We start from the raw sequence: 288358 nt of genomic DNA, 5'->3' as shown, positions 1-288358 counted from the left end.
GAGTGAACTCTGCCATTCTGATAGCGAAAGTCCCGCCAACATCCTGGGGTTCATTTACGATGAAGAGACGAAGAGGAGAATGAGGAAAGAAGATGAGGAGGAGGATTATTTGGATGACAGTAAGTCCAGGGAAGGGTTGTATGAACTTAAAAAATATAGAGATTTTTTAGATTGTTCTTAGATTCTGATGTAAAATAAAAAAATAAAAAAAAACTCCATGACCAAGTGAAGTCAAGTTTCAAAGTTCAATAAAATTCACTTTATTAAAAATGTCTAGTTTTCTGTGAGCATCCATTTACAAAAGCAAAATTTTAAAAAAGTAGTACGACATCATTATTCATTTATAACTTAGTAATTATCACTAATTAGTTTACTTTTAGGATGCCATGGACGGACCGACTTTAAAAGACAAACTCGCAGAAATGGGAAAAAGTTAAATGACTGTAACTTATGTTAATTATTATTTTAAAATAAATCAAATGTTTTATATTTGCACTCCGCTTCTTCCAGAATCCAGAATGAACCACTCTTGCTATAAATTACGAGAACACACAGCTGTAGAAAGCCTTATCATCCTGTATTCATAGAGTTCTGACTTCTGAGTTCTGACAGAAACATGTCAAACTGATTATACCTTCATAGACTTAGTTATTATCTGTCTTCATACAGAAACTAAGGGAGGAGTTTCCGTGCGGCTGTTTTGAACTTGCTCAGTAATTTAGGAGAGATCTGAAGCACTGATGCAACATCTGTTGAAGTGGCGATAACCTGATTAAATATTCCACTTTGGCTTTCAAAAAATTGGGTATTATTTATAGTGATTATGGTTAAAGAATGGGAAAATTAGGTTGTCAACTTGAGTTTAAAGTTTATGGAATAAAGTTAATGATGTTCTAACCACATGGTTCTGCTTTTTTTTTAAAAAAAAAAAAAACAAAAACTCTTTTCTGACTTTGAAGACACGGTCAATCCGACTAAATGCGGCTGCCCCTTTGCTCTGAAAATGGCTGCCTGCCAGCTGCTGTTGGAAATCACGACCTTCCTTCGAGAGACCTTCCCCTGCTTACCTCGACCTCGCACTGAGCCGCTGGTGGTTAGTTGTAAAATCCATTCGAGCCATATGAAATTTAATAATCAACTGTAATTTAAATGAACGAATGAATGACAGAATGCATGTCATTATGCAGGACCTGGACAGCTGCCGTCTGCGTCTGGACCCGGAGCTGGGCCGCCATCGCTATGAGAGGAAGATCAGCTTTGCAGGCATCCTCGATGACGAAGACGGCCATGACTCGCTCAACAGCAGCAGTCACACTCTCAAGTCTGACACCACCTGCGATGATAAGAAGACCCAGGAAGCGCAGGGTGAGACCTGCTCTCATGCTGTCTGGCCTGCTGAGTATGCCTAGACTCACTCAGAGTTAATTATAAATAACCTCTTGCCCTCCCACACTTCCCTGTTCTCCAGCACCGGTGAGGAAAATCCGTATAGGAGGTTCCCGACTGCTTCAGATCAAAGGAGCTCGCAGCTTCCGAGTGAAGAAGGGTGGCTCCCTGTCCTCAATCCGCAGGGCGGGGAGCCTGAAGAGCACCAAGTTGTCCCGTCAGGACTCTGAGTCTGAGAATGAAGAAGGGCTGCTGTCACAAACACAGAGCAGGGACACTGTCACAGACATTGGTAAGACGTGGTTGGAACATCTTTACAGTAATAAAAATATTTAATTAAAAAAAGGCCTTTTTGGTTCTGTATGTGTGCATTTTGACTTACCAAATATTAAATTCGTCCCATGTTTAACAATGCAGGTAGTCCCTTCAGTACCAGCGAACCAAGCATTGAACCGGAGGGTCAGAGCACAGGAGGAGCTGAGGATAACTACCACCGCAACATGTCCTGGCTGCATGTGCGTCTATCAGTGAGTGCTGATCCGAAGTCCACGCTTCTTCCTGCAAACTGACTTCCTTTCCTCTCTCTCTTTTAACACAGATCATGATCCTGCTGTGCAACCAGCAGAGTTTCATCTGTACCCATATCGACTTCTGCCACCCACGCTGCTACCAGCATCACAGCCGCTCCTGCGTCCGGCTGGTCCGTGCTGTCAAGCTCGTCTACGGTGAGACAGTGGACAGCCTGAGAGAGGACAGCGCTGCTGGTAACATTGGTGCACGTGCAAAGAAAAACAAAGAGGTACTTTTGGAATATAATTGGCCCAGCTTTAGAATATGAAAGGTGTGTAATTTCGTCTACTAAAAAGTCTTTTTGCCCTCAGTGTTCAGACAAGTCCTGCCTGAGGACTCCGTCCATGAAGAGAAGACCCACTGACTCCAACATGGAAGGGAAGAAGGACACAGGCATGCTCAAGTATATCCGCAACCAGGTGCTTAGGTTTTTAGTGGTCAGAGCACAGAATGTATATAAAAGATGGACAGAGTCTCCATGACGTCACCCATAGGTTTAGAGTTGAACCGAAGCTCATTGGGCAGTTCCCATCATCGCCATCCTGGCAGTGTCACACGTTCCTTCTCTCCAAAAAAATATAAAAAACTTCAAAGAAGTAGACCTGAAAGGGGGAAGGGGAATAATGAGCATGGGGATAGATGATTGACGTCCATCAAACTCTGATGTGGATGTATTTAAGGACTAACCTGGGGCTAACCGGTGCGAACCAGCTAACTGATGTAGGCAGGCTAAAGCTTAAAAATGGTGTTAACTGGTTTAAAAAAAAAAAACAGTTGTTCTACATTCTGCATTCTTGCAGCTAGATATTGGGTACCTGTCAATCAGAAGACACACTCCTAATTTTAAGATACAATTACTTCTAAACAGATGAGCTATTAAAAAAATCACTTCCCCCACAGTTGTCATGAAGGTAAACCAGACATATTAAACCTAAAATGTTGTTTTGAACCAAGCTGTAAACATGTCTATTTCTGCTGTCAAGTTGGCCGTTTTTGTTTTTTTTTTGTTTGTTTGTTTGTTTTTTTAACATGGGACTCTATGGGAGTTTGCTCTACAAAGCCCCTAGTGGATGAGTCGGGAACTGCAATTTTTGGCACTTATGCATAGGCTTCACTGTTAATGATCAGAGGTTGCTGCTTGGGTCAGAATAATCCTAAATATGACAAATCCTGTTTCCTCTGTGTTCAATCAACATTAAATTTCTAAGTGTAGGTACATTGTGGTTGTGACAGTGCCTTTCATTTTTATTCAAGAAGTATCAAGTGACTTCAGCTTAAGATTAAATGTCTTCCTAAATTGAAATAAAAATACAATTTTTATATTAACAAAGCAAACAAAAATAAAAAAAAGAGCAGAAGAGCACTGAAGAATGCAAAAATTATGTAAGAATTATGCTCAAAAAGAAACTTCCTCATGAGTTTCACAGTTGCATGCCTGGCGTTTTGGTATCTGAGTAGGAAAAGGTGTTTTGAACCATGTTTATGAAGCAAGTTTAATAGTTTAACAAGGTATGTTGTGCATTGAGTTAGCTTTCAGTCATTCTCTTTTAATCTGTTAAATCTCCATGCTTACTTGTACCAGATAAATGTTCAGTGCTTAGATTATGACTTCGGGACTGGATTGTCTCTAAGAAGTGTTACTCCTTCACTGATAAATTTCTCGATGATATACTGATCTTTAAAGATATAAAAAGTCTTCACCAACAGAGCCTGTTGATGTGAAATAAAAGTTGAATCATGAAATAACTTGATTATAAAAGGGACAATTTTAAAGCTAAAGGGTAAATTCACAAAGCCAAGGGAATATGCTGCAGCTGTTTGTAGTTACAGCGGACTACGTGCCAAGTTACCATGGTAACCTTCTATAAAATTAATCAATCAGAATAAATAATGTGAATTACCAATCAAATTTAAATATTGTCCTTTGCTTTTCACTGTGTCACATCGGTGTGACAGTGTCAGGAATGAAGCCAAGGTCTCTTTCTTTAGTTTTCTTTCCTTTTTGGTCTCTTTTAGGTGATGAGTTTGTCCCCAGCTCCTCTTTCTCTGCTGATCAAGGCTGCTCCCATCCTCACTGATGACATGTACGGAGACATCCAACCTGCAGCCTGGGAACTCCTGCTCAGCGTGGACGAACATATGGCAGCTGCAGCTGGTGAGTGGGCCGTGAAGTGGCACATCAGTGATCTGTGTCTCGTCTTTTTATTTTTTTTTTCCTCCTTTCAAAACTGCCCTTTCTTTTTCCCTTTTTCTTTCTCTGATTCACTCTTCTGCCCTCAACCATGTTTCACCTCTCCCTCTGCCTTTACATGTTTTCATCTCAGCTTCTTTTCTTTTGTGCCCTTTCTTTTTTTTTCTTTTCGCTTTTAATTAATGCTCTCCTCCACCGTGACTTCTCTGAACCCGTCCAGCTGCCATGTTCCTTCTCTGTGCGGTAAAAGTCCCCGACGCGGTGACCGAGATGATGATGGCAGAGTTCCAGCACCAGGAAGCCTGCCAGCGCATCAACTCCATCCTGAAGTTTTACACCCTGTGGCGTTTCCGCTACCAGGTGTGGCCTCGCATGGAGGAAGGAGCCCAGCAGATCTTTAAGGTACAGAAATGTGGCAAATTTAGTCGTCCTAAGAGGATTTTTTTTCTATATTTCCTCGTCGTTGGCCTTGGTATTTAATACAGAACATATTTTTAACCGCATGATTCAAGCTGTTGGAACTTTTTTCCCTCAGATCCCTCCACCCAGCATCAACTTCACTCTGCCATCTCCAATACTGGGCATGCCTTGTGTCCCCATATTTGACCCACCCTGGGTCCCCCAGAATACAGGCAGCGTTCAGGATCCAATCAATGAAGATCAGTCTGTAAGTCTGAGCTTCTGCTCAAACAGGTTGCTTCACATGAATATTGTAAAATTACAAGTGATTTATGATGGAAACTTCCCAAAACAACATTTTTTAAAGATTTTTTAGAATATATTTTAAATCCCTGGAATTTACAAACACAACTGAGCAGATTTCTTTAAAAAAAAAAAAAAATCCCTTTTTTTTTTTTTTTTTTTAAAGGTTTGGTCATTAAAAGTTTCAAAACAAATTTCTTCTTTTTTTTTCATTTTTTGCTTTTTTCCTCCTTTTTTTTTTTCAAAGAATACCTATTAAGCGATGTTTCTCTAGCTTCTGATGACAACCTGCGCGCACATTGTTCTATAATTTATCTATCAACTGTCTTTGTTTTTAGTACCCCACATTAATTCAGTCAGTCCATGCCATAGTAAGTTGGTATTTCCCACCACATTTTAAAGTCTTTCAGCACTTGCTTTGGTTGCAAGCAGATAAATAACAGCATGCATCGGACATACTGAGCTGTTGTGTGTTGTGCTGTTGATGCATGGTCATTAGATGAGAATGACTTTGCTGTGAATGTTTTCCATATCATGGAGTCGAGCCTAATTCGATATGTATGGGCATTGTGTGAATGCTGTGAGGCATTTACTGTACACAAGATACAGTAAATTCTCCAAATTCCAGTCTGAGTATATGAATACATGTACATGTGTCACAATTTGTCATGATTGATCCTATTCAACACTTGAACAGTGTTTCTTCATGCTGCTCAGGGTGGTTTTGAAAGCATGAGACCAAAGCGCTGGAGGAGACTTACTGTATTAATGTGTTGTCCAGTCATTTTGCATTTCAAAATGCTCCTCAGAAGTAGCCTAGAATAGTTCCTCACACACATCCCTGTGGGACTGAAACTCATACTGAATCCTCTCCATGTCTACACCTGCTGTTCTTCCTCTGTGCTCTTTAATCCGAACCCACCTCCCCAACAACGCACGCTCCTGCCCCTGCTTTCAGAAATCGTTCTCTGCTCGGGCGGTGTCGCGTTCCCACCAGCGAGCCGAGCACATCTTGAAGAACCTGCAGCAGGAGGAGGAGAAGCGGCGCCTGGGCCGCGAGGCCAGCATCATCACGGCCATCCCAGTAGCCCAGGAGGCCTGCTATGAGCCCACATGCAGCCCACCGCCTGAGCAGGAGGAAGAAGGTGGCGCTACCAAGCACAAAAATGCAGAGTAAACGATCGGCTGATGGGTCAGTACCCTGATGGCATGTTATTTGTGACATTAATCTCACCAGCAGAAGAAGTGGTGAACCTGGCGTCACGCCGTCTGTCCGTCAGCCCATCCTGCGCCTCCAGTAACTCCCACCGGAACTACTCTTTCCGCCGTGGCTCTGTGTGGTCTGTTCGCTCACTGGCCAGTGCAGAGGGTACGACAACTCTACAGTGTTTACACGGTTTTTACTTTTTCCTCACAGTACAATTAATATGTTATTTAAATTACTTTAAAATGATTTAAAGTTGTGATAGAACGAGGACAAATACATTTTTAAAATGGCTAAATCTGCATTTTTGAAATCTATACGTTCTACCAGAAAATAATTACTCATAGTCAGGATGACCGGTGTGTGATTGGTCATACAAGACATACATGGTGCTAATGGATGGATTGTAGGGAGAGACTTCCAGTCCTCTGTAGTACTTTGACAGCAGACAGTACAAGCTTCCTTGAACTTATTTCTTTCTTTCTTCTTTCTTTAAAGATGACGAGAACACCACAGAACACACTCCTACTCACCACATGCTCCAGCCACCTCAAGCAGTCTTCCCAGCATGCATCTGCGCTGCTGTCCTACCTATAGTGCACCTCATGGAAGATGGGGAGGTTCGAGACGATGGCGTAGCTGGTAAGATCTGTTAAGTTTCAACATTTAATTGATTCAATACTGTTCTACAATCAACAAAAAACATAAACATTTAATAATATATCATTATTAGAGATGTCCAATATTATCTGCATCCTGATATTATCAGCTGATATCGACATTAAAATGCAATATCAGAAGTTATCGGTGCAAGACGTTTGGGATATCGGTTGATATCGTATCGGAAAGTAAGAGTTGGGCAAAATCTATATATCAGATATCAGTTTTAAAAAAAGCAGATATCGAACATCTCTATGCATTATTATAGAAAATGGAATCCGCTATATTATTTTGTGAGTATGTGTTTGTGTGTATGAGGAAAATATTTTCTCCACTGTTTTTGCAGTAAGCGCTGTCGCCCAGCAAATCCTCTGGAACTGCCTGATTGAAGATCCAGCTCTTGTTCTGCGCCATTTCCTGGAAAAACTGACCGTGAGCAACAGACAGGTGTGTAAATATCAAATGAGCACACACATTTCTTCAAATGAATCCCCTTTATAAATGAAAGTTTGAATATGTGCGGAAAAAACTAATGAGATGACTTGTTTCCCCAGGATGAGCTGATCTACATGCTGAGGAAGCTGCTGCTTAATATCGGAGATCTGCCAGCCCAGACGTCCCACATCCTCTTCAACTACCTGGTGAGACGACAGATAAATCTCATTACCTTTATCCGAATTTTTAATCATACCCGAGTACTTTCACTAAAGCACGAGTTTTCTCCACTATTTTATCTCTTCTAGGTGGGACTGATCATGTACTTTGTGCGCACTCCGTGTGAGTGGGGTATGGACGCCATCTCAGCTACGCTGACCTTCCTGTGGGAGGTGGTCGGCTATGTGGAGGGACTCTTCTTCAAGGACTTGAAGCAGACCATGAAGAAGGAGCAGTGTGAGGTGAAACTGCTGGTCACTGCTTCCATGCCAGGTAAAACCTGATGATTCTCATACGAGACAGTCATGAAGCCCATCTCCACTTAAATCCATTGGAACTATCTTCAAACATTTCTTTGTGGTGTTGATGCAGGAACCAAAACGCTGGTGGTACATGGTCAGAACGAATGTGACATCCCCACACAGCTACCAGTTCATGAAGACACTCAGTTTGAAGCTCTGCTGAAGGTAAAAGCCTCATTTTTACCAAACATTTCACATAGTTCTGTGAAAGGTATCAGGACTAGTGATGTCCTTAAAGGAGCATTTAGGGTTTTTTCTCTGTTTCCGTTCACACCACAGATGAAAATATTACAGATGGATTCCCCGTTTTTTGTATTTATTTTTTTGCAAACATAGAGGGGAGTCTACTTCCGATAATGAAAAGAATTCAGAAAATATTCTGGCTGCATAAAAGAACTTAATGACACCATAGAGAACTAGAACATCATATTTAGTGGGGGTGTGATGATGTGCTTTTGTCCCGATTCAATTCCGATTTTTTTGATGCCGATTTGATTTAAATTGCGATTCTCACAATTCTTTGATATTGGTGATTTTTATAGATTTGAAACAAAAGAAATTATTAAACTTCTTTTAGCTCGTCATTTTTCTTGGTTTAATTAGGAAAAAAACAACAGTAGCCAGACCATCATTCTGCTGTTATAATGTCCCAGAAGACAACTTAAAAGATCAACAAAAATAATAAAAAAGACAAAAAATTTATGATGAATTCTTTTTAGTTATTTAAAACAGAAGACTTTTTTTTCTTTAAACAAAAGTATCTATTTTAAAATTGTGAAGCTAAAAAATCTTGATTTTCTCACCCCTAATATTTAGCTTCAGTGTCGTTCAGGCAGTCAAGAATCCAGGCAAACCAACAAACTTTTAAAATGTTTCTAAACAATATTCATGCATCAAGTGTGTTTGTGTGTATTTTTTCCAGTTTGGAGCCAATAAACCACATTGCATACATGCTAAAAAAAAAAAAGCATGAGTGGGGAAAAATAATACTTGCTACCTGAAATATTGCAGAAATAAGCCACCTATATGGCAAAAGACACAACAGGTTTCTAGTTTTCAGGGTTATTTAACCATATAAAAGGACTTGGAATGAATGCCTCACTACTTGTTCCAAGATATTTTTGCTTGTCTGAAGACTAAAAATTGTTTTTTACGTCAAGAAATATTGGGTGAAATAATCCTACTGCAGTAGCTAATTAATTTACGTGATTACAGTCTGAATCTAATGTGTGTGTGTTTTTTTTTTTCCCTTTCTTATGTTAACATGACTCTGTTATGCAGTGTGTGTGCGTGTGTGCGTGCGCATTGGTGTCTCAGTGATATGATTTAACGTCATATGCATGTAAAACAACCAGTGTTAGGATTGAAGTGAGAATAAAAAGGCATGATTAATAATCTTACAAAATCTGCTCTAGTCGAGTTCATCACTCTGAAATATGATGAAAAAGACTTTTTGGCTGGATATAAGATTGCTAAACTTGGTTAGACAGCCTAATGTTGCAGTAAAACAAAGCCCTGACATGTCAGTGAAAGCCTAATGATGTCTCCATGAGATCAGTCATGTGAATAATATTTGTGTCAAAGTGTTTTCCACATCTTCCACATCTCATCTATCAGTGTTTCTATAAAAAAAACAATTTAGGTGACCACAAAAATGTAGTTTTTCTGACACTGCTTCCACCTTGATATTGTAATGTATACCTTTTTCAAAAATATACAAACATAAATATGAAAAAACAAACTAATTCAGGTGTTTTCTGTGTTGCACATCAACATTTCTCTTCCAGTTTTCACCTGTGAAGGGTTAATGTAAAGCAATGCTAACTTTAAATGCTAAATGTTTCATATCCTTGCTCAGAGCGATGTAGAATTGGAAGTGTGATAAGATCCTTGCCTTCAATGAGGATGGGTGCTCATATTTGCTGCTGATTTTTTTTATTTCTTTATATATTTGGTACACTGATTCTAAGTGATGAGCTGTGAATCACAGGTTGTAGATTTGACAGTTTCAACACATTTTCTAGTGCAGAAGCCTGGTGAGGTGTGCATTGATGCAGCTTTGCCAAAATGGTACAAACTCATTTTTTCTTACCCAATTAACTAAGAATATAAATTTTTAATTGATAGCCCTACCAGGTTACAACTCTTAATTTGCATTTGTGATGAAGTGTAAAGCTGTTCTGCAATCTCCGGTTTTCAACACAGAGATTACAGTATGTTCTGGTCCTACGCTGTGAGCTCTGAAATAAATAAAAGTTCATTCCTGAAGAATAGGTGTCAAAGTCGGGTAGCAACATTTTTGATGAAAAGTTGTTTTGTTTCTTTTTAAAGCAAGAGGCTAATGCAGTGAGTAAACTTGAATAAAGCAACAAAAGACATTCATGTATCCTTTTTCTCCAACCAGGAATGTCTTGAGTTCTTCAACATTCCTGAGGCCAGGTCGGCACATTTCTTCCTAATGGACAAAAGATGGAATCTCATCCACTATTCTAAGGTAGAGCTGGTGCTTTCAATGATTTTATTTTCATGTTGTTATCCAATATTACATCCATTGAAGCTGGGGCAGGTAATGTTGGGGAGCTAGCAAGATTTGAAAGTGACAAACTGTCTTGGCTCCGCCCCCTCTGGTTTTCTTCAAACTCCATTTCGGTCCAAATGCTTGGATTGGTCAAAGTTTTAACAGAGTTACACGAATTAATTATATTTCTTATTGTTCATGATTGCAAAATGTATAGACTACTATCAGAACAAGAAACCACTTGACTTGAGTAAAAAAAAAAAAAAAAAAAAAAGCCTCTAAGCAAGATTACCTACCACAGCTTTAAAGCCAAATAAAACTAAATTTCTCATGGGTTTAGCAATAGACAGACATCTGAATCATGATTCATGATAAAAACTAAAGCAGGGAAGATACTGGACTTTTTTACATATTTCAAATGCACTCTTCCTTCAGACTTACGTGAGGGATATCTACCCCTTCAGGAGGTCAGTCTCCCCCCAGCTCAATCTGGTCCACATGCTACCTGAGAAAGGACAGGAGCTCATCCAGAAACAGGTGAAGCTTAAGAAATGGCAGCAAATTAACCCCCCCCTTTTAATCAAAGAGAAGCAATACCGGATCCTAAAGTGCTTCCCTACTTTGCTTCCTAAGGTGTTCTCCCGCAAACTAGAGGAGGTTGGTCGGGTCCTCTTCCTCATCTCCCTCACGCAACACATGCCAGCTGTGCACAAGCAGTCCCACGTCTCCCTGCTGCAGGAAGACCTGCTCCGTCTGCCCTCCTTCCCACGAACCGCCATTGACGCAGAGTTCTCGCTGTTCAACGAGCCGCAAGGTAAATGTCACCAGACAGTTATGTAAACATCTTTACAGTTCAGTTGTCTTGCCTTGACACCAGCGTGTATCCCCCCCTCGTCCTTGCAGGTAAGGAGCTATTCGGTTTGGATACCCTCCACAAGGTGCTGTGGATCAAGCTGCTGGAGGAAATGTTTCTGGGCACGCCCAGTGAGTACCCATGGGGTGACGAGATGATGCTGTTCCTCAATGTCTTTAATGGAGCGCTGCTGCTTCATCCGGAGGACAGCGCCCTCCTCAGGCAGTACACTGCCACTGCCATCAACACCGCTGTTCACTTCAACCACCTTTTCTCCCTGAGTGGCTACCAGTGGATCCTGCCCACTATGCTCCAGGTACATATACTGTGTCGACTCTACAAGCTAAACCCTCTCAGACAAGCTTTCTTTTCATTTCTGTAAGTAGTCTTCAGGGAAAGTTCTGTTAGCCATCAACTTCACCCTCTCTGTGACAGGTCTACGCTGACTATGAGAGCAACCCTTTACTGAGACAGGGCATCGAGTTCTGCTGCCGGCAGTTCTACATCCTCCACCGAAAACCCTTCATCCTGCAGCTCTTTGCCAGCGTGGCTCCACTGCTTGAGTTCACTGTAAGATTTTCTGTCCAAACAAGTGTTTCAACAAATCTCCCATCGAAAAAACATTAACTGGATTTCTCCGTGTCCACTGCCAAACCTAGACCAGTACCAGCACTGGTCTATCTAAAGGAGTGTCAGCTCAGTGTCTTTTTGACCTGCTGGTCTCTCTGGAGGGCGAAACGCAGGATGCTCTGGATGCTCTGGAGCTGGTCAAGGCTGAGAAACCTCTTCGCTCTCTTGGTAAACACTTATTGATTGCTGTCAAAGCGGCTGTCGGAAAGGTCAAATCAGAACATACTGAGGCACCAAGTTGTCGTGACATTCGCTTAAGATGCCCAGAAACTCGAACTGTTGCCAGATTTAATCAGTGTGAACAGCGGTCTGCTGTCAGCTTATGTTTAGTCAAATATACCCTTAAATCATACCTTCAGTAACAGAAGTTTTTATCTTTCTTGGAATGTGCTGCAGCAGATTGTATGCACTTAAACAAAACCAAACTGACAGCCCTCACTTTTCTCTCAACAGATTTTTGTTATGGCAATGAAGACTTGGCCTTTTCCATCAGTGAAGCCATAAAGTTGTGTGTCACTGTGGTTGCGTATGCGCCTGAATCCTTTCGAAGGTAACAAAGAAAACATCAAGTAATCTTACCCTCATCTTCTCTAATAAACTTGTTTTATAGCCAAAGTTGACTTTCCAACTTCTCTGCATGTGTCACTTTAGTCTCCAGATGCTGATGGTGTTGGAAGCCTTGGTTCCCTGCCACCTTCAGAAGCTGAAAAGCAACACCGTAACTATGGAGTCTGCCTCGGCTGCCAGAGATGAGATCGCCGCCATTGCTGCCCTTGCCACATCTTTGCAGGCTCTCCTCTACAGCTCTGAGACCCTCACAAGGTTTCTCTCATACTACTTCAAAATAAATTATTTTTAAAAAATGGTTTTAGGTAATATTATTTTATCCAAACCTGCTTGACAGGCCTATGACAGCCCCCCAGATGTCCCGCTGTGATCAAGGCCACAAGGGTGGCACGACAGCCAATCATGCCATGTCAGGGGGCGTCAACACCAGGTCAGAGATTATTTAGATCACTTTGTTTCTGTTCTTTTAGTCTGAAAAACCAAACTAAAGAGATTTTTGTGTACGCAGAGACAACCTCCACCTGCTGGAGGAGGGCCAAGGCATGCCGAGGGAGGAGCTGGACGAACGCATTGCCAGGGAAGAATTTCGCCGGCCACGGGAATCCCTGTTAAACATCTGCACAGAATTTTACAAACACTGCGGTCCAAGACTGAAAATCCTGCAAAATGTAGCTGGCGAGCCGCGGGTCATAGCTCTGGAGTTGCTGGATGTTAAATCTCACATGAGGTGATGAGGTTTTGTAAGACATACTGAGAATTTGCTGGAAGAAAGCAGTCTTCTAATTGTAACTCCCCGATCTTCTCACTCATGTAAAAATGGGTTTTGAATACAATCCTGAAGTCGTTGCCCTGAACTTGTCTGTCTCTCTCCAGGCTGGCGGAAATAGCTCACGCCCTGCTCAAGTTGGCACCCTACGACACCCTGACCATGGAGAGCCGAGGCTTGCGGCGCTACATCATGGAGATGCTGCCAATCACGGACTGGTCTTCCGAGGCGGTCCGGCCTGCCCTCATCCTCATCCTCAAGAGGCTAGACCGCATGTTCAACAAGATCCACAAGATGCCTACGCTCAGGTGCGCTCGCCCACAGGCACTATGCGCCAGGTCTGTTGAATACAATCTTTTTATCCTCCGTCTCCCTGTGATGGTGTCGTGCCGTGCCAGTGCCGTGGTGTGTACAGTAGATAGACGGCTTCTTGGCACTGTCGCACTGCCTTGGTGGGTGCTGTACCATAAGTGCTGCTTCAGTGTGTGTTTCTGTGCGGCGTGTGTGGTGGTGTGTTTACTAACAGCGGATCACTGGCAGTGTTCTCTCTAAGCTTCGAATGTCCAGTTTCGTGCAATAGAACATAATTGCTTATGACTTTTGCAGACTGTGTCCTAGCAAACAAAGTGGTGGTCAGCTAAATCAAGATAACTAGATAGATGTGAGATGTCCTCTGAGTATTTAGATGCAAGTTCACGTGTTGTAGCCACATAAATCATCCAAAAGCAATGTCAGCTTTATATTGGAGAAACAAAGGTCATTTCAGTTTTTGAACTCTCAATCTGTGTCTGATTCAGATGAGCTTCTGAATGGCAAAAGACGATGAAATCATGGAAGAGATTGGAAACCTATAGCTTCTTGTTTGGATGAATGAGAGCAGTTGTGATTGAGACCCTCTATGACAAATCCTCAATTGTTTCTTCTTGTCTAATAATGATTTTATAGCATCATTACATGATGCTTTAAATGTAAACAAACCATATCTGCCTTAATTCCTTGAAGAACTCAACTCTTCGATAATTTCACTAAAACATTAGCTAAGGTTACAATGAGCTCAGCTCATGTGTCTTTTTCAATTTGGCAATCTTGGCAGGTAAAACAAGAAAGCAGTTATTGCTTTCATTGCCGTATAGGTTTTTAAATTTACCAACAAAATAGCACCAGCTAACAGAAAAGGACCCTAACCAACTAACTTACAAACCTTTAACCAGGTTATAACTTAAAACTCTGGCATCCTTTGACTCCTTTTGAACACAATGTAAGATTAGAAAGTCATTTTTTAAAAAATAAAACCATATACTGATGTGTAAAAATGTTGAAGTTTTAAAAGGGCTAAAGGCTGTATAGCAGGCATTTTTTTAGTGTCTTGTTCCACAGCTGTGATGTCTGGTTGATTCTTTTCATGTTTTATGAAGAATAAAATCATGGTGTTAGATTTCTTGAAAAGACACAATAAAAAAAAAAAAAAAACTTCTGTTACAGAAGTAAGGACACAGATTGCTCAGAGGGAACACCAGTCTCAGGTGTGTGTTTACACCAGGATCTGTTGCTGGCTATTTGTGAGCTTTGCAATTGTTGGTGTAACTGTGTTTTGATACTAAAAACCAGAAAGATGATGACTGTGTGTAGGGAGTTCCTCGTTCAGTGGTAAGTCAGCATATTGATTCTCTATTTGAATACATTAAGTTTTGTAAAGAATGTAGACTGGTGGGTTCACGTGGTTATTCTTATCTCATGTAATGCTAATGTGGCATTTTAGTTTAGGTTTTTTCTTTTTAGACTTGTTTTTTCCTACCTCATGGGGTGATGTTGGTTGTGCGTTCTCCAGGAGACAGGTAGAGTGGGAGGCAGCCAGCAATCTGATCGAGGGAATCTGCTTGACCCTCCAGCGTCAGCCGATCATCTCATTTCTCCCGCATCTTCGATCGCTAATCAACGTTTGCGTCAACCTGGTATGCAAGCGCGTGCATGAGGTTGCAAAACACCAACATGATTCATTCTTGAGCAAATTTTTGCATTTTTTTTTCTTGTCAGGTGATGGGTGTGGTCGGTCCCTCCAGTGTGGCAGATGGGTTGCCTCTTCTCCACCTCAGCCCCTACCTCTCTCCTCCGCTTCCATTCAGCACAGCGGTGGTCCGACTGGTGGCCCTGCAGATCCAGGTGCAGCATGTTTCTGATGAACCTAAAATAGACATCCTAAAAAAGACATACTAAAAGTCTTTCTTCCCTTTCTCAGGCCTTGAAGGAGGATTTTCCTCTCAGCCATGTGATCTCCCCCTTCACCAACCAGGAAAGGCGGGAGGGGATGTTGCTCAACCTCCTCATTCCCTTTGTTCTGACTGTGGGTTCTGGAAGTAAAGGTAAGTGTCATCGAAGGTCAACCTTTTTCTGACATCATGCCTCTTGTGTTTGAACACGCATGCTTTCCTCTTGCAGACAGTCCCCATCTCGAGCAGCCGGAAATCTTCCTCCTCCTGCAGACCGTCATTAATATCCTGCTGCCTCCTCGGATCATCTCCACCTCCCGCACCAAGAACTTCATGCTGGACGCTTCTCCGGCTCACTGCTCCACGCCCGGTGATGCAGGGAAGGATATACGAAGAGAGGGATTAGCAGAGTCCACCAGCCAGGCGGCTTATTTGGGTTCGACTGAGATTTGGCACAGTTTTTATGATTTTTCTGCTTTCTTGCAGTTTGGCTTCTTATCCTTTTCCCTCTGCAGCTCTGAAGGTGGTGTTGGTTTGCTTCGAGCGCTCTCTGGGAAACCAGTGGTACCGGCTGAGCCTGCAGGTGAAGGAGATGGCTCTGAGGAAAGTTGGTGGCTTGGCCTTCTGGGATTTCATCGACTTCATTGTCCGAACTCGTATTCCTATTTTTGTCCTGCTGAGACCCTTCATACAGTGCAAGGTAAAGAGTCAGTGCTGTTGTTTTAACTTGTTCATGTATCTTTTTGTTTATATTTCTAACGTGATTTTATTGTTTTCTAGCTGCTGACCCAGCCGGCCGACTCCCAGGAGGAAATTACCGCACGCCACCACATCGCCGACCAGCTGGAGCGACGATTCATCCCAAGACCGCTTTGCAAGAGCTCCCTGTTCGCAGAGTTCAACAATGAACTCAAGATCCTGAAAGAGGCTGTGCACAGCGGCTCCGGTCAGACACTTAGATCTGGTTTTATCTACTGATGCAAAACTCTGAATGAAATGTTCTTATATTTTCCTAGTCTAATCTGGCAGGAATGTAAAAATAAAACAAAAAGGTTAGGCACAAACAAAAGAAATTGGATTAACAAGTAAAAAATGTGTTAAGGTAAATGGGAAGACTGGTTGGAGAGGATAGAACGACATCAGCAATAGGTTACACAACATTTTCCACCTTGAAGCTTATGGGTACAGCAGCAGAAGACCAGACTAGTAGCCACTCCTGTCAGTTAAGAAAAAGTAACCCAGGTGATTTATCATGTCAACATGGACCAAAATCCCAGAGGAATGTTTCCAATTATGGTTAAATATATGAAAATTTACAGCACTTTAAGGGCACATTCACATCAGCCTTTTTGATTCAAATCCTAGCGCGTTGGCTCAGAAAGTCTATTTTGTTTGGGAAAATGTGAATGCATCAAAGAAATTCTGATTCAAACCAAAGAAGCGGACAACAAACACAGTTCTTGGTCTTTTTCTAGCAGAGCAAATGCACAAAGCATACTACAACCATTGCATTTTGGATAAATACATAGCGGTCCTCTTCTGCCTCATCTGTTGTTCATACTGCGTACGTTTTGCTATGTATTTCTGCAGTATACTTGCATGCGACCAAAAAAAAATAGCCATAGTTTTGTCTCCATGTTTAACTTGCGATGCAGTTTTCTTCTTCATGCGGGTCTTGTCCACTTGTCCTTTTGCTAAATACTAGTGCAGCACCACCCTTGGTGGGAATGGAAATATATTGTAATGGCTTGACTCATTTGATCAAATTGTGGTGAAGGTGATCTTGGTTCGCATGGATACACCCCCCTAGAACTGAGTTGAGTCCCCAATTGAACGGAGTCTAGCGGACTATCCTGATGTGAATGCACCCTAAAAGACAAAAGGTGGTCCAACTCTGTGTTAGGAAAGTGTACTTAATGAAGTGTTCCATGAGGCTAGTTTGTAAAGTCAAATGCAAATTTCATGGCACATCTAAAAAGTAGGCAAGAGTAGGCTGGAAATGTAAAATGCCTTTTAAGATGTTATTCTGATCAGCTTCAGTGAGAGAAAAGAAATTCTTCCTTTATCTGTTATTTCTTTGTACCACCCCCCACCCCCCTGACTCCATCCCTTCCAACAGCATACCAGGGGAAGACATCTATCAGCACAGTGGGCACCTCTACATCAGCCTATCGCCTCAGTTTGGCCACAATGTCACGCTCCAACACGGGCACCGGCACAGTTTGGGAGCAGGACAGCCAACCATCTCGGCAGCCCTCGCAGGACACACTCAGCCGCACTGATGAGGATGATGAAGAGAGTCAGAACTGCTTCTCTTTCCTCCTATGTCACTTCAGATGCCTGACTTAAACACAAAATAAAATGTTCTCAACTTTTCTCATCCTAGACGACTCCATGAGCATTCCCAGCGTTGTGAGCGAGCATGAGGCCTTCCTCCCCAGAGTGATGTCACAACGACGTTTTTCCAGCCACGCCACCGGCTCGGCCGCCTCCCAACCCGAGGCCCCCCGCACCACCATGCTGCCCAGCCAGAGGTAACACCCCAGCAAACAAACACACGCTGTAAACAAACAACTTGAGTATATGTATAGGTGAAATCTGGCACTTTGTGTTTCCAGGGTTGACCTTTGCAAAGCATCTTCATCTCTAATAGCATCAACTGACCTAACATAGTTGGAATAAAACCTTTATGGTGGCACGGTTTCAGTCCTTTTCATGAACAAGAAGTACTTGTAAGGGTTGATAATTGTTGTCTGAAAGCGCTGAAATTTCCTCAAGTGACTGTAAATGTGCAAGAGACAGCTTTACATGCCTGTTTCCTTACTATGCTTTCATATAACGGAACATTTTTTTCAGGTTTAATTGAGTTACTAGTGAAATTATTTCTATTTCTATGGCAGTGCTTCTTTAAAAAGACCATGTCGATTTTTCATTAAGATCAGAACTGTTTTTATGTAGCATGCCGACCTGATATTTTCCAAAAGATCAACCAGTCATATCCCACAATCACAGTCATCTTTTTGTGTATATCTCTGTTGATTTATAAAGCTCTAATTTCAGCGTTGTGAGGTAGCCAACTCGGTTTCTTGGTAAGAACACGAGAAACTCTGCTCCAGCTTTGGTTACGTGTGGTAAACACAAACACCTCCGCTTTCCACCTGAATAAGCACGGGGCTCAGCATGGTGATGGAATTAAACTCCCATTCTCCCCCTTCCCTTCGCCCCCCCTTTTTACAGTGAACCCAATGTGCTAGATGAGTCCCAGGGCCTTCTGCAGGAGGGTAACCTCTCTAGGTACAGTGGCCCTCTATGTGTGTGTGTCCCGTTGGTGCATTCTTGCATCTGTCCGCCACTGGGAGGGGCATCGCTTCCGGACGGCCTCCTCTATTGGCCGTCAATCACTCATCCACATCCAGTCAAATCGTCTCGGCCCTGTCACACCTCTGTCCCCCACCCCTACTCTCCTGTCTCTTATCTCTTTCTGTGTGGGTCCAACGTGGCTTGTCTCTGTCCCCCTAACCCCACTCTCCCTTCTTTATGAGCTCCACACTGACTCATCTTCTCAGCTCATCTGCTGTGCTATCCTAACCAGGCCCCTCTTCCCTTTAAAAGAAAAGACTAAAGGGCCCCACCAGCCCCAGGGGCTAGCTCTGCCTCTGTTTCTTTTATTAGCTGGGGGTCTTTCTAGTTGATGTGCCATCACCAAAGTCAGCCTCTCTCCCATTGGTGCCGTGGTGTCTCATACTGTTTGTGTCTATCAGGCTTCAAGCTAATCAAATTGGGCGTCCTTTCATGGATACCAATCTGTTGGGGCAAGGGGGTATTGGGGTGGCAACCATGAATCAATTTATCTTTTTCTTTGCATATTAAATCAGATTTAGCTTATTTTCTTGGTCGGATGACAAAATATTTCAATGTAAATGAACGGCAGGCGTAAAAAAAAAAGTTATCAGCGTTGCTGCTCCAGCCCTACTGTCTCCTGTTGTGTTTTGACTGTTTAAATCATGGCAGCCCTATTACCTGCAATGTGGCTGGGTGTCTTGTAGCATTTAGTGTGAGTTGTGTAGTGACTTAGTAGTGTAGAAGTGACATTTTGTTGTGATCCAAGTTGGGTTGAATAGTGACAGATATAGGAATGCAATGTCCTTGAAGTGCCTTCATGTTGATATATTTATGTATGCGTGTGTGTGTGTGAATGCAAATGTATGTGTGCATCTATCTAAAAATCAGGGTTGCCAGCGTCCAGAGTGAACCGGGCCAGCAGAACCTCCTGATCCAGCCTCCTTTGGGAAGAAAGCGAGGACTCAGACAGGTGTGGTCGACTCTGTTTTTCATGCCTCTTTTTTAATACATCTGCACTCAAAATGTTCTGCTGCTTTGGTGTCAGGCATCTGGGGTTAACTGTGCATGGCATACAGCTAGGGACGTTTAATATTGGCTTTTTTACCGATATCCAATGTACCAATTTTGTCCACCTCTTAATTTTCCATACCAATATCAACCGATGCCCAGTGGTGTAGTCCAGGGTATACACAAGTATACGGAGTATACCCAAGGCTGGATTATCCGATGGGCATTATGGGCACAGGCTCAGGGGCCCACACCCATTGAGGCACATGTGGGGTCCACGTAGGACATACATCAGCAGTTTGGACATGAAACAAGATAAACATAAAAGCCAGATAGTTACGCCACCATGTCTGGAGTACTGCTATTGGTACCACTGACTGAGAGATGTTAGAAAAGTCATTTCAGAGTGTATCATTCAAAATTTATACAATGTTATGGTGTGGAACGGGGCCCCTGGAACACTCTGGGCCCAGGGACCAGTGCGCTTTTAATCCGGCCCTGAGTATACCCACTTTTTTTTCCGTCAGCATTGAGTATACCCACTTCTAAACTCCCTGTGATTCTGATTTTAAAATTAAAAACGTCCCTACACATGTACCTACGTCACCCAGCAGTTCAGCTAAGGTTACCTATGCTACACCAGTGTAGTTAGCCATCAGTTGTGTTAACTTTAGCCTGAACATAGACAAAATAAAGATATATGTGTATATGTCTACGAGCCTGTCTCTCATCAGTCTGTGTTCCAGTACTGGTTTAGTCGTTTCATAACTCTTCCTCCCTGAAACCGAAGAGCAAAAATTATGTGAGAAAGAACAAATTTACTGATCGATTTTTGGGGTAAACTAAATAGAGTACTTTTACATGTCACTTCTTCTGAAACAGTGTTCTTCTTGAGGGTCCACTACACCACTGCCAATGCCGATATTTTGGAACCAGTTGTGCCAAACAAACAAAAATATCTGGAAAGCTATATATGACATCTCTTAAATTTTGTCATTTTGAGTTAAAGGAGACTTAGCTGAAGAGTTTGATATATCTTTTTGTGTAAACATTGTCATTAAAAGATAAAAACCAATCATTTCCAACAGCAACTGATAACAGTATACCGACAATATCAGATATCTCCACTTACAACCTTTTCTTCTTTTTTGGGAAGACTTTTTTGTCTAAGAGAATTAACAAATTTTGGTGTCAGCTTGGCAGCGTGTGATTGGTACATAGGTGATATTTAGAAGTAATCAAATTTGGGTTCAGTAGTGACAGATGTGGAGATGCAGAATTGCATTTCTCTTCTCTCAGTTCAAATGATTCTGTGGAGATGTACAGTTTTAGACAGGCTGCTTCAAAACATATCAGTGGATGTCAACTTAAAACTTTGGAAAAACACAAGGGCCCTCCTCATACAACAAACTTTGCAGAGTGAGGTTACATCCAGTCTCTCACCTCTTAGCTGCAGAAAACCTTATCTAGATAAAGAGACCATTAAAACGTCATATCTCCAATTAGTCTTTATTTTTTTATCTGTGCTTAGACGATGCTGCATTTGCTGTTGCTCAGAAATAGGAACACTTTTCACTGTTGGCTTTTGCTTAGTTGTCAACATTAAATCATATTCAAGCTTATATTCTACCAGTGCTGTATTTGTTTTATTTCCCAACAAAAAAAGGCCTGAATTTTAATGTTTTCTTATTTCTTCTAACCTCCTTCTGTTCCTCACCAGTAGTTCATACATGGAAAACAGGGATGACTCAACTCCATGTTAGTGTGGACTTAAAAACAACTTAAGGCGCACATACTCAGCATTCAGAACCAGCTTTTGTCCAAACCAGCTGAGATTTAATTACATAGAACCAAAATTGTATGAATAAAATGCTACAAATGTGTAATTTTAACCAGACTTTGCTTTGGTTGCAGAGCAGCAATGTCTGCCCTACACAATGAAATCTGTCATCAAGTCCTAATGCATTAATAATATATCATTTATAGCTAAGCCTTGTCATTAAATTTGTTTAAATGACTTCAATAGGAAACTGTAGGAAAATGTGGCAGAGTGCTTTCAAAGTTGTGGCTCTGTAACTTATTTAATAAAACTTAAATCATATAAAGCCATTTGAAACATAATATATGTAATACAAGCTAAAATAATGTATTTTTTTAAATTAGAATGTAAAAATGCTGTTTAATGTAAATCTTGTGGTTTCTTATGGGTTTATGGGTAATCTTACTGGCTTAGATCTGTCACAGTTTCCGTCTTTTTTTAAACCACAAAAGTCTTAAGTGGGAAAAAAAAAAGCTTTTAGTAATGCATGCTTTAAATATTTAGACAAAAACACATATGATAAATATCCACCTGATGCGATTTAATCGTGGCTTTCCTGCAGTTGCGTCGCCCCCTCCTCTCCATTCCGAAGAATGAACCACGTGGCCGTTCTGGAGCGAGACTCTCAACAACACGCAGGAGCATCCAACCCAAGAACAAACCACTGGGTAACTGCTCAAAAAGCGCTCATTAGTGTGTGTGCGTTGTTGTTATTGTGAGTCTCTGTTTGTAATCCATGACGTTGACTTGACAGCACATGACACAGACAGGACATATTGGTCTGAGTGGATCACTGAAACATGAATGGCCAAGCTCATCCTGCTCACAGCAAGCCAGATTCATTATAAACACACCTTCCATTAAAATGCTATACTTTCCTGTCTGTGTGCTGACTGAAGCCGATCCATCCTCCCCATCCACAACATCTGCCTTTTTTTTCCTAAACTGTTTGTTGTACCACTTGTCACCAGACTGACTCTTGTCACTCTGTTCTGTCTCATGCCTTATGTTTCGAAATAAAGAAACTTTATTGGACTGTGAAGGTGAGACACATCCGTTAACCCTTCCTCTCCACCCTGCAATGGCCCTCCCCCCTTCTATCTGCAACCTCACCCGTTAGGGCGCTCTGCATGTCTGTCTTGCTTTCCCTCCCCAGCCCCCCTTGCCTCCTCCCTCCTTTTCCCAGCCCCCCTGCCTCCACGCTCTTTGCTGGTGCTGATGCGTGTTAGCAAGTCACTAGCTGGCGCTGTCGTCTCCATTTTGACCATGTGTGCGTGCATGTGTGCCCACAGTGCATGGAGACCAAAAGAGGTCAGTCACCTTTACAGAAAATCAAGACCAGCAGGCGCCGGCGGGGGCCAGCATACCTCCCACTCCCAGTGCCATTGATCCTCCAACTGAGAGCAGGAGGACTAGTCCTGCTTCTTCTAAATCCCCGACACTGGAAGTGCCCCCCGTCACCTCGGCAAGAGTCACCGCTGACCTGCACGGGCCTGCAAATGTACAGGTAAGACCAAGCGGCTTGGTCTTAAGCGGTGGTTAAAAGTGAAGCCTATGTGGAAGTGCATAAAACTGCAGTTCCCCCTTCATCCACTAGGGGCTGGCTCCAAAACAGAGCGAATCCCCATAGACTCCCATGTTAAAAAGGCCAACTTCACAGCAGAAATAAACATGTTTACAGCATGGTTCAAAAATCCATTTTTGTTTAATTGGTCAGGTTTACCTTCATAACAACTGTGGGGGGGAGTGAATTTTTTTCTAACTTGCCTGTTTAAAAATAATTCAATCTCGAAGTTCGCCATATTTAGGAGTGTGTCCTTTTGATTGACAGGTACCAATCTCTGGCTTCAAGTCAGAAGAACGTAGAACAACCACGGTTTTCAGCTGGTTAAAAGCGTGACTTAGCTTTAGCCCGCTTACCTCCGTTAGCTGGTTAGCTCCTGTTATCTCGGGGTTAGCTCTTAGCTACAGAAGCTCGGAGTTCGCTCGATGTCAATTATCCACCATTACGCTCACAGCCCCCCTCTCAGCTCCACCTCTTTGCCCATATTTGTATTTTCCGGGCGAGACGACGCGCATGACGCTGCCAACATGGCGACGGTAGGACCCGTCCACCGAGCTTCAATTCAGCTCTTCAGAAACCCACGAGTGACGTCACAGAGGCTCCGTCCATCTCTTTATATACAGTCTATGGGTCAGACCCGCAGAGGTGTTGCTCTGCTGAAGGGGTCTACAGCTTTAAAAAGCTGCTTGATCGTTAAAGTACTACAAAAATTAACCATTTATAACAAATCCAAACACCTCCACACTTCTATTAAAGCTACAGTTGTGCTCATATATATTCATCCCTTTTCATTAAAGAAAAGGCTGAATTTACAACAGTCACTCAGATAACTGGAGACTTAAAGGAACAATAACTATAAATTTGCAAAATTATAATTTAGTTATATAAAACGCTGTTTTTTTCATTTAGTTGAGTTGAAGAAAGGAAAAAAACAAACAAATTGGTCCTGGACCAATTAGAGACTTTTCTGTTGAACAGTGGGACAAAATACCTGTCAACAGGTGCAGAAGTCTGACTGAGAGGAACAGAAAATACCTGACTGGAGCAGAAACATTAAAGGATTGTTCAACAAAATATTAGTTTATGAGTGATGTAATATGTAAAAAATTATCTTATTTGTTTGCTTTTTTTAAAAAAAAAAAAATTCTATTGAACCAGAATTAAAAAAGAATGTAATGATTTTCATAACATTTTTATTTATTATTACTTTAGTCAATTTCAGCTTATTTTACAGGCAGCTGTTTTTTTCCTTCTTTAATGAAAGGGTATGAATAAATATGAGCACAACTGTATTAGATATTTAACCAAACCATTACACAATCAGATGTATTTAGAATTCTTATCTTCTCAAATACTGAGTTTTTACTTGTCTTGTATCCTAAATGAGGATATGCCTTCTTTCAGCTCATTGGTACTGGGTCATGTTTTTTTTACAGTAAAATTACATCATGGATCAAAATGATGAAGCGCTTAAATTGGTGGCAAATTGGTACAATGTCAAGAAGGTTTATGCAGTTTTATGTAGGTCATATTTGCAGAATTCTGCTTATTTTTTGACAAATGAGATGCAAGTTGTCCCATAAGGTCAGCTTTTTTCTCTCTACTTGCTGCAGTTTGTTCTTTTATTTGCCTCAAGGGATTTAAAATATATCTTTAGTTTTTTTTTTTTTTTTTTTACCTTTTTTTTATACAGTACAACTTTATTTATAAGGCACTTTAAAAACAACAATGTTGACCAAAGTGCCACATTGTGGGGGGTTAAAAAACAGAATAAATAACATTAGGACAACTTAAAAAAAAATAATAATTCAGACATTTTTTTTTCTTTTTGTCACATCTGGGCATAAAATTTTGGCTGGAAACTGTGGAACATTCCCAGTGTGACTTTCAATATCAAAATATGGCCTTACTTTTAAATTCCAAGCTGATTCTGTTGTTTGTCTTGGTTTACGTACTTTTCATAGAATTTGACCTTCAAATAAAAAAATAAATTAAAAAAAAATAAATAAATCCAAGAAAGATTTCTATTATTTTTGTATTTATTTTTTTTTTTTTTATCATAGCCTACCTTAAATATTTTTATTGCACTGCATCAACCTGTTGTCTGAAAATTGACTTTAAAAAAAAAAAAAAGAAAAAAAAAGTTAAGTTTCAAGAACTACAATCAAAACTGTTAAAAATGGTGAAATGATTTTTTTTTTTTTTTTTTTTTTAATTGTTTTATTTACCCCACATTGTAAAAGCATTGGTATAAGGGGAAAAAGGTGCGTCATCATCTGATATTAAATGATGACGTCATGTGTGTGAACTGCTCCGTTTCATCGCCTCCCAAGCAGGACGTTGAGGAACGAAGTGTGTTTTCTCTTCAGGTCGCTCCAGTCATCAGCAGCAAGGAGAAAAGAGAGCAGTGGGGGCTCCGGAGCAGCCTCTCCCCTCCTCCTTCCATCTCCCGCCCCTCCACTCCTACACCTCCATCTCGAACCTGCTCCCCGCTGCCCCTCTCCCGAACCTGCTCCCCTCTCCCTCTATCCCGCACCTCCTCGCCCCTCCCTCCTCCTCTCCCGGTCCTGAGCACCACTCCCACCCCAGGTCCGCCACCTCCGCCACCGCTGCCACCTGCTCCGTTTCTGCCCCCGCCTCCATCAGCGCCTCCCTTAATCAGAGAGAGCCCCGGGGACGAGGACACGGCAGCGTTGCTGCCACGCAGCGACACCCTGCTGCAGCTCAGCGAGGACAACGGCATGGAGAACCCCCTCCTCACCCCGCTGCTGTCCCAGCCATCCCCCCGCCGATCACCACGGCGGTCGCCACGGCGATCCCCTCTCCCTCTTTCCCCTGTAGACCTGGACCTGGATGAGTCGCATGTGTGAGGAGGGGGAGGTTATGACGGCGTGTACTGTTCACTCTACGGCTAAATGCAGCTGCACCTAAAAAGCAGAATTCAGATTTCATCCATCTTAAGAGTTTAAACAAACTGGAATTTAAAAATAACTAGTTCACCTCAACTTCACCCCGACATAAACCTGTTTTCCCCTCATTCCAGCTGTCCTTTCACTCCTTAAAGGTAGAGTATGTAAGATTTTGAATGTTTTCAAAATAAATTAACTAAAAAAATAACTACAATCATAATTAGTTTTTTCAACATGTAGGTTCCAGTCAGTCCATATTTGATGCGTCATTAAATTACAAGTTTAATTAATGACAAAGACCCTTCTTGAATGTTTTCTGACCAGTAAAAAAAAAAAAAAGTACTTTTTTTCCACCAGTAGGGGGAGTATAAGTCCATTTATTGCAGAGCGGCTCTGAGCTACAGCTCACAAGCGATTCCTGCCCTCTTTGGAGTTGGCAAGGAACAGGTTCGAGTTTTGATCATTACTGCCAACCTGTGGTCGTTTGTGGAGGGAGCAGTTTTGTGGTTTTGCTCACGACCTGGTGTTTGCCACCCGGTGGTGGAAAGAATCGCCTTGAAATCTTACATACTCTGCCTTTAAGGGACAAACCCCCTCCTTCTCTGACTCCCTCTTCTTGTATGTCTTTCCATATTATCTGTCCAGTAACTGGAGCTGAATGTATATCTCATCAGCAATCTACCTTATTCCCCATCTAAGAATAATATTAATGTTTTAAACCTTAAAACTGTGTCAACGTAAGGTCAGATTTATTTATTTTTCACTCTATTTTCAGCCATGCATATTATTAGTAGAGAGCAACTATTAAAGAACAGACATTATTTAACTATAAATGCTTCTTATTTAAAAAATAAAAGTTATTTATATCGAGAGATGAGATGATATAGCTTGTTCAGTCATGTTGAGCCATTTTAAGGCTGAAATATGACAATTTAATGACTTTATCAAGAGAATATACCTGAATAAATGTATTTTACACATTATTTATGGTCACGTAGAGTAGAAAAAGACATTTTTGTGTCTATTCAGCAGATCTACAAAATGAGTCATGTAAATTTGTGGATGTGCATTTCAAAACTTCATGTGGATAATGGGAAATGCCGTGCAGCTAAAGCTTTTTGTATCTGGCCCACATTGATGGAAGAGCAATATAAAATCATCCAACATAATACAAATGTGGACGGAGACTGTAAAAGATTGTTTGTTCTTCTTTCAGCTGTTGTGCTGCTGTCATGTCCGGTTCTAGTGTTTCTCACGCTGCCACAGTCATGAAAAAGGGAAGTAATTTTTCTTTCAATTTTAAAATATTAGCGAATCTGCGTGTAGTCGTAAGTCGTCGGCTCTTTTCTAAGTTTCCAATGAGGCATATACAACCTCGAGAAAACGTGATGGGTTCCTGATATTTTTCTGAACAAAAATGCAGAAGCAGTGTGCAGAACACCTTGGCAGAATCACCTGCAGGAGCAATGAGTTTCTTTTCATTACCGGTTTCTCCTATTGTTGTGTAGGACGTTTAATCCGTCCTGATTTACAGCGTTGCCTCCAAGCGGCAACCTCCAGCGGTTAAAAGTGAAGCCTTTGCGGAAGTGCATAAAACTGCAGTTCCCCCTTCATCCACTAGGGGCTGGCTCCAAAACAGAGCAAATCTCCATAGACTCCCATGTTAAAAAGGCCAACTTCATAGCAGAAATAAACATGTGTACAGCATGGTTCAAAAATCCATTTTTGTTTAATTGGTCAGGTTTACCTTCTTGACAACTGAGGGGGGAGTGAATTTTTTTCTAACTCGCCCGTTTAAAAGTAATTTAATCTCAAAGTTCGGCATATTTAGGGGTGTGTCCTTTTGATTGACAGGTACCAATCTCCGGCTTCAAGTAAGAAGAACGTAGAACAAACGCGGTTTTTAGCCGGTTAACAACGTGACTTAGCTTTAGCCCGCTTACCTCCGTTAGCTGGTTAGCTCCCGTTATCTCGGGGTTAGCTCTTAGCTACAGAAGCTCGGAGTTCGCTCGATGTCTCCACCTCTTTGCCCATATTTGTATTTTCCGGGCGAGATGACGCGCATGACGCTACCAAGAACCGCCCACCGAGCTTCAATTCAGCTCTTCAGAAACCCACGGGTGACGTCACGGAGACTCCGTCCATCTCTTTATACAGTCTATGGTTGCCTCACTTCATTGTGGTTTGCAGCATCCAGCAACAACAAGTGTATATTTAGTTTTCTTCCAACACTCTGTTGTGCTTCATGACTAAGCATTTCCGCTTTGATGTAACCTGTACAAAGCATATTATGCTGCCATAAATGGCTTTCTCCTTTTCTTCACCCCCCCCCCCCCCCCCCCCCACACACACACTCCAAACAAGCCATGCCATTTTTGATATGCTACTTAAGGCCTGTAGAGTCTGAGATGTCCACTATATAAACGGAAGGCCACAACATTTTGGCTGAGATTTTGTTCAGTAAACTCAACTAATGTCGTGTTGTTTGTTCAGAGTTTTCTAAACCCGATTTTTGTCATGTAACTGTGTTTCAGCAAGTTTTATCTGTAACCAAAGACTGTGTCTCGATCTGTCTTGTTTCAGTAGCTTCTGTGTTCTTTTCATCCAAAAAAAAAGAAGAAAATTGTACATTTCTGATTGTTGCATCGCCACTCATGCTCTTCTGTTCGTGTCTGCGATGTGGTCTTACACTCTGATCAGTGTGGCGGGAAGAGTCTTTGTAATGCAACTGTGATGAAGCGATGCAGTACATAGCCGTTACCTCAGCGGTCATTCCATGCCTTAACAGAGAAACATGTCTGTCGACATATCAGATCAATCACTCCAGTGAAAACCTCAGAGCTCCAGTAACGAAAGCTGTTCCACATGTCTGTCAGTCTGTCCACAACTCATTTGAGGACTTCTCAGTGTTGAAGTTGCACGATAACTTGTGGGAACTGGTACTTCGCCGCTCACTTGCCTCACATTTAAACTTCAGCCGTCAACATACATTTACGAACTTGGTAGAGATATGTGCCATGATTCACACCAATGCACTGTGAGTGTTTTTGTCTTAAGCTGCTGTATCCAGTTTTTTTTTTCTATAATATCAATGTAACTGTGGAAAAAACCGTAACCATATATGTGTACATGACTATTAACACATGCAGTGAGAATTACAAGGAAATGATGCAGTTTATGTTGAGTTGTTATGCATTTAAGAAACAACACAGCTAAATATATATTAGAACTGTATTTTTAATTAATAAAGAATTAGTTTTGTTTCTTTTCTGGCTCATTTTAAAACCTAAAATGTCAGAAGTAGATTGTTATTCTTACTTATATGAGGCACTTTATGTGCACAAGTTGCTGTTCCAAATGCATAATTGGACTCTTGTATCCCTTTAAATGTGTCCAGTTGTGTCTTCTTTGTGCAACCATGGAATAAATCTACAGTATATCAGAATATTTCTGGAATATCTAAATAAATGGAGGTTGTTTACAATGTTTTCCAGCTTTTTTTGGTCATTTTTAGCTACTGATGAGTTGCAGGAAAATCTGTCACATAGGATGAGGTTGTGATGACAACATGAGCATCTCGGGGAAAGATGTGGAGCCAGCTTCCGATCTGAGGTATTTCTCTTTTAACTGGTAAAACTGTTATTTTAAGGTCTGAAACCTCATCGGATCAAATCAACAAATGAGCAGAAATTAGGTCATCCTATATAACAAGTGATTATCAGCATGTTTCTTTCATGATTTTATTCTTACGATATTATTCTTGGGCATAATGTTAAACTACATTGGTTCGTTTACACACAAATTGTTCTACAACCCTGATTTTTTTTTAAAGTGCAAAAGAACAAAGATTAAAACGTGACTAAACAGAAAAAAAAATACATAGAATTTGTGCGTTTAAGGGGTAAACCATAAGGCTAATCTGTGTTGCCTCTTCTGAGGTTTCCAACATGCACCTGTTAGATGTCCTCAGCACAGATTAGCTGTTAAGTCTCTCTGGGATGTTGTGTTGGTTGCACTTTAAAGGGTTTTACATTATGCATTTCTCTCTTAAAACCCACTGCAAGCTGGCTACTCTGGTTTCAACAGGTTGATCCGTCCTGGGAGGCGCTCAATGTGACAGACAGATGGTGCTGGAGATGGTCATTTTGGTTGCTATGGGTTTTTCTTTGACACTTTTCATTTAAATATATACTATTTTAATCAAGCAAACTTGAACGTGAGTCAGAATTTGGTATAAATGACAAAGTATGGATTCATCCTGCTTTGTTCAGACATGTCATCTGGCTTCAAAATGCATCATGTAACTCATTAAAGGTACATGAACTACACAAAAAAAAAAATAAATAAATAAATAAAAATAGATGAGATATTGTATAAAGGTACTAATTTTGCTTACTTGAGGACATTGGTAACTCCTCTGTTGCAGCAGTGTAGATAATTGTCCCATACAGACATGTGAATTCCATGCACAGTTCAGGCAGAAATTGCATGTGGCAGAACTGCAAATAACCTTTTTTTTTTTTTTTTTTTTTTTTTTAAATAAAATGAATCGGTAAAACGACTTAAGGATTATTTGCCATCTAAAAAGTTTCACTGTAAAGAAAGTCTGAGACAAAACACATTTTTTTAAAAGTAAAATTATTCTGTCCTAAAGATGTATTAAAAATATTAACAGGTTTGCAGATTAATACTTGCATTAAATGGGTTTAATGCACGGCATGGTGTCCGGAACACCACATCCTGCAGTGGAGTGCGTTAAAACCGTGTCCCAGTTGTTTCAGCCACTTATACCAAGATCCCACACTGTCAACATTTTATAAAAATTGTTTAATTCTTTTTTTTTTTTTACTTAGCTAAATATGCTAAAACGTAGGAACTATTTCATGTTGAACTGATCTGAAGCAGTTAATTAATGCGTTGCTATGGTGACACCCCTAATGGAGTGATTATACAGTGAACAAAAAATGAAAAATTAGCAGAATAAAATGCATCTGTAACCAAATACCTGTTTTTTTTCACTTGGCTTATTTTTTTGTGTGTAATTTCTATTCATTAGATGCAATGAAATGTTTAAATATGACGTGTCAAGTCTACTCAGTCAAGTATATGCTAATTACACTATGGTCGTTGAGAATTCTGTTTTGCATTATTTACATATACATGCAAACCATTAGAATTCTCACTGAACATGGTGTAATTAGCAAATACTTGACTAAGTAGACTTGACATGTCATATTTAAACATTTCATTGCATCTAATGAATAGATATCACCAAAAAAAAATTAAAAAAATACGCCAAGTGCATCAAAATAGTTCTCTGTACATTGCATGCTTCATCATTAATAATCATACACATGGAAGCAGAAATTATATGTTCAAAAGCTTTAAACTGTAAAGTTATTTAGTATTTTGTGTCCAACTGTGATTTAAAAGAAAGTTTGTTTTGCATCTTCATCTCTGGTGACATCTGCTAGTGATGAAGCTTCCTGCTCTTTCACTAGCTACAAATGCAACTGCATGACCAGCTGTCACGCCATAGCGGTTTGAACCCCTGGAGAAGAGGATGCAAATTAGCTGGGAGAACATTGTGGTGTAGGTCAGATCTGAGCTCAGGATCTAGAAAACCGTAACTCTGCTGTCTGAATAAGTTACAACACCACCTGAAGCCACTATGGAGATGAGAGCATCAAGCAGTGATGCTCTCTTTTGGAGTGGTATTTGTCTTTTTAAAAGGATGCTGAGCAACACCATGGCTGCCTCCCCTCGCTCTCTAATAATGCCACATTCTAATTTGAGACAAAAATTCATTTAAAAAAAAGCTTTTGTTTAAAAAAAAAAACAACAAAAAAAAAAAAAAGAAATGGGGGGGGAGAATAAATGTCTTATCATTCATTTGTGTAAAATCTCTCTGCTTTGCAAGTCAGGTGGAATTTCAGGAGTGATGATGACCCCCTCTGCTATGAAACACATCATCCTGGCCATGAACGTTGAGATGGAAACAAGGGTCCTTGCAGGTAAATCCTGAAACCTGTGTAGATTATCACCACTGCAGCTGACATCCAGATGCAAAGACTTAATGACAGATCAGAAAAGAAACAGCAACTCCCTGATGGACACAACATTATTAACAAACATACCTTTAAACTTGGCACAAAAAGTTTGTTTTTTTTATTGTTTATCCTCTTCTATAATAATGAAGCCTGATTAGTCACCTTTAAAAACCAGATTTATCTATGAATAATTGATTTGTGGAAAAGGCAACACGGCTAAACATGTGACGAGAAAAACATAAATCCAAACAGGAGAATGTTTCACGGAATAACAGGGGCACTACTCATACAGTTAGCTGCATTGCTTACTCTACAAATGCATGACTCTTTCACGTTATGTCTCATTGTAAAGATGAGTAATAAGGCTTTTTTGTTTGTTTTAATGACCTTGGTCCTAAAAGCTCAGGTTGGGTCAGCAAACTTTATGTAGGTTGTAGTGGAATCAAAGCCAGCTTCACACGTTCAGTGATGCAAATGCGCAGAGAAACAGTTAACCTTTATATTATGTTAATACAACGGAGTTTTTGGGCAACAATGAGAAATAAAAATAGTCGAATTATTATTTTTTCCTCTGCTTTCCTAGAGAATAAAGTCGAAATGACTAGAACAAATTCGAAATGACAAGAATAAAGTAGAAATACAATTTTGAGATTAAGTAAAAATGTCAAGAATAATGTTGAAATGAGAATAAAGTAAAAAAATAAATAAATAAATAAAAAAAGAGACAGAGTGACCGCATGCCATGTAGACTACAACATGTGTGCATGCAACTTCTTGATGTAAAAGTGACTAAGTTACACACAAGGTGTTGTGTTTTAAAGCTCTTCAAATTCATATTGAAAACTCGACTTTAATATTAGTATTTCGGCTTTGTTCTCGTCATTTCGACTTTATTCTTGTCATTTTGACTTCATTCTCATAATTTCGACTTTATTCTTGAAAGTATGTTTCACCTTTATTCTGGTCATTTCGACTTTATTCTCTAGTGAAGCAGAGGAAAAAATGATAATCCCACACTTTTTTTTCTCATTGTGGCCCCAATACTCCGTCGTATGTTAAGGGTCAATTTGACCCATTTCAGTTTTTTGTGATGAACAAACTGCTGGTTAACCTTTTTTTTTCTTCGTGAACATTTGTGACTTTTCCTCATGAATTTTTGAGAGAAATTTGGTAGTTTTGATGTGTAGTCGAACATCTGTGCAGTGTTTATATACAAAGATGATGTTATGGGTCATTTTGACTTTAGTGTGGGTAAGTCGCTACTTAGAAGAAAGAATAAAAAAGTCTCTTTTATGTACTTAAATTTGATTGCTTATTTATGTTTTTATTGCTTTAGAATCGACAGTCATACACCGACACTCAGGTGTGTCTTGGGGATAAACTTTCTCACCCCTGTACTGTCAGTCTGTGGAATGAAGATCTTTCCAGCAACAATGTCTCTGGAGACATTTGACATAAAATCTCGAGTCATCTTTTTTGACAACTGCAACACCAGAGTGAATTGACATAAGAGACAAGCTAGCTACGATCAGATGTATGGGATAAATGCATCGAAATTCTACCTTTGTTGTACAATCTTGGTTTGCATGTTCCTGTCGATGAGGTCCTTATTTCATTCAAGTGGTGCTGTTGTTTCCGACAGTACATGCCCAACAATCCTGCCAAGTTTGGCTTAAAAATATGGATAGCCTGTGATTCAAAATCTAGCTATGCATAAAATATGTAAGTTTATACTGGAAAGCCACCTGGAGGTGCATAACATCACATGTGGGAACTTCTTTACTAGAGCTGTGACGATATGCTTTTGTCCCGATTTGATTCCGATATATTGGGTGCCGATTCGATTTAAATTGCGATTCTCACAATTCTTCGATATTGCTAATTTTTGTAGATGAAAAGCAAAAACAAATGTATAAAAAACAAATGTATAAAACTTTTTTTTTTCTCATCATTTTTATTAATTTCAATTAGGAAAAACAACACACACCATCATTTTGCTGCTACAAAACCCAAGATGACAAGTTAAAATCAATATCAAAGTTAAAATAAATCAATAAACTAAAAATTACAAAAAAAAATCTTAAAAATTTATATATATTTATTTGGAAAAGAAATAGATTTTTCTTTTAAGAAAAAACTGATTTTAAAATTGTGAAGAAAAAAAAAAATCCAGATTTTTGATTTTTCAATTTGATTTTCCCACCCCTATCCTTTACATCCTACTGCCTTGGAGATGAAGTTCTAAAGAGAAAGCTTTATGTTTGTAACAGTCAGAAAAAATAAGCCAAAACTTGCAAGAATTACATCTGCAGAAAACAGTTACTATCTGTCCATCATCTGGAGGACATTGAAAATGTTCAAACTGAGAAAATCAGAGAAAATGGGGCAAGTTAAAAGTGTTTGTGAAGAAGGGAAAAACAAAAATACTTCCTAAATATGATGTTGTAGTTAAAAGATTGTGTTGAATGTCTCTTTCCTAAACATTTACATAATCTGAAAAAAGTTGTCATTGGTTGAACTAGATTGTTTTAATGTTGTGAGTGGATTAACAGTGTGGGTCAAAACGACAGCAACATAATCGATGTGATTTTTTTTTTTTTTTTCCCAACGTCATACAAGGGTTAAGAGAACAAAACCAACACATCTTACAACTGATATGCAATTTTATTTGGTTATTGTCACACATCCATTATTTTTTACACGATCAGGTCTCCTTCAATGTCAGTGCATTTCATAGGTTAGCAAGACAACCATTAGATTCACAAACCAGGAGAATGTAAAACCTACAGTAACGGTGCTTGGTCGACTTCTCTCAACATAAAGCACAGGTTCTTCAAAAAAAAAGAAAAGAAAAAAAGACAGAAATCAAACACACCAAAACAATAGATACAACATTGCATCAGTAAGGAAATAACTGATTAAAATGTCATGCTCCCTCATGGGAAGACACGCACAGAAAGAGCTGCATAAGGCACCAAGACTGGGAGGGTGTAGCTTATCGATGGCAGGGTGGAATGAACCGTTGCTGACGTGACGATGGGGCGTGTTGAAAACATGAGGCTAAAAATTCTCTCTCAAGATGATTAAAAACCAAAAAACATCACAGTATGACAGCTGACTTTCAGAGAAACACTAAAGCAACGAGAAAGTCTGTATAAAAAAAAAAAGCCGCTCTAAAATAAGAGCAATTGAAGCGCAGGAGATAAACAGGCATTTCGAGAAAATATTTATTTGCATTACACACACACACACAAAAAAGAAAATTTGGTTAAAAGCTTTAACAGCAGACATTTAGAAACATCAGTAAAGCAGACAGATTTCTACAAGGTGCCATCAATGAAAATGCAAGTTGCTTTTCATGCACGAAGATCAAAACGCAACGCAATCACTTGCTTTCATTTATTAAAGTTTGTTTTTATTAGCGAGTCTTGATGTCTAGAAGTTTGATATGATCAATTATATCATTAACAGCAATTTAGAACTGAATTACTTATCGAAAACGCATTATTTCATAATCAGATGACAAATACGGCCTGGTTGAGCTAAAATAATTTTTTTTTTTTTTTTTTTTTTAAGAAACTGATCATTTAAAGGCAGAACACAAACTTAATGATGATTTATAGACGAACATGGACATGAATCAGTTTTAAGTGGGTTTTAGTAATGAATTACGCTATTAGTGAGAAATCTTGCTGACAGCTGCATGTGTTTTATAAACAGTCCAAGTTTTTTGAGCTGCTATATAAATGTCTAAGCGTTTTGTGGCTCATTTTAGACCGCAATATATGGAAAAATGAGCTATTTCTGACATATGGCAGCAAATTAAGGTCACTGGAGAGAAAAAAAAACAAATTGTACATTAGGGGGTGGGTTTGCATTCTTTTTTAATTTAAAAAAAAAAAAAGAAAAAAAGACCATGTACAGTAACAAGTATTAAAAAAAAAAGTGAAAAATATTACAATGGTTTGATAAAGCAGTGCTGTATATTTGAGAGATAAAAGCTCTAAAAAGGGAAAAATAAAAATTGGAATCGAAAAGACGAATCACAAAGATTTACAAAAATTATTTGAATTGCAAAAATTCCCTTATGAGTTTGAAATGATTTATTCCTCATGAGTTGGTAAACGACCATTTATTTGGTTTCAGGGCAAATTTTTTCAAAAAGGTTTTTAAATAATTTTTTTTTTTGTTTTTTTTTTTTTTTAAAACATCCACCTTAATATGCTGCCATACTTGCAGGAATCCGAAGCTCCAGTGTTTTTGTATCAATCTTTAAACCACACTCTCCACTCCTGTCAAAAATTAAAAAAAATCACTGAAGCACCTCCGCTCAAAAAAATTAGCTCAACATTTCCTTCACGTCATTTCCAGAATTCAGCCACAAAAAGCGTCGAAATGTTCCGACGTATTACCCAGATCAAATTACGGTGAAATATGTGTTTTCAACTGTGTGAAATTGTGTGGAAAACGCATCTTAAAACAGCCTCACAGCATGAACTTTTCCAGGCAGCACTGCAGTGATTTGGGGTTTAGGAAGTCACATCGTCTTCCTGTAAGACCACAGCTTAAAAAAAACAAAAGAGAAAGAAAAAAATATCTTTACCCAGGTTGATCAGCAAAGCCAGAACTCAAATTATCATTCATCAGACTTTCTTAAGGCTGCGAGTACCATTACCTGTACAACAATGTGTTCACTGACATTGGATTATAGATATATAGATATATATGTGTGTACAAAAAAGAAAAAAAACTAATCAGCAGTTCAAAAACTTGGAGGCTTTGTGAGCATCATGAGTGAGACCGCCTTCAGACACGCCGTCACTCTGTCCCTCTCCCCGTGTTGCATTCAGTGCAGGCCATGCTTTCATATCTCTGTCAACTGCATGCGTTCGTGTGTGTCCAGACACACACTCGCGCACGCACCCTTTCCTGAATCTACAACATCCAAAATAAGACTGAAGAAACTAGGATTTGAAAGCAGAGTTTTTCCAAAGTGGCTTGTGATAAACCCAACCTTCACCCTGCAGGGAAAGAACATACTTTTCTTATTTGGGTAAAAGAAAAAAGAAAAATCTTAGCGTTGCTGCGTCAACAATTAAGATAAAAACAAAAAAATAGTAGATTGGAAAAAAAGCTCTTTTTTTTTTTGTCTTTTTTACCTCTCTGTCAAAATATCTGGTCCTCCATGGTGTTTCTGTCTCGGCACGGTGCCTCTCCTCGGTTCGCTGCCTCTCCTCGAGGATCCTCTTGTGCTCTGTGGCTTTTTCGATATCTTTCTGCCGTAGCGCTTCAGTCACATGCTGCCACAGGCGCCTAAATAAAACCGTATAAATAACCAGACATAAATATAAGCAAGTAAGGATGCATTCACGTCAGGATAGTCCGCTAGACCTGATCTGATTGGGAACTTGGCTCAGTTGGAGGGAGATGTGTCCATAAAGACTGAGATGGTGTTCATGTTGCACTTTGGTGAAACGCGCCAAACCTTAACAATAATATATCCCCATTCCGACCAGAGGTGGCGCTGCACTAGTATTTAGCAAATGAGAGAACAAGACCCGCATGAAGAAGAAAACTCTGTTACGAGTTAAACATGGCGCAAGAAACTATTGCTGTTTTGGGTTTTTATTTTGTCTTATGCAAGTATACTGCAGAAATACACTGCAACGATGTACGCAGTATGAACAACAAACGAGGCAGAGGACTCTTAACGCCATTGGTATGTATTTACTAGTGCTGTGGGACGATATGCATTTGCCCCGATTCGATTCCGATTTTTTGGGAGCCGATTCAATTTCAATTGTGATTCTCACAATTCTTCTATATTGTTGATTTTTAGATAAAAAATAAAAATGTACAAAACTTCTTTTTGCTCATTTTTCTTGATTTCAATGGGGAAAAATCAACACAGTAGCAAGATCATCATTCCGCTGCTATAAGACAAGTAAAAAGATCAACAAAAACAATAAAAATGACCAAAAAAAAATTTAATTTTTTCTTTAATTTAACCCCCCCCCCCCCCCCCCACCTTTTTTTTTTTTTTTTTTTTTAAATTGTGAAGCAAAAAATCCCAATATTCGATTTTTTGATTTGATTTTCCCACCCCTAGTTTTACCAACAATGCAATGCTACGTCAAATGCAAAAAGTGACTTTTTTTTTTTTTCTTTTTGTCGTCCACTTCCTGTATTTGGTCCGCTTGAAACAGACTGCGACCTGTGTTTGTAGGCGGACCGAGTCCGCTTCTTTGGTCCAAATCAGAATTCGTTTGGCGCATTCACATTTCCCCAAACGAAGCGGACTTTTCGAGCAAACGGACTCGGATTAGAATAAAGAAGGCTGACGTGAATGTGTCCTTAATTTCAGTAATGAGGTTGTGTCCTTTCCGTCCACTTCCTCTCACCTGGATTCAGTCGGTCCCTGCTTCTCAATGGGCCTAACAAGCTTCCTCGTAACAGGCAGCTTGGTGACGTCGACCACCCTCGTCTCTCCGCTGGTGTAGCTGAACTCCAACGCGCCGTTCCACTCGCCTTGCACACGGCACACAACAGCGTTGGTGTTGTTGTGCTTCACCTCTGCCGTCACTCTAAACAGGTCAAAGACAAAGGAGAGTCTCGTTTATCGTGTGATGAATGTTTTTGCTTTTGAACCAGCGTAAAAATCTGAACCACGGGAGACCCTACTTGTGTAATTTGCCGCCGTAAAATGGTTTGGTCTGGAAAGTGATGACTGCCGAGTAGCCGGATTTGGCGCAGTTGATGTTGACTTTGCCGCCCAGTTCAACCCAGGGAACCGTGAGGATGGAGCGTGCGTAGGCACAGGGCAGTGTGAAGGTGTACTCTTCGTCATGCTCTAGCAAATGTAGGCAACCTGGGGAGGAAAAAAAAACAAAAAAACCAGGAAAACATCCATAATCTGTTGACACTGTTTGCGATACATCTTGCAGTCTTTACTGCCTCACCTTCTCCAATCATGGAAACTCCAATAGACATTCCCATAAACTTGCTCTTGGTCCACACATGTGTGTTCACACACATCCTCCTCTCCTGGCACTCAGCGTAGAAGCCCGACACAGGGGGATGATGAGACACCTGCTCTGCCACAAACCGCACTTGGTAGGGTTCCTGGGCCGCTGTGGGAGGCTCTGGGCTTCCCTGTGAAGGCTCTGTGGAGGCGTCCGGTCTCCTGGGTACCCTCCAGGAGCAGTGGAAGGTCTCACCGATGATGGGGTTGTAGGGCTTCTTGGCAATGGCTCCCTTGCGGCCCTCGTGGAAGGAAGTGAGGTAGTACTCAACGAACCGGACCATGCGGTCCTCCGGGCTGATGCCGTCTGTGATGGTGACAAAGAGGTCCGGATGGGACATGAAGTCGGCGTACATCTCCAGCAGAGAGCGCTTTTCTAGGATGAAAGTTGGAAGGACAACCTGGAAGGATCGGAGCGGACAAAAAGTAAAGGTCAAAGACTAAGAGATGGCTCTGATTGTGAGCACTTCTCATGTTCTGCAACCTTCTTATGGATTACAATCAGCACAACCAATGAGACAGAGGGGTAGTGGACATGACCCTGCGGTCACAGTGTCCACTAGATATCCATCTGAGGTAAGCATACTGGATCCACCAGTGTGATAAAACAGAAACCCAAGAGGAGGATAGTGTGTCTCTCTTCAACTGGGTGTCCTGGACCAGTGATTGCAAAGCAACAAGACCTTACTTCAGTCACATGAAAATTCCCCTGTTGGAAAGCCAACCAAGCTAAATCTCTAAATAACACATTTATATATCTTTAAAGTTTCCTCAAATGGTATCTTATATCAACAGTAGGAGGAAAGTCAAGTCCAAAATGTTCATTTAGGAGTTTATTTCAGTAGAAATCAGTGCAAATCATTTCTTTAATCTGCAACTTTCGGAAGCTATAGTAGTTCAACAGGAAAATAGAAAAGAGGTATTGGATGTTGTAACATCTCTGAATATGGTGCATGTGTGTTTTAAAGGAAGTCAATGTGATTTGTCTGTCTCTTCGGATGCATGTGGAACTCGACCTACCCGTGTGAGGTCCATGCCCAGCTTCAGCTGCGACAGCAGGTGTAGGATGACGCTGCGCTCCTCCTCCACTGCACCCAGGTCCTCCTCCTTGTCCGTAAAGGAGTCCTCCTCCTCATCGTCTGCACTTATGTCCTCCTGTTCCTGACAAAATGAGGACAGGTTTTGAAAGATCAGACTGGAGATACCGAAAGTAAATGCTAGAAAGTGAAATGCGCAAGAGTTGCTTGAGTTCCCTGATGCGCTACATGTTTATATCAGCTGTTTCCAGGGGGTGGGGGGTTTTTTCTTACCCCAGAGAAGCTGCAGGACTCAGGGGTGCTGAGCTCCAGGCGGCTCCCCTCCAGCGGGCCCTCTCCTGTCGTGAAGCTGCCCAGAGAGCTGCTGCCGTTCTTCAGGAGGTCGGGGAGTTTGGGCTCCAACCACTCGATTGTGGGTCCTGCTGTGGACGCCGGGGAGTGAACAGCAGCAGGTTCAGAGGTACTCATGGTACTACCCCCCCCTCCCTCCAAGAGACCCCCTGACACTCACAGCTGCACTCACACGTAGCTCTACACTCTACCCACCATTCGCCACACGACGGCTGACCGGACAGACGGCAAATCCCTAGACAGCTGCTCTCGATCAAAAGAGTGTAACCCAACTCTTGTTGACGAGCAGGTATCAGAATACTCTGGCCCCGCCCACAGGAAACATCCCCAACCTCTGATTGGCTGAGCCCTCTCAGAGTGGCACTATGGTGTTATGTACATTTTGAGGCGGGTAGAGCTCGTTCATATTCAACTCTTGCGTCGTAGGACGACCTAATCTGATTGGCTGCTGCCTTGAGGTCTGCCCTGATAAAATATACATCGAGTAACGAGAGCTGCTGTGAAAAAGTGGGGCACTTTTTCCCCCCGTTTCAAATCACCCAGAACAGAAAGATATCTGTGAATCCTCAACGTCAACTTGGAATAACTTTTGTTTCGTGCGCGTTTGTTAATGCGAAGCTAAATTGGAACAGCACCCTGCCCTCAAAGCGTTGCAGGTGGACATAAAAGTATCTGAGATCTAATTACCTTCGAGACAGGTGGTAAGAACAGGCACAGTTCTCTATCAATAATGCAAAATAATTCCACTGTCCAGCCATTGCAAGCTGTTTGTCAGGATTAGGGAGAAACCAGCATGTGCAGGACTACCATTTGATTTCTAGAACAAAAAAGTATTTACACAAGAGTGAAATTTAGAAGTAAAAAATGAAAAACCAAACGGACCTCCCAGGGAGCTCCTGTGTCTGGCAACTTGCTGCAGGTGCAAAATGTGCAGGCACTCGTTGAGGCAGTTCATGGTGGCCATGGAGGTGGCCTTGAGCATCAGAAGATCCTGGTCTAGAGGTGAGAGGCCAGGGGCGGCTGGCAGGCCTTCAATGCTCTGGATCAGGTCTCTGTGCTGGCCCTGGGCCTGGCTCATCATCTGGAGAGAAACCAAAAGCAGGTTAGGGTTTTGTTTTGGTTTTTTGTTTGTTTAAAAAAAAATATATATAATCATGATCATAATCATCAATGTACAATATGTGAAATGATTAATTTTGCTGGTGAAACACTTTAAAAGACACTTCTGCTTTTCATCCTATAACTTCATACATCTATTAAAAAAACAATCTAAACAACAATTGTTTTATTAGACACTTTAAAAATAGAAAAAAAAAAAGCAAAAACAGCCTTTTGATAACAAAATGATCTGATCTCATGAAACTGCTCTAAAACTACTTTTATTCACTGTTCATCTTAAAAATGATAAATCAATCCTTTTAACCAACTTCTAATACTTTGATTTCTACATTTGCCACCTTTGCAATGTGCTTTTATGGCTGCTTGGAAATAATGAAAACATACCACAGCGCACCCTGGTGGACACTTTGTAGCACTAACACGCATCCATGACTGAACAAAGTAAAAAAATAATCCAACAAAACCTCACAATGAATTTCGCATTTCCCTCTTCATGCCTTTTTGGATCCTTGATCTGCATACGCTCTGTGGAAGCAGCTGCAACCATCAACGTTTCATTGTTGTATGATCACTGCTTTTCTTTTTAAACATTAATGTTTTAAGTCAAGTGCCTGCCTCAGTGTGTCTGCTCCATGGACCAACAAAACACAGTAACTTAGTGCAAAATTCATGACGCCTTGTATCATTACAAGAACTGGCTCAAAACAACAAATGGGATGTTGTTTGATCTGATTCCAGTTGAAGAAAATGTTTCCAGTTATTCTTTATCATCCTCCAGTTTCCATCGGCTCAGCAGTAAATCAGCCTCATATCAGTTTGTCTTTGGTAAAACAGCTGAGCAGACTGAAACTATAATAAAAAAGAGCTCTTCTGTTGTTTGAAAATTCTCCCATCCAACTTACAAGATGTTAAAAAGTTATAAGTAATGCATCTATTATAGCTGATTTATCTTTTTTTTTTATCTACAAATTAGGGCTGTGACAATATGCTTTCACCTGATTTGATTTGATTCCGATTTTTGTGTGCCGATTTGATTTAAATTGTGATTCTCACAATTCTTCAGTGTTGCTCATTTTTGTAGACTAAAAACAAAAACAAAAAAAATGTGCAAAACTTCTTTTGCTCGTCATTTTTCTTGATTTCAATCAAGAAAAAAAACAACACAGTAGCCAGACCATCATTCTGCTGCTATAATGCCCAAGAAAAATAAAAAAAAAAAATCAATAAAAACAATTTAAAAAAATGACAAAAATTTCTATAATGAATTACTTTTATTTGTTTGAAAAACAAATTAACATAGAAACAGATTTTAAATTTGTGAAGCAAAGATTCCATATATTCGATTTTTCCTAATTGATTTACAAACCCTGAAAATATTTGTAACAAGAGTTACAGTAAAGACACCGAGCCTTCAAAATTAAGATCATCGCTGTCTACTGTCTACTTACAGACTTCGCTTCTATAATCAGACCTGTGTAGCTTGGAGCGGTGACATAAGAATGGAAATGTTAAAAGCACGGGTTGATGTACCTCTCTGGCATCCATCAGGTGGTCTGGCAGCAGCGACCGCTTGCTGGAGTAGAGTGACGAGCCCTTGTGGCCCTGCTGCCAGCCGAACAAGGAGGGCGGGTTTTGGCTCGGTCGGCGGAGCGACATTGGTGAGCTGCCGCTGCCTTGAGACGCCATAGAGTAGCTGCGGGATTTGGGAGGCGGATTACTCTGTAAAACACAGAAAAGCAAAGTTTAAGCTCAGTCTGGTTAGGGGAGGACTTCTTTATATATGGGAACTTAAGTTTTTAAACAAATGCTACATTAGCACATCAGATGGTGTGTTTCATATCAAACAAAAAGGCAACTAAGGAACAACTCACATTTCTATTATAGCCCAGAGAGAAAGGACTTTTATTGTTTAGTTCTCATGTCTCTCCAGAGGATTCAAGCAGGTTTCTTTTACACTGCAGTAGTCCACAGATCAATACTAAAGATTACTGCATCTACAAACAGGGTAAAACCTAATATATTTTTACATGAACATTAATATTTCAGTTTTACAAATATATTTTTTTCTCGCCGTATATTGCTTAACATTTCCTTTGGTGTGCTAAGAAGGGAAACAAGACACCAAACTGTCCAGCTCACATCCTCTAGCATGACTCGTGATCTTGTTGAAGGATAAAGCAGAAATAAAAAGCATGGGGGGGGGGGGGGGGGGGGGGGGGGGGGGGGGTGTCTTACCTTCCCCATGGCCTCTGTGTGGTGTTGTGTGCAGATTTGCAGTCTGCTGACCCAGTGCTGCCTCTCTTTGGCATCAGTGGCTGCACAGACAAACAACGGGGAGCATAAACAAACAAACTTTAAAAAAAAAAAAAAAGAAGCTTGAACTTATGACAGTAACTGGGAGGATGAGCTTATTCAGCATCGATCCCTGCGTGCTCCTGCATCACGGCGGCAGATAATGGAAAACATCCAGATCAATATTGCAAGTACAAGATGGATGATGATGACAGAAGGCGTGGAGTTATAAATAAATAACCAAGAGGCATCAATAAGCTGCAGCTTACTAATATGATGCACTTTTAGACTCTGAGGGACGGACCAGACGGCTCTAAATCCACTTACAGTAGCCTGATAAATGAGTAGTCAGAGTGGCTCACCCCTGAGCTTGTACTGCTCCCCGCTGATGGCGTTTACCGTGAAGGTATGCGAGTCTTCATCGCTGGGAGAGATCACGGCACCAGCCAGAGGGAGCATACCACGGGGCTTCTGTGGACGTGACTGCTCGTTGACAAAATACTCTAGCAAGCCAGCCTCATTGTTTAAGACGAAGAACCTGGAAAACAGAAGGGCATCATTTCAAAACTTGTCAAAAACTTCATCTGTTCCAAATGTGCATGTAATTTAACATCTTGTGTTAAGCCTCACCTGTACTGCCACCCTGTCACTAGGTTGGTGTATTTCATCAAGTAGCCATCAATATTCTCCATGTGATCACTTGGGAAGGATATTATGAGAAGAGGAAAAATACTGAGTGAGCTCACAATACTAAGAGTGGTAAACAAATCAATCATGAAGAGTTGTTCAAAGGGCAATGTGAGTAATCTACTATCATGTGATTTAAAAAAAAAAAAAAAAAACACAACAAGAAAAAAAGAAAGAAACTCAGTAACGTGAGTGATTTTCATTCTGTTGATGCTGATTAAGTTGCCAGATCAGCCAAATCCGACTAGCAGCAGTAAATTAGCCGCCGTGCACTGCCACCCACCTGTACTGCCAACTTTTAGCGCTTGCTCTTCCCGAGCTCGGGGTCCTGTTTTGAGGAAATACATCCAGCTTGCCCTCATTTTCCGCGATTCGTATCGCCGCAGTTTCCCCTTGCATAGTCAGCAGCAACGAAGCCCTCTCTTGACGTTAGCTCAGCCTGCTAGCTTTGGGCTAACCCGTCAGGCTAGCTGAGATTTGATGAAGTAGGGGAAGCCTGTTTTACAATGATGGCCAGGGCTGTCGGTTCATCCCGAAACAAAGCACGTAACACCACCAGACTGCCGAAGAAGTAGGACTGGTAACTGGCTAGTGATAATAAAACATTTTCTTATCAGCTGGATAACCTGGGTCTGCTAGCTCACCTGATATTTACTGCTTCGGCAGGATAGCTATCACGTGACTGATTACGACAGAGAGTTTCCGGCTTAGATTAAATAAATAAAACAAAAAATGTTAGCATTATAGGTTAATTAAGATATATTACTGTTACAAACGTTAAGGAAAGCAAAAAAAATATTTATATATAAAAAGAAACAAATATTTTACATTTCTTGAATTTCCCCTCGGGGATAAATAAAGTATCTTTAATTTGATTAAAATATCTTAACTAAGTAAAAACGAAGCTAAATGCAACCGGATTTCTAATTCGTTTAATTCTTTATTTGGATTATTTATTTGTGTTTTATACACAGACATTAATGTCTGGTTTTTTATACAGTTGTGCTCATATTTATTCATACCCTTTCATTAAAGAAGGAAAAAAAAAACAGCTGCCTGTAAAATAAGCTGAAATTGACTAAAGTAATAATAAGTAAAAATGTTATGAAAATCATTACATTATTTTCTTATTCTGGTTCAATAGAATTTTTTTTTTTTTTTAAAGCAAACAAATAAGATAATTTATGGTATATTATATCACTATAAACTAATATTTTGTTGAACAATTATTTAATGTTTCCGCAACAGTCAGGTATTTTCTGTTCCTCTCAGTCAGACTTCTGCACCTGGTGACAGGTATTTTGTCCCACTGTTCAACAGAAACGTGCTCTAATTTGTCCAGGACCAATTTGTTTTTTGTTTTTTATTTTCTTTCTTCAACTCAATCAAATGAAAAAGCAGTGTCTTATATTACAAAATTATATTTTTACGAATTTTTAGTTATTGTTCCTTTTTTAAGTCTCCAGTTATTTGAGTGACTGTTGTAAATTCAGCCTTTTCTTTCACGAAAGGGTATGAATACATATGAGCACAACTGTAGGTATTAAAAGCTACTGTTTTAACAAGATTTTCTTGAGTGATGTAATTTTTTTTTTCTTGAAAATCTAACTAAAAACATTTTCAACGTTACTGAATATTATATTATATTATATTATCATTATGTATGTTGTTTCTTGTGTTTTTTTTTTAATTGCCTTCTTCATACTTAATGCTATATTGACTTAATATCTATCTAACACAATTGGGTAAACTGTCTTAACATCAATACTAGTTTTCAGTCCTTACAGCTTGAGCTGCAGTGATATTTCAGTCCACATTCAAGTAAGATGTATAATGTATTTCTTTTTTTTTTTTTTTTGTCGATGCTGGAATATTAAGTATTCAGTTTTGCTATTACTTTAGTTTTTTTGTTTACAAAACCGCTTTAAAATATGCTTTATTTATTTTTCGATTAAAAAAAATAAATTGTGGCAATTTGAATGAAACTCGACTTGACCGGAAGTGCCCTTTCCCACTCTGTCCGGCTTGATGTCGGTCGGTAGGAACTAAATAACATGATTGGAAGGGTCCCATGTTTCTAGCCAATATTTAGCAATGAACCATCTTTAAAACATCGTTGCACTTTTACGTGTGGTATTTCCTCCTCTTTGTATTCTTACTGCGCTTCCGTCATTAAGTCGGCTTCATAAATACACCTCGGCTGACGAGTATAAACCTGCAAACGGGACCGAACATGTTGAAGTATTAGGGATGTGTTGAGTTTATGCTTGTTTGTTGCTACGCAGAACAACCGGACATCTGTATTCTTTTCACTCCATAGAAACCAAGAGGTGTAGCCGTGGCGGTCAAAGGGCGGAGTAATTCGGTTATAGCATTTTTTAGGGCGTATAGGGAAGTTATAATACACGGCGAGCAGAGAACAAGCTGTTCGGGAACACATAAAGGATTTGTCACTTGCAACATGCCAGGGAAGAAAGTCTGCATCGTTGGATCTGGAAACTGGTAACACATCTGTGGTTTTGGTGCATATTTCAACAACAGTAGCCTTCTTAGTTTGTCGCGGTATGAATATGTGCTGTCTGCGTTTAACTGAACGTGGATTAAGCTATGTAAACCCATTGTAGTAATAATCTGATAGGCCTGTCTTTACCTGTATCATACCAGAGAGCGGAGGGAGCTTAAATGAGCTGCTACTTTTCATTCAGTCCATTTTCTTCCTCCATATTAGTTTTTAAATCAGCTTAAAAGATCTGTGCTGCAAGAACATAAACACACCTTCATTAATGCTCAGATAAAATGCTAAACATGCCATCATGATTGTGTTTAGCCTTTTAATTACACTTACAGAGTACCTATGCAATGCTGGAGAGTTACTTTTAAAGCTTTTTTTTTTTTTTTTTTTTTGTGTGCAAATTTCTGCAAATGCAATGCTTTATCTCAGGTTTACTCTATGGATATCAATGCTTGGTTTTAAACGTTTGCACAAATGCCCAGTTTAGTTTGAATGTACCTGATTCAATGGCTTACATGTGTAAAATGTGTGTTTTTCTTTTTTCAAATTTCTCTTCCAGGGGTTCTTCCATCGCCAAAATAATCGGGCACAATGTCAAAGCCTCCAACCGCTTTGACCCAATAGTGAACATGTGGGTTTATGAGGAAATGATCAATGGGAAGAAGCTCACAGAAATTATCAACGCAGAACATGAAAATGTCAAATACCTGCCTGGCCACAAGCTGCCCAAAAATGTGGTAAGTTTCAGGATTAGCGGCATTATCTCTCTATTACACCAGTGTGCAGAGGTTATGCAATTCACCTCTGCAATCTTTAAACAAAGTGTATTACACTGATAAGATAACTTGGATAACTTTGACACACATATGTGTGTTTATATCCCTTTTCTGTGTGATTGGAAACCCCTTGCACTCATGAAACCAATCCAATCTCCTTAACTTGTACTATCTCATGGAGGAAAATATTTGTTTAATTTCAAATGTGACTTTGATTGTCCTACAAACCATCAAATTAAACAATATATGTCATCTTAGATAAGCATAAATCCATTCTAGAGTAATACAATTGCCCTTTTTTATGGCTTTATTTCAGTTTTATTACCTGTTACTGCTGTAAATTGAGCAAGTAATTATAACCTTTGTTATTATGAAAGGGCATGTGGTCATCTCTGAGCTTCTTCAAGCTCCAATCATTAACAGCAGATAGCATTGTTATCGTACTTACTTGGTTGCGTAATCGTCTTCATTTACCTGTCCTAAACAGCCAACAAATGCTCCACATTGCTTTTCATGTGCAGGCAAAAGGAAATGTTAGGTGTAAAAATGGAAAAAACTGTGATAGCAATACATTTCTGTCAAGACATTTATAGCACGCAAAGTCACAAATTATATAAAGGTTTTGTTGTAACTAAGGTTTCTCAAGTTCTTGCGAGATTTTTCTTTAATTTTTTTTATGCAAAACTTCTCAAGGTCTTTGAGATTCATGGGTTATCTCACACCCACAGTAACTTGTGGCCTGTTCAGCATATTAAATTAAGAGAAATTGTGTATCTTCAGGTGCATTTTGGATCACTACCAGGTCCATTTTTGTATACTGTATCTGTAATTCCTTCTACTTATTCACTATCCTGCTGACTGACACAAGCCCTGCATCGAAGACACAGAGATCTTTTCATTTCATGAAATTCTGCTCCCAGTTAGCTCCAAACAACCTCTAAGAATTCCACAAAAATCCATTACATTTTGAGTTAAACCAGTACACAAAAGCATCAAGCTTTTTTCTGCTGCTAAGTTCTTCACCTGAACTTTGTTGTTCAGATGCAAAATTTTCCTCTCAACCCAGAACACTACAGCTGAACTCATAACCAGTCCCTTCCCAGCAATGCTTAGCACAGTTCGCCGAGTTCTCCTGCTCTTCTTTTTAACTGCATTATTTAATTAAAACATCCTCTATGAAAACACTTTATCTCCGTCTAACCTTGTGGATATCATCCGTCATACTTTTCATCGTTTTTGGCATCTTGTTTGACAAGTTGCTAGTGTGTGAAATTTCCATCACATGATATTGCTGAACTAAAAGAAGCCCTAACAAGCTTAAAGAAAAGGGTTAGAGTCTTTGATTAAAGTTGAGAAATTTCACATTTTGGTGTCTTAATAGTTGGTTCTAGCACTGACTGTGTTGATGCTCCTATCAGGTCGCTGTTCCCGACATCACAGAAGCCGTGAAGGGAGCCAAAATCCTTGTCTTTGTGATCCCGCACCAGTTCATAACCAGGCTGTGTGACCAGATGAAACCTCATGTGGCCGAGGGAACCATCGGGATATCTCTGATCAAAGTAAGGTTTTTTTCTTGTCTGCTTTTTCTTAGAGCACAAATGGGGAAAGTTCAACTTTTCAATTCAACTTTATTTGTATAGCGCCACTTCACAACAATGTTGTCACAGGGCACTTTACATACACGAATCAACATACACATCAAGCCAATTCATACATATCCTATAATAGAAACCAACTGATTGCATCAATTCATGACTTCCATCCAATCCCCCATCCTGAGCATCAATTCATGACTTCCATCTAATCCCCCATCCTGAGCATCAATTCATGACTTCCATCCAATCCCCCATCCTGAGCACGTATGCGGCGACAGTGGGAAGGAAAAAACTCCCCTTTAACGGGAAGAAAACCTCCAGCAGAACCCGGCTCAGGGAGGGCAGCCATCTGCCTCGACTGGTTCGGGTGGAGACGACAGGAAAGACAGATCAACATGTACAGCTGCACTTATTCAGGAAGACCTGTTGTCTCCTCACTTTGGATCATGTTTTTTGCAAGCAGCATCACAAGATAGGACATAAACCTTTTGAGCTGTTACTGTCTGGCAAACGCTACGGGACACTAAAACCAAAAACGAACTGACTCAGAAACAGTCTTTATGCTCATGCCATCAAGGCACTAAACACTGCACGAGTGTCCATAAACCAGAACTCATTACAGTGCTTTTCCATTATGTGCTAAATATGTGTGGTTGATAGATGTAATGTCTCGTGTGTTCTTTTACTTTTGCATTATTATTACTACTTTTTATATTTTTATATGTTTATATTTTTGTACATTTACATTCATTTACCTCTGTACTTCATAACTTTATACTTTTTATATTTTATATAATATTCCTTTAAATAAAAAGCAGCCTCTTTGGGACGTTCCACACATTTCAATTTCGTTGTGGTCGTGCAATGACAATAAAGACATTCAATTCCGTTCAATTCAATTCAATTCAATTCAATTCCATTCCATTCCATTCATCCTTTGCTGAGCATTTGAAAAGTCCTTTGCCATGTGTTTCCATCCAACCTAGAGGTTCTCTTACTGTGTATTTTGTTGTCTTCCAGGGCATTGATGAGGGACCAGACGGACTAAAACTCATCTCAGACATCATTCGAGAGAAACTGGAGATTGAGGTCAGCGTCCTGATGGGAGCCAACATTGCCAACGAGGTGGCCGACGAGAAGTTTTGTGAAACCACCATCGGTTAGATGCTGTATTTTGTAGCAGTCTGATGCATGTGAACCGTTGTATTGTGTTAGTCATCACAGTGTCACTTCCTGTATTTAGAAGACTGAGTCATGCTCTGTTTCTTTCTGTTTCTGTATTTCAACCAGGGGCTAAAAATGAAGCAAATGGCCTCATATTCAAAGAGCTGATGCAGACTCCAAACTTTCGAATCACAGTTGTGAACGAATGCGATACAGTGGAGCTGTGTGGGGCCTTAAAGGTAGGCCCTCGCGGGTAAATTTCAACCTGTTATGTCGCAGAAATGTCCTCCCTAATGTCAAATCTTGCCTCGAATTTACAGAATATTGTCGCAGTCGGTGCTGGATTCTGCGACGGCCTCGGTTACGGAGACAACACTAAAGCAGCCGTGATCAGGCTGGGTCTGATGGAGATGGTCTCCTTTGCTAAGCTGTTCTGCAAGGGCAAGGTGAGCTCCCCCACCTTCCTGGAAAGCTGCGGCGTCGCTGACCTCATCACCACCTGCTACGGCGGACGAAACCGCAAAGTCGCAGAGGCCTTCGTCAAAACATCCAAAGTGAGTTGGCAAAGAAAAGATGGCGTCAGATGTAGCCACTTCACTTGATGAGTCATTTTTATGCTTGGGAAAGGGACAGACAAACCAGCGCAGGATTTCACCTTTTTAATAAACACCAGATTTCTCATCGGACACAAGTGAAGATCAGTGGCAGTGATTGGGTAGTTTCTCTACGATGATGCAATACTATTGGTGTCTGATTGCAGAAGAGGAAATTAAATGATGAATTATAAAACATGTGTGTATAAGATCATGCTTCTTTGTCTTTTTCTGCAGTCAATCACAGAGCTGGAGGCAGAGCTGCTCAATGGCCAGAAGCTACAGGGCCCCATGACCTCAGCTGAGGTCTACAGGATTCTGCAAAAGAGGGACATGGTCAACAAGTCAGTTCACTCCTACTTGCATTAGTTCCTCCTTAGCCTGAATGACTTAGTGTAATATGATGCAGACTATTAAATGTGATTATTTTCAGTAAATAATAAAGAAAAAACTAAGAAGAATAACAGGGTTTTTATGCAGATGTGAAAACTTTTGCAGTTATTTTTTCAAATTATTTCCCAGTTTATTGTTGTTGTTTTTTTTTTCCTCTCAAGTATAAAAAAAGAAATTGAGGTACACTAGTGTTTCTAGGCTATTCTCCTTTTCATCTTATCTAATGTAATTTAGTAATGAAAATAAAGAAGAATCAACTGATAGCATGTGCAGTGCTCGTCACAGAGACTTCATTACAACGAGGAAAACTTTGATCTGTCTTACCGTTTCACATTTTAATCGTTGCCGTCTCTATTTCTTTTGTTTTATGTCATTTACAGTCATTATGCACAGTTAGACGTTTTCATGACTGATTATAGGTTTGTGGCTCAGTTAATAGCCTTAGCCACTGAGCACTTAGCAGAGCGTTTATCGTACTGTAGCAACTTGTCAGCTTCAAGTTGCCGCAGCCTTAAAGCATGCTTCTTTGTCATTGTTTTATTTAAATTGGGCCTTACAGAAGTTTTGCTAACTTTCTCCACCTCACTATATCATCTGCATCCTCTTCTCTTAAACCTCTTTCACTACGTCCATAAATCTTCTCTTTGGTCTACTTATAGGCATCCTTCCCGGATAGCTCCAATCTTATCATTCATCTGCTGATGTTGTCACCTTCTTTCCTCTGTACATGCCAAAACCATCTTACTCTGGCCTCTCTGACCTTGTCTTCAGAACATTTAACACGTATTGTCGATCCTTTCCATCCTTTTTACTCTCAAAGAAAGTCACGCTTTAATCTTTGCTACCTCCAGTTTTACATCCTTTCTTCCTCGCCATATCCAAATCATACTGGTCTCACCACCATCTTGTAAATCTTTGTAGCCATTCTTGATGATAAATCGGGTAATTTAAGATTTGAAAAGTGTGGATTTTACAGATTAAAAAATGCACTGTAGAAAAGAAAATGCATGGCAACCCTGTATTTAGATATTTATTTTTACATGTTGAAGATGCTGAGCTGTTTTTCTTCATCCTGCTCCCAAGTAGACATTTATTGCTCCAACAAGCAATTCCAAAAGTTTAGGCAATAAATCACATTAAAATAATAGTATATTAGATCACAACAACTTGGAGCACAACAACATGTAATTCATAGCAACATAAAGTCTAATTAACCAAAAATAGAAAAGACAACAGGAGCTCTGTGAATTTGCTTTTAATCAAACTTAATTTTTCTCCTCCATCAGGTTTCCTTTGTTCACAGCGGTCTACCAGATCTGCTTCGAAGGCAAGGCGGTGAAGGAGTTCATCACTTGTCTGCAGAACCACCCGGAGCACATGTGACGTGATCAGTCTGTGGCTGCTCCTTTAATTGCTACAAACTACCACTAGAGGGTGAAAGAGATTCATCAGAGAAAGCAACAACACAAGAAATATTAACCGCAGCACTGAAAGGTCATTTTTATTGGTGGCATTTCATAATATCCTGCAGTATATTTTTATTTTTTTAATAATATTTTTTTTGTGAAATGCTCCATTATAATGAAAGTGTTTGATAAATTTAGAGATAGAATTTAATACTTACCAATCTTTTTGACCAGTGGCAGGGATTAAATCAGCATCTAAGTTCAACCACTAAACTTTAAATATTGCCAAAAGTGTCCTAATTTTTGTTCACTTTTATATCACTACATAAGTGTGTTTGTGATCTGATAATTTCAACTTGTGATATTTTTAAAAAAAAAAAAACAATCTTTGTGTGGAGTTGTCTTTGTCAATAAAACTAATACAGAATAAACTGAAAATGATGTTTTCATTGCTTCAAAAACAAATCTGTCCACAAAGTTTCAATGCATGTAAGCTTCAGTTGTTAGAAAGAAGCGCATCAGATTTCCCAACTGATTACACAGTCAAGACTTTAAACCCAATTTTCTCATCTTCTTTAAATAAAAGCTTATTATAGAGGTAAATTCATTTTACAAAGTTGCTTGTTAGATTCTACTGGAAATCTAACAGACTGAAACTGATGCCTTAGATAGCCAGAGTAGCTATGAAAAAGCGGATTATAGAACAATTGCCACTCTTGTTCCTCCATTTTAGCTAAATGATCTCCTCTCCCTGAGCCGTCACCTTATCGTGGTGGAGGGGTTTGTGCGTCCCGAAGATCCTAGCAGCTATGTTGTCGGGGGCTTTATGCCCCTGGTAGGGTCACCCATGGCAAACAGGTGTCTAGGGGAGGGACCAGACCAAGCACGGCTCATAGACCCCTATGACGATGACAAACCTGAGCATAAATGTTCCCTTGCCCGGACACGGGTTACCGGGACCCCCCTCTGGAGCCAGGCCTGGAGGCGGGGTACGAGAGCGAGCGTCTGGTGGCCGGGCCTTCGCCCATGGGGCCCGGTCGGGCTCAGCCCGAAAGGGTTACATGGGCCCCACCTCCCGTGGGCTCACCATCTGCGGGAGGAGCCGTAGGGGTCGGGTGCAATGTGAGCTGGGCGGCAGCAAGGGGCGGGGACCCTGGCGGTCCGATCCCCGGCTGCAGAAGCTGGCTCTAGGGACGTGGAACGTCACCTCTCTGGTGGGGAAGGAGCCTGAGCTTGTGCGCGAGGTTGAGTGGTTCCGACTAGATATAGTTGGACTCACCTCGACGCATGGCTTGGGCTCTGGAACCAGTACCCTCGAGAGGGGCTGGACCTTCTTCCACTCTGGAGTTGCTCATGGTGAGAGGCGCCGAGCAGGTGTGGGCATTCTCATCAGCCCCCAGCTTGGTGCCTGCACGTTGGGGTTTACCCCGGTGGATGAAAGGGTACTTTCCCTCCGCCTCCGGGTGGGGGGACGGGTCCTGACTGTTGTCTGTGCTTATGCGCCGAACAGCAGTTCAGAGTACCCACCCTTTCTGGGGTCCTTGGAGGGAGTGCTGGAGGGTGCTCCTTCTGGGGACTCCATTGTTCTGCTGGGGGACTTCAATGCTCACGTGGGCAATGACAGTGAGACCTGGAGGGGAGTGATTGGGAGGCATGGTCCCCCCCCTCTGAACCCAAATGGTGTTTTGTTATTGGACTTCTGTGCTCGTCATGGATTGTCTATAACGAACACCATGTTCCAGCATAAGAGTGTCCATATGTACACCTGGCATCAGGATTCCCTGGGCCGCAGTTCAATGATCGACTTTGTAGTCGTATCGTCGGACCTGCGGCCACATGCCTTGGACACTCGGGTGAAGAGGGGGGCGGAGCTGTCAACTGATCACCACCTGGTGGTGAGTTGGCTCAGATGGTGGGGGAGGAAGCCGGTCAGAGCTGGCAGGCCCAAACGTGTTGTGAGGGTCTGCTGGGAACGTCTGGCTGAGTCCCCTGTCAGAGCGAGCTTCAACTCCCACCTTCAGCAGAGCTTCGAACATGTCCCGGGTGAGGCGGGGGACATTGAGTCCGAATGGGCTGTGTTCCGTGCCTCTATTGCTGAGGCGGCCAGCCGGAGCTGTGGCTGCAAGGTCGTTGGTGCCTGTCGTGGCGGTAATCCCAGGACTCGTTGGTGGACACCAGCAGTGAGGGATGCTGTCAAGCTGAAGAAGGAGTCCTATCGGGCCTTCTTGGCCTGTGGGACTCTGGAGGCAGCTGATGGGTACCGACGGGCTAAGCGGCATGTGGCTTCGGCCGTTGCCGAGGCAAAAACTCGGGCATGGGAGGAGTTCGGCGAGGCCATGGAGAAAGACTTCCGGACGGCTTCGAGGAGATTCTGGTCCACCATCCGGCGGCTCAGGGGGGGGAAGCAGTGCTCCATCAATACTGTGTACAGTGGAGATGGGGAGCTGCTGACCTCAACTCGGGACGTTGTGGGTCGGTGGAGGGAATACTTCGAAGACCTCCTCAATCCTACCAACACGGCTTCCCATGAGGGAGCAGAGCTGGTGGACTCAGGGGTGGACTCTCCTATCTCTGGGGCTGAAGTCGCTGAGGTGGTCAAAAAGCTCCTTGGCGGCAAGGCCCCGGGGGTGGATGAGATCCGCCCGGAGTTCCTTAAGGCTCTGGATGCTGTGGGGCTGTCCTGGCTGACACGCCTCTGCAGCATCGCGTGGACATCGGGGGCAGTACCGCTGGATTGGCAGACTGGGGTAGTGGTCCCCCTTTTTAAGAAGGGGGACCGGAGGGTGTGTTCCAATTACAGGGGAATCACACTCCTCAGCCTCCCTGGTAAGGTCTATTCAGGGGTCCTGGAGAGGAGGGTCCGCCGGATAGTCGAATCCCGGATTGAGGAGGAGCAGTGTGGTTTTCGTCCTGGTCGCGGAACAGTGGACCAGCTCTATACCCTCTCTGGGGTCCTGGAGGGGGCATGGGAGTTTGCCCAACCAGTCTACATGTGCTTTGTGGACCTGGAGAAGGCATTCGACCGTGTCCCCCGGGGGCTCCTGTGGGGGGTACTCCGGGAGTATGGGGTACCGGACCCCCTTGTACGAGCTGTCCGGTCCCTGTACGACAGGTGTCAGAGCTTGGTCCGCATTGCCGGTAGTAAGTCGGATTCGTTTCCGGTGAGGGTTGGACTCCGCCAAGGCTGCCCTTTATCACCGATTCTGTTCATAACTTATATGGACAGAATTTCTAGGCGCAGCCGAGGGGTTGAGGGGATCCGACTTGGTGGCCTCAGGATTGGGTCCCTGCTTTTTGCGGATGACGTGGTCCTGTTGGCTTCGTCTGGTCGTGATCTCCAGCTCTCGCTTGAGCGATTCGCGGCCGAGTGTGAAGTGGCTGGGATGAGAATCAGCACCTCAAAATCTGAGACCATGGTCCTCAGCCGGAATAGGGTGGATTGCCCTCTCCGGGTCGGGAGTCAGGTCCTGCCTCAAGTGGAGGAGTTTAAATATCTCGGGGTCTTGTTCACGAGTGAGGGAAGGATGGAGCGTGAGATCGACAGACGGATCGGTGCGGCGTCTGCAGTAATGCGGGCTCTGCGCCGGTCTGTCGTGGTGAAGAAGGAGCTGAGCCAGAAGGCGAAGCTCTAGATTTATCAGTCGATCTACGTTCCTACCCTCACCTATGGTCATGAGCTGTGGGTCGTGACCGAAAGAACGAGATCTCGTATACAGGCGGCTGAAATGAGTTTCCTCCGCAGGGTGGCCGGGCTCTCCCTTAGAGATAGGGTGAGGAGCTCAGTCATCCGGGAGGGGCTCAGAGTAGAGCCGCTGCTCCTTCGCATCGAGAGGAACCAGTTGAGGTGGCTCGGGCATCTGGTCAGGATGCCTCCTGGACGCCTCCCTGGTGAGGTGTTCCAGGCACGTCCCTCGGGGAGGAGACCCCGGGGAAGACCCAGGACACGCTGGAGGGATTACATCTCTCGGCTGGCCTGGGAACGCCTCGGGATCCCCCCTGCAGAGTTGGCAAATGTGGCTGGGGAGAGGGAAGTCTGGGCTTCCCTGCTTAGGCTGCTGCCCCCGCGACCCGACCCCGGATAAGCGGCAGAAGATGGATGGATGGATGGATGGATGGATCACAGGTCTGACTGGTGAAACCTTTGATATTCTTACAGCTGTCTGTCTCCCATTACTGTTTCAATGTAGTTAGTCTGCATGTCTGAGTTACCTTATAATCAACCTGTCTTCAAATAGACTCATGAAAAGTATGTTTTATATAAATGGAAAAGCAGAAAACTGATGACATTTGGTTGCACTTATGCTAATGTACAATGTATACCTTCTAATGTTGCTAAAAGCAAAGCAAGTAAGTTAAATTTAGAAGTTAAAACTAAAAAAGATGAATATAAGCTTTATTACAGTTATGAAACTACATTACTTTCAACTAATTGCTAGCAGCCTACAGAGTGTTAAACAGGCTCATGGCAAGACTAGCATGCTAATGTTTCGTGTTTTAATTTAGTATGTTAGCATTCCTCAAAAAAGAATGAAACAAAAAATAAAATGGCTAGAGTTTCCACATGGATATGTGTGTTTCTATGCTTCACAACTGACAGAACACATATTGATTTGGTTCTTTGACTGCCTCAGCTGCCATAGATGCAGATTCAGTCCCAACTGCTTCCATAAATTACAAACAGGATACACAACAAATTGGCATCCATCCCTTTTTACTGGGAGGGTGAAAAGGGCTGTAGAGCAAATTTCTGATCCTCTCTTTTGTCAGACAGTCTCAAAATTTATTAATTACCTGTTTTTCACAAACAATACTTCTTTTGTACATTTGATTGTGCAATATCTTTTAGTATGAAGTTCACTGTATAATGTTATGTCAGCAACTAAATGTTTTAGCAGTAAAAAAATGTCAATATAAGATGTAAGAATAATTTTCTTTTATAAAAATTTTTGATATTTAGCAATTTCCCCATTCGTTGTACTGATTTGAAGACAATGCAATCAGAATGTACCTATCACTTTTTTTTTTTAGTTTTTTATTTTTTTAGTTTTTATTGCATTATCTTGCTAGAGTTGAAGACCTTTCTTTTTTTTCGGATACCTCAGCCTGGAGTAACAATGCTTATTTTTTTGGTTACACTGAACAACTCTTGCATGCAAATAACCTTATCTCCTTCTACATCCCATATTGGCTAATTTTCAAGGCTATCTCCCCCTGCAGGCTAACAGGTCTCTAAGTTCGTTACCGTCCAGAGACATCAAAGGGTTGAGTGGAAAGCTCGAGCAGGGTGAGATGGAGGGATGCACAATGGTTCAGGAAGAGTCTGCACAGGTTCCCATGGGAGAGTTATGTCTCACAGGTCGATGTCCTATGCAGCGAGATGGCTCCTCTCCTCTCCGAACAGCAACTGTCATCGGTTGGGTTTTCATGCAGACCTGAGACCCTTGTCATGGTTTGACACAAGCCTAGATCTTCTGTTTCAAAGAGAGGGCCCACCTTTAGATGAGACACAAGCTTGAAAGAGGGAACTTAATCACCACAGTAACGTTGTCTGTTGCAGACCCATTTGCACTGTCCTAAAATAAAAGGTACTTTGACTGCAAAGAATGGCAGAATAACATCATGGAGTGAGATTGGTGCTGTTTACGATTTCAATATACAGTAGTTACCTGTGTTTTTGACATTTTGATAGCAAAAACTTATGAGTTTTCTTTTAAGCTGCCCTCAGGGAAGGTCTTAAATTAAACCACAGCAGAAACAGCATCTAATCCTCATCGTATTATTCAGCGTCTGTTATGATCGTAGTCCAAAAACAATAAATTCCTCAACAAGTTAAAGTAAGTTCTAAATTGAAAGTAATGAAATACAGCTTTTAACACTACTGAAGCTGGTTGATAAATAGGAATTTGTGTTTTGAACAGGAGTTACAATGTGTCCACTTGCTATAGGAGAATTAGTTTGCATAAAAACAGTTAAAGGTCAAGTCAGTGAATATTTCCCAGGTGACAGGGATGCTGTATTTCTGATGAGATGTGAAGGTGGAGGCAGCAACATGTTCAAGAAATTCTTCTGGAAAAAAAATGACAAATGTTTCAACTAAATGTTAAACATTTTGAAGGGTTTTACTGCATATTTGAGGTTAAGACCAGAACTAGCAAAAAGAATCAAAGTCTTACATCTTCCAAGAAGATCCTTCCCATACGTGAGCGGGAAATAGTCAAATTTCTGGATTGCAATCAAAACTTAAACTTATCAGTGTATTCACTAACCAATGTGTATGCATAGTTATTTAGTGTTGCATCAGTTTCCCTTTAATGACACTTTTTAATGTTTTGGGAACTGAGGATTCTTACAGTTACAGCTCAGAGTACCTGTGTTCATTTCTGTTCAGTACAGTATTTCACATACTCAACAGTGTTGTTGTTTGACTCTTCTTCATGATGCGCCATCATTTTTTAATATGAGATCGATCTGGCCGTCATGTAGGTCAGTTAAGCACATGTAAAATAAAAGATGTCACTTCCAGTATTCTAATATACCTCCTAATAAGCTGAAACTTCTTCACACTCCCTAAATTTTTCATCTTACAGATGTTGAAAGACCAAAGTTCTTCACGATATTCATTCATTCATTCATTTTCCAAACCGCTTAATCCAATGAAGGGTCACGGGGAAGCTGGAGCCTATCCAAGCTGTCTATTGGGCGAAGGCAGGGTACACCCTGGACAGCTCGCCAGTCCATCGCAGTCGTCATAATATTGCATAGACAAATAATGTCATGGAACTTATCAATGATTATTAATGAATTTCTGCCAAAAAATATGCGCAAAGTGCTGGACTGTGACTCCTCCTTGCCTAAAAATACTATTTTTGGTGGATACTCCTTTTATACCCAATCTTGGCACTCTGATACACTGCAATCAATAACAGTGCATTAAATATTTCAAAACGATATTTGATCATTGGCCCGACTGCTAAAAAGATGGCTTAACAGTGCCAACACTGATTAAATCTTCATTTCATTCACTGAAAAACAAATGTCAACACATTTCATCAGGTAATCCAGATGTGATTTATGAGCTGTAATGGGACTGGGCTGTTATTCACAGTTGGCTTATCACACCTGTGTCTCCCATGGATGAATGTCTCAATTGTAGATCAAAACTTTTCCCCTGAGCACTAAAAGGTTTTATTATTTAAATATCTAGGCCACCCCAGGCCAGAATGCATGGTTCACACCGATAGATTTATAGCACCCTGAGACGTTTTATGACAGTGTGAAACCTCACACGTAGACTAATAGATAAGTCATCATTTTTTTTACCTACGGGCAAACAAGCCTCTGCGTATTTTTGTTTTGTTAAAACTATATGTCTGTTATCTGTTTTCTATATCTTCACATGTGGATTGGCTACTCCATTTGTGTGTGTGCTTTTGACACTTATGGGTGAGAGTCTATCCTACATCCTCAGCTAATTACAGGCCACTGATCTCGTCAGCTGTCACTGCCACACTCTTTTTACATGTCAATGACAGCCAAATGGGACCTCATATCCTTCCTCTAGCTCATACAATGCTCCCATTGAAGGCATAAGAGGCAGAGAGACAACCGAAAGAGTAAAAGCGGAGGTGGGGGGTGATGCTACTTCTCATCCCAGCTGGTGTTGGTGCAGTGGTGAAGGGCACTGAGTCTTGTTCATGAAATAAGGACCACTCCCTCTCTCCTCTTCTTTTCCTTCAGCTTCGCTCGGTCTTCAAGCTTTGTCTTCGTTGTCCTTGCTTCAGCTTAATGCTATGCACACATGCCTCCTTTTGTGTTGGCCTCGTGGTTAGGTGAAAAAGAGGAGTGGGAGGCCGTGAGGAGGAGAGGGGGAACAGGGATGGAGGAGAGGGCAGTGGTGCTTTTGCAGTCTGAGGGGAACAGGAGAAGTTGGCAGGTAGCCTGGTTGTGGCATTGCATACAAACACTGGGTGAAAACACAAGGTCTGTTTGTGTATGTTTGTTAGATTGTCCCATCTTATTACCTCAAGAGTAGTGGAAAAAAATGGCATGAGACAGCCATAAGATATGTTTCTCCACTCACTCCCTCCTAACAGCCATTGATTCTTCGAAATAGCCAGGGGATGGAGAGATAAATGGAAAGCTTTCCACCATGGGAAATTATGGACCATAAGTCAAGGAAATTACTTCAGATTTCAGAGTTAAAACTTGGCAGTACACTCAGCTTTGTTTGATGCTTTGAAAATTGTGAACTCGCCATTTGAATAAATGTTGCAGAAATCTACGAAGCTGCATCAGGAGACTAGCCATAATATATCACAACAGAATAGCGTTCGTCTGACTAGACAAAGAGCTGACACAGTCCTAGCGGGATAAAGTCTTTTCTGTTTTTTCTGTTATGCATCTGTTCATCTAAATCTCCTTAGATTGACCTCAGAGTAGCTTACCTCAGTGCAAACGCCACAATTCTCTCTGATTTGTGGAGGTTGATATCTTTACCGTATGTACCCTGCGTGCTTCCCCTGGGGTCTATGCTTATATGTACATAAAGATGCCTCTCAGGTCCGCTGATGTAAAACGGGGACATTACTGGGATCCCTGCGCAGCTGCAAATAACATTGATTGTGGCGTTCCAACATGTGCATGTAACGTGGACCATGAACAAAGTCACTTCCTGTTCCTCAGAGCAACTCTCCTCAAGGGGAAACTCAAACCAGTTGTTTCTTCAGCAGGACCAGGCAATGGGATCAGATCCAATATGTTCTCAAGTGTTATATATAAATTAGCTCTGGGCCTCTTAGCCATCAGATCATGCATGAGTTTACATCAGCACATTTTACATTGAATATCATACTTCTTTTTCATAAATTTATAACAATGTTCGTCCTTGACAGCCTAGCAGAACATCTGGACCTCTGGGACCCTCTGGTGTTTCCATTAGAAAAGTTTGCAGTAGTTTCACATTTAAAATTTCCCATTAAAGTGGGACTGAGGAGGCAGGTGCAGTGAAGGAGATTGAAGTACGGCAACATGCTGCTGACTTGACCGCTTTATGGTCTTGCTGGTCTCAACCGTAGCTGCAACTGAAGTGATCCAAAGGGAAACATTGTGGTTGAATAAGAAAGCAGCCAAATATGTCTGGAGGAACACAAGAAAACACTGAAATCAGGTGTTTTTTTTCATCTGTAAAACTTTAATCTATGTCTGCCTTCAAGGCAATCATAGTAATTCCTTGACCTCCCAAGAAAAGCAACTGTACCAATTGATTGTTTTAGTGACTTATATCATTATTCAGTCATAGATTGTGGGAAAATATTCTCACAAGCCAGATGTGCAGACATGAGGTTTTTCTATCTACTATTGCCAGTGCTATCTAGTCAGGCACACCATATTTTAGTTTTAACACACTGTCTATACCGTCAAATAATGCGGCTCTGTAAAATTGAAAGAATGATTTTAATAATTGTTGTTGTTATTATGGGCTTGTTAATCTATAATAGACTGTACATCTTGTAGGGTAAACATGATTTATACATCAACAGAAACTGCAATACATGGAGCTTATTGGTAGTGCACATGTATAGGGCACCCCTTCAAAGTATAGCGATTTCCATGGCATATATGGAGCCTGGCTGGACATGTAGACTTGAAGTGGGCGTTATAATAAGAATACTTTCTTAGATGTGCCTGCAGTTTTACTGTATGACTGAGTACAATAGGGCCCCTTAAAATAAAATATATCCCCTTTTTTTCTTTTTAAATCCATTCACATTGTGAACGGCCACTTCCAGACTGCAGAAAGTTTATCGTTCCTGCTGTGGAACTGAGGATCATGTTTATTTTCTCCAAATTTAGCCTTGTAGACAGCAGCATGAACCAAAACAGATGTCATGATTCATTTCTGATGAAATTAAACCCCTGATGTTTGCAACCTGACATGGGCTGTGGATGGAAGAGCTGCAAGAAAGAGTAGCAGGACCATCTTTACATATCTTTACGACCCATCAGGACACTACAAAGGTACAGCTGTTGAAGAACAGCTTAAAAGTAAAACTGCAAAGTTGAAACTGCAGTTATGTTTCGGTGTACGTAATGAACTTCCTATATGACTCCTCTAGTGCTGTTTCTGTGGTTTCATTTAAAAAGTAACAGAGTTTAGGGTGGATTAAATTGCAAAGATTTGACAAAGTGAAATTTTCTTACATTCACATAGCCAGTGTAAACTGGAATCAGAATGTTTGAGTAATGGTAACGTATTTCACGCCATCTTGCACTTACCAATCTTAACTCAGACCCAGCTTAACCGTCTTCACTCACAAAAAGCACAGCAATAGCAGACCTCCATGTTATGTTTGTGCTGCTTTATCTTTTCATTTTTTTGTTCTGTTGGAGCAAAACCTGTTTTCGTTGGAACAGAAAACGAGCGGTTAGCGCGCAACAGTTCTGCTGTTGTGTTGTGTTGTGTTTCCGTTACAAAGTTTCACTGCCCACTAGAGGCATGGCATGTTTCTGGTCCTATTAGCGTCCTACCCGGCACTGATATAGTTTCATTCCGCTGTTGTATAGTTGTTGTTTTTTTCAAATACACAAAGTGAAAAAAGTTTAGCGTTTTGTGTGAAAACAGGGTGTAAAAAGAGGCTTAAGCTTGAACTGATCACTGTGTCAGAGAGCCCCTTTGCATAGATCCTTTTCCATGCAATGGATTAAAATGGAACACAACTGATATACCAACAAGTGATCTTATAAAGTTAGCAATAGCAAATAAGTAGGTATTGAAGGGATATAGTTCTCAGCAGATCCCCTCCCTCCCCAGTTTCCATGTACCCTCACGGACAACCCAGAAATGTTTAATTCGAAAGGTCCTAGTGTGTTAAACTCAAAGGCAAGTAGAGTTAAAGGCTGTCTACATCAAAACATTTCAGTCAGTCATTTTCTGTCATTTTCCTTCTGTTGTCCAATTAAGGGTCATGGGGAGGCTGGAGTATATCTCAGGAATCATTGGGCCAGAGGCGGGGTACACCCCAAACAGGTCTCCAGTCCATTGCAGGGCCAACACAGAAAGACAAACAACCATTCATGCTCACATTCATTACTAGGGACAATTTAGAGTAACCAGTAAACCTAACATGCATGCCTTTGGACAGTTGGAGGAAGCTGGAGTACCAGGAGAGAACCCATGCATACATGGGGAGAATATGCAAACTCAGCCCAGAAAGGCTATTGCTTTAACCTCCCCCCAGCCAAGGCTCGAACCAGCGACCTTGCTGTGAGGCCACAGTGCTAACCCCTACGCTACCATGGTGCCCTCAAGTGTTTTATATGCTCATTTCATCAATGTACAGTTAAAGACCGTCTACCTCAAAGCATCTCAAGACATAATAATCATCCGGATAGCTATAAGTTTACACACCCCTGGTAAAAATATGCTATCATACATTGTGCATAATAAATCAAAATAAGCCTCAGTGTTTTACAAACTGTTGGCCATGTTTAGACCCTAATGGGGAAAAATACTCTACAGAAACAGCTTCGTCCCACAAGTGAAAGCATGGTTGCAAAGCAAAGTCCAACACTTCCTTAAGTCACTGCATGCATGCTAAAAGCTCTGACCCATTTCCTTTCACCCCTTAAATGTATATATGACTTTGTACTTCTCCACACCAATCGTTTCCTCAGTGCTCCAGCGGGGCTCTGACCTCTGACATGAAAGACTTGGTGCCTCTTGTCTCAAATGGATCCGGATGTGCCCCAGGTCAAGATCCATGTTGGAAACTCATCAGCCATTACCTTCCTGCTGCATTATCAGGATAAAAACACATGTTCATCAATGTACATGCTAAGGTGAATGGAGTTTTCTGCTCTTCTAAAGCAAACGGTAGTGAATGAAGTAGGAAAATAATGCAACAGCACATGATTTAAGCCATGTTCTTCAAAGAAAAGTGCACAGATGGTCATTCTCATCATGTTAAACATAACAAACTGCATGAGGCAGTCAGATTTCATTAGAAACCTGTAAAAATTCAAAGAAAAGCAAAGACATTTACAGTAAATAACTGTCTTATGGTTTATTTTTTTCCTTTAATAAATGACAAATCTACCTTATTAGTTGTCAAAATGAAAGGTCAGGTATTCTTTGATTCAAAGCATGTCCTTTTTACTATTAGATTAAAAGAATAAATCACAAGCCCCCAATTACACAATCAAAGATTTCCATTAAGAAACGCTGGTCAGTCCCATTATTACTTTTCTTCATAACATTTGATTGCAATCAGTCTAATACAATGCTGCTTTCTATCCAATTAGAACCTGACATTTATGTTTAATCTAATGTTCATAATGAAAATAAGACCCATGTTCATATTCTCCGCTCAAGATGGTTGATGTCTTCAAAGGTTTATTTTTCTCTTTTTTGTTTGTAAGATTCATCCATCATTTATCTTTCAGCTCGCCTCTGCCCAGCATCTTGCAGGCCTAATTCAGTCTCTGTGGGTGAACAATGTTTCAGTGCTGTGAGCTTATAGGAGAAGAATGCAACAACTGAATGGAATTACGAGAGAAATGACTGCATTAGCAAACCCAGGAATGCAGCCATGGGCTGATGCGAACCATTTGTTCATGGTGGTTGTGGATGACAAAACAGTGGGCGCTTGATGTTCAAGCTGAAGGACTTTTCACCCAAGCGGCAGGCTTTAATCTAACGCATTCTGCAAAAATCAAACACAAACATGACAAATTAACTAAACAATACATGAGTAATAAGGTTGATTTGACTGATTAAGTTGGTCCTTAGGTCTTGGATGGGTGGTGGCAAGGAATGCAGTTAAAAGAGAGCCCTGCAGAGAGGCCAATGAAAAGCAGAGTGCTGGTGGCTCCTGGTCGGCATAAAGAAGTCTTCTTGGCAGTAAAGCTGAGAGTCATGTGCCTCCATTTAAATGAGAAGGCAAGAAAGGAAAGAGAGGCAGAGAAAGAAATGCAGGCTGAGCTAAGAGGCTGGGGACTCAGCCAAGCCAAGACACTTGAGGAATGCAGCAGCAGCTCTCTCTTCGCAGTAATACCATTACAGTCACTGCTATCTGAGTCAGGAAAACAGCTCTGTGTAGTCAGCACGTCTCACAGTCAGTGTAAACAGATGACAGGTAAGTCAGAAATAATAAGGGGGAAACAGTAAAAGAAAAAAAAAAGAGACTCCTAGCAAAGTATAGCAGTATTTTGTTTGTTTCCCAGAAGATGCATCACATGTCTGCAAGTTGTTTGTGCATGTCAGCTTGGTGTTTTTGCACAAGTGAGCATTGTCTTTGTTTGTCAGTGTTTTTAAAGCTGTGCAAGTGCAAACCATGTGCTTTGCCTCCTCTGGCCCCGGCAGATAGTTCATAAACACAGGCCTGTCAGCAGCTGCTGGTGATGTAATGTGGAACTTCTCCTCACTCTCCTTATCCTCCCGCCCCACCACGCCTCCGTAGCTCCCTCCTGTACACTGCTACCACCTCTCTCCCTCCTTTTTGCAAGTTGTACTTGGTGTTGCTGCAGACTTCCAACAGTGGCAGCATAGATAGTGGCTATAAGTGTGTGTGTTTGTGTGTGGTTTCATTCCCCTCTGCAGCATTTGCAGAGAAATTCACAACAGCATGTTTTCATCTGCCATCAAAGAAGAGTCCACATCATCACTTTGTCTTCCTAACCAAAATACCAATGACTGTCTGGGAGCTGCAAACCTGTTTAGTGGAGAGGATCCGGCCAGTGCTGAGTAAGTTTGGATTCCTGCTTGTCTGTCATCTGATATTAAAAGAAGTTAAAATATCTTGTCATAGGCTGGGAGGAGTGAGCAAAGCCAAGGCACAACATGATGACACAGTGTATGCCAATACAAATTTGACCTACAACATTCTATGCGAAGCAAAAATTTGAAATGCAATTCAGTATTATGGCCCTTTTCTGACCAGTTTATTTGTTTAGATTAAAACAACATTATGATAGTTTGTATACTTTTAAACCCTAACTTTAGATTTTTGGAGCGTTTCAACAAGGCATTTAAGGCCTTAGGGATCTATTTGAGCTGAGTGACTGTGATGTAGCACACATCACTTTTGGGTTTGCTTAAGTTTAGTAAATCCAAAACCTCTGATTGTTTTAAATTTTCGAGAAAAACACATTTGCAGGATAAAATACAATAAACAGCCAAAACCCAGACACAGAACATAACTATGACAATGTGTTGTGCTAGTGGCAACAAATGCTGCATGCTTTGCATACATTTACTCTTCTTATGAGTAAAAGATGAATGCAATCATATCATTATCATTAAATAAGAGACCCTCTGAAATATTTGAGTTATATCTGTTATTTAAGGCATTGTACTAACTTCCTCTTTTACAAGTTTGAGACAGGATGTCAAGATACCTAGTCATGTGATCATTCTCACAAGTTACACGAAACTGAAAACATTTACAGGAGACAACCTATTTTATTTTAAAACTTGAATTAGCTGCTTACAGCCAAAACCAACATTTTTAAAGCTCACAAATGTTAAAGAAAATAACTGACAACAATTGTTGTTGTCAGTAGAATTAAATGTCTTAAGGCACAGAAAAAGAAGTAAATCAAAGTCATATTGCATATTACATGTTTAATATGTGGTCTCTCATTGAATTAACTAGGTAGATACAGTCAACAAAACTGAGCAGATTTATTGTCACATCACTGTTGAATGTGGCCACTTTTAGCTATTTAGCTAATGACAGTCACTCAATAACAAGTAAAAATGTTCATTTAATAGTATTCTTTTACAAAAATCATTTTGCCTTGTGACAGCATGATAATCACAAGAGTAATGAATAATATTTTTTATGATTAAGTTCATTTTAGCTAACATTAACAATAGCATGCACAGTAGAAAAACATTCCTATAGGTGGGATTAAAACCAATAATTGATTCACCCCTTACATTTACAGTCAAGGAATATCAAGATGTCCATATGAAAAGGTTTAAGTATAGAGTTTTTGTGCCAAACTCCTGTTTTCACAAATCAAAACAGTATTATTGCAGCGCTAACTAGCTGGCATCACTTAGTTATATAGATATATATGTGTAAAAGTAAAATTGAAAAAATAAAAGTAAAAAAAAAAAAGAAATAAATGCTTTGCCCCATTTGTTATAATCATCCCTTGAACAAGTCACATTACTGATTAGCTATTTCAATTCCCTTCGAAATTAATTAAAAAAAAAAAAGGTATGAGCCTATAAACAGGTGAGTTAGCTAGTTATGCTAGCTAATTCTACACAATGGATGGACCATACAGTTTGCTTAAAGTCATAAATTACTATTGAAACCACAAATAAATTTGTTACCTTACTGACTTTGGCCGTTAATAAGATAATTAGCTAAATAACATCATTATTTTAAATTTTATTAAAAGAAAATAAAGTTTTAACAGAAAATAAGACCATCCAAGTTTATTTTACTTATCCAATAATTAAAAAAACCCTTCTGTGACTTATAAAAAACATCCTTAATTTGCTTTTAATCATTTGGAAAAGCTACATGTTTTGCTCGTGCCATTAGAGATTAATTTTGTCTGCAGTACTTTTCTTGGAGAAAACACAATGGAGAACATTCACATGCACAAACACGCTGTTGTTTCTCAAGCTGTCAGTAGCCTGCTGATGAAATGCATGTGTTCTGTTGTCTGGTGAGCTGCCCATCGCATGATGCTCACATACCAAACTGAGAAGTGGTGCAGTTGTGTATTTTGATCATGGTTGGAAAATTCCTCTGCCCTCTCTTTGCTTGCAGCATCACCCTTGGGTCTTCTCAATATATTTTTTTTTATTTTGCTTTCTTTTATTTTTCCAAGTTCAGAAAAGAGTCATGATGCCAGCTGAGGCATACTGGGTTACAGTTGCCGGTCCCAAAACAGGAAGCTCAGTTCATTCTTTTCCAGGATGTATATTAAAGCATCCCACACATCTGGTAGGATAAGCACAGGGAATTGCAGGGACTCCCCTTATGAACAGGATGACGACATTGTAGTCATTGTTTTTCTTTTCTTTTTTTTCCCACCAGACCTCCAACCTATCCCTCCTCTTTCAACTTGCATTAAATTCCCTACAAAACCCTGCTGACTAAACAAAATTTAAAGTGGCTGAGACAAGTTGAAGCAGAATCTTTATCACTGAAAGTGTCAGAGAAAGGCTTTTTCATGTTAGCAGTTTGTTTCTCTTCATCTTGTTTGACACGGTTTTGATTGAAAAGTAACTGAGGTGTTTACTTTGTAAAACCTCAGAAAGAAAGTTTTTTTTTTTTTCTCATCTTTTCACCTGCACTGAATGAAGAATCAGTCATATTTGACTTGGCTGTTTCTGAACAAGCCAGCCAAGTCATATGTTGATAACACACCCTTAAAGTGGCAGCTCAGTTGAAGCTCGTTCATGCAAATCCTGTAAAATTTATCACAAGATGAATAAATAAAATCACAACTTGGAGGACATGCTTGAGAGAATAGAGCTGAAGCATTTGATAAGTGAGATGAGAATATTACATAAGTGGTTAAAAATGCAGAACAGGGTGTCAAATGTCTTTCTCGTTATTACAAACCAGCGTGAAGTCCAAAGATTTACAAACCTCTCACAGACCTCTAGCATGTCTCACAGATTTGAGACTGTAAAACCAATAAGCAGCTCAATTTGTTCCAAACTAATTTAATAAGCTTTACTGTTGCCTAAACTGAGAACTTTGGGACTTTACAGAAATATGGAGCAGTTTTCCAGCATTAATGTGGGTGTTTGACAATTGTGATTTGCCTCATAGAAACCAGTGTTGGTGAATAATCAGTTTAAACAATCTCTTCTGATTTATTCTGAAATAATAACAGCACTATTTTTCTGATGGTGTTCAAAGGATATTTAGCAAAGAATGAGCTGTCCTCTTCCTCATGATCATAAAGACTTTGTAAACACATAAACAAATAGTCATGTATTCTGCCCCACAGTTAGTCAGAAGAAGCTTCTTTTGGCCATTTGGTCAACATTATAAACCCAGTAGATATGAGAAGTCTCTTCAAACCCGTTCTCATTCCCACTGTGACAGATTTGGCAGTTTTGTTGGTGTTTGATGCCAATAACAGATCACTTGCTTGTGGACTTGCAAGCACACAGCTGCAAGCTCAATGGAAACAAAGTTGTTCATGTTTTTGCAACTTCTTGACTCATAGTTTTCCTCTGTTCGATTTCAGTAGTATCCAGATTACCTAAATCATTGCATATTATCTGAATGTTACCTATTTATATTTCATGGATTGCATGTTTCTGTACATCATTGCAGTTACTGTAGTTAAAATAACCATGCCTCAATGACACCTATAACTATGTCTTGGGCTTTGCGACAGAGCAATGCCAAGTGACCATGTATGTTCAGTTTCCTTAGTGTTACGTCTTCCTTTGCAGTGTGCAGCGTGAACACAATCTCGGTCCGCATGGATACATCCCCCTACAACTGAGCCGAGTCCCCAATCGGACCGGGTCTGGGAGACTATCCGTGAATACATCATGATATTTATTTGAACAACTTCACCAATTAAACTTGACAGTGTTTCCATGACTACATGTGTTGAGTTGCTGCCATATGATTGGCTGATTACCTGTTTGTGTTACAAGCATTTGAAGTGGACCAAATGAAGAGGCCAGCAAGTGCACATTCAGGCCTCTGCATCTTGCGCTGTGTCTTCCAAGCATGGCAATTGGGAGATTTATTTCTACAACAAACTAACTACAACAAACTGTTGGGTATGCAGACATGCTCAACCCCTGAACACAGCATGTATATCATCACCACTGGCTTCTTTGTTGTGTTTGCTTGGATCTTTGTCTTTTAACTTTTGGATTGCTATGCTTTATTAACTTCACCCTGATTTTTGAAATGGTTTCCTTTGTTGAATCCAGTTCAGCTTATTGTCTGTCTTGTTTCTGGTTTTATTTAGTTTATTGCTGTCATCTGTTGTTTATCATAAGCTTGTCGTACTGCTGGATTTTATTTGTCCTGCCGTGTTTTGTTTGTAAGTGTTCCTCTGCATGTGTTAATGCCACTTGGTTATGTTTTTGGTGGATATCTTGTTGGCTAATGTAACTTCATGTTTTGTAGCTGATTTGTGTTTGTTTTTTTGTTTTGTTCTTACTGACAGCGCGGTTGGGTGGTGGTTGGTTACCATTTTGGGAAATGCTTGTGGATTTGCATAAGACACATTAACCCTACATGTTGAAAAATAACTGTGAAATATACCTTGCCTATTGTAATTTCATGCCAAAGGAACCTGATAAATCATTTGTATATGGCATGGGTGTGAGATCAAGCTTGACTAAACCTGTTTCCTGAACCAAAACCACAAGTTCATACTTCTCTTATTAGCTTTAAATGGTTGCACATGACACACAAGCTCTAGTAGTATGATCTCCATGCATGCTGTTGCTTTCTGTGAATGTTACATAATTTAAGTCAGAAAAAAGCACTTTGTGCCTTTCTGGTGGTGTTAAATTTACCAGGTAGCCTTGGCAACAAATGACACATTTTCAGACCTGTGTGATAACTAGTAATAGCTTCTAACAGTTGGTTGGTAATGATTACCAAGATGGTATAAACACCAACACACTGTGGTGGCTACTTTACATTCTATTTAATGAATGGTTTACTTACAATATAACAGGTCAGTGTAAAATATGGTTCATTGTTTGAGGCTCTCAGATGTTGTAATTCCATGGTAGGCTCTGCCAGGCTGCAAGTGGTGGTGACAACTGTACCGTAACACATGCTGAAGCAGGATCAGACAAGCTGGCCAGCAGAGGGACTCAAAACATCCGATCAGCGTAGACCATCTGTGCTGCTTGAATACAGATGGACCTCTCTGTCCACACATTAAATCCCCACATCAGACACTTGCATGCTTCAATTTTCTCCTCAATGAATGGAAAGTAATAGCAGGCCCCCCACGCTTCAGTGTCCCCTCCCACTTCCCTCCAAGCTGCAGATGAATTAAAAGCGAGACACAAACCTATAATCTGCCCAGTCATTCATTCTTCTCCCAGGACATGGCAACATGGATGAATCATTCAGCAGAGAAATAAAGAAAGAACTCGGTCCTGTACTGGGGTGTGTGTTAGTGTGTGTGTGTGTGTGTGTGTGTGTGGGGGGGTACTCCACTGCACTGACCTCGTTTCTGCCTCCCTCCCATTCAAACCAGGCACAGGGCATGGTAACTAAATGAATTGGTTCCTGGGGCTAAGGGGGAGCACCAATCAATGTTCAATCTCCCCTGCCATTCATTTTTCAGGACCTGGCACTTCCTGGCATGCTCGGTTTTTTTTTTCTAGGGGGTATTGATCATTGAAACTCTATTTGGCTAAGAGGCTTTTGTTTCTCAGAGCTCTGTTTTAAAAAAAAATTAGGACTGAAAATGAGCAGTAATTTATAACTCTGGCAAAACACACATACTGTTCATCATTCCTTGGCTCGCCAACCTGGAATCTTTTTCTGGTCTTTTAAATATTTGCTTAAATGTATTTGCTGCACTCCTTCTAATACAATTTAATGTATGACTCACGACTTTACAATGGTTATTCAAAGGTGCTGCTCAGAAGAAGTTCTTTCATTCCTACTTCCACTGCGTCCAATTAAATCTGAGAAGGGCCAAAGTTCAAGGCACCCCTTGCATATCTAAGGAAACCATGATAAGAATTTCTTACTTGTGCCGACTTGTATGCATATGAGGAAAACTGACTATACCCTTACTAAGGACATTATTGTCATTTGTGACAGAACTTAAAAGCCATAGGGTGGAGCAACAGTGTCTTCAGAAGACCGTTACTGTAGGATCTTTTGGTCTATGGCTCAATGTTAAAGGTGCCAATAAATGGCTAGTGATTGTGAATAAAGCCCAGCTGCTTAGATCATCCCACCTTACAAATGAACAGTAGCAAATCTGAGCCATGACGATCCATATTCATGGACAATCTGGGCTTATTATCACCGTTTATCCATGAGGCTCACAGTCTGTTTTCAGAACAGTGATCTCTCAATGGCTTTAAGTGTTATCATTAAGCTGTTATCCCCCTCGCATTATCCCTGTTATAGTTTGGAGCTGTCTGGGGCTGTGTGACCTCAGCTGGGTCCTCCCTTGTTTCTGGAGCAGATGTTAAAAAAGAGACCCCCCCCAACACCCCTTTTCCCACCTCAAACTACCCCCCCACCCACCATTCCACAGACACACACATCATCCTGCCTTGCCTCCTCCCTACACCCTGGCATCTAATTAGGCCTACAACACAAAGACTCCCAGATGTCAGCGTCCTCCTGGCCTCCTTTGATTATATCCTTTCCACCCTGCTGGCTGGCTCGATGACTGGCTGGATGGCCGGCTGGGGGCCGTGCAGCCTATAGGCACCGACGCGTGTCACTTTGGCGAACACTAGACTGGTTTAACATATCAGTAATTGCTTTTGGTGTAAATCACAGGGAATCAGGAGGGAGGGAGGACAGTCATGAATAGGTCTCAGTTGCAGGAACAACTCCTGGATTATCATTTCAACTCAAAAGGTAGCTTTTATGTATTTTTTGCTATTCTATGTAACCTAAAGTAAATGCAAAACAGGCACATAATTAGATGGCTTTATTTTTATTTTATATCACTAACTGCGTATTTTGTCAATAGAGATTGTCATTGCATGTTAAACACACCTTTGACCATCATCCCCAGCCTCTAAGTGTTTCATTTCCTTTACAACTAAGCAACCAAGAACCATGAATGGCCTGTGAATAGTCAACAAGTTTGCCATCTGAGGAAAATTGGCTGTGGTGCAACTTTTTACACACAGTTATAACTTTCAGCAGCCAGTCATAGTTCTGCTCAGTGAATGCTTAAACAATGAGATACTGTAAAACATATTGCACCATTGAGGAATAGTGTGTACAATCAATGCTTAAAGAGAAGTATTACAGTTTCTCATAAACATGTTCCAGAATAGCAGTGCTGGGTCAGTGTCGTAGCATGACAGCTAATTCAGAAACCACAAGCCACAGTGGTAAACTATTATGTTCTGTCAGAATATAAGAGCATTATTAAAGTCAGTCTTGGTAATATTCAAGTTTTTAATCTTGTTAATATGTCCATAACAGTTTTGTTATGTGTGTGAAAATATATTATGACTAAAATTAGCCATCAGTGCTATGGCTAGGAATTTCTGTTATGAATCTAGCACCATCCACAGTCTCAGAAAGAAGTGCTTACACAGTTCATAAAGTTATATTTTTGACCAATTCTAACTACTTGTGGTGTAGGTCTGCAAGCATACAGGAGAAACTTTATAAAGAGTTGTTGAAATAAAAAGCTAGAAAAAGCTGCTATAGCTGCTAGCACCAACATCTGCATCATTAACTGACAACAACATAACATAAACATACTTAACAAAGGTGGAAAATGTAAATATCTAAATGTTTATCTATTTAATGCCAAGAATATTACAAATTCACTTTGTGGCCAAGCTATCGTTGCTAACCACATTGGGTGAACCTAGCTTTGGATGCTAGCGATAGCCTATCAATGATGGTTAGTAGCGACTTACATTTAATAAGCAGGCTGATGAGAGGTTCATTTGTAATATTATTAAAAAACACCAAAAGTACACATGCATTGGGACACTTCCACTTGGATAACATAGCTTAGGGACATAATAGATTTCTTTGTTTCTTTTTCTGTGTCAAAAACCTAAAAAATGAACAGACTTTGGAAGGTTAGTAGCTTTTGGAGTGTGACATTAAGGCCTTGTCCCACATACGGTTGGGATACTATGTAGTCTGAATACTTGGGAGTTAAATGTCCAATTTCTGGTGTGACCTTTAAGCATGTCTTAAGCTACACTGTAGATATAAAGAGCACACACAGTTAAAGCTTCAGTCATGACAGCATTCCTTTTACCGTATATTTTCTTGTCTTTATGAACTTTTTTCTGGGTGTGAGTGAGAATTTTTAGTCTGACAGGTTAAAAAAAAAAGTTTCAACGACTTAGGTTTCTTGTAATTACTTTTAGTCATAATGTTCTAATGTCTGAGTGGCATTCACTGATGCTTTTCTTTAGGTCTTACTAGCCTGAGGACATATTGTAATTTCCTGTATTTTTCTTTTGGAAACAAATGTCATTGTTACATCATCAAGAAAAGAAAAAATATGAACTTTTCTAACAGCTTTGACATTTTCATTACTGTAATGGTCTGACATGTAAACTTGCTACTGACAGCAAAAAAGACAAATCAATTGGTTTATTGAAATGTAAAAGGTGGGAGTGCCTTTTATCCGAATGCCCCTGACTTCTGGCCTTTGGGGTGTTTGCCTAGTCTTTATCACTTCCGACTGATCCACTACTTCATGCACTGTACATAGCCTGAAGGAGAATGATGTCAAAGTTTCTCTATGCTAGGTTTGTGCAATCAGGACCAATGCTATAATCCATTTTAATCATTTACTCTCAATTTCCTATACAGCCCCCACCCCATCTTTGAATCCAAGAGGATCTGAGGGTTCAACTTCCTCTCCTAAAATCTATCATAAAGGGACCACACTGAAATCCACCCCTAACATAGACCAGCATTTCATCAGTTGCAGCACACTTACTTAATTGGTCATTTCAAAATCAGAGTGAGACAGGCATGAGTCCGATATTCCTGTCTCATTAAAAGCACTCCCTCCCACATCCTGTTCACTGATTAGGCAACTTCCTTCTATGGGTTGCCCCAAGCTACTCAGAAATGGGCCAGAGAGAGGTTGTGTCATGTTAAGTAGAATGTCAGATGTGGATGAAAACTCAGCGGCTAAACCTGCTTTCTGCTTTGTGTCGATGAGTTTGGACCTACCAGATTGGCAGAGGATTGAACACGACATGTTGACATGTGGGCATGTTTGACATGTGCAGTCATGCTGATGAACCCTCAGACGGGGTGTAATGGATACAGCCTACAGCAAAGCAAAGGGGGCTGTTTGGAAGTGTGGTTGCATAAGTGGGTTTGTGAGAGAAATGACTGACCTGAACAATAAAGCAGATATAATTTCAGCTTATTTTTACAATAGTAACACAAGGGAGCTTTACTATTAAGCACATTTTGTGTTAAAAAAAAAAATTAAATGACAAATTTTAACTTGCTACTTTCAGGATTTTCCCCTAACATGTGGAAATAGAGGTTGAACTCCAGCTTGTGGGTCTCTAACCCTGAGGCGTCCAACACCTGACCCCTGACCACATCTCACCCATGAGGAAGTGTCATGCTTACTCTGAGTCTAAAAGCTCTGGCTTCTTTGTAAAGGAGTAGTATGCGTGAAGTGAAGTGTTTATCTTCTGCTGCGGTCTCACTCAGGCCAGGTCGGACTGATTCCCAGCTCTGTTTGCAGAGGACTAGAAAAACAAAGGGCTGAAGCTCAGAGTTAAGGGTTGGGTTAGAGGGCGGGATGTCCGGGTGACACTGAGAGAGCAGCGAGAGTCCGGTCAGGCCTGAGGACAGGTCTGCTGCCTTACTTGTGCTTTAGGAGAGTCTATCTCTGTTCATAAGTTTTGGGACAGTTTCCAATTATTTCCAATGGGAAAGTGTTTCCGAACTTATGATAACTAGCGTACATGCAGCACCGGAAGTCTCAGATGAAGGAAGTGGAAGGGATAGTTGTGAAACTGTCGCTGTGGCTACCATCTGCTAAGTTGGACTCTGATCTCATGCAAACAGGTGAAAGCCCTGCTAACAGTGGAAATGTGACCTGCGGGACGTGATGTGTTCCTTGTTGACTTTCTCCACTCCTCCCCTTCTTCCCTCCCTCCAGGGCTTCTCAGGTGTGTGTATCACTGCAGGGCAGACGAACCATGAACAGACACCTGGAGAGGAGAGAACAACTAAAAAGGTTGTCTCTTGAAAGCTGCCTTCCGGTAAGTCAACTCTCAAGTCTTTGGGTTTGACTTTTGAGTTACACAGTTAGATCAAACATTTTTTTTTTTTGTCTCTACATTTTAGCATTTAAATCAGCTTTTGTTTTGTTGTGCTTTGGGACCAAGCTGTCTCAGCTTAGACATACCCACTTTGTTTTTTGTTTCCTTTACCTGCTGAGAATGAAAAATGTGACATTTCCTAAGTTCAAACATATCTTTACCAGGAAAGGACTGCTTATATGAAGTGTTTAGGTGGGGGGCAGCGTGGGAAAATGTCACAGATACCACGAGATTGAAAGACTAGGGCTCTAAAGTGAAATTGCACACATAAACAGACTCACGTGTGAATCAGTGGCGAAGAAGGACAGCCTCCCATGCCGGCCTTGCTGGTGCTTTGGCCGCCTGTGATTGGCAGCCTTATCTGGACGCCAGGCTCCTCTTGCGAATCACAGGAGTGGAAACTTGTTTTGGCTCAGGGTTAACTGAAGGTGAATCTGCTCGTGAGTGCCTCTTTGGAATGTCAAGTGCAGCTCTTTTACTGACGGCTGTGTTGTGTCTGTATGGGAGTTTAGGAGAGAGAAAAAAAAACCCCGAAAAGACAGCTTAGACCCCCCCCTTGTTTGGTTCATACAGTATGGTCACTGCACAGGAAACAATAAATCAAGAACCTTAAAATAGCACCATGATGATGTGGCTGAGGATTCACATGAACATTTCAATGGTAAATGTTCAAATAGATTAAAAAATACTTTAAAAAATGCCTGTAAAAAATATATTAACTAATAGATCCCAATTAGGTCCCATCTTTTTTTTTGTTTACAGTGTGCTTTTTTGCGCATGTTGCTCACTATCAGGTTTTAATGGAGCCAACACGGGTCAGCTAACTTTATTGACTTGACCTGACTGTATGTTGACCTACTGTTGACATGCAACAATATTTTTTTATTTTTTTCTGTTAAAGGGAAACCCCTTGCCAACCAGACGTAAGCTTTTTCTGCTCCTGTAGATCAGCAGCTGTTTAATAACTACATTCTCCAATCTGAAAGGTCAAACCCATTGAGGCCTGTTTTTGAGAGGTTGTTTGTGTGTATTTTCCATTTAAATGCAGGGTTTTATTCACAAATTACTGCATTCTGGGTTTTTTTTTTCCAACTGGATTTCATGGCTGCATGGAAAATATCTGCAGTTTATGTACAGTTATTGTAATTTCCTTTCTCTGTTGCCTGAACAGATTCAACATGTCGATACCCTACATCTTCATTCATATTCAAACTAGACAATGCCCACTTTCCATGTTTCTACTTGGTCTGTCTGCTTCTATTGGCTTAATAATGTAACATGTAACACTGAAACTCTACATTCCTTCTTCAGTCTCATTAGGTTGACTAAATGTACCAAATGTTCTGATGTATCCCAATTCCCATCATTTCACATCAGTACGCGTTCCATAAACTAGCCTTAGGACATGTTAGGATCTCGCACTTCATGGGTTGTGAACTTTTTTCTGGGCTGGTTTGTAATTCATACTTTACAAATTGTCTCTTTTTATACTCCAAACTAAGCTAAGATATAAACACAAAACAGCATCTCAAACGTTCAATTCATCAAGTATTCATTAAACAGTTTTAAAATCATTTTATCTTGAGTCGGGACATAAAACCGATGAATCTGTCAGTCATCTTCTTCCTAAACCGAGACATGAGAGTGAATTTGGAAGGCGCTCTAGTTTGTGAAACGAGGCACGTCCTGATTTATAATTCATTCACTGCAGCGGTTCGGCTTTGTGAATGTGTAATTTCCTTTAACACATTGGATGACGGCTTGATGATGTGGTTTGCAGAAAGGCTTTCTCGGTATCACCACTTAGCAGCGGTTATTGGTCGGTGCTGTAGCTTTAATTGCTTTAATTGAAGACACAGCGACCTGATTTACTGTGAGACTGAAACTGGGTCATGTTTGTGATATGGTTTTATGATTCAGCACACTCACGTTTGCCCATTCAACTATCCATGTAAGCATTTTTTCCCCTTTTCATCTCATGCAATGCCTCCTTCTCTATTACTTCTTCTTGTTTGCTTTAATCTGTGTCTTTGCCATTTCTATGCCCATTATTTTTCCATTTACCCTCACTTGGAGCAGCAGGAGCATGGGGGTGCTGGCTTGTTTTAATAGTGGGACACGGAGGAGCCTGGAGCTCTTTGGGAAAGGTCCAGCTTGGATCTGGTGGCACTGTGCAGATGGGTAAACACGGAAAGTGAAAGCTGCTTCAGTTGGTGCTGCAAGTCTAAAATTGAAGATGAATAAACTCCTTCTTATATGCAAACTTGAATTTACAGAGCGTGCACGTATTGTTTTCATATTATTTGTGATGCTTCTGTGCTATAATTTCCACTGTCGGCTGAACTTTTGTTCAACTGGAAGTTGCTCAGTTTGAGGCCACTGGATTTAATCTGGTGTGTTAACTGAAGCGTCAGCCATTATTCTTCCACCGCTGATGGAGGAGGACTTGATGTTTCTGGTCCTGGCACAGATCAACCCTGTAAACAGTCCTTTTCCTGAGAGGATATGAGCCTCCGTAACGTTTATTTTTTCAGGCATCTGAGAAAACACAAGAGGCGCTTTCTGTGAAATTCCAAAAGGCGACAGGCATGAGCTTTCGTGTTCTGGTTTTCCTTCAGTGTCACCTGCAAACTGGTTCAGTTCCGGATGAATCTACCCTGAACAGATGACCCAGAGTGATGCATTGTTGCTCGCTCAGTTTTGTCACAAGGTTGTCACTCCTTTCATGGATGATCATGCTCATGCTCCATCTGGAAGAACAGTTTTGTTTCTTTCACACTCTTGAGGTGTTCCACGTGTTTCACGGCCTGTTAAGATGAGAGATTTTTCCCCCCTGATAGATTTTCAGCTCAAACCAGTGCACAAAGCTTAAGACAAAATACCATTTGTCAGCTGTGGAATAGGTAAAATATTTATATCTGCTCCTCCCTGGATGACTTGCAGCTTTACACCAAGCAATCAATCATCTATGGGTAATTTGGAGAATTTGATTTGGACTTGCACCTGACATGTTTATGAGACACTGAAGCGACATATGCTTCCACAGCACATTCAGGTTGGGTTGAAAATATGGTTTAAAAGTGTCCTCCTTTCAAAAATGAATCAACTTTAAGTCTTTATGTCCATGTATTTGATGCATTTTGTGTGTAAAGGAAATGGACACTTGGCATCATCAGCATTATGATGTTGTGTATCATTATAGATCAGCCCTTTAAAGGGAAACTGGACCATCTAATCTGGATCATGCTATGTATCTTAGAGCAGCAGCAGATACGGCGCCGCTCCCGAGTAACTAGGGCACCGCTTCTATTACATAACCGCCGTGTTGCTGGGTTGATTCTATGCCTCTATTTATTTTTATCGTTTGATGCCCGCCTGCAGATGAGACTCTCTTCGTCATGCTGCGACGTGCACGGCGAGCCCAACAGCCGTGGACGGTCTGTGAGCGGATGCTATATGCTGCCAACCAGCTCTAAGTAGGTCACGTCAGTAGCTCTGTTAGGGGTCTCTACTGCACAGAATAAGCTGTTGCAGGAGTATACTTCACTCTTAAATCTAAGGCGATAGAATTGCAGATAAAAATGGCTAAATTTAGGCTAAAAAAAATAACATGATGATGGAAAATAAGCTTTTTTATTTAGGACAAAGTTTCAGTTCCAGATGTTTGAACAACATTGCCTTGTGGTAATGTTTTTTGGTCATGAACGTGGAAAATCCTCAAGATAAAGGCTTGCTGCTGTCTTGAAGAAGAGATTTAATGAACACAAGTAAGCTGGAGAAGACAATAATCCAGAAAACTTGTTTTTTTTTGTTTTTTTTATTGTGGCATAACTTTTTAGGACCTTTAATGCCCAAATTTAGAGTTTCATTTAAAATATTTCAGCTCATGTATGACTTAAAAACTCCCAACAGGCCTGGGTGCTGATATTACATCTGTATCTTGAGGGAGGAAAAAAAAAATCAGGTCACTACACATGATCAACAGTCAGACTTAATTCTACTAACTACAACAACTGTCAACCTGAATCCACACCTGAAAGCTTCCAACCACCATTTGAGGTTAACTTTAGACTAACTGTGAAACGACAGACACTAGCTGGAGCATCTTTCATTCATTTTCATTCACTCTTTACAAAGTTGATTACAATATGATTAAGCAAGTGGGAATTGTGTTGGGAGATTCAGTCAAAACTGCATTATTTATACTCGGGAGCAGCTGTGAGCGCTGTGTCACACCAACGTAGAATGTGGAGATCCCAGAGGGATGAAACAGAGAGGAGGGCATGCAAAGATAAAACATTGTAAAAGGAATATACAGTAAAGACCAGAGACTTTATAATATTTCTGTATTGAAACATGTAAAAAAAAAAAAGTATTAATGTACCATAATTCCTCACATTTGAAGACTTTCTAGACATGCTTTCTCCTTGTTTCTTTAACCCTCAAAACTCTAAGCTGTTCTGTTGTGTTCATGTATTTATTTTAATGTAAAACTGCATGTGGAAGCTGTTGCTGTATAATCCCAGTCGGCACGCAGACATGATATTTTCAGCCTCAGATGTCAGATTATCAGGCTCAACTTGTGTAAAATTATTGTATCAATAGATATGGCAGTATAAAGATCAACCAGAAGAAGAAACCAGAGTTTATAACAATCAGTAAGTTAGAAACAACACACAGAAGACCAAGCCTTTTTCTCGTTTGGAGGCCCTTCAAGTCTTGGCTTTGAAGAGAAAAAATATTGGCACTGAAACAAACACATCATTTACACTGATTTATGCTACTATTTACCTACTATCCCTACAAAACCCAACTCCAGTTGGGCTGATTTTTGGCACCACTCTGCATCTTGCCTGCAAAACTTCAGTAGATCTCCTAAAGGGTGAGCTATGCATCACAACTTACCACACAAAGTTACACACTATCATTCCAGAGCAACTGATGACGATATAGCAAATAGCACTTTGGGATCTAGCAGTGTTTCCTTCGATGGATGTTGACTGCTTAATGCTTTTGTCCTCTGAGATAATCCCACACTGCTTCAGGAATGTTGAGATATGGACTCTGGGGAGGATTCATCACTCTATCAGACCTGTTGCCACTGACTTTTCAGTCCAGTTCTTGTGTCATGTAGCATACTGAATATCAGCATTTTCTCCTTGTTGCCTTCATTAAGAATGACCTCTTGACAACCACCCTTCCATGGCGACCATTTCTGATGAGGCTCCAGTAAACAGTGAATGGATCAATTGAAGGTCCAGATGCATCTCTCAGATTTTATATCTGTCTTGGATTTTTTCTGTTGTTTTTTTGCACAGTTTCCTACAATTACCACTTTCAGATCCTGTTCAACGGCTGTAAATAGTTTTGTTCAGGTCTGACACTTCTCCTTTTATCCTCCAGCCATCAAGCTTTCTCAAATGGCTGAGACATGCAAAGCATTTTGAGATTTTACGTGTTGCTTCTAAGATAATATTTCATATCTTTGGTATTTGTAATAAATAATGCTGAAGAAATTCAAACAAATGTCTCACAGGCATCTTGTCAATGCCTCAAAGTACAATTCTGTTGTACATGTACACACAAAACTGGTTCAGTCCCTTCATATAGATGCTCCATTTTCTGTTTGAATGATTCATAGGTCAGCGTTATGGAGCTTAAAACAACATATAGCCAAAGGCCAAAAGAAAACTTTAAATGACCCTCAGAAAGCCTGGAGAACTGGTGCATCAGATAATCTCGAGATTAAATGAGTGAATCTGATCATCCAGACGTCTTGTATTCATAAGAGAGTCCCATCCTCTATGTGCTCTTTGCATCAGCACTGTGCACAAGCTACATTAGAGGAACTAGCATGGATGTTTTTTTTTGGAGATTTTCCTTAGGTTTTTACATGTTTTTGCATTCAACCCAAATGTTAGTTTGTATTTTTTGGAAAGTTTCACACAACACAAATCATGGATGTCCAATCTGACATCAGCAGTTTCAAACTTGATAACAAAGTACTCGTGAAAAACCCTGTATTAAAGTTACTATAAACTCTGTGACAGAAATGCTCATATTCCAGACCATTTTAAAGTACTCTTTACTGCCATATATTCTCTTTACCTTCAGTCTTCAATTTGTGCCTTCATCAAATGCTAAGAGCTCCTATTTCATGTCTATCAAACAAAAAGACCTAAATACCTTGGTCTAAAGCTGTGGTGTCTAATGCATTTCCTCAAACCATGCATACTCATCAACCAAAGGCAGTCTAAATTGGCAAGAGCATGTCCCCGTTTACTCTTCCACACCCTTTCTCTTGCCAGCATTTATTATATGTGCAGCAGTGCAATCACGCTCAGAGATAATTGATAACAAAAGGCCAAATTGCAAACACTGCAGGGGAGAGTTAATAATCAAGTGCTCGGCATTACTGATTAAACGCTTGCTGCTTAGTTGTGAGTTCTATTGAATGAACAGCATGTGGTAGTGTTTTCCTGTTTATCTCAGAAGTATTTAGGTCCAGCTAAATCCCCCTGGTTTTTGTCAAGCTGCCTCCTTGTATAAAGTTTTTTACGTGCTGATCTGCAGCCATGCTCTTGTGTCGAGCATGTTTTTCATTGGCTCGTTGACCAGTGGCAAGCAGGAGGCAATAAAAATGGCCTCAAAACAGACAAATTAGTTTGCTTTATGCTAAATTTGAGTGCAAATGAATGGGATTGTATTCCAGCATGAAGTTTGTTTGGCAAGATGTAATTTCCTCCTCCTCCTCCTCCTCCTCTCCCCCCACATCTCATTACAGCTTCATGTTACGATGCAGAATGGAGATATAAAACTAAGCAGGGGAGCAAGCCTTGTAGCATGGATGGGAAGAAAGTTTCAGTCTAATCTCATTGGCTCCTAAATCGTCAGGAAGACAAATGGCGAAGTTTGATATTATTACTAAGCTTCTCAAACTAATTGAGTGTAATTATACAGTTGAAATCTAGCAACAATGCCTCCCCCAACATGGGCCTCTTTCTCACGCCATTAGAGGATGCCAAGCTCAGGGGACGAATGCTCCCTCATTTCTCACTAAGCATGTCAGTGGGATTCTTGAGTAAATGCTGTAAAGTGTGGTACCGCGACTGCCGCCGATTGGACGATTTGGGTGGCAGCCAGTTACATAAAGAGATTTAAACTCCTCTTGGAGCGAGCAGCTCCTTTCTCAGAGCGCTCAGTCTCTCACACTTTATCTTGACTGTTTAAATGAAGTTTCTCAGCAGCGTACCAGCCCCCGGCCGGGCCTCTGACAACTCCCTCAGTGTGCAGGTGACATACCACACATGCCTGGACCCACTGTGCGGGTAGCCACGGGGCCGCAAGGTGTGGGAACCCAACAAACTCGGAAGCGCTTGCTGACTTTGAGAAGCAGAAAAAGTGACGTTTTCCTTCTGTTGTCTCATGGGAACATCTCATCTCTCAAGAGCCTCAATGTGAGCAATTACAACCTTGTTTTTTTCCCCGCTAGACACCAGCCTGAAACCCTACGGCTTCCACCACGTTCAGCCTCGCTCTGTGGGACTAAACTGCCACCCGTGGGCTTGTAAAATGATTTAATAATCATTTAGGCTGTTGTGAAATGAGCCACTAGCTTGTTTTTCCAACCTCCAAGTAGCAAAGCTGTTACTGTAAATGCTTAGCTTGGTTTTATTTGAGCGATCGAACAATATTTAATGGATCTGCTTTGTGAGTTTTAATGTTAAATGCCAGCGGAAAGGATGTTAAATCATTTCTGCATGCAGTTAAAGTTTATGAAACCAGTTGGCATTAAAAGGGATTGGCATGGTGAAGAGGCAAGTGTATATTTAAAACACTAAAAAGTTAAAGAAAACATAACAAAGATACATTTTTTTTATAATGTTTTTGTGTTTGTTAGAATTTAGCATCTTTTTTTTTTTTTTTTAATTCCTCCCTAAGAACCAGTTTCGGTTTGGAGATCATTCAGAAATTCATATCAAGGGATCAAAGTATAAGATTGTCAGATTCTGAAAACAAGCCAAACCATTTAACTGAACTTGTCATGTGAAACATCTCCTCTGCACGCCAATGACAGTATTGTGCACCAGTGTGTAGAAACCTCTGAACTGTTGTACAAGTTGCTTTTCTTTTTTGCCTGCTTATCACAGGCTGAGGTTATACACACACTTATCCTGAGTGACTAAAGGTTTATCTATCGATCAAAATCACTTTAAGAATCAGAGGGAACAAGAAAAAAGAGGCTTTTGGGTTTGTTCCAAACTGGCCAAAAGGCTTTTCACTGTGTTGTGAGTTTTCTTCTCTGTGTGTGTCCACTCTTGCTGAGGGCTTTCTGCCAGCTTTTGTAATTGGATGTCCATTTTCCCTCGTCCAATGAGGCCATCCTTTGTGTCCTTTTGAGTTGAGGGGCCAATTATGGACTCTGTTATTCCAATCACGATAGACATCAAAGTTGATACTGGGCTGCGTGCGGTCGGAGTCACATGCGCTGTTCCTCAAACATTAGCGCTTTGCACCAAACTATTCACCCTGTGGTTTCCCCTCAAAGTACTCCTGCCAGGAACACAGAGGCCCTTTAAGAGGCCCAAAGTCTACATGGACAAGGACACAACAAGCCTCTTTTCTATAGTGAGTGTTATCTCCCCACAGGATCAAAGAGTATTTCATTGTGTCTTTATACCCACTCGAGGCTCAAGTGGAGGTTTATCAAGAAAGAGAGTCCCACAGCTGAGGAAGAAGTCTGGTATTTTTCTATTGAAGGAAAACCAATACAAGAAAAAGGCTTTGATTATTCTATTTCTGTGCTCCACACCACAGTCAAAAGTGTGATCAGATCATATGTTCAGTTATCCAAAAGATGCGAAGTATTTTCTTCTCTTGTGACTCCACTTTATATCTTTATCCACATTCCTCCCTCAGACTAATATCCCTTAAGGTAGCAAATATATTCATGTGTTCAAGCCATAATTGAGATAATTCTCAATGAGAGTTTAATGTTTTTTTATAGTTTGAAATGTCAATGGAGCAATGAAATGTAAAAGGTTATCCTGGGATCCAGATGTGGGCGTATCGGCAGCCACTCGGTCTAAAAGACCATTTCTAGTCTACACTAAATAGCATGAGCGTATGAAGCATTTTCATCTGCAGCCTTTATGCCGATATTTTGGCCCATTTTCAGAGAGTTTGCATATATATGCCCTGATATAATAATAAATAGAAGTAGTACCACTGGAAACCGTGGGGGCAGTGTTGCACAGTATAGCTGACATGTTACCAGTTAATAGAAACAAGAAGAAGCCTAAATGTATCTAATGGCCGCACAACTTCCATATAGTGTGTAACCTATTTGTGAGAATTTTGCCACCTTGCCATGCTTGTTAATGTCTAAACATCATAGAAAAAGTCTGCACTATCATCTAGTGGATGGATTTCATCACAGCCATCCTGATGTCAAGGATGTATGTGAGTAGTTGAGCACTGATGTTTGACCATGCTGAAACTGATTTACTGATTATTGTTTGAAAAAGGAGCATAAATCAGTCTGATAATCTCTCGGTAAAAGAAGCTAATGTTCCTAATTTTTTAACTATGTATGGAATTATAGGTGATTCATAAATTTCTAAATAACACGACAGATTTGTTTTAAGAAATATTTCAATAGTTTGGTTTGTAAATGACAAAGTAGTGAATATAGATGGCTGCTTGCTTTTGATGAAGCAGCTTTGTTAGAGTTGGATATATCTCTGTATAATGCTTCTCAACATGCTATTCAACTAGCTGTTTTAGCTTTCTACTGCTACATGAAGGCAAAACATATGGATCAGCTGCACCAAAGGCGCTGCTCATTCAGTTCATTTGGTTTAATGTAAAAATACACATTTTAAAATAAAATACTTACAAGTATTGGTTGGCGATTTAAAAAACATTTTTAAAAAAAAAAGCAAAAAAAAAAAGCGATGTGTTTATGCTCATGAGGACACCACTTCTGAAGCTTTCTGTTGTTTGTCATAAAATCAATTGTTGGCCAAATAAGCCTTCCCAGCTCCAGTTAACTTCCATTCCATAAACATTTCAGTAAGTGCAAAGCACAATGTTAGCTTTTTGTAAGAACTGCACATCTGTCTGTGTACATTTTGGAATTTCCCAGAATCCTTCAGTCTGCAGGTGCTAAGAAATACAAACAGATATGAACATGGGTGTAAAATCAGCTCTACAACGCTAGTTGTTTTACCAACCACCGAGGTAGCTGGGATTCATAAAAGTAGTAGCAATGACAAGAGAGCAATATCTATTTGCGAAGGCACAAGGGGTTATATGAAAACTAGATGGAACTGGAGACTAGACCAATTTCATTTTGTGGACTAAGAAGCTAAAGCCACACATAGTTGTTCGTGTTGCACTTGTTTCCTTGAAGAAATATTACAGAATGTCTAAAAAGACATTAAGTATAGCAACTATGCATGTACTTAACCTTTAGTGGGAACGGAGATGAGATTGGCAAGCCAAGAAAAAAACCTCTTTTCAGTTTACTGTGTTGAAATAAAGACTTGTCTCAGCAAGAAACTTGAAACATGATCCAGACGAGCTGTAGTTGGGCTTATTGCAGGGTGTTAACCCCATCCACCTGGCATCAAAGCTCCATCTCCAGGGATGTTTGTTTTTGGGCATGCAGATGGGATGCCATCTTTGTTTCCAATACTGGCACAGCAGGTTGAAGTTTGAACAAGGCGAAACTGTCGGAGGAAAGCTTACTGGAATGGCTGTGCAGATTAACACCCTGAGGCTGAGGAGGGGCTGCATCTGTCAGCAAGAGGAAGCCCACCTCCTCACGTTTTAACTGGAGTGGGACAGGCACCCACTATGGCCCCTTGGCAGACTGGGTGTGGGTGTGAGAGGCAGAAGGTGGTGCAGGAGTGTGGGGCAGTAAGCATGTCCTGCCTATTCTGCACAGAGGTTGCCCTGTGATCACATCCTCCTCATCAGGCACAGAGCCAAACCCTCTGCTGGGATTTGAAAAAAGCTCTTTTATGCTCTTTTTCTGAGACCAGAGCTACAAATGTGGGGTTTATTGACAAGGATGCTGTTTAAAAAAAAATAAGAAAAAGACACATTTTACTTTTTTTGTTGGGTTCAGTAATTTGAGAAAGTATAACATCATTTGTCCATATGTGGGTTTTTCAAACCAAGTTTCAGGCTATGGTGACTATAAAATAACACAACGACACACCTAAAATACAACACAAAAAATAAAAGTTATCAATAAAAACAAGTGAATAAAGTACTAAAAATCGTCTTTTTCCCTCCATTGCAGACAAGAAAACCTGGAAATGTCTGTTTCAGCTCTAGTTTCTGTGTAGCTCTCTGTGCATGGGACCACTTCCCATGTAGTCCACAGAAATATTTACATTTCCAAATCAACCCCAAGCACTAAGTAAATACATGCAGAAACCACTTTAAATCCTGATGTACGACCCATGTAAGAGTTCAAAGCAGTGTTTGTTTGCTTTGTCATGTTTGATGTTAGCACTGCTTGAAAATACATGTGCATACATGTGTCCATGCAAATGAGCATGATTTTGCATGCGAGTTTTAAAAACAAGGTCATTTTGCTAGTATTTAACGGCGAGGACATGTTGAGGCACATTACTGCCTTCCAAGGTAACTGACTGCCTTTCATGAGCAGAGAGTGTACGGGTTGAGCCTGTCGGGCAAGTTCCTAACAGGTGTTGGAAGGAATGGAGCGTCCTGGCACCTGGAGATGTTTTTGTTTTAAATGATTTGTAGTTTTAAACTAAAAAAGGTTTTTTTTTCTTTAGTCTTTTTATGTGACACCAGTCCCTTGGCATTTTAAAGCCTTTCAATTTTAGAATAGTTTTTTGACTAAATGAGTGATGTCAGTGATTTAGTAATTCCTACCTCTCGGCCATAACAAACCCCAATAATTGCCTTTAATTCATAATATTAGATTTGTTATTTTTCCATTAATCTCGATGAAGCTTTGACAAATGGGCAGTCTCATTTGCAAAAGATAAATGACCTAAACAGTCAGTCATTCCTGACCAAATTCAATTTTCTGGCCACTCTGGTTCGAAATCATTATATGGGCATTAGCGTTGTGATCCCTCTACACTGACAAATGAAGTATCCTTTAATTTCTAGAAGATGCATTTTTAAAATCCGTCATTATCATTTAAATTTGGTTTCTCATTTCAGTGAGTGCTGTGGTTTCAATGCTGTTTTGGGTTTCCACTAACCTGCTACACCCAAGTCTGGTGGCATCAATCCAACAGCAAGAAAATTTGACTGTACTTAGACTTCAGAGTTATTTTCCGTTTAGCAAAAGTGTCACGATGAAAGCTTTGATGATAAACATTTAGTCACCAACAGGAATGTGTTTGGGAAGGGCAAAGATTTGACACTTGCATCACCTCATCTTTCTTCACACAGCTCAGCTGTTGTGAAGCTGTGGGTTGATCTCATAAATTCCTCACCGAGGGCTTGGCCAGGCGCTCGCTGAATGACGAGTTTGTAATCTCCGTTTGAACAGGAGCAACACCTGCCACTCAGCTCCCATCAATCACCCCAATAGCTGCATATCATCAGTTGAATTCTCTCTTGGAATGATAAATGAGGTGTTGTGTCAAATGTAGACCAGTGTGTAGATGGTAATTCACACTGGTCTCCAGGTTTTGATGACGGTTCATCAAAACCTGGAACCGTCATTTAAATTATGGCTGTCAAAATAGCAGTATTTAATTAAAACCAATGACGGCATAGTAACCAGAACAGCTTTGTTCTGGCTAACCCAGTTACAATATTCCTACTGCTGATTTATATCATGAAGCTGATCTGATCTTGCAGGCTCTATTATTGGTTATTATCATCCATTACACGTCCAAGTCTGGAAATCGTTCACTTATGAGTCATTTCTGCCTGGTTACATTTCAACAAGACCAATCAAGTAACATTTAGATGAGGATACCAGTTACTGTAAGGACATTTGCCATTACAGTTTTAAAGAAAGGGATCAGGATTCATGTTGAATTTCATCCACCTCTCCGCCGAATGTCAGGAAATTTGGCTCGTCAGGTATTTTTGTGGTTTTGATAGTATGCTGTGCCTCCACCTTGGATGTCTTGGATGTCTGCTTCTTCCAGCCTCAAAGAACCTTTTTTTTTTAACAATACTGGTAAGGTAATGGAGGTTAATGGTAAACTCTTAACAAGTTTCCACTTCAGTCCATTCCCAGATGGGAATGTTGGGCCAATGTTGGCTACATGCTGTGTTCTGGTCGACTCTTCCCCAGTAATAGTAGTGCATAATGGTAAAGATTTGGATGTACAGATTTGTCTTTCTGCCATGACTCACATTTTCCTAAAATGGGACGAGTTTTTTCTACTTGCTTTTACAGAGCATAATTCAGTCTTAGAGTCTTAGTTGTTACAAGTGACCCTGAATGTGATAGCTTTCAGTCCATGATAGGAGTTTGGGAAGCCTCCACTGACTAATCATTCCGACCCCGCCACAGAGGAACTACACCAATCAAGCAGATGAAAATAAACCTTGATTGGTGGATTGTTTAGGGAGAAACATGGTGAAGTTTCCTAAACAGCTTCCACATTTCCCATTCCAAATGAGAAAAACTGTCATAATCTATTGTGTAGCCTTGACCAGACCACTGTGAGACAAACAAAACCTGTAATCTGAGATTCAAAGTTTATTCTTTGGTGTCAGTCAGGAGAGTGCAGCAGAGGTCGTTGGCATGGTTTCATCTTGGAACCAGTAGTCATGAAACCAGTCAATGTCTGATTTAGGAATTGTTGTGGATTTTTTTTTTTCATCACATGGCAAGATCCTCTTAATGAATGGAGCTTTCTACTGCCATATTTCTGCCCCTTTTTTTTTATTTTTGTTTTTTAGTGATTGTAAGGATTTCTGGGTAAAGTAAATGTTGAAACCTCAGAGAGAGGATTTCAGTACAATCCTAATAAAAAAAATAATTTGGACATTTTGTGATAATCAATTAAACAATAATTCAGTAATTTGCTTATCTTTGCTAATCTTACAAACAAACAGACAAAAAAACCTTTTTATTCCCAGTGGAACATAAACAGTATATCAGCTATTGAAACAGACATTTTTGCTATTTCATGGAGAGTATCTTATTTTGAATTTGATGGCTGCAACACATCTGTAAAAAAATTAAAAACATTGATGTTAACCATCTTCTTTTAACAACTGCCTATAAGCGTTCAGGAAGCGAAATCAGTTGCTGAAGTTTTAGGAAAGGGGATGTTGCCCATTCTGGTCTGATGCAAGGTTCTTGCGGTTCAACAGTCCTGGACCTTCATTGCTAGATTTTTCATTTCATAATCCTCTCAGTGTTTTGTCTTGGTGACAGGTCTGGACTGCAAATCCAGTTCAGCAGTTGGATTCATCTCCTGTGAAGCTTTGCTGTTACGATGGATGCAGTATGTAGTTCAGTATTGTCATGCTGAAACCTACAACATCTTCCCTATTAGAAATATTTGGGTGGGAGCAGGTGTTGCTTTAAAACCTCTGCACTTTTCAGCATTAATGGAGCATTCCATGGTGTGTGAACAGCCCATGCTATAGGCTGCAATGCAACCCCATACCATAAGGGATGCAGGCTTTTGAACTGTCCACTGATAACAAGCTGGGTGCTCGCTCTCTTCTTCAGTTTGTAGGCCACAGTGTCCATGGTTTCAAGAAAGAATTCCACATTTTGATTTATCTAACCACAGAATAGTTTTACACGTTGCCTCAGACCATTTAAAATGAACTTTGTTCCAGAGAAGAAAGTTTCTGGATTGTGTTCATATTTGGCTTCCTCTTTGCATGATGATGCTTTAACAGTGGTTACTGGAAGTGTTTCTGAGTCCAGTTTTCCAGTTGAGAAACGTATCGGCTTTAAAGCAGTGCTACCTGAAGGGCAGACCACAAGCATCCAGTATTGACCTTCGACCTTCCCTTTCTGCACACAGACTCCTCCTGATTGTCTGAATTTTTTTTATATTGCACACCGTAGACGGTGGATTTGAAGATTTTGTCATTTTATGTTGAGCATTTTTCTGAAATTCTTCAACTTTATCTGAAATTAGTATCTGCACATCAGAGGGGCTCTGCCTCTCTGAAATGCTCCTTTTATCTCCTGTCATGTGACTGACCTGCTGCCATATAACTCAACCAGTTGCTCGTCTGGTTGTTTTTTTTATTTGCGTTAGTTACTTTTCCATACTTTTATTTCCCATTTCAACATTTCAGATGTGTTGCTGCCTTTAACTTCAGAATAAGCTCATATTTTCAAAGAAAAGGTAAAGTTGCCAACATCTGATATGTTATGCTATAGTGAGAGGAAAACTTGAGTTTATTAGATTTGTAAATCATTACATGTTGCTTTCTTTTATATTTTGAACAGCACAGAACTACATTTTAGAAGCTGGTGTGAAGTTTTTCAACATCATCCTTGCATTTTTAAAGTCAAAGAAAAAGTGTTTTAGGTCTGAATTCCCAATATATCATATACGACTCAGAAAATCATCATTTCTTCTTAAAGTTTCTGTCTTTCGTTAGCTATCGTGACCACAAAATCTAAGTTAAGACTAGTTGGTGTCCTATATCACATCTATGTTGTCAAATATGTACAGATTCTGATGTAACATCAGTCAATAATGGCGTACTCTGAAAAGATAAGCTGATTTTAGTGTTTTTCTTCATTGAGACAAGCACAAAAAAGGACATTACTGTATTTCCTTGGTATAAATGACGTTTTCCTCTTCTTCCAAGTGGCTTCAGTAAGTGTTCAATCTTTAGGCTGGCTCTACTGGTTCATTAGTCTGATTATTTGAAGTTTGCTTGTATTCAGTAATCGGTAAAAGTACTTTTGCTTTTTAAGGCCCCTTTTCAATCATGTTGTATAACAAACCAATTGGCAGAGAGCTTACAGTTTTATCAAGTTAGACAGATTGTCAATACTTGTTCATGTAAGTCACAGCAGACTGAAGCAAATCTGTTTTACTAATATAAGAGCTGCAAACTGGCCTGACCCCATCTGTCTTTAGTGAAAACGGCACAGACAAGTCGAAGATAGTTGGGTCGAGATCCTGCTTTTACTGCCAGAGCTCCTTTTTTTCCATCAAACTGAGGTGCTATTTGCACAAAAAGACTAGAAAAACATGTTTTTTCTTGCATCTCTGCAACAACAGCAGCAGTTCTAGTAAAGCAGCCAGTGTTCAGAAGCTTCCTTATGATTGATTTTGGACTAAAGGGTAAGTAACACAGAAAAAGGAAAAATAAGAATAAATCCACCAACCCTGAGACTTAATCAGACTCTCCTGCAGATATAAGTTAATATTTTATGCCTTAACATGCATGCACAACAACCTGCCTTTCTCAGCTTTGCTGCAAGCATGTAAACACACACACACACACACACACATCCTCACACACATTCTCCTGGGTAGCAAACCACTGTTTGTCTCACCCAGGTGATTTAATCCAACTTGACTTGGTGGTTAAATATTGACAAGAGCTGATGTGGCCTCACTGAGTAGAGACGAGAATTCAGACGAGCCACTTTGCTGCCAAGGCTGCACCACTGTCTGCTGCATCATCGTTCCAACACACACACACACACACACTCGCACACACTGCTGAATGCAAACGCACACATATGCACAGTGCCAGGCAGCAGCTGAGACTCGGCGAGGCAGCTGGGGCAGAAGTGGGGAACGAAGCGGAAGAAGAGCAGGAAGGCGAGGAAAGGGGGGGAATCGCGGATGCAGGATGAGCCAGTTTGTGGACCACGGCGCTGTGTCCGTCAGCAGGAGGATTCAGAACGTCCCGCTGCTTGAGCTGCTAGCGGTGAGTGTTTCACCATACATGTTTACCCTCCTTCATCGAGCCATCCTTCCATCCATCCCTCCCAGCATTTTGTCAGCCATGGAGGTATCTGGGGCAGGAGGCAGGCTGTCTGGATCTGGAAGTAGGTCTGAGAGGGTAATAATTAGGCTATCCCTCCAGTGAGTCCAAATTCACAACCCAACTATGTTGCTCCTGGCCCAGACAGGAGGCAGGAATGGCTCTGGGGTTGGTGAGGGGAAAGTTGGAATCCAAAGGAGAGCAAGTCATATTTTCATGCATGAGAATGCGTGTGATGATTTGGCATGTTGACATATCTTGCGCTGGAATGAAACGACTGAAGGTTTAATTTTGCATCTATTTTGTTTTTTGACCCTTACCATGTTCCATATGTAGGTCACTTACAGACAAGTGGTGACTGCCGCTAATTAGATGCAAGGATTGAGCTTGTTTCATGTTTCCGATACATCTCCAGAAGGTCTGAATCAGGGGACCAGCCTGCCATCTGTACATATTTACCCCATGTGGTGATTATGGATCTTGACATATGACAGTTTATTAGTCGGCTCCCATGCTGTGTGTATCCTGCATGCGCATTGGGAAGACGAACGGGTGTAACGAAGTGTTGCAACAGCCAGAGCTATAAATAAAACACCTATGTCTGACAGGAAAGGGGTCGTCAGTGGAACAATTCTGTTTTTGTTTTGCTTTTTGTGGCAGAATGCGCAAAGTATTTTTTATTTTTTTTATTTTTAAGTGCTCTGACTTCTGGATAAGTAAGAATCCAAAGCATTACTTCAGAAAGGAGTTATTTGTTTTAGTTTTAAATCCTTAAAACGCTCTTATTGTCCATCTTTCTTCCTTCCTCATACTTTCTCTGAGTAAGCAAGCCAGAGGTGTTTTGTGGATATCCAGAGGATCTTAGCCGCTGCCCCTGCATGGATGCAGTTATGCAGACAAATGTCTCCGCTGAGCTCCAAGACTCCATATATCCTTTATCTAATTACATTAACAGGAGTTGGATAGGGACTAATAGCTCATGGAGGAGAAGGAGGGGCGTAAAACACACGACGAGGAGTTGGGAGAGGGCCGGGATGCATGATTGCATTTTTCCATTCTGTTTCACCCTCTCAGTCATCGTCATGCCCAGATTTCTCCCTGTGCTTCATTTAGAAATCCCCCTCCAGCAACCCCAAACCTCCTCACACTCAAATATACTGTTTCCCCCCCAAAAATTGAAAGACTTTGTGTCTTTCTTTTCAGCTGTAATGCAATGTGGCAGGAACGTTTGCATTGTTGCAGGTCTGTACTGAAACTTCCCTCAAAGCTTTGATTAAGACACAAAAGACTCTTTCCTTTTTAAAACTACTTCTGCAACCAAATGAATGAAAGCAGTACATGCCCTAATGCAGTACAGAAGCTAATGCTGTTTGTGTTTTGTTTGGAGTACAAACCACATCAAAGCTCAAAGAGTGCTCTATCTTTATCATCCTCTGTTGCTGCTGGAGCCTTTGCTGCAAAACTAAAAGCTTTTCTTCAATAGCCGATGGGAATCATTAGATGTGTTTTTTTTTTTTTTTTTTATATTAAGGATGATTAAAACACAGTCTTGTCATGTTGTAGTCTTTTTGCATAGTTTTACCCATTAGCATTAAATCATAACCAATTCATAATCTGTATACAGTGTAGTAGTTCAGTTACTGGTTTTCCTTTTAGTCTGTGAATCCCAGGATATGCTTTGATCTCTCAAGCAATAACGCACCATAGTTTGATGCATTTATTGAACACAGAGTGAAGTTAAGTGAATCTCAGGAATCTTGGTTTTAAAGGCCCCTAAAAGCATTACTTTGATCATGTAAAAGTTACTGAATGCATAATGAAAAGGTGGACAGTTTCAGTAAAGTTTTCTCCAATATAAATGTATTTTTTTAGTAAGCAAACAACGAAGAGCCGTACATTAGATGGTTATAATGCAGTCTAGAACACTATGACGTGAAGTGCATTATAATAGTCTAATGCACATATCCGAGCTGTTTAATCTGCTTCTACCATGGTCCCACACGGTAAACATTTTTATAATAACTGTTTATTTCTGTTTTACAAAACTTGCTAAAGATACTAAAGTATAAAGTATCAATGTAGAGTTTATGCTAAACAACGCCTGTTAATCTACAGGGCGTTTCTCTTATTCAGCTGTCAAAAGCCAAGTGAACTGAATCAGGTGATTAAACGCGTTGCTATGGTGACACCCAGCAATATTACAGTGGTTTAACTCGCTGAACTACGTGCGCATATTTATGAAAATGATGCAAGCCCGTTGTTATTAGAATTCTCACTGACCATTGGATAATTTCACGTAACATTCAACCATGAATACTTCCTTAGCTAAGAAATTTTAATCGGAGACAAAATAAACAACTGGATTAGGTTTATTTATTTATTTTTTAAATATGTTTTGCTCCTATCCAGTTGTAGAGCTTCTTCAGTTCTGATGAAGAATGTGGAAGAATTTACTTGAAAAAAATCTTGCGCCTTGCTTTGGTTTGCTTTGCTACCAAACCGCACTTAACTCAAGCAGACCAAACCATCTGGATAACATCGTGCCGTTGCAACAACTTTTCAACTGGTGTGATCGTCCCGTAAAGGACCACTGACCAAGAGGAAGAAAAAGAAAATTCGGTCAGGACCAAAAGCAGTTTGAACACAGCCAGTAAAGATTTGGGCCACAATAAATACATGCAGCTTTAGTGCTTCAATTTTTGCTTTTGGTGTTTATACTTAAAATGGTTTTTGAAACAGTCTGTCCAGTGTGAGCTGGAAGAGAGGTGGTGATCTATCCAGCATGGTTCTCTATGACACATTCTACATAACTTCTTCTCTTTCATTCACTGGGCAGTCCGTTGGCTTTGCCACTATAGGTGTGCATTGGAACTTGATGTGTTGTTACACATGCAATGGGCTCTTGATCAACTTTTGGTACGTTGTGTATTTAAATGGACAGAATGTTGAATCCCTTCTTGACTGACTGACTTTTGACTGACAAAAAATCTCCTTGGATTCTGATGTTTTACGAAAAATATAAAGGCTGGACTTATGGATGTGAAGAAGCGGCATGCACCTCAGGTGTGATGCATAATCTTAAAAGAAAAAAAAACCCCAACACTTTCAGAACCTTAGATTAAAAAATAAAGGTAACTGTTAGAAAAAAAAAAAAAAAAAAAGCTGCGAATGCATTTCTAAAAACCTATATGGTTATCACATTGTTGTCCAGGGTATAAGAAACTCAGGGCTCGTGCTCATTTTTGCAGCAGAAGGCAAAAACCCAAAACAAGTTAAAAAAAAAAAAAAAAAAAAAAAGTAGAACACCTGCAAAAATCTCCACATCCATGTAGACATGGAATTGTGTGACAAAATGGAGTGACCATTGTGGTTCAGGGCATTATTGTTAAACTCCAACAGTCTTGCTGGGAAGAGAGTTCCAATATATTAGGTCTCCTTGGACAAGACGTAGCACCCAATTGTTGGGTCCGCCCATTCATCCACACGAAACCGGACTAGCCTCCATGAAACTGATCATGTCTACAATCAGGTGCCACAGTAGATTGGTTTGAATTGGTTTTAATGTGACGAAATCGTGCCAAACACAACAAACATAATGGCCAACTGTGCTGCCGTGTGGCTCCACACAATCCTGGCTTGTTTCCAGCTTTTGCACCAAACTGCACTGCTTTCACAACAGTGTTGCGCTACTGTACCATCATCAGCCAGAGCAAGCAGCTACTGAGAACAGCAAACGTCAGATGCTCCATGAAAGTTATAGAAAATTCCTGAGACAGCCAATATACATCTGGTTCCAGTTTCGGAAGGTTACTCTTTAATCAACATAGCGCCCCCTACAGCCTTGTAGTGTGTAGTGTGTCGAGCCTTTCTCCTAGTTTTCGCCACCATTTTTACACCTGAACCGGCTTCAGAGCTGTCTGGACATAAGCTTAGATGTCATAATTGTGACTTTGATCAAAATCAAGCGAAATTTCATGTGTAACTTCCATATATGAGTGTGAAAGACAAAATCAAAGGTGCATTCGAAGCAAACAGCATATAGCTGGGAGGAACAGAACAGCTGGTCTTATATATGAGTAACTCTTTTAGTATTAATAGTGTGAATAAATTCTGGGCAAGTTTTGCATGTCCAAATGTGAGATAGTTTGTATACAACAATGCAATGAAAAGAACCGTCTTCATGTTGTCAATGTCTACTAGCAAGAAAATGGGAGCCATCTCAGAAGGACTTATGTGACGGTACACCTGTGTCTAATTACTGCTCACAATAGACCAACAGTCTGGGTGGATGAGTGAAAGAGGCTGAGTTTTGTGCTTTGCACGTGCTCTGGTGCCACATCGCATCGCTTAGAAAGAAAGAGATGAGCAGCTCACAGCTGCTGAGCATCAAGTCATTTTGGATGCTGGTGAGAGAGTTTGTGGAAGCTTTTAAAGCAAAGTATGAAAGTTTGGGAAAAATATTTGGCTTTTTCTCTGCAAGGTTCGACGGCAGTGGCATCCAGAGTCACATTTTGATTTGATTGATTGCAGCATTTTTGCTTAATAACAGAAACAGGTGCATTAAATTCTTGCATATTTACTATAAAAGTGCTGTGCTGTGCCAGTTAAACTTAGCTGTAGTGTTTCAGCTATGCACTGCAGCTAGATTAGTGTTCTGGTTGAAGATAAAATCATATGATGGGAATTTTCCAAATGTTAGTTGTTTGGTTGTTTTAGGAAATAATTTGTAAAAGTCACAGCCACTTTATGGATGTAGGTGTGTGTGTGTGTCCATTGTGAGGACAGGAACCTCCGGAGGCTACAAACTGTGGTTAGTTTGATTTGTCTTATTTGGAAATATGTCAAATACAGGCACCAAAAACTAAAAAGAAAACCCCTGTTGTACACAATATATTGCAGTCTATGCATAACTAAGCATATTAAATTAACTGATGCAAGATTTTGCATTATTAAAAACAATTTTGGAATATTTATGACCCAAAAAAAACCACACACAAGAAACAAACAAAATGTTTTTCTGCTGCTCATCAGCTGAGTGAGAATTTAGAATAATTTTAATTGAGCTTATTTCAGTAAAACTTTGTTTATCCTAAAAGGGACATTATATTGTTGCAGGATAAATAATTAAAAACAGATTTTCGGGATGTTTTTTGTGGCTAAACAGCAATGGAGTCTGACATGAAATGCACCATTGGCCATTTGAAAAGTTGAATGTAAACTTGAGTTTAATCTGAATTAAGTAAGTGTTTTGGGATATCATTTATTTAAAAAAAAAAGAAAGCCAGTGCTATCACTGCTATTATTTTTTTCAAAAAAGCATATGTGCTCAATCCCACTTTGAATAAAGTTTTATAAAAATTATTAATCTTTTATGTACTTTATCACATGGCAATTTACTGGTAATCATAATGGTTTATTTCTGATTATAAATTTTATATATATATATATATATATATATATATATATATATATATATATTTAAATATTCATACACCCATTTTTTTTTTATCATGGTGTGTTTTTCAATAATTTGAATTATTTATTTGCAAAGATTCCAATTATTTTAAATTCATTCTTTTAAATAATTTATTCACAGTTTATCTGTTTATTCTCCCTCATTTTCTTCAGTTTTAAAGAAAACATTTGGTGTTCTGTGTTTTGACCCACTTTTAAATGTCTGTGGAAAAAAAGCACGAATTAAACAATCTGCACCAAGATCTAATGTCTCCTATTTAGCCAAAGCTCCAAAACTCTCCAAAACAAAGCTTTAACCTAACTAGTTTTGCTGAAAACAGTTAAACAGACAAAGCAACCGAGGTTAAACCGATATAACTGGGAAAATTAAATTAAGCTAATTTAGCATCTACTGTCTTTTAATTGTCTCCTTTAATTACTGTCTGGTCAGTGAATAAAGCAGGTGTCGGTAGTTTCCTGTTTGTTCCTTGGAGGTTAGCAGCGAACTTACAGGAGCTCAGCAGTCTATTGGCTCACATTACAATATGCTAATACACCCCCCCCCCCCCCCCACCCGTCCCCGTCCCCCCAGCTGCAACCTGCACCACCCTCCTGCTCCATTCTATTGCTTTCTCCGTCTCTCACACACATGCACTCAGATGCAAAGCAACACGCTCCCACAAGCCCCAGGGAGAGTCATGGGAGGGCCGTGAAAAGGAAGCTGAGATGATTAATTAACTCTGCCCTCATTTTGAAACGGCCTTATTGGCTTTCAACACCCAAAATTCAGCTTCAGAGCTTTGCATAGATTATCCTCCCACCTCCACAACAGCAAGCCTCCCAAAACAGACACAGTGCAAACATGCTTTTGCAAAAAAATATTGAGGTCATCCTATTACTCATGGCGCGGCGAATGTGCAGCGTTGGGTTCTGGGCCAAATATGTTGCTCAGCAAAGAACGAGGTGTTGCTGCTTTTTAAAGAATATTCGGTGAAGACCTTCTTTTTTTTTTTTTTTTTTTTAAATGCAGGAACCTTAAGGAGCTCCATCCTTTCTGAAGAGAGTCCACACGCTTGCCTGTGTGTTGCACATGTGCACTCATGTGTACTTGAATAACGTTGCTTGCTCATGTGTAAGCAAATATGTGCTTCCATGTAGTCATCGAACACACTTGAGTTCAGTGCGTCATCGTTTGTGTATGGACTCTAGGTGGTCCGATCTGCAGTGGCCCGGGTCTGACCGACTCTCCTCTGCTCCCTGGTGCTTCTGGCAGCTTTTGAGAGCAGCTTTGCAGCATTAAAGTGCTTGTCAACCCTCAGAAGCACATCTAGACAATACATCAGGCAGCAATCCTGCATTCTGCCTTTTTTTTATTTTTTTATTTTAAACCTCATTCATCTCTTCCTTTCTGCATTGAATGTCTTTGCTTCTTTGGGAGTCCTCGTGTGCGTGTGTGTGCTTATGTTTCATCATCCTCTTCCTCCCAAACAAAAGATCACCTGCCTGGCTGTGTGATGTGTCACATGGTGGGAGCCCTGAGGGGGAAAGCCTGCGGCCTCATGTGGAAGGCTATAACCTCTGTGTCATTATGGGCTGCCATTATCTCGCAGAATGAGCTCATGTTTGGCTTCGCTTCTGGTTCGTGTTGCTCGTCATGAGAAATTGGTTTGAATTCAGTGCGACATATTTTACAGGAAAATGGCCAGTGGTTGTTTTTCGAACATAAGCCGCTCCCTGCAGTGTTTCTACCGCAATATGCAAACAAGGCGTTGGGGCGGATTCAACAAAAGCGGATTGGTCTGTCCTGTTTCTAACTGCTTCCTTACAATCAGGTGTTGTTTGCAGGGAATGTGTTCTGTCAGAAGTGGTTGTGGTTGATGTTTGCCTTGTTTCTGAGAGCAACTAGGGAGTGGGGGAATGTTTAGCTTCCCACATTTGCCTGCTAACAACACTTACACCGTAAACTCACAGGCAGAAAGCAATGACCTTCATGCGAGTGAATTTAGGTGCTCTTATGGAAGATAGTTATCAGTCATTCCCCTGTGCTTGCTAATCTACACTCTCTAAAGTTCTCTAATCACGCTTTCAATGCAATCTTTATTTCCACGCTGTGCTCGATTTGTGTTTTCTCAGCCCTCATTGGCAAAATTTCAGGCATCAATACTAGGTGCAAGGTAGGGTTTTTGCTTTAATTAGAAGGAGATTTATATTAGAGGAGGCTCCCTGTTGGTGCTCCATTAGAAAGAGTTGGGCGATAGGAGACTGGATATATCCACCCATTTATTTATACACTGTAAAAAGTCTTGATGCTTACGGCAATCATTTTATTACTTCCAAAAGACTATAATTATATCTTCATACACAGAAAATGTATTTTATTGCCATACAGAAATGCTTATTTATAGTCCTACTATATTAGGATAGGTTAGGTGATGTAACCCCTGTGTAATGCTTGGAAGTCTGCTTCCACATGACATAACAGCAACTCAACTGTCTTCCCAGCTAGGGCAGAGAGAGGCTTTCCGATTCAGTGGTTTTATTTCACACTGTAAATAGGCTGCAATAGTGTGCATCTCTTATAAATGTATAAATGTAAAAGCTTCCTGGATAGCCTTCATTTCTGTAGTGACAGGGAGTACAATAGCTGAGAGTGGCGTACCAAACCTTTGGGTTTGTCCTGCAGGTTTTAGGTGCAACCTTTTACTCTATTTCCCAACACTTTTAAAGCTCTCATTGTCTCCTTTTGGTTATGTTCTCTTTTTTTCTTTTTTTCTTTTGGTTTTGGGCTCCAAAGAAAACTGCAGAGTTTTAATGCCGAAGGACTTGAGACAAAGCTGTCTATGCATGATCAGAAAACCTGCTGATTTTGCAATGGGACATAATAAGCAGTTTGCAGTGTTTATTTAAACAAAAAAGTCAAAAAAACAAAACAAAACATATATTGTTCACATGTTTTTCTGACTTAGTTCAATATGTTTTCTATTAACATGTGAAAAGAGACATAAAAACAAACCCAAAACATGAAAACTGTGTTGTAGTCTAACAGAACTAAAGGAAAATTTGGGATTTGAGGGTGTAAATGTGGTAAAAATGAAAGAAAACATAGTTGTGTCCATTGCCTATGTCTTTAATTACGTTAAATCTGCTGTTAAGTGAGTGTGTGTTTGTGTTCTTTAAGCTTTGCAGCCAGTTTCACTGCCTGAACATGAACCAATTTATTGGCACGTCTATCTTTATGAGCGTCTCAAGCTGCTGTCCCAGCACCACCCCGACACCCACACCGTTCTGTGTCAAACTACAAAATGTTTTGTGGAAACGTGTCTTTTTTTCACTATTTACTTAAGACACAATGCACAATTCATGCATTGTACAATTGCAGCAATAAGCCTTTGAATCCTCTGTAGTGTTTGAGGAGAGGTCAGGTAAAGTTAGCAATCCAATGTTTTAACACCTGCACAATGTTATTTCAAAGCATTGAAGTCTTCTTTATTTCCTCACAGCTGCAAATTGGGGGTGGAGTAAAAAGCTCAGCTCCCAGGCATAGTCAATACATATGGTACTGTGCAAAAATCTTCAGTAATTTCTATACTTTGCTTCCGAGGAACCAGAGCAGCAACCTGTATGGCTTTCAGAATGTCTTTCAAAGTCATTTTCTATGGCCATCTTCAGTCCAGTTGTTCTACTTGGACCATTTTATTTTTGAAGCCACTTAATTCTGAGCTGTAAATCATTCAAACATGTAAAAGGTTTTGAGCTAAAATCATGAATTAGTGTTGTGTTGACTCATCATCTATTTTAAATCGGATCTTTTAGGCACTTTGTCACTAGCAGCCTGTTGCTAAGATACACAATTTGTTCCCACTTCATAAGATGCAGATAACACTATATGGCAGGCATGAAATCGTATTTCTCCACTAACAAGTTGATTTCCAAAGAGCTGTAGGCTAAAAACTTGGCATATCATAGCACAACGTGATGTCTGTCACTGAAACATCTGAGGAAACTGTATACAGGGAGGACAAAAGAAATAAAAACAAATAAACCATTTACAGCAGATGAATAGGATCTAAAAGTGATGTCCTTCACAAAAGGAACAAATGCAGCAAAAACCTAAAAGATACATCTGGACCTTCGCTTGATCCAGTTACTGTTGGCCAAAGCCTCATCAGTAATGGTTTCTATGGAAGGATGGCTGTCAAAAAGTCATTCAAAAGGAAAATAGATGGAGAGAAAGGGTGGAGATTTACCAAATAGCACAAGAACTGGACTGAAAATCAATGAAGCATGGATATGAACATTGCTGAAGCAATGGTCCTCTTGAGAGGGAAGACAACGTCCAAAGAAGAGCTTAAGAAAGTCATTCAAGAAGAATAGAGAACTACTCCTGAAAAAATCGACAAGAAAACGTACCTACGATGATTCATGCTGAAAAAGAACAAAGATGTTCATTCCAGATTTGCACTTTCTAAGCTTGTTAGAAACTCTATTTTTGCCTTGTATACCCTCAGAAAATCAACACAATGCTGCATGATGACAAAGAACCTGCTTAGAAAGGATTTTTGAATAAAGAGAAACTTTGGTTTGCCAAACATTTGAGCTGTTAGTAACTCATAATACAAACACGGCACATGCTATTGTCATTTTTTGCAGTGTTCCGTTGGTATCGGCCATTGATCCTTGAGATGGGGTCATTTGCATTCGTTTGTCGTTAAAAGACAAGCTGTTCATCGAGGAGATCAATAGGATCTGCATGTAGTAACAACTGCCTGCATGGAGCCATTCACATTATTGAGTTTCAGTTGCTTTCTAAAGACGTCATATAATCTTCTAACCTTTCATGAGTCTATAACTCAACTTTATGGGAGTGTGATTGTGGCTCTCAGTGATTTTCAGGGATCCTCTTACTGTGGCCAGGCATCAGATCAGTGATTGAGGTTTTATGAGGCGGACAGAGCCTCAGGTGAACTGGATTGAATGAGGGATGGTCCTCAGGGCTGACTGTCTGTTGTGTCAATGGTCAACGATTCCTTTTGTGTGTGGTCACTGAGGAGCTATTGTGGGAGGCTGCGCCAGCCAGAGGACTATCGAGCTACAACCCAGCATCCATCTGGCATTACAGCTGGAGGAGCCAATGGATCCCATTCAGGAAATTATGCAGTCCAAACAAGACTCCCATAATTATTCCATTACCTTCATTTCTTTTGGATTATCACCAGTTTGGAGGAAATGGCTCAGATGTGATAACAGCCCAACAAAACAGACTGTATTTACAATTTGTTTAATAATGCAAATAGGTTATATTTTGGAGGAATTTCCTGATTGGATTTTCTGTCTCCATCTCATCTTGTCTGTCATCTTCCTGGCTGAGAAAAGGGCTAAGAGACTCCAGCTAAACCCTCTGAATTAGTGCATGATTAAGCTTTTCTCTCCCTGACCTACTCCCCCCCGCCCAATGCAGGTCTGTGTACACAGGGAACGTGGAAAGGACATGAACGCTTCAGGATATGTTTCACTGTGAAACGGGCCTCTTATGTGCAGAAATGAGGCGATGCTGAAAGCTTTCAGAAAGACGCTTTCAGGCCTCAATGCACACACAGTGGGATCTGTCTTCATCTTCTGACTTGCAACACAGCGATTCAGAAAGTGACAATTTCCTCCTCATTAACTGTGGTGAAAGATCAGCGATCACAGAATCATCTCTCAGCACAGCTATTTCTCACTTTATTCGTGAAAAAGGACTCAGCACTCAGACTTTGAACTTCTGCTCTTTATAATACATAAATATTCTGTCCTTGTACTTCTACAAACCAGTTTCTAAACCAATAGGAGTATTATGTTGATGTAAATATGACTCCAAACTGACGTTTCCTGTGGTCTGGCGTTTCTGTATCTATCACACCTTCTAAATATTGTGTCTGCTGCTTCTTCTCAAGCCAAGGCAGACTGCTTGTTGATCAGAACTTGGGGTGAAGTCAGCATCAATGTTCAAGATAGCTTGTTTGCACATAGTATGTGTAACTTTGATGTCTGTAAAGGCTGCAATTGCGTGGAAAAATACAGCTTCTGAAGCAACATATGCTGGCATCCAGAGAACATCTATGTTTGTGGAAAGGTCTTGCTTATTTCAGCAAGACAAACCTCATTCTGCATGATTGATAGTGACATGTAGCTCCCTTGAACACATCCTAGCTGTTGCTGCAGCTCAGGAGGAAGAGCAGTTGTCTTTAACTCGAAAGTTGGGGGATAAATTCCAGGTTTCCCCTGATTGTGTGCCAAAGTGTCCTTGGGTAAGACACTGAACCCCATCTTGGTATATGTGTACATTGCTTTGGATGAAAGCTAAATGACTATAGAATAGAATAGAATAGAATAGAATAGAATAGAATAGAATAGAATAGAATAGAATAGCTCCAAATACAAAGTCTTCAAACTCTTTTTGAGATCATTTGTCTTTTATACACCAAGCAACAACTGGTTTCTGTGCAACTTCCAACTCTCTTGTACTTTCTATGTCTGTGTCTTTTTTAGACTGAGCCAAAATGAAAGTTGGAATTAACATAAATCTGCAGCCTATAAGTTAAAATTTTGGTAGATAGAAGAAAATTTGAGTTTCATATTGGTTCAATCCCACTGGAGATTGGGAATATATATATATATATATATATATATATATATATATATATATATATATATATATATATATATATATATATATATATATATATATATATATATATATATATTACACATTAAACTTATAAACACTTAAACATTGGAATTTGTCTTCACAGATTTATAAAGTAACATTCAATTTAACTGAATTTAATTTCAATCTTCTTGTCTTGCTGCTCATTGGAGCATCCAGTGGGACCAATATGACTTCTGACCTACAAGGGGAACAAAGGAGAAAGCTCCAACATGTTCTGTATGGCACTGTGGTAAACAGTTCATGCTGAAGGTAATGCTTTCAGGGTTAGGGGGCATCAGATGGGTGGGTTATTGTAACCAGTCAGAGTGAAGCAGCTACCTCATTTCAGTCCAAAGGAGGGATCTGATTGAGAAATGGCTTCCAGAGGGTTCAGAGAATGTAGGAGCATCGGCTAAAAGGGGGGGGGGGGCTGCCCCAGATAAAGAGGGTTAGCTGAGTAAACAAATAATAATGATAGAACAGTGTTGTTATTGTAAGAGCAAATAGCTGGCCTTAGCAAAGGAAATTCAGGCCTGATTTTCCCACAGTGGCGGAACAATCACATTCTGACTTGAAGCGCTGAACACATCTCAGGATATGAAATCCAGAAAGTGACAATAAAAGACAAGCAAATAAGGATCCAGTTCAGGTTACTGTTTGGAAAGCTACTTCTGGTTGCAGCAGGAGTTTATTATATTTATCAGATAGACCTTTGACACATATTTGACAAGTTCGGAGCGTTTCCATCTCACTACCGGCGAGCATTTAAGCCCGTTGATGTCACCTCGTCTGGGAGCCTTAATAAGAAACAGCACTGATGTCAGATTCTTCTTCAGCTCCCATCTGGATGAAATAAAACAAGTATGGCTGCTAAAAATAAGACTCCGCTTGAGATGATAACAAGGATTTAGTGCCATTTACTGTGTAAATATAGTGAGTGGTTGGCCTCAAATTCATATAGAAATTCCTTCCAACCTGGATGAGCTCCGACTTGTCCAAAAAAAAAAAAAAAAAAGGCTGTGATATTTTAAATGAAATATTTTATGTTTCTGAGTTATTGGAGTCTGCACCATATTTCAGACTACTTGACAAAGTGTGGTGAAGAGCTGCATTTAGAGGTCTCTGCTCACATTAATCCACAGAATAGATGCATTGGTGCGTGGAGGATCGTTTCAAGCAAAATCAATGCCATGACATGGAAACTGAAACGGAAAAAAAGGATAACTTTTTGTTAGCATCATGGACCATTTGCTATATCACGTTCTGTTTTGCTAAAACAGGTGACCAAATCACTAAATGTTATTCACTTATCAAATGCATTTATGTGGGAACTGTTCCGATTTATGGCCTTTAACCATTTAATACACCTGAAGCATTTGAGTCTCCTATTGTGTCCACAAGATGCAAGTATCATCTTTACAGAGACTACAGGAGGTTTTGTAAATCTGCCTTCAACAATCTGTTTTGGTTTATGCACTTTACACTGATCTTTTGCTTATATTTGGATCACGCTCTCCAAGTCATCCATATATGCATCCAAAACCCTACTTAGAAAAATATTTTAAGAACACATTCATTCATTTTCTTAGCCGCTTGTTCTAATTAAGGGTCGTGGGAAGCTGGAGCCTATCCCAGTTATGGGGTGAGAGGCAGGGTACACCCTGAATAGGTTCATTGCAGAATTGTAGGGACTGATGTTGAATAAAAACACAGTTATAAATACACTTTTTAGGCTTTTGGAGTGTTTTTCTGTGAGAATTTTATAACTGCATTTGAAACCGAAAGACAGGAAGTGACTTGGCAAAAGGGAGATGTTGTGCCCAAATAAAAGCACCCCTGTTGAGAAAAACGCCCATTTGCTTAGGAGCGCGGTAACAGCATTTCACCTGTAGATGGTGTGTTTCTGTTATTACCATAGACTGTATATAAAGGGATGGACAGAGTCTCTGTGACCTCACCCATAGGTCTCTGAAGAGCTGAATTGAAGCTCGGTGGGCATCTCCTACCGTCGCCATCTCGGCAGCGTCATGCACGTTGTCTCGCCCACGAAATACAAATATGGGCAAAGAGGTGGAGCTGAGAGGGGAGCCGTGAGCGTCATGGCGGATGATTGACATTGAGCGAACTCCGAGCTTTCTGTAGCTAAGAGCTAACCGAGCTAACCCCGAGATAATAGGAGCTAACCAGCTAACAGAGGTAAGCGGGCTAAAGCTAAGTCACTTTGTTAACTGGCTAAAAACCGCGGTTGTTCTACGTTCTTCTTACTTGAAGCGGGAGATTGGTACCTGTCAATCAAAAGTACACACCGCTAAATATGCCGAACTTCGAGATGAAATTACTTTTAAATGGGCGAGTTATAAAAAAAAAATCACTCCCCCCACAGTTGTCATGAAGGTAAACCTGACCTATAAACCGAAAATAGATTTTTGAACCAGGCTGTAAACATGTTTATTTCAGCCATGAAGTTGGCCTTTTTAACATGGGAGTCTATGGGGATTTGCTCTGTTTTGCAGCCAGTCCCTAGTGGATGAAGGGGGAACTGCAGTTTTATACGCTTTCGCATAGGCTTCACTTTTAACCGCCGGAGATTTCCGCTTGGTTATTACCCTAAAGGGATTTTAAAAAGTATTTTAAGCAAAAAATGTTAGAAAAAAAAAAAACAAATGACAAGTTAATGATGCTTACGGAGCAACTGCCACCTAAATATTAAATGCATTTGTATGCAACTGCAAGGGTTGAAATATTAGAATCCCTGTGTATACATTTCTATTAAAAGCCCTGCAGTTTCAGATTCATTGGCGAACATACATTATTAACAACCCAAGCTCACTGAGGACAGTTTTTGTTACAGAAATTCCTGGAGGCTGGGGTTTTCATAGGTGTACACCACCCAAGCCAGATCTGGTAAAGCCTTTCTGGCTGCTGGTTTCCCCCCCATCAGGTCACTGTTTTGGGGGAAAATATGCGCATTTTGCTTTCTGGTTTAGCTTTCACATTCCAGTAGGCCTCCGGATGGCCGTGAGTCTTTTTCACAAACCGAGAGATTGCCGCTACCCCCACAACCCATCTGGAAAGATGCACCCAGGCAAAACAAGGTAATCACATCCAAGAAATAATTCATGACCACACGCATATTCACTGCAAAGGGTCCTGCGGTAGAGGTCAGAAGTCACCACAACCCATCTCTTTCCATATTTTGTATTTTTCATCAAACAGGTATATCACCCCTCCCCCATGTAGAAAAAAAAGAAAAGAAACTACCACACTGTATTTTCACGCTGTCTCTGTCAGGATAGATTGGATATTTCGGATCCGATAAGCACGAATGGCACAGGTGGACTTGTGGATGACAGGATCAGCAAACAAACAGCCTGCTCTTGTCACATTACTATTTCACCAGTTATGGTTTCTCGCATGCCTCCGGGGCAATCTCAGTTCCCCGTCCCAAGGCGGGGAGAGAAAATCACAAGCTTGACATTACTCCTTTCTCAAGCAAAAATGCAACTCAACGCTTGCCTCGACATCTGCCTGGCACCTGGGTTGGCCAAGTCTGAGCAAAGACAGGGCCCTGTCAATAAATCAGCTTCTGGATTAAACAGAGGAGAAGCCGCTATAAAGCCAAGACCCGAAGCTAATGCACATGAACTGTCAGGGAATCTGACAGTGTCCCAGGCAAGAAATATCTCAACAAAAACACCCTTTGGAAGATACTTTAAGGTGTTTTTTTTTTTTTTTTTGCGGCTTGATTTGTTACCTGAGATGTTATTTTCTGTTGCCAGTTGAACTTTTGTAGACTAGGTAATGTTTTCTAGGTCATAAAGCAAAGCAAACACTGGCCAACGTGATGACAAAAGGAAAACTGTGAAGAGAAGAGACGAGCTGTTAAGTGGAGATAATGCTGAATGGATCCTCACAAGGACTTCTGCTCGGCCTCTAATGTGCCCAATTTCCCATGAAGGGGCAATCATTGCTCCTTTTCCAACCGTCTGTGCTCCTGTAAATGCTTGCGCTGCAGTGTTGCTTGGTTAGGTGTGGTGCCTGTCTGTTAAAACCTGCATTAACAGAAGCCTTAGCTTTGTGACCAACATCTGTTTAAAATCAGCCTTCTGCTTCGATCCCTACCTACTCCTGTCACCTTCCAAAAGACTTCTGTTTGCTTTTTTCACTTTCCTTTCACCTCAAACCGAGTAATACTTGCTGTAAATCAATTTTTTTATACACATTATTTACAGAAATAGGTAGCTGATTAAAGTCAAGTGATAACAGATTTAGCTTTCGGTGCGGCTTTCTTGGTTCTACGTTGAACAAAATCCACCTGAATGCCCCAACGGTACTTTTGCGTTAAGCACAAGATGGGGAAAAAGTCAATATATAGTTCGAGTCCTCATAGAAAATGACTTTAAAGTCCACCTTAAAATTCTGATTACTACATAAAAATGGATACCATGATTAGAGAAAGTAAATTCAAAGTCTTGGGGCTGTTTTTACTAATTTCAACCAACCAATTCTGGATTTTACCTTATGTATATATATAACCAAAAATACTGCACATATAATGTTGACGGTGGGAGACCAGATTTATTTATTTACATGCTCATGTTGAAAAATTCTCTCTGCAGCTTTTTGTTATTGCTGAATGTATAAAATGTATTTATGTACATTTATCACCTAACAATGATGTTTAGCCTAAACCAGGTCTCCCAAAGTCCAGGCTGCTACAAAGTGATGCTTTTTAAAGCTAAAAACACAGTGAGCAGATCTCAGATCTAGCAAGACAGAGTCCCAAAGTCTATGGGCAACAACCTCCTTTACTAATGTGGAAAAGAGTCATTTTGTTTAGTACTCGAATAAAAGCCCTTTAGTTTTTCAAGCTGAGGATTGATATTCATAAATGAACTATTTACTCAAATTCTTTTGTCGCCTGCTGAGCTTTTTCCCCTCATCCTTCTGAAATACAGAGTCTATATGTGATGCTCTTTTTGTACTAAAACATAAAGACTTTTGATTCCACTTTTTTGTTTAATAAGAACATTTTTTTACGTGAAAGTGGTCAGAGAGAGAGAGAGAGTAGGGGGAGTAACATGCTGCAAAGGGGCTCAGTCCTGAGCTGCTTACATTGAGGAACTTCATTATTTGAACATGAGGAACCTTTTTGTGCTTCTGAGCTATCTGGCATCCCTCTCAGCTGTTTTGAAAGTTCTTGCAGGTATCTAATTAATCATTTTCACTAAAGAAATTTTCATAATTTGTTACTTTGTGCTATTTTTAATCAAAGTTGGGGTTTAAAACAATCCAGTTTCTTCCTGTAAAAAACAAACAAAAAAAACCACAAATCAAAACTGTATTTCTTTGTTGTTTTTGTCTCACTGATCCTCTCCGACTCTCACTGGCTTTCTTTCTCCGACGGCACCCTCCCTTATTTTCCCTGTGCGCCTGTGGAGCTGTCAGTTCCAGGTTTCCCTTTTCATTTCTGTCATCGCCACTCTCCCTCCTGCTCCAACTACACCTGGCTGAATATTGGCCTCTGGATGATAATAAAACCCAGCAACCCCCAGGCTTGTAAAAAATTTGGGCACTGTCGCACAACAGATCTCCACCCTCCCCTACGCCGATTCCCATTTCCTAGATTCCCATCCTGTCTGGAACCAACATGGACACATGTGTATTTGTTTTTATATCCAAAGGCAACATTCCTCAACAGCTCCTCCCTTTTGGGTGTTTTTGCTCCCTTGAAACACAGACTGAATATTAAAGAAAATGGACTGAAAAACCACAGTTTTTTAAAAAAAAAAATTTATTTGTCCATACCAACGCATTTAATGTAACTAAATTTTTTATTCAGAATATTATGTGTTATATTTTTTTCCTCTGTGTCTGATTGGTTAAAATCAAACCAGCCTCAACTAATAGTTTCCAATTCACAACTCCAGTGACATTCTTGCCGCTTTCCTGTTCAGTGTGTAATTTTGAGAGCTCTCATTTCAAGAAATAAGCCACTGTCACTCAAGTTTTTCTGCTTAGGATGATAAGGAACATGACTTCCCCTGTTTTAAAGAAATTCAGTGAAAACATACAAATTCTCAAAGTGCACACACAGGCACTTCCATGTGATGCCTTAACCTGCTCTTTCACACTGGTAGCTCTGTGGAAATGGTCAAATAGCAATGTCAGATCTGATGTATTTCATTCCTCGGCTACTTTTTCAACTCTTCCCCCCTGTGAGATTTGACTCGTGAACAGCTTTGCTACTGTTCCCAACAGGGATGAATGGCCCGCTCTGTCAAACCCAAAGAGCAGAGGAGGAGCTGCAACGAACTGGGAGGGCTGTTAGAGTGTCGAACCTATCTTGATGTTTGGAAAGATAATCCGCGGGGATTTGGATTCCTCACGGTGGCAAGGTGTTGATGTTTGGGCTGGACTAGCCCGTAGGTGCTGCTGGAGGAGGAACATCAGATAAACCAAACTGTTGAAAGTCACCCTAACTGATGAACAGGCTTTTTGTATCTCAAGTAATCCATAGTCTCGGACACTCCTCCATTAGGGCCAGGTAGGGCAGATGAAGAATATCCTGCTCACTGGAGGCATTTGTTACACGAATGTTCTCAACTCAATGAGGCTACTGTATAAGCTTCCACTGCTTAACAGACTTTGAGGGTTTCAGTACAATCAGGCAGTGTAGTGCTCAGCTCCCATTCATTAGTGGTACAGTTTTATCCTATTTCCAGTTTGACAATAACACATTTTCTCTGTGTAGTATAGTTTAGGGGTTTCTTTTACTTAAGAAGCAAAACAATGACATATAGAGACCTGAGCTACAATATATAAGTGTTTTAATGTGTAATCCATTCTGACTCCTGACGTTCTGTATGCTACCAAATGTGACACTTTTAAACATGCCTAGGTTTCCAAGCTGGCAATGTAAAAATTACAAAACATATTACAGGGAAAGTGCTGGAAATATGAATGTTTTAACACCCTATTTTTACTGCTTAAATTACTTGTAAAGTCAAGGATGTCAACATAAAGACTAAAAGTCAAAGCAGAGACAAAAATAAGAGATAAATCCCCCTAAACTTCCTTACCGATCCTTGTTACTTGTTCATAAGGCAGCATGGTTGATGTGTTGGGGCGTGGATGAGAAGCGATGAGGAGGAAGTACAATAGGCAGGCAGATGTTAGGACAAGGACTGAACTATCAAAATGAACATCAACAAAAGTTGCAAAGGCAGGATGTTCTGTAAAATAAACTAAAAAATCTTAGCTTAGAACACATGGCATGACAGGCAGACTGAAGAACGAACCACAAAAAGAAGGACAGGAATCCGACCAGAAGTAAAGTAAAACTCAAGGAGTATTCCTTGCAAAGAAGGAGCGGTGAACTGACTGGATACACAACGTCATCCTTCATTGTAATAATTAAGACTGGTACAATGAAGTGGACTCAACTTGAATAAACTGGCCCTTGAAACCCAAAACCTACGAGAACTAAACCAAAACCAAACCATAGACAGTAGAATGTTTTCTTGAATGAAAACTGCAAATATGCAGCTGTAGAGCGCAACAAAGCAGCAAAATGCAACAGTGGAAGCAGCAGCTGTTGTCTACAGATTTTAAAGAAAAGCGTCTCAAAGGAATTTCAATCATGATGGGGGGGGGCGAGTTGTGATTGATTCCATCCATCACCCCCTTCTAGACAGCATTGGACAGCTTGAGAAATATAGAATGTTCCCCCAGGTCCAATTCTAGATGCTGTTATCTAATTTTACCTTCCTTAACAACAATGAATGATATCTGGGTTTAGCATCAACATGACTTCGAATGAAAGTTTTAACCATTTGTTTTAGAGGCTGTTGGTCAGTTGCTATACTTGCTTCATCTATGGAAGATCGGCATTTTATAACACTGGCATAACAGCACTCTGCTGGATCAGGTTTAAAAGGAGTTATTCAAAGAATCACAAAGCGCCCGCCTTTACTTCAAGTGCCAGTTTACCAAGGCTAAATCACTCATGACGAAAACTCCTGCCTGATATAATAGTTAGTGTATAGTTGGGGATTAGGCCATTAAGACACCCTTCCATTACACAATGCAACCCAACAATGAAGCGTGTTGTCTAATGAGGATGTCCTCTAAGTCCCATGGATTTCAAGCTTAGACAACAATTCAACAGTAAGCAAAAACGAGAGAAGGCATAAAGATTCAAGTTCTACTTTAAAATCTTTATTCTAATTAATGCTGAATTGACAGTTTTCGACCAAAACAAGCTTTTCTTTACAATGCAGCAACTGTTTGTTGTATAACAACTGAAGTTGATGAAGATGTCATGTGCGTCACTGACACCAAATCCTCTTGTAGATCAAGCTGACAGGACGCAGATCTCGGTATCTTTTCCCCAACATGAAAAATAAGATGCATTAACCCGAGCGGCTGCCCCTTGCACAGATAAACACAGTGGCTATCTGTGGAGTTATCAGGGTCTGAGGATATGAGAGCCTGATGGCTTTGTTGATATTATGAGACCAGGTCATTTGGGGTGTGAGTAAAGACCTGTGAGTGAAGGATCACCAGCTTAGAGCCGTAGAACATGCAGATAAGACTAATGAATTTAACCAAGGCTTAAAGATATGTGTGGACCTGATATGAGCAGAGGCAGGTTTCTAGACCTCTGCACACAAAGACAATTAGTCACACAGATAAGTTCATGGCTTTCTTTCAATAAGATCACAGTCATGAATTATACTGGCACATGTGTTTTCGCTGATGCTGATTAAATTTGCAGTGTTTTCATCTTTGCCGATATTGTCAGCATAAACTTGAGAGTATCGAATGGCAGCAGCTGTATCCTTGGCAGGAAACCAAGACTAACACTCATATCAGATGCGGCGGATCTGCCACACACACCTTGAGAAGTCACTGTCCTAATTTATTCTCAAGTGGACTATAAAAATACACTCAGAAAGAAGGCTTTGAGGTCTTTTGGCATAACCTTTGACTTACAGAAGTCCATATGCGAGCTTTGCTTTCCATCAAATCTGCAGCTTGGGGTTTTCGGTTACAGTCCCAGAGTCCTCACTGGCATGTCATCACCATGCGAAAAAACTCAAGGGAAGAAGAGAGAGGATAGTGAGGCAGGTCGGGTGCAGGGTTAGGGAGGATCAAGGTCCTGACCTTGTCTTTGGCAGGGTCTAATTCCCAGGGGCTGCAGACCGCTACAAGGTGTCTTATCAGTAACGGCAGACTGAGCTTCTGATCTGCAGCCACATCAAGGTGGTGGGACTTCAAGAAATGCATCCTGACCTCTGCAGCAGCTAGGTCAGAGTTTTATCGAGCTAAAAGTTTCTTCTTTTTTTTTTTTTTTCCATTCAACCCCAAAGCCGCTTATATCTGAACCTTGTAATGGATGTGATTTCACCTTTAATCTTCAAAAAAAAAATGTGAAAGAGAGTGAAGCATCGAGGAATTGCATGGGTGAATAATACATCTGATGTCTTATGGGTCTCCTTGCATGTTTGTTTAGCTTTCCCATAAATCTGTGGTTAGATTAAAACTACCGCTCTGCTCTTTGCTTCAACAAAATAGGGGGGATGGTGGTTTTTTAAATTTCATAAACCTGCAGAATCAGTTGGGAGAGGGCTCCATGTGGGACTTGAACCATAACACAAGGCAGAGAGGATCGCCACTCAGATCGCATCCTTCAAACACACACATGTGAGTAAACATGACCGGATAAACATTACTGAGAAGCTGCGGTCATGGAGAAGGAACATCAGCAAACATATTACCTGTCAGGTTAACGCGAGCTTAGCCGCCGCTCTCATCACAGCAGCAAACGTCTAAACTGTGGAGCTGGATTTCATCAAACGCTAAAAGAAATTTGAATTTAACATGTAGTGGTTTCAGAACAGAAAGCAATTCAGAAAATGGAACAGTTAAAAAAAATGGAGGAAAAAAAATCAGCATTAAGCATTTAAGAAAACACAAGAAAACCAGTTTTTGGAGGAAAATGAAAAAGGGAGCGCCAACAGCAAAAGCAGAACAGCTCAGCAAGAGGATAAGCAACGTCACAAACAGTCAGCTCAGAAAACAGTAGAAGGCAAAACGACTTCAGAAGCACAAGGAAGTAGAACCCACAAAAATGGTAGAAACAAAATGCATTTAAAAACATTTTTCCTTAATATTGCAATTGCATTTTTTTCAAATTATTTGGATTGTTATTGTGTTTTCTGAAACGGACTAATTCAGTTTTGGGTTTTATTCATTTTTGTTTTGTTTTATTTGCAAATGTGTTTTTTGCACTTCTGACCCACTTTCGACTTGTCTTCCAAAATTCTCTCCAAACTGATATTTTCATTCTCATGTGACTAAAAAACTGTTTTATTTTTATTTTATTTTTTAATTTTGGACCGTTAGTGCCTTCTAAATAAAATTAAGATGACACAAAATTTGGGGAATTTGTCTCATCATATTTAAGATCACATAGAGCAGCCAATCAAATTTAGCCCTGCTCCGATAGCGCCATGAATGTCAGATCTGCACACATCTTCTAGCTGTAGTAAAGTTCATTCTAATTTTTCTAAAAGCCTTTTTATAATTTAGTATCGGATGTTATTACATCCTCATTTCATAGCTCTTAGCGCAACTGTAAAGAATCATTGGACTGCACTTGGGTCGTAAGACCACCGGTCCACAGAAATACGCTGTAGATAAAGTCTCAGGTCACTGAATTCAGTTCTTTTTAGTCTACACGTGAGTACCTGGTCCTCATGGGAACGGTGCAGCTTTCACTCATGCCGTAAAACCGTCAGAAATAATGCCCAGCTCAAGATGTAACACGCAGCATTACATACATGAGTCATGCCTTAAATCTTTTCTAAATGGCTTCCCATTTCACATGACAACAAGCATTCCTTGCATTTTTTTTCACGTGTGCGGAGGATTATTTCAGTGCCCTATCATTAGGAGAGGTCTACGTGATGACAATATAGACTCAGACAGCTTTTCTTCACTTTGATTGCGGTCTGTAAATATTTCCCCTGGCGCTAAGCTTTCACGATGAAGGCTGACTTTTGCTAAGCAGCCCAAGTCGGCATGGGATCGTGCTGCTAGTGGTGTTTCAGAGTTCCCAGCTTCTTGATTAAAACATCACGTTTTAGGTGATAGACTGGCACATAGGTGTTGGTACCCCAGATGTTTGTGCTTTTTAATTTTTAAGAGACTTTCCAGTTTCTTCAGAACATGCATTATATTTTACTGCTTTACTTCTAGCTTCTTTCCTTCAACTCACCCCTCAAAGGACCAATTATAAGAGAACCACGGTTGCAACCATTTGGCTTTGGCTATTGATGTTAGAGCCAGGAGTGACTACTTTCCTTCAGTTCAACCTCAGAGGACGAATTATGAGATCGCCATGGTTTCAACCATTTGGCTTCGGCTTTACACGTGGAAGCCAGAAGTGACTATAACTTCGGAAACTTTGCTAATGGCCCTCCAGCTTTCATCCGATTGGCATTTTGGCACTCCAAGCAAAACAGATGGGTTTGGGGCATCATTGTTGACTCCTAACATGGAGGATTTGTCATGCCGAGTTAGTTTAAATTAATCAAATTAGCGATAAGAAATGATGGGCAGAATATTAGTTAATGTTATTTTCTGGTCATTTTTTAAAATCTATGGACAGAAATTTAAGAAAAATCCACACCATACTGTGCTGGGAAACCTCTGTAACAGCCTAATTCACCTAATGGTCACTAAAAGTGTGCTTGACTCCGTGGGAAGCCTGGGCCTTTGCCTTGTTCTCTTGGCATCGGCTCGAACTGCTGGTGATAACTGCAGTTTGAGCGGCAGTCTCAGATGTGCTGTAAGTGCTTCAAGAGCAGCAGTGGGAAAACGGCACAACAGGAGGAGACAAAACAACTGCACTTACTGTATTTAGAGCAGCAGCTTGTGTGCCTGTACATCTGGCCTGTTGAGACTTTGCTGTCAAGGCCACAGGTTAAAAAAAGCCCATGCAGCGATGACAGACGTACTTTTAGTCTAGTCAGGCCTCAGAGGCAGTTCATAGAGAGGTCAGGATTAGTCCAAATATTGCTCCAGGCAAATTAAGTGAGTCATGGCAAGTATTTAAAAAAAAAAAAAGAAAAAAAAAAAGGAATCTTGCAAAGTCCTCAAGCTCCTAACCCTGCTATTTTTGTTTTTATTATGATGAGATAATGGTTTGAAATATGTTCCATCATCAAAAACCAGGAGGTTAATGTAAATATAATTCATGCAAATAATAAAATTAGAAAAAAAACTGAAAGCTGAAACTTCACCTAAAAGGAAGATTTGTACAGCAAAAGCAGAATAATAGAACAACTGAATTGACTTTCAGGGTTTGGTTTGATTTGGGGAAGATTTTACAGATTTTGTTTATTCATAATCGATACAAAAAAGGAAATATTGGTACACAAGAATAAAAAAAACTCACCTTGATCATCTGATGAGTTTGGGAAAACAGGTCTAACTAAATTAGACTTCTTGAGATGCTGAGGAAAAAAATAATCAAACAATTTGGTAATCTCCAAACAGCATCATTAAAATGATTTTTTTTAAATGGTTAGTCAGAAATTTCATAACTCCATCTATCCATCCATCCATCCATCCATTATTCTTCCGCCTCTTTAAGGTTGTGTCACACTGGCAACAGGTTCAAGTAGTGGTCCCAGACACCCATCTCTCCAGTTCCTCCTGGAGGATCCTAAGACATTCTAAGTCTTGAAGGGGTATACATCCTCCCTTCACTGGGTCTTCTATCTGCACCATGGTCTCCAGACAGTGGGATGTACCCAGAAAACCTCCAAAGGCACCAGGAGGCACCTTAACCGGATGCCTGATCCACCTCAGCTAACTTCTTTGATACAGATATGTAGAAACTGATTGTTCAGGCTGAGCCTGACCACCTTGATGAAGCTCTTTTCACCAGCTTGTAACTGCAATATCAATCTTTCCTTTGTTATCCGCATCTCAGGACCATATGGGGAGGGTTGGAACGTAGGTAGACCGAAGGCTTCGTCTTTCAGCTTCTCTCTTCACTACAAGCGACTGTTGCAGCAGCATCATTGCTTCTGGTGAAACTGTAATCCTTTTGTCAATCTTTTGTGATTAAGATCCCAGGACACTTAAACTCTTCCACTTAAGGCTATGATTCTCTCCAGACCCAGAGGGAGCACGCCACCCTTTTCCGGTTGAGAATCATGGTTTTGTGTAATTCTGCAAACAACCACGTCAACAAGACATACTCTTGTGCTATAGTTGATTACATCGGTGTTAGCTTTTTATGCAGGAGCAAATAAGGTTTATATTAGACAGTCAGGTGCTTAGAGTTCAAAGCATATTTGGCTTGCTGTAAATTTCAAACCAGTTCAGGTAAAAATTGATAGGAGAGGGTGCGTAGAAAGAAACAAAACTGGACAAATGTGGTAAAGACGGCTAAAGAGAAAATAAAGTATGTATCTTAAAAAGGTATTTGGAGCAAACCTGGAGAATTTTCCACAGTTAAATAAACCCAATGGACTTTTTCATGCGCGTCTTTTAAGAAAAATCCATGATGTGAACTGGGAGGATTGGCTCCATTTTTCAAGTCGGTGTACTCAGTGTGGGGTTGTAAATCGATTGGAGAGCGAGACCATTACAGAGGCTGCTGTTTTCAGCTACATTACACAGTGTAAGATAAGGTTTCAGAAAGTTGTTCTTCAGAAATGTGTGTTATGATATAGTGTGTCACCACAATCATTCCATTTCCACAAGGACTAAAACTTATTTACTACACTGTACCTCAACGGGACTTAAAATCTACAGCTACAGTGTTTGTTTTCCCTCTTCCTGTTGATTCCTTTGGAAAGGAATGAAACAGACTGAGGTTTTCTCAGAGGGGGTTTATTTTTTGACTAATTAGAGAGCTGACAAGAAAAGTAGAGCAGGCGAGGGAGCTTCAGTCGCAGTAAATGTAAAATGAATGTGTACTTTATGACACAGAAGTGAATGGGCCACAGTCACTGCTATTTTTCATTCTCCTAGACTGACAGTCCTGGCTGAAGGGAATCCCCATTATTCAATCTTGCTTCATAAGCACATGACCGGAAATCAATGGCGAGCATCTGTCCCTCTGAGATAACCATTTACCCAGGAGATCTGTCATGAGCTGTCAAGCAAACATCTAATTAATTAGTCTTAAACCTGCACCGCACTGATCTGACAGCATCAAGTCACAACTGGCCCGGTGTGAGAAAACGCAGATGTTTGAAGTACATTGGCCTATTTCTTACATTAACAACCCCCCTGTCTGCTATATGTAGTCAGACCACGATGAGGCAAATCATTAGAGCAAAGCCAAGAAATCCTAACATCTGTTCTGTCCATTGTACTCTAAGCTTTAGCTCATTTCTGTAACTCAGTAGCACACTTTTAGTGAGTGTGGGCTATTCCCAGCTGACATTACACAGCTGGGCTCGCTTTGGGGCCAGCCGTTAGAAGTTACCCAGAGGTGCTTCTGGAGTTACACACACAGAGAATGAGACCAAACTGATCAATCTCACCTTTTAAAAAGTATTTGACAGCAAATTGTGAATGCATAGTCTGATATTTTGCAGCATCTTCTGCACATATTTGGTACTGACTATCATTTGGCTGATTTAGGTCTAAGTAAACCTTTTCTGCCCTTCTTGCAGGAGTACATGGATGCCAACAAATGTATCAACGAGCTTCTCAAGCAGCTCGAGGAGGAGCGGCAAAATGTCAGAAGGTAAGGGGTTTCACAAGATTTCTGGACAGATGTTTTATTGCCTGAGGATATCAGCAGCTGCCTGTAATCCATTCCCAGGCAAAGGCAGCACAACAATGTTATTTGGCTCTGAGAAAGAGACAAGCTTTGTACACTGTTCCTGAATAATGCTTTTTGTGTTGGAAACACACTGAAAGTGGCAGACAAAAGAGAGACTCTGCGCCCAGTGTGGGGTTGACTGGGGACATTCCTCATGGAGGTCCTTTAGAGCAGATTTGTCCAGACAATGGGAGTGAAGAGCTTATGGAGATGCCAATCTAATGACCTTGTCCCCTCCATGCTCCTATCATCCTAAGCTTTCTTATGACGCACTGCTCCAATAGAAGAAAAAGACAATTTTTTAAACTTCAACCTCTTTTGTACAAACCTCTCTCCATCTCAATGGAGCTGTATTCCCCCAGCTCAAAGTAATTTTCCCCCTGAGTAAGCAGAGAGGGTTTGGGGGTTGGACAGAGGGGGATAGAGGTCTCCGAGTGGGTGGCAGGGGTGAATGAATGACCACTGACCATCCTTTTTACTAGCCCAGAGCAGCCCCTTAATAAGGGAAGTGATGTGTAAAGGAATGACCCTTAAGTCATCCCCACCCCTCTTTATAAGACACCTTCTGTGACAGCCATAGTGACCTAATAGCCACTTAGAGTGACCAGAATGTCTCAGTATGAACTGACCTGTGGTTGCACCACAGGGCCAAATGCTTTGAGCCATGAACTTGTACCAATTCCAAGTGATAAGGGTGGTTGTTTAACCCACAGCTACACATTATGTGTCTGGTAAATAGATGATCTAAGATATCACCAGCAATTTCTACTCACAAACATGATGTTTTTTGTGTTTGATTTATATGTGAAGTAAGCTGTAAGATGGTGCACGTACAAGGTAATGTTTTGGCGGTATTTGCTGTTCCTGCTGGTATCGGTTCTCTTCTATAAGGTAATGTAGCAGAACTTGGGTTTTTGTACTCTCCTGATTTGTGGTTGCTACCTGGTTATTTGGCTATACTATGGTTTTGTGTTATTGCCTGTAGAGTTATAAAATAAATGGTTATTCAACCATAAAACATAAGTCTTTTCCTATCGAAGTTGGCTACTTTTCTCATCTGCTTAAGGCAAAACTGTCATACTCACAAAGGACAACTGTAGAAAGAAGAAAACATCTTAAAAACTTAGCCTACCTGGTGAATGCTAGATTTGTGAATACAAAGTCTGTCAGTAAAAGTACTGGTTGGTAATTGGTCTATCTAAAATGCTTTCGATCTCTATTTTTTTGGAATCTTTCACATTGCAGTTTTGTTAACAAGATGCAAACAATATTTAAAATTTGGAACAAACCCTGGTTTTTGGGCAAGTATGTAAAGCTCTCATTAGGAGGTAAGAGGGCCGGTGGTGGAATAAGTCAACAACGCACTGGTATGTGATGCACTGGAAGTGAGACTGAGCTGGTTTGTCTGAAAGGAAGTGCCATTTACAAAGATCCTTTTGTTTAGCGCAAGGCAGTGACAGATACCCCTGCAAGGAGGTTTGCACATCTGAGATGTAATCATCTGATTGTTTAAACAAACCAATTCATATGGCTCTGAACATTTCATGTCTTTGATGTAGAGTTAGGATGAAAAAAAAAGGAAAAAAAAACACCACCAAGCAGGATTTGTTTCCATTTCATCTCTGCCGTTGTTTGATTCACAGTGGCGACAAGGATGATTGACTTCACAAAGGCTTTTGTTCAGCTAAAACACAGACCTCGAGTTATAAAAAGAACGCCTCCTTCCCCTTATTAGGCAGCATCTCACGACTCTGTAGATGTCTCCCTCCACCCCTAAGAATACGAGGCCCATCAATCCATCAAGAACTGAAAGGGAAGCCCTTACATTCCTCTAGTTCCCTGCATCCTTTCTTCACGACCCACTGACCTACTGCATTCATGTCTCTCATTGTGCCATATTATTGAGCAGTTTCACACTGGTGCAGAACACATATTGGACAATTATGGCTTGTTGTAGTTGCAGAAAATAAGATGTTCCAATACATTGTTAAGTAGGCTACTTTCAGAGCCAACTTTCGAGTCTACAGGTGGTCGGTGCCTACAAATGAAAATTCATCGTTTGATTATATGAATCAAATCAAAGACAGTTCCAAGCTTGTTTTTTGATGCATCAAAAACATCTGCTGCAGGCTCACCCCCACACGTATACCGTCTCTATAACTCGGTCGTGGCGTCATTGCTCGATGAAGCACAAAACCCCAGTGGGACGCTGGCCGGGCTTTCCTGCTTGCTCTATTCAATGTGACCACGTCCTTGACAGACGGAAACAAAAGCTCCACAGCACAGTGTCAACATCATATGGAGCAAATCCAAATTTGGCCGCACCAGATGCAACGTACAGTCGGACGCTGACCCACAGTTTCCAGTTATTCATCATTTGTTTGTAGTGCGGTCTCATTAAATATGATTAAATGTCTTTTCAGTGGATCTCATTGGCCTTGAAATGTTGCTGACGTGCAGTCGTGTTGAGTATATTAGATGTGTTCAGGAAAATAAAGTTTATGAGTGACTTGTGCTGAGTGACAGATATGCGTGGGAGGAACATATGGATGCTCCGTAGCGCTAAAAGGCATGACGGGCGGGGATGAGCTAGCATGACCTCTTTCTGGCAAGCTGCTGCGTCAAGGCACCGTGACCACGTAATCTTCCCAGTGGATTAAAACAATGCAGATTAGATATTTTCTCTCTATCTCTTCTTTCCTGCTTTTGATGCCCCACTGTGCTGAGCTGGTCTTTGTTGGTTCTGTTTTCTTTTTTCCATAGATCTTTGTTTGACCTTGTTTTTTTTTTTTCTCATACACCATAGCTGGCCGCTATTTGGTCACACAACCCAAAGCAGGCTTCACCTTCCATATTCTCCTTGCTGCTGCAGATGGTGCTCATCTGTGACCCTTTCCACACCTTTGAGGACAGGGAGGGGCAAAAGAGTGGAAGGCAGAGGGTGTAAGGGGTGGACTCAGCTGGAGGTGCACAGGGCTTAGGACAGGTTGTGTAAAAGCAGGAGACTGCAGCTGCAGCTCAAGCAGAGGAGACATAAGTGATGACATCTGCTGATCAATAATTTGGCATGTTCGTGGTGGCTTCAAAGACAGCAGAGATAGAAAGAGGAGGTCAGATCAGCTGCGGGATTAGACGTAACAGGACTGGCTTTGAGTAAGTGAATTTGCCTGTGGGTAGAATTGAGAAATGGACACGTCTTGCCGTTTAACGGCTCAACATTGTGGCCCGTTTGTTTTCCACATCTGATCAAGGATGGAGATTGCCATTTTAAAAGCCACAATTGCAAGACGGGATGTGTTGGACTTTGAAATGGTGGCTTCATTTTTTTTTTTTGTTTTTTGGCCATTCTCATTACTTGCGTAGCATTGGGCTCCAACTCTTTAAAAATGTTTTCAGATGTTCAGACTTTTTCGAACCCCCTCATCATTTTAATCAACAAAAACAGCAGCAGTTAAAAAGTTAAAAATGAATGAGTTAGTGTATGCCCACAAGAGAATAAAAGACCACAGGAGTGCAAAGCTGGGAAACAGCTTTACCAATCTGGACCTTGCTGATGTTACTACAAGGCATATCTAGCCTCAAAGACGCCTGTGTGCTGCCGGCGGTCTGAGCCAGATGAAAGACTGTAATCCTCAGCTGAAGTATGCAGCCAAGCCTGTTCCGTCGATGAAGAGGTGGATAGGGTTCAACCTCCCGCAAACCCTTAAACGCCCATGAGGATCTGCCGTCTCGCTTGGGCAAGAGCCATGCATTTTACAACTTTAATTGGATAAGTTGACCAGTCTAATGCAATAATTTGATCACGCTAAGCCCAAAAGAGATCTAATACACTCTTAAAGTGTATTTGTGCGCCCTCTGAAGTGAATGACTGAGTCTAATCCATCTATTAGAGGTCACTTTACGGACCCAGAGTCCAGACTCCAAAATATCTTAAAGGAGCAGTTAGTGGGTAAATAAAGACATTGGAACCTTGAAACACTGCTGGAATTTCTTTTCCCCAACCTTTAGTTCTTTTTCCCAAATAAAAAGCTTGATTAAAGCTTGTGGATACAAACTATGAGGCTAAAACATGAGGTAATCATCTCCGAAATGCTCCTCTCTCATTGCTGCTACCTCTAATTCCCAACATCTGTGTGTTGGAATGTTTGCAGGACTTGACATGGCGGTGCATCTTGTTGATCTTTACCACACTTGACAGTGAGGAGTTTAGTGCAAAGCTGGCAATGAACTCCCTGAAGCAATTAGTGAAGGAGGTGACAATGTGGGTGCCCTGTGACACTACAGTAAGCACTCTCTGGTTGATAGAAGCGAGGATATACAAACTATCTCTCGTTCCTCAAGCCCCCCCGCAGCCTTGTAAATGCCAAACGCTGCAGCTCTGATTCATGTGCAGATTCAGGGTGCGGTGGAAGTGCATGCGTCGGTTTTATGGAGCTTATGAGAGGAAGAGGTTAATCGAATGGTTTAATGAAGCCTTTTACTGATGCTCCCTCAAGGTCATTTTCATAGCTAAAGCAGACTGCTCCCTCCCCCTACACACATCATTCACTAAAAACCCTGATGTTTCTATTTCTTTAGTTAGTGTAGATAAAGTTGTACTTACCTTTTAGTAATATATGAAATATGCCCTTCCCACATGACCATAAAAAGGGCCCACAACCTTCACTTTAAAGCAAACAAACTCAGTCTGTCGAAAAATCAGTAATAATGCTTATCATACAATAGTTCTCTAAGTATCTCCATCCCCCTTCTTTTTGCAACTTTGACTGCAATGCATTCACCATCCTTTTTATTACGTACGCTTTGCTATTATTCTATTCTATTCTATTCTACAGTCATTTAGCGGACGCTTTTATCCAAAGCGACTTACATACACGCTAATACCACGATAGGCACATCAGGGGCAACTTAGGGTTCAAGACACTTCAGCACATAGTCAGGGGAAGCCTGGAATCGAACTCCCAACTCCTCAGCTACATGCCGACCGCTCTTCCTCCTGAGCTACTGCTGCCCTATTACCAGTTTGGATCCCCGTTTGCCTTCAAAACTGCCTTAATTCTTGGTGTCAGAGTCAACATGCTGTTGGGGTCACCCCTTCAAGATTTTGCACCATATTGACATGATAGCATCACATAGTTGCTGCAGATTTGTCAGCTTCACAGCCACGATGAGAATCTCCTTTTCCAACACATCCTAAATGTGCTGCGATCTGGTGACTGTGGAGCACAGTGAACTCATCTTCACGTTCAAATAAACCAGTTGGCGATGGTTTTTAGTTTTGTGACAAAGTGGCTGTAGCCATCAGAAGATGGTATGCTGAGGTCGTAAAGGGATGGACATAGTCACTAGCAATACTCAGAGGTTGTGTTTAAACCACCCGCTGCTGGTACTAAGAGGCTCAATTTATGCCAAGAATATATCCATTACGCCACCAACAACCTGAACTTTTAAAACAAGGGACAATGTTGTTTCCACTAAATTTTGACCCTAGTTAACTGCATGTGGCAGCTGCATAGAGACTCATCAGACTAGACAACGTTTTTCCATCTTCCTTTGTCCAGGTTTGGTGAGTCTGTGTGAATTGTAGCCTCGGTTTTCTGTACTTAGCTGACACAAGTGGCACTCGGTGTGGTCTGCTGCTGTTGAAGCCAATTTTCTCTCAAGGTTGTGTGGTTGAATACCTTGATTGTAAATGGCGATTATTTTCTCTCATCTCCTACCAGCCTGCCCATTCTCCTCTCAGTTCTGACATCAACAAGGCATTTTGGTCCAGACAGAAGCTGCTCACTGGATATTTTCTCTTTTTCAGGCCATTCTTTGTCAACCCTAGAGATTGTGTGGTTGTAGTTTTGTGTGAAAATCCAAATACATCTTAAACACTGATAGCAGCTCGTCTGGTACCAAAACACCATGTTGTGTTCAAAGTCTCTTAAATCCCATTTCTTCCTGATTATGATGCTCTGTTTGTTCTTCAGGAAGTTGACCTGGCCATGTCTAACATGTTCAAATGCAATGAGGTACTGCCATGTGATTGGCTGATTAGATATTTGTGTTATCCTGTAATTGAACAGATGGACCTTCTGTTAAGTCCTTCTGTTGCAACTTGGTGCCCAAGAGAGTCACAAACATGTTGTAGAAACTTCAGCAGCTTTGTTTAGTTCATTTTGGGGGGAAAAAAAAGAAAAATGCCTTGTATGGGCTTTTGTAGTAAACATTTTGGGGGATGTGGTGGTTTCACAACATGCATATGCTTTGTTTTACATGACTTGTGACACATATTACTGGTTTAGGGACGGAACAGGGTATTGTCTGCATTCCTGGAGGCAATTAGCTGTGTTTAAGAGTTGTTTCTTTTTCAGCGGGGTCTTACTTAATGCCTCATTACAGCTGTTGCTTTTCTCAGAGTGACTTCTCATTTGAACTTGTAGCATAGGGCCAAAAATCACTTTAATCATGGATTGGTTTAGAAAATGAAACCCTTTTTTTTAACCTTCTGATTTCAGACAGTCTGCTTTTCTCTGTGAAAGTAGATTTTATAATCAAGGTCAGTTTTGGAAGGAGTGGGGGTGTTATAAGTCCTTCTGTCCTCAGCAGCACATGCAGTTGTTTTGACTAATGGCTTGGTGGTAAAAGAGAACTCAGTCTGAGATTAAATAGAGCGACCCAGACTGTGTGGTTTTACTGTTGATAGACGCTGTGTGGTTATTGCTGGTGGATGTCACAGTGGTTGCATCCACGCTATTCGCCCCCCCACTCAGCTAAGGGCTCATCGGAAAACATCCCCTTAGCTCTTTAAGGAAACAGGAAGGGGTGATAATGTGTGAAAGAAATAACACGGTTGTCATACATGTGAGCGTCATGTGAGGCTGTCAAAATATGGTGGCCCTGAGGGTGGTTCTTGACCTGATTTTAATTTTTTCTTTTTTTAAGAGAAAAGCCTTTTTTTTTTCTTTTTTTTTTTTTAAATTTTTTACTGTTACTTCATATTTGCTTAAGTTTAGTCTGTTTCATTGTACTTTCTGATTTTAAAAAAAAATATTTTTTTCTGTTTTGTTGTTTTGGTCAACACTTTAACTTTCACACTAATGAAAAGACCAGAGAAAAATTTTTGCATATTTTTCTGTTTGTTTTGGACAAGAATAAACAGAATACATGTTTTTTTTTTTTTTTTTTTTTCGTAAATGGTTGACATATTAAAAAGAAGTTAATAATAATGCAACAACAGTGAACTTGTTGAAATTTGAAGCAGTAGTGTTACAACCAACACTTTAGGTTTTATGTGCCCAAACCAGTTAGTAGAGATACTCGGTCAGGTTGATTTCCACAATCTTTCAAAGAAATTCATCAAAGTCAATGAAAATTTACCTCTACCAAATGGTAGACCTGGACCTTAAAGGGTTAATGTTGTTATGCTTCTGAAATGTTTTTCTGTTTTACAAATTTTCATCTTCTTGGTTTCTTTTTTTCTAAAACCTTGCACACTCCGTTGTATTTCTGTGTTGCTTGCAAAGTGTTGTTTTTCCTGTTTTTCATTACTTGTTTTGTTGCTGCATCTTGTTAAAGATGTTTATGCTCTATTCAGTTGTTTGTTTGTTTTCTTTTTTTAAAGGTTGCGATTTTTATGGTAATTTTTTTTTTTAGTTTTCTGAAATTCTTTGTGTTTAGCTTGAATTCATGGAACTTTTTTTGCATTTTCTTATTGTTTTTCCCTTCCGGCTCTCGATAGTAATGTACAAACCACTGCATTTAGTGTTTCTTTACATAAATAATTAAAAAAACACTACTGGAAGATTTTTTTTTTTTCTTTTCTACTGTGCACCAGCTTTATATTATGATGAAGGATTCGGATAAACCACTACCATTCCTCCTCAGTCACCTCGTTTTGTTAACTGTAATCACTCCAGGAATTAAATTTAGCAGATTTGTGTCAGTTTAATTAAGGATTAACTCTATCAGTTCTTAATCCTGCTCGTTCCAGCCTTGATGACTTGAAGCATTTCCGGAGATCCATGCCGGGAAAGAAAAAGTCTCACTGGACCACCACCATCCTGTGCATCGTTCCACCCCCATCACCCTGCTTAATGAAACATGACCAAAGTGCATTATCGTTTTCATTGTACTACACACTTCATCTTGCCACAAAAGAAGTTAAATGACACACACTAGCACACATTCTCATGGTCTCTGGAGGGGCTCTTCCAGCCATCATGTGATCTGCATCAGTCTGGATGTTTTTTAGGCAGACTTGTGTTGGGTAAACAAAGAATTTGGCATTTCCTTTACATGTTTTGATGCAGGACCCCACCCCTCCTTTCCCTACAAGAGAACAGCCTTGTTGACAGTTAAATATCTCTTGGATGGATGGAAACCACCATGTCTAAGCTAAGTCATCTTTAGGGTGCTGGGAAAAGGCAGCCCCCCCCCCTACCGTCCCTCTCTCCTGTGTGGTTGATGTCTGACTCAGAACACACACCTTGACAGAGAAATCGACTGGTGCGATAATGAGCTCAAGTGACACGAGCTGGTTTCCCTCAGCCGCCTCTGGTCACTCATCTGTAATCAAGCTGCAGGAGATTAATGTCACGGAAGGAAAGTATGGCTAACGGCTGGAGCTCAGCACTCCTAGGACGTTTATACATTTATACAAATTTGTGAGATCTTCAGGCCGCTGTTGAAGATTTTACATGCAGGCAGCTTATTATATATGACAAATTGCAAAATATTAAACAGCTCAGCTGCATAAAGCGGTTCAATTTAGCTTCGTCTGGACCAACTAGGACATGCTGACATTGAATATGACACCAAGGAAGGAGCCAGATTTCTTTCAGGGTTGAAGATATCACTGTGATAAAATGTAAACAGAGCAAGTTTCACATTCATTTTAAAGTATTTAACACGTATGCTTGCCTGCATTTGACTGAACAATATGAGCACTTGTGGATGGAAATGTTGCTGCAGAAGTGAGAAAATCTATGTTGCTCAGTTTCTTTTTTTTTCTTTTTTTTTTTATAAATTAAAAAAAAAGGAAAAAAAAAATTCAAAAAGCAAAATTTTCGTAGAATATAACTAAGTTGGATTAATCTGAATGCAGTAAAATAATGATCCAGTTTGTTCCAGCTGTGAAACATCAGTGTAGCCCATTTGTAAAAAGCTGTCTGGCTAAAGAAATAGTGTTTACCTTTATCTGCAAGGAGAGTTTTTAAACCTGATGTTTTAAGGAAGCGAGGTAGAGAGCCTGATAACTGAAGACTTTGCTTTCTATTCTACTTTTAAAAACTCTTTGAACCACAAAAAAAAAAAAAAAAGTTCATTCCGAGTTGAATAGGAAGTACAGCCTTTTACTAGATGAGCCTCCATTGTGACCTTCAATTACACCAAAGCAGCTTCTTCACTTCATTTAAATGAGTAAAAATGATCTTTCTTCACCACCTGTGTTGTTATGTTGCCTGGTTATGTCAGTGGCAACATATCTCAACTGCAGGCCAGTTAGTAATACTTCTGCATCTGCAATGAAAACGGTTTTAAAGTTTCACAACTTTTATCTCAAGCTGTGCACTTCTTTAAAGACGTGGCTAGATTACTAATTAATAAAAAGCACATTTCTCTAAAAAGCTAACACTTTTTTGCAGCCAACAGTTTTGTAGATTTACATTTTATTGTCTGCTTTATTCAGGTCTTCCTCAATAAGTGCAGTTGTACATGTTGATCTGTCTTTCCTGTCCTCTCCACCCCAACCAGTCGAGAAAGATGGCTGCCCTCCCCGAGCCGGGTTCTGCTGGAGGTTTTCTTCCTGTTAAAGGGGAGTTTTTTCCTTCCCACTGTCGCTGTGTGCATGCTCAGGATGGGGGATTGGATCAAAGTTATGACTCGATGCAATCAGTTGGTTTCTATTATAGGATATGTATGAATTGGATTGTAATTATGTGTATGTTGATTCGTGTACAACATTGCTGTGAAGTGGCGATATACAAATAAAGTTTAATTGAATTCAATATGTTTTCTGGTAAAAGTTTACATTGACATGGTTTGTTCTCCGAATCTAAGAATTCTACATTGTTGTTCTCTATTTTTTACTTCAGTGTAGTATTTAAATGTTTCCTCTACCACTGAACACATTCAGCCACAACCACTAGCATCTTCGTAACCCAGGTTGGTCTCCACTGTGGTTCAAAGGTGCTGACACTCACACGTTTCTTTCTGTGCGTGCACGAACATGCACTCCACACAGCCACAACCGACATCCCTTTACCTCGGACCACCCTGCACCCCATTACAAATCCATATCGACCCGCTGGCCCTCCAGCCGCTGTCCCAGCACCATCCTGTCTCCTTCCCTGCAGCCCCCCTACCTCCTCTCTGTGGAATGCTAGCATATGTGTGTGTGTGACAGTGGTGGAGCCAGGCTGGCTGTGTGGGCGGCTGTGTGTTTCCAAACAGTGGAATCTGTCACTGACACCCCTGGCAGAGCAATAAGCAGCGCCTTAATGAGCTCAGCAGATCACTCGGCACACACGATGACATACACACACACACACACACACACACACACACACACACACACACACACACACACACACTTTCATGTGCACACAGCCATGTATTTTACAAATACGGAAACACGCATAATAGATGCTGGAGAACACACATGGATAATCACGTGTGCACATTGTCTGAGCACCCGAATGTTGGCTAAACATACCCAAAACCTGCGTGTCGATGCTAATACAGCTAATGCGCTAACTTTTTAGCATCACATGCGTCCACAAACCCATTCATTACATACACAATTACAGTTGTAAACCCGTCCTCATGCTACTAAAGACACTTGTTATGGATTTAAATTAGCAGAAAATGTAGCTAAACAAACATTTTGTTTCTTTAATGCTAGCTAGTGCTGCTAAATTTGGCTCCAGTTGCAGGTAAGACCCATCACTCAGCAAAACACCACTTGATCAAATTAGAATGAAGCACTGGTTTCAATATTTCTTGATTACGATGCATTTGTATGTGTTAGTGTTGACTCAGTCCTCCATTTGTCTCTCTTACCCAAGCAGGACAATGGTGTCTAATTGGCGGCCACCTGCTCTTAAAATTAAATCACGTGCGTCCCATATTCAGATTTTCGCGACCAAACAGCTGTGCTTATGAGAAATGCGATTACCCTTCTGCATGACAGTGTGCTTATATTTGCAATAATCAGGCATCATAAATCTTCCTGAGTTAAATGATGACAAATGGGAATGTGGCTGCCGGCTTTTGAAAGACATGTGATAACAGGAAGTGAAAGGATGTGCCCGTTTTTCTTGACAGGGGAAGATATAATCTCGGCTCATCCCTGCGAGTTTACTTCTACCCTCTACCGCTTCATCCCCCCTCTACCCCTTCTGTGCTCTCCCAGTGTCCCCACGCAAACTAGTTTTCTCACATGGTTGGTGTCATTATTCATTTAGGACATCAGTGTCGGTGAATGTGGGGCGAAGTGGCAGCGATGGCCCCAGCTCTAAGTCAGTCCCGTCCTTTCTTTACCCTCTTTAGCCAAGCGCTCCTGTCACTGAGACCCTTTTAATTCCCCCTTTCACCCGTCCGGTGCCCGCCCCCTCTCTCTCTGGTCCTATTGGGGAGCAAACAATAGAGGATGCCCCCCACCCCCACTTTATTCCCTTCCTTCTCTGCCTCCCCCCCTACCTCTCCACATCCTTTGGCCCTTGTACGCGTCCTGCCTGGTTGAGGCTGCAGGCTCATGGCTGCAGTTTGTCACAGCCATTCAGCTGAGACTGATTGTGATTGTGGCAGATGGGCTGGAGCTACTCAGCCCAGGCAGACCCCAACACTTCTTTTTCTTTTCCATTCTGGTTTTCTTCTCTGGACTTCACTCTCTTGCTCTCAATCTCTTCCTCGGTTGTCCTTATCTGTTCCTTGTCAGTGCCTCCTGTTTGGGTTGTGTTGTTTCGGTATGCTTAGAACGAGATACATGTCAGTTCATTTAACACCCTCGACCCCAAACTTGTCTGACGTATGAGTCAGAAAAACCACATGTGACAAGGCTTACAATGTTCAGGAATATAAACCAACTAACATCTTGTCTAAAATTCTCTTTTATTCTCTTATATACTCCTTATATACTTTTTAAGTGACATAGCTCCATGTCTGGTTTCAGAATTAGTTTGAAATTGGTTCTTTTTCTTGTAATAAGAGATCACACCTAGTTTCAGATTGGTACATGCCCTCTTTGCATATTTATCAAACAAGGCACACATTTTAAAGTACTCATCTCATTATGCAGCCACTATATTTGTCAGGTTTAAAGAAAATCTAAACCATCAGTCAAAAACACTATCCGTGTGTTTACATGTGAGTTTTAATTCCTGTTTAATTCCGAATAAAAGTTAATTCTGCTTTAAACTGATGAAAAACGACCATGTAAACACTTAAGTCCTAATTCTAATTTCTGATCCGAATTAAATTTAATTCCGATGTAAGTGGCTAGTTTATTTGCATGTTAATTCCGAACTATTTAATTCCTCTGTCATGTAAACTTTAATTCCGCGCTAAGGTAATGCCAGTCATTCTGCGCATGTTGGTTACCTTGTCCTGTCCCAATGACGCGCGTTATTTTGCCTCCCGTGTTCGGTGGTTTATCTTTCTTCTTCTTCTCAGTTGCTGAAAAAGTGACATAGTATGCTCATGTTGAGATGGTACTTCAAATTTATAATAAAAATAGCAGCGAAACTGGTACTTATTATGTAGTTTTTACAAGTTACGACTGAAAAGACGAGAAGCAGGGAGCCAACTTTGTTTATTTCTGGTATATGTTATGTGTCACGTGCACCCTCTGTCCAATCAGAACCCTTCCTAACCCACCGCTCTAAAGAGGAATTAAGTAAGGATGTGTTTCATGTAAACATTCAAACGGAAATATTATTTTCATGTCTCGTAGGAGAATACTTAATTCAGAATTATTGATTCCGAATTACAAAACATCATGTGACCGTAGCCAATGGGAAAGCAAAGAAGCTTTGTAGAAATAGGTTAGTGGGGCTTTTTCATTGACGCAGACTCATTGTTTTTAACAGTGTTTACTTATATATTTTAAAAATCAAATGCAAAACCCACAAATTCCTAAACTTGACCAATTTTTTTTTCAAACCAGAGGGGAGTTATGTATCTTCAAGTTGACTGATATACCAACCATAGACATTAAGTGGCAGCAAACTGCTTAATTTCCAATGACGAATTGTTAGCTTAATGTAGTTTCGAAAGTTTGGCAAAAAAATTTAAGCAGTCCCTGAAAATCTAAATGCTTAATTTAACAGCCATTTAACTGGCAAAAATATGGTCTAATCTAAAAGTAACCACTAGGGGTAGTGTAGGGACCAATTTTACCAGATGTAACGTCTGATGGTCAAGAGCGGTGAAAATGACAAAAGGGGCATTACATCTACAATACTGTCACTGTTTGTTTTTTTTTTTGTTTCTTTTTTCCACTGTAACCGCAAACAAATCACATGCAAACCTTCTCTTTCGTCACCATGTTTATCATTTTGTTAATTTCTTTCAAATGTGGCAAGTCTTTCGCGTCTAAGATCTCTAATACACCTACTGGAATCCTCCTGTGACAAAAATAGTACATAAGCATTATTCTGTCAATGGTGCCGTTAAATGCAAAATTAAAGTACTTTCAATGTCAGCCTTTGAGATTTTTTTTACTGACAGTGTTTAAACAGAAGTTTACACAAGTAGCATGAATCTGCTTACCCCTTAACATCCTTCAGTTTTTACCTAAATGGGTTCATTTGGACTGTTCTTTGTCTACTGAATCAATTGTTATGTTTGTAGACTGTAATGACATTGCTACACCATTCAAATGTCAAGAATGTTGCCTTTCCAGTGGTGTCTGTAGCTACTTGGGAGACAGACTGAGTCAAATACGCATTTCTTTTTCACGTCCGAGGTAAGTAGGTGATCAGAATTCTTGACAAACAGCTGTTTGTGTTAGTCGAGTTCAAATTCTTCCATTTGCATTTGTTTGATTTCAGGGAGAGCTACTTTTAGTACTTTGTGTAGCCATGGTTTTTAAATGAGCCAAAGTTGAGCCATTTGTTTTTACCATGGTCCTTGATGTAAAATGAAATTTGAATTAAAACTAAACTGGTGTTCGATAGAAAGTATACAAGCCCCTCCCAATGCCCCCCAAAAAGAGAAAAAAGTTCCATTAAGCATATTGTTTCTGTTAATTAGGAAATTTCTATCAAATATGATCATTTTTTGTGTGTAAAGCTGAATGATTAAGCTCAAGCAACTTTTAAAAATTGTCTCTATCTTGTTCTTCTCATCTCTTCAAATGTCCCCATTTTCTTTTTTCCTCTTTATTTTATTGTGATCTTTTTTGTTTTTCCTTCTTTTCTGAAAAAGCCCATTTAGTGGAACATCACAAACCTTCTGCTTCTTGCATCCTCACGTCCCCTCGTTGGAGTGAACCCCCTCTCCCCCCCTTTAACATTGCTGTCACTCCCCCCTTACACAAAAATAAAAACTCCACCTTCTCTGTGAAAACCCCCACCCCAACCTATCTTCTCCTCCCCTGAGGAAAAAGCCACCTTCAGAGGAGCAGCAGCCGTCTCCCAGAGCACATGTTAAACGTCCTGTAAGCCCTGGGAGGGAGGGACGCAGTCAGGGACGCTCAGAGGCAGGCGGAACGAGATAGAAACTGAGGCAGACTGAGGAGAGAGAGAAATCAGAGGAAAGATAAAGCTGGGAGGCTGGATGGGCGGGTGGTGGTGGTGGTGGGGGGGGGACGGCACACAAACACTGCAAAGAGAAGCCTCAGAGCGTGTGTGTTAGTGAGAGAGAGCAGAGGCAGTGCGTTTGCAGCTCGAGTGGAGAGGAAAGCAGAGTCTATGTATGTTGCCAGATCGAGAGAGACAGTCAGGGCAGAGGACAGAAGCAACGTTTGAGAGGAGAGGGAAGGAGAGGAGAGGCAGCGTAGAGGCTGGCAGCGGTGCTGCATTGTGGATGTAAAGTTTATCATCTGCGGGATCGTGGGGTAGCAGCTGCAGAGCAGGAGGAAAGCGTGCTGGTGGATTACCATGCATGTCCTCTGAATGCACCAGGATGCTGCATCTCCATCAGGGTAAGAAGCTGATTGTCATCACTCTACACACTTTTATTGCTGTTGTTGTTGCTGTGCATGTTTAATATTTTCATTCTGCAGGAAAGGGAAATGTTTCTCAAAGCTGCGTTTTGCACACGTGCAGAGCATGATGTCGATTAGCCATTTAAAAAGGGGGAATCGCGTTGTCCTGTTGCTAGTGGCAACAGCTTGTGACTGGGCAAAACTACTGTTGTTTCTGGTTAATAACAGAAGGAAATAAATGTTTTAAGCAAACCAAGTAATCACTGTAGATGATTTTTATCTGTAAGAATGCATATTTCTCTTCCATCTGCTCCTATTCTTTGTCGTTCCCTCTCTCTCCAAGGCAGATTAAGATTTCCAATCCATCCCACTAATCCCAAACTGAAATGACTGGTGTTGGACTGGGTGCGGATACTGTTAAATGGTGAGGAATATGGATTACTGGGATGTGGCCTCTCTGTTGCGGTTCAGCTTCTTATTAATGTGTGGTGAAGGGCTTCAGTGTTGCTGTCCATATGTCAATGTCACCAAGTTCAGAGGTCTCCCCTCATAGTCAGCTGTATTTACCCTGGACTGACAGTAGATGGGGGGCATACAACTAGCTCAGCATATGATGCCAAGTATAAGATTCAGGACACTGGCTTGATATTTTTGGCTGGATTTGTTATCTCTAAAAACAGAACTGCAAGGGAGTTTTTAGAAATGAGGGCATGGGAGAGTATGGGAGGTATCATGGGTGGTGTTGTCAACACACCAGAGAAAAATCCCATTCTGTCTTTTTGTTTTTAACCATATTTGAAGTTTTTTTTTTAACCCTGGGAACTGGTGCTTCCCATCATGAGAGCAAAATATAGTAACTGCCATGTAGTGGATGCTTTATAACTAAAAACGCCAAGCAAACCCTGTGAAGTACAACAAATCTGGTTACTGGGGTTCTGGTTTTTACATCTTGTGATATGTAAAAACCAGGGTGATATGTCACCTCAACATTTCTCAATCATAGGTATGTATAATATTGGATATATTGTTACACAAAAAACTCACTTTTGAAGTCGTACGTTAACTTAAACTGTCGCCATGTTCACCACATCTACACAGAAAAACTTCCTTCCGTCCACCCCTTCCGTTTTATATCTTCAGAATAAAATAACAGGACCCCTTTCACAATAATACATATATAACAATGAAACATGTACCAACCGAAACACATTTACTGTATTTTAAACTTAACAAACTCACCGTCTGTCAAAGAACAAAACACTTATCTTTAAGAATGAGTTTTTAACACAATTGGTGGATTTCAAACTTAACAATATCCTCCCCAACAATGGAATTTTAGGTTATATTTAACATCAAGGGTCTCCAGCTCTGGTCTGCGTGAGCTACCATACTGCAGGTTTTAGTGTTTCCCTGGTACAACCCTTTTGATTCAAATTAAAAGTTTCTCCAGCAACTTGTTGTCGTATTCTCCACATGCCCGTTAATGAGCCATTGGTTTGGGTCAGGTGTGTCACAGCGGGGAAACGCAAAAAATCTGCAGGATGATAGCTCACAAGCACCGAAGTTGAAGACCCCTGTTTATGGTAAAACATGAGCTGTCCCTCAAACCTAACCAAGCAGTTATGTTTCCTAAACTTAACCAGATGAAAATGTGAAAAAGGAATGGTAAAAAATTGGGAGAAGCTACGAGGAATGCCAGCTTTGAAATTTTGTGTGTCACTTGGACAATATGAAGGAATTCTGTAACTCACCAGCTGTAAAAATAATAATCTTATCAGATTTTAGATGAGGCCCCAAACATTCCTAGAGACTAAAGTATTCCTGAAGTAGAGCTCTTGGTTTTATTTTTGTGGATATCCATCATGTTTTGCTTGTTTTTCTCCTTAGTAAAGTTGACAACTAATTCTTCTACTGAATTAGTAGAAGAATTAGCAATGTCGTCTATACAGTTAGCGTCACATGGCACCACAAAGCCTGCTTTCGTTCTTCAAACATGTACGTGAAGACATTTCTTATACTTCAATTTCTTCTAATGCTTTTCAAAGGGGTGGTTAGAAACTTAGAAATGGAAATGTGGCCAGTGTGAATGAGACAAAACCAAGGAATAATACTGGAACCAATTAAAAGTTGTTCATGGCATGGCTTTCATCATGAATGATGTCATGGTATTTAGTCTTTTTCGTCTGCAGAAATTAAAATGACATTTATTTCTGGTAGCATGTGTGTTCCATGACTTTTTAAAGACACATTTTCAAGTATCTTTGAGGAAAACTTTATTTAATTTTAAAAAAGAAAAAGTTTACACTCTCTTTAGTAAATTTGCCAGTGCGGGTTGGACAGGTTTTGGTGTAATGTCTAATTATTCTATAAAAGAAAGAAATGCGGGCTGCAAAAACAGGCGTGAAATTAATTACAACACACCCAGTTGATTAAAAAATCATGAACAATTTTACAGTTTTCTTTTCCATGTGGCCAAAGCAGCTGGTTCTCCAAGTCCACACCATTAGCAACATGTGTGTCTTGTATTCTTTTTATTGCAGTCATGCATTACAGAATACTTCTACCTTATGACCTCATTTTTTGGCTCCAAACCAGGTAATAGAAGCTTGCCTAATTCAGGTTTTTCTTTAATTACCTAATGGAGAATGGTGTTCAGTAGCATAATATTTAACCTAAAATCTTCTAATATGTGTGGCATATCTCAAGGCATTCAGTTTCTTGGTTTTAAAGCTACACAAAATACTTTGAATTTCCTCTAGATTAATACTTTGAAGTCGGCAATCTAGCTTAGCATCAACAATCTACTATTTGAGATGTTGTGACTCATGCAACGGAAGCAATCTAAGTCAACAGTTTAGCAGTTTGGTCCAGTTTCTGCTCAGACAGTGTCCAGTTAAAGCTGTTTTATGGAGCAGAGCAGTAGGGCAGTGATATCATCTGGCCACCAGGGCAGATGTGTTGGAGCGCCGGGCAGTTTGAGCCTGCTGCTGTCCGAAACCTACCTGGGGATTACTGGATAAGAGGATTGCCAAGTGAAGGGATTTGATTTTATAGAATTAAAACTGTAATTCTCTCCAACCCAGCCATGTTGTACTGCAACTCTTTTTTTTTTTTTTTTTTTTCCTAGTATTATTTTCTCCCTTCTGCTTTGCTCTTGTGTGAACAGCAGGCTCCATTACAACATCATGTGTGCTGCAGTTAGGCTGAAAAGTCACAAGACTGAGTTGTTTGCTGCATGTCTGGGTGGAAGTCAGCAGATGGCTAACATTTTATTGGAATCTGCCTGAAGTACAAAAAAACAAAAAAACAAAAAATGGTGCATTGCATTCTTAGTAAAAAGGAATAGTGAAAAGCTTTTAATTTGACAGTAAACAAGTTGTTTGCAGCAGGTTCTTCACATTTCCTGTTTCTGATCAGGTTCTCAAACATTTGCAATTTTCCTTAAGCTGATTTCTGCCCCACCCACTCCATACTGACATGATGCTCAAGCTGGAAATTCTGATTCTGATTTCAGGAAGAAGCAATCCACTACTTAGACTGGTCATGTCTGAATGACATGATCACACAGACAGTATGGACTAAATTGAAATATGTTTTAAATCACCCAGTCTGACTGATCTTAACCATAGCCATATATATATATATATCATATTTGATACATAGTTTCTGACCGTTTGCATCACTTTATGGCAAAAACTTTGCTCAAAGTGTTGTTCAGTACAATCTGATACTTGTTTTCTACCTCCAAATAGATTACAGGAAGCAGAAGATTACACTTTTGTAATGTTGACATATCATATGGTAATTAATGATACATACACCCCCCCCCCAAAAAAAAGATTTTTTTTTTTGTAACATTAAAGTTAAAAGGGACAATTATAGACCTTATACTCAGAAAAATGTCACTTTTCTTACCAATTATTCATGGGTTGGGCTTTAAAGGGTTAATGTTATGTTTTTAAGTAGACTTGGAATGTCAGTGGTACAGGTAGCTGCTTGTTACAATGGTTTTGAATTCTTTTCAATGACATGTAATATTTTCTGTAAAAGTCAAATGCTAACTTGTTTTGACCTTCAGGGTCCCCATAGAAAAATCACTGCATCATAATTGGTCAAGATCACTTGAAGGGGAAACTGTCCTTCATGAGTAAACATTGGAAATTATTCAATTTTTTCTGAATCCTGTTGAGATAGTTTTGGTCATTTTTGCAGCAGCAAACCAAAAAGAAAAAAAAAAAAAAGAAAAAATATCTAGTTACTAAACGAATATTCAGGCCAATCAGCTGTGCCTGATGTCAGAAATTGAGGATCATTTGGAAGCGTTCTGCAGTGTTGGCTGCTGCATGAGCTGGCAAAACTCGTGTTGATCGTCATCCAAAACATTTGCCTGGAGGAAAACTCAAATTACAGCTTCTCCTGCACATCGTGTGTGCTATTGTTTTCTCTTCCACCTCTCTAACTCTTGTCCATCACTTCGCCTCTCACTCCTCCACATCCGATTTTCCTGACTTTTCCTCCTCCCGTTCCGTCCCCTCCCTGCATGCGGTGCTCTGGATCTGGTGACCCCTCAGCCAGAATGCTCCGTTCAGGTCGAACAGAATTATTGAGGAATGTTCCCTTGTTCAATGGCTTGCCCAGTGGGCCTCAGCATGGGAGCATTTCCCCTTCATTGACAGCCAGAAGACTTTCAATTTGGAGGTAGGAGGGGTGTGGCGGGGTGGGGGGTTCCTTCCAGACAACTTTCTCATATAATTCCCACTGTCTCTGCAGCCTTCATCAGCACAGAGCTGTAAGCTAGCATAATGATGTGTACGCATGAGGCACGTCTCAGGATCTGAGCCTTGTTGAGACGCTCTGCTTCTGTGACTGCAGGCCATGCAGCTCAGTTAAAGCTGTTTTGAATGCATTCCTTCCCCTCAGCCCGCTCTACATTTATCTTTTCCCAACAACTGCACATGGGAACTTGAGAATCAACCCAAATCCAGCAGACTGGCGTGGGCTTGCGTTTGCAAATACAAGAAGATAAACCTTGATAACAAACTCCAATACCTTTTGGGTTTTTTTTTTTTTTTTATATTCTAACAGCCTGAAGATGTTGTAGCCCAGAATAAGTCTCATGCTTTGTTTCTTACTGAATGTTAAGAAGGTGGAAAACCAGAAAAATTGGACTATCAGGTGATTTTTTTTTTTTCTCTGTATCTCCTGCTGGCTGAATTTAGAGTAATGTCACTCAGGAAAGGTATAAAGTTTAATGATCCGACACAATTTATAAGCAATAAAATCCTTTTATTTGCTCGCTATCATTGGCTAGCTGCATGCACTGACTGCTTTGCCTGGAGACAAAGCTTTGCCCAGACACCCTCGCTGACTGTTAAATGATGTCATTAGAGCTGGAGCATTTTTGTGGTTTCTAAACCAATGAACCCGCTCCATGAGAGTTCACCAAGGTGCAAAGACTCGCGGGCTCGCTGCACTTTAACTGCCTGTTTTGCAGTCAAAACGGGCACAATAATATTCTCTCATTTTTTTATTTTACAAGGCTTTGAGCGTCATGACTTGCAGACATAAACTTTTGTTTTCTCTTCACAAAAGCTTTTATTGATACGCCTCATGGTGTTTCAGCTCAAAAATAATCCCCAAATTGGATTTGGTTTTTTGGGTTGTAGTCCTGCATGCCAACAGTTTCCAAGATAATATGGTGTTGCCCTTGTTTACTACACACAGACTACCAGCTGACAACACTTGCAGGGAAGTTTTGGATCAAAGCACCCCTTCTTATTTCATGTTAAACTTTTTTTCTTTTATTTTAGCAAAGGCCATTTATGAGGTCAAAAGAGGGGTCAGTGTCACATTTGAGGTTGTATGGGGCGGGCAATGTCAACAAGTCTCACCTCCCCTATATTTTGGCCGTAAATTTTCACATAATAGTTGGAAAAACACTCAGGATTACATCCAGTGGCTGGCGGTGTTGGTGCAGCTGGAAAGGAAATGGATAGAGGTCTGCTGAAGAAGCTCACCTAGAAGCTGTAAAACTCTTTTCCAAACACCTCGCTTGTTGTGTTTGAGCCCTTTTCGCCTTTTGGTGTCAGTCTGTAGATAGGGTGAATTATAACGAGGGCAGAAACTAGTAACTGCTCAACTCCAGCATGCCAGTGAGCCAAAAACTCATCTAAAAGAGCACAGAAGACAGGATTATGGGAATCTACATATCTCTCAAACCAAATAAGTGAGATGATTCAAGTCCCTAAAATGACACTGTCTGCAGGAATGATGCAAAATAGATATGAACACATGCACTCAGGAGTAGATAGTATTGAAAGTGCTGCCCTTTGGCTCAAGCGTTTCTGTTTACCACACCTTTTGTCTGTATTGTATGTGCAACGGTCATTTGTCTGCCTCTGTGAAGAGCTGCTGTTTGCCCCCTTCTAAAAAAAATAAAAAAACAGCTGCTTTAAAAGACCATTGAGTTTGCAGAGTTTACATGAGTCAGCAGAACCTTCCAGCAATGTGGTACAGTAGTAAAAATAGGTCCCTGTTTCCGCAGTTACGCCAAATGCTGGCCGGCCAGGTGGTCAAACGCAGAACAAAGGGGAGAACATGTGACTCATGCATAGCATGAAGGTGCCTCTGTACAGCTGAACATGTGGAAGCTGCTAAACTGTTGATAATTAAGAGCTGTTGCAGCCGTTATGTCACTGATGGATTTAGCTGAGGCAGACTTTTCAGGACGTGAGGCAGTAAATTGTCCATTAATTTGATATTAAATCTTCTTCCTGCAACACAACTTTAATTTTCTCTCCGTTTGAGTAGAAGAGAATTGGAATTGTTGAGTTTATAAGGGTAATTTATTGCTAAATTGCTAATGGTTCAGGCCTTGTACAGATTCAAGAACAAGTAGATGGTAATGAAAATACCTTAGATGTTTTGCAAGTTGGATCCAGATTACATTAGATGTAGTTTGACATCCAATTCCAACTGGATTTTTGTTGCTGAATCCAAGCACTGATGCAGACATTATGATGAAGTCATTTTGAGGGTTGGTTCATGACTTGGTACTGATTGTGAATATAAGATGCTGAAATGAGGTTTCTCAAAAGGGTGGATTGCTTCGCCTTTAGGAATGTGATAAGGAGTTTGGTAATCCAGAAAGCTCTACAAGTACATTTGCAACTCCTCTGTAGGGAGAAGAGGGAGTGGAGGTGGTTTGGGCTTCGGGACAGAGGAAGTGCTTGGACACCAGGATAGTCCACCGGACTTGGTTTGATTGGTCAGGGAAATCTGAAAAACTTTGCACCTTCCACTGGTTTGCTTTGCTTTAACAATGCTTCACTGAAGCGGGCCAAACCACTTGGATATGTCCTGCAATTACAACAACTGCTTGCTAGGAGTGGAGTCAAAAGAAAGAAGAAAATCCTGCTCATTGATTGGTCATGACTGACAAATGCTGCCTTACAAAGTTAACAAAGAAGCAACAATTAATATAGTCTTAATGTTTTTACTGTGGTGTTCAAACCTAATGTGGTTTTTACAAGAATTCGTCCATTAGCAGAAGAGATAGTGAGATATTCACCATATTCTCAGAGCCCCAAACGAGCCATACTATCCGTGGAAGTGGGCAATGGTTTGTTAAAAGTAGACCAAACAGCACCAGTGTGAGTGCGCCCTGAACTTCTTGCTTGGCTTGGGAACACTTTGATGCCCCCTGCAAAAGCTCACAGAGTTTAAGGTTAATTGGATCTGGGAAGATTTGACATTCTCTGCTAAATACTTGGATAATTGTTTGAAGATGGGCATATTGACATCAAGAATTAGATCAATCGAATCTCAAACAGATGGGCCTTTAAGTTTACAAACACTGACTTGGCACAAGCTCGGAAACATCACAGGTTCCTCTTATCTCAAGAAACACTAAGTCGATAAATGTTTCCTACAGGTCATTATGGTGTCATTAGCCCAATTCACTTCTTATGATCAGTGTACTGGTGGCCATTTTCAAAATGGTCCCATAATTAGATACACATCAGAGCTGAAAGAGAGGCATATTTGTTCATTTAAACTACAAGTATTGCTCTCCGTAACCACCATCTTGTCCTTATATGGTCTAAAACAGCTGGACAAAATATCTGAAAAATTCCATGCGTCATTTGAGATCTCCTGCTAAGTGAATGTTATGTTTTAAAGCCAACATCCTCCCTTTCATCACCCTTTAAATGAAAAACTACTCTTTTGTTCTACATTTTTGTCATCTCCAACACAAGACCTACAACACCATGAAAGGTGCTAACAAGAGACATTCCCACTTGTGGAACTCGTTTAATCCAGTTGCACCCTTTAAGCAAGACGTCTTGCCGCAGGTTCAGACATTGTTGCCTTCAGACGTGGCTCGCTGTCACATCTCATGAGCTACTTTGCCGCAGGCGTGTAGCTGCATTTTTGCACAGATCTGCAGAGACGTGAACATTTTGGCAGAAGTATGCCGATGGGTTTGTTTGTTTCTTCCGATTGCAACTCTGCAAATGAAGGTAAACTCTTAAATCACGGGGTAATTGCAGCTTTGGATGACGAGTGCTTTACTTAAGCTCAATTATGTGCCATAGTGTGTGACAGCAGTCATTGGGGAAACATGAGCAAATGCTGTTGTATGCATGTCTGGCTGAGAATAGATTTAGCGTCTTCTTGTCTCTCTTTAGTTGGGTTGTGGGTGGCAGAAGGTTTTTTATCACCATCAAATAATCTTCTTGTCATATCTGTGTTTAGGTTCTATGACCATTGCAGCGTTTCAGCTCAGAGGCGTCTCTCCTCTAAGGGCATCAAAGATTCAAAGTTGTGTGACCGTGCATGTTTCTGTATATCTTCACTGTGTTTGTACATGTGTGTTCATCCGTGTGTTTGAAAGCACCCCCCCCTTTTGTGTGATTGTGTCTGGCAAGTACACCGGCCTGTTGGCTGCCTGTTAGGAAGGGGGCGGTTTCTGCGGCCATTTTTAAAGCACATCTGCTCATCCGCAAAGTTTCGTTTCGTCTGGACAGGAATGCGTCTGTGGCGTGGAAACAATTGAGGTCAGGCCCTGCTCAGAGAGTAAGAAAACATTTAGGGAGACAGACAGTCAGGCAGGGGTAAACCACGCTCGGCGAGTGCATTCCTGGGAGCTCAGGAATCGCCCTAGAGGACACCTCGTGTTTGAATTTTTGCTGCTTCAAAAAATTTCGGAGCTCCATTTGATCAGATTTTGACCCAGTAAATAACGCATTTCATCTGCTGCCTTGAGAGATGTGCAAATTTCACACGGATTCGTGATTGAATCCATCAATCTTTGAGCTTCTGTCAGTACACATAGTGAGGAAACCACATGAAAGCCGCATCGTCCTTTAATGTTGCGATGAAGCCATTCGGCGCCGTGTTTAAGAACCAAAAGCAAGATGTTATCATGGAGGGAAAGCATGAACAATTCAAAACACTCAACGTCTTGTTGGTTTTGGATAAATGTTGTTAATCACAATGATCTCAGCTTGTATGACTGCATTATTGTGTCCACATGTCCAAACACAACTCCTTAAGTCAAGACTTATTAAGACAGAAGTTATGTATATGTGTTGGGATGACCCAGATTTTTTTTAGTGTTTGTCAGGCATGAATTTAGAAAAAACAGCCCTTTTGGTTTGTTTATTAATTTATGTGCATGCAAATAGGATCAGACATTCACAAAACAAACATTTTTTGTGCTGACTGAAAGCATGAAAACAAAGTATTCTAACCATTACAAGTCTTCCTTTTCACGGTGTAAAAACCGTATTTCGCCACATTGCAGACTGAGAAGCCACATGCTCTTTGTGTGCTCTCGGCAGAACCTCATCATATTTCACCTCGTCAATAATTGATGCCCTGCCATGGTGAAGGAGGGCTCATTGTGCCGGGATGGGTGTGTGAGGTGCTGACATGTGGCTTCTGTTTTGCCGCTAACCCTGCGCTGCAGACAGGGTCTGTGGCTGGAGAAGGTGGGGTCAAGAACCAGCTGCGGGTGAGTCGATGGGTCAAGCCACTGCTCTTCACTCACACTGGAGCTTCCATATGATTAATTGGACTCACCTAATGAGCTGGTACCAATTGAACACTCACAGATGTGAAAGCCCCTCCCCTCAGCTGATTTAGATGCCCTTTGTTTTTCCACAAGATGACAAACTAATTTTCATCTCGTCCCGGCTTGGACCCTCCTGGCAGTTTTATATCAGTCTTTCCTGTAATCTCAGGTTGGAAGCTTGAAATTACAAATACTCCGCTAAGGTCATTGTCCCACATTGAGGGCTGGGGTGAAATTTTGGAGAGGGTTACATAACACAGGAGGCAGGAGGATTAAGGATCGGAATGACCAGTCCAGAGCAAGAGTGAAACCTCTGAAGAGGATACAATGGCAGTGGCGATTGCGTGCATGTCTGTGCTCTTAACCCAGCAGGAGCGCAGACGCTAATACATAAATGCATGGCAGCTCCGCTCTCATCCAAACATTTATTCATCCTTTCCGGCCTCCCAATGGCACAGTTGTGGCTCAGAACGATAGAAACGTTTAGCCCCGTGTAAGCTTCTGTAACAACGCTGCAAAGATGGTTTAGACTTTTTTTTTTTTAACATCAGCATGCTTGTGTGAGTAAATCCTGCAGTGAAAATGGCAAAGCAGAAAGTAGTGTTTAATCTGTTAACATGTGCGAGAGCAGAAAGGAAATTAACCACACTTAATAATAAGATGGTGCACAGAGGAAACCAAAAACAACCAGACAGCACTTTTTTTTTTTCTCTATCATTATGTGGTGAACAGAAAAACAATGTACAATGGATTAAAGCACCTGTATGGAAAAGCTGTGATAACGGTGATGAAAACACAGCTAAACGTCTGCCTCCCACAAAGCGTTTCAAAGGTCTGACATGTCGGCTCAAGTTGGTAAATGCTGTTGGCGTGATTGATCCTCCCTCTACCCTGACAGGTCGTGTCTTTGCATGCCGTGAAGCAAACGGCCGGCGCGTTGCCTCAATGTGAGCAACAGGAAAAGGTGCGAGGGGGGTTTACACAGTGTCTGGGCCGGGATAAATGAGCGCAGGAAGCAAGGTTGATCTGCTGTGAATTCAGCTAGGCAGGTGTTGTGTGTCTTATCTCAGAGAAAGGGATGTTTTTTTTGTTTTTTTTTGTTTAATCCTCCAGTCAGTGTCAGCCCTGTTAATGAAACTCTTGTCTTATCTTATGGCTGTTTTCTTTCCACCAAACTTACACCATCAGTCGTACCACTGCCAAATTCAATTCATTTCAATTCAATTCAACTTTATTTGTATAGCGCCACTTCACAACAATGTTGTCACAGGGCACTTTACCTACACGAATCAACATACACATCATTTCGAGCCAATTCATACATATCCTATAATAGAAAGCAACTGATTGCATCGAGTCATGACTTCTATCCAATCCCCCATTCTGAGCATGCATGCGGCGACAGTGGGAAGGAAAAAAACTCCCCTTCAACAGGAAGAAAACCTCTGGCAGAACCCGGCTCAGGGAGGGCAGCCATCTGCCTCGACTGGTTGGGGTGGAGAGGACAGGAAAGACAGATCAACATGTACAACTGTGCTTATTCAGGAAGACCTGATGGAACTTGACAGAGAAACATGGAACGGTGTTGGATGCTTCCTGGGAAAAGTACACCTGGTTTCCATATGCATGTAGCTGCACCAGTATGTCCAACATAGTGGAGCCTTGTAAGCAATGTGGTTGACTGTTTGGTGAGCTGAGAAGACAAAGAAAATAAGTCAGAATAAAGTGTGATCCAGTTCCATTTAGAGGAGAACATCTGCATGGCTTCAAATTTCCAAAGAACTCCAGCTAATAGATTTGGTATGTACCAAAAGATTCATCTAACACGATGAGAAAAATACTTTTGTCTGTATCTGACATAACATTTTCCTTCGGGGATTCATAAAAAGGTTCTTTTTTTTTTTTTTTTTTTTATTATTTGCATTTTATTTAGCAGTAAAGTTTAGATGTGAATTCAACTTGTGTATTGAGAAACCACCTCTTTCTGTAAATTCTGGGTGATTATAATCATAATGACTGAAAAAAGAACTTTTATTTTTGCATTTTAACTTCCATACAGTCAGAAAAGCTTCTGTTTTTATGTATAATTGGCCTAAAATGAACTTGCATATAAAGAATGTCTAAAAAAAATCCACAATTCTCTGGACAATTTTGCCTGAACTCTCAGTTTCAACCCATAAAACCCAAACAAAAATTATTTAAATATCCTGAAAACCCCCATTTTCTGTATATCTGACTTTAAAATGACTTCTATCTGACTCAAATGTTCCTACCATGACCTGTAGTTTAACAAATAAACCAGTATTTTTAACTTTAAACTTTTTTTTCCCACCATCCTCTTGACCGGTTCTTCACCTTACAACAGATGTTCCCTGTACATCTGCCTGCTGCTACAGCATAACAGCAAACTTGACAGTTGTTGCATTTTGCAGCGAGGCTTGTCAGATGCTATAGCCTGCTCCAGTGAAGCTCGATGGGATTCCCTCCCCCAGTGAGGCCTCCTGTGCCGGCAGGTGATTCCAGGTCACTGAGAACTGCTGGAAGTCCACGTCCAGGCTACTCGCGATTAGCTGTCGGAATATCTTTAGCTATCATTTCTAAGGAGAACTCACGGAGGTAGATGAACTGAGGAAGGATGAATGTATACAACATGCTCAACTGTTAGCTTGGGCTCTCATCACATGCTTGGAAGCACAGGTCATGGGGTGTGAAACCGGCAGACGTAAGGAAAGCATCAGATTCAAGCAGAAAAAGAAACACATTAGCCACATTTATTTGGAAAAGAAGTAACCTGCCTTACTTCCTGTGCAATAGAGGATGATGTAGTTTCTTTAAATACAGTTTCAAACTCCTAAAATAGCCCAAACATTTAAATCAACGTCAATACCAACACAATTAAGACCCACATCATAATAAACTAAAATAACCCTTTAAATAGGCATTAGGGAGTCTGTGCCTGTGCGTTGACCCTTCTTGATGACATCTATGAGAACATATGTTTCTCTTTTTTCAGAGGAAAATGAAAACATCACAGTTAATATGCACCACACTAACAGCCTTCTACAACAGAGATGGCCTGAGATAAACCGCTTGACATAACAGCCTTCAAGCTGCTCCATCACACCATTTTGCAGCCAGTTTATACAGCTGGGGAAAGTTTACAAAGTGAGTGATAGGCAAAAAAAAAAAAAAAAAGTCTAACATGGATTGGGATTGAAATACACACAGCAAATTTAGACTGGAATATGTTGCACGTATAAACACGTGTGGAAAAAACAGCGGGATTAGAGCTTCGCATGCTTGAAGATCATCCATCACCATCAACCGTTGGATGTCACCAGCGAGCGTTTTTGCAGCAGATTACTGTTTTGACTACTGCTGGTGCCAATTACTATAATTATGTTTAACACAAAATGTCAAATTGCTCTATATTTGGCGATGATTTTTTTTTTTTTTTTCTCGGGGCGCAGTTGGCTCATGCTCCGTTGCTCGTGGAACATGCCTGTTCATAAGTGGCCTGAAACTTAACCCCTTACAGGGCTGACGCTCAGCCATAACACAGACTGGAGGAATGCCAGGCGCAGTCCAATTTAACAAAACAATATCTGCTGTGAAAAGTTCCAGACCCCACCCCCACACCCCTTCCAACAGCCCCCTTCCTTCTTCTCAAGGTAGTGTAATGTTGTGTACAGTATGCTGTAGGGCAGTGATGATATGCTTTTGTCCCGATTCGATTCAGATTTTTTTTGGGTGCCGATTCGATTTAAATTGCGATTCTTATTATTCTTCGAAATTGCTAATTTTTGTAAATTAAAAAGCAAAAAAAAAAAATATAGAAAACTTTTTTTTTTTGCTCTTCATTTTTTTTCATTTCAATTGGGAAAAACAACACAGTAGCCAGACCATCGTTCTGCTGCTATAATGCCCAAGATGACAAGTTAAAAGATCAATAAAATCAATAAATGTGACAAAAATTTTGTAAAGGATTATATTTATTTATTTGGAAAAAAAAAATTGATTTTTTTTTAACAAAAAAATCAGTTTTAAAATTGTGAAGCAAAAAAAAACAGATTTTCTATTTTTCGATTCAATTTTCCCACCCCTAGTGTGCTGTAATAAAAAGAGACACATTGTGCAACTTGAACATGAGTGTACGGGTCAGTCTCAGGTGTGGAGCAAACCTTAACACACATTCGCGCACACAGTTTTGTGCATTCACCAACAGTTTCACACACCTTCGCTTGAGCAGATTTTGGACAAATATGAATGCGCAAGCTTCCAATATAATCCCAAATGCTTTCACTCCCCAAACACACACACCCACCCCCTTGTCTCATTGCCACTGTGCTTTGCTCCACTTCTTCCCGGATTCGTCACCACGGCAGTGTGGTGTTTCACAATCGGCTTTACTTGCTTAATTCAGTCTGGTGCCCATTAGAGGAAACGCGGTGGCACAAATAGCCTCCACCACCAAAACGTCTTAGTCTGCAGCACATTTCCCCCCAGTCCAGACACTTGACTCATCCGTCAGCCATACATCCCCAGCCGTCTCATAATCGCTAAGTGGGGGAGTTTTCCCGACAGGTAAGCTGCGTAGAAACAATGATGTCTCCTTGTCAGAGGAAGCATGAAGACATTAGTCATGAGCTATTTTTGGGGTTGAGGATGTCACAGAGGGGGTTTGTTGTGTGCTTTTCTGAAGAAATGTGAACAATGTGCAGGTGATTGTGATTACCTGTGGTTGTCTGCTGAGTAAATGGCTTTATTAGGTCCCATGTTCGGAAGGGTGGGATTGTTTTGACAAGTCAGGACCATTAACTGACTGAAACTTCAGCTCCACACCTCTGATTTTTGTTTCACGTGCAAAAGATTTGCAGAAAGCTGGCCAAATATCTTTTAATAATCTGTCAAATCCAAACTGATTGCTCTTAGCCAGCTCTACAATGAGTCATGAATAACTTGAGTGTGAGGAATTGGTTGAAGATTTCTTTATTTTGCTGACACAGCTGTATTTAATGCATGATTCAGTTACAGAAAAACCCCTAAATAGGGATTCTAGTCATCCTTTCCAATATTTTTTGTCTTAATATGGAATAAATTGTCATTTTTTTTAAAACATATACCCTTGGAAAAATAATAGAAAAAAGTTTCTTTGCTGTAGAAACGCATTCATGTGCCACAGTATATTTACAGTATTTGGCATAAAAATGACAAAGTTTGTGTCTCCTGTGCTGAAACACTGCCAGAGGAGGTGTTTTCATCCATAAGCCATTTGTTGTTTTCCCAGAAATGTGGATAAAAGCACTTCCAGAATGACAAGCTTGTCTTGGAGCAGCATTTGTGGTGTTGTGATCCCAATTGAGGGGCTCTAAAACAAGGTTCCTTATTATCCGTGCTAGTGTACCAAGATTTATCCCATTAAAGTCTGGAATGCCCTCACGTGGGAAACGGATTGGATGTGTACAGTCGATTTCTTTGTTCCTCCTTGTTCATGTGTGAGTATTTGTGTGTAAGGGGGAGGGGGGGGTTGTTATGAATGTGTGTAAAGTCTGGCAGGAGGATGCCCTGCTTTTTGTTTCCTCTGAGCTATTTTTGTCTGGACAGAACTGGGAGTTCTGTTTTGTGCAGTTAGTAGACAACCTCATCTCTTCTAAGTGTGTGTGTGTGTCTGCTGATTCTTTAACAGGCTTGTGTGGGTTCTGCTCAGTAAAATACAGTGAAAATGCTGCTAAAACACTGTTTTCTTATCAAGAAAGCTGATCCAGCCTTTTGTATGAAGATGAAATTCATGAAAAACTTCATTTATGTGTGAAAGTTCTTTTATATCTTGCTTATTTGGCGCCAAAAGGTTCCTAAGTGATTCATTTCTCAAGATCTACAGTGCTCACACACTGACTCAACCCTTATTTTTGTTTGTTTAGGGAAAAGCTGGCTGTGGCTCGCCTGCAGAGAGAAGTCGCACGGTGCAAGAGCGAAGGAACAATGGTAAAGTCGTGTTTCTCTTTGTTAAAGTTTCATCTGTGAAGCCAAAAAAGCCTTATGATTCATGCACACACACTGTCAAATTCTGTAGACATGTTGTCTTAGCCAGGCTAAAGACATGTTCCTGAAGGAGACAAAGTGGAAGAAATGAAATGCTACTTTTAATCTATTAAAATGAATGCAAATATCAGGAAAAATTTGATATGAAGAACAAATATTTGTGTTTAAATCCCTAGTCCCTGCATTAGGAGTTGCTTACATAAATTTCAAGTATTCCACTGCAAAACAGCTAGTTTTTTCAGGATTATAAAGCTGGAGGTGGAACACAATCTGCTCACTGCCTTTTGTCCGTTTTGTGCTAATCTGCAAGCAGAAGTGCTGATGTTGTGCTTTCACCTCTTTCAAAGAAAGCTCATGAAAGCAGACAATGGGGCTTCAGGGGGTGAAGATAGGTGCTTATCTTCCTCTGTTTCCACATTTTTGTCTGAGCTCAGGCGGGTCAGAAAAGTGCAAAGTTTAAACTCGTGACGAAGCAGAGCTCAGCTGATCGCAGCTGATCGCAGCCTCTGAGCCTATGCGCTCACCACGGGCGCAGCTGCTTGACTTTCACGCCAGAGAAGTCCATGATTTCCTTTATGGCAGCAGGCCCACAGCAACGGCACACACGGGATTATAAAATCCCAAGATTTTCACACTGCTTTCTGGGATTCTCTATTGATCCCTGGAGTGAAATGTTGTCCTCCTCTCTCCGCGGTCAAATCTTTGGGCTGGATATTGCAGCTGGTTTGCAATCCAGGCTTTTACTTTCAGGCATTTAAACTATAATATTACCAGAGATGATGTTTGTGTAATTGTGTAATATACATTGGCTCTTTTTCCAGGAAATTTAACAGCATTTGTTCAAGCTTCGTTACATAAATATGCACACTGAAACTGTGAACTTAGTCTTGAATAACTGGGTTTATAAGGATACAAGGGAAGAAAGACATGGACATTGTTTTCATACTGACCTTTAGTGCGTGGCAGGGTAAGTCACAATCCTGACTGACCTCTGAGTGACTCCTGTCCTCTCGGTCATGCATGTCAATAACAAGCTTCGGTTTTCACGGGGAGATGTATCGGATGCTTGCATTAAAGATAATTTAGCTTACTTTGACAACTATAATGCAATCATTTTGCTCCAAACGAGGAAAGTAAAACCAGAGGTGAAGGCATGAAATCCTCCAAGTGGCGATATGGTACAAGTTCAGAAGAACTGGCGCCAACCTCAGAGTTTGACCAACTTGAATTCTACTTATTATAATCTTTTGTTATGGAGTTCTATAAACATGTTCCCCACTTATTTATTCACATCTCATATATCTGCCTTAATTTGATATTACAGAAGATAATCTTTTACAGTTACAGATGGATAATCCTTACATTTGGGTCCAATGACAAGATTTTCCTTTTCAATGTGTAAAAGTTATACTTGACAGAAAGATACCAGATCAAATGACTTCTTAGCAAGTGTCATTCATATGACAAAGCTATGAAAAGGAATGTCATATAGGGAAGAGTTATGAGTTAAATTCATTAACAGTTTGTTACAATATTGTCATTCCTTCATGAGACCAATCGTGATTTATAGCGACATCTTAAAACCAGTAATGGGGCAAATGAAAAAAAAAAAAAAAAAGCTTGATTTAGCTCTTTTTGCTAATGAGCCATGCAGTAGAGGATATCCATGAAGAGTTTGTTTGTATTCCATGGTGTAAATTTTTACTGTCACTTACAAACCATCAGGGAACTGCTGCCAATTATCATTGAAACACTTATTGATTCCCTTGCTGTGCCAAGTGTAAATACCCACAGGTATAAGTCAGACAGGGATGGCTGTTTAACAAGTGAGGGCCATAAAACAGTAAGACAACAAATAGACAATGGGAGCATTGGTTTGTCTCTCATCTGTGTGCTCTTGGATCTGTCAGTCAAAGAGACAATTGTGCTTGTCTGTTCAGTGTCATTGGAAGATAGATGAGTTTTACCATGCATGTGCCGTGAGCTCTAGGGTTAGGCAGGCAGACAGTCGCAAACTGCACCAGATACACAAATGATCATTTAAATAAATAGGCAGGTAAATGCCTGCCTAATCTGATATAATGAAGATAGCAAGACACCATAAAAATTGTGTTACTTGTTAAAAGGCTACCTAAATTATTTAATAGCAGTCCCTAGACTATGTAACTTTGTATGTCATGACAAACAGTTTTGTATGTTGATGTTTTAACTCAAAAGAAAGACATTGAATATTGTTTGAACACCTCTAGCAGGTGAGGATGTCAACCCATTTTGAGAGCGAAGCGCCAATTCACTAATTTTCTGTGAACGTACAAAGACTTTTGAGATAGTGCAGGAATGTAAAAAGGCAGTGTATTGATCTGCCTTTTTACATAAATGATTTTAACACACACCGTTGCAACAATATGAGAGGAAAAGCAGTGTGGGACAGTGCCCATCACCGTGAACGCAAGAGTGAATTGTGCAGCCTCTCAGCCTGACCAGTAGGAGGTGCTGTTGAGTAATTTTTCATTGCGCTATGAAAAGCACTAAAAACCATCAGCTTCACATCAATAGGCACTACAGGTTATAGGAATTATTATCAGAAAGATTAGGTTAAAGATGAGAATTATAAAAGGAAGTAAAAAATATAAAAACTAATTATTAAATTTGAATGATTACATTCATTTCTTTGTGCCATTGGGAGGCACTGCCTACCCTGTTTACTCACCACTGGATTTCACTCACTTGATTGTTCTTTGGTGCTCCTCCTGCTTTTTTTATACTTACAGTTGAGAGTTGCCAATACCAATATACTATAAATAGACTGCTTTTTGTGTCTGTGATGAGTAATGTCCTCTCATGCACCTGTAGATAGCATGTTCCAGATGGAAGGTCTGATTGCATCAACCAAGCAGAACTTTTTTCTCATGTGACATCTCAGAACAATTGTGTAATTAATTGATCAGAAATTTCAAGTGGGCATGGTTAACGTGGAGAAGCGGGAAGTGGAAGGTTTCATTTCCGCCTCTCCACAAACGGGAAAGCTTCAACAAGTTTGAATGGATAGTTTAAATAAACTGCTTGTTGAGGCTGTACAGAAGTATGAAAATCTGTGCAATACACATGGCCCATAAGACACCAAGACAATTCCACCATGCCACAGAGGATATTACAAGACCAATTCTGGTTTAGAGAATGATTGGATGGCAACAAATGTTGCTATGTATTGTAGCATCACAGACATGGAAATCACCCTTGCCATGTAATGTAGTATTATAGAGAAAGTATCAGAATTTCTAAACTTCTTACCTTTTTGTATTATATTCAGTTAACTGCTCCCAGCTTTCATTGTAACATGATGATAGTTATTTCCTTGCATTATGACACCTTTCAGGAAATATAGGTTCGTCTTTTTTCTCTCTCTCTCAGTTGTGTCCTCACTTCAAGGTGACACCTGTGTGTGTGTGTGTGTGTGTGTGTCATCACCTTATCTTGTAACACTAACCCAGCATCCTCTGACCTCAACACAGCCCAAGAAAAATAACCCTTCAGAATGCTACAAGACTCCGCTGAAGACTTGCACGAGTGGATGACATGCTAATTATGACTTTAGAGGGTATGTGACTGTCTGTCTGTGCACGCACATGACTGAGCGAAGGATGAGTTATCTGTGCCAGACAGGAGGAGGGCGAGTAGGGGGAAGATGGAGGAAAAAAGTAGGAGGAGGGATATCACTAAGCTCCATTTGAAATTGGGATTATCCCCATTGGACTCCCTTTGCACTCTCTCTGGCATTCCTGGGAGACTTCAGAGCTCAGGCACGGCTCCTCGACACAAATGGAAAAGAGACTGCTGCATTGAGGAGATAATTGTCAAAATGCTGCCAGTGTGAAGTACAGACTGCAAACCAGGCATATCCCGTGCCCAGCGAAGACCCCCACAAGCTCAACGCCCACTTGCGTGCCCACTCTCTCTCCCAACCCCCATCCTCCCCAAAGCGAGACAGATTAAAACAGCACAGACTTCTTAAGTGGATCTACCCCCTCCTTTGTATATGCTACCTCTCTGTTCCCTGCCTTCAACTTCCCTCTCTACATCCATTACTGTCTTCTGTGTAATGTGATCAGAGAAGCACCCATTGCCGTCATGTGCTGAATATTTCTGCTGAGTAGCTCCTCAAGGGCACGTTCTGCAGCGCTATTACCAGCTCATTGTGCTGGAAAAGAATGCAAAAGGCATTTTTACGATAGTGCAAGGCGCTCAAACACACAGTCGTAAAGCTCAGACCTCGCTTGCTCAGTTCTGCAACCGTCAGTGTAAATGAAACCGTATTAACAGCACAGTTTACAGAGGAGCATGCGTTTTAATTAGCTCTCCTGGTGTTTAACGCAATGGCTTCTGGCGGTGCTGGAGTATAACACCACCGCTATGGATCATTTGGGAAAATCACATGAAATCTTTTAAATAATTTGCTGGGCAATCTGTAATTAGGCTCGCAATATTTCAGCACAAACGCGGCCACACAGGAGGCATTGCTGCAAGTCTTGGAGAAGCAGTGGAATTCCCTTAAGTTGTTTGAGAAAACACAGGTTGATTACCATTCCAACAACCCTAGCTCTGTCACAGCCACGTTGTCGCTGCAGCTTTCCTCTGGAATTCTTCACACCCCGACACAGAGGCGTGGTGCAGGGCAGGGCCGCTCTCTGTCTCCTGCTTGCCTTTTGATGCCACTTAAAAGTGCAATCTAAGTCCATCAGGGGCAGGATGCAGGGTTTCCTGACTCTGCATGCTGGCTCGTAAAGGCAGCGCCGCCTGCTCTGGCTGAGGGGGCCGGGCTCCCCATTTAAAGGGCATTTAAGATTACGACCACTGGAAACGGCTGTCTAAACAACATGTGAAAATAAACGATCTGGCTTTGAGGAAAAACTGGTTTATTTCTCTTTGAGTTTTTGTGGATGCTCAGAAAGCACACAACAGTCGATTCACAGATGGTTATTCCTCTGGATGCTTGGTCTGATTACAGATTGGTCTGTTTGAGTCATTCATGGATGAGTGAAGTGTGCATGTTGAAGATTAACTGAATTGCTTTTGCATCTACTTGCCTTAATTGTGTAACTTAGTGATTTAAAAATCAGATTTCGATGGAGGAGTTCATGTAGAAAATGAAAGGATGATAAGAAGGGGGGGGGGGGGGGGGGGGGGGGGGGGTGATGCCTTTGTGAATATAAAGTATATGGGGGAAAAAAAAGCCCTGCCGCCAAATGAAAAACGTCTATTTCTGTGGATGAAAGCACATTTCTTAAGTCCAGCAGTGACCCAGCTCATTTGAGAATGAAGCTGGCACCAGATTCGGTCATAATTTGAGGTTCAAAAGTCACGGCAGCCAACTTTTTACTGACTTTTAAAGGTTTAAAGGTCAAGATATGCTGTACCACTCAGACGGGTCAAATTTTTACAAGAAATGTTCGGGATTCCTGCACAACTCCAAAGTGACTGATGGGCTTCCTGTGCAAGCTGACCCAAAGCCGCACAAGCAACGAGGCCACACAGGAAAAGCTACTGATTAATGTTGCTTTAATAAGACAGAGGAATGACAGGGACTTATTAGTGTTCAAAAGCATGATAAGAAGCACCTTCAAAGAGATATCTTGTGTCATGCGGCGTGTATTCAGCAGATAAAGGCAGAACTTGAAGGGCTCTCAAAAAGGCTTCAGGCCTTGCGGAGCTCCTTTGCTGAGGGACCCTCTGTGTTTCTGACAGCTGTTTTTAGGACTGGTGACAGCGTGGAGATTTGGGGAACAGTGGGAGGTGGATGGGGGACAACAACTCAGGTGTTGTCTCTGCAGATTGGCTTTATCAGCCACGGACAGGGGTGAGGGTCGAGATGGGGTCTCCCCCTCAAGCGTTAAGCACATTCAACGGAGTGATGAGCGCTGACAGCCAGGCCTGAATCACATCGGACTGTGTGCTGCAGATCTGAATGCGTGGGTGGGGTGGGGGAGCTCCCTTGGCATTGATAAATGGGCCACTCATATGATTTAGCATATTCCTGGGGTGTGTGTATTATTTGTTATAGTGCCTGTGGCTGAGTGAGAGAGAAGCGCTTCGCTCTAATGTAGTGGCTCTTCATGATAATTGAATTGATGGAGCCCTGTGGGACACAGCGCTTTGACTTTTACAGAATAAAACACTATTCAGACTCATTTCTGCAAGTCAATCTCATGTTTACATTTTTGCACTTTGCCTTGACACCAAGAGGCAGCAAAGAGTGTGGCATACAGTGTTTCCATCCTTGGACTGCACTTTCTTCTTTACTTACAGCACCAGCGGTATTGCCTGCTAACCTTTCTACCAACCACTACCTCCTAATAAATTCCCATCATCCTTTGAAATAGAACCTGGGAGTCCACATTTGCACATCTGTCTCCATCTATGCCATTCATAAAGGAAATCTGCCCTTAAAAGAAGAACACGGACAACACACATCCACATTTCAGCCTTAAATGAAACTATGAACACTCACTCTTTCGATATTTCCAAGGAGTCATGACTCTCAACGACGGTTGGAGACTCAAACATTAGTGGTTTCACACGTTGCTTCATTGAAATCTTACACAATTTCCATGGGAACTGAAGAAGCTCTTCTGGATGAAAGCAAAATATTTCCAAGTACGTAAGCCGTTCCAGGTGGCTTGACTTGGTCTGTGTTGAATACCGCGATCTAGTGAATGGGACTATTTACAGTCAATATTATTCCCCAAAACAACGGCACAACCAGAGGCAAAAACACAGCAAGATTCATTTAAAATATTTTTTTGTTTTGTTTTGTTTGTTCTTTAGTGTGAAATGCTTTTGTTTACTCTTTTTTTTTATGTTGTGTTTTTTTTTTTTTTTTTGGCTTTCTGTTTTATGGTATGATTATGCTTTTGCTTAACTGGCATTTTGCCCTCAACAATGCAATTTCAAACATGTTTCAAGAAAAAAAAAATCATTATCTTAATCTCACTAAAGACATTTTGCAAAGCTTGTTTATTTTAGCATTTTGTTTATTTTTGCACATCTGCTATTGCATTTTCACCATAATGATATTCGTTGTCTTTATCGTATCCAAGCTCATATGTTGAACAGTGTTCCAGCCGGGAGGCCAAATCCTCCTCATGTTACACTTTCATGTGAATTTGGTCTTGCTGATGAGCGAGCACAAACACACACACACATGCACACACACCCACACACAGCCTTGTGGCATGTTTTATTTATGAATGAAGAACCTGCGCGCTGCATTGTGTCCCTGATGTTTGCTTTAGTAGCGAGCCCCAGATCCGCTCCCGGCCCTTTGATTAGGCAAAGAGCTCCAACAGAAGGGTTGTGTGTGTGTGTGTGTGTGTGTGTGGGGGGGGGGGGGGGGGGGGGGGTTCTATGTAATGAAGAGATTATTGAGCCCCACAAACTGTACCCCGAACAGAAACGCAACACATGTACAGTTACAGATGGACATCCCTTGGAATCAGAGACCCACTCATGGCCATGCACACTGCACAGATGCACTTAACCTGATAAAGCTGGCCTTTTATGGCAGACAGCACTGCAGGCACAACAAGAAGAGGCAGAGGGCTCTAATTAATTTAGAGTCCTTGGTGGATGTTAGAGGGCACCGGGAGGCTTTGAGTCTTTCAGTAATTCAGCTTGGATGAATAACATTACCATCTAATACTGTCCAATTACAAAGGCAAACTTCATTTTGGTCTCCACTGCAGTTAATATCATTTTAGTTACTGATTTTTGGAAACAGGGAAGTAGCCCTTTGTGGTGTACATGCTTGATACGAAACAAATGCGTTTTTTATCCCACTATTGGAATCAACAGCATCTCACCGTCCATTCAATTTAAAGGAAACCCCACGTGTTGATGGTGATGAATTCGGTTATATCTAGATGGAAACATTTTTTATCAGCCAGGAAATGAAGCCAGCCTTGACAGTGACCGGGGTCAGCTTTAATCCTGAAACACCCAATCCAGGCTTGTTTCAGATATATGGCTCAGCAGGCCAGTATAAAATCCTGCCTGGGCCATTTAATAGATTACTCTCTATTCCATTTGCTTTTTTTTTTTTTTTTTTTTAGCTGCTGTATTGTCTGACAAAACTGGCAGCTTTGTCAGAGCTGAAGCAGCCCCAGCTTTATTCCAGGAGCATGTTGCCTTCTACAGGACAAACCTGACATTACACCTCAACAACTCATATCCACGACAGCAAGTCAAGAGAGAGGATTATCTTCCACAGCGGCTGGATTAACTAAAATAAATGTTCCCACAGAGAGTTGCCAAGCATGTTTTTTGACTCATCCCATTTGTGTTGACTTTGAAACGTCTTCTTACGGCATTTCCTAAGTCGTGTTGTGTTTTAGCTGCAGTAGGGCTGATTACAGAATGTGCTTTCAATTAGCCATAGGGGGAAAAAAAAAGACAGTAAACATTTCAACCAAGAAAAACTGGCCGCTTACAGATATGGTAATGTTTGATTTAATGGCCTTGTTAAATTGCTGAAATTATATATTGAACAAAAGCAATAGAGGGCGTTTACTACGATGTAGACCATAAATTCTGTGTTCTTATGGAGCATGTTGGCATGAGTGTGTCAGCAGACACACAGAGGTCAGTGGTTTATGCCTGGGGTGTTCATTTAAGCTACAAAAAAAAAAAATCAGGATTGAAGCTACTGCTCTTTTTGTGCAAATCCAGGCCAACCTGCAGATATGGCGATACACATAAAAGACCCCTTCTTGTTTGCATTGAAGTGAAATTAAGCTAAACCAGAATGCAACTGAAAGTAATGACTTTTTAGTGTTTTTTTCTGCTTTTAAAACATCTTCCATCCCTGTAACTTACTGGAAGTTGTTTGCTCTTTGCCATTAGTGCATTGCATGTTACTTTTTTTTTTTCCTCCTGCAAATGTCTCTCCTTTTTCCTGAAAGAAAAAAGCAGAAGAAGAGCCAAAGAGTTGTTGGTTTATCCTTTTGGCAGGGTAGGTACTTTATGCCTCAGTAGAACAGGATTTACAGCAGCCATAACCCCTGACAGGAGGGGCCTCGCTGTTGTGTAAAGAGCTTCTCCATATAGCAGCCATAAATTTATGGCCACAGCGAGGAGCAGAACTGGTTTTAATGGTGACATGGGTTAATATTCTGTATCACTGGCTGTTAAAATTTGTGACAGAAGCAGCAATCCAATGAAATATGGCTGTTTGTTGGTTGCATTCAAGGCGGTATGTAATTTACAGGAATACTTTCGAGTTGTTTTGACGTTTTGTAGCAGTTTCGTTTTATGGCATAGCTTTTCAGACAGATATAAACCCCATGTTGTGGATGTTTTCTTCTTTGTGTGTGTATGTGTGTTTCTAAATCCATTATCTAGCTACCACTGTCTATACTTTAACACCACTAGATGTCCTCATAGTGCTTGTACATAGAAAGCCTCCTTGAAGTCATGACACTTAGCAAATGAGTGGTGCATAGTATGGAGAGGAAGGGCTTAAGATAAGGTCTAGATAATCAGTGGCAAGATCAGGTTTTCTGTTACATTCTATTCATTACCATGCAACATGATATGAAGGTTGATGTCAACTGATCTGTATTTTTTTCATCGTCAAGCCAAGAATTTCTGCAGAGAGTATAAGTCCCCCCCCCCCCCCCCCCCCCCCCTTAGTGTTTGTTAAATCCCCAAGTTTCTTGTAGCTCTAAATAGATGAAGCAAACATCGGTTCAAGAAAGAGGCTGAGTAGCTTGAGATCACTATACATTGGAGGAATAAAGTATGAAACACTTCTTTACCATACCATTGTTCTTAGTCAAAAGATATGGTAGACTGCCCAGTCCAGAATGGACAAGTTGTGTCATACAAGAGTCTCAAAGAAGTAGCTGTTTCTCCTTCCTAAAAAGGACCAGTTGAGGTTGTATGTAAGCATCTGGTCAGGATGCCTTCCAGATCGCTCCCATGGGATGTGTTTCAGACATATCCCTGCAGGGAAAGAGCTCAGGTCAGACCCAGGATCTGCTGGAGAGATTACATGTCTTGTTTGTTTGGGAACAACTTGGTGTTCCCCTTGGGAAACCTGGAGAAGGTGGCTGGGGAAAGGAAGACTTGAAGATCTCTGTTTAGACTGCCACCCTCATGACCCAGTCCTGGGTAATTGGTAGGAAATGTAGGAATGTAAGGAAGACAAGTAGAAGAACAAACTGGGATTCAACCTTTCACAATTCAATCCCAACTACTTTAATTTAATTAGTTCGAATCTTGGATTTAGGAGGCTCTGAAAATCAATTTTAGTGATTTCCTTCAAGGAAATCACTAAAAGGTCAAGGTCAGACATCACGAGTTCTTGAACTCATTTTCCATTTGGTTTGAATGCTGATGCTAGTGTATTGATGCTGATGTATTTGATAATGAGGATTTTGGTACATTTAAGTTTTACTTGATGTTTAAGCAGTTTCACTTGGTCCTTGTCAAAGGTTTATAAAACCAAATAATGATTTAGTTGAAAACACATGGTAAAGAAAATGAAAATGCACTGAATTATATGTTTACTCATCTTGTAAAAAAAAAAAAACAAGAGGAAGTCAGAGCTATAATGTTAGATACAAATTAAAAAACCAAACTCTCTTTGCTCAAGACTGGTTTGACTTGGAGTCAAAACATAATGGGTAGGCTTAAACTTTAATTAATCCTGTTATGTTTACTAATATATTTCACTTGGTTGTAATCTGCAACTTTGCCACTAGATGTCAATAAATCCTCTATACAGGCCCCGTTATGCATAGGAAGAAAATTTGCTAACATGGAAAAATATCTTCCATGTAAATCACATATTCAGCCAAATAAGCAACTTCTACCCACCATTCATTCCTTTCAACCTCAGATCTGTTTGATAAAATTATGACAGACAGTTAATAACTTAAGTATTCAGTTGTGTAAAGGGAACCAACCAACTGCTTTGTCATAAGTCCTCAGCAACAGTAGAAGCCAGACTTTTTGCAGAAGTTGAAAGACTGAAACAATAATCTGAGCTCATTTGCTCTGACAGCTAAAGTTCATTACCTCTCTGGTAACAGTTGTTACAAGCTCCTCTGCAAATTTGTAAAATAATAATAATAAAAAGAGACAAATCTCACATGCTGTGCCAAACATCCCATATGCAGGAGAGGGAGCTTTCCAGCACACTGCCAGTCTTTGAAGTTTGGGTTTTAGGCAAAGACAGTTTGGTCCTTTGGGAGTCTGTGGCTGAAAGAGAGGAATCCAATTAAACAGTGGAAAAAGGGGCTATCATTTTGGGATTGTCTGGTGGAAAAAGAGCAAATAAAGCTGGGATGTGTGAGAGCTTGTCGTTGAGCTCCACCGAGAGGTGTCAGGGTTATATCGCACCAATTGGCAGAGAACCCAATAACACATGTTTAAAAGTCCCCAGAATGTAGCAAAGAAGTATGAGTAAATATTAACTTCCATTGTGGTGCTGCAAGTTATTGAAGTTTATATTAACAGCTTAAAAGCTCTTACTGATGGTCTATTGCTCCTCAATTTGAAGCCCATCAATATTTGATCACACAACCTCATATTAACCATAACTAACAATCCTTGTTAAGTTACTAAGCAACAGCTCAGTGAAGATAAATGAAACATGTTGAGGATGTAGAATGAAAAGCAAGAGTGGGGAAAAAAAAAAAACAGCCAGGCTCAGTGATGCTGTTTGACATTTTGCGTGAACTTTCTCTCACACAGACCGATTGAAAAGGATGCTTCATTATAATCATTCCAAGGTAACAACAAGCTCCCGCAAATAAATCCTATCTGGTAGCTTAAATGTCACTGGCCCCTCATGCCCTCATATTCTTTCACACCAAAGGTGTGGAAAAAAGGCCAGAAGCACTAGAAAGATGTCTGGTGAACCTTCAACACAGATGCTCTGGTGATCATGACTCCGAAACATTCTGTTTTCACTTACCTTTTTTTTCCCCCAAAGAAGGGTTAAAGATCAGTCCAAGTCCAGTGAGAAATCACATCCCTGAAGCAGTTCAGGGTCATAAATTTGGCAATGGCTTGAGGAGGATCTTTATAGCCTTTAGGCTGCACATTGCTGATTCTTAACTGATTATTCTCATGTTTCTGGGTCCACAGCGAGAAAAGCTGATCCACGAACTAGAGGAAGAGCGACGCCTGCGACTGGAGAGTGAAAAGCGTCTCCGGGAAGTGACGGAGGAGTCGGAGCTGGGACGAGCGCAGATGGTTTCATTGCAGCAGCAATTCTCCAGGTAAAATTACCCTGAACATAAGAGTGACTAATGAATCAAGTTTTCCACAATTTAGAAATGAGACTTCCTCCACCTTTTTAAACAAAAGCAAGTTGCACCATAGTTAGGGTTTTTCAAAGTTATCTGGTATTGTATTGTCCATATTTCATCAATTTCCAAAAAAATCTATACAAATTATTTCCTTATTGTTTCTAGCAGGTATAAGTCAGTATAGAATATAAATAAATAGATCATAATAGTGACGCTTGACTAGTGCCAGTTAACTCGGGTTCTTCATTCCTGCTGCTAAAGTGGAAAACATCAAAGTACTGCACTAGCCATCTGCAAGAAATTGTAATCAGTAAAGAAATTAGCTTAATCACTCTGTGATAGCTTGCCTGATTTAGACTATTGCACATTACCCCGCTTTTTTAAAAGCAATGCTGTAGCATCTGCATCATCAAGAGCAATCTTTTGACTCATGCAAAAGCCGAGAAATTAAGGTCGATTTTCTTTGGACTTTAAAGCTAACACATCAAAAATAAAACCTTTCAGCTGAATGATTTTTCTCTTCTTTGAACTTGGAGACGCAGAGTAACTTCAGTGTATTTCTGCTTGTTTGTATAGTCAGTGTGACCTTGACAGGATGAAGAGCATCTTTATATATTTATTCTATTATTACATGGCAAGAATGCACTGAAACATCTTTCCAGTTTGTAGAGACCCACAACGTTTTCAACTTTTAGGTAGTGACAGAGTGTAGAAGAGCAAATCAAAGTGAAATTCTGTGAGCTCTGTAGAATTTTCTATATTTCTGCATAATTAACAAATCTATACAAATTATTTTGCATAATTAACTTAAAGCCGTCATCCTAAAAAAAAAAAAAATAAATAAAAAAAAAAAAGAACAAAAATCCATCAAAGTTTGATTCATCCAACACATCCTTGTGGAAGTCATCATGATGCAAATGAAACAGACCTTTAAGAAGCTCATAAAAAGAGCTGTTGATTCTCATAAGCTTGCTAATGGTTAGAAAACCATTCCCAATGAGTTTGGACTTGGCAGTCCACAGTGAGCCAAGTTGTGTACATATGGGGTACGTTTAAAACCATTGCTGTCCTCCCCAGGAGTGGTTGACTGACAATAGATAAGTTTAACAATGGTTGACGAGGTCTCAAAGGAACTAAGGGTGCCTTTGCATCAGGATAGTCTGCTAGACTGTACGATTGGGGACTCTGCTCAGTTGTAGGGGGGTGTATCCATGCAAACCGAGATCACGTTCACACTGCATTTTGGTCGAACGAGCCACACCATAAGAATAATATATCCCCATTTTTTACCAAAGGTGGTGCTGTACAAGTATTTAGCAAAAGACAGGACAAGACCCACGTAAAGAAGAAAACTTGGTTTCTTCCACTTGGGAGCTAAACATGAAGACGTAATTATTTCTGTTTTGGTTTTTTGTTTTGTCTAATGCAAGTATACTGCAGAAATACACTGCAACAATATAAAAAACAGATGAGGCAGAGGACTCTTAACTCCGTCACTATGTATTTACCCACCATGCAATGCTACACCATTTCTTGCATTTGGTCCACTTGAGACAGACCGAAACCTGCATTTGTAGTCAGACTGAGTTGGCTTCTTTGATCCGAATAAAAATTTGTTTGGCACAATCATGTTTCCCCAAGCAAAGCAGACTTTCTGAGGCGGATGTTAAATGTGCTCTAAAATAAGGTGACTAAAAACTTTTCTCACATCAATCCACGGTCAAAGTAGAATTTTTCTTTGAAGGTAAAGGTTGACTGTTGAAACTAAACACTGCATCTCATAATAAAAGTCTCATCCAAAATGTGAAACATGGCAGTGGTAGTGTCAAGATTTCATTTTGTTTTGGTGCATCTTGATCAGGGCAGCTTGGCATTGCTTAGGGAGCAATAAATCCTAAATTCCAAAAGGGAATCCTTCGATTCTCCTTTTTTTTTGTGTTTTTCTAATTCAAGAATACAAAAATATCTATATTTTATGAAGTTTACAGATAAGGTGAATCATATAGCAACACAAAACATGCAAGTTTTTCAGCCAGAAATGCTTCAAAAGGAGTCAAATAAATGTGCTGGAAGCCTGAGGCCTAACATAAATCCAACTGAAATGTGAGAAAACTAACTTATAACTGATAACAGATACTAGAAGCAAGTTCCATCTTAAGTCAAACAGATCTATTATGTTAAATCTTTTTCTTTCATAAATAAGTGCATGTTGCAATTTTGTGAAAAGTATGTCTTCAAAACTGCATCCCTGTCTACTTTATTGCTTCTTATGATTAGCTCTTGTCATTTTTTTTTTTTTTTTTGACCACTTCAGAGATTTTTCTGTTGATAACCTTGTTATCAACAAAAAAAAAAGGTTGGCCGATACATTAGTTTTGCTTTGAGAGAATTTATAAGCCAGGAAACGCTCAAACAATGCGCTTGTCATAACTTTGGTAACCTCTGCTTCACCGACGTGTCCTCTGCAGCACCGCTGCTGAAGTGTGACAGCAAATCAAAAGTTGGAGCCAAGTTGATGCCGTAATTAGGCGATAGGCATGCGGTGCTTTGCTTGTGCAAGATTTCACATTGAATGCTTATCTTCTCATTAAGTTGGTGGAGAAAATCCTGTACGTTTTAATGGTCCCAGTGTTACAGAGCAGATGAGGGCAGAGTCACCGCCAGAGGGAGGGAATGAAATATTTAAGAGCCGTTACAAAGATTTATGACATATTAAAAATGTTCCATTGATGCCTCTGAATGGTTTCCAGCTTCCTGCAAGACATTCAGTTTTCGCTTGAGAGTGGTTAGATGCAGCTGAGCCTTTCATGCCTTGCTCAAAGGTCCTGTAGCAGCATTTTTTGAAGGGAATCATAATATTTTCGGTTAATTCTCCATTGTATGATTTGTCAGTAGCGGGCCATGCAGGATGTGACCTGCGATATGATTGTTTATTGGCCGTTTCCAGCTGCTGAAGTAATTTAGTTGCAGGTGTATAAATCATGATGGAGCCCTGTGTAAACCTGTCTAAACTTTTTTTTCTTTTCTTATTTCCAACTTAGCTGGCTGCACCTGCATATGTCTTAAAATTGGGTTTAGCTGATGATCAGGCAGAAATAATTCACTATTGGACACTGTATTTATTATTATTGTACTCCCTGCCAAGTTGACAAGAAAATGCAGTAATATTTGTACAGATACAGTATACTCCCTTTTTGGAATTTAAAACGGGGGAGTAATAGAGTAAAATTATTTGACAATAGAGAAGCAATATGAGAATCAGCAACAGACAGTCTCCACAGAGACCGATGGGCTTATGGGACCTGGCAGAGGTTGCCCAGATGGATGGTTTTCATTGGGAGTCTGAAAATGCGGCTTAGTGACATAGACAAGACTTCCATTATGTCCTTAAATAAAAACAACACTAACCGAAGCAGAGGTGTTACCTCATTCTCTCATTGTCATCATGCTGGATTGTTGTAATTTCAGCGTACCGAGTCGTCCAAGGTTTCTTTGCCACTCCTGAGGGAGCAACAACTCGCTTTCTTAAACTGCTTTCCCTCCACAAGTTGCAAAGATACATCTCCTTCCTCCGCACTGACAAGCTAATGGGATTACAGCCCGACTGTCAACATCTTAATCTTTGTTTGGGCGATGCGGAGCGTTTATGGGGAGTGCAAGCGAGAGCCAGGGGACTGTAGACTGTGTTTACTGCTACCTGGCCTCCAGTGGATTAACATGCTTACATGGCAGCCAGTAATCTGTAGCATCAGGCTCTGGTGGCAGATGGGACATCAGTGCGGTCACTTTAATTAGCAACTTACAAGCCAGCAAAAAGAAAAAAAGAGAAGCAAGAAGAGGGCTTCGTCACTAGGCTGCTTACTGACAAGTGCCTTTTCCTTGAACCTTTGCCCCACTTGGTCCTGCTGCTTGCTCTGCCGCTTCAGTTATTGGCTTATGCATAAATCTCCCACACATTCATGTACACAGCCCTTAAATGCATATCAACAACCAGGTATTTGCTTCCCTGCTTCAAAAGACCTCTGTCCATGTCTCCTGATTGATGTAGGCGTCTTATTTGTTGTGCATTAGGGGAATAGGAAGCTCAGTTCATCAATGTGTCTTTTTGAGATAACACCTGTAAATCATGTTAAGCGGACATCTAATCTTTTAAATAGAGTGGGATCTTTTGACCTCAGGCAACTGATTGATTTGCGTTTTGCTAATGAATTGGAGCTGTGCTTTGGACTATGAGGATGGGAAGGGAAATCATGGCAGAGCCGTTTGGAAAGTAAAATCCTGCCAAATGTTGCAGTAAAATATATCCAATGGATTTAAAAGCAAACAAAAAAAAAGTACTTGGCAAAAAAGTAGAGTTTGGTCAGATTGAACTAAATCCTTTGAGCTGCTTTTGCTTTATGACCATATGAGACAAAAAAAAGGGACACCAACCAGAGAAGATCACTTTATTACCCAAATATATATATATATATATAAAATATAATGCATATATTAACTTTCAAACAACCAAGCACTTGGCTCCAAACGTATAGTTGTACACACTCTGCATCCAGTCTTCCTCACGCATCCACCCTCCCCCAACCAGTTGGGCTCTTATCCTGTTGTGGGTCACATGCCCAACCCCTCCTGACTTTGGTCAACCCACAACCCCCCTACACTAAGGTTTCCCCACCACTAGCAAAGCTTGCTATCGTTAAACTCCAGCGGATTAGTTGGGAGACTCAGCAGCCTCCTCGGCCCACCCTGGACGTCCCCCTACTCAGACGTTTAAAAGCCAGAGCAGGACAGGACAGGGGAGACTGCCGGAAAGAAAAGATGGGGACACGAGCACAACCTTCACCAGATGAGAACATTAAATAAATCCTAGAGGCAGAAATAGAATAAAGTGGATGTCTTTCCAGCAAAGGGCGCTTTCAAGGCCTCATCCGCATCCATTCCAACGCTCAAGACAGGATGACCAGTAAGCAGACGAGGACGTGGGGGCCATTTGGGGCCCTGCATCTGGGCTGAAGATGTGGGAGGCAGTTTTAAGGTAATAGGCAACAGAGGACAAATCTTTTTTTAGTCTTTGGTTGCAACAGTTTGGTTCCCCTTTGCTGCTTTTTATATATCCTCTTAAAGACTTGATTGCAGCCATTTATTTTATTTTTGTTGTGAAGATTAGGCAATGTCATATAGGAGCTCAGGACGAATTATTGTCCGAAAAGTTCAATGGAAATAAATATCGTATGACTTTCTTTCACTTGGTCTCTAGTTAAGAGTCATTGTCACTCAGACCACATCATCAGCTCATCGTCAAAACCGAGGCGTTTACAGCCGACCCGCTCCACTTGACTTTGAATCATTGCCGTCTTGAAGGGCCCTCTTCTCGGCAGGATATGGGAGACTTACAGCTAGACTAACAACAACAGCAGATGATGACGGCTGCCTGCAGATTTATAGCTCAGAATTCTGTCTGCACATTACTTAGTATGTGAAAGCATGTGCACACGCATCCATATTCAGTGTGTGTGTGTGTGTGTGTGTGTGTGTGAATAAGTAAGGCCAAGATGATGTAAACAGGCAGGAATGGCTTTTCAAGTCTGGACGTGTTGTTTGGACGGTCACGCTCAGGTTGATCCCACCACGGTCTGCAGGGTAAAGTTTTAGAGCTGTGTACTGTAAGCATTCATGTGCTACTCTCATTACCACAGCAGCGGACTGCACAGCTGGACCGAAACAGGCTTGCAGAGCCCGAGAGGAAGCTGTTTGCAGATCAATGCCCCCTTGTCTAATCATCCAAGCATCCAGCCACGCCTGGACCAGGACCTGGTGTTTTAATTTGGCATTTTTGAAGTACCCTCTCCTCTAGAAGCCTCAGCGACTGCAGGACTTGTTCCGATGAATCAAACTCTTGTTTAAGATGGCACATCTGGGGTCATTAACAGGATGCAGGGGAGTCAGTCTTTTGAAGTGGGATGTTAAACAGATAATAGGTGTCCAGGCTATTTTGGGAGCACCTTGTGATTAAGAGATTTTTGGGTCAATTTCAGGCCTTTTAACTTGCAAATTTGAGCACAGAATTATACCTTATTGAGCTTTTATTTTGGTTATTCTCTTCCATCACTTGCACTCAGTTAATAGCTCCTAGGACCCCTTTTACATCAGTCTCCTACTTTTGCTATTAGGGGCACTCATTTCATAAGAGCTCCACTAGGTTTGTGCGTCAAACCTTTATTCTTGCTTGTAATTGTGTCAGGAAATTTCAAAATCTGGCGTGCCTACTCCCTCAAACCAGCATCAGCCTTGGATTAAACATGCTGGTTATGATGTTTGTAGGCTGTCGAAAGAGGTCAGATTACAAGCTTCTGCGGAAGTAGGGCATCCATCCTCGCATCGGGGCAGCGTGCCTGCTTTATCTGGTTTGTGTCACTGGTGCTTGCAGATTGTAGTCTTAAGCCAAACAATGTGTAACTGACCTAATGGTCCCCATATAAACTTGATTCACAAACATCTGCCTGACTTGACACACATTTGTTTTGATGCCAGAAAAATATATAACAGTAGAAAATGTTCAATTTTATAATAGGTGTAGAGTGGATTTAAAGTAATTTCTATTAAAGAATGACTTGATTATCTTTTATGAGTTTATATCTGGATATTTTCACACTTAAATAGGACAATTTTTACAATAGTAGATGAAGAGTGTTGGTAATGATTCAGCACTACATGAGCTTGTATGAAGTCAGTGTTAATTAACTTTGACTGAGTGTCTCAAATAGACATTAAGTGCCCTGAGCCTACAGTAGCATCATCTAGTGGAATGGTTACCATCCCCACAATAAATGGTGTATTATGCTGAATGACTGTGTTCTTTTCATAAAAACCAAAGTTAAACTTTCATCATCCTCACTTTAAAATAAATAAATAACTAAGGATGAATCATCTGCGCGGTGGCATTTCTCAGGCATCTCATTAATCAAATGGTTCAAAGTTTGCGTTTGTGTTTTCATGCTCCCTTAACGCTTGTTCCATATGAATGAAACACCCAAATGATAAAAAAAAAACAGAAAAAAAAACAAAACACTCAAGTGAATATATTTCAGCTCATCTCTGTGTGGCCATGTCCTTCATTTAAATCACTCTGGTTCTGATCAGTCAAAGCCTCATGGACCATGTGCTCTTTGGACTACCCCAGGTTTGGAAACACCGCTATAATATTTGATGTTTCGACATTGCACGGTCATCCTTTGGGTGCCGTTTGCTGTCTGGTGAGCATCAGTGAATTGGCTCGGTTACTTTGAAGCACTGATTTACACATTTGTCTCTTGCTTGTATTCTTGGTGCATGTTGGGAGATTTTTAGGTGGGTGTCCAGGTAACATCCATGTGTAGCTCTTTGTTTTCCAGCATAACGCTGCTTTGTAAGATGATCAATGTTATTCATTAATGTTGATGCATTTTCTCTTAACTAATCACCTCATTGACAGGCTGTTTCAGCTCTCCTTGACTCCGTTGAGTTTCGCCCACCATCGTCGCCCCCCGACTCTATCTTGGCCCACCGCCTCTAAGTTCCCAAATGACCCTGTGTGGGAGACATTGAGGCTCCTGCTGTCATCATGACTAAGGTCTCCCACTGGGATGTCTGTATGTCTGTCTTTGTCCCACATGTGGACGGCACATGGCTGGAACTTATTGAGGAGATGCTTTGGCCAGTGGTGAACATGTGGGACAGCCGACATGAATTTGCACTCTAAATCCTTCCAAATGCAGAGAAACTCCAAGAGGGACAATTCTAGTACTTACAGTAAATGTGATCACCTCCATATGTCCCTTTTTAAAACATGCTCTTTGTAGACTGGTCCTCAATTGAACTTGGATGATTTGATGGATTCTGGTGTTGCAGTTTCAAGAGTTTCTAGCATTTATATGGTATTGCAGATAAAATAGGTAATTTTACTTCATTTGACAAAAAAAAAACACTGATATTAAAGGAGCATCCAGTGTAACAAGAGGCATTTTGTTTCCACAGCTGGTCAACAAATTTTCGGATGAAATATGACTGCCGAAACACACTAAACACTGCTGCCTCTTGATCTCCTGCATGTGTGTCTTGCTAAGGTGAAAGGTCACCAGTGAGAGTCATCGGTCACGAGGGCACTGACCTTTGTAACGCTACTCTGCTGCAGCATAAATGACTGATGTGCATGACTTTTACAGCACAAAAATGGACCCAACCTTTCATCAAAAGTTTCCCAGTGTTCGCTTCTATTGTTCATTTAGGTCACGTCCAACACAGGGTCTCCTTGCATGTTTTCTGCAAAACAAGTCTAAGAGGATAAGAGTGGCTTAGCACTGGGTTAAGCTAGGCAATCGGCCGGTGGGCGTACAAAAGTGATTTGCTGGAAGCGAGCCTGAGAAAAAGAATGGAATATTTCTGCGCTAAAACAGACAGTTTTGCGGAGGTTTGTCAAGTTAAGATAAGGCGATTGAGGCTGTCAATGAAGCAGTCACGAGAGGCCCCCTGATGGCCTCGATTAAGCTGCACAACCACGGTGATTGTTCTACCTATCACTTCCCCAGCTTTAGCATATTGCAATTGTTAACCAGTCAAATCTGATTAGGAGATTTCGGTCAACCTGAGCCTCTGACAGCGTTGCCGGAGTGAGAGTGTTAGAGAAATGCCAACGGTGTTTTCATCATTTGGCATGTTTTTCCAGGATATCCTGTGGAATACTCCAGTTGTACTCCGGGGTTTGGACTTTAAACAAGCATGTTTTGTCTGTGATTAATGGAATATTCATGACTTTTAAAAGTCACGAGCTTACAATTTCTAAAGAAGCTGCTGCTAAGGAATGCTGTTAGCTTGATTCACAGCAAGGGGAACCAAGCTACTCCTGCTTGTGCCGAGCTGTGAAATGTGCAAGACACGCTTCTAAATTTAACAAACAAGCATTTAAAAGCTGCGTTATTGAAAACGGGAGCATTTAGAACGGCGAGAAATCTGAGATGGCCTGCCGAGATCTCTGATCGTGCAACGGGTTTTCCTGGCATGCAGCCTTCGTGTTGGCTTTCCTTGCACGGAAAGTGTTGATTTTAATGAAGCCAAAGCCTCTTAATCACCAGTAAAGACCCACACAACTATGTGCACATACACACATGATCTGACAAAACAGGGGGATCCCTGTCCTTAGTTGTGCCTCATCTATGCAAGGCCATCACTATTTCCTGTCTGATCTGAGAGTACCAGCTTACTTGTCTCCCAACAGGGGCCCTTCTTCTTTAAAAGAGAGGGCTTAACATGGGACATATGGAAAAGTCTTTGCCTGTCAGATCACTGTCTTTGCATAGGAACAGTGGCGGATAATGACACGTTGGAGACTAAGCAAGTAGAAAATGAGAACAGGGGATGTGCTGTCGGGCTGACGCAGAAACTCGGCCACAGAGACTGACCATGCTGTCTGTCAATTGAGCGAAAAAGCACTCAGGCTTATATGATGACTGCATGGCCTATTTTAGCCTAGAGACCCACATTTCAGCAGTTGTGTCTAGGTCAGTTTACGGCGCTGTGAGAGGAGAGTGTTGAGTGTGCGGCTGGATGTCTCTGTACATGGAGCTCAGGGATGTCTGCGCTGTGTTCCTGGCTCTTTTCAGGAGAAGTAGCGGAGTTAAAAGTGGAGAAAAACTCAAGATGGGGTAAGTGTTGCTCATGTTATCGGCTTTTTTTTAGAGAAGTTTAGCATCCTTTGATCACTTCCAGGTCTGTGATGGAATTTGTCATGAAGCTGCTGCAGTGTCGACCGCGTGAAATAGTTTTGAATAAAACACGACTTCGTTTGAAGTCTTGATTCCATTGTGACTTGTGACAGCTGAATTGTAAGAAGGAAAAGACGGGAAGGTTTTCATTTGTTAGATGGAGGTTTTTGTTTTTTTTTTCTTTCCAGACGTCTCCGCTTTCACCTCTAATTGCCACGGTGTATTTCAGTGATGCATTGCTTTGTTCACCTACAAGGATGGCTGTTGCATGGTGCCTTCCTACAGTCTGAGTTTGTGTGTGTTTTCTGCATGTGAAGGGGAAGAGGGATGTGTTTGCCAAAGGATCATCAGAGCTTGTGGCCGAGAATTGATTGGACACCTAATTGTATTTCCTGGACTGCTGACGAATGTTTGAAATGCAGCTCGCGTGGCTCAAGGGTCAGAAGAGTCAGAATTGGCGTTTCCCGCCCCCCTTTTTTTCAAAACACACACACTCATTTGTCCTTTCTTTGCTCTCTCCTTCCCTGAGTGATGCATTCAGTTGGTTGTTGGCAGGCACTTTGAGATTAATCACACTATCACACTGAGCAAGTCTGTTTTTTTATTTTTATTTTAAGTACTTAGGCGTCATCTGAGACTTATATTCCATCAATCATAAGAATTTACATGTAAATAGGTTTGAGCGAGCTAGTTAGCTAGCTTGAGTTAGTAATGATAAATTACACTGTTTCTTGAAAGGGTGTATATTGCTGGGAGCTTGTCCAACTTGTGCCCTTAGATATGGATTTGTTGATTTTGGAATAAAACTGAAATAATTAGGAATAATTGACATTTCAATGCACATTAACCCTTTGATGCATCATGTCCACTACAGTGGACACCTATGTAAAGGTTGTTTTTTAGCATATTCATACGTAATACGTCATACGTATTTGCTATTTTGTCACTTCAGTGGACATTAGGAGAGTCACAAGAATAAATAATTATAGAATAATATTTTATATATACACGCACATGCAATTGCCAAGTTTATCTCAGTGATAAACAGGACAAGAAAATGATACTAGTCAATTTTCTCAGTATTTTTTTTAAATAAATAAAATAAATAAAAAGTAAAAAATAATGTTAAAGACAAAGTGTCTCTGTACATGTCTGTAGGAGTAAAATATTCCATGTATAAAATGTGGTATTGTTTTTTTTTTTCATAATTCATGCACCAGAAGGTTAAAGTTAGATATTTATGTTTGATATCCATATCAATTAAAATTCAAGTGGCTTTTACTTGATGGATTTAGTACTAATCATCATTTATACATCAGTATGTGGCTTACAGCCCCAAAAACCAAAACAAAAAATACATACCTATTATAGATATTGTATAATTTTGCCAAAAAAGGTTTCTGACTCTTCCTGTATTTAATTTTACATCCAATGCAACATGTTTTCTTAACTCTTGATTTTGTGCAGCGACGGTATGAAATTTGGGGCACATCAGAATTTCCCTCTGTTGCATATTTAGGAATTTCAGGCATTGCATTTATGAACACAAATTAAAAATACTTGGCATGCTCTGTGAGAGTGGTTAGGCTTTCATATGCTAGTGCAGAAAATCAGATGGAATCTTTCTGATACGCTACAAAAACTCAGGGTGTGTTATGTCACCAGAGGGGGGCAGCATAGGTTACAATTCAGCAGAAGAAGTAGTTATTCTCATTGGAAATGGCCCTTAAGAAGGGGGGAAAAAAAAAAAACAACACAACAGTTGCAAAGGATATTGACATTATTTAAAACAGAAAGAACTCTAATTTAAGAATTACATAAATTTACCAGAATATGCCAGAAAATTTATTTGGGAAGATGCTGGTTAGATATGAGTTTATTATAAGTTGAGACCAGAAATGGTAAAAAGGTAACATTCTTTCGGACTTTGCCAGGTTAGATACAATTAGCCTTTTAATGTGTATCAAGACTTATTTTCTTCAAGGCAAGTTTGTAGTTGTTGGACTGATGGTGATCTTAAATAGAAGCTAAAAATTGGGAAATTATCCTGACGTAAGGATTTTTTGCAAAGCAGAAAGTTAAGAAGAAAAAGTTGCAAATTTCTAAGATGCCTTTATATGTAAATAGTAAAACTAGGTTAGTAAATATAACAGTAATCTTTTGTTTGCAACAATTCATTTGTGTGTTTCTACTTTATTTTACATGACTTTGTGTATATTAGCCCATTTGCATGCACTTATGATGCATTAACCTGACTGCTTCATAATAAGCAGTCTAATGAACAAATGTATACATTTAATTCACAAATAGCAGAATTTTAAGATGCTTTTATAGATAAATAGTAGTACTAGTTAGGTAATTAAAACATTTTACTATCTATCATTTGCAGCACATCATTATACAATTTCAATGTTATTTTACATGAATTTGTGCATATAAGCTCATTTGTATGCACTGTTGATGTTTCTTTTTATCCTGATTGCTTTATAATAAGCTCTCTAATTAATGAAAAAAGAAATGCTTGCATCAGTCTTAAGCTTATTTATTTTTCTGGAACAGTGGATTTGTTATGTCCATGAAGTTATTGGAGGATACAGTGAAAAGTATGTGTGTTTACTCTTTCAAATTTCTTATTCTGAAACTATTAAACTGCCTTCTAGATTTATACAATATTTCCATCTACAACATACAGTATGTCTCAGGTTGCTTACAACCACCTCTAAAATTTAAAGTCACTCTCCTTCCCATTGAAAAAACCAGAACCTGTCCGGTGAGATCGCCTTCAGCAGCAGGATGAATAATGTGGCAGAGCTGTTTAGAAGCACAAGAGTGCTTTTCAGGTGTGCAGGAATGCTGCAAATCATTAAAACAGGAGAACAAAATAAAAAAAGAGACAAACTGAGGTATGAAAGTGTTTCTTCCCACTGTGCCACTTAATGATGTGATCCACTTTGAGGTGGTTTGTATGAGCTAAAAAAGCTATGCTAATTTCATTTATTCAACTTTACATTAATTGTGTTTTCATTTTGTTATGTGCAGAATTACACCTCCTTTGACTCCATCTGTTTGCTAGCTTGATTATATTTTCACTTTTTCTTTTCTTAGCCTAATTTTAAGAACTCCCTATGCACACATTATCTCACATTGCTCCTGGCAATATTCATTTAATATTAATGAATCAAATTATGAAGGAACTAAGTGTCCTAAAACATTAGCTCAGGTTGTGTTTCCGAGAATTACATCTTAGAAATTTAACAAATGACCTTGTGGGAGTCTTTTATCTGTATGACTTGTGTTGTGCTGCTACACCTAAAGGAACAAACTCTGCTCAAATCCCCACAGACCAGTTTGTATCCTGCTTTCAATACTGATCATACCTGTCCATGTAGTCCTTGACCTGGGGTCAGAATCTCCAGGCTTAAACTCTGCGTACACGTACGTCCTCTTTGCTCTATAGGTTGTGCTGATTAAGGCTAGCATTTAAAGCAGGAAGTAGAACAATTTACAACCATTACTGCATGCCTGCCCCTTTGACAGTTAAGTCAGCATCTAGCATCCTGATTACAGCTGGCTTTAAAGCTCAGCCTGAACAGATGCTCTGCATATAGCACTGTTCTTCCCTGTCCTGCCTCTCTGCCTGCACTTAATTTTACCTACTTCACTGTACAGCAGATATAACAAAACATATGTAAACACTGGCACATTTATCACTTTGGTAGAATATTTTTCATTCAAAATCTTGTTCTGAAAATAACTAAAATGTAATATACGCTAAAGCAGTGTTTTAAGGATTGTTAGCATTGCTATCAATGTGCCCACAGTGTATAAGCATGAAAAATAACACCTAAAATAGTTAAGTTTCAATTAAAAAACTATGTTTGAACAACAGTAGCAAGATTTAGGTTTGAAAGGATGTGACATTCAAAGCTATACTCAAGAAGTATTTTCTATCAGCTACCAGGATTTAAGCTAAATTAAGCTAGGTTTGGCTAAGCAAAGCTAGCATTTCATCACAAATCATGCAGTTTTAATTATGTATTTATTCATTGAAAAAAAAAAACAATCATGTGGGAAATAATACAGTTCATAGGACCTTTAAAATACAGCGGGCACCGTTCAAAGTGTTTGTTTATGCTTGTTTAATTTTTCAAGTACAGCTTTTAGGGCTGTATCTTGCAATGCGTGTGTGATTGTTTTCTTTTACCATGATCGTTATCAGACATTTCTCTTTAAATTTGTTCTGAACATCAAAGAAACACACAGAATTTGATGAGAATACAAGTGACAAATGATGTAATGCCTTGCATTGAAATAGTACAAAAGTGAAATTAGCTTGCGTCTTTGCTTTCTTGCAGCAATCTCTTTGATTCTGTAGGTGACATTTAGTTTTTGACAAATATACAAACTGTCGTGCTCCATGAAAATATTATGCTACTGATCCTGTAAAACATGATGAAAAGTCTTTTTGTTTTTCTAAGTCATACTGACTTCATTTTCAAATGACATTTTTTGTAAACTTTTTGAACTCGAAGATCTTCTCTCTGGGTTATTTTTTGAAAATGATCCACTTGTCCACACTAACAATTTCTATATATTATGTGCTACTTTTTGTCCTGGAAATTACATTCTTGTTCTGATAACACTTACTGTGCATGTGTGAATGAGTTTATTAAACTCATTCATGATTCATGAACTTTTTCCTTGGCTTAACAAGCAGTACAAGATTTTCTATCACACTCACAAGCACATGAGTCATGGTGACAGATGGACAAGGAAGGGTTGTCCTTGCTAATGCAAATGCTGTGCAACATACTAGGTGGAGAATGCTAGAGAATGGAGAATGTTTACTTTCTTTTTAGTTTCAACGTTGTCATGCAAGTCTTTTTATTTAAACCACAGAGGTTTAACAGCAGGGGAGTATCATTAAAGTCAGATCATTCCCACTTGACAGTGTTGAAACGCTACCTTTTGTCCCTTCATTAAAAAAGGTGCCTAATCTACGCAGCTCCTTAATGTTATTTTGTTTCATTGTTTCTAAGCCAGGTCCAGTGTTTTCACTCATACTGGATCTTGTGGTGTGGTAGATGGTCTGTGAATGTTACTCAGATGGAAAACGGTAGCAGACCCATTTTCATAAGCACCCTTTGGCTTCTGTTTTGCATGCAGTGTTAGCAGCACAACAAAGAAACACAAATTGTTTGGAACAGACCAGTCCTTGATGCTCAAGGACATCAAGGTGTGTGTATGTGTGATCACACCTAATTCCATTCATCAGCAGGCTTGCTTGCAGTGGACGCACCAATGAAATATTATACAATAAGTAAGACAGTAATATGGTTGGACATTTTGTACTAGGACGTATTCCCTGCAGATGGAAGACAGCAAATGTTGGAATCCATCCAAAAACATTACAAGTCTACCATCTTGCACTCCTGGCAAGGACCCAGCCTATTTCTCTTTCCATTTATACCGGGGAACCATTTGTGTATGTGTTTGTGTGGGCACACTTATGAAAAGTATTAAAAGCAACTCAAATTGGGGGATGCAATGATGCTTATCAAGAAATAAACTTCTTATAAGGTTTGAAGATCCCATTTCAGATGATTTCAGCAGGACCTAAGTGTCTGATAATCACTTTGAAGCTGCTTATGTCTCTGGCATCACATCATTTTAGGCATTTAAACTGAATGACAATTTAGATTGGGGTCACAGTTCACAGGAAAATCCTCAGCTTTAGATATAGAACAGGTTTTTTTTTTTTATTGAATGACCAAATACAAAGGCTATTCCATATGGACCAAAACTTTTTAATATTCTTTTGGTCCTAAATATATTGTTTAGGTTGAATTAAAGGTCACATTCATTTAAAATAGGTTATTTATAGTCAAACAAACACTGTGGTTTGGATTGAAATGATTATTTTGGGCGAGATATTTGTCAAAATGAGACAATGACACATGCAACTTTGTAATACCTAAAGTAAAGGCCCATTTACTCAAGACGTTTGGTCAAATGAACACAACGAGGCTTAAATGATGAAAGAGATGCATCTCTTGATTAACTCTTCATATTCTTCTCATCTCTTCATTAACCACATGCAGTTAATGAGCATAAAAAGAAGCTGACTCCAAATGAGTTACCAAAGATGAATACTGTTTGCATTCACTTGGTATCGCTTTCTCTCGAAGTGTCTGTTTTTTGAGGTTGTGGTAAAATCCCTGCTGACTTCAGAATCAGTTGGCCAAGGTCTCTGAACTCCTCACAGATGTAAAGATCTCATAGCTGGTGTACAATTCTCCAAATATTATCCTAATAAGCCATGATTCAGAATGAATCATCCTGTAAAAGTAGTAGTGGTTAGGTTATCTCTGGTCTTAACTTGCTAGTGTGCTCTGTGTGCAGGATGGAAGAGACGGTGCGGTCGCTGCTGCAGAATCAGGGCGTCCTGGAGCAGACTGCTGTGGACACAGTGGACATCATGAAGGCCTATAAGGTAAAACTAAGAGTGTACCTCTCATCCTTTGGTCACAACCACAGACTGTATTTCGAAAGATGGATGGAGCCTCGTTGACGTCAACTTCAGGCTTCTGAAGAGTTGAATTGAAGCTTGGTTGGCAGCTCCTACCGTCGCCATCTTAGTAGCATCATGCGTGTCATCTCTCCCAGGAAATACAAATATGGTGAAAGAGGTAGAGCTGAGAGGGGGGCTGTGAGTAGGGGGGTGGATGATTGACATCGAGCAAACTCTGAGCTCATGTTTGTACCAGACTGGAAACATGTAAACATTGATTCTGCTGTGAAGTTGGCTTTTTAAAAATTGGAGTCCAAAGGGATTTGCTCTGTTTTGGAGCCCCTAGTGTATGAGAGGAGAACTGCAATTTCTGGCACTTTCGCATAGGGTTCACTTTTAACCACCAGAATTTGCCTATTGGTCACTACTCTGATGGCAAGGATTGTCTTGAAAAAATAAATTAAGTTTATTAGTTCCTGGATTTGTTTCCTGATGCAGCAGTGATCGCTTTGCAAATTCAAAATTTTTACCTCAGCGATTCACATTTTTTGATAAAAACTAGACCGAACCTGTTATAGAAACAAAAATGCTGCAAAACTGCTGCGGGGATTGACCTGAGCAGTCGAAAGAATTTACATTTGTTCTGAGTTATCACAGGGAAAACCCACTTTCCCTTCCAGCTATGTGTAATGTATTTATTTGTTGACTTAGAAAAGACTTAGAAAAAAAAAAAAAAAAAAAAAAAGAAAAGCTAAGACCACATAAAGTTACATCTTTATGAAGCTACAAAAACCAGGAGAATATTAAATCCCTTATGATGAGTGTGATTAAAAGTCAGATTAAAAGAGAAATCAGGTGCTCAATTACTTTTAAATTGCACTGAGTGGGATTAACGGCCATGAGAATATAAAGATGTCTTCAAGGTTTCCTGAGTGCAAAAAGTGTAATTTTCTTTCATGAAATATGCAAATCTCTGTGCTAGAAAATGATCATATTGAGGAGAAACAGTCAGGATCTTTATTGGAAGTGCAGTTTAAACTGCATGTACCTGGGTTCAATCCAAGATAACTATTTACAATTGAACATATCACAGCGCAAAGATTTCTCTCAACTCATGAACATTAATTGAGTATAAGCTCTTCATATCAGCACTGATGTGCAATATAAAGCCACATGTACACATTTTTTAATCCTGTGATCCGACTGCCAAAGAAAACAAACATGGATTTATCATTAGACTCTCAGCCACTGTATAACTGAGCTCCTTGTGCACGGTGACGGCTCCTGCTGCAGCTGCATGCTGTGTATTCAACAGCCAAACTCAATTACTTGAAAGGGCAGCGGGAAGAACAAGGTTCCCTCCCCTCTCCAACAACACACTCACTCTCTGCGGAGATTATTACAGAGCCCTTTAATGCTGTCTGATGAGCTGTCTCTCTAGCCCAACCAGACTTCACAAGCAAACAAAAAGAAAATAAAAGCGCAACTATAATGTATTGTCTTAAACAAAATTGTCTGATGGGATCAAACAAGATTGAAAACCCAATATAGGAAAACAAAATGCTCTGAAGGATTCACATTAGGAAGCAGAAGCAGCTTCACGAGCAGCATTCGGAGACTAAAACCTGAGCTGCAGACATCCATCACAGGAGCAAAGCTCAAGTTTCTCCAGCACATTATTTATCTTCATCGTTGACAGTCATCTGCCAGAGCTCAGCTGGGGATAAAGAACTGAAATGCATGTGCACAGTGATATATGACAGAGATGCATGAAAAAACTGTGAAAATGCAGCATTTAATGAGTTTATACAAGAGGATAAGAGCACAAATGTTTTATTGTAGCCAATTAAGGCTGCAGCTAAGTGCAGTATTCCCTTTTTTAGTCGTATAGTTTCTGATTTAAAGGGTTATTTAATGCTCAAAGGCACCATTTTATATAATGCATTCAAATAGTGTTAAGATTGGAAAAAGAACTAGCTTATGTTGTAGCTGGCTAGCTAACTAGCTAGCTAACACAATTAGCTAGTTACCGCAATCCCTTCCAATACAAACTCTGCTTTCTGTCTTTAAGATAATACTGTGTGTTTAATATTTATGACAGAAATAACAGCCCCAAAATATTAAAATCCAAACTGAGAGTCAAATGAAGATAGAACTTTATTAACTTCTTAAGCCAAAGCGTGCATCATCAAATCAATAACACCGCCCACAACTGTAAAGCCAAACTGGCTGACCCTGGACTGCAATACACATTATTTCCATAAAAAAGTAATATATATTACAATATTTTTATCCCAAATGCAAACTCAACACTACTTCTTCCTAATCAATAAATACAAGCCATATGGTCATAATTCAGTCTTTTATGAAACCAGCAAGAAAAACAGCGGATTTCCCAAATTAGAGTAAAGAAAATATGGTACAGCAAGCTTACGTCTGTTTAAGACACCTTGGTATTCTTTAACAGGCCAAGCTAAGACACCACATCTGTCCCAGGGAACATTTGTAAAAAGAAATTTTTAGTTAATTTGAACACAGTTTGAAAACAAAACCAAAAAAAGCTACACACCAAAATATGGAATATAGAAAACCACACAAAACAAGATCCCATTTTAATTTGAACTGTCACATTTAATTCAAAACTTTTTAACCTGTGAAATTGGGAGTATTTAAATTTGAACAAATATAATTCATTAGTCATTCTCTCTCTGCAGTGCTTCAGCCTTCTCTACAGAAGACCCCGTGTGCACACACTGACTCGCTCAAGCTAATTATATTAGGCATATAAGGCATATTTTTCCTCTCTATTACAATGCAATGAAAGGAAAGTGTCCATCAAAAATGACAAAAACCTAAAGCAACATCAGGCTACTACCTCTTGAAAGTCAACATATTAATCTGATTATAAGAAAGTAAGAGATTCCAAGGAAAACCAGGAATAATCTGTCGAGTCATACTGCATTCTCCCTGTTTCTTTCTCCAGTTTGGTACTCACCAATCATTCATTGCCTAATTAGTATCTAATTACCACCAGTAATTAATGATTACAGATGCAAGGAAGCTGAGAAAACAAACATGAGACAGAGAGGGGAGATAGGAAGGGAAAGCAGAGTTGTTGGATCCCAGATTATAGACAAAAAGAGTCCTGAAGGTCATTGCCTCTCTTTAGAAAACAAGTGAAACATGATTAAGGATTAGGGGACATTTCAGGGTTCTTTTATGGAGTCTGCTGCTCCATCTGCTCATCTGATCCTCTCGACTTTCTGCCTCTCACATCCCTCTGATTCCTGCCTTTCACGGCTCCTTCCCTGATTTTCATCTTTGTCTGTAACATTAATTCCTCCTTTGGATGCTCTCCTCCCGTCTGCTTTGGTTTCTTTTTGCCAAATTCCTTTTTTTGTTTTTTATATAACTATACTTCACGCCTCTAACCTCAAAACATTCACTTTGCCTCAGGATAAACTGTCCGAGGAGGTGCAGAAACAGTGTGATGGCCCAGAGGAGAGCAGCTCCCAGGCGGGAACCAAGGCGGAGCTGACGCAGGATGCCGAGAACGACACCGGCCAAGCTGAAGAAGACAAAGACAAAACAAGACTCCTTCTGGGTCGTCTGAAGACTCTAGAGGTAGCAACCTCACCACCTCCTCTTTTCCCTAAATTCATATGTCTCATCTTCTTCTGCATACCATCTTCTTTGTGTGACTGCTATCACTCTCCTCCTCATATTGACACTCTCAGCCAACACTTCCTATCCTACGTGGCCAGACAGTCTGCCAGTTGTCAGACTTGCTAAGTTGTGTCTAAAAGCGTGACAGCTCATCAAATCCTCCAGTCCTCTCCGTTCTGAGAGCAAAGTCATCCTGTGGGAGCCACTGCTGGGGCCGCAGGCTGCACTCCAGCTTTGGTTTGTTTATCTCTGCGTTGGGGGATTTGAGCTGCACTCTGCCCTAAGCTCTGAAGAGGGAGTGCAAGCCATAGCAATCCAACTAGATTGTTTGTGCTAAAGCCACCGGACACATTCTCGAAGATCTCCCCAGCAATTAAAGGACTCAGACTTAATTAAATTAGGCCTCTAGTCATATTAGTCGGAATAATTTATTCCCATGTGACTCCATGTGGCATCCTATGATATTAAAAGTATTCAGGAGGGTCAGAAATAAAGGTGTCTTAGTTAAGATTGATTCAGAAAGGCCACTCTCAAAAAGACAGTTACCAATGCAACAATGAGGAATCCCTGATGGAAAATAGACCCTAATTATTGTAAAGTAGACGATGATTTACCGGATATGGTAGGAAGTCTGGTCAGTTTGTCCTGGTGATCCATCCACACAGCACATTCCTTAAACATTACATCGTAAATGGCTTTATTAAAACTTGTCAGGCATTTTTTATTCCATTTGGCTGTATGGGTGATGGATATGCCTCCAGCTACAGCAGGAAGAGTGAAACACAAGCAATGCATCACTGCTCCACATTGCGCATAAACTCCACTGACACTAAGTAAGCTCTCCCTGGCTCCTGTTCCTGCAGCGAAACTGATACTGTTCATTAGCTTGGCAGAAACGCACTGCAGACGACAACTGGAGCCCAAAATTGACATGGCCACGTTTGGGGAGAAATGTGTGTTAACCGTCTCACATCTGGTATGATAAGGAAATCAATGCTCAAATTACTTTTAAGTTTATAAAGAGTACGTGACAAACATTCTGCATGAAAAGTGTTTAAGATCTTAATATGGATTTCAAAATTATATCCTCTTGATTGTCTTGCAGAAGAGATGAAATGCATCCCAACTACCTTCTAGCTAATTTCTTTTTTCTTTTATTACCTTGATTTTTTTTTTTTTTTTTTTACATTTATAGTGGATTTATTCAATTTGAAAGGTTTTTGGAGTGGCAAACCTCCCCAAAACCTTTCTGTTTCAGTTTCTTTTAGTATGTTGTTTTCACGGCTCCCAGTATGTCACATTGGGACCTTTTCTGGACAGCTTTGTGAATTTTCTTCTTCTCTGACTCTCTTTGGTGGGCTACCTGAAGGACTAGTGTTTGGCCTGTTGCTGTTTTCTTAGAATAAATTGTTCAGAAAAAGAATCTTCTTGTTGTTGTATTTGTTATGAAGACTGTGTATTAAAACTAGAAGTTCTGATTCCCTGGAGACCTTGATTGCTAAAAATCCTCAATGAAAATATTCAAATTTGACAAGCAGATCAGTTCTGTTGTCAAAACTATTTTTTCCCAGCTAGAAATGTTGGCCAAAGTGAAGCCATACTTTTCTAATAATGACTTCAAAACAGTTGTGCAAACGTAAAAAAATAACAAAAAAACACACAACAAAGTTGTGATTCCTTACACTGGTTCAGATCAGTCATCTCTACCATCTCTTTCAATCACATCTCTAAACTGGAATAACGTGTACACACTACCCCAGTTATCCTTACTGACCCTCTGCCCATTTTAGAATAGATTTTCAGATTTTTATGGCAAGCTTTTAGGGTTTTAAATGCTCTGGCACCATCATATATGTATGAACTCTTTTATATCTCAGTCAGGGCGCTTAAATTATCCAGTCAGGTGTGTTGTTGCGGTGCTCAGATCCATAAGTTTTGTTACAATATTATTTTTTGTGTGTTGAATGTGTGTTTACACTGTGATATAGAACATACACTGAAGTACATTTAGTTATGCTTTCAATGGATGTAAAAATAAGGTTGAAAATGTTTACAATTAGCAGTTTTAAATCAAGATCTTGTGTTGATCATTTCTTATCATCTTAACTTTCTGTTTTCAATTGCAGACTCACCTGTTTCATATATTCAGTTTGGTTGGCTTTATTCTGTGATCTCTGTACTGGGAAAGTTGGCGTTTGGACCAGTTGCCAAGCACTCGCCTCTGCTCATGTATTTCCCTTACCAGCTCATTCTTTAACAACATACACCTTCAACAAGTCTGTCAGAAGGACAAAATGTCTCTCTGCAAACATAAATGTCATAAGTTTAAAAGCTATTTTTTATATACATTTTCAGAAGCTTGGTTAATAGTAAAACACAATGGAAGAACACTCAAATGAACCTTTTGTGCAGTCAGCAAAAACAGATCATATTTAAAGTTCAAAGCTGTGTTGCATTTATTAATAATTAGGAGCTGAACTTGAATCGTCTATGTACTCGTGTCAAACTTTACCTAATGTTAATGTTTATGGAAGAAAAAACACTCTTGTGTAGGCGCACCACTGACTAATTCTACAGGCAATTACAGGTCATGTTCTTTTACCTTCTCTTGCATAAGATAATACTTGTTTAATGCAGGCTCTGACACAAATGATGAGCAAGATGTCGAGGGATTTCCCTCCTACAGGTTCCTCCCAAAAATAGACCTCAGAAGTGCCGTAATGACTTCGGTATGGACCCATAAATTCCTCGTTGCTTTAAAAGTATAGTTAGCCAATGTTTCATCAGAGATGGCATCCCTAGAATGTTTTAGGTTGTAATTATCTTCCCCATGTTTTCATCAAGGGTTTGTTAGTTTCTACTAAAGGTCAGAGGGTGAGAGAAGCGAGGAGGCTGACAGCTTCTAATACGCAGCCCATCGCTGACAAATTGGAAACTCCCAAAGATCAATAGAGCACCGCCTTAACGCTTCACAAGTTGAGGAGATATTCTTATTAGGTCCAAACTCCTGCTGCCCAAAAGTTCAGCATCATAACTTCCATCCCCTTGACCTTTTTCTCCGTTACACTTGGTAATTTTTTATTGGCCATCCTGGTTCAAGTTGACATATGACCTTTGTGGGGGAAGCATCCTCTTCACTGGCGCTCCTCTTGTTTGTTTGTTTTTTGTCTCCATCTTTCTTGCTGGATTGTTTCACATGCAACTAAAGCTTGTTGTTCTTTGTAGGACGAGAACTCTGCCCTGGCTTTGGAGAATGAGAGCCAAAGGGAGCAGTATGAACGCTGTCTAGATGAGGTGAGTGCAGTATGCGTTTGCCTCGTTTTGGGATGCATTCAAATGCAATATGACATCAATGATTATTTTTTATTCATTTTTCTTTACCTTCAAATGTCCATGTCTTTGTTGAATTTTATTTGCCGCAATAGCTTAAATTGTATCGTACAGGAGGTTGTTAAAGAGCTTGTGAATATCATGGGATGTCAGTCAAAAAGAGGAATATTGCATACTAGCAAGTTTAAGGCAGAAGGAAAGGGACAGCATCCCATATTTTCCAACTAATATTTTTGAACTCTTATTGAAATAAAAGACTGCAGACCCTGTGTGAAAAAACAATGCAAATAAAAACTATTTAAACTTTATATTAAATAGAAAAAATGGTGTAAAGAGCAAATCTGCACAGAAACAAGGACACAGATCCTGTAATTCTCAAAGGGAAATGTTCCAATAAAAAAGCTGCAAAATCTTTACCTATATATGTGTTGTCATTGTTGCTGCTTTAGGACCTTTCTTCTAACTGGTAACTAGTAAATACTGATCAAAATGGTTGTGGGACTGCAACCAGAAGGCCCATGACAGGAGGTTGTCCTGCAAAATGACATTCACTTAGTCCTTAAACTGAAACAAAAGCCACTAAAAAGAGCACTAAAGCTGGCTTTTGATTTGTGTAATAAATAAACACATTTGCAAGCTCATTAGCAAGTTTACCACTTCACCTCAGCATAAGGTCTGTAGTACCTACGTGGTGGTATATTTTACAAACTGCTGCCAACTGAACACCCTCGCTCCTCCCCCACTCCGCTTTAATCCCAAACTAAGGCATCAATTGAAAAGTGTATTTGAAAAATAAAAACATAGTCTGCATACATTAGTGTGACGGAGAATGTCATTCTTTTATATTTTGAGGTTTTGAGCAGCAAATGCAGCTGCATGGTGGTGTGCTGTTTAGCACTGCCACCTCACCGCAACAAGGTCACAGGTTTGAGCCTCAGCTGGGGTGGGCTTTGAATTGTAACCTTTTTGTGTGGGTTTTTTTCCATGTATGTGTGGGTTCTCTCCATGCTCTTCATCTTCCTTCCACCATCCAAAGACGTGGTTGTGTGAGCATTAGTGGTTATTTGTCTCTCTGTGACAGCCTGGCGACCTGTCCAGGGTAGAATTGTTTGGATATGTTCCAGCTTCCTCCGTGACCCTGAATTGGATTAAGCAGTCTAGAAAAAGAATGACCGAATGAGGAGAACACACATTACCTTGGAATCAGCAGACTGTGACTCATGTTTATGGGTTTTGTCATTCTATGGAGTAAATAAACCAATGGAGTTCCATCTGAATGGCATCCCATCTTCATTTATTGGGCATTGCGGTGAGTTGGGCTCATTCATGTAAGTTTGAAGGCTTTGCATTTCTCCTTTGGTCATTTGGGTTAGTTGGTGGCTATCACTTGCAGCACTTTAAAGTATGTGGCAGCTGCATTGTTGACATGTGGTGTGGAAATGACACCATATAAATCATGAAGCAATAACCTTATTGCTTTGTTGAATCCCAGAACTACAAGTCCCACGGACATACATAAGTGTCTTGCTACTATTTGGTAACCCTGGAGAGGACTTTATCCAAACCTGAAAACATATGAAAATAAGATAAGTCAACCCACATGTTAAAATGGGAGAAAAAAGACTGACTCATAACATTGTACAGAAAGTTTTTATTGTTGTTTTATTTTAAGGTAGTAATGCACAAATCAAAGGAAAACATGCTGCTGCTTTTTTTTTTTTTCCCAATAGATTGCCCTAAAACTTACACAGAGAACCTTAATCAAGCTTTTTTTCTTTTAGGGCAAACAACGGGGTTTCTCTTGGTTTAAAGGTTAGAGAAGTAGATTCAACCCTAATTTGTCGGTTCAGTGATTAACCAGATTACTTAATGATGTTTTATATTGGTATTCCTGAACTCATGCAGAAATTTCCGCTAGAGTTGTTACTTTTTAATGGTGTTAGAGTTCTCAGAGCTCCTTATATAATTTCTTAATATTGTTAATTAAAAATAAGATTTAAATGGTTTGCAGAGTGTTTTTTAATGTGTTCTTTATTTTTTCGTTTGTGCTTTGCTAATATGAACCACAATCACAGACGACGAATGAGATATTTTCTGAAGTGAGCTGCTAATAAAGCTGACAACTGCTTCTAGTAGCGATTGTTTGGACATGTATTTGTTCTGTAATAAACAGATGAAAGCAGTTAAATAGCTTCAACCTGATGTGAGCTGGTGTAACTGAAGCAATCATGGACATAAGAATGGTGCTTCTGTGTCCTCAGGTTATTTGCGAAAGCTTGCGAATGGCTGTTTAGGGATCTGCATTAGGCGGATGAAGCTGACTAACTGTCAGCAGAGCATCTGGATCACTTCAGAGTGGAGGGAGACAGGCAGGGAAGTGGTGCCACAGGGAAGCAGGTCCAACAGGGATAAGTTTCCCAATTTGTCCCAGAATCGATGCCCTCTGAAGACTGAGCAGATTTTCCCGCAGGATAGGAAAGACTTGGCGATGAAAGAGAGAAGAGAATGAGGATTGAAACTAAGTTTAATCTGATACAGCCATTACATCCACTATGGACTGTGTTTATGACTAACTCAGCCCCAGTCAACATTCTGCTTTCTCACCCTCACAAAGATAACTCAACTCATCTTTGTTGTGTTTATTTGACAAGAGTTTTGCTTTATGTTTGACTCTTGTCGAGGGGAAGCTTTGGTAATGACCCCACACTAATGATGGAGAGAGTGTATGTGACCTTCTAACTACTGCACAGAACAACAGTGGCAAACATTGAGCTTGCCCTTCTAACAAGGAGGATTTTTTTTTTCACGCAGGACAGTCCAACTGTCTAAATTTGAGTATGTGGCCATGCTTGTTTGTCACTGACCTGCTTGCGTCCAAATCATACAGTGTCTGCCATCCAGATCAAAGCCTGTTAACTCAAATTTGTTTGATCACCTGGCGATTGTACAGCAGGCAAATCGGTAGCTAGGAGCAGGGCTCATTTCACCATGTTTACCCTCATTCAATAACTCAGAGCGGGCGCACTCAAAAGAGCCGATGTGGCTTCACACACTATTAATGAGCAATCAATGCACAGTAATCGGAGCTGCTTCTTCATCTGCCTTGTGGTCTGGGATGCGGGAGGGTGTGAGCCGCTGTGAGACCAAGGCTAAGGCACAACAGCACTTAAGTCAGGCGTACTTCTGCTCCTACATCAACCCACTGTGTCAATACAACCATTAGGAAGCAGGAGTTGTAGAAGAGATATTGTACAAATGAGTAAGAGACACACATTTAAGAAACGAAAAGAAAGGCACTTGAGTATTATGTGCCACCGTCTTTGTTTTATTGTTATAGTAACTCATATTAAGTACAAATTGGCTGAGCAAACTTGTGTGTAGTAAGACCTATGCGGGTCATACCATGTCCAAGCTTTATGAAATGAAACATTTCTTTTTTTCATCTCCCCTAAGGTTGCCAATCAAGTTGTGCAGGCACTTCTCACCCAGAAGGTTTGTTTCCCTTTTTATTGCAAAGGAATTGTTGATCAATTTCATGCATTTGGATGTTACATTTGTTATATTTCCACCTAAATACCTAAACTATGCCTCACTTGTATTGGTTCTGTGTTGCTGCTGTATCAGGATCTGAGAGAGGAGTGTCTGAAGCTGCGAACAAGAGTTTTTGACCTGGAGCAGCAGAATCGGGCACTGAGCATTTTGTTCCAGCAGAGGATCAAACCTGCCTCAGACCTGCTTCTCCAGGTAAACCATTTCTATCATAACTTGCCTACAAAACATGGATGTAGTCTGATTTTTCTTGGTCAGCTAAGCATTATCCTGGAAGATGGTCCCAGTTGCTGGAGATACGGGATTGCCACTGGCTTCAGTGGCACTGGTCACTCACATTTAGCTGTGTTGCCCTTTCCACAGAACCATAACCTTAACAAAAGTATATCTTGTTAAGGCGTCTTATTAACAGGGTGTCTTGTTTCGCTTTTCAGCAATGTATAATATAATATGGGGCAAAATAATATGAGAATACTTTATTCTTCCCCGAGGGGAAATAATTAACCAAACACACCTTTACTTTCTTTTTGTAAAAAGTTTACATGAGATTTAACAGTTTATGACATAAAGAAAAAAATTCTAAAACAGAATTTGACGAAGTTCAACTTTTATTTATTTCTGGGAACCTAATATTCAAATGTGGTAAAACATCAACAGAGACCAGGTAAATCAGATATCATAATTATACACGTTCTGTTTCTTTATTTGCAATCTGTTAAAAAAAAGTCACTTTATAAATGGGTTCATGGCTTGCTACTTCAAAATGTTCACTCAGGCAATCACTCAATGAAACACTAGTTTGCAAATCTTCATTTCACTACCAGTGCAGTCGCCCCCTGCTTGCTATTCACAAGAGTGCAGTTTAAAATTACTGCATTTGCTTAAAAAAATCTTATGATTCACTTTGCTCGCTCAGAAGCTGTTTTGCTCTGTTTTTCAGTTTTTCAAAAAAAATGAATAAATAGAGGAAAGTCTCTTGTTTTTGTTTGATAACCATCTTAAACATGTCCTTACAATGTAGCACAAGACTGGCACAGTGATCTTGTGGTTTGAAGGAGTAATGTGCATTGTAAGGACTGGTGTGCAAGGATCCAATTTATATAGCCTAACCATCTAAAAGGTTTGGATTTTACTGCATACCGGCAGCACAAGAACTACAGTTTAATGTTCTACTTTTGTGGCCATCAAACATTCAGCTTTGTACTTGTTTTCTACACTAACTGGACATTCTTCAGCTGAAAATTGCCTTGGGTCATCCGATTGGTCCTTGGAAAGCAGCAATTTACTGAAAAGTGTCCATGCGAGCATTCCAGCTGGTTCTATAAGGTGTAATTGTGAGAAAGACTGACCTGCCGCCGCTGTTAGTTGTACCTATCTCATGTCAGCTGTGCAATAGGATCGCAGTGTGAAGCTTGAAAGTAGGATTTCACATAATTGAGCAAATTGCTGCAGGGTTCTTCACTGCCAGTCCGAAAATAGCAAGATGCCAAAGGAAAAAGGAAGGGACAATGAGCTTGTCAGTCTACCAAGACAAGAAGAGTAAACCAGAAGAGACGAGCAAGAAGTGAAGGAAAGAGATGAAGCACAGGAGGGTGAAAATGGAAATAGAGAAAAAAAGAACAGAGACGCAGGGGTGCCAACATGACAAGAAGGCAGAGGTGACAAACTGAGGGCAGCATGAGAAGTAAAAAAAAGTCTAGAAAAGAAAGTAGAAAGAAACAATATGGCTATGAATGCATTAAAAAGCCTGTCGGTTTCTAGCTGCCACTGATTAAACTGGGAGAACCATTGCATGATCCTGGATTATAAAAGATCTGAAATGAGATATTGATGATATCACTATGGGGACCAAGAGTGGGAATGTCGGTGAAAATGCAAGAAACACAGAAACATGATAGAGCTGTATCACAGTAGCGCTGGGCTGAGAATTTTCTTTCCCACCATCTAAATGGAATTCAGATGAAAATGAAAATGTGCTAATAGAAGGCTGGGGTTGAATGTCTGTATATAAATATACAAGTCATGGGTCAGAGGGACAGAAATCATTTAATGCATGCATTTAAAGTGTGGCGCAATGAGTGAATTTAGTGTCAAAGAATAAAATTCAATCTCAAGCTTTTTCACAACTAAACGAGTGATTCAAGGTAAGAATTAATCATGATGTGATCACTCCAGATGTTCAGAGCAGTCATGTGTGGGTGAGCAGATTAAAAACAGCTATATTTATTTACGTCATAGAGGATGGAAACATCCCGCTGAAAATCTATTTATGATACCTATTTTGCAACATTTTTGTTTGTTCAGAAAGTTAAAAGAGGATCAACATCGCTCTGTTTCTTTGCCTTGAAGCTACAACTAGACATTATGGCTTAATTGTATATCTCCATAATGAATACATGCATACCTCCCCCAAATAATAGCAAAAATGTTTAACTCTTACCACCTTATAATTCATGGTGCATGCCACAAAAAATTGTGCATTTACATAAAAAAGATCTATTTTATTTCACATTATTACCTCATAATACACTGTGATGGCAGGTCTCAGTTGAGCCAATTTTCTCTGCACTCTGGAAACAAATAAAAACAAATAAAATAAAAAATCATCAGAGTGACACCATTTTATCCTGAAGAAAGCAGCTGATTACCTTAGCACGCAGGGAAAAAGACTGCTAACAGGAGCAAAGTAAAGCCTGATATATACACAATGAGAAGCTCAAATTTTTTTCATGTTCTTGAGGCCCCAAGAAAAAATTGACATCATTTTGTTCTCGCAGATGTGGTTGAAGACAGTTCTTGACGCATGAGGTTGACAGAGCTTTTTTCTTGTTGGGCTCCAAGAAGTATTGTCTGATTGGTCGGACATTTGAGGTGGGGGTAGTAAACACGGACAAGCATGAAGTGGACATTTGTCGCTTCTGAAATGTTTGCTAATGCAGATTAAACTGTTTGTTTTTTGACAGCTAGTCAAGGTGGTGAGAAAGTATGAACATTTTTAATCACATGGCCTTTAAACAGCTGTGTACACACCCCCCCTGCCACACATGAAGTTTCTCATTAAATGTGGAATAACCGGGTTCATTGCACATAACAGCACAGACACCACCAGCTGTGATCTTAACCCCATTCCAGATGGAGCTTCTCATAAGTATTAATTGACCACACAAAAAGAACATTTTACTTCTTCTTGCGGCCTCGAGACTGAGAACAAAGCTTTGAATTCCCGTAGAATATGTAAACTAACTTAAGCAGTTTATCATATTGTTTTTTGTATCTTTGTGAATTAAAACATTCAAGTCTGTGTTGTGAAATTCTGAAGTGCTATTAGTCAAACTAAGGCTAGGTAACTAAGCTAAGCTAGGCTAACGGTCTGGTTGGTGAAAGAAAGCTAGCAGGGGTAACTGAATATTTGTTGTCATTTTGTGTTTGTATTTCTGTGGATTAAAACATCTAAATCTTCCCTGCCAACTTGTAAATTGTTATGGGATCCTTTTTTCCTTTCTGTTGGGGAAAAAAAATAAATAAATAAAAAAACATATCTCCCCTTATTTAAAGTCTTGGTGCTAAGCTAACTAGCCACACATGTATTTTAGAGAAGCAGGTCAGGCAGTAATCAAACAAATATATTTAAGTACTTTATTTGCGTTTTCTTTGTTAACAGGGCAATTAGTTTATTGGTTCTGCAGTTGTTTGTCATTTTGAATACATTTTATTTTCTGACTGGCTTAAACCATTAGAGCAGAGTTTCTAATAGGATATGAAATAATCAGGACAGTTTTTTTTTTTTTTATTTCTGCTTCTTCTTATTTTTTTTTTTTCCATCAAGCCTCAAGCAGAAGGAGACTTAATCAACCTTATAAGTGTTCAATTTCCCATCCTGTATCTGGACCTTTTGCTTATCAGTAATTAAATGTTTCCTGGTTCCCTTTGGGCTTCTCAAGTTCCCCTGGTAAAGAACCATAATGCTGTCTATAGGAACGGTACCAGATATGCAACTCCACTGGCTTTCAGTGAGTTGGTTTCTTAAAAATGTCACACATTCATCCTGAATGGGGAATGCTGAAAATTAAACAAAAAAAGGAAAAGAAAAAGGTGAAAAAAATAGGGCTGTTTTTCAACCAGGCGCTATGCCAGGCAAGGTGTACACTATCAGTTGGTAATGCTGCTCATTAAATATGACAGGCAAGTGCATGAGTCACCCATTACTAGGACAAATGCTTGTTTTTTTGGGGGGTTTTTTTTTGTTTTGTTTTTTTGTAATCGAACTCAAAGCCACAGAACACACTATGCATGACCTCATTAGTGCTCATGTAATTTAACAGGTTGTAGGCACATATTACTGATTCGGATATGTGGGACTATAACCAAAAAAAAAGGAATTTTAAAGAAGGAATACCATTTCTTGCTGCAGTAAAATAATTAGTTATTTTAGCAAAACAGTTCATACCATCCTAACAAAACTAAACAAACAGTCTGGTACAACAGAGGTAAGGTATAATGTGTGACGAACACAAGCCCTGCAAATATGTGATTTAAACAAAATGTACCACAATTTAGAATCCTGTTTGTCACATCTCAAAAAATCCTGCCATTTAATTCAACATACTGAAGAAAGCTGGCATGGAGAAGGCAGGAACAGAAAGCTGAACAACAAAAGTAAAAAACCCTGGGACATCAGGTAAACACAAAACATAAAAATCAATGTCAAACAAACAGACAAAAAATAGTGCAAAAGCCGAGGAAAGTCGGACTGTCGATCACATGATGCAGGTGAGCGTTGTGCACAGAAAGATGTTTCTGTCTGTTCTCTTTCTGCGGCTGCTGTTATGTGTGTGGGTGTGTTGCTGAATGGTTCCACCAATGTGTTTTTGACAGCTGGTGCCAATACTGAGTGATTTTGCTTGGAAACTGCCTATCGCTGCTATTCTAGGCTGCTATTCATTATCTTGAAATATGACCGCTGTCGAAACAAAAGCAAAAAATAAAACAAGAACAGAAGAAAGAAGCACTTGTTCTTCTCCTCAATAAGGCTCACAAAAGTTTCCTACTGGCCTCTAGTAATCATTTAAAAAGGCTAAAAGTCCTGTATTTTCATGATATATCACAGTATTCCCCGCATTAACAGAAACTTAATAATCAACATGTTTGACTTTGATCTCGGCCTTGAACCTCAAAAAGCCAGTCTTGTCATCTACCGTTTCTTTCGACTATCTTTGACCCTGTGACATTATTGACTGAATCCTTGATGAGGATGCTGAGGAGGTGAAATCCTGCACCCCACGATAAGATCAGAGGCCCCTGCGACACAGCAGCCACTCCCCATCCTGCGTGGACAGCAGGGACGCCCGTTGATGCGGCATGAGTGCTGCACAGATTTGAACTGGGATAAACGACTTTCCGGTTCACTGAATGTGGAGAAATAATTCTAAATGGATCCAAATAGTCATATTACACAAGTGAAATTTTCATATTTCACAAAAATCGTAAATTTTCATTTTAAAAGAACAAAAAACAGTCCTATTTCTTTTTTATATGTCTGAGTAGAAACTGTTTGCAAGTGGGCATCGATCTGTTTCCTGACTGAAAAGCCTCTTTGTAAGCTTACGCGCCGTGTTGCACTAATACAAAAAGAAGCTTTTCTTTGGGGTCTTTGGCCAAAAGTTGGAAAGAAAAAAAAAAAGGCAATGGTTGTGTTTTGGCTGCAGGCAAAGTAATACAGGTTGTTTGTTCTTAAGAGACCAAAGAAGCAGTTAAAGTTTTCATGTCACTGGGAACTGTTTTGTTTTCAAATTTTTCAACTTAGAAGTATTCAGTACATGCATTTCACAAAACACAAAAAGTCAATACACTGTAAGAACACAGAGTTTTATATATAAAAAAAAAAAAAAGAAAATCAGTTTTGACTTTTTTATTTATACATATTATTGGGATTAAAAGGGAATTAGAGCTTCCTGAAGTTGTACTTTATAAAAGGATTTTTACGTGATAATGATATTTATTCCTCAAATGTATGGCATAAACTTTGAGTTTGATGAAAGATACAGAAAATAGAAGTGAATAATATGAAATACTCCCTGAGTGAGCATTAGTGTTACAGTGATGGGGAAATGCGGCTGAAGATCAAGTGTTCTATTCCTCTATATTTCCATTTTAAGTTTATTTGAGTCCTCTGAGCAGAGGGAATCCAGTGTAATTAAGTTCTAAGATTAATATGTGGAAATGTACTTGGTTTTGTGTCCTTTCCTTCTTAAGCATGAGAGTTAGCCAACAAAAGAGACCGACACATGAATGAAAAAAAAGAAAATCAAAGGAATCCCTTACTCCCTAAAGCAATTATTTCCATTTCACATTCATTTTTTTTTCTGGCTGAGGACATTAATGACTTTGAGGGGGAGTACTTTGACTCGGTGCGAGATGGAAGGGAATCTGATGGGTAAAATACTGCTTGGCTGACAGTTTAGATGGTTCGAAATTTAGATGCAAATAATCATTTTATTTCTTTTTCAGGGTCAAAGTCCAAATTAAATGTATTTAAAAGTGTCAATAAAAACGTTTATAGACATCTCCTTCTGATAATTATGTCCATTTCTTTGTCCACAAAGTCAAGCTTCACTATTGCATGTCCTCCCCTTTTGACTTTCAGAAACTCCACTCTCGGATCATGGATCTTTCTGCGGCAGATTTGCTCCTGGAGCCTGAGAGAAGCAAGGCTTTCCTGCTTTCCAGGAATACAGATTCTCCATCCAATGTAAGCATGAAGGGAATAAATGCAGGCGTCAGTGTGTCTTTGTCCTCATTCCACATTTCTCTGTGACATTATTGCTCCCTTCAAGAAATCTTTGCAAGATATTAAAATACAGACCCGACAACGTGAAGCCGTGACCCCTCCTGTGCTCTAAGCAGCAAGAGCTGGCGGTATCGCTTGGCATTAAGAGGAATAAATCCTTGTCATATTACCAGAAAAGCATCGATTGAGACTCGTCGTCAGTAAAAACGACTCCATAGGACACTGTGGTACATTAGTCATCTTATGTATTATGCATTACAGCCTGAAAATGAGCGTGATCTACTCTTGCCCCTTTGAGAATGCCACCTGATAAACTGTAATGTGTGCTATCTGAGTATAGGAAGGCAGAGTGAATAAACTAATAATACCCACAGAGTGAACTGTGAACAATCTAAATATGTACATACCTTTTAAAAGGCTGCGTTAGGTGATACACACAAGTGACACTTCTATGAGATTAGTGAAATCTCATTTTCTATCTTTGTATCGCTGCAATAAGATTGTAATTAAATAAACATCTGCCAAGCTGTGGTGAGTGCAGATGAAAAATGTTTTGTTTTCCTCCAGCAAGAGTTCCAGACAAGAGTAAGTGACTGCTCCGTCAAGGTTCTGTTAAGTATCTTTCATCACAAAATTAACAGCAAGATGACAATTAGGCATGCAGCAATCATTGTAGGGAAACCTGCTGACAGTTGCTCATCATTTCTTGTCTGCACCGTGCCAGCACAAGTTATTCCTTTATTGTTATCTCTCCTCTTTCTCACAGGAGGTTCAGTTGAATGGAAAGGCAGGTCTTCCTGTGGCAAAGTGTCTGAGCCAGCTGAGTCTGACAGTGCCCGCGCCTCTCTACCCACGCAGCAGCTGCAGCAGTAGTGAATTATCCCTGTCAAGCGCATGTAGTGAATTCTCCAGTGGCTCCTACACCTGGAATGATGGACGCTCCTGCGGGAAAATGGTAAACCCTCTTACTCAAAAAAAAACAAAAAAAAAAAAACAGACATCAGTTCCACAAAACGGTCATATGTGGCAGCTAATCAAGAGCACTTCTTTTCAGACCTTAATTATTCCCTTATCTTCTTGTTAGCACTTGATGTCTCCAAATGGAGGTTTTAAAAATACACTTGTTAAACAAAACAACTTAAACACACTTTATTATAAACCTTACATTGAAAAGTGTTTTGAAATGTAAACTGTTCAGTATAAAAAAAAAACCCCACTCTTTTCCTTTTGCCTTACAGTCGTCTTTGACATGGGAGAAAAGGCTGAGTTTGGGTTCATCAGCCCCAAGTAATATCTGTGCCCCTCCAGAAGAGCAGCTTCCCACAAGGCGCAAGGAGAGCCACATACTAGAGGGACTAAGAAAGCTCCAGAGGAGGAGACACAGGAGCTCCTCTTGTTCATCCAAGGTCTCCAAATCCGGTTACAAAGACTGCATGAACTCCAACGAGGGTATCTACTCTCTGGGTATCAAGAATAGCAGTAAGGGAGTGACCAAGCCGACTCATGTTGGCAGAGCTTTAGCTGCTCGGGGCAAGCAGTTCTCCTACGATTCTGATGATGCTGATGATGAATTGGCACATTCCAGTTGCAGAGATAACATCCCCACCAAGGACAACTGGTTTAATTGTAAGAAAATCTCCCATAGCATCTCGGACAGCTTATGTAGCTGGGAGGGAACACAGGAAAGTGGAGCTGCAGAAGACAATACCTCAGGTCCTGTGGAAGCAAAACCCTGCCCTGCCTATGACTCAAAAGAGCACCCAGAGAAGCTTATGAGTTTTATTAACAGTTTACTCCCAGAGGGGCGGAAATCAGCTTTCACTAAACCATCCCGGCTGCAATTCAATCCTCTAGACCCACCAGGGTCGAATGATGCACAGGAACTGAATTCAGAGTCCAATGATGTCCGAACATCTTGTAGCCAGTCATCAGAGCAAGTAGAGAGGGACTTCAAGAGGTTGTCAAGGGATGCTGCCAAGATTCTCAAACAGCAATACTTAAGAAGAGACCAGGGACGCACCCAGTCTGCTGATGGGAGACCCAGGCCTTTCAGCCTAATGAAGGAGCCCAAAGGAGCAAAGTGCACACAATCTGAGGAGAGCATACTGGCGATATTTGATGCAGAAGGAGAACCTATTGAGCTCTGTGCTGAAAGGCTTGAAGCAGGTACAGATGGCAGGCAAACTAGGAAAGTTGTTGCTAATTACACAGAGCTAGTGCCCCAAGAAAGACCAACCAGGCAAAAATCAACTAATTCAAGAAATTATTCTGTTCTTGAATCTCCAGAAAGACCTTCAGAAGATCAGGCCAGGCCCAGCAAAGTGAGCAACAGTAGGGAGGGAAGTGCAGAGAGACTGTCTATCCAGTTGACTCCACAGAGAAAACTTATCAAACCACCAAGCCGAGGAAGTAAAGGCCATTTTGTACCTCCTGTGAATGATGCCACTAGTTCCAAGTCCAATAGTTCAAAGATTCCTGGTCGTAACAAACCTTCAGCATCGCCACTGAGACCATCTAAAGGCTCAACCATTGAATCAAGCAACAGTGGAAACTCAGGACCTTCCGTTCAGGACAAATCCCCATCTTCTCCTACAGTTAAAATGTCTAAATTTCTCAAGACACAAGGAACTTCTTCACAGAGTCCAAAAGTTGTTCATTCCAAGCTCGCCAGCAGAGCTGAATGGAGCAAGGGCTCCTCATCCAGTTCTCCCCACCTCTCAAGGAGGCACCTGGACTATACTGACGATACTGAGCAACCAACCAGAGACAAACACTGTGAAACCAGCAAAAATAAACTCAGGTCTCCTTCTCCTCCTCCTCCACCTGGCCGCACCACCTCCTTACTGATCAGACCAAATTATGAAGGGTCGCCTCAAGCACATAAACCAGGGGTGGCTCAGCCACCCATGCCGACCACTGTGAGGGGCCCTCCCCCAAGTTACCACACCTCACTTGCACCAAATATGCAATCCACGCTACCCATCAAGGACAAAGACTGTATAGATTTGGATGCAGGCTATGGGACTGCACTTGCACCTCAGAGGCTGGCAGACAAAGCCAGTCAGCACCTTCAGAAGTCCCCTGCCATGACTCAGACTCCTACTAAAGGCACTTCCAAACGGCCAAAAGACTACCTCCCTTCTGCAAACTCAGGATATGCTCGAGAACCTGAAAATGCACATAGAAGCTCAAAGAATGTCCCTCCTCCCTACAGTGCCCTCAGAGGGTCTTCATTTCAGAACTCATTTGCAAACAAGAGAGGGCCTGCTTATGAAAATGTCCACCCATCAGTGCAGAAGGCCTCAATTAGTTTACCCCTGTCACTTGAGGACAACCCTCACAGTCAGACAGAGTCACACATTGATAAAGTTATCAATAGCCCTCCCAACTCTGCAGTTATGTCACCTAACTCAGTGGAGAAAACCTCAAAAACGCGCATACCCATGGGGTTTAAAGCCTTTTTGAAATCCCCTCCAAGCCATAAAAGTAGCCCCACTGTACCTGGCAAAGAAGAGAAAGACCATATCAACTCTGTCTCCAAGGAGACTGGGATTTCAAATGTTTCTACCCAGTGTGATGGCTTGCAAGCAGCATACAACACTGATGCACCACCCAAAATGTCTATTACAGATGGAAAAGGTGAAGTCCATAGTAGAGTGCAGGAGGAGGAAGCCCACAGCCCTGTGTTGTTGGAAGTGGCGGATGTTTGTGATACGGGAAAACGAAACGGTCAGCTTTTTGGTAGATCCATATCTGTTACTACTAAACCGCATCTAAAGCCAGCTTTGGGGATGAATGGGGCAAAAGCTCGTAGCCAGAGTTTCAGCACCAGCTACATTGAGAAGCCCAGTGTCAATGCCCTAGAAGGACCAGGGAGAATAAGAACTCAGATTATCACAAACTCAGGGGAAAGGGGGAATTCTCTGTCAAGGCAGAGCTCTGCAGAGACACCTGGCGTAGTTTCAGCTGAGAGCCCTGTCCATTCCCCAAGGATGAGGCTTAGCCACTATGGAGGCATGACGGGATCAAATAGTCACAATGGCCTCCCTGATAAAACTTCTAAATCAGACTCCACAGGAGAGGGAGCAAAAGCGGAGGGAATCAGTTCACCTTCTCAAAAAGAAGTACGTTCATTGCCCATCACTGAAAGGACTGGTTTAAACAACATCCGAAAACCAGCAAAAGTCGCCTCTCATCCACAGTTCAAGCCTCCGACCTCTTGTGTCTATAACTCTGAAAATATTGCAAGAGAGACAGAAGGTACAGCAACCACCCCTAATGAGCCAGTCAAAACCAAGATTGACTCACCAAACAAACCCTCAGACACGGAAGAGAAAAAAACCAGCTCGACAGTGTGTACCATCGAAGAGAAAGTCATGATGGGAATCGAAGAAAATTTGCAGAAATGTCAAGAACAGGAGAAAGTAGCTGCCAGTGAGGCAAAACAAAGGACTGGCCCCTCTTTGGCAAACTGGTTCGGCCTGCGTAAAAGCAAACTTCCAGCTCTAAGCGGCAAAAAGGGGGACTCCCCTAAGGGGAAAGAGGAGAAGAAAGAGCTGAAGATTGGATCTGTGCTTGGAGGCAAGCAGATTAAGTCTGACAAGAAGAAGGATAAGAAGAAAGAGAGTCAGGAGGTGCAGAATCTTTCAGAGATGAACAACAAGCTAAGCTCCATCATGGACCATTGCAACAATCAGATGGGCCAGATTGCCAATCAGATCCAGTGTACCACAGCGTTAATTGGCAAAGACCAGTTTGTGAAAGAGATTCTTGGCAGGTGGGTAAAGTATCGCCTTTGTCACTGAAAATATAAAGCGTGAATTATCTTCAGCTGGTTGGATTATTTCCTGTCACTTCTCAGAGATATCCGTCCATCACGAGAAATGACTCTTGAAAACAAATTAATTAAATTAAACATGAGCAATTCGCAGTGTTGCACTTGCAGAGACACTGATAAACAGCACACATGGCAGATGTCTGTTTGAGTTGTGACTGTGCTCTAGCGAGCATGAACAGCTCTTGGACAAGAAGTCAGTATACTCAAAGTAAAATATGTTTAAGCCAAGAAAAGCTCTGAATGTCATGCTTTTCACTTCATTGATTTTCCACTTCAAATCCCAGCTGACAGATTGGTCTCCATCAAAGGAGGCTGTTAAGCATTCAGTGACATTTCTGTATATGATATATGTTTGCTTGCCATTCATGAAGTAAAATAGTTGGTCGTTTAAAATCTTGTTTCCTTGCAGAACTGCCATGAAGGGCAACTCTGTGGCCGCATCACCGCCTGCAATCTCCACACCCAAGAAGCACAGCGAAATAAAGGGGGATTTGCAGATCTGTGCCGATACAGCTGTAAGCAAAGAACTCCTCTGACTTCATTACAGCAGTGTTTGTGTTTGGACAGGCACTCGCAGGCAAATTCCCACAGGTTTTCACGCTTGCACAGAATGTACATGTTCACAAACACATCCACAACCCTGCCGCCTCTTCAGTATCATATCCCCGGAAGGCTCACTATTGATTCACATTGTGTTCTGACTCAGCCTACAGTACAACTCATCGCCCGCTTTTTGTTATTAACAACTCAGGCTGATGTTGTTTCCAAGAGGAAGAAGGCTTTCAAGCCTCATTCTGATCCATAGACATCCATTACCTTGTGCATGTAAACTTAAATTGGACTCCTCTTTCAGTTGGATTGCCCTCTGTAAGCAAAATGCAAAAGTCATAACCCTATTTTAGAATCTGTCCGTCGGCATGCAAGTACCATGATGAAGAGGCTGGGAGTTAAAAAAGCCAGACAGCATGAATAACACAAAGTAAAGGGAGCCGTTTGAACCGAGGAGAGTGACAGCCTGACTGCATAATGTTGGAAATTTAATCCAGATGATGTGGGATTTTGATAACGCAGAGGAGCCTCTTATCGCAAGCACTCTATTTGACAAAAGGGCCATTAAATACCATCCTCCAAGCTCTCTGTCTGTCTTCTCCCAGCAGAAGAGCCACACTTCATGACCTACAAGCTTCCGTTGAACCACTCCCACATTGGTTTAAAAAAAAAAACCTAATGAGAATAATGCAAAAAAAAAAGTACAATTAACACACAAAGCCAGACGATTTTCCATTTTTCTGAAAGCTTATAAACTACACGAATCAAAGTGGATTTTTGCCATTCTCGCCTTTCAAAAAGCCTCAGTTCTTATGTTTTAGGAACTGGGTCAAAAGAAAAACTAAAACCAAACCAAATACTTTTATGAAAGCAGTTCTTTTGGCTGCTAATGTAAGGGATATGTGTGTGTGTTTTCATGGTGCAAAAGAGAAAAGACATCATCATTGCATCATATTAGTATAAAAGAATCCACAGTTCACCATCAGTAACAAAGATTATTCAGCAGAAATATTCAAGACACTTGTCGATCTTACAAGAAACAGATGTCCCAGCAAAATCCGGGCGGAAAATATTAAGAATGACATCTCTAATTAAACAGGCCTAAGTCACTATGCTGAATGTTGAAGTTCATGGTAGTACAACTAGAAAAATATTAAACAAGTATGGCTTGTTTGGAAGAGTTGTAGCAGAAAGCCTCTTCGGTCTAAAAGAACATGGCTGCACAGTATTTGTCTTCTTCAACGATGTCTTTTGGACAGACTAGACCAACGTAGCGATGTCTGATCATGATACACAAAAGCATATTTAGGGAGAACCAAACAAAGGAAATCGGCAACACCTCAAGCCTACTGACATTGGTGGAAGGTTGATGATTTGGGCTTGTACTGCAGAAATAGAAACTGCACACTTTACAGTCATTGAACGAATTATATTTGTCTGACAGCTGCAGTGTGACCGAAGCTGGATCATGTAACAGGACAATGTTAAACACAAATAATCTGTAACAGAATGACAGAAGAATAGAAAAAAAAAAAATCATGTGTTGCAACAGTTCAGTTAAAGTCCAGACCTCAATCGAATTGAAATGCTGTGGTTGGACCTTAAGAGAGCTGTACAGAAATTAAAGCTGGAAGCCTGCAGAATTCTCCCACAATGATTCAAGAGACTGATAATCTCATAGAGAGAAACAATTATTGCAAGTGATTTATTATGGGGTGCATTTAGTTTTTCACGCTGTTTCTGAATTTGAACAATTTTTAGAGGAATCTCTTGTTGTTCATGTGAGGTGGTTTTTACCAGTGTTTCTCAATTCTGATACTCAGGCCCCCCTGCCCTGCATGTTTTATAGGCAACCCTACTTTAACACACCTGAATGACATAAAAGGCTCATTAACAGGCTGCAATGAACTTGATGAGGAAGTTCAATAATCTGACTCGGGTGCTTTGGAGGAGGATCCTGTCTAAAACAGGTGGGGCCTCAGGTGGGGACCTGAGGACCAGAATTGAGAAACACTTCTATAAACAACCAGTTCACATTCATACAGGTACATTTAGACTGTGAAAATACTTTCTTATATTGCATTTTTCTATTTTATGAATTGGACTAAGCAGCTCTGGAAGTAGATGAATGTAGAGTGTCTTTGCTAACTATTTCAAATTTTGTTTAAATTGTAGACTCTTATAGTGACGCAGAAGATCAACCTGAAGGCTGAGAATGAGGACGGACACATTGCAGACACATCTTGTCAAGAACATATGATAGGTAAGCTTCTATATTACTTTTATCATTAAAAAAAGAGACCAAAACAAACTGAAACTTAACATTTACATGTCTCTACCTAACTGTACGACATATTTTACTGCTGTGATTTCCCTGCATGATCGACAGCTCAATTCCTTCTGCATTACTGGGACAAACAGCAGCATCTGTAGCATGTCGGCAGTCGAGTTAGGTGATTGATGTGCACTCAGGTTAGAGTTTACAACCCTCAGTGGTTGCAAGAGTAAAAAATTAAATAAATGCATCAAAACACATGAGATGGGATGATGATAAACTATTAATTTCCAGTCCAGAAAAGAATGAACATAACCTCCGCTATAAAATGTTGTGTGCATGGAGTGCTTTCCCAGATCTAGCTGACCCGACCTGAAAATTGGCCAGCAGCATTTCCATATTGTCAAATTGCATCAGTTTCTTGATTTTAAAAAGTATCATTACAAAATTGTTTCACTAAATTGTCCACTTTAACCTACTTGGCTGATTCAGTCGATGCTTTGGGAGGCAGATATGGGCCAGTCAGGCATTTGCCTTCCTAGAATATAAATAAGGAAGAACTCTAGAAGTGGAAATATATTCTTAACATTTACTCTACAGGAATTGTCAATTTAATGTTATGGATTCAGACAGCACAGCATCAGTCATGCTATCATTAGCTATTTATTTTTTACCTAATAATCCAAACCATTTGCACAAATTAGATTTGAATCTTAAATGGGAGGGACAAGATAGAAGCGTAAAAGTGCAACAGAAATCATGCAGGAAGAAAATGTATTTGCTGTATTTTATTGGGTTGTTTATTGGGAGTAATAAAAATGAACTAGAACACACATCACATGTATTACATATATACCTTCACTGAGTGACCTAATGCACAGAGCAATCCAGAGGTCCATAGCCTTCATATTTCTATAAAGTGAACCCTAATTAGCAGTGAGTTGGACATGCATGGTGATTATTGTGAGATAATGGTGCAGCCAGGCTTCATACTGGTGTACCTGCTTGCTAACGAGTGGAAGGATGACGGATGTGATAGGATTTTCAAACCTTCTAATGTGAAGCAGCAGGGTTCCTCCCTAACCAGCCCCCTCCAGTCCTTCAGCTTTGTTAGTTTCACCCACAATGACCCCCAATATAGCACTCCATATCTTAGTTGACTGGATGTAAAAGTTATTTGAACTGTGGAGTCTGATAAATATCTTCCATCCAAAATAAGTTTGTTGACTTACTTCTTAAAGTTGAGCGTTTAGGTCAATCATATCCGCAGAGCAAGAGAAAGAACCTCCCTTCAAAGTTTCTCCGAGCTGCCATGTAAAAATGTTTAGAAAATGCTAAACACTTCCAAATGGTACAAGTTAAAAATTCAATAAAAGCAGCTGCGGCTCTTCGTCTCTAATCCCAGGTAAACAAATCAATCACATAAAGAGTTTACATCAAGCGGTTTGTGATGCAAGCAGCCTGAGCAGAATCCAAGCTTACTCTATGAACGTGGGCCTTGAACTTCAATCCATGTTGGTCTATTATTGTGTATTAGACAAGTTTCCCTCTGAGCTGGGGCAGTAAATAACATTGTGACCAACCCAGAGTGCAAAATGACCCTAATACATCTTCATGCTTTGATGACATTGTAGATCAATACCTGCACAACTTCTGCTGGTTTCCCAAACTTCCTTTATAGCGCTGATGGCAATATTTGGATTTTTACGATGGCTTAAAGCAAGCAGCACCATAAAGAGCCGCAGAATATGGTGCGGGACTTATTATGTAATGACTCAGGATAGTTGTCTCTATTGAGGGAATGTGACTTTACAATTTGTGTCAATTTGCAGCTACATTTTCATCTGATTGCCATGTCTGAAATTATGTTATGGTAGTTTGTGATGACTCTTTGCTTTCCCTCTTGCGCCTGTTCATTGCGTAAAGCCAATTTCACACAGTGAAGGTATCAGCTAACCAGCTTTCTCCCCTCGAGCCGTGGAGGTTGTATACAGAAGTGATAGGGAGCTCATGAAAAACTAGATTACGTCCAGGCATTGTTGCTACTGGGTGGAATTACTGTGGACCTTGTTATAGTTTGGATATAGAGGGCATTTTGAACTGCCAGGCTTGGCATTCAATTACACAGCTGTGTAATCTATGGCTCCCTCTGCCCTCCTCTTTTGTACACACACAAGTTCATGTGTGTTTATTATTGATGTGAACACGCGCACATAGATGAGGATTTCTGTTGTTATTCTAGTATGTAAAACTGTTCCCAAGTGGCTTGGCAGTCCATCTGTTCAATGAACATGCTGCTTCTGTACATCTCATCTTCACAGGTCCTGTATGTACAGATCGCTGCTGAGTGTCAGAACAAACCTATAAAGATGGGAAAATACACACACAAACAGGAATATTTAAGTCATGTGCACTCTGAACTCTTTCAAACACAACAGAGAGTTCGCCTCTGCATTGCTATCAGCTTCAGCTAAATATTTTTTACCTCTAAGCAGTTTTATTTATTTGAAGATACATCTTACCCAATTGCAAAATCTTTACATTTACAGTCATAGTCTTGGATTTTCATTTGTCTTTAGATGGTTAGAAGCAGACCTGTTAATATCCAACCATCTCTGCACAATAGAAACTTGGCAGAAAGTTGCATACCAGTAAGGATAAGCAGATGTAACTGCTGCTTGCTATGGTTCACAGTTACAAGGACCTTGGCCAAGTTGAGTGACCCTCCATCTGTTCCAGCCTGAATTGAGGCACTGCGTTTTTGAAACCATCTGCTCCTACTGGCCGCCATCTTTCCAAAACACAGCCCAGCATGCAGTTCAACCAGTCTTAGCTCAGCGTGTTTAGTTCAGGAGCTCCATCTCAGAACAATTCTTACTTGTCGAATGCATAAAATTTTTTTTTTTAAAATCACAGTCATACGATCCAATCACAACAAAATTGAGGCTGTTGTGTAAAATGTAACTAATGCCTAATACAGTTATTAGCACATCTTATAAACCCATGTTTGGTGCAGAAGAAAATATAGAAAACATACCAGTTGTTGAAAATGAGACATTTTATTATTTCATAAAGACAATTTGATGGCAGCAGTATTCAAAGAACCAACCGGTGAAAGATTTTACTATTAAAACATTAATTTGTGACACTAATGAAAAAGGAATATGACCGGGTATAAGAAGACAGAGCACCTCAAAGAGGTAGAGTCTCTCAGCAGTAATTATAGTAGTAAAGAAGTTCAACAACCTGCCAAAAACTGCACCTAAATAGTGGACCTAAAATGATCTCCAGGCCCTCAGATGGCACAGCATTAAATACAGAAATGGTTTTGTCTTGGAAATGTCTGCATGAGCTCAGTGTGTACACAGTTAGCCATACTGGTCACAAAACCAGGTTAAAGGTATTATGTAAAGAAATTCCATATGATTCAGTAACGCTGCCTTCTTCTCTGGGCTTATTGAAAATGGACGGTGACAAAGTGGAAAACATCTTTGGTCAAGAAAATGAAATTTAGAAGTTCTTGACGGAAATCATGGGCGCTGCTTCCCCCGGATGGAAGAGAACAGAGACCTTCCAGCTTGGTAATCAGCACTCTGTTTGAAAGTCTGTACCGCTAATAATAAAGGGGAGCACCGGTTCCTTTTGAAATACAATCTTGTAAATCTGGAAAAGCATAAACAACGCTGAGAGGTCCATATACCTATCACACCACCATATGCTCCTGATAGCATCTTCTCCTGTAAAAGCTTTCATATTTCAACAGGACATTGTTAAAACCACATGATGGAGACTGAACTTTCACCAGATAAAAGCACCCCCATCATTGCAACTTGCCATTATATATGTTTAACTCCCAACCCTTACCACTTGCAATTGACAATACAATAAGAAAATAAGCAAATGCATGAAGGATGACGAGAACAAATTTACAATAACTATTAAGAACAGGTCAAATGATACTTGAGCAGTGATAGAATGCATTGATTGTTACTCCCACCATCGCCATTTTAAACTTTTTTTTTGCAAGTATGCACAATAAAGACATGGAAAAATGAGTATTATCAATTAAGAACAGGTGAGGAAGGATATTGACATTAATAGGAAATACATGACGGCATTTTAAACTGCATCATTGTAAGGAATACATATTACGCAATATTTGTGAAACTTCAACATTTTGTGCCGCGCACCAGTGTAGCTATTTCATAATCTGTCATGAGTTGGGGTTTATTTGAGACTTGCTTGCTCAAGGTGCTTTCTTCTCTGATATTTCTTGTGTACTTCAACAATATATGAGAGTATGACAGTTTGTTTACAGATGCTTTATTTTCTCTCTTTTCCAACTGAACCTGCTACAGATTCCCTGTTTACTCACAACCCCTTCCGCTGCATGTAAATCCAAGTCCTCCTTTCTGTTCTTTCCCTCTGTTGTTGTGTCCCAGATGTCACACTCCTCTCCCTGTCACTCTAGGCTCTGGATGTCAGATGAGAACGCTGGACAGTGGTATCGGCACCTTCCCCCTCCCTGATTCTGTTACCCGAGCCAGCGGTCGCCACATTCCTAGATCTGAATCCAGCCCCGATGCGGTGACCGCCGGCTTCTCTGTGCTCGATCGGGAACCTCCTTCTGCTGACCCTGACCCTTCACAACCCGATGTGAAAGTGCCTTCCCTTCCAAAAACCCGCCTGCACACCCCTGTAAGCAGCATTGGCCACTCCCTGTCTGAGTCGATTGTCACCTGCATCAGAAACGCCCAGGACACCCAGAGCCGACTGCCCAAACTGGCATCCTCAGGTCAGTTATCTCTAATAAATCTCTCAGAAGACGGATGTTTTGTCTTTTAATTGGTTCTACTGTTCAAGGACAAGGAAGAGGATGAATTGTTATGTCCGATAAATCCACTATTAACATGTTAAATGGCTAAAGGCTGAGCCTTGAAAGCCCAGACAGCCTGTTTACCTTTTAGGCGTTAAATGAAATATCGAATGTCTCTGTATTTTATGCTTTCTTCTCCTAGAAGTGCTCCAGACACGCAGACAAGAGGAAGTCGTTTGTTTAATCAGGGTTTAATAAACCAAAGAACCTTGTTTGTTCAGCTAATTCAGAGGCTAATGCATCAACACTGACATCTGATACTCCGAAGAGAACTTAGAAACTCGTACCGCCCGTGTGCCCCGAGGAAAACCAACAAACGCAATTAGATAAGTGTGTCGGCATAGCCATAGATCATAAAAGTACTCTGTGCCTTTGCCCTGAACGGCGGTGGGCAGGATTCAATCAGATGGCTGATTAAAGCTACAATAACACATGGGAATGAGCAATCACAGCCAGAGATTTATGCTTACAGGACATTAAGTTGCATCTATTTCACCTCAGAGGCAGTGCAGAGACTGCAGTTTGACTCCCCGTGCTGGAAAAGCTTGATCAAGGAAGCCTCCAACCTTTTTTTTTTTTGTCTTATTACTTCAAAGACACCTTGTCTGTTGCAATTTTGGGACAAAAGGTGAAAGATTCTTCAATGTAGCTGGATTACAGTGAGGCTTTTGAATATGAGACCATTAAACCAGTGCCTGTCTTTGATGGAACAATCATGGGCCGGACATCATTACGTTAGTAGAGTTAGGATCTTGTGCGGCTCCTCTTATAAATGGAGCGAAAAGGGCCAGATAGCCAGTTGGGTAGTTCCGGGTTGGGTGAATGTGCTTATCAGTCTGTCAGCTGAATGAATCATGGTAGCAAGGATTCATCTTTCTGCTGTCTGAATGCTTTCCAACAGGAAGGTACTTCTTGTAATCACTGTCCCTCCTTGCAACTCATTTCCCTACAATCTCTTTGGGCTTGCAGATGCAATCAGGACAAAACGGTTGAGTCTTTGTGCCCAACGCAGCAACTTCTCAGGCTCCACTGAGGACAAAGAGAAAGAAATGGGGAGGAAAATGAAAAGCAAGGACCACGATTCGCCTGGTGTAAGTCACATTAACGTAGTGATATGCAAAGATCTGCTCAAAACTAAGCAAAACGGGCAAATTTGTTGGTCACAAGTAGATGTTCATGGTTTCTATGTGCACTGAGACTTCAAGGGTCATAACCAGAGTTTGTGAATGGAAAATCTATATGTTTTTGTAGATTTGATAAAAAGAGAAAATTCCCAGTTGCCATGATATGTAGTGTAGCCAATCCTGGGTTTGCTTTCTTGCCTTGTACAGATTGACACAACTTCTGTCGAACAGTCCAGACCCTTTTTTTCTTACCAGGGTGTCCATGCATCCATCCGTTTCCTACATCTGTGTTATCTTACTCAGTGTTGCAGTGAGGTTGGAGTGTATCCCAGCTACCAGTCCATCACAGGGCCAACACAGCAAGATAAACAGCCATGCAGGCGCCAACTTTTGAGTGTCAGTTTAGTATCAGGATATGAATGCTTTTGGACTTTGATTCAGAAAAGGGGTCTTGGTTAGGGATACCTGCTGAAAGGATGTCACCATCCAGAGCCGATGTAGTTTCGGCTTCAGTCTGACACAATAAGCTTGGGTCCTAAAAGCCAAAAAGAGATCTCACTCCATAAAAGCTAATTTATCTGTGGCTTGACCCAATGATACTGTTTTTACAAACAAGGCTTCAAAATGACTCTGCTTCTGCGTCTGTTAGCAGGAGAAAGCCTTGCGAGTGTGCATATACTCTGGCAGCAGTAGCAGCGACACAGAGACCGAACTTGAAGGGACCAGAAGCACTTTGACTTCACCACAACGAACCCTGATCGACAGAACCGGGAGACCTGACTCTGGTCTGGTTAAAAGTTTTCTTTAACCACCCAGTGATCTCTGAACTCCCATAACTTTCTCTACTTTCTGGTTTAAACTTCTTCCTCCGTTTACAGGGGAGAAGAACGAGGACACCCTGAAAAGACAGAGTATAGAGAAATCCTTGTCAATCATGGACTACTACCAGCATGACATGTTCTCGCACCTGGAGGACAGCAGGAGGATTTCCCAGTACAACTTGTTGCACAGAGAGTCATCCCTCGATGGCAAAGCAGGAGACAGGCTCAGCGTGAGTATTAAAATGCCTCATTATTCACAGTTAATTAGCTTGGCTCATTAAAAGCAGCTTTGCAGGCATGCTGCGATATCTGTAAAGCTCTTTATTGGTCATTATTTCCTCTTATGACACCCATGAAGAGGATGCGTTTAAAAATTTATCTGGAATTTGTTAGGTTTAAGTCTGATTTTACTACAATAAGTCAGTTTTCGCAGCTCAGTGAAGGTTCCTTAAGGGGATGAAAAGCAGTGCAGCGCTACACAGCATGAAGAGAATCTGTGCTGAGAAAGAGGAAAAAAAGCCTTTGCCCTCAATGAAACTTTTTGCATTATATTCCTTTGCTTGCAGCGGAAACATGGAGAAATTGAATTTTCACTTTTTCTTTATGTGGCGGACTTTGGGCAAGGAGACTTTCAGCATGGTCGGAACGAGTCCTGTTGAGTTTCAAAGTCGACCTTAACTCTGAAATAGTTCCTGAGGCGTGAACAAATTCACTAAGGTTTTTGTTTCTGTTGCTGACATTGTTTGCACTCCAAGGTTTTCTCCTGTTTTTTTCGCTCCTTGAATTGTTTGCAGATTTTCATAGAGAAAGCCGACTAATTGCTTTCGATCGCTTCGGCCTCTCGTGTCAGCGGCTGTTTGCCTACAAGTATTTAACGCAGCTGAATGACAAATGAGGATCAGGGACCATGAAATGGCCTCCAGTCTACGTAGACCAGCTCTACGGGACAGGCAGGCTCTCCTCACTTACACCGCCGTTGCCCCAACACCAACCCTGACACAAAAATCCATAATCCAGACGAAAAGGCTCTGACTCAGCAAAACTTTAAAACGTGATCATTTATGATGCTTGACCTCCACTGTCCTTTTGGAATTTAACAAAAGATTAGACCGAAACTATCTGAGACACATCTACATTTCCATTTTAGCAGCTTTTAGTAAGCTTTTTAATTCATTGCTGCAAATAGAGATTTTCTGCATGACTGAATATTTAGACCGCTGGTGGCTTAAAGAAATAAAATTGATTGAAGTTATGGTGAAGCATGATAATCCAAGAATACTATTAAGAATTATATAAGTATTTGGGTATATCTTATCTTGTTTTGTTGATTTTTTTTTTTTGGACTATTTTTTTTTTTTGTTTGTAGCTTAAATTGAATCTAAATGTATTTTTTTCTTCTCAGAAAAAGTTATATTTTTTCTGTTTTCTATTTCTATTTTATTTACATTTTTGTTCCTGAACTGTGATGGTGCTCCTGTGGAAATGTCTAATATCCGTTTTTTTTTTTTTTGCTTTTTTGTTGTTTGTTTGGTTTTTTTTTTGTTGTTGTTTTTTTTTGCAATTTCCTACATTACACACTGAAGAATTCTGTGTTTTTAAATTTATATTATTTTATGTACATGAACCTTATTTTTTTGTTTCTTTCTTTCTTGTTCATTTGTTCAAATTTGAAAATGAATTTTAATTAACTTTTTATGTTTCTTTTTTGGTCAGACTTTTTCTTTTCTTATGACAAAGTTTTTGCTTATAATTTACAGTTTTGTTTTGGTTTTTTTTGTAAATTTGAACTTTTGGGGGTAAATCTTACACTTTTTATATTTTTTCCTCCTTTTTTTGGTTCATAAATGAATTTCTGAGATATTTTACTTTTCTCAACTAAAATTTCCCATGAATGTTTTTTTTTTTTTTTTCTTTAAACACCTGTGGAAGTTTTAAAGACAGGTAAAGTTTGTCAATGAGAAGTTCCCAACTATGTGAGAGATCCCCTTTTTTCTCTTTTTCTGGCTTATACTGACTTTTTTTTTTTTTTTTAATAATTTTTATCAAATCCACAAAAAAACATTATTTTTGGAGAAAAATCTATCCTGTAGGTTTTAGTCAAATATTGAAAATAGACTTTCTTCTATTTCTTATAAATTCATATCAAGGTCAATCAATATAAGCTGCCAACCACTTGATGACTGCATGATCAGTTTGATCAGATCTGTCAACACATCTTGACATCTTGCAATCATATGGTTGTTCAAAACACACACGGCTGCTGAAACTAATTCTGACATTTTGCAGAGCCAACTGGCATTTTAAAGTCATCAACAGCTCACCAACCACATCATCTTAGTGTGCCCCCGCCTTCTGAAGGCACAGCGGACAAAAACAACTCCCAAACAAGTCCCTCTAAGCTTCTAAATCAGTCCCCAGGCTCTGCTATTTCAAACAAAAACGAGAATTTCATCAAACTGTTACTGCGTGAAGCTGAGTCTTGATTTCACAAAGCAAAGTTCAGAGTGTGTGCTTGAATGGTAGGAAACTGAAAGAAGTGTTTCTTTTGATTTAGATCCCAGCAGGGAGAGACAGGAAGCCACACTGTGCAGCCAAGCTGCAAGCAAAACTCCATTAACTGACATGCAAGAGACACAATCCCAACAAGCACACCTCAAACCTGTCTGCCACTTAATTGGATTCGGTAGGCTACATTCAGTAGGTAGATGTTGCCATGCACCAAACTTTGTGTATTTTTGAGCACGCAGCTGAAATGAACTCCTACCTGCACAGTGCGGGCTTGTCTCCAGTAGTTAGAAAACATTTCCACTTATTTTTACTTAATTAAAAGCAGCAAGTACAGGCAGAGTTTTGCTATCATTCAGACAATAACCCTTTCCCCTAAGCTGTGAAGCAGCTATAATGATGGATGACTGCTTCTGAACCCATTTACCCTACATTATTCTCCAGAGAAAGACAATCCATCTGAGTGTCATCACCTCCTCACCCGTGGCCGCGCACATCCGTACCTGTGCGGCGGCCTTCCCTTTGTTGTGGCTGGAGACGCTGTCATTGGCTGCAGTTTGGGGAAGTTTGGTGGCTGCTAGCAGGCCCGTGTCAGAGCGTGGTGATTTAAGCGGCTTTAATAACCTTTCACAAACACTCAGGAGAGTGATGTAAAGCTCAGCGGCTCCCATCAGAGCCCTCACAGCCCGCGCTGGCCTCCCATTCATCATCCTGACAGCACCTGACAGCGCCACTAACGCCAACCCCCGCCCCCTTCTTCTTCTTCTTCTATCTTCCCTTTCCTCTGAGTCTCGCTTTCTTTCACATGTCTCACTTTTAGTTTGTTGTATCTTCCGCACAGTTCTCTTTGTCTTTCTCCTCCACAGGAGTAGATTTTCGTTTTTCCTCCATTTTTCTTCCCAAACTAACTTTCCTCATTTCTCACTTTTTCATGCGCTTCCTTGTTTCCGTCCTTTCTTTGCAGGATGGAGAAACATATTGCTGCAGGGAAGTAAAAAAAAAAAAAGAGGGGAAGCTGGAACAGCTTGTTACCTCGAGCAATGATTTGGAGGGAAAGGGAACATTTCAGCTGACGTGCAATTTGATGCAATTTAAAGTGAGGTTATTGGATAAGCAAAACCATATCTGTGCACAAATAAATATCAGCAGTGGGAATATCTAACCCCTTTTGTCGCTGTCACAGACCACCGTAATAATAGGAAGCAGCAGAAACAGTTGTTAGACTTCCTCATATTTGACTGGTTATCACCTCAATAAATGTGACACAAGTCTTTTTCTTTTTTTCCCCACCATCCTTCTTATTTATTGGTGAGTCGGAGACTGTAGTGTGCCGGCTGGTGGAGATTCAGAAAGCCAATCTTGTTAGCACAAAGTGAGTTTTCCAGTTGTTGTCTCCTCCAAAAAGCCAAACCGTTCATTTTGTTTTTAACCTTTCATTTGAAAATCCAGTTGTTGGATTGTTTTTTTTCTGCAACTTTTCTCAACTTATGAAGGAAAAAAGACTTTTTAAAGTTTTTGATGTTTTGACCAAATATGTTACAAAAAACTAAGGTGTGAAGTCTGCATTGTCGTCTTCTGAATGGAGCTGACTATTAATTGCTAAAGGACTTCTTTATTAGGTTCATATCAGACTAAAAATCTCTTTTTTTTTTTTTCTAGCAGATTTCAGGCTTTTTGCTTGGTTCCGCTAAACTTGTAATTTTTTATTTATTTATTTATTTATTTAGCTTCATGCCATGATGAATAGCTTTTAAAAAGTCAAATACCAGCAGGGAAATCTTTTTTCCATCTCAAAAAATCCTGAGATTTTTCTTTTTCCATGCTTTAATCTTTAGGTTTTTTTTTTTTGTTGTTTTTGTTTTTTTTACTTTTAAATTAAGTTCCTTTCAAGGAAAAGATGGATTTTCTGTCTAAAGCTCATAAAAATCTGATGATGTATTTGATAGTTTTAAAGTTTTTTTGTTTTGTTTTTTTTTAAGTTTTAAAGTTTTTTTAAGCTCGTTTAGTGTTTCTTTTGTTTCTGTGGCACTGATGCCACCTCGAATATATGCTAATATTTCTTTTTTGTGGGGAAAAAAAAAAATCAAATAACCATTAAACTTGGATATTTAAATATTCTGTTGAATCAAAAATTTTTAAGTTATAAACCCGATGAAAAATGAGGTATAATGTCTTGAAATAAAGCTATTATGTCACACAAAAAACCTTCCTGTAGCTGCCAGTGCAGGTGAGCTAGTTTGTGATGACAGATTGTGAGCTCATGAAACTTGAACGAATCCTGTAGCGTTGCAAGAACAAACATTCTGGGCAGATTTCATGAGGAAAGTTAGATTTGTGGTCGGTGCAACCAACCAATACTGTGCTCCATGAGACATCTGATCATTGTTTTAATTTACCCAATGTGGCTTCATTTTTTGTCCTTTTATCCCTTTATTTGGTTTTTATTTCTTCATTTATGACACAGAAATCAATGAAATATGTTTGACACAAGTAAAAGCTGATAGGCTCCAACTTCCTCTCGACCCTGAACTGGACTAAATGGTTCAGAAAATGTGTGAATAAACATAAGAAACTTGATGATTACAGGGGATGTATGAAGATGTGTCTTCAGTTCTGGTGAGTCGAAAGCTTCACGATTCCCAAGAAAGCAACTTCTGTTAATCTTCATTGGCCCCTAAAGGTCTGCTCAATATTGTCTTTTCCACCAAATTTCTCTTAAATGTGCACAAATAAGTCATTATTATGGGTACTTTCTCATCCAATAGATGGTTAGATTTAGAAAAGTTTAGGTTTAGCAACAAATCTGCTTTCCGTTTCTCATTTCAAGAGTTGTAACTTCACAGCAAATACGAGGAGAATACATAACAGGGAAAGGTTGGAAATGTCTTGCTGAAACAAAACAAAAACAAACAAACCTGAACTTTTGTCCTGAACAAGTCTGCCGAATTCCAGTTTATACAGCTCATTCCTGACATCTGATGCAGAACCAATTATCGATTTGGCCCCTTGTGTTTCCAGCTGGAAGCTCTGGTTAGCTGCCGTTGGTTAGCATGTGTCCAGCCATCATTCTGACTGCACCTGCAGGTGGCACACACAACCTGTGGCAAGAAGCTTCCATCTACCGACAAACTGCGCTCCTCTGCAATCAAATCTAATCAGTGATTGAACAGCTGTTGCCTTTTCTTTCCACTTGTTTCCGACCTCTTGTTATCCAAAAACGAAAAAGCAAAAAAGGCAGCTCTTTACTGTGACACAGCTCTTCTGGAAACCACTGATCCCAATCAAAACACACATTTCCTCCTCTCCCTAGGCTGGATCATTTTCACAGCTACACCGATCTGATGTGAAAGTAGAAATGCCACAAAGAGCAGCGTGTGGGTGTTCAATTAAAACACAGCAAGGCGAATCTGCTTTCAACACATTTGTTTAAATTGGACTCAACTTCCACACCTGCTGGCGATTAAAAGGTCACCTTAAGACACATTTTCCTCCAACATTTACTTTTGATTCTGCCCTCTTGACAAATTTATAATGAGTTTTTTCTGCTGAGAATAATGTGTAGACTGTAGATAGTTCCTCTACTTACCGTACAGCTCCGGACAGTCAGTCCTTTGGGGATCACAGTCATGCTGGTTTCATTTGAGCAACCCCCCCTTATCACAGGATGCTTCACACCTGGGCTGGCAAATGAATGCACCTTAAGAGGCCAGCAGGAGAGGAAACCAACAAGGCTTCTGGACAGCGACAACTTGAACTATTGTTTTGCCTTTCTATACCGACGATCACGGACCGCTGCAAAGGTTTAATGTCAGCAGAGCTGTGTTTGTTTTCTTTCTCTGATTTCACAGGTTCAAGGAGGCTAGCCAAGTCATTTCAGTGCTTTCACAAGCAAAAAAAATAGATTCTAAAACCTCATTTAAGCCCCCTTTTTTTTTTTTCCACACAAAAAGGCTGGCAGTTGTGAGCATGGCTGAAACTTTCGATAAGAAACGTTAAGATACTTTCAGACTTATTAAAAGGCAACTGTACGCCAACCTAAGGGTTTAAAAGCATCAGTAAACCTCTGGAAGAAGGCTTTTGAGGCCTTGCGTCACATCTTAAATGAAGCTTCTTGTTAACACTTTGGCAAAATATGAAAGAACACCTCAAGACGCTGTTGCCAGAACGAGAGTTTTTATCACCCTCAAGGTTCCTTGAGCTGCATTATGGGTGCAGACATGTTTAGCTGTTGATGCTTATCAACCCTGCAGCAAAATGCTAAATGGTCCAGGGTTGCACCATCCCCAGAGGGCCCTGCTACCCTGCAGCAGATCTTCTTCTATGTACTTTCCCCCCCGTGCAAAAACACCTGTGTCGATAGGTGCTGTGATATCTCCCAGGCTCCATTTTACTGAAGAAAACAAGCACTCATGGATTTTGTTTATCGCCTCCTGTAAGAGAGGAGGCTGAGGGGCACGGTGACTAGCTTGTTAAAGTGCCACTTGAGAAAAACCATTAGGACACTCATTGTTGCCACATTGTAAGAAAAAAAAGCAGGAAAAAAACAACTATTTTTAGGTTTATGTGCCATATTGTTCCCCACGGTTGATGCGTCAGACTTGTAGCAGCTGCTTAATGCAGGCTTTTGCACTTTTTGTAGCTGCGTTTAATCACCAGCGAGCTGCCCGAAGATACCGCCACACTTGGTTGCGATGACACAATCCAGTCTGGTTTTGACACTTTTACGTCCATGCATGCATTGTCACTGATCAATATCACCCTCAAGATAAAGCTTTAATTTCCTCAAGGTTTCATAAATGTTAAATAAAGAAAGAAAAAAAATAGATTACGTAACAGAGTTGTTATAGCATGGAGAGTTGGGGAGCCCACATTAACTCTGATGCATACCTTGCAGCACCCTAGACGTACATTTGGTTGTTGAGCGTGATGAAAATCTCTGGATAGATCACCGTCGGGCTCTCAAGCTCATCAGTCTGATTGCTTTGAAGGACAATGGTGCAACTTGAGATTGATCTCATGCTGTTTGCTGCTCATCCTTGCTTATAATAATCTGAAACACTTTGAGTACTACCTGAGGGTTATTTATATTTCTTTCTCTATTTTTTTTTTCCAGCAGAAGGAGATTCCCATGGAGAAGATGGCTGTAAGTCCCAGCCAATCAGCATCTTTCGACATCTCCTTGGAGTCTTTGAACAAGTTGAATCACGGCAGCTCCAGCAGCTTGTATGCAGACACAGGCTTGGCCAGTCTCAGAAGTGAGGAGGCGGGGAGGAGTGGGAGCAATTGCTGTAAGGTAGACGAGCCCTCCTCCTCCACCAGCTTCGTAAGCAGGCCTGGTACGGATCCCGCAGGCTCCCTCAGCGACTCGTTGTACGACAGTTTCTCTTCCTGCACCAGTCAGGGCTCGAATGATGTCTGAGAGATCAGGGCTGTAACAACAAAGTTTAAGTATGAGTTAAGGCCACTTCCTGTGTTTTATACCAATATCGCCTTCCTTTTTTTGTTTTTTTGTTTTTTTTTTTAATCTGATGCAATAGGTTCAGGTGGATTTTTAAGCAGATTTCCATGCTTACCCTTTGCTTACATTTTGTTTTCTATCAGTTTAGTCAGCCCAGTCACCAAGGTGATTTCTTGCACCTAATCATAATGTTTCTGCTAAAAAAAAATCCAATTTAACTGATATATTGTGAGGAACATTCTGGGTTTTCAATGCCAAACCACCTAGCCACCTTTCTTTTCACCTTAAACATCACCAGTTTCAAACCAAAATTGTATAGGAATAAAAGTGATGAATTGACTGATGATCAATTCCACCATCGGTCCTCCAACCTCCCAATGAGGAGCAGGCTAAATGCATTCGTGCTGAAGCATTTACAGAGAAATCTATTTGTATAAGTGATTTCTGAAAACGTGAAATAATGTTTAACATTGGTGACTGGGTTGGCTTTGTTCTTTAGTCTCAAGCCCCAACTTGGCTAATCCTGGAAAATACTCACAGCCCTTAGCTCAACACCTGGACCCCTTTCCTCTCTACATACAACACAAAGCACTTAATAAAGCTGGAGACATGAGGACGGAACTTTAATCCAAACCAGGACTTTTAATAGTTTGACTCTGGGTGTGATGGACTGACCAGCAATACATTTGTTTCCATGCAGTTTTTCTTTTTCTGTTTTTTGCTTATCCTGTTCCCTTATGCTGGGGGATCTTATCATTGCACTGTAAAAAAAAAAAAAAAAAAAAAAAAAAAAATACTGTACAAAATTTTTAAGGAGTGTAAAAATGAATGATTATTCAAACAGTGATTAGCAGAGGTGACACTGATGGGCAATAATGACAGTCTGTTGGAAACAAAAGGTGTCAGGTCCCACATTGCTGCTAAGTGTGATGCCTGTTGAAGGTGCCCAAAAGCTGCCCGTAAGAAATCACATTTAAAAACACCTGAGTTATGTTTTTATTCTTCCTTGTTGAAGCAATATAGAAAGAAATGTCTTTAATTCTGGTTTATTTTCTATTGTTTTACACTTGTTAATGTGTGTTGAGCATTTTGGGGTGAATAAAAGAGAAAATGGTAAAGTTTCAGCAACACACAGGGATATAATGATGACAGTTCATGTTGCTGTGTGGTATATTATCTAAAAGTGTGATTGTTCTGAAACAGTCATGCAGCAATTTGACATTTTTAAATTATATATATATATATATATATATATATATATATATATATATATATATATATATATATATATATATATATTAATTTGTGATGTTGGACACAACCAAGTTTTTTCTTTTGTGGATATGGAAATTCCAAAAAAAAAAAAAAAAAAAATTGTGATGTTTGCGGTTTTGACAAGTTTGTATGAGGAAGCTGACGGGGTGGTGGTGGAATCATGCCCAACTTTCCATGAGTTGGAGAGTTTGTCACCTTATTTTTTTGTCACAACTTGCTAGAAAATTCTGGTTAATTTAAGTTTTTCCATATCCCAAGAAAAATAATTGGCAAGTTGTCTCCAACTACATGAATAAAAGCTTTCATTTGTGGCTATTTTTTGGTTTGCCATGAGATCGGGTTGGGTTTTTATGTGGTACAACAAAAGACCGACTGTTTGGCTTGAACGCTCTTGTTGTTGGTAGCTCAGGGAAAATACTGGACTCACAAAGATTGTAAGAATTAAAGCGCAGCCATCAGGACACATTCTTTTCACACTTAGTAACCTCCATTTTGTTGAGTTCCTGTTGAAAAGCCCCAGAATCCAAACAGTTTTTCAGTGTCGTGTAGCATCGCAGCAAACCTGACCTCTCCGAACCTCCGTTTTCCTCTCATTGCTGTATGTTATGTTGTACATATAAATGACTATAAGTTAATATCAGAATGGGCATTTCTGATCAATATATGCAAATAAGTAGAAAATGAAAAACAAATTTTTAAAAAAGTTGGAAATTGTTTGCCAATCTTTCAACCAAGGTTTTTAAGTCTGCTGGGTGAAAAAAAGCATCTTTTCTTATGTCATTCTGCAGGAGTTCATTGTTTGAATTAAAAAAAAAAATTTAAAAAAAAAAGAAAAAAACTTTATTTTGATCAATAAGAGCTAAAATACTGTATCACTTTTTTTTTTTTTTTTTTTTTTTTTTTTTAACGACGTATTTGAACTTTAGGTGGAATTATGCCAAATTTGTATCTGGAATATGACCAGCTGGTGCTAATCAACAGAGCCGACTGTGTGTTTCAATTTTTCTATGAAACTGTTAATATTGTATGGAAAAAAAAAGTGTGAAAAGGACTTGTGTATTTTTCTAGATGTCCAATATTTATACCCACATTTTGTACTGTCAGACTGTAGTGTGATTGTCATGCTTCACCTCTTTCCTTAAATGTTCCTTTGTAAAGAGAAATGGTTACCAGCAGTGTTACTTTGGTAATTAATATTATTGTAATAATTATCATTAATATTATTATTATTATTATTATTATTATTATTATTATTATTATTATTACTGTGTGCAATTTTGTCTGTTACTCTAGACTTTAATTCTATATTTTATGTAACTATTTCCTAAATAAATATGAGAAATTATTTCCTACTTCAAACTGAGGTGCAGCTATATCTGTGTTTTTTAATGCACGACATTGTGTGTGCGTGTGCGTGTGTGTGTGTGTGTGTGTGTGTGTGTGTGTGTGTGTGTGTGTGTGTGTGTGTGTGTGTGTAAATCCAAATTGGGAAAGAAAACCCAAACCATCCACATACTGGGCGTGCGCGTGTAATCACCGCGTCCCAGTCGCTAATCTGTCGGCTGAAGGACGGTTCACCGCCACCGCGGAGGGATATGTAACCATTATTAGTCCCTAGATGGGCAATTATACGCGCCAATAAATGAAGTTAAGTTTCCGCACGTTTGGACGAGTCTGCCTCTGTCCTCATTATGAGCTCGATTTGTTGCAGACTATTGATCACAATTGCGCGTGTACATAGGTTGACCCTGTTGAAAGAGCAGGTTAAGTACAGTTTTGTGTTTAAAATAAATGAAAAATAAATCTGCACTTCCAGTGTCGCAGAGGTTAATCCAAAATCAGGTAAACGGAGGCGAGGGAGAAGCACAAATAAGACATAAAATGTGGAAAAAAGAACTTTAATGCATCAAATGTTGATGAATTGTAGTGAAACCAGCATGAAACTAATAATCTGTAGAGTTATGAGGTTTTGGAGTCATTGAACTTGCTGTTTAAAGGTGAAATATTCGCCTAATACATGGTAAAAATAAAAATAACTAATCATCGATGACTAATTTGGGTTGTTATCTTTGTTGGAGAGGAGCATGAGGGAGCATGAGGTATGAAAATAGCAGCTGCTGTCACGTGGTGCACTTTTATGATTTCTGCGCTCGGGCTTCTTCGTCCCTCCAGACGCGTCGGGGCGCACACTCCTGGCGCTTTGCGGAGCTCTCACCTCAGCCCAGCCGACAGGATGAGCGGATCCACCTCTGGATTTCTACCGCACATGGTTCACCTCCACCTCCTCTGAATTTTTCCACTTTACTTTTGGCTTGATGTTTCTCCTCCGAGCATCATTTGGGAGAGGATGCTTCTGCTCGTTTTTGCGACTTTATGCGGAGTCTTTCTCGACGCAGGTAGGCGCAACTTGTGGAGACTGCAGGTCCGCTTCAGCCCAAAATGCACATTTTTAATACACTAAGGTGGAAATGCAGAAAACACACGATCATTTTATATGTCAGTAGAACAGCAGTCTGGTTTTTAACTACTCTCATAAGATAAACTTATTTTCCATGCATTTTAAAAAAGAAAGAATTGCATTAATAATTCGTGCTGTCATGGAGTGTCATTTCAGGAAAAGCAGACTCTTCTAGGAAACAAAACACCTCAAGAAATAGTCAACTAGTGCTTATTTGCTCACTCGTTTGTGCTGATTTTGGAACGCAGACGCCAAATTTATGTAAATGTTTGTATATTTTTCCTTTCAGCACACTTTTCTTTGCCAAGAAATGTTAGTAAATTTAATATATTATCATTTCTTGGTATATTTTGTACTTTTTGAAGTATCTGTGAGGAGGTGATACCAAAACTTGATGACTTGCAAATTAATTACAGGGTTATGGGATTATTTTTTTTATTTAAAGTTAAACACCTGGATTCAGGTGATGTAAATTTTTTTCTCAATTAGCCTTTTTAAAATTAAATTAAATATTTAGAGCAATTTTCTCAAAACTGTTTAGAAGCTAGACATTGCTTCAGCCAAAACAAGACTTTGCCATTCCCTTGCGCCTCCTCTCAGATGATGGATGCAGGTTTCAGACACTTGTTTGGTTTAAATGAATCACAGGGAATGTGGGGTGTTATGCAGACCTTTGTCGGTTGCATTTGATGGTGCTGTCTTAGTTTGGATTAATGAGTCTTGTAATTTTAACAAAAGCGCCAGAAATATTGGTCTGAGTCTATTGATGGCTTGAGTGGACATTTAGGTATGAAAAAGGAAAACAGTCAGCAAGACCTTTTTAAATCCAATTTTCATAGCTTTAGCCATCAGCCTGCTTTGCCTTCTTTGGTCTTTATGAAATCATTATTGTTTTCTTTGTTGCAGGTTTGTCTCTGTCTTTTTTTAGGAGTTTTAAAATAAGATATAAAAAAGAGAGCCAACACTAAAAATTTTAAACGTTATCTGTATGTAAAGATGGAGGTGCAGGCAGGACACCTTTTTTTCATGCTTTTCAACATGAACATGAATCATTTAGTCTTCTTTCCATAATGTAAATGGTGTTTGATCACCTATAAAACCAATTAGTTAAAAATGAATTCAGCGTAATCGCTCCGTGCTTCTCTAACATGAGTTTTTATGGCTTGTTCTTAATTCAGTGTGTGAATTTATTACCTCCTAGTTGATCATGTGAAGGCCAAGCTGAAAAGCTGTGAAGATGTAAAAACTGGAAAGCCTTGGCTTTGTCCCTCCACTTGCAGCCGTAGTGTCACAACACTGCGGTAGATAAAAGATGACATTGCACTCTTGTGGAGAGCGCCATCGCTCATTCGCGGAGCATATGTACCATTAGGGGAGCTCCCAACTAACAGCTGAATAAAAACATCCACTGTGCAGCTTTTAGAGATAAAGAAAACTGAAAAACATTCAAACAGAATCACATGAGGATACTGGCGGAAAAGAAAGCGGACTCACTCGGCTTCCCACAATCCACAATAAACGCCATCGGTCTTCTGGTGGGATTTGTCAACACTCGGGCTGCCATTTAATTTCATTTTTGCTCATGCTAAGCCAAAGTAAATTCATCCAGGCTTTTCTTCATATTAGACAAAATTAGGTTTCTTAAATGTGGTTTGAAAACGTAGGCTTGACTATATGAATAAGTACAACCAGCAGCTTCCTCCCTCTCTGCTGTGCTTCAGCTCTGCCATCACAATAGAAGAAGCTGCTACACTAGACTTCCCTCCTCCACAAGATGTGCTCATGGACAAACAATTTGACTCAATGAATACGCGACCTCTAGAAGTCATGAACTGTGAGTGGAGGGTGAAAATAGTGACGGTCACAAGTTAAAAGGAACGTATTTTAGATCTCACAAAAGGATGTTAGCGTCTCAAGCCATGCAGGAAATGCAGTTTCAGTGTAAGCTGTTGGGTTTACATGTAACCACGGCAACATCATGAAGCTGTGTTTCCACTACAATTTTTTTACTAAATAAAAGCAATGTTTGTAAAGTTTTGACAAACAACAATTGCGGTTTGCTGTTGCATCAACTGAACGGTGTTTAGTGCATAAGACTCAGTTCTCGTAAAATCTCGTCAGCCGGATGAGATCTTACGAGAACTGCAGCTTTTGCATGGTAGCCTCATAACATTACTTTGGGGTTTTCTACTTGCTGTGGAGAATTTGCCGTGGTTTTTCAAAGCTATTCTCTCATTTACCCTTTCCAATTCACTGTAAAACTCTGTTTTGCTGTTGTTTGCTCAATGACCGGCCATCTTTATCGGAAATTAACTGTTCGCATGACCCCCAGGGACACGTAAATGTTACAAAAAGTGTTTCCATTACATCTTTGCGATATATTCTGTATCGCATTGTCTAAAAAAAAAAACACCTCATGGGAGCATAAAAACTTTTTCACAATATTTGAGAGATTTTTTTGAAATGCAGGTGTTTCCATTACAGTGTTTTTTGTTTTTTTTTATTGCGATATTTAGGTTTTGCACAATTCTAGGACTAATGGAAACACAGATTATAACGGTGATTATCACATAACAAAAATAATGTATTTCAGCCAAATGATGGAGTCTAAAGAGAACGAGGAAATGATAATATTCCATCCTAAAGTGTTCATACAAATAATGTGTTTCCATTAAATTTTTTTAATAATAAATATTTTATGTGTCATGATTTGATGTTTCATGGCAATTTGTATCTCATCAAAAGAAAGAATCTTTTAGAGCCTTGATCAACTTTATGACATTGTTCTAAAATAATTCTTTTAATCTTTAAACTAATGAAGTGCCCACAGCTTGCACGAAACAGAATAAGAGTATTTTTGTGTTCTGTGGGACAGGAGATGCCCTTCAGATCCAGTGTTACCAGTGTGAGGAGATGAACCAAAATGACTGCTCCACACCAGAGTATATTGTCAACTGCACTGTCAATGTACAGGACATGTGCCAGAAGGAAGTACTGGTCAAATCTGACGGTAAGACACTGATTTATCTGTTAGCATGATGAAAGATATTAGTGTAGAAATATATTTCCTTTTCTTGAGAGGATTTTGATGGTGAAAAATTGCGTTTTTTTTGTTTTAACACGTTTTTAAATTATGCTAACCTGAGAAGAGATCTTTTGCTGTTGTGACGGTTATCATGCAAGCAATGCAACATATGCAGCTCACTAATTCACTTGGGATGTTCACACCTTTGATTTTTGAAGGTTTCATTTTTTTCCCCTAAAATGAAACCTTCATTTTTTACGACTCAACTGAGGAGGTCAACAAAGTGCTCTGTGATGTTTAGTGCAATAAATATTATCTGTTGTTTTGATCATTTGCTGGACTCCATAGAAAAAATGTGCATTTGTTTTGCTTTAAAGTAATCATTATCTCACAGGGAAAATGCCACCTTGTTCCACATTCTTGTGTAAATTTCTTTGCATTATCATGTCACAGAAATAGCACCTTTCACTCTATTTCTTTCTTGCTTTTATTTTTAAAGTTTATAAATCATGTAAACACAGTATTTTGGAAAAAAATGTCACTGATCCACCTCAATCAACTCATTTGTGAAATTCAAAAGTCTTTCTTACAGCCGCCACCGATACCACAGTGAATCACATTTTTGTGATTCCTTTCAGAAAATTAAATTTGTCAGCCTTTGAAGTGCACACATTGGTGCAGAGGATGGGCTGCTGGCATGCTGTCTTGCCTAAATTACAAAAACTAAAACTAAATATCCGCCAGGTTGTAAGGTAGTGCAAAATACATGTTTAGATCAGAATTTCACATCAATGAATTGTCTACATGAAAGTTGAAAGAAACTATTTGTAAAAAAAAATGATAACAGATTAAAGGCTATGTAAGATACATCAAAAGTTTGTTTCTTATGATGTGCTTTACTTAATCTCCTCAAGTATTAGTAGTATCTAGTTTCAGGTTTCTGTTTCTCAGTACAAAATTATCATCTTCATGTTTTTTTTACACTGTGTGTGTGTTTGTCTTCTCATACCACGTTTAGCTCTAATCCAGCCATGCTCTTTGTATTCTGGATTCATGGACTTTTACAGGCAATTCAAGTTTAACTAAGTATGTTTACCTGCATGCATAAAATCAGATTTCACCTCTCCTCATGCACACTGTTACATCACAGCTCCATTAAAAAAATGCAAAAGAAGAAAACTGTTCATTTAACCACTGCATTAGCAACCTTCACTAGCTAGTTCCTTAGCTATAGACTGTTAGCATTAGCCTACATTACTGTCATTGTCACAGCATTACTATTTTACAGAAAGTTTTGTACTGCTTATTTAGCTTCTTTTGACTATTAAATTCAGCCTTAAACAAATGAAAAATTAATTAAATACATGATATTTTTAAAGTACAGACCTATACTGATGTTGTTGTTGGAAATACAAATAGAAAGTAGGCCAACAACCTTTTTTGTTAATGATTTTTTACAAAGGATCTGATTTTAACATCTCTACTTAGATGACCCAAAATATATTGTATAGCTCTAAAAATGCCCCTTTTTCCATGAAATTTGTGATAAAAAAAAAACATGAGATGTTAGGATTGAACTTTTTCTTGAACTTTTTCTAAGCAGAACGATTTGTATTTTATTGATACTTGTGTCAGATTAAACGTGTTTAATTTTTTTTGCAGACCAAATCAATTTAATCAAACAGCCTTTCAGCCTTCTATTACATGTGTATGGAATCAGATTTGTTTCAGAATCTCCAAGCAAAACTTTTTAAAACTCAAGCAAAAAACAACAATTAAAACCAAAACTTTCTAATACTTGAGTAAAATGAATGATCTCAAGATCAAAAATTCCCAATTATCATGAAAACTATTAAGCTTTTATTTAGTTAAATTGAGTAGTTTTGTTTGTAGTTTTCTCTCCTTTCTCTCTTTTCGCTTTTTCGGTTGCGCTTCACAGTTTTTCGTTTTGATTCTTGATTGTTTGGTTTCATTTCTGACACAAACCTTTCATGGGCGGGCTCTGTTCAGGGGCTCATTCCGATTGGCTGGTGAGTGTTAAATAGTTTTAACATAGCACCGTGTTTGTAACGTCCACGTGCATATTCTTTTTTTAAAAACATTAAAACGTTTTTTTTATTGCTGCCTCACAATTTTTTTTAAACTTTTTTTTTTTTGTAGAATGTTGTTTGTTTCTGTAACATGTTTGTTTCTTACAGCCAGAAACAAAACAAAACAAGAAAATAAGTAGATTTTGACAGACTGTTTCTATAGTGTTCATTTTAATGCAAAATCAAACTTTAATCAAGTAAAACACAGACGGGGATTATTCACTGAAATTCCTCAATCTCTAAAAGTTAGCTCTTAATTATGACAAAATGAGTCCTTGTGGGCAAAACCTGTTTCTCTGTCGAGTTCTTTTTGTGTTCAATAGCATGAAACAAACAGCAAAAATTGCGGTTAAAACAAACCAATAATAAAACATCTTGACACCTAACTTTGGATTAGGCTAAAGTCTTCATGAGAGTAAAAATTGGTTTGTTTTGGAATCCTTTCAGAAATGATTTTCCCATTATTAAGGATATATTTTAATGCTGTTTCTTTACTGTCATTCATTTATTTCAGTTAAAGTACTTAGATTGAGATAAAGAGCATGTCGTCCTCACCATAAAAGCAACAGGAGGAATTGCTTTTAGCAATTTTATGAATGAATCCCATAAATCTCAGATCTTTCCAGAAGTGTTAAAATGGTTGCCTGGGTAACCAAGACTAGAGAAGAGATACTCTTTGCTTTCTATGTACATTTAACAAATGACACAGCATTGCTAAGTTTGAACTTGCTTCATATGAGACAATGCTGTTTAAATGTTGCTCTAAAAGTAGATAAGCTCTGCAACAAGGACATAAATTTAAGCTGTTCAGGCATCTTGGTGCAGTCATGGTGTTCAGCCTGGTGAGGTGACCCAATTACCTTTGTGTTGTGATGTATATCAGACAACAGATGGCTCGATGGTTAAAGTACTTTGTTATATAATAGGATGCTAGCAGGTTTTGTTCCAAAAACAGCTTTGTGCGGTGTCCTTAAGAAAGGTGCTGATCCTGCACAGCCACTGTACAGATGGAAATTTCATGCTTTGACATGACAAATAGACGAGCGCAGTACATTTTCCTTTGTGTAGAAATTTAATTTCATCAAAACGTTTTCTTTCTGTCTGGAGAGGGGATATTTAGTCTGCAGAGAAATGACAACACAAGACACATAACACAATAAGGATACCACATAAAAGATAAAAAGCCTGCTATATTGTAGAAATGCTGGGCAAATAATGTAAAAAAAAAAAAAAAAAAGCATCAAAACATTGTAAGTGACTTCAAAGTTGCTACATTTTCTTAATACAGATTGCATACTGTACTACACTGACGAATATCAGTTAATAAGAACAGACTGGAAGTCAATAACTCCATAACTCAAAGACCACTATAAATTGCTGCCGCAAGGCAAAACAAAGGACTCTTAAAAGTTGCATGTTCAATCTTAGCAATCTAATTACAGCAGGGAAAATGAATCAGCAGTTCTGTGGGGGTTTTGTTAGGCTGCGCAACTGCTCAGAAGTCACTCTATTCGGTGCATTCTTTCTTTTCTGCAGGGATTCATTACCGGAAGTCCTGCGCGTCCTCCGGGGCCTGCCTCATTGCCTCCTCTGGCTACCAGCAGTTCTGCACGGGCAAGCTAAACTCAGTCTGCATCACCTGCTGCAGCACCCCGCTCTGCAACGGCCCCAAGAGGAAGCGCCCCGTACCCTCGGCGGCGACATGGAACCGGCGTCCTCTTCTCTTCCTGCTGGCGCCGATGCTCCTTCTGCTGGCGTAGATGTTTTTTAGGTACTGGAACAAGGCGGGATGTTTTCCACAGAATTCTTCTTGGATAATAAGGGGCTTAATAATATAAACATAGTTGTTCTACATCAGACTACAGAAGACAGACAGGCTAGAGGATGAGGCAGAGGAGGTGTCAGCGGAGGGATATGAGGCCGTGTTTAGGTTCATGACTGAACTGCAGGGTGACAAAGTGGAGGTGCGACAGGAAAGCTTGTGAAGGGTGTTTTGTATGTTAGGCTGGATGCAGATAAAAGAACATATCAGCTCATCAGCTTCTATCTAATATTTAGTTAATTTAATCTAATGTTGCTAATGTAAAATAATCATATTGGAAGATGCACTGAAGCCTTATTGTGGGACTTCATTAATGCCCTGATGGCTTCACTGCTGCTCAACTTTGCAAGAGTCTGATAGAAAGCCTGAAACCAGAAGGGTGGAGGATGTCAATGCAAAATATATATGATGGCTTTTATGTTTACCACATTAGGGTGTCCAGTGATGCTGCTTTTATTTAAAAATGGATCAAATAAACAGAGTTACGTTCAACGCACACATTATTATCCTTAAACTTGAATGTTGCTATTTTGCCGCAGGTCCATCTTGGAGCTCGGAACGGTGGTCATACCATGATGAATGGGCAGATTTGAACACCATGTCAGGAAAAAACTGTCTATCTGTCTGACACAACTGCACAGCCAGTGAGAAGGACGCTGGAAGCATACTCTGAACCATTTTGTTTTTTGTTTTTTTTTTGCTCTTTTTATCCAAAAGCATCTTATTTGTTTACGTTTTGGTGGAGTGTTTTGTGGGTAACTTGCTCTAAAGTTAATTTCAATGCTGAAAAAAAAGGTGCCGGCAGAAGTTGAGCTTTTTTAAACCTTATATTTTATAATTTAACTGATTTTTAGTCTAAAAGCTTTGTTGGTTTTATTTTTTGTTCATTTAATTTGATTATTGACATGATCTGTTTAGCTGGCATCACTTTAAATGACTGCTTTAAAGGTTTGTAAGGTTGCTTGCAACACATTATCTTATTACTTTTATGGATGTTATCCACTGCCACACAGTATTAGTTTTACAGTGTAGATTATCCATCTGTGTACATAAAAATATGAGCTAGTTGGGTTATATGAAAGCTTATCATTGATATGAAATGTTTAAATTAAACATTCTTGAACCGTCTCAGAGCTAAATAACAGTAAATGATACTTATATGACATAGTCAGGTATGAGAATGAGCTAAAAACAAAGATAAATTTGCACTAGATCAGACATCTTTTACTTTAAGAGAATTAAACATGCAATTAAATCACCACATGTCGCCCCTCCTGTTGGCCAAATACCCTGTTTGATCATAAAAATCAGATTTCTGGGTTATTTTGCCATTTTCAGGAGAACATTTTGGGAAATTTACACATTTGCATTTCCTATGAAATGATTTATTTGCACCCCAAGGCTTAATTTTACTGCTTTCTTCTTGGTTTGTTTTCAGTGTTGCGTTTATGATCTTGTGAATGTGTTGTGAGAAACAATGCAGATCTCCATGCACTATGTTTTAACGCTGCACCGGCACGGGTTAAAGGAAAACAACATGATGGTTTTTCATACGGAGATGGATGGTCTGACATTTCTGGCAATTGAATTGTTTTGTTTGCTTTGCTTTAATGGTCTTCTGTGAAGAGTAATGCTGTATTCTGATATGTGATGTAAATAAATGTTCCATAAAAACTGAGCTCTGATGCATTTCATCTCACAACGGTGACATTAGCGGTTTCTCATTCATGTTTGCGGAGGAGTTTCATTTAGATTATGGAAGTTTGCGATCATTTAAAGCTGTAGATGTGTGTTTATGTGCATGCGATCACTTCCAGTGACAATCGATTGATCCCAGAAAGGCCTGGCAGGTTCAGGTTCAGGGAATGGGTGGCCACCGATCTCGTCAAAGAAATAAGAGACTCAGAAGAAACACAAAATATAGTCATAGTGTTGTTTGCCTCCATGTCTTCTATCTGGATCAACTCCTGAGCTTTATTGTTGGTTTTCTTCTTCTGTTGTTTCTGTAAAAGTTGTGTTTGCTGTTTAATATTTGTGTGTCCACTTTTTCTGTTATACTAATTTGGCTGCTTGTTGTTGCTGTGGACCTCAGTTGAGTGTACTGATATCCACACACCTGACTTGTACACTGGTTGTCACGTCATTACGTCCACCTTGCTAGGCGCTGATTGGATCCTCTTTTATCCTCACAGCTGCCTTTACTCTGCGTGGCATAATTCAGCTAAAAGTTGGAAACATTCCTCATGGATTCTGCTTTATATTCACATGTTGCTGCGCATTTGTCGACTGTACATCCGTGATGAGAATCTCCCGTTCCCCCACATCGTAAAGGTGCTCTGTTGGGCGAAGATCTGGTGACTGTGGAGGTTGTGGAGTACAGTGAACTCTGTTGTGTTGGAGATGATTTGAGCTTTGTGTCATGGTGCATTCGAGGTCATAAAGGATGGACATGGTCAGCGGCAACACTCAGGGAGGTCGAAGTGTTCTAATGATGCTAAATTGGTACTATACTAAGATCCTCCATATCTATACGCCCCTACTAGCCTGAGTCATTGATATAATCAATGCTTTGATATTGTTCATCTTCAATTCTGACGTTACTATCTGAATGTACCAGCTGCAATCAGACCAGATCACTTCTTTCATGGTTTATAGTCCCATTTTTGGTGGTTCTGTGTGAGTTTTCTGCTCTTACCTGACAGAGGAAGCACTTGGTGTGGTCCTCTACTGCTTCAAGGTTGAATATATTGTGTTCAGAGATGCTGTTCTATATACCTTGGTTGGAATCAGCTGGTTATGTGAGTTGCTGTTGTCTCTGTGTCATCTCCAACCAGTCGGCCCAATCTCCTCTGACCTCTTAACATTAGCAAGGAATTTTGGTTCAGACAGGCACTGCTTACTGGATTTTTTGTTATCTTTTTCAGGCCCATTCTCCATAAACCCTTGAGATGGCTGTGTGTGTGAAAATCCCAGTAAATCAGCAACTTCTGAAATGCTCAGACCAGCCTGTCTGGAACAAACAACCATGCCATGTTCAAAGTCACTTAGATCCTTTTTCTCTCCCTCTCTGATGCTCAATTGGCCAAGGGACTGTATATTTATCATCAGCATAAAAGCTATTCCCTGATTTCCATAGTTTGATTTAATCTACCTCCTTCTGGTAAAGCCCTGCACTTAATGTGTTTCTGGATCAGTCTTCTGGGTTCTTGTCTCAGATTTCTGATTTTATGTCAGTGCTGCATGTTTTATCAAAGAGTTTTCATTTTATCCATCCTTTGTGCTCTGCATGTGTCCTCTTCAATTTCAAGGTGAGACATCAAGAACAATCTAATTAACCAATAGAAATTTTAAATGATTTTAAATCTTTCTTTTTTCTTTTTTTTTTTAAAGAATCACAAAATGATCAAAAATGTACCAAAAGACAGCATAAGACAACATGTGTGATAAAGAGAACAAAAATGGAAGATTATCAACATGATGAACAAAGTTGCTTATGAGGCACAAAACAAAAGTCTGACAAGGGGAAAAAGTGAGAAAAAGATGCAAAATGAACCCAAACTCAAACAGACTGAGTAAAAAAAAGAAGTTTTAGAGTAAAAAAAAAAAAAACAATAATAAAAAGAGAGAAAGTGATCCAAACCAGACAGAAAACAGTCTAGAATGTACAATAAACAGAATAAATAAATGCTAAAATGAAACTTGACCAGAAAAAAAAAGTAAATTGAATGTGCACTGCAAAAACTCAAGAAAAAAATGTACAAAAATTAGGTAAATGTTGCTTAAAATAGGATAAACGATCTGCCAACAGAACAAGACAATTTGGCTTGTCAAGACTTCCCAAAACAAGTTAAAAAAAATACTCTTAAAACAAGAGGAATTCTCTGGCATAAAAACTAAGAATTATCATACCTTTAAAAAAAAATAAGCATATGTGTACTCAATTTAAGATTTTTAATCTCAGATTTCAGTTTTTGCAGTGTGGATTGTTTGATCTGACTTTGACTCATTCTGGAAAGAAGCAAGTTATTCACATGTAATATGAAGAAAAAATACTGCAAAGTCAGGTCTGTTTAGTGAGATTGAACCTCATCTCTCCATGCATCATATGCAAAATGCTGCAGCTCCTTCTAACAAATTACATGAGGCAGGAGTACTTCCCCATACTGGCTCTGATGAGTGTTACTAATAATGAATGATTGCCTTGTAAGTGGAGAGCATCGGTGGAGAAACAACACTGAGCTCCCACTGGACAAATCCTGGTAAAACAATAAATTAACCAAGAGTCTAAACACAATTATGACGTCGCTGTTGTGAGATGATCATGTTAACGGTAGTTAAAGCTCAGTTGCGTTGCAGATTAAACGCTGAAGCAGGAGGAGCATCCTGCAGCGTAAGGCCGGGCCAGTGTGACCAAGCATCATTAAGTGTGGAGGCTGAGGTGGAGGTGGAGTGGAGGCAGGACTGACAATCACAGTGGGGAAGTGCCGACTGCAGATCTCCTGGGGTTGAGAAGCAGCAAAAAAACGGGAGATTATTAAAAATAATAAGGGCCTCCTCTGCCTTGCTTTAATGATGTGTACACAAACAGTCAAATTGAGGCTCTGGCAGTGGTAATACTACAGCTGATGAGGGACCTCGGCTCACCCACTTTGTTTACTGGAGAATAAGTGTATAGGAAATGAGGGGGAATGATCCATTTGTGTGTAGGTGGGAAGCGTTTCAGGTACAAATCACAATACTAACAGGGTACAGCAAGATCAGAAACCCCCAGAGAGTCAATTACTCCCAGTCCAGCTGTACAAATATGGACAGCAGTTTGGCATAGCCAGCCCACCTCAGCGCCTCTGAAATCATTTATTTCTATTAGTTACCTGTTAATCAAAACATAATTGTTGTCACTAATCCTATAAATTTTCCATCAGGGAATTCAAGTCTCACACATCACCAATCCACTGTAGTCCAGACATGTTTGGAGGTCTAATAAAGACAAGTAAGTTAGAGCAGTGGAAAAGGGAAACATGAGCCAAATACACTGCACGTCAACAAGAACAGTCACAACAAGAAAGAGTGGTTGTAAAAGTCCATTGTTACGATTGTTTCATCTCAGCAAATATGTTTTACAGATGTAGTGGGGGGAAAAATAAAGAGGTGGGCTTGTGTTTGTTACAGTAAGTGAAGTGCGGCTCATGAAGAAGCCGAACTGCTTGTCAGACATGAGAGCGGTGGTGCCCTCTAGTGGTCACAGCGGGGAGAGGCGCGTGTTGTACTATGACAGATCATTCATTCATTCATTGTGCGGCTTGGTCCAATGAAGAGTCGCGGGAAGCTGGAGCTTATTCCTGTCACCATGACAGATCAGGTAAAGTGATTTATTTAGGGACAAAAAAACAAAAAATAAAAAGTCTGAGATTTAAGAGGGATAAATCCTCTTAAAATGCAGTAAATGCAGTAAAATATGCAGTAAAATGACAACACAAAGCAGGAAGAGTCAGAAGAAGCAGACATGCAAATTATTTTTTTATATATATATTATATATTTTATATAATATAAAATATTATATAAAATATATATATATTTTATATATATATATATATATATATATATATATATATATATATATATATATATATATATATATATATATATACATATTTATATAAATAAAATGTCAACTTTTAAATGTTTTTTTTTTCACTTAAATTCAGTTTACACATAAATCAAATGAAATAATTTAATTTCAAAATATAGCTTAAAAGTATTCTTAAAAATGCTGTATGATGGTTCAGAATCACAGACTGATGTTTTAAATGCTGTGTCAAACAGCACATGTTCTCAGTAACTGATTTACTGTACATTTATTTTGCAGAGGTAACACATGAAGGAAAGTAAAGGTGCAGACGTGTGGATGAAAATACAAGTTTTAATGTTTATTTTTTTTTTTAAGTTTTAAGCAGGAAAAAGCTCAAAGGAAATCAAATTGAACAAAAAAAAGGTTTTTTTTTTCTTTTTTTTTTTTTTTTAGTAAAAGGGCAACAGGTACATAAAGCCTTCAGAATACTTCAGAGTCTTTAAAACCCTGATCAACATAGTGAAACATGGGTAATTTCATGTCTTAGGAAATACATTTACGCATTCTCTTGTCAAAGTGATTAAAGTCGCTTCTCTTTTATAAATTGAATTTGTTATTAGGCCCTGCGATGGACTGGCGAGCTGTCCAGGGTGTACCCTGCCTGTCGCCCAAAGCCGGCTGGGATAGGCTCCAGCTTCCCCGCGACCCTGAATTGGAATAAGCGGTTCAGAAAATGAATGAATGAATGAATGAATTTGTTATTAAAAAGAATTCTGTGCATTAACCTGATTCCCACTATTCTGATTTATGAGTCAAGCTCACTTACTTTGTTTCCTAATTTTTAGTCACAAACAAAACAACACAATTGTTTAATGAAAACAAAAACATAAGCAAACAAAATAAGCTATCAGTTCATTCATTATGGGTTCAGCACAGAAAGCTGCTGAAGGTATTTTTACACATCAGAGCTTTGGCTATAAAATGTACACTGGTGTAGACGGCGCATATTTTCTTTTTTTTTTTTTTTACCACCTTTTTCTTTAACTTTTTAAAACACTTTAAAAACGAATGAGGCCAAAATGGGCATTTTGAAGACCTCGTGTGAACTGACTGTACTGAAACATCTCCTTTTGTTCTGCTTCACTTCATCAGAGTTGCCATTTGCAGAGATAATGGTCATGCTTTGTGCTATGACGTGATATTTAGAGTTACAGCTGCATCATTACAAAGGACATTCATCCTGAGCATCTTCAGTTGTTGTAGTCTTTTAGGCAAGCCCGAAACTGTTTTTTATTTGTGCTGCGTGTCATCTTCATTTATTTTTCAGCACTAACACATTTACTGATATTTATTAACAAATCTTACACTTTTTTCATTTTACTATGAAATATTCAGATAGGTCTTGTTGTTGCAGAGATAAACATGCACAGATACATATTTCATTATGGGTATAGAATTCTCAAGGTCTAAAATATTGGTTACTTCGTTAATGATCTGGTAATAACAATCTGTTCCCAGTAAGTGAAAAAGTAAATGACAATAAAACCCTTTAAACGAATATGGTTTACTGGCATAAACACAGTCTCATTAAATCAAACTGGTTGAAAAAAAATCTAAACCTTGGTGGTTTTTGATGGTTAAATAATGTTAAATGTGAATTTTTAGGCTGATGATCTTTTACCCTTGCACTCCTAGAAGAGCTTGGTTTTCTGGCTCTTTTATTTAATAATTATTAGCTTTAATCCAGATTTGTTTTTCTCTTTTTCATGAAAAGGGCTTTCTCTGTTTGCATTGTCATCGCTTAGCTATCTTTGAATGAGACTGATGCTCATTCTCTGAACACGAGTTATGAAAGGCAGCTCCCTGTCTCGTTGAAGGAAAGTAAAAGTTCTTTTATCTTTTCTGTAGAGATTATAATGTTGAAATAAATCATTTTACCCGCAGTTGTTGATTAAGGGATTTTTTAATCAAGTGGCCTAACTCAAGAGGCGGAAGATGAGGACGGTTTCTCTTAGAAGCAGCAGAGTCAAGGGCTTTAATGCAGCTGTAGAGAATAGATGGTTGTGTGAGTGATGACTGAGGGGAAGGCCAATGTTCTTGGTCCTGCTCTAATATGGTGAGGCAAAGTATAGAAATGATCTAGCTCTAGAGCAAATTCCTGCTCATATGTAGTCTTCAGTAGTTTTTATGAGGTTGGGACCATCAGGTAACTTTAGCTGAATGAGATTGATTCTTTTTTTGTTTGTTTTTTGATTAAAGAAAATCTTTGCAAGTTGGAAAACATAAGCAGACAATGGCTTATTAAATGAAGTTTTGGAAAGTTTTAAAATATGATGTTTTGTTAAAGCTTAATTTATTTCCTGTTGCGTATTTTACTTTTTAAATTTTTTTTTTATCCACAATTTACTTTTAAACTTAACTCCATCTTTGTATAATAGTTTGAGTGCTTATTTTCGATATCTTCCCAGAGATGAGACAATTGAAAAGAAAGACAGGGGCAAGAAAAGTAATTATGAATATATAAGACAAAAATATATAAAGGGAAATTGCCAGTTGTATGGACCATTTTCCACCTATGCATTTATACCTCTTCATCTGCTTTAGTATGTTCGAACTTAATGTTAATTCAACTGTTACTTTCGCTGTAGAGTAATTTTTACATATAATTTAATCTTGGCTTCTTTTTTTTTTTTTTTAAATTGCAAAAAATTGCAATTACAGCATTTGCCCATGTGAGGGCGCTGTTCTTCATACCTTCTGACTTTGCCTTATAAGGTATGCCACGGAACCCGGAAGCGTTCCCGACGCAGCAGCGATCGCTGTTCATTCAGGCTGCAGGTTTTTTTTACTCAGTTCCTCCTTATAACACACCCGTCGGTATCAGGCGCCTGATATTTGATCTCATCCACCGATTAAAAGGGCGCAAAAATGACTGGTCGGCTACCGGCTTGTGTTGTTGACTGTGGCACAGGGTAAGTGCACAAAATGAGATGCTAGTTAGCGTTAGCCTGCCTTTCATTGACCACAATGAGCGGCTGTCAAACTTCCAGCTAACGCCCAACTGTGTCGCTCTTAAGCCTGTAAACCAGCATTTGCACAGATGGCGGTTGTTTACGTCGTTAGTTAATACCACAATTAATAGTGCAAATGGGCCTACTAAAGTGTTATACAAACAATTCATTTTAATTCTGTGTATTGTAAATAAGATGCTAGCGATTCGAGCTAATGTTACTTCCTGTAGATTCTTCGCTGCGCACATCATACTTCCTGCTTTATTTTACATACTGAAAGTGACCGTGGATCGTTAACAGCAAACATTTTAACTGTTTAAAGGAGAATTAAAACAAAAACTGTCAGTTTATTTTGATATTTCTCCTGTTTTTAGATATACAAAGCTTGGCTATGCAGGAAACACAGAGCCACAGTTCATCATGCCTTCATGTGAGTACACGGGAAAATGCAAGAATTTGGTTTTACTGGGCTTGTCTCAACACGAGCACATCTAAGTACACAGATGTCTTCTTACGAGCAGCTGCTCAGTGCTTACTGACAAGATAATATGACCGGTATTTGATCTATAAAGTTGCACAATAACAATGTATTACATGGTCATTTTTCTTTTTTCTTTTTTTTTTTTTTTTTTTTTTTTTTGCTTAGGAGGAGCAATTTTAGTTTATGGTGAAGTTTAGAACGATAAACACATAAGCAAAGTGACTGATAAGACTTATCATTAGCACATCTTCCTGTAGGGGAAGTAGAGCATCAATATGTAATATATATAATAAGTTATTTTAACTAAAGGTTATTAGTCTGGTTATAACAGATGGTTATTCATGTTAGAAGTGTATTTATTATAGTTTAATATATCTGCGTTCATTGAGATGAAAGTAGATAATTCTGCTTTTTTGATCACTAATGTATTGAATAATAATGATTTATATCAGTAATTCTGAGTAGTTGAAAGTCAAACTGAATTTATAATATTTGTTTAACTCGGCTAAAATTAATTGGCATTTTCCAAAAGTTTGTTTTAATGTTTTTCTTTAAACTATATAAAGTAATATTATTGTGTATTAAATTCATAACTGAATGTGAAACTTAAAAAAACAAAACAAAAACTCCATGACGTTTTACTTTGCTGGCTGAAATATCAGGATGCAGGGTAGTATCTTATTAGTGCACATAAAGAATCTGCGAGTTTGGATTTGTCCGTGATAAAGCGGTATTAGTTTCCACCTTACCTGTCGTCCCTGCTGCTGATCATCTCCAGGCATTGCAATCAAAGAGTCGGCTAAAGTTGGAGACCAGGCGCAGCGCAGGATGATGAAGGGCGTTGATGATCTGGACTTTTACATCGGCGACGAAGCCATCGACAAACCATCATATGCAACCAAGGTGAATGCGCCGGGCACTGAAGGTCCCTGTTGTTGCCAAGAGGATGAGTCTAAACAGCTTTGTTTTTCCTTCTAGTGGCCGATCCGTCACGGTATAGTGGAGGACTGGGATCTCATGGAGAGATTTATGGAGCAGATCATCTTCAAGTATCTGCGGGCAGAACCTGAAGACCATTATTTCCTGCTGGTAAGACCTGATGCGCATGCTCGGATCAGAATCCAACTCCAAATGATGCATATTTAATTAATTCAGTGTCACAAATCAACACCTATTCCAACTTATTCAGATAATATCACATTCCAACTGGTCACTTTATAGTTGGATTGCATTTACGTCATCAGGTTGTAGTTTGGGAAGACACGTCAAAGCTGCAGACATGGCAGTGTTACTTACTGGTTTGCTAAAAAAAACCCACATGCTGGAAGCAACAGAAGTAGTAAAGACAACATCTTCCCTGAGACATGGCTGCAGGAGCATGTTGCAGGCTTTCACGTATACGCTATAAAGTGAGCAGAAAAAGTAAAACTAGGTATTGCAGTGCTTGTCAACAACAGACGATGACACTGAATATGTTCCTATAAAGGAGAGGCTCAGCATCCGGCTTAGCTTTTATTTGTTTATTTATTTTTTATTATCTACTCAGTGTTTCTGGGTTATTCTAGTAGTTGTTTATTAATATACCTGATACCTCATTGGACGCATCCTGTGATGTCATCTGAGTTGTTGCTAAGCTACAAGCACAACATCCTAAGACATTCAGAGAGACTTTGACAGCATTTCCCTTCTTACTTTAATGCTGTTTTCGTCTATTGATCTTTCTCTTGTTTTTCATTTTAAACACTTATTTTCTAATGTCTTAACGTCTCTGTAAAGCACCTTGAATTCAATTCAATTCAATTCAACTTTATTTATATAGCGTCAAATCACGGCAATGCTATCTCAAGACGCTTTACAGACAGAGGGGAAAACATAATGAAGGCCAATTCATAACAGCCTATATAAGGAAACCAAGAGATTGAGTTGAGTCCAACTCAATCTCCCATCCTGAGCAAGCACACTGGCAACAGTGGGAAGGAAAAAACTCCCTTTTAACAGGAAGGAAACCTCCGGCAGAACCCGGCTCAGGACAGGCAGCCATCTGCCTCTGCTGTGTGGGGGGAAGAGGACAGAAAGACAACAGACAACAGGAACTGCTACTCCCGGCCAGGGAGACCTGCTGAGACAGGAGACATACATGTTAATGATGCAACACTGTTATGGGGGGGGGGGGGGGGGGGTAAAAGATAGAGATAAAGAGAAAAAGAAAGAAGCTCAGTGTATCAGGAAATGTCCCTCAGCAGTCTAAACCTATAGCAGCATAACTAAGGGATGCTAACCATCCCTAGCTATAGGACTTATCAAAAAGATAAGTCTTCAGCCTAGTCTTAAAGGTGGGGAGGGTGTCTGCTTCCCTAACACTAACTGGGAGCTTATTCCATAAGAGAGGGGCCTGATAACCAAAGGCTCTACCTCCTGCTCGGCTCTTTGATACTCTAGGAACCACAAGTAAGCCTGCAGTCTGCGAACGAAGTACTCTGCTTGGTATATAAGGAACAATGAGGTCTTTGATATATAGTGGTGCCTGGTTGTGGAGGGCTTTATATGTAAGGAGAAGGATTTTAAATTCTATTCTAGATTCAACAGGCAGCCAATGAAGAGAGGCTAAAACTGGAGAAATATGATCTCTCATGCTGGTTCTGGTCAGGACTCTGGCTGCAGAATTCTGGATCAGCTGAAGGCTTTTCAGGGCATATTTAGGACAGCCCAGTAATAGAGAGTTACAGTAATCTAGTCTCGAAGTAACAAAAGCGTGAACCAGTTTTTCTGCATCACTCCGAGACAGAATGTCCCTAATTTTGGCTATATTATGTAAATGAAAGAAGGCTGTTTTAGTAACCTGCTTAATATGTGGGCCAAAGGACAGGTCAGGGTCAAATATTACTCCAAGGTTTCTCACTGTAGCACTGGAAGCTAAAGTAATGCCATCCAGGTTCATTACAAAACCGGAAAATTTAGCTCTGAGTTTTTCAGATCCAACGAGAATTACTTCAGTCTTATCTGAGTTTAAGAGGAGAAAATTTCTAGACATCCAAGTCTTTATGTCTATGAGACAATTTTGTAGCCTATTGGGCTGATTTGTTTCATCTGGTTTAAAGGATAAGTATAGTTGAGTATTATCTGCATAACAATGAAAGTTTATTCCATGCTGTCTAATAATTTTGCCTAAAGGGAGCATATATAGCGTGAAGAGTATTGGTCCAAGTACAGAACCTTGAGGAACTCCATGACTTACTGTAGTTTGGGAGGAGGACTTGTCATTTACATGAACAAACTGAAGTCTATCAGATAAATATGATTTAAACCAGCTTAACGCTGTACCTGTAATTCCAACCACCTGTTCTAGTCTTTGTAACAGAATGTTATGATCGACTGTATCAAATGCAGCACTAAGATCAAGCAAGATAAGTACGGACACAAGTCCTTTGTCTGAGGCCATAAGAAGGTCATTAGTAACTTTCACCAATGCTGTCTCAGTGCTATGATGAGCTCTAAATCCTGACTGAAACTCCTCGCATAAATTATTTCTGCTCAGGTGGGCATGTAGCTGAGCTGAAACTATTTTCTCCAGAATTTTGGACATAAACGGGAGGTTAGATATAGGTCTATAATTTGCTATCACCTCTGGATCCAGAGATTGCTTTTTAAGTAAAGGCTTGATTACAGCAGTTTTAAATGATTGTGGTACATATCCTGTCACTAAAGACATATTGATAAGATTTAGTAGTGATGTATTAATTAAAGGGAAAATGTCCTTAAAGAGGCTTGTTGGGAGAGGGTCTAAGATACAGGTGGATGGTTTAGATGAAGCTATTATTTTAGTTAATTCAGAGGGTTGGACAGGACAGAAACTATTTAGACACAAGTCAGATCCTGGTTCTAAGGATGCTTCGGAGACCACAACAGGCTCAACATTATAGGTAGAAGGAAGAGTATTGTGAATTTGATCTCTAATAGTGTCAATTTTATTCCTGAAAAAATACATGAAATCATCACAGCTAAGTGAGAAAGGAATACATGACCCTGTTCTTCAGTGGTGCTATACAGATAAACTGGCCTTGCGTTACTACATTTTCTACATTTTTGAACAATTTGTCAGCTGTTAAAAACGCAAACAGCTCTCCCTTAACTTCTAGCCCACCTCTCCTGCAGTCAGGTGAAGAAGCAACTGGAGAGATTTAACCAGAGTGAGGCTGTAGGCCCAGAGGGTGCAGAACTATTGGATTCTGCAGCACCTTTTCAACATCAGCTTGAGTCAGGAAAAAGTTCCTATGCTGTGGGGGGGGGGATCCTGCCTGCCTGCCTGCAGAGTGTGTTCAGTCAGAGGCTTCTTCAGGTTGGCTTTAACATAAATGTGCAGGAGATCATTGCTTCCTTTCATCCTTTGTCTTGTTTGGTCTTCAGACAGAACCTCCCCTCAACACACCAGAGAACAGAGAGTACACAGCAGAGATCATGTTTGAGTCCTTCAACGTTCCAGGTCTCTACATCGCTGTTCAGGTGGGTTTACGACGACATGTCCTTTTGTTTGTTTATTTGAGTTTGCACTTTAAAAGTAACAGTAGAGCATTCATAGAGGGGGGGAAAAAAGTAAGAGGAAAGGTTCAAATGATAGACAATATGCATCAAAATGATAATAAAAAATGACAGTGCTTGGGAAGTTGGAAACCCTATAAGGGGTTATTGAGAACCTCACCATGATGTAAAATACAAGAATAAATTAATTGGTTAATCCATCAGGCCGTGCATTTCCTCATCAGACTGGTAAAACTAACTTTAGCTCTGACACCCAATGTGTGAAGCAGCAAAGAGGAAGCATCTTGCGGAAACTCTTGTTTTCACTTCCTCTTTTAACATCTCACGGCATCTTTGATTCTTCACACTTTATACGTTCACTGTGAGTTTGTTTTAAATTTGACCATAAATCTTGAAAAGTTGGTGCTTGACAGTGAAGCTTTCTCATTTGCCTGTAGCTGTGACCATTTATTTAAACTAAAACTCATCCGTGTCAGGCTGTCCTGGCGCTGGCTGCCTCCTGGACGTCCAGACAGGTGGGAGAGCGGACGCTGACTGGAACTGTGATCGACAGCGGAGACGGGGTCACGCACGTCATTCCAGTGGTAGGCGTCTGTTTCATCTAAAGACTTCTTGGCTGCATCCTCGACCGTCACGTTAAGCACTTGCACGTTTTCCCTCCAGGCTGAAGGCTACGTCATTGGCAGCTGTATTAAACACATCCCCATCGCCGGGAGGGACATTACTTACTTCATCCAGCAGCTGCTGAGGGAGCGAGAAGTGGGGATACCTCCTGAGCAGTCACTGGAGACGGCTAAAGCTGTAAAGGTGAGCATGTTTACAGGGAGTTTATGGAAATTACATTCAATGAGGTCATTTTTTTGTTGTGAAATCTGCAAAAATAAGTCAAAGAAAGAAGTGTTTCTATTATGTAATTCCACATTTAGCCACTAGAGGTCAGTGCAGCAGCACATGATCATCAGAGGTCAGCACAAGCTTGCTTTTTAACCACATGGTCTGTGTTTTGTTTTCAGGAGCGGTTCAGCTACGTCTGCCCCGATCTTGTCAAGGAGTTCAGCAAGTACGACACAGACGGCTCCAAGTGGATCAAGCAGTACACCGGCATCAATGCCATCAGCAAGAAGGAGTTCACAATCGATGTTGGATACGAGCGTTTCCTTGGGCCGGAGATCTTTTTCCACCCAGAGGTACAGAAGCCGCGGCTTGCGTTTTTACTGCTGAGATTTTTTTTTTTTACTGCATCACAACCGTCTCACACATCTTCCCCTCGTCCAGTTCGCCAACCCAGACTTCACCCAGCCCATCTCAGAGGTGGTGGACGAAGTGATCCAGAACTGCCCCATTGATGTCAGACGCCCACTTTATAAGGTAAAAAATAAAAAAATAAATAAATAAAAAAAAAAGCATGCCTGCCTTCATCCACTGATGGCGATAAAACCTTCTGTGCAGTGGAATCTAATATCTGGAACACTCAGACCTCAACTTTGGTCATTGCTCTTAAAACCTGACCCAACCAAGGATAAGAGGAAGTAGCATGAGAGGCAAGACTCGGACAGAAGTGATAAAGTGATCACACACAACAAAGTACAGTCCAGCAGTGTGAAATGAGGAAGTTGCCATCTAAAAGCAGACCTTCCACTCTATAGAACTATAAAAACCTAAACCCTACACGCAGACGTCTGCTGTAATTCAGGGTAAATATATAATGCAGAATCTGTTACTAGTGAAACATCAAGGTTTGTACAGACAAGATGTTTCCACTAAATACAAGGTACACAGGTGTCTGCTTTAAAGGAGCACTGAGATGGAAGACCACATCGAGCAGTCAGGTATTACCACATCAGGACACAGTCATGGTGGTGAGCTCTTGAGATTCAATCGCAGCTGCTCAGATCTGCATATTTAATGCACTTTTCTAGCAGCAGGTAAATGGTGGGATTTGTTTGGTTAAAACACCGCTGCATGCATAAAGGATCATCAGATCTGCTCTAAGTGCGTCGGAAAAGCAAGAAGAGGAAACTTTTCCTTTTTCTTTAATTTGAATGAAGTGTGTGAAGTGGGCCCTGCTTGGAATTTGTGGAACGGTGGCCATCAAGGGACAAAGTTGGATATTTCTGATGAAAATGTTGCGTCTGTCTAAAGCTTTGAGCAACATTTATGTAACTCTGCGGTGGAAGCGCTACTGTGTAGCTGCATCTGCACAGGTATTTATGGCATCATTTAAAAAAAAAAAAAAAGTGTTGTAAATGACCATTTAAAGAAGCATTCAGGACATTCAGGAAACACGTTCTATAGACTGAGAACATTTAAATAAAACTTAACCAGCAGAAACACATGTAAACACTGCTTCAGTTATTTCACACAGACGTTGGGATTGTGCTGCTATTGGTCCGACTGATTCGGTTCAGTTCCTTCAAACTCTAGAAGCAAACGTCACATCTGGAAAGATCCAGATGAAGGTTATGTTGTTATTTGTCTGTGACACCAATGCAAGTCAAGTAAAATTGTGTTTCTGTAAATAAGACGTCTCAGATGCATCACTTGAAGTTATAAAACTCAACAATAACTAAAAAAAAAACTAAACACCTATTATTATTTTTAAAAATAATTACAAATCAATACAAAGAAAAGTTCCAAATGAAAGAAAGAAAAGTGTAATTTTATGAAAGCGTTGGTGGAACATATGGAAGTCAGTTACATTCCCTAGGGATGGGAAAATTTAATCGAAAAATCAAAAATCAGGATTTTTTGCTTCACAATTTTAAAATCCATATATATATATTTTTTCTTTTTTTTTTGTTTAGGTAAATAAAACTAATCCATTGTAAAATATTTGTCATTTTTATCATTGATCTTTTTACTTGTCTTCTTGGGTATTATAGCAGCAGAATGATGATCTAGCTACTGTGTTGTTTTTTCCTCATTAAAATCAAGAAAAATGACAAGTATAAAAAAAACGTTTTATACATGTATATTTATTTGTTTTTAATCTATAAAAATCAGCAATATCGCAGACTAGTGAGAATCGCAATTTAAATCTGAATCTAATCAAATCAGGACAAAAGCATATCGTCACAGCCCTACCATTCACTGCGTTTGGGTTGACTGGTCGTCTTTTAGTCAATTATCCTGCTCTGAAACACGTCAGCTTCCGTCTTCCTCCATGTTTGTTTATATATTGCAGCCTGCATGCCGTAAAGCGCATCTTGACGTAAAACACTGCAGTAAAGCACCCTATCGTGGCGTAAACGATAGAGAAACGATAGGCATTTTCTTTGTATATCGGTATATGTCCAGGTCCTACCTGTCATCATTCTGTCCATTCTTGGAACTTGGAAGTGTCTTCTTAACGTGTCAGGTGTCTTTTACAGGAAAAACAAACTGCATCATTTCTCTTTACAGCATTTTCAGTACTCCCCAAAGTTTTGCTTTCCAGCCAGCAACACCGTTTGTTTGTTCATCTCTGTATTTGTTGGCGTTCTGCAGAATATTGTGCTCTCTGGCGGCTCCACCATGTTCAGAGACTTTGGCAGACGTCTGCAGAGGGACCTCAAGAGGACTGTGGACGCACGCCTGAAAATAAGCGAGGAGCTGAGTGGCGGCAAACTAAAGGTAAGACGTAAGGAAAGTTCGAAGTGGATCCGGCACGCCGTTTCCTGCAGGTTCCCGTTGTAGAGTGAGCTTGTGCTTTTTTTTAATTTTTTTATTTTATTGCAGCCGAAGCCCATTGATGTGCAAGTCATCACTCATCACATGCAGAGGTACGCCGTGTGGTTCGGAGGATCAATGCTGGCATCTACTGTGAGTATTTTAATCCTTCTTTAGCTTCTTTTGCCTTCCACCCTTTTCTGCCTTCACACAATCAAACCCAATGTCTCTGCAGCCGGAGTTCTACCAGGTGTGCCACACCAAGAAGGACTACGAGGAGATCGGGCCGAGCATCTGCCGCCACAACCCTGTGTTCGGAGTCATGTCTTAGGCGTCGCCTGATTGCATTCAACAAAGGCCTGATGGGGGGGGAGGGGGGGGGGGGGATAAAAACACTTTAAAAAAATAAACAAATAAATAATATGGAAGAACCATAAGACCTCACGTTGCTGCAGAAGTCCCATGAGCCTTTGCAAGGATGCTCTACCAGGCCTGAACAGAGCAAGTGGACCAAACCAGGTGATGCAAGAGCAGCGGCGTCCTCGCATATAAAGAGGAAAGAGGTGACTCATTCCAAAGGATTCTCGGATAAAAATGTTTACCGCAAGTAGGTTAATAATAGGCGATGAATCTTTTCATTTCTGCGTGCCTCCTATATGAACTTGTAATTCCTCACAGGGTTGTAATTAATCAACATAAGGTTTAAATGCACTTCTGTGTACATGGGTTGGGTTCTTGCTATGTGTTGTGTAGGGGTAGTATTGACTAAATCATCATTAAGCCATGAGACAGGTGCAAACATAAAGACACATCATCAGGAATGCTGATATTGACTCCAAGCAGCCGCTTTACCTGCAGGAAATGAGTTTAGGTCGTCTTCTACTGCAACATTGTGACTAACTGCTTTCCTTTCACTTCTTTCTTTTTTTTTCCTTATATTTGTAATAATCGTCTCTTGAACAACTCATCTTGTGGTTAAAAAAAAAAAAGAAAAATGTGGTATTAATATATGAACATGCAGTTTGAGTGACTGTTCTTTGGACCATCACTGTTGCCTAGATCTCAGTAATACTGGATAGCCTTGTACTGTACCAAATTGGATTTCAATGCTGGCATTCCAATAAATGCCAAGGACGCATTTCTACAGTTGTGATGTCCCATTTTTCTTGCTGTTTATCAAGTATTAAATTTGGGCTGGAGGACATGCCTTTGCATCTATTCTTACTACTGCGTGGCTATTTGTGTGACCAAACCCCCTTCTTGTAACTGTATCCCTGTAAACATGATGCCAACGTTTATTTTCACTCAACCCTTCATTCACCTACTTGGTCCGCACCAGGAGACATGGAGATTATCATCATTTTATAGTTTTTCTACATCAAATCTTAGAACTATCAGCGGAGTGGGATGTCTCCTATTGAGAGGATGAAGGTGCTCCTCTTCTTGGCTTTGTTCTTTGGAGCAGCAGGGTTTCTGTTTATGCTGCTGTCCTGCGGGACGGAGTACTGGCTGCAGGCTGCAGAGTCCTGCGATGGAGGAAGTGGGCTGAGAGAGACCAGAAGCAACCTGAAGGTAATTAAAGTGGGGACATCCTGCAAACATGCAACGTGACTGAAAAATGAACAGATTTTTTTGTGTGTTTAAAATATAAAGTTGAACAAAAGAGAACCAAAGCTTATACTGTATTTTATACTGTTACGCTTTATTACTAAACAACTGCACATGTACACCCAATGTAAATAGCTAATTAGGTAATTATGTTCAGTGCATTTAGGCATGTAGACATGGTCAAGATGATTCTGATCCATCAAACCGAGCAGAGAGCAGCAGTTATGTATTTATTACACTGCTCAAAAACATAAAGGGAACACTAAAGTAACACGTAGATCTGAATGAATGAAATAGTTTTAATTAAATACTTTGTTCTTTTCATGGTTGAATGTACTGACAAAATCACGAAAAATCAAATGTATCAATTCAATTTAACTTTATATAGTGTCAAATCATGGCAATGCCATCTCAAGATGCTTTACAGACAAGAAAAAAAAAAAAAAACTTAAAAAAAAGCCAATTCATGATAGCCTATATAAGGAAATCTCCCATCCTGAGCAAGCACACTGGCGACAGTGGGAAGGAAAACTCCCTTTTAACAGGAAGGAAACCTCTGGCAGAACCTGGTTCAAGGACAGGCAGCCATCTGCCTCTGCTGTGTGGGGGGGAAGAGGACAGAAAGACAACAGACAGCAGTAACTGCTACTCCTGGCCAGGGAGACCTGCTGAGACAGTTAATGAATGTTAATGATGCAACACTGTTATTGGGGGTTGGAAATAAGAGAGAGAGAGAAAGAAGCTCAGTGTATCAGGAAATGTCCCTCAGCTGTCTAAACCTATAGCAGCATAACTAAGGGATGCTAACCATCCCTAGCTATAGGACTTATCAAAAAGATAAGTCTTCAGCCTAGTCTTAAAGGTGGGGAGGGTGTCTGCTTCCCTAACACTAACTGGGAGCTTATTCCATAAGAGAGGGGCATGATAACCAAAGGCTCTACCTCCTGCTCGGCTCTTTGAGACTCTAGGAACCACAAGTAAGCCTGCAGTCTGGGAACGAAGTACTCTGCTTGGTATATAAGGAACAATGAGGTCTTTGATATATAGTGGTGCCTGGTTGTGGAGGGCTTTATATGTAAGGAGAAGGATTTTAAATTCTATTCTAGATTCAACAGGCAGCCAATGAAGAGAGGCTAAAACTGGAGAAATATGATCTCTCATGCTGGTTCTGGTCAGGACTGACTGCAGAATTTGGATCAGCTGAAGGCTTTTTAGGTCATATTTAGGACAGCCCAGTAGTAGAGAGTTAAAGTAATCTAGTCTTGAAGTAACAAAAGCATGAACCAGTTTTTCTGCATCACTCTGAGACATAATTTTGGCTATATTACATAAATGAAAGAAGGCTGTTTTAGTAATTGTATATGTGGGCCAAAGGACAGGTCAGAGTCAAATATAACTCCAAGGTTTCTCACTGTAGCACTGGAAGCTAAAGTAATGCCATCCAGGTTCATTACAAAACTGGAAATTTTAGCACTGAGTTTTTCAGATCCAGTGAGAATTACTTCAGTCTTATCTGAGTTTAAGAGGAGAAAATTTCTAGACATCCAAGTCTTTATGTCTATGAGACAATTTCGTAGCCCATTGGGCTGATTTGTTTCATCTGGTTTAAAGGATAAGTATATTTGAGTATCATCTGCATAACAATGAAAGTTTATTCCATGTCAATAATTTTGCCTAAAGGGAGCATATATAGCGTGAAGAGTATTGGTCTAAGTACAGAACCTTGAGGAACTCCATGACTCACTGTAGTTTGTGAGGAGGACCTGTCATTTACATGAACAAACTAAATTCTATCAAATAAATATGATTTAATCCAGCTTAATGCTGTACCTGTAATTCCAACCACCTGTTCTAGTCTTTGTAACAGAATGTTATGATCGACTGTATCAAATGCAGCACTAAGATCAAGTAAAATAAGTAAAGACAGAAGTCCTTTGTCAGAGGCCATGAGAAGGTCATTAGTAACTTCTACTAATGCCGTCTCAGTGCTATGCTGAGCTCTAAATCCTGAATGAAACTCTTCAAATACATTATTTCTGCACAGGTGGGCATGGAGCTGAGCTGAAACTATTTTCTCCAGAATTTTGGACATAAACGGGAGATTAGATATAGGTCTATAATTTGCTATCACCTCTGCATCCAGATATTGCTTTTAAAGTAAAGCATATTGGTCCCAAAAGGGGTCTGAGGATCTCATCTCGGTACCTAATGGCAGTCAAGTTACCTCTGGCGAGCACATGGAGGGCTGTGCAGCCCTCCAAAAAAAGTGCCACCTCACACCATTACTGACCCACTGCCAAACTGGTCATGCTGGAGGATGTTGCAGGCAGTAGAATGTTCTCCACGGCGTCTCCAGACACAGTCACGTCTGTCACATGTAGTCAATGTGAACTTGCTTTCATCTGTGAAGAGCACAGGGCGCCAGTGGTGAATTTGCCAATCTTGATGTTCTCTGGCAAATGCCAAACATCCTGCACGGTGTTGGGCTGAAAGCACAAACCCCACCTGTGGACATTGGGCCCTCATACCACCCTCATGGAGTCTGTTTCTGACTGTTTGAGCAGACACATGCACAGTTGTTGCCTGCTGGAGCTCATTTTGCAGGGCTCTGGCAGTGCTCCTCCTGTTCCTCCTTGCACAAAGAAGGAGGTATTGATCCTGCTGCTGGGTTGTTGCCCTCCCATGGTCTCCTCCACATCTCCTGATGGGCTGGCCTGTCTCCTGGTAGTGCCTCCATGCTCTGGACACTACGCTGACAGACACAGCAAACCTTCTTGCCACAGCTCGCATTGATGTTCCATCCTGGATGAGCTGCACTACCTGAGCCACTTGTATGGGTTGTAGACTCCATCTCATGCTACCACTGGAGTGAAAGCACCGCCAGCATTCAAAAGTGACCAAAACATCAGCCAGAAAGCATCGGAACTGAGAAGTGGTCTGTGGTCACCACCTGCAGAACCACTCCTTTATTGGGTGTGTCTTGCCGATTCCCTATAATTTCCACCTGTTGTCTATTCCATTTGCACAACAGCATGTGGAATTGATTGCCAATCAGTGTTGCTTCCTAAGTGGACAGTTTGATTTCACAGAAGTGTGGTTGACTTGGAGTTACATTGTGTTAAGTATTCCCTTTATTTTTTTGAGCAGTGTATATTTACAGGTAAGAAAGTTTAAATACAATCCAGTACACTTAAGCATTTTTGTTGCTTGCTGAAGAAGTTTGGTGGTGGATTCAGCGAGTCATCGACGGATCTTAAGAGCAGGCCAGCATCTAAACGCAGCCAGCAGTGTTGATTGATGAGCTTTCCATCTTTGAGGACTCTCCTGGCTTTTCCTGGGAGAGTCTTCTCCACATTTGCTGCTCGTTGAAGGAGAACGTCTTCATCTGATGAGCCGGATCGTAGTTCCCAACTGTCTCTGCCAGTCATCTCTGCCACCATGCTGTGATATGGAAACCTGACTTTCCTGAGATTGGAGTTGGATCACAGCAGAACTCTTGAGGATTTTCTCATCTTCTGCAGATGACTCTTGGCTTGATAACTTGAGATGAACTCCATCTCACCCTGATCTGTGCCTAAACGCTGAAGATGGCAGACATCCATTAGGTGTGCTTTCTATTTTTAATATGACCACAACGCTGTCCACAAACACCTCTGCCTTTAAGTCTAAGTTCTCAGAGGTGAAAAAACACACACTCCTCAGAAAACTTGAACGTTATTATCTCATTTACAGAGAAGAAGGCCAATACAACTTGCACACAGTTCAAAATGGCTGCCTGTGCCCGTCTGTGAAAACTTTATGAAGGTTGTTGTGCAAATATGTGGCCATCCAGTCAGTGCCTGTTTACTTACAACATGACAACATTCTCCTAAATCTAAATAAAAACTAAAGTCACTGCTAAATATTGTCACACACTCACATGTCATTTTCACAACTTGCTGTATTTCCTCCATTACCACAACAAACACCACATGATGAGACTGTAGTTATTTTTGATGGCAAAAAAAAAAAACAAAACACACTTGGAAGCAACACATTAAAATAAAAGAAATTAATTCATCTGTAAACATCTGGGAACAGAGGAGAGCAGCAGCTGGACCCAAGGCCGGATTATCCGATTGACATTATGGGGGCGGGCCCAGGGGCCCATGCCCATGTTGGGCCCACCTAGGACAAACACCAGCAGTTTTGACATGAAACAAAATGTACATAAAAGCCACATAGTTACACAACAGTGTCTAGTGTCTAGTGTATTGCTATTGGTACCACTGGTGGAGCAATGTTAGAAATGTCAGTGTATCTTTCACAATTTTCACAATGTTGTGGTGGGGAAAGGGGCCTCTGAAACACTCTGGGCCCAAGGTCCTGTGCACTTTTAATCCGGCCCTGGCTGGACCTTTAAAAGAGGAGCGATGTCCCATTTGTAGCTGCTCTACAAATGTTTTGCATTAATGGAAGACCAGCTCAGCCCCTGGACTGAAACAGAGCCACAAAGTTGCCTGTTTAAAAAGGAAAAATCTAATGATAGTACAAGGAAATGAAAAATTCAGTTGAATACAAACAATAAAAAAAAAAGTGATCCATATGCAACCATATGTATTCCCTCCCTTTGCACATGTAAGCATATTTTACCAAAATGAAGCCTCTAAATAACTTCTTGTGCTGCCAGTTATCTTCAGAAGTCATGTAATTAACTGGTAGATATTTATTATTTTATACCTTAACCATTTAAAGGCCAACTTTAGAACCACAGGGCAGAAAAGTCCTTTTTTTTTTATAATCTGAAGTTTATTTTTGGCCCTTTAACAGTCTGACATTTAGTTTTATTAACAGTTTATTCTTTGGTATTTTCACCATTCATTACCATGCTTTTAGTATCATCTTCTGCTTTCTGGTGTCCAGCTGCTGACCAGTATTACATGGTGTACAACAGGGTTTTGAGTTAAGTTTCTACCATAAAGTGATGCAAAATGTCTCAAATATGATGCCTTTGGCTTTATAGGGTTAAACCAATCTAAAATATATTCAGTGTCGTGAAGAAGGCTCAGAGTCCTAATGTTTTTTAGGGCTTCATCGTAGAAAACTGAGGAAATTAGGTGTGTGCTGCTGCTGTCAAGTTCAAGATGAATCCATGTTTGTCATAAAATGTCTCTCTTCCAACAAAACATCAATGTTTTTTTATGTTCTGCTGTAGCATTTGCAAATCTTACATTAAGTTTGCGTTTACATTTATGAAGATGGATCATAAATCCTCAGAGATTCCCATTTTTATTTTTTATCTATCATGTGGACCATCAATGTGAAGATGTTCCATGAGGGTCTGTTCTGGCGCTGCTCCTTCCCAGCTGTTTCCAGCAACTTCTCCGTCTGGGACCTTTGGATCTGTGAGACCATTCATCATGTATGTTGCACCATAAATCACACGGAACAATAAAACCTCATAACAGCTGCTTTGCTCCCTGTTAGCAAATCAGCCACTGCCGAAGGTCTGCCATGCTGCTTTTCTTTTCCCGTTTCCTGTTAATGAGCCGGTGCAAGTGGAGCCGCAAGCCTTCCCCTCAGAGCCCTACGAACATCCATCTGCCATCGGTTGGTATTATTTAATGGTAAATGTTATATAAATACAACACTAACCTGGTATCCCTCAGTTTTTAGGACCTTCTGGAGCATCTTCCTCATCGCAGGTGTGACGACTGTCATCGTTGGTGGATTTCTTTGCATCTGTGCTGCTCCGCTGTCCAAACACAAACTCTTTAAAGTTGGTGGAGCTCTTCAGCTTTTTGGAGGTAATGACTCACCTCTCAGCATCTGTAAACACTCTCACCAGTCAAATGAGGAGCCAAGACTCACATTTTCCTCCAAGGTTGCCTTAATTCATAGATTCAGTGTGGTGTTTGAAGCATTATTCAGACAAGGTTGCTACTCCACCACCAGCAGCCGGATGGATGCATTTTTTTTTTCATGTTTTTCTCACCAAATTCTGGCCCAGTCATCTGAATGTTGCAGCTAAACTGGAGACCTTATCAGACCAGACGACATTATTCCATCTTCTGTTGTGGTGACTGAAATATTTTCACTTCAGCATGGTGGAAGTCATGCACCCCTTAAGGGTGAGGATTAGTAATGGTGATGTGCATGAATGGCTCACATTTTAATCCAACTTTAGATCAACTCTAGGTTTCCGCAACTGTGATAATAAAACAGGAGATGGAATATTTTGGAATAACCTGGACCCGATGGATGATGCATGTTGGTTTTTTTTTGTCTCTTTGTAATTGTTCCATTCATATTGTTTCTTTTACTCTTGGCTGTGATGCTTTCTACTGTTTTTATCTAAAGCACTTTGACTCGTCTTGTACATGAAATGAGCTATAGCTACCAAAAAACTTGCTTCGGCTAGCCAGTTGTTCAGTTTTTCTCAGCCTGTGTGAATTTTTAACCTTAATTTCTTGTTCTTAGCTGTCATTTGTAAACAATAATCAAGTTTCAAAGCTTTTATTGTCATGTGGACATGTGCAAAGAAACATTATTCCCTGTGCAATGAAATTCTTACTTTGCTGTTTGCATTGGACGCCAGGAGTGAAGAAAAGCAGGAAGAATAAAATCAAAATACATAACAGATAAATACCAATAAAATAAATTTTGACATCTTACAATTAGATGTTTGGTATTAAGGTGACAGCATAGCTTCATCTAATGTCTAATTTAGAATAACGAATAGCAATAACAGTAAAATTGTATTTTTTTCTGGTCATGCTTCATTTTACAGAATCAGAATCACAATCATTTATTGTCATCGAAGCAGCGTCCCAACACAACGAGATTCCTCTCCAAGAGTAGAAAAACGATATAAAACATAAACAGGAGTAGGCAGACTGAGGTAGCTTCCAATGTAAGTGATGCATCTTTTAAACGCAGGAGGAGGATGAAAATATAGCCTGAGGAAGGGATGGGTGAGGGGAAAAAAAACTCCATCAACAAGGTGAAAGTTTTAAAAAGCTTCATTTTCCTGCTTGAGTCATCATCAGTTTGCAAAATCTTCTCTGGTTGCAGTCAAGTGTTGGTTGAAGCAGTTGGATTAACTTTTTTTCCCCCATTTATTTAACCACGAAAGTCCCATTGAGATTAAAAACCTCTTCTTCAAGAGAGTCTTGGTAACTTTTACCTCTTCTCGCCCCAAAACTCTTCCATTCCAGTCAGAAACGTGCTCCAGTACTTCCACGAGCCCCATCTGCCAGCCCTGTCACCCATCATCCGTATGCTGTGCCAAACCCTCGGCATGAATATCCAAACACAGGAAACTTTGTTTGTGTGCCAACATTTGCTTCAGTGTTTTATTTTTTTTTAGATGTAGGGGATATTGCAAAAATAACGGGGGCCAGATGTGAGTTTTAAAGGCACTCCTTTGTAAAAAACTGACAAATATTTGACCAAAAAAAGTGGTTAAAATGCAAAAACAGTTCGGAAATGAAAGGGAAATGTCATGCAGGAGCTTTGCAACGATCCTTTATTCTCGTTTAACACAAACAAAACAGCTTTGAACATCAATGGCTGCTTCGTTCTGACTAATAATAGTCTCAGTTTATTCTTTCTTGTTTGCGCAGTTAAGATAGGACAGGAAAAGATGGAGCCACAATAAACTCCTGCAGGTTTCCAGCCGTCCCACAGAGCGACGACAAAAGACTTAATGTGGCATCCTGACAGAACAAGACAACAGATAAGGCTGAATTAAAGGAGGGAAGTGGCAGATGTTGTTGGTAACATGTCTGAAAAAAGACAAAAAAACATTTTTTGTTCAAGTTTAACTTCTCTGTAGTTTTTGGTTCCAATTCTGGTGATTTTAATATAAAACTGATGCAGATTATCTTGATTTTTGTTTGTTTGTTTGTTTGTTTGTACACCCTTCAGGATTGTGCCTGCTGGCTGTGGTCGTGATGTATCTGATCTGGGTCCAGGTCTTGGACACTTTGGAGCAGTTTGCCCTCCATCAAAGGGTCTCCAGATGCCCTTCTTTCCACCTCAGCGTCCAGCATGGTCCCTCATTCCTCATGGCTCCGGTGGCCATCTTTTTCCACCTGCTGGCCGGCCTTCTTTTTGTCCTCCTGAGTCGCAGTGTAGAGAGGATGAAGGCTGACCGGAGGGACAGATTCCAAGATCCCTCAGCAACTGAGTTGTGATTTGATGATCCATCAAATATCTGAAGAACTTCATGGAAAAAGCTCTCACTGCTGCAGTTCTTCTAAACTTTGTGATTAGCAGCTTTGCTTTTTGTGCCCAGAACCAACAGCATCACAAGGATATTGTGCTCTTTTGTCCCAAAAAAGGCATAAAACAGTGTTTTATAAGGCGCTGCAACCCAAACCCCATTTTCTTTTGCTTTCTCAATGCAGACAAAGAGGTTGAACTGAATTTCTTCAGGCGACAGATCTAGTTTCTAAATATGTAAAACACAAAAAAGTTTATTTGATTTCCAGAAATCTTGCTGTCATTTTATCAAAGAAACTTTCCTGTAAGGCCTGACCCATGAAAAAAGGGTAAAAAAAAAAACAGTCCAGCTTTTTAAATTTGAGGTCTTTGTTTGCCCTGTAAACAAAATGTTTTTAGGGGGTGTGGGGGGAATAATAATCATTTCTTATCATGTGATATGTTGAAATTATTAGTCTACTTCTTGGTATCTATTAGGTGGCAGAAGACAAGTATCGGATTGTGTTCAACAGGATTTTGATTCAAGTTTTTCCCATAAAATGATGCAAAATGTCTCAGAAACTGCGAGTATCAAATATGATACGTTTTGCTTTATAATTTAATGTTCAGAAAGCTGCTTTGAGGAGCTGAATATTTGGGACAAGGAGTTGAAGATGACAATAATCTGATGAAGGTCTGAGACCTGAGGATGTGAGGTGCAAACATTCTGCTCTTATGTCTTTATTCACTGAAACAACATGTTAGTGTATGTCTGCTTTTGATTGTGTTCTTTCTCCCCTGCTGCCTTTTAGGTAACGATTTCTGTTTATAGTCATGTTTGTTTGGACATTTGTGTTGCACTTTGCAGGTCTCCTCTCAGATGCATCTTCATCCAGCATTTCTGTTGCTGCATGGAGATATTTAAAGTGGTTTTTAGGCATTTATTCAAGCCACACAGCTTTTTAAGCATTTTAAGCATTTTAAGAGGATTCTGCATGTCCAACAGTCTTTAATGTGGATGTTTTTGGAAAATATTGCTGGATTTCTATAATTAAAAAAGAAAAAGAAAAAAAAAAGATGTTGACTTTAAATTTACGCTGGATTCTGATGATGTTTTGCAAGTAGATCATACCAAAACATAGATTCTACTTGACTCTGCAAGGTCTTTTTTAAAAAAAACTTTTTAGAGAGAGATAGACTTCAGACAACCACAGGGATTCGTGGTGCTGTGATCTAGAACAGGAATCTCCAATCCTGGTCTTCGAGGACCGGTTTCCTGCAGGTTTTCCAAGTGTCCCTGCTCCAACACACCTGATTCAAATAAATGTGTATTTAGCAGACACGTGCAGAGCTTGTCTGAGTCTGAGTCTGGTTTGTTCCATCAGGAAACCTGGAAAACCTGCAGGACACCGGTTCTTGAGGACAAGGGTTGGGGGTCCCTGATCTAGAAGAAAACACTGGACATTTAGTTGTAAATAATGTATGTTCCATTGCGGATTTGGACATAATTTTCTGTCTTTAAAACTGCTTTTGACTCTAAATTAGCTGTTTCCACTTTAATGTAGATACATGTGCACTTCATTTTTAAACTTGAAAGTCCTACATAAGAAAAATCCCACAAGAAAATAAAGATTTCCTTTTTTTAAACTTATCAAAGGCCATCAAAATTATTCCGAATTTACTGTAAAACCAGAGAAAAAAATATCACTATGCTGGATAAGATGTGAATCAAAGATCAAGATCAGAAGAAAAAAAAAGAAATATTTCTAATATAAATGATAATTGGAGACTTTCATTCAAATCTGGCCTTTAAAAAAAATCTGTTTAACAGATCCCATTGTGATTAATACCAGAACTCTCTCACTCTCTCTTTATCATAATGGATGAATTAGTTTTGACAAAAGTGGACAGAAGATGCTGGCGCTGCTGCTGCTGCTGAGTCTAGTCGTAGGGTTGAGTAGATTGAGAATGACTGTGGCTGCCTGTCACTAGGACATCAGGATGAATCTCTCTTATACTGGGTCAAAGGAACGGAGATAATAATAAATTAGACTGTCATGATCCATTTTCTGACAGGATTGACACTTTTATCTATGTGCAAGACATCCATCGGCCACTAGAGGGCAGTGCTGGCTCAGTTTGGAATGTTTGAAGTTGAAATCTATTAATTCTCGATGATGTCCGCAGACTTTACTTCAAATACCAGAGTTGATGAGTAAAATTTGTAAGTGATAATTAAATCAAATTTAGTCATTTTGCTGACAAACAGAAGAAACTGATTAATCTTCCTTAAAGTTTGATGCAGATGGAGTTCCTTTAGGTTGGGGGGGATGGGGGGGATGTGAAGGCCTAAAGTCACACCTTTATAATTGGAAACTGCAAACAGAAGTGAGACCCTGGAATGATATAGTGATTAAAAAAATGGAGGGGAGACATTGTGCATCAATGAGTTTTTCTATACTCTGTCATGTCTGGAGCTCCCTCCCTTATCCATTTCTTTGCTTCTTAATCTTCTCTGCGAACAAGGTGAGTATAATTACACCTGAGCATGTCACATTCACTTCCCCGGGCCCTCACCGCGTTTAAACGTCTCTGTCACCTCTCTTTCTCGCCACCAACAGTCAACATCGCGGGGTTAGTCTTTACTTTCTAATGAACAATAGGAGATCCAGTCATATTGCAGGGTTTCACTCTCTGAGGTTGTGGCAGATTCATTACTTGGTTATGGAGTGTGTTTGTGTGTGTGTGTGTGTTGCACTGGTGGAGCTGTCATCCAGGCATGCAATACTTTCTTCAGCGCCATCAGTACCTCTGTATGTCACATTATCATGGCGGGCTTTTGTCCTCAGTAGACAGAGCTGTCTGCAACAATTACAACAAGAAATTTAGAGAGAACTACTTTTTTTGTTGCATTTCTAGAAAATAGTTTATTTCACTATTTACTTTTTACATTTTTTTTTGAGCATTTAGTGTTTTTAATGTAATTTTTTTTTTTTTTTTTTTTTTTAATGGTTGTTTCTTTAAATGTGCAATACAAACTTAATTTGGTTTGATGATAAGTAATGAAAATTTCTTCATTTTTTTCATTAGAGAAAATTCTTTGATAGTCAAAAAATGTATAGAAATCAGATAAACGCTAGAAAAAGGAATTTTATGATCTTCCACCTGAGTCTGTTTGTGTGAACACAGAGCTAATTTTTTGATCAAATGGGCGAAATTGGATAATATCTCATGGCACACCTGATGATCTCTTACTAGTGTGCCACGGCACAGTGGTTGAAAAACACTGACATAGACAACCAAAGGCAAAGGACGAAACTAAGGACAGTTAACTCTGCCACCTAACCATATCACTTTAGAGGCATGTTTTGTGTTTTTTGGAAGTGACGTGAGATGGAAGGTTATTTTGATTGAATAAGTTTGGGTGCACTACAGCCAAGTAAAGGCTTGATATGCTAATGAATGTGCTTAACAATGCGGTAATGCAGATAGGTGTGGATGGTTTTGTTTTTGAAAAACAAGGTTGTGTAGACTACCTTTTTGTTTACTGGCCAGAAGGGGGGGGGGGCTATTTGGTTTTACAAAAGTCCAGCTACATGCAATGGGTGTGGGTGGCTGTAGCTCAGGAGGAAGAGCTGTCGTCTTACAACTGGAAAGTTGGGAGATTGGTTCCAGGGTTCCCCTGATTATATGCTGAGGTGTTCTTGGGCAATACTCTGGGCAAGTTGCCCCCAATGTGCCAATTGGTATGACTGTGTACTGTGGATCAGGATCATCGTTGAGAAATTCAAGACAGTTCTCAGTCTCATATATAAGTCGCTTTGGATAAAACTGTACATGACTGAAGTCTAACTCCACTATAGGAGCTGATTTCCTTAACTGCGTTCTCATTGGTGCTGTTAGAGGGTGCTGTATTGTTACCTGGGCAGGTGACGCATATAGGGGGAACGCGTCACTAGTTTGGTAGATGTTTGGCTCGGAAGGGCAAATGGTTTTTGACCGCAGGGCGCGACGTGTAAATGCCACAAGATTATTGCAGATAGAATAAAGATGGATGAACCTGAAATGAAGCAATCTGAGTGAAGTCTATCACGGTAACGCGGCGCGTCAAAACACTCTCGGGCCAAGATATCTCAGTAGCTTGGATTAGACTTAGCTTCTTCATCCACAGTCACCAATTCTGGTCCTCAAGAGCTACCATCCTACAGTAATGCTTTAATCTTCTAAATGTTGATGTTGCTCTGGTCTTTTCTGGACCTGACCCTCATCCCTCCTTCTGCCCCACCCCCTGATCATGTGAGGGTGAGTTTTTACATGCATCCCCTGAATGTTTCTGACCAAGCATTTGTGGACTTTCAGAATCCGACTGCGTAGAATCTTGGCTCTTATTCTGTGAGATTATCTGGATCAGGATCATCTTTTTCTGTCTGCTCTAGCTTCTGGAATCAGATCAGTTTAATGGATTAAAGATGTGGATTTCGACTTGGATTTTCACCCATCCAAGTCGAAACAGTGCCCAAGCACCAGTGACTGCTTGGACACTGTTGACTCTTTACTCTTCGCCCATACCCCGACATCAGTCATTACCTTGTTAAATCCCTGTACACATATTTCCTTCAGTTCTCCCTGCCATCTGAAACTGAAATTTTCCCATCATTCCCTGTGCCTTCTTGCCTCCTGACTCTGACTTAAGGGCTTGCCTGCTCTTGCTACAAATATCACTGCTACCTGGTTGTTCACAACACATCTCTACATGTGAGTTTTCGAAGCATTGTGATGGGATTTCTAATATGAAGGAAGACGCCACAAACTTTCTCCTCTGTTGGTTTGTAGACTCTTTGGAGAATGAACTTCCAGCCAGCACTTCCAGCACTTTCAATCCATGATTATTTGCCCAGTTCATCAGTTAAATCAATTAAAACTGTATCCTTTTATGCTGTAACTGGCCTGTTGAGTCCATCACACATAAGTTGTTACTGGTTTGAGGTAAAATTTTCTTAATATTCTTTAAAAAAAAAAAGTTATCATAAAAAGTGTTTTCATAGATCTGCAGCTTCTCAGGTTTAGTTTTGCAATCTGCAAGCAAAATAAATCCTGATATGTTAATTTTTGTTTACAGTTTGCTGTGCTATCCCCATGGATGGAAATTAAAAATAATTGCAGCTTGGCATGTGGATTAGCCTGCTACTGATGCTGCTTGAATGTAGCCCTAATGAACACAAACACATGCTTCGATGTCCTGGATGTATATGTCACCAACACAAGCATAAAACCCAAATAATGATTAAGGACATTGCTGCTTTCATAGCATAAACCAATTTAATGAGCATAAGTGAAAAGCTGGATGCTGTCTTTTCTGTGATCCTCCTGCCTTTCCAAAACCTCCCCCATTTGCTCCCTACACTGGTACACTCTTCTCTACCTCCACTTTACCCAGAGGCCAGCCCACGGGGCGCAATTATTCAGGCCTTTGCTCAGCCAAGTAGAAGAAATTAGCCTCTTCTCCTGAACCAAGACCTTCTAACCTGCACCAGGACCTCAGGCTGCCTCTCTGACTACCGTGACCCCCTGTGACTATCCTCTCCAGACCTTGTGTTTTCCATACATATGAGCCCGAGCTGGCTGGAGCCATGCTCGACTTGCCATATGGGCTCTCCTCCTCTTCCCTAGCTAGTGGGTTTGGGGGCTGCAGGTTATAAAATCCAACACCCCCACACCTCCACTATCACTGCACACACCTCCTGGGACGATGCCAGTGTCCTCAGGCCAACGATGCTCCTTAACAATTGAACAGAATATCTAATATTAGAACAGCTGGGGCTGAGATATGTCATTCACTGTGGCCTATAAAAGCTATATAGGGAAAATAACTTGAAGCTGTATAACCTATAATCATAGAGTTAAAGATCACTGCAGGTCAACATCTAAAAGGGTGATTAAGGGAAAGAAAGTGATTACACGGTCTCTATAATCTCCAGCTTCACATCTTTCTTTTTATTACTTTTCTGTACTTTCTTCCTTTTCATTAAAATAATTTTGGGTCACAGGTGATTCCTTTCCTGTGCTGCTAGATTCCCCCTCTTACCTTTCCTCTCCCCTGGTCTCCTCCTGTCTGTCTTCCATTTCATTTATTCTGGTCAGTCAGTGGTAGATAATGAGGACTGTGGCCTGGCATCATACTGGCTCTCCAGACATACGAAGAAAATTCTCTAAGCTTTTGCAGTTTCATCACAAGATCTTCCAACCTTGGAAGGTCTGCATCGGTAATTCAGGGAAATTACGAATGCAGCTCAACATGTCCTGTGGTGATAAGATAGAGCCTGTAATGGAGAATGATCAGAGTTGAATTAGTGTGGTCCACACTAAACATATAGTTTTTCTGAGATACAACATATGGTAAACAGAAAAAAATAAAAAAATGTATAAAGACTTAAATTTTCATGGGTACCCTGAAAACTTTTAGCCTGTTATTGTTGGGAATGACGTGAACACTTTAAACCTGTGGTGTTTCATGACATAACTTCGCCTTTGTATCAAGTGTATTTAAATACAATACTAATTTACTACTTTAATGTGTATTGAGTTAAAGGTTTGACTGTTTTAGCCAAATATATAGCTTGTGCTAGCTTGTTAGTTTTACAACCAGAAAGACTTTCAGTCAATCTGTGCTGCAAGTAGCTTTATTTTTATTTATTTTTTTTGCTATATTGACCTTTAATCTTTAATATAATCTCAAAATTTGTTTAACCCTCTGGGGACCAAATGTATTTTAGAGAAATAAACCTCGCCTGTTTTTTTTTTTTTTAATTTTTTTAAATTTTTTTTTTTTTTTTAGTTTAAATGCTAATAAACACCACCTTTCAATGCCCCATAATGTCCTATGCCTTGTTTTTTTATTTTTATTTTGAATTGAAATATCATAAACTGCTATGTAAATGAGGCTCCTTTGTTTGAAATAAAGAGCATTATAGTAAAAAATACAATAAAAAAATAGGCAAAAATTGGAATATCACGCTTTATTCCAAAACTAAGGAGGCATCATCGGCTCTGATTGGACAAACACGAGTCATGCGCCAAAGAAAAAGGCTCTGATTGGAACACCTATTTTGACACAACACTGTCTCACCTATGAATGGGCTACAGTGATGCCGGAACTACCGTCTGAAAGCCCAGAGTCTCCCGATTAAGAGGGGAAAGAAAGTAAGTTTCTATCTTTTATGGTTCGAAAGCTATGCTCAATTAAACACAACATGGTCCCTGGCATCACCAACGATGCTGGCATCCCCAGAGTGTTAATTCTTACCCTTTGGTTTTGTTTTTTCATAATCCAGCTACTTTAGTTTTCTGTTCTCAAAATGTAAGACAAGTTTGTTTTTGGTGCTGGTCTATGCTTTGGTGTTGTTAGCTTGCTAAATTTCACAAATGGTGAGGGTAGATGAGCCTACTCACAGATGTTTTCATACTCCAGCAGTAAACTTTGTTTGTTATGCCACAATGCACCCACCAGCTACTTTGAATACACCTTGCTATTACCTTTTTGGAACCCCTTTTGTCTGCTGGAAGCAATCCTTGGTGATTTTGCTCAGCATTTACTTGATAACATCACATCACAGTTGCTTCATATTGCTGCACATCCATGCTAAAAATCTTTTTGTTTCACTACATCCCAGTGGTTTCCAACTTGGTGCTGAGCCCTGCTCCAAGAGAAGCCCAGAGCTATGTTGGGGACTAAATGTGTACCTTTTGCACTTCTAAGATAACATGAAAAATTTGTGAAAATAAAAATGGGCAAACAATAATCAATAAACAACAAACATTGCAACAACCAAAAAAAACAAAAAGACATGAAAAAAATGATGAGGCACATATTGTCCTGTCTCGACCAGTACATGGTAAGCAATGGAGAGAGACCACAGTGTGTTGTATGTCTCCCCTCTGCATACTTCTCATTCATTGCTACAGAAATAAACTACTCAACTGTCATGAATAGAAAAACAATGGAACTGCATGATGGTTAATACTTTGACATAGCAAAAGGGTCACTATTGAGTTGTATTGAGTGTTTAGGTGCTTCTGGTTCTGGCAAGGTAGAGCCTGATATTGCTGTTGTCAATGAAAAGTGGCCCTACTGAACTGAGATCTGGTGAATGGAGGCTATTGGAGTATCATGTACTTATTGTAATATTCAAGAAACCAATCAGAGAAGATGATGATGATGATGATGATGATCATGCTGCTGGAAGTACCAGTCCGAAGACAGGTACGATGTGGTCATAAATGGATGGCTGCGGTGTTTAAACCATGTTCAATTGGTCCAAAGTGGCATGGCAAGTGTTTTTTATGGTGTCCCCAACACCATTAAACAGCAACCTGAACCATTAATACAAAGCAGGACTCATCAGACCAACATTTTTCCAGTTTTCTTTTAACCAGTTTTGGTGAGAATTGGTGTGAAAAGTAGCTTACGTTTCCTGTTCCCAGCTGACAATAAGTGTCACCTGGTGTGGTCTTCTTCTGCTGTTTCCAATCTGCTCCAAGGTTGGAATTAGTTGTGTGTTCAGAGATGCTTTTCTGCTCACTGTTGTTTTTCTACAATCTCTATCAAGTATACACATTCTCTTCTGACATCTACATGGTATTTTGCTTCAGAAAACTGCTGCTTGCTGGATATTTCTTCCTGTACACATCATTCTCTGTAAAGCAACAAGATGGTTGTGGGTGAAAATTCCAGTAGATTAGTAGTTGCTAGCATACTCACACCACAAATTAATTTCTCTTTGAACTAAATTTATCTGAATCCTTTGCCTTCTTTTTCTTTTCAGACTCGGAATAACTAATAATAATAATCCAAATAAAAATCATAATGCTGCGATGGACTGGCAAGCTGTCCAGGGTGTACCCTGCCTTTCGCCCAAAGACTGCTGGGATAGGCTCCAGCTTCCCCGCGACCCTTCATCGGACTAAGTGGTCAAAAAAAAATGGATGGATAGATGGATAATAATAATGCACTTTATTTTTCTCTGTTCTTTTCCTTATTGCAGCCTGTGTTGACTCTTCTTCTCTGCCAAAGCCCTTCACCTGCATCTGCCTCTCTCTTCTTAATGACAGGCCTCTTACCTCGTGCCTACAGATACCTGAGAGTCTTATCTTGGCGAGGGCCAAATGAAACACAGGATGAAAAGTCGACTCTTTATCTGCAGCCTCTCTTCCTCTCCAGTCCAGTCTTTTATTAGACCAGTGTGTACATTGTGGAGAGTAAACGGAATCTTCCAAACTAGACCATAACCTTGCCTCGCCTCCTTTGGGCCTCTCAGGTCCTAATAGGCTTACCTATTTGTTTATGTTTTCTCTGTTCATTCCCTTCTATTTATTCCTCCCAATTCCATTTCCTTCTTTTCTCACTCTTCTCCCAATAAAACGTTCAATACCCTTCATGGCAAGAGGAAGTGAAAGACGGTGAGAAAGATTTAATCCAAGTTTCTCTCATCCATGAACACTTTCATCTTGGCTTTTTTTTTTGTCTTTAGCAAACAGAAGAATTATCAGTGTCGCAACTGACAGTCTTGACGGGGGTGAATGAGGGGGGGGGCAGATGGAATAAAGAATGAGCTGGGAAGTTAGACAGTTGCCGACTGGGAACTGAATCCATTTCCCATGTAACCTCCTTTTTTCAGGTTTCTGTCTTTATCTACGGTGAGCCATGGGAGCAGCTCTTTGTTTTGTCCCATTTCTTACCCTAAGAGCATTTAATATTGAACGAACGTTTTTGAAGTGATAACCAGGCAAGTCTACGGAGTCCTCGATGTCTCAATCCGACTTATGGCTTGCGTGCACAAAACAAGCTAGAAAGAGGTAGGCCGAGAGACCTCAGCGGTAAAATTGGTGCTAAAGGAACAAAGCTAATCTATCTCTCCAATTTTTGTAACCAAAGCTAAGCTAATGTTTTTTTTTTTTCCTCACTCCATCCTGTCTAATTTCTACTGTTCCGAGTGCTTTTTCATTAAATTTGTGTCAGGACTAATTTTGAGGAGAATGGATGCAGATGTCAGAACGCCATCGAATCCCATCGCGAGGCTTTTAATGAGATAACAGGCTTTAGTCAAAGAATTAGCACTATTGAGACGAGAGAAGGGGAAAAAATGAATGAGATTAGTTCAGTGTGATGTGGATGCAGAGTAGAACAAGGACTCCGGCTGTGAGAGAGGAGATGGGAGACCAGAGTCATGTCAGACCTGCCTTGCCAAATCACAAATCTATTTCCAACACTGGTATTAATTATCAAACTAAAGCTGCTGTTGCATATTGATTCATCAGGGTGCGAACTTGTATTATCTCCTATTAAGCAGGAAAAAAAAAAAAGGAGAGATTATATGAAGCCTCTGGGGGTGTTTTTATGGATCCTATGAGACTGTTAAAGCATGTCATGGACTCCAGAGCAACAAGACAATCTCGCTGTGTTTGTGTGTCTCTGTGCTCCAATGTGGTCTTAAGCTTTAAATTTGATTATTTTGGGGAACAGTTTTCAATTAACCCAACAATTATAGCTACAAATATATTACAGTTTACAGAAATGCTTCTGTATGTGTACATGTGCAGACAGCAGAAGAAGGTATTGAGCCTGGCAGGAGCTATTGTTGATTCAAGGATTGCTGTTTAATACAGACATGAAGGATCGGGTGGATGTAACTATTTTTTCCTACTTCATTCTATATAGTTATATATGTTACACAGTCTTGAAATGAAGTTTTGCTGTGGCTCTTTAAACAAGTCGTAGCTGAGAGATTAAGCTGAAGATTGGAAGGTAGGGCAGGATCCTCCAGTCTTTCAACTTGATTAGGATCCATTTCAGTGGTGTTAAGTATGAAATTTCATTATATGGGGATAAATTGGTTAAAAGAGGTGTTTTAACACAATTTTTTTTTTTTTTTTTTTTTAAATCTTTTTCTAAGTAAAGGGCCTCAGGCCTAAATGAGTGCTAGGGACTTTATTGGTTCGAAGAGGAATACTGTTTTTTCTTTAATAGGAATTTATCATTCATCTTATGAACCAGGCTCCATAGTGGTTAGCACTGTGGCTTCACAGCAAGAAGGTCCCTAGTTTGGTCCTCAGCTGAGGTGGGGTTTGGACAGTGGACTTTCTGTGTGGAGTTTGCATGTTCTTCCTGTGTGTGTGGGGGTTCTCTCCAGGTACTCCAGCTTCCTCCCACCATCCAAAAACATGCTTGTTAGGTTAATTGGTTACTCTACATTGCCCCTAGGAGTGAGCATGAATGGTTCTTTGTCTCTGTGTGGCCCTGGGATGGACTGGCGAGCTGTCCAGGGTGTACCCTGCCTTTCGCCCTTAGACTACTGGGACAGGCTCCAGCTTCGCCGCAACCCTTACTCGGATTAAGTGGTGAGGAAAATGAATGAATAAATCACTTTCAACAATCAGGAATGCTGCAGAGTTAAAGTAGTCAAAGTAATTTGCAACATCAACTTTAAAAAAAAAAAATGTTTTAGAGTACCAACAATATATGAAACTGAAATTAACTTTATAAGACACTGGGGTCAGATGTTCCATGCAGATTGCATGGATGCAAGTTTCCTAAGGTTACTATCTAAAACAATTTGTATTCTGATCACAATGTAATTCTACAGTAGTAATCATTTTTTCAGTAAGTGAAAAATGTGGTCAACATCCAGCTGTGCCTGGAAAATAAATACTTTTAAATTAGGGCTGGGCAATATGGATAATTTGGAGATAAATTACTTCTAAATGGATGAGTTATGGACAAAAAAAATGTCACTCCCCCCACAGTTGTCATAAAGGTAAACCTGACCTATTGAACCTAAAATGAATTTTTGTACGAGGTTGTAAACATGTTTATTTCTGCTGTGAAGTTGTCCTTTTTAATGGGAGTCAATGGGGATTTGCTCTGTTTTGGAGCCCCTAGTGGATGAAGGGGGAACTGCAGTTTTTGGCTCTTCCACATCGCCAGAGGTTGCTGTTTGCCAAAAACAAAAACCCCAAAACTGAAACAATGCATTATTGCTCCATTGTTTACTTGTAGCAGATGAGTTGTTGTTGTTGTTGCCTTGGCCAATCAATGAGCCGGATTTTCTTCTTCCTTTTTGTTGGTCAAGGGTTGTTTTTGGGGACGATCATCCCCCCTGGGAGCTGCTGGTCCAGGTAGTTTGGTCTGCTTGAGTAAGTGGAGGGTGAAAGCAAATCAAACCAAGGTGAGAAAACACATGGGATAATTGAGCTTGATGCTGCTGTTGTTCTGATTGCACTCTTCCTTGTTTGTATTGCTTCACCACCAATGGAGGAAGGATTTTCCTTTGTTCTATAGCCATTTAGGGTAGCCTTTTCTAATTTATGAGACAACTTTAGTATTTCTGTTGGTCCCTTAGACATCACTGACTATCTGGGGGAGATTCCAATTGCTAAATAGCTGGTCAACTTTAACATTATTTTCAAGTAATCAGATATTTCTTTGTTTAGATAAAATGGCTTGCGTAGATAAAGTTTTTATTTCCAATACCAAGCGCTTGTACAAAAAAAAAAAATAGGTCACCTAAAACGCTGCTGTCACCTTCACTTGACACTGCACATTTCAAAGTTTCTCTCGTTTTTGTTCGACATAAGAAACTGGAGATATGATGGCCTGATTGCACCAAAATATTTATTCCTGTGTAAAAATAGCAAAGGGTGGATGTCTTGCATGTCTTTCAGTATATAGTATGTCACTTAAGTTAGCTGGTTTTATTGTAAGAACTTTTTTACTTTTTTCAGTTCTGATTTGCTGATTTGTGCATTGTTGGGCCCAATATGTAAACATAATAGATCAAATTAAAAAATGAATTATCAGAGCATATCAGTAAGCTTGTGTTGAGGGGAAGAAAATGACGTAACATGGCTGTGGTAAACATTTTCTTTAGTTCTGTAGTTTCAAGACTAAATCAAACGTATTTTAACAACCAAAATAGTCTCAGACTCATTCATTCATTCATTTTCTGAACCGCTTAATCCAATTCAGGGTCGCGGGGAAGCTGGAGCCTATCCCAGCCGGCTTTGGGCGACAGGCATAGTCTCAGATTCTTCAGGGCTATCAGGACATTGCAGAGGGGTGACGTTTGAGTTGTGTGACAAAGTCTAAATAACAGTTCTGGTAAAAGAGCCATGTCACAAAGACAGCTCTTACCAATCAACTATAAGTAACCAAACTAGCTCTCTCGAAAGTCTAATGGAAACTGTTCAGCCTTTTCTGATTTATTTAAATGTTGGTTGGTCACAATGGTGGTATGTGACCTAGAATTTCCCCTCGGGGATAAATAAAGTATATTTGATTTGATTTGATTTGATTATCGGAGGTGGTAATGAATGTAAAAAATAAAAGTTGCTCTCACATAAAAAAAATCCTGTCCCTTAAATCAGACTATAACCTAAACTTAACCTTAGTTTTGCTGCATAACATTGCACTAATATGAAGTTAAATCAGTATAAAAATGACAAAAATGTAAATTAGTCCTCTGGATTCATTTAATCTCCACTGACCAACACATTTCTCATTGGAAGGGGGATCAGTTTCACACCTTGCATCTGCGAAGCTGGAAACACAATCCGAGGTAACGTATACCAAAGCCCTGCTTGCAAATATTAAAGGAAGTATATCACATCATTACTATGACCAGTGTTGGTGGTCACACTCACACTTCACAATAATGAGACCTCCAACAGTGTGACACCCATTTCACACATGGACGGCATCTGTGATACGGAAAACATATGTTTGTATTGATGTATAATTATGGGCATCGAGTTCCTCTACTTCCTCATAGTTGGGGAAAATGACTCAGTGGTGTGTATGATTGAATGCGTGTGATGGAAAGACAAAGAGCGAAGAAGCGAACGTGTGATGGAGAAAGAGCATCAACACCCTGCTGACTGCACTCAGTCACTTTCTTAATTATACAGCGTGAACACAAGTCGCTGCCTGTCCTGCACCAAAGTCGCAAACTCCTCGAGATGTCGCCTTCTTCTTCTGTATCACCTCGTCTGTTTCCACCGTCTACTGTTAAGGTGTTACACAGGTAGCTGGAAATACATTGATTATTCAAAAGGTGTGAAAGTCAATGTTCGCCCCGCGGTTGTGATTGGATGTGTGCGACACAGAGACTGCGGGTGTATCTCTTTTGCTGGCAGGGACGATGCAAAAGAAACAAAAAAAAACCCCCAAAAAAAACAGGAGGAGCGGGGCAGGAAACCTCAAAGATTAACAAATTTAAGGGTAAAGTGGGATGGAAATGGGATGAGAGACAGACAGATTGGAAAGGGGGAAGGGTGGAGGCTGTTAAGGGAACGCAGTGAGGTAACAGAGCAGTGGGGGGAGGCGTCTGGGACGGCGAAATGAGACCAAATTTTCTTTGGCAATCTCCGTGTTCCTGCTGCAGGTGCTGGGGCCATTTCACTAAAGCAGGGCCAGACGCGAATGTCATTAGTTCCCGAGCCCCAGGTGAATTTGCCACAGTTCCACATGATTAACCCAGATAATTGTGTGTTGATAGCAAGCATGGTCGATGGAATACAATTTTCAGGCCCAGATTCCTAAACAAACAGCTCAGCAGCAGCCGCCGCTGCAGTGAGCCAGAGAGACGGGATAACGGCAGGTTACCCACACGTACTGAGGTTTACAAAAGAGACAGAAAGTATGGAGGGAGGATGGGTGCAGTTGGAGGAGGATTCTTGTAGAAGTAACAGAAATAAAGCCAGGTCAGCTATGGATGTCCACGAGAGGAAGACATGTTCGGAAGCCGCAGCATTTCTTTCCGAATTAGTTATTATAGACTCTTCCGAACAATCAGATGATAGATGAATTATCATTTAATTCTAAGTATTAATAATAAAATGTGTCTGAAAGTTTTTAAAAGCTCCAATTTGAAACAAAAAATTAAAATACGTGGACTACAAAGACAGTCTCCGTTGGAATGTTTTGGAGATTTCTAATTAGGTTGGTTTCTTATGACTTTGAAGATAGTAACTTTTTTTTTTTTTTTTTTTTTTTTTTTTTTTGGAAATCAGTTGCTCAAAACAACTTGCTTTAAAAGATTTAAATGTCTCCATGTTTTGAAATATCTAAAACACCACAAACCTTGAAGTCAACAAAATTATGCATAAAAAGCCACCAGTAGGATTTGGTTTGACTCTGTGACACTGACAATGAAGTTACATTTAGCAGACTTTTTACCTTTAATTACAGTCGTTCTGCCCAACAATACCCATACATTGCTAAAATGTTGCACAGACGTCTTTTGTTTTGTTTTGTTTTGACCCAACATTACACACTGTGCAGGATCTCCAGCAAAACTTTCATCTCCTCTCTTTCAACTTAAACTGGAGGCATTACTGTGTTGCTTTTTGTTGTAATTACATTGTTATATTAAGGAAACATTTCTAGTTGTTAATATTTAACAAGGAAACCAACTATTTCACTACTGTCACACCAAAATGCCACAAAAATGTACAATTATTAGCAATTAATGCAAATAAATTACCAAAAAGATGCGACATGAAGAGTTACTTTGTACTTGCACAAATAAAAATTCCTAGATAAGGTTAGAAGCTTGTTTAATATGTACATAATATATGTTTTGTTTCAACAGGAACAAGTCACTCTTAAACTAAACTTGCTGAGCGACCAAAAAACTCACTGAATGTATTCTCTGGCTTATGTGATTTGCAGCCTCCTGTGCGGCGCTGTGGAATTCATCAGCTGGGTGTGAGAATTAGCCGGAGGTGAGAGACTAGCTTGATGTGCTGAGTAAACATCATACAAATGCATACATCTGGAAAATGTTGAAAGGACATATAAAAACAGAAGTTATGAGATGGTTCTGAACATTTGATGTATAATTGTCTTTCCATCTTAGCTGATTTCAGGCTGACAACACATTTGTCTTAATAACTAAACCAATCAACATGGATATTTGTCGAAAAATGCTTACGGCATGAAACTGATTTATTAAACCTGAAGTTAGGATAGATAATGCAACAAGTTTGGAATGATAAAAGGTGATATTTCAATGAAGAGGTTGAAGTTTTCTGTGCAACTTTAAAAAGCAAAATATGTTTTTCCTGAAGCCTCCATTACAGGAAATGAAGAAAAGCTATTAAAGACTCCTTTTTTTTAAATTGTTGGCCAAAAATTTTTAGATGTTATGTATGCATATAGATCTATGGACATTGTTTGCATGGTAATACGTTCACAAAATAATAAAGTATATTGAAGCAAATGGGCTGTATAAAGGACATTGTTTTGTTTTAGGGACGAAAGAAAAACATGTGGGACAGTAGGACGAAAAAAACTCGAAAAGTTCTGATAGAAATATGACCAACCAGAGACCATAAAGTTCTGATGCAGCTCCACATTTGACTGTTTTTTTGTGGAAACAGACGTCCTGCAATAATCAGTTTTCTTCCTGGTTGTGCATCTTGGCTTCTCCTTCAGTAATTCTTGATGCAGCACCGCTTCTGGCTGGGAGTGGAACATCATATTTTAAAGGTCTGATTTTATTTAGAAGTCCAACATGAAGGCAAATTTGGTTAGAAAGTAGTTGTAGTCAGGGAAAAAAATGCAGTGGTAATGTTTTAAAACAGTATCACAGCCTTCTGGATCATAATCTAACTATTCCTTGCCATCTTTTTCTCATGTTTCTCCAAATGTTTTCTATTGTTGACAGATCTGGGCTCCAGACAGGCCAGTTCAGCACATAGACGATCCTCCTCTAAAGCTATAATGGTAGCAATTGTGAGTTCATACACAACTGCTTATGGAATCTGCCTGGCCTTCCCTCAAAGAGACATCTGGATACGAGCAGATGTTTCTCTAGAACCTCCATGTATTTTTCAGCATTGGTGGAGCTTCACTGATGTGGAAGCTGTCCGCGGCATAGGCACTAAGGCAACCATCAGAGATGCAGGCTTTCTAACTTTCCACTGATAACAAGCTGGATGCCTCCTCTTCTCTTTAGTCTGCAGGGCATCACATCCATGGTCTAAAAAAAAAGAATCTTAAATTTTGATGAATCTGATCACAGAACAGTTTTCCACTTGTCTTAGATAATTTTAAATGGTCTTGTTTGCATTACAAATTTTTAAACTACATTTGTTTCCATTTGTTTCCTGAACTACATCAACATACAGTGATTTCTAGAAGTATTCCTGAGTTCATCCAGTAACTTCCATTAGGGAATAAATACTGTTTTTAATCCAATGTTGCCCTGAGAGGACAAATATCGTAAGCATCCAATGTTGACTTTTAGTCTTGCCTAGTGCATACAGAGATTCCTTCTGATTCTCTGACTCCTTCAGAAATACACACTGTAGATGGCAGGATCTTCAATGTCTTTATAACATGACAAAAATTATTTTGAACTACTGCAATTAGGTGTAATAAAGTAAATTAGTACATTGTTTATTTCATGGTTGGAAGTATGGTTATTTACTTTAAATGTTTGTTTCTGTAAATATGCTGTTTGCAATAAATGAAAGTCAATTTCTGTTTTTCTGTATCTTTCAAATAGTAGCAGAAGATCGAAAAAGCCAGACCTCAGCATCTGATGCAGGTTTATAAAAATATTATACTTTTCTTTATTGTCCTGAATAAATTCAAATGACTTTAGCTCACTGCTCCATCTCACCAGAGCTAAATTCAAGAACCTGCCCTTGCATCAGGTGAGAAAAAAAGAAATCACAACCTGTTAAATGCTGACAACACAACCTGTTTTATGAGACGTATGTACCTTAATCTTGTTTTTGGCGCGCGTGTGAAGACTCGATCCCCTGGAATATGGTACCGTAGCTTCCATGTGCATTGGTTAAACATCATCAAAGAAGACGATGAGGTGAAAGAAACACAGGGGTGTGTGTTCCCACAAGCAGAGCGATAAAAACAAGTCAGGGAGCCAGGTGTGGAGGAGAGGAGGAGACGAAGGAACATAAGAGGGGCCAGGAGAAAGAAAGAGAAGAGGCAGAGGAAGCCAATCTCCCCGCTGCATTCTGGGAGCTGAACCTGGCAGGAGAAATTAGCGGCGTTCGCACTAAGTGAAAGGGATAATCCCTCTCTGACGGAGGGGAGGGGTTCACAGTACCGTGCTGCAATGATCCCCCCTGTGTTCCTCTGATTTTTAGGTTCCAGCCAGGTTTATTTATTAAGAGGATAAGCCCTTCTTCTGTATGCAAACCTCAGAAGCAAGAGGGTCGCTGTCACTCTGATGCCAAGACGGTGCTGACTTGTGGGTCCACTGCGATGCTGGCTGAAAGCCCAGACAACAAATTAACATGATCTGAGCGTGGCTACAGGTGGGTTATATCTAAAATAAAAATGACTTTATGGAAATAGAACAGAAGTAGTGACTACATACTGCGAAACAGTGTGGTGAGCTGAATCTATTGTAAACCTCAACCCTATCCAACACCTATGATGATGACTTCTAATATACTCCAAATTCACCCAGAGAAATGTCAGAAATAAACCAAACACAGCAGTTGATTTTATTTTATCTCTTTTAACTAAAATGATCATTCTAAGTCCACTGAAATCTTTCTGAACGTAACCATAGTGGGAGTGCTGATCTTAAATCTCCTCCGCCCCCGTGTAATATGCTTTATTTTCCACTGAAGTAAATAGGAAGTCATAATGCAAAGAGTTGCATCAAAGGGAGCCACTGTGCTGAAAAAGATTCATAACTACAAGATGAGTATCAGTAAGATGCATGGGACCACCAGCTGTTCTGAGACCAAAAAAAAAAATGTTGGATTTGGACATACTTTAAAGATAAGAATCCCCCTTTCTTACTATAAAGTGCATCCCACTTCCTAGGTTATGATTAAACGATATCAAAGATGACTCCTACGCACATTTTATAAACAGATTTTACACTCAAATTGTGTGTATGTGTGTGTGTTTTTAGTGTAATCACTAAGATAAATAAGCTGTTGGATTCCTTGTATAAATATGTGACAGCGAAAAGCCATGAAGAAAAATGGATGCTGTGTAAATAATTCTGCTGAAACTGAAGGAATCTTAACACCTGCACAAATGAGTAATCGTGTTTTCATCAAGAATTATATGTTAACCCTCTAACAAGTAACAGACTGGACAAGTTGGGATCCATCAAAGATCCAATACATCACTCATCACTATGTGGAAACATTTATAACAAGTAGGGTGTGTAATAAATATGTTATAGCGTGATAATACCGGTGTTCTATTATGTTAGCATATCCATCATCTGCAACGTGTAGGCATACCATCATATGTGGCGAAATGACAATTTACTGACATTTTCTGTAATGTCTTTGTGGGGTTAAGGGTAGGTAACTGCTTGGGTTAGGCCAGTGTTTCTCAATGCCCGTCCTCAAGCCACCCTGCCCTGCATGTTTTATGGGCAACCCTACTTTAACACATCTGAATGAAATAAAGGACTCATTAACAAGCTGCAAAGAACTTAATGAGGAAGTTCAATAATCTGACTCAGGCGCTTTGGAGGAGGATGATGTCTAAAACAGGCAGAGCAGAGGGGCCTGAGGACTGGAATAGAGAAAGACTGGGTAAGGCTTTTTCACCAAAGGAGCCAAAACCCACAGATAAACCTGTCAATGTCAAATTACACTATTCCAACAATGTATGCCAAGCCAACAAAACACTGACATGAGTCAATGAATAATATTGATGAAAGCTCAAACATGATGACAAGTTTGTTGGCTGAAAAAAGCTGTAAAATAGAAAAAATAATAGACTAAATATCCAAATAAAAAACACAACGATTGGAAAAAAAACATTTACTGCATCATTATTTGTGTGAAAAATGTTCATTTTAATAACCACAAAACCAATAAATAACATTTCTCCGCAACATAGAAAGGGGATATGTTCTGGTCACTCTTTTGACTTAATTTTAGCAATAACTAACTTTAACCATAGTTTTGGCAACATGTTGGAGACATAAAATATAATTTAGCTAATATAATGTTTATTGATAATGAGAACCAAACACACACACACACACACACACACACACACACATATATATATATATATATATATATATATATATATATATATATATATATATATATATATATATATATATATTAATAAATATAGTTATATAATATGGATTCATGTTATTTTGGCAAAATATCATGTCCTTACCAGATGGACATTAGCTGGTGGCTAAATGTGGCACGATGCCTCATTTTTTCAGAGTTACAAACGTTTTTGCATGACCACAGTGAATAGAAGTAAAAAAGGAAAACACAAAATTCCTGCTTCAAATCAGGGGAAAGAAACATGTCACTAAATCAGAGGAACCTGGGAACTTAAAATCTTCAAATGAACCAAAATTAAACCAAAGTTTTATGAAGCATAACCTGTAATTCACACAAATTTGATCCCGTCACGTTACTTGTGCAGCCTATACTCATATTGAAAAAGTTAATTAAAGTTTTACAAACCGAAATGATTTATGTTTACAAAATTAAAAAAAAAAAAAATGTTTTAAGCCAAAAAGTTTGCAAACTTTTTGTTGTGTAAAGCCAGAATTTACAGAGCTGTTGCAGATGACAAAATGAATTAGCTTAAGCATTTGCGTTGTGTAAGAAAGGCTTTGCATTATTCTTTATTCTAAATTATCCATACTTTAAAGTCAAATTAAATCGGTTCATTCAGTGAGTTTGGATGATGTCATTATGAACAGTTGCTCCTCCTAATGAAATTTTTAATATTTGATCTTTGTCACACAATTTTTTTGTAAACATTTAGCTTTTCTGGTAATAACATACCTTTCCTGAGCTCAGGATCAGTACCGGTATTTAATATTTTCAGCTGCATATGTTCAAAACATATAAATGTAACTGCCTTATTGCATTTTTTAAAAATCTTTGAAAAAACTGACATCTACTACAAGCGCCCCCTACTGAACTGGCTAACAAACACCTTATTGGTTGTTCTGGACAAAGGGAGAACAGAAAGTAAAGTTTAAGAGAAAAGAGCAGCGAGAAACAGGAGCTGAGAGAATCTACACCTTTACAGTGCAGTTCCAAAGGTCTTCAGTTCGTTGCACCTGCAAAACACCTCCATAGGAGATCTGGATGAAACACCTTATTATGTGTTAAATGTCAGGGCTGGATTATTAACGGGCTGCTCACTTGTTTGACTGAACAGTGATTCACCAGGCTGGAACTGTTCCCGATGACACCAAAATGTGGTGTTCATGTCACATTACCTCTGTAGCTGCGAGGCGCAATCGTGCTGCTGATAAGTTCTCAATGATACCATCTCTCTTTTTCTTCTGCAGGGGAGCTTCTTGTTAACCGTGTGCTAAAACACTATCTGACTAAGTGACAAACCTTTTCAAACCGTGAACACTTTGTCACATGGTTAAGTCGAAGTGCAGCACAAGAAGGCGGGTTGAACTTTATGGATTTAGGATTTTCAAAAAGCTTAGCTGAGAAAAAAATGGGTCCAAAAGTGAACATAGATTGATTAAAAAAAAAAAAAAAAAGTCAAGATTGCACATTATGTTAATAGTTTTTGTGCTCTAAAAATCTTGTTTTACCTCCACTTGCAGAACACAAACTGTATGTTTCAGTTAGAGCAAAATCTTCATGAAAAACTCTGGCTTTTAATACTTAGCATGCTAGCATTTTAAAAAAAGATCTCTCCTGTCCCAATTGGATTTTGACATCTGCACTTCATTGGGAAATTATCAAACAAATCTTATTGGTTGAATTAAGCTGAAATGGTTTAGATAATATGGCTAAATGCACTTGCTGCTTTCCACACCCTTACAGTGTGTTCAGACCAAATGCATTTTGAGCGTCAAGAGCGGCAAGTTTCCATGTAAAGTCTACGGGGAGGCGCGGCAAAGGGGCGTCGAGCTTTCTCGCGTTGCGTTTTGAGCATCGGTGTTCTGCGTGGAACGCGCTGGAAAAAGTTTTTTAAGCTCGACGTCAAAATCCAGAGATGGGCAAAGCTGAACTTTGGCCGCTTGATGCGGGGCGTCAACCAATCAGAGCGATCAGCTCGCAGCTCCTGGAGGATTCCTGTGGTGAACCCAGACACGGGGCTGAGACGCGATTACTCTGTGCAATATTTAGGATAACCATTCCTTGCTAAAAAGCTGAATGTTACTGATTTGTAACATAGCAGGATACGTTGCCGAGTAACGCTTTGTTTGGGGGTGTGGCGGCGCTCTGCTGAGTGCGGCTCTTGTTGCATTAACAGTGACTATCACTGCCCTACGACAATGCTTCTCTAGCTTTATTTATTGAATAAAACCATGCCATACGTCTACTGAATCCGCCATCATTCAAATTGACCGGAAGAAAAGCGCCACCCGTCCCCCTCTCTATTCCGCCGCGTTTGCCGCTCGCTCCAGACAAGCAGCAAACACGTCAGGAGCATCAGGAGCGTTTTGGGCGTCGGAAACAAAAGTGGCAGTTTAGTGACCAGCGTTGAGCGTTTTGGACGCTCAAAACGCATTTGGTCTGAACACACCGTTACAGATGACCATCTTGCCTGTATTGTTAGGCCATTTAAATCATCTGAAATGGTTTAAAATGGTCTCAGACAAGTGTTGTCAATTTTCATGTTAATTTGTCCATTAAAATGCCATTTCCGTCCCCTTAGCTGGGGTTGTTTGCCTTCCTTTGGTAAAATTTAGAAGCTTTGATTCTGGCGCATTAGAATTTTGAAGGGACATCCAACCCAGTACCAATGAGGCTTTAAGGATGCTCTGCTTTCAGCTAAATTTTTGCCTTTAAGACTTTTAGTTCGCCTCAATATGATTTCCGTTGGAACACTGTGATTGGCTTGTAATCATTGTTTGTGGCTAAACTCGATTAAATCTTACAGTTAAAGACAAGCAACAACATATCCAAACTAAAAGTCCTTTCTGGGTTTAATTCCTTCCCTTTTTTCCCCTCCCAGTTTGTGTCGATGGAAAATTAAATTTTAGTTCACCTTGTTTTGATCTTGTAAAACATGATCCTTTCCTTATGCAACCCACGTCCACAAAAGGGATTTAAATCCTTTGTAAATATCAAACTAGGACCTCCCAGTCACAACAAGGACTCTTCTTGATGGCTGTCTCACAAGCGCAAGCTGTCAAACGAGGTGGGTTGCTTGTTTGGGGAGGGGGTGCTGAAAGGAATGACTAGAATGAGAGCCAATTTTTCTTAGTGTCAGCGATAAAAATCCATCTGATTGAAATTGCAGGCCATTATGATATGAGAAGTAGAGTGCTAGAGAGATGGGGAGAGACGAGGAGAAGGAGAGAGTGGCTGCACAATTGCTGAGCCGCTCCTTTCTTTTCATTTTCAGATGAAAGCTAATTACGCGGTATGGCGAGAAGACAGAGCGGCATGCACATCTCAGGAAACGGGGAGCCGGGGTGGTTAATTGGGGTGTGTGATTACACAGGGCTGTAGTTAGAGGGAATTAAGCAACAACACACTCTGCAGCACAGCTCATCATGGAGAAAGTGAAAGGAGCAGGCGATAACTGGCTGATATCCTCTGCACTCAGCCGACCTTACCCTCAGCAGATACTCTCAGGCCTACAGGTTCAGATTTGACTGAGTTTGACAGAATATGGAAAGCCTTCAAGTTTGGGGGTTTACTTGTTTTGGAAGATAAATTGCTCCTATTAGAGGTAAATTGATTGTAAAAAGATTATACATATCTGTTAGGTTTCTATAAATGATTAACTTTTATTGGTATCTTTATTATTTAGTTACATGCAATTTAACCCAATTCATTTTAGGGACATTTTATTCTATGTTAAGATGAACTTTCTAAATAAAATTTTACAATTGATATTACTTTTTTAAGTATTTAATGTTTTGTTATTTTATGTATTTTGTCATTTTTGCATATTTTTCAGTGTTCCTTCGTGGGAACACTGTGCAAGATGTTTTGTTGGTCATGGCTGCGGAGGCACCTTATATGTCATTGGTCTGTTGACTAGTGCCCGTGCTGGCGCCCTTGCTGATGTGGTCTGGTCGACTCTTGATGCAAATGGCTCCTGTGCTGGTGTTTCCTTACTAGGCAGCAACTTATAACATAGAACTATATGTATGCGGAATGATTAAGACGAGTGTTGGAAATGGGTGTTGAGTGTGTGTGTGTGTATATGGTAGAGTTTGTGGGAAAGGCGGGTCTGATGGATTTTTTTTGTTGTTGTTGCCGTGCTTTTATAATGCAGTAACAGAAAAAGTTGCCAGATTTGGCGCGAGTCGCTTTTTGAGGGAAAAAAGTCTCTAACATGTCATGCTAACGTTACAGCAACTTTGTTTAGTTTGTTGTGAAGAGAGGAAGATTTTGGCATTTTTTATTAATTCTTTCATTATTCTAACCGCTTAATCCGAGGAAGGGTCACGGGGAAGCTGGAGCCTATCTCAGCCATCTTTGGGCAAAAGTCAGGGTACACCCTGGACAGCTCACCAATCCATCACAGAGCCACTCATACTTGCTCCTATGGGCAATTTAGAGTAACCAGTTAACCTGACATGCATGTCTTTGGACAGTGAGAGGAACTCAACACTGAAAGGCCACTGTTCAAACCTCCCCCCCCCGCCAAGGATTGAACCAGTGATCTTTTTGCTGTGAGGCCACAGTGTTAACCACCATGCCACAGTGCAGGCAGTATTTTGTAGTATTAAATTCCAGTTAAGATATGGCATAGTGTCTTGAGTTGCCAAATTAAATTATTGATCTGTTAATACTCTTTGCTAGCAAAATAATAAATAATCCAAATTTCAGTCAGCTCCATCTGCATCAGCCAAATCACCTAACTTCTAACATGTCTAACCTGGTGACGGCAGTTTGGCTCGCCAATCTATGAACTCTAAAGAAGCAAGTCCATGTGAAAATCACTGAAGCAAAAGTGTGAGCAGTCATGCACAATACAAACCACTATTGTGACTCAACAAAACAAAGCCAGACTTCTTAAATGGTCATTTGTTCCTCTGAGCACAGTTGGAGACATTTTGCCGAGAAAAAGGAACAAACTAAGAAGAACATGAAAGGGAATTCTTTCACTGACAAGACAATTCTTCCCTCTTTTTTTTTTCCCTTCTATTTAGTTTTAAGCTTGTCAATGAAGTTGACCAACAGCATGAGCGATCCATCACCATGAGCACTATCGGTGGCACCTCAACAACCTGCTCTCTGAAGCTCCCAACCCGGTCCCCATGCTAGATGGTCTTTATTGATTAGCATGTTATTTAGTCTCTCTCTCACTCTCTCTCTCTCTCTCTCTCTCTCTCCATGTTGGCTCTTCTCCTTTATATCTTCAAGAACAAAGGAAGTAGCTGTAAAAAGACATTGTTGGAGTGAGTTAAGGGCAGTTAACACTGAACTACAAAAGGAAAGCGAAGTTTCGACTTGGTGTCACTGGTTAGGAGCATAGAGATCTGTCAAAGACATATTTATGGAGGCAGACGAAAAGGAACTGTAACAGTAGAAGCATTTGTCTTCCTGTGGCTTTATCTCTTACCTACACAGGCTTTCTGTGGAATCACTCAACTTGGGTCAATACAGATCACTGAATGCCTCAGGAAAGAGTCCGTGAGAAAGAGGCTCGTGTGTGCATGAAAAGGGAAACAATCCTTCATGGTGAATGTGCGGAAATTGAACTGAAGCACCCAAACTGGAGGTCAATATTTACTCTTTTCTTTGCAGACATGGCTTTATGCGTGGAATAGATGTTTTAAGTAACTGTAACTTCAAGAAATGACACCTTATTCTCATTATTTTACCTTTAAAAGGATAAACAGCTATCTGGCGGTTTTAAGCCTTTCCGGGTGTTACAGGGTACATAGTGGTTGTTCCTAAGCTGCACAAAAATCTTGAGTATTTTTAGAATATTCTTCTTTTTCTCATGCGTAAACATGTGTATTGGTCGTACAGTCCTTTTAAATGGATTTTGTTTGACTTTTCTGATCATGCACAGAATGTGCAACCCCCAGCAGGGGTGGACAGTTCTCACTTAAGTACTTTTAAACAAGTACTCTGATAAAAACTGCAGCCTTCTCATATTTGAGTTTTACACAAGGAAGAAAAAGCCTTTAACATTAACTCAAAGGTCACTTTATTACGCTGACCTTACTAGTAGTACCTGATTGGCACCCCTCTTGCCTTTAGAGCTGCCTTTATTCTTTGTGCTCTGTTTCGGCATGATAACATCACATAGTAGCTGCAGATTTTTCAGCTTCACAGCCATACAATCTCCTGTTGTACCTGGTGCTCTATTGGACTGCTATCTGGTGACTGTGGAGGCCATTGGAGCATAATCATGTTGAAAAAAACATTCAAAAGATGTTACACTGTTGTCCTAAAGATATGGACATGGTTGGCAACAATACTCAGGCAGGTTGTGTCATCTAAAATGACAGTCAGTTGGTACTAAGGACTCAAAGTGTGCTTTCCCCACACCATCACATCAACAACAACCTACACCAGGGCTATTCAGTTTGAACCTATAAGGGCCGGAAGCTTGCAGGTTTACAATGTTTCCCTGCTTTAACACACCAGACTCAAATTACTGAGCCTGTGCAGAACTCCAGAGGCTGTTGGATCCATTTAATTCGAGTCAAGTGCGACCATTGATACAAGGTAGGATGATCCATGCTTTCATGTTGTTACCACCAAATTGTCATCCTACCATCTGAATGTTGCAGCTAAAATAGAGACTCGTCTTTTATTACCCAGTTTTGGTGAGATTGTGCGAATTGTGCCCTCAGTTTCCTGTTCTTATGGGACATTCACATCAGCCTTTTTGATTAGAATCATAGTTCATTTGCTCGGAAAGTCGGCTTTGTTTGGGGAAATGTGAATGCGCCAAACAAATTTTGATTCAGATCAACAAGCAGACTCGATAAACCTACAGACGCAGGTCTGGATCTGTTTCACGCGGACCCAATACAGGAAGCGGACTACAAAGTCACAAAAAAAAAAAGTCACTTCCTGCATTTGCCATAGTATTGCATTGGGTCCTTTGCCTCATCCATTGTTCATATTGCACCCATTGTTGCAGTGTATTTCTGTAGTATACTTGCATGAGACAAAATAAAAAACCCCAAACAGGGATAGTTTCTTCTCCATGTGTAGCTCGCAAGTGGAGGAAGAGATTTCTTCTTCATGGGGTCTTGTTCTCTCTTTTGCTAAATACTAGTGCAGCGCCGCCTTTGGTGAGAATGGGGATATATTATTCCAGTGGTTTGGCTCGTTTGACCAAAATGCAGTGTGAACGCAATCTTTATCTGCAAGGATACACCCACATACAACTGAGATGAGTTACCAATCGGACCGAGTCTAGTGGACTTTCCTAATGTGAGTGTACCCTTAGCTAATAGAAGTGGCACCACCTCTGACATCAACAATGCATTTGGTCCAGACTGCCATTTTTTTCTTTCTCTTTCACCACTTCCAGTAAGTCTTATAGATGGGACCTACGAAAGCATCAAGTTCTACCAGTTTGTGGGCACAGAAGACTGTGGTCCAACACATCCAGCATGATGAACAGAGGATGAGTTAATAACCCTGAATCTCTCTGTTGTCTCTACAAACTCTTACATGTCTGATCCTTACATGAATACGAATCGCCACCACTCAAATGTTTTTGTGTTCGCTTCTTGCTCGTCTCCTGTTCTGACCTGGCCACTCGTTTTTGTTTTTTTCCCTCCCCAGTGGCCCGATGTATCCACTAAGCCCACTTGAGTATCCACGCCGACCTCTCGTATCAAAGCCACATGTGCAGAAGAAGTAGCTCACATCAAAGGTGGCGAGCTGTGTGTTGTGGACGAATCGCCATTCGCCTTTGAACCTCCCCCGCCCCGATCTGCGTGACAAAGCTTCAATTAGGCGACATCAGAGCGCTGGGCGACACAGGAAGCAACGGTTCTCACTCGCTCACATTGCCGGCTTTCTTGATTTACAGGCGCTTTGTTATTTTGGGGGGAATTATTCCTGCCTCGTCAACTGCTGTTATTGTTAATCAATCTAAACCTCCCACACAGTGATGAAGGTAACTCACAGATGAGAGCAAACAGAGGCGCATTAGACTGAATCTATTAGAGGGGATATCTGCACTTACTTTAAAAAAAAAGTGTACTTTTTGAGGTAAAGAACAGATATTAGATTAAAAATGTACCATGAGGCAGGTGTGCAACTCTTTTAAAGAAAAAGTAAGATAATTCGGTTCTTGCTGACGGCCAGTTTGTCATCCATCTTACCTACCTGCATTATGAGCTCTTTTAAACCAGAGAAGGACAGTCTTAATCTTGCTGTTTTCTTAACAGTGGTTCTTCCTCTGATAACCTCTTCTTGTGATACATTGCTGAATATACAAATATATAAGTCTATACTTAAAGAATAAATCTTCTTTTCTTTCTATTTTTACCCATTTTGATCGAAGTTACCTCAAACAAATGGTTTGAGGTCACTTTGACTGTCTTTTCATAACTGGAAATCTCATAGAAACTTGAAGCCAGACAGACTTACAAATTTTACAGTTTGACTGACCCTTGTGTGTGGACCAAGTTTGGGAAAAGAACACTTAGTTTTATGAACCATATACATGGGTGGATTACAAAAAAATCCAAGTTGTCTGAACTGATTTTCTCCTAATATGTTAATCTTGGCTATGGATTGTTCATGCTTGTCCATCAAACAGAAATTCTGTGTTGCTGTTTGTTGGTTATATGTTGATGTATGTTGCTGATTTCTTGGCCAGGTCACCTTTGTAAAAGAGATTAAAATAGATTGAAGGGGTAAATAAAATAATAAAAAAAAAAAAAATTAAATGAGCAAACTGCTGTTGTCACAATGCAATAAACATCTGCATACAGACACATGTAAAGACGGACTGCACACACAGATGCACAACATGCATATACAATTTTGATAATTAACTTTTTGTCATTATTATTATTAATATTATTGTTATACTAATAGAGGTCCCTTAGTTCACAAATTATTATGGAAAACAACAAAAACAAACAAAAAAAGACACATTTTTCCTCAGTTTTGAAAAAAAAAAAAAGTCTTCGAGGTCTTCAGAGCTGAATATTGAAAAGTGCGACACCGCATGTCAGGATTTGGTGTCATACACTCAGCGGCCACTAGATGTCACTGTAGGATGTGATAAAGATCTAAAGCGCAGCCTGTTGAGCAAGCACTCCCTCCAAAACTGCCTCGCTGACATAAAATAGCAGCATGTTGTAGGGAGTAAACACAGTCTAGATAAAGAATTTGAGATGGACAGATTTACTAGCAAATATTTAAAACTGTGCAAAAAAAGTAAAAAAGTAACTAAACAGAAAGTGCTTGATTAGTTTAATTTTTTAAAACTTTTGCTGGTTGAAAATCCTAATTGTCATCCTTAAACACAAGCAAAAGAGCTCCTGTTTAGAATTATGCTTGACAATTAGCATTTAATAACTACAACACTGACGGGAAAGTAAGCAATCTGTTATTTGCAACACTCCCATATGCACTGTGTTTTTGCTTCTTTTTCTTTTTTTAAGGATTAATTTCCAGCCGTTGCTCCCCTTCCCTCCCATTCAGCATTGGATATCATTTCTCATTTCGTGTTCTACGCAGCCATAAAAGCAGATGCCTTTATTACCCCATTCATACTCTGGAACCACCTAAGCAATTGCAGTAAGCCACCTCTCCTCAACAGATTGCCATTCCACCTAATTTATGCAGGGTAACCTTTTGTAAAATGTCCATATGCTTGATATGCCTCCCTTCACACAGCCGTGTGCTAAGCAGCTCACTGTAAACACAGATGGACCCAACTGCTGTGGAAATTGAGGTGAACATCTGTATGAAAGAGATCTAATGTAGCCTATTGGTATGATATTGCTGCCCCATATGGAAACAATCCACAGTGAGTGTATGAAAAGAGTGTATATTAATGCAAATAGATGTTTTATTAAGAGGAGTTTTACAGCTAGAATTTACCCAAGCTTGTTTTGGATTTTGAATATTTAAAAAGGAAGATGTATGTTTTAATCCGTTCAGTGGAGATGGACCAGTCTGGATGATTGAGTTCAAACATCCTCTCCTCAGAAAGCTGACTCAAGGCGTACAAAGGCCACTGATGAGGTAAACGAGTTCCCCTCTCCCCTATAATCTCCTTGTTTTGGTGCCATTCTGAAGAAGACATTTGAGAATGAAGGGGGGGGGGGTCTTCTCTCTTCCTGTTCGCCGCTGCATTTACA

General features: G+C 40.0%; 7 protein-coding genes across 8 annotated transcripts in view; 6 read left to right on the top strand and 1 right to left on the bottom strand.

Annotated features, from left to right (window-relative positions):
- Positions 1-25813, top strand: part of unc80 (unc-80 homolog (C. elegans)) — a gene marked incomplete at both ends in the record, with an annotated part of 57038 nt that extends 31225 nt beyond the window's left edge. Inside the window, 43 exons of the mRNA XM_079263922.1 lie at positions 1-119; positions 960-1093; positions 1188-1365; positions 1439-1678; positions 1804-1901; positions 1985-2185; positions 2268-2375; positions 3973-4111; positions 4368-4549; positions 4683-4814; positions 5188-5220; positions 5808-5994; positions 6087-6218; positions 6552-6695; positions 7060-7160; positions 7268-7354; positions 7457-7640; positions 7740-7834; positions 10074-10163; positions 10623-10724; positions 10821-11001; positions 11091-11356; positions 11476-11610; positions 11700-11838; positions 12124-12220; positions 12322-12492; positions 12575-12667; positions 12746-12964; positions 13111-13341; positions 14832-14955; positions 15038-15163; positions 15240-15363; positions 15440-15646; positions 15726-15910; positions 15991-16156; positions 17330-17509; positions 17597-17744; positions 18448-18504; positions 19441-19522; positions 21942-22047; positions 22402-22422; positions 22672-22886; positions 25313-25813. The exon at positions 1-119 is cut by the window's left edge and continues 17 nt beyond it. Coding sequence (XP_079120048.1) covers positions 1-119; positions 960-1093; positions 1188-1365; positions 1439-1678; positions 1804-1901; positions 1985-2185; positions 2268-2375; positions 3973-4111; positions 4368-4549; positions 4683-4814; positions 5188-5220; positions 5808-5994; positions 6087-6218; positions 6552-6695; positions 7060-7160; positions 7268-7354; positions 7457-7640; positions 7740-7834; positions 10074-10163; positions 10623-10724; positions 10821-11001; positions 11091-11356; positions 11476-11610; positions 11700-11838; positions 12124-12220; positions 12322-12492; positions 12575-12667; positions 12746-12964; positions 13111-13341; positions 14832-14955; positions 15038-15163; positions 15240-15363; positions 15440-15646; positions 15726-15910; positions 15991-16156; positions 17330-17509; positions 17597-17744; positions 18448-18504; positions 19441-19522; positions 21942-22047; positions 22402-22422; positions 22672-22886; positions 25313-25813 — 6460 coding nt within the window. The remainder of the gene's footprint in view (positions 120-959; positions 1094-1187; positions 1366-1438; positions 1679-1803; positions 1902-1984; positions 2186-2267; positions 2376-3972; positions 4112-4367; positions 4550-4682; positions 4815-5187; positions 5221-5807; positions 5995-6086; positions 6219-6551; positions 6696-7059; positions 7161-7267; positions 7355-7456; positions 7641-7739; positions 7835-10073; positions 10164-10622; positions 10725-10820; positions 11002-11090; positions 11357-11475; positions 11611-11699; positions 11839-12123; positions 12221-12321; positions 12493-12574; positions 12668-12745; positions 12965-13110; positions 13342-14831; positions 14956-15037; positions 15164-15239; positions 15364-15439; positions 15647-15725; positions 15911-15990; positions 16157-17329; positions 17510-17596; positions 17745-18447; positions 18505-19440; positions 19523-21941; positions 22048-22401; positions 22423-22671; positions 22887-25312) is intronic.
- Positions 25814-34711: 8898 nt separating this feature from the next.
- LOC306774046 (oxysterol-binding protein-related protein 11-like) lies at positions 34712-44969 on the bottom strand. Of its 2 annotated transcripts, none has more exons than XM_079264023.1 (13): positions 44693-44969; positions 44353-44421; positions 44085-44260; positions 43666-43745; positions 42961-43149; positions 41194-41392; positions 40234-40382; positions 39944-40084; positions 38862-39324; positions 38584-38770; positions 38304-38486; positions 37062-37215; positions 34712-36923 (listed from the first exon to the last, which is right to left on the bottom strand). In XM_079264023.1, exons 1-13 carry the CDS (start codon positions 44806-44808, stop codon positions 36867-36869), a joined length of 2163 nt encoding a protein of 720 aa, XP_079120149.1. In that variant the 5' UTR covers positions 44809-44969; the 3' UTR covers positions 34712-36866. The 2 variants fall into 2 exon arrangements, with proteins under 2 accessions (XP_079120149.1, XP_079120150.1); XM_079264024.1 differs by having other exon boundaries at positions 40234-40379.
- Positions 44970-46462: 1493 nt separating this feature from the next.
- LOC306773945 (glycerol-3-phosphate dehydrogenase 1-like protein) lies at positions 46463-53240 on the top strand. The gene is made up of 8 exons (XM_079263894.1): positions 46463-46911; positions 47481-47658; positions 49116-49256; positions 50313-50451; positions 50583-50695; positions 50777-51010; positions 51287-51393; positions 52729-53240. The coding sequence occupies exons 1-8, from the start codon at positions 46871-46873 to the stop codon at positions 52823-52825; spliced, it is 1050 nt and encodes a 349-aa protein (XP_079120020.1). The 5' UTR covers positions 46463-46870; the 3' UTR covers positions 52826-53240.
- Positions 53241-66470: 13230 nt separating this feature from the next.
- Positions 66471-221484, top strand: LOC306774021 (nck-associated protein 5-like; the record flags this gene model as incomplete). Its single annotated transcript, XM_079263990.1, has 20 exons — positions 66471-66589; positions 76687-76789; positions 120638-120711; positions 151922-151985; positions 164190-164323; positions 180490-180580; positions 184055-184222; positions 187490-187558; positions 191048-191086; positions 191219-191338; positions 197787-197891; positions 198697-198885; positions 199169-202707; positions 203177-203282; positions 205492-205579; positions 210063-210386; positions 211437-211558; positions 212244-212376; positions 212470-212642; positions 220034-221484. 20 exons carry the CDS (start codon positions 66471-66473, stop codon positions 220334-220336), a joined length of 6063 nt encoding a protein of 2020 aa, XP_079120116.1. The 3' UTR covers positions 220337-221484.
- Positions 221485-223997: 2513 nt separating this feature from the next.
- Positions 223998-230983, top strand: LOC306774106 (ly6/PLAUR domain-containing protein 1-like; the record flags this gene model as incomplete). Its single annotated transcript, XM_079264089.1, has 3 exons — positions 223998-224046; positions 226984-227118; positions 230760-230983. The coding sequence occupies 3 exons, from the start codon at positions 223998-224000 to the stop codon at positions 230981-230983; spliced, it is 408 nt and encodes a 135-aa protein (XP_079120215.1).
- An 8448-nt stretch (positions 230984-239431) lies between these two features.
- LOC306774202 (actin-related protein 3) lies at positions 239432-248660 on the top strand. The gene is made up of 12 exons (XM_079264186.1): positions 239432-239587; positions 240001-240056; positions 240886-241010; positions 241086-241196; positions 244512-244607; positions 245120-245227; positions 245307-245450; positions 245657-245830; positions 245919-246011; positions 248130-248255; positions 248361-248444; positions 248527-248660. The coding sequence occupies exons 1-12, from the start codon at positions 239544-239546 to the stop codon at positions 248620-248622; spliced, it is 1257 nt and encodes a 418-aa protein (XP_079120312.1). The 5' UTR covers positions 239432-239543; the 3' UTR covers positions 248623-248660.
- Positions 248661-249607: 947 nt separating this feature from the next.
- Positions 249608-259164, top strand: LOC306773841 (transmembrane protein 182-like). Its single transcript, XM_079263772.1, has 5 exons — positions 249608-249863; positions 255205-255283; positions 255366-255488; positions 255548-255685; positions 257808-259164. Exons 1-5 carry the CDS (start codon positions 249699-249701, stop codon positions 258074-258076), a joined length of 774 nt encoding a protein of 257 aa, XP_079119898.1. The 5' UTR covers positions 249608-249698; the 3' UTR covers positions 258077-259164.
- Positions 259165-288358: the final 29194 nt, after the last annotated feature.

This window comes from Telmatherina bonti, assembly GCF_933228915.1.
Source record: "Telmatherina bonti genome assembly, chromosome: 24".
NCBI classification, from domain to species: domain Eukaryota; kingdom Metazoa; phylum Chordata; class Actinopteri; order Atheriniformes; family Telmatherinidae; genus Telmatherina; species Telmatherina bonti.
This window is presented reverse-complemented; position numbering and strand designations above follow the sequence as displayed.

Excerpts from the sequence above, each read along its gene's own strand:
- LOC306773841 (XM_079263772.1), top strand. The coding sequence starts at position 249,699 with ATGTCTCCTATTGAGAGGATGAAGGTGCTCCTCTTCTTGGCTTTGTTC. Across the intron at positions 255,489-255,547 it reads CGAACATCCATCTGCCATCG|TTTTTAGGACCTTCTGGAGC; the intron begins GTTGGTATTATT and ends GGTATCCCTCAG. Across the intron at positions 255,686-257,807 it reads AGCTCTTCAGCTTTTTGGAG|GATTGTGCCTGCTGGCTGTG; the intron begins GTAATGACTCAC and ends TACACCCTTCAG.
- LOC306774202 (XM_079264186.1), top strand. The coding sequence starts at position 239,544 with ATGACTGGTCGGCTACCGGCTTGTGTTGTTGACTGTGGCACAGG. Across the intron at positions 239,588-240,000 it reads GTTGTTGACTGTGGCACAGG|ATATACAAAGCTTGGCTATG; the intron begins GTAAGTGCACAA and ends TCCTGTTTTTAG. Across the intron at positions 241,011-241,085 it reads AACCATCATATGCAACCAAG|TGGCCGATCCGTCACGGTAT; the intron begins GTGAATGCGCCG and ends TTTTCCTTCTAG.
- LOC306774046 (XM_079264023.1), bottom strand. The coding sequence starts at position 44,808 with ATGCAAGGGGAAACTGCGGCGATACGAATCGCGGAAAATGAGGGCAAG. Across the intron at positions 39,325-39,943 it reads TGGGCATGGACCTCACACGG|GTTGTCCTTCCAACTTTCAT; the intron begins GTAGGTCGAGTT and ends CGATCCTTCCAG. Across the intron at positions 38,771-38,861 it reads AGTTTCCATGATTGGAGAAG|GTTGCCTACATTTGCTAGAG; the intron begins GTGAGGCAGTAA and ends TTTCCTCCCCAG.
- LOC306773945 (XM_079263894.1), top strand. The coding sequence starts at position 46,871 with ATGCCAGGGAAGAAAGTCTGCATCGTTGGATCTGGAAACTG. Across the intron at positions 49,257-50,312 it reads TCGGGATATCTCTGATCAAA|GGCATTGATGAGGGACCAGA; the intron begins GTAAGGTTTTTT and ends GTTGTCTTCCAG. Across the intron at positions 51,394-52,728 it reads AAGAGGGACATGGTCAACAA|GTTTCCTTTGTTCACAGCGG; the intron begins GTCAGTTCACTC and ends CTCCTCCATCAG.